Source organism: Cupressus sempervirens, chromosome 7, assembly GCF_028749045.1.
Source record: "Cupressus sempervirens isolate cs-2001-9-10 chromosome 7, ASM2874904v1, whole genome shotgun sequence".
Classification (NCBI taxonomy): Eukaryota; Viridiplantae; Streptophyta; class Pinopsida; order Cupressales; family Cupressaceae; genus Cupressus; species Cupressus sempervirens.
In genome coordinates this window covers 24,173,188-24,461,545 of record NC_143124.1, presented here as the reverse complement: position 1 = coordinate 24,461,545, position 288,358 = coordinate 24,173,188, and the positions used below count along the sequence as shown (strand labels likewise).

The 288,358-nt window shown below is 35.8% G+C and overlaps 1 protein-coding gene across 1 annotated transcript; it reads left to right on the top strand.

Moving 5' to 3' along the window:
- Positions 1–94,879: 94,879 nt before the first annotated feature.
- LOC149545245 (uncharacterized) lies at positions 94,880–99,895 on the top strand. Its single transcript, XM_089790607.1, has 3 exons — positions 94,880–96,629; positions 97,881–98,100; positions 98,879–99,895. Exons 1-3 carry the CDS (start codon positions 96,156–96,158, stop codon positions 99,508–99,510), a joined length of 1,326 nt encoding a protein of 441 aa, XP_089646733.1. The 5' UTR covers positions 94,880–96,155; the 3' UTR covers positions 99,511–99,895.
- The last annotated feature ends 188,463 nt before the right edge of the window (positions 99,896–288,358 follow it).

The window sequence follows — 288,358 nt, the reverse complement described above, 5'->3', positions numbered from 1 at the left end:
TTATGCAATTTAGGGTTTGCACATAAAGAAAATATGAAACTGCATAGCTTGGCACAAATGTAAATACCTCAAAATCCATGAAATTATGCTAAAATGTTGTTGAAATCTGCTTAAACACTAGATTCTCTACTTTGGACTCACTTTGCACTCTTTCTCATCTTTGCTCTTCATTTGTGATGAAGAAAAATTATTGAAAACACAATAATATACCCTATTTTCACCACAATTAATGCTTAGTGCAATTACAGCTATCCACTCGGCTTCTTAAGGATTCCTGCATTACTTAGCTATTGCTCTTTCAACCACTTGGCATCCACAGGACTATTCTTTACTTGGCTTCAACTAAAATTTCTCTCAGCTTTAACTATTCATTCGACTTCTACTGATTTCAATAGTTAACTCAGCATGTATTGGAGTTTTACTCGACTTCTAAGGGTAACTCGGCAACACTTGCAAAATCTTGAAAATTTAACATTGCATCTTTGATCATGTTGATCTCTTCTTTTTAGTTTTTACTTATTTTTAGGAATTGATGTATGATAAAGCTTTTTAAATCAATCTCTCATGCCTTCTCTTTGCTTAGTTTGATGAATGTGACCACTTGACCTTTTAGGTGAAGTGATCCCTTCATTTGATGTTCTACACCCATCTTTCTTCTTTCATGTCTTATTCATTTCTCCTTTGATGTGTTCAACATCTACCTTCTCTTTTCCTTTATTGTTCTTTGAGTTGGGTGCCTTTGATCTTGTTGGGCAATTCATGCTGATATGACTAGTCTTCAAGTAACTAAAACATGTGGTTTGGCTCAACCATCTGTTGTAGTTCCATCTGAAATGTGTTCTTATACAATTTTCAAGAATGTGTCCATATTCCTAATAGTAATGACAATTATACCTGGTGTTGTAGTCCCAATTTTAGTGATGTCCATGGCTATTTATTCTTGATACCTAATTTGGTGTCCACATAGGCTTTTATTTGCACTCAAAAGCTCATTGTTGATACTTCTTGCAATTATAGCAGTGACCTTCAAATCTTGGTGTCCTGATAGTCCTAGTCCTAAAGTTATGTGCTTGATGTCCTTGTTCTTTGCACTTATGACAATGACTCACATTCTTAGGTTTTTCATGTTGATGGGAATTCTTGCTCCTACATACATTAGAGGTATATCCTTTTTTACCACAGAAAAGACAAGTAGGTTTAGTGTTCTTACCTTTGTTACTCCTTTCTTTTGTAGTCTTGGATGACTCTCCTTGTTCAGTGTTGATGTATCTTAGTCTGAAGTGTCATTGCTAGCCCTTGGTGATTTCAATAGCTACTCAAAGTACTTGATGTCCTCATTGGGTTTGTTGAAGCTCTCTACAATCTCCTTCTCTCTTTTTAGGTCATTTTGCAATTGTTCATTTTGTATCTTCAGTATAGAGATCTCAGTGTCCTTGACATTTAGCTCATGATGTACATTCATCATCTAGCTTAGGGTGTCTAGCTGCATGTTTGAAATTCTAGCAAGCTCAATTGACTTTTCTTCTAGTTTTTTGGTAAGGTTTCTCTTGTCTTCTTCTAGCATAGCCTTGTCTTCAATGGCTCTTTTCTTCTATTCAGTCACCTCATAGAGCATCATGGCTTGTGATTCTTGTTCAAGCTTGAGTGTTATGATTTCTTCTACTTGAGCTCTATTCTTCTCCATTAGGTTTACTATTACTGCATCAAACTCTTTGGAATCTCCATTTGTAAACAAGTTTGAGGTGCCAATCTCCTTGTATTGTGTATCATTCTTAGCTATGGAAATCTCTCTTCTTCTCTTTAAGGATTTTCTCAGTTCTTCTCTGGTTTCTTCCAAAGCATGTAAAGTAAGTTGTATATTAATTTCTTAATTCTCTATGATCTTCCCAAGTTTGTAGACTTCCATTTCCAAATTTTTTCTCCAAGCTATAAGGCTCCTCCTTGTGAGAACTTGGCTCTAATACCAATTGTTGGGATTTACAAGTGGGAAGATTTACTTCTAAGATGGGGGGTGAATCAAAACTAACTAACTTTAACCTCTTTAAAATCCTTTTAATTGAAAATATTCACATGCATCTAATTCATCTAATAAACATGAAAGTAAAGACATCCATGAAACAAAATAACACAAGATTTGGTAACCCAGAAACCCTCCAAAATAAGAAGGTAAAACTAGGGTGGGGATGACGCCCACAAAGTATCACTACAATAATATGTAACTTTTTCAAGGTTACAAAGTTTGACCACTTCCAATGGTCTACCCTGTGAAAGGCTTGTCCTATTAAAGACTTTACACCCTGTTAAAAGTGACCTGGTTAAAGGATTTACAAACATTCACTTGGAATGCTACCTTGTTAAAGGATTTGCAATCCTATTAAGGATCTATAATATGGCTGCTAAACCAATATAGCTACTAAGCCAACCTATCAATATATGATTTTTATTCTCACAATGCAACGGTTAGAATGTATAGTAGAATGTCTTGACCTGATAACTTGCAATTCTCAATTGCTGATTTCAAATCCTTGGTCTACTCTAACTACTCTAATCCTTGCTTGATCTAATGTGTCTCTCTTTGAAGCTCTGATACTCTATTCTCAATCAATTGGATTTTGCAATGTTGTTTTGTTCTTCACTAAGTCTTTAGACCCTTTTGCACTTCACTATAATTCACCCATGTACTTCTCACATACCCTCATGCATAATGGGGTTTCATCCTCCTTTTAAAGAATTTTAAGGCTTAGGGTTAGGTATGAATCTATGATCAATATTAAATCTTCATTTCACGCTCAATTCTTGCACTTTTCCTATTGGTTGCATACCTTCTCCATTTTTCTTATTGACTACATGCTTATTACATAGGTAATGTAGAAGATTCAATCTTATCTCCAAGATCCTTTGAGATTCATCCTAAGTTGGCTTCAAAATCGGTTTACATCTGAGTTTGTGAAGGCACAAACTCATATGTTGATTCGATGTTACTCGGCACTTACTAGTTGTTGATGCTCAGCACATATAGGAAAATTGGTTCACTCGGCTCCTATAGTAATTTTGTTTCACTCGGCATCTTTTTTTTGCTCAACATATATAGTGATTTAGCATCACTTATCACTCGATATTTAAACTTCGCTTAGCACCTGAAGTTCACTTGGCACCTATTGAATCTCTGGCTCGACACACACTATAGCTCAGCTTTTGTATTATACTTGGCATCATCTTTGAGAATTGTTTAAGTGTGTTGACACTCAATCGTCAAAACCAATCTAAGACCAATAGAGGATTTACTATTTTGTTCATTGTGGGGGCTATGTGTGTGGGATCATCACGAGATTGATCTCATTGGATCCAACTCAAGGAGACCTTGGATTGCCATGATTTTGGGCTACTTCTATGGGATTTTTATTTTATGGTTTAGATTCTCATTTTTCCCTTTTGGTTGCAAGGTAGGGCTCTCCCATTTTATTTTTTATGCTCTATTTTAGCTTCTATTTTTGGTAGCCATTTTTTAGGAGGCTGAGAACTAGTATTTCCCTTCTTTTTTCTTTGTTGGTTTTGCTCGATTGGTGGGGTATGAGCATTTCCCTATTTTCTGGGATGAGGGCTTGGGGTTTTGCACCATTATGTTGGTCATTTTTCCATACAGACTCCTAACCCAAATTTTCTTTGATATTTGTGTCTTTTGTTCCCTAAGACCAAATGGGTTTTAATTTTGAAGTTTTTTAGTTTTGGATTTTTTCGCCTCGATTTGCATGCCACCCTATTTTCTTGGGTTTTCTTGGCATGATGTTGGTTGTGGACTTGGATTATTTTTAGGATGTCAATTAGACTATTGTTTCACTTTTATGTTTGTATTGGGATATGTGCCACATTCATACTCCCAATGTCATGTTTGGTTGAGTGGTTTTATACCTGTTGTTATGGTTTCTTTTGGACCTTTATTCTTGTTTCCTAGACACTAGGATTCATGTAGAATCCATACTCATGGATTGAGGCTGATTGAGTGAGTTCATAATTTTTGGTCTTGTTGTATCATTGAGATTCATGTAGAATCCATACTCCCAAATGGAGGTCGGTTGAGTGATTTCATGATGTATGGTTATATTGTTCATTAAGATTCGTGTAGAATCCATCCTCTCGAGTTTGTTTCTATTGAGTGATATTTGTGTTCTCATCTAGTCCTTGTTTTATGATCTTTGTGATGGTGGTGTACCATACATGAGTACATGTGCATACATTTTTTGGGTGACTTGTGAGGCCAGATCTTCTGTGGTACTTCCAAAAGTTATGATCATTTGGGTTGGATTGGGAAAATGAATGCCTACAAGTACTCATCATTGGATGAGCATGGGTAGGGTAGGGTAGCATATGGAGGGGGCTTCTATCTCACAACCTAGTGATCATGGTGCCATAGGTTGGTAGAGGGAGCTTTATATAAGTAATAACTAAATAAAACACTAGGTGGTAATAAAACTTAAGATAATGAAAAATGTCTTGTGCTTGAGCCTTCCATTAAGGTAGTTGAATCCGTGCGATCTAAGCTTGGGCTTATTGATGCTAAGAAACTCTCCATGATGTTAGCCCCTTCTTAGCAACCCATTGAGTGGTCTAACTAGGACCTATAGTTTATGCATTGTCCATGTCTAAATTTTAGTCATCATACTATCTGGCATGAGTGTTAGCCATGGACATTTTATTTTGTGTATTTTTGGTTCGATCATTATCTCCATCAGCACAATGAGAATGGACCTATAGGTGTCATGTGTTTGGAAGGTGTAGCTACATATACCACTGCTAGGGACCAATTTACAAAGATGGTCTTTTATCCTTGTGCGACCGTTGCTAGATTTTTTCACTTGATACTTTGGGTTCTAGAGTATGCTTTCTTGTGATTTATGCTTTCATTGGAATGCTTGGATATCATATTTAGATGATGCTAGTTTATTTGACACATTCCTATAGTATGATGTTTAGCATATGATTAGATGATGTGAATTGTTTTGTCGGTGTATCTATTGCTTATTGGTTTAGCATGTTAGATTTCCTATTCATATGATGTTTATCATATGATAGATGATGTGGTTAATTTATTAGATTGTCTATTGCTTTAATTTTATCATGTTATATTTCCTTATTCTTATGTTGTAGCACATTTTCGTAGTGATGTCCTCATAAGATAGCACCAAGGATTTGGTTGATAGTTTGGGATGTTACACGCAGGGGATGGCTAGGACCCATGATGGTCTAATGACTCTATTAATAGTTGGGAGGAACCTCATACTTAGTTTGGTTGTTAAGTTATTGTGATGTTATTTTAGTACATTGTGATGTTGCTTTTAGTTTTTTCTTTAATTTCTATGGTTTAGATGGATAGATGTTCCTCGTTCTTGTTTCATGATATCTTGTTGCTTATGCACTCAAGTATTAATTCCTTGATCTATGTGGATCTAGTAGTCCTTGATGTGTACTTTCTTACACAAGAATGCAAATGTTTGCATGGTGTGTTGGGTTTCCTTGTGCAAAACCCCACACTAGTGCAATACTTTTCGACTGTTGATCCCACATGTCCTCGTGTGAGATGGTGTTTCCTCATGTGGCTTAGTGTACTTTCTCACACAAAGAGGCACTTCCTCATGCAATATTGTTAGTTGTTATTCTCTCACACAAAAAGTAGGGGGCATCTTCATTATTTTTTAGAGAATGCATTTTGGACTTTTTAGTACCCTTTAGGAATGCTACTAGTTCCACAATTCGACAGATCAAAGATTTTGTGTCCTGATATCATCTTGGGTTTTTGTTCTTCAATTTGGTTATGTCAATTAGTTTGTGGCATTTAGAGATCTATTGATTGTTGGGATTGTTGGTGAAATCTTCCATTGTGATCTTTGTGATCCCTGTATGATGTTGTCATATGCATTCATACTTGTAAAAAATATATATCTTTGCTTATATTGAATCCTTGTTCCAAGGATCTCTAGGTGGGGCATTACAGTGCTCCCTGTCATAGAATAGGGTGGGGTCAAGGGGCAACACCCTCACAGGGATTTTGGGGGGGCAACACCCCTAAAGCCAAAAATGACCTTATATTGTAAAAGGCATTGACTAGTATTTTTTCTATTGGATGACTTATTCTAGCCCTAATTTTGTAAGTGACAAAAAGATTGTATAAAGAGGCTCAAGGTTAGGGATTTCATAATGTACGGTGATATTGTAGCTTTTTACAGTGATATTGAACTATAAGGGATTATAGATTGTAATCACATAGATAATAATAATATTGGACTTGTTATTGGTGGATGTAGCCCAGGGATTGGGTGAACCACATTAAATATTTGTGTCTTGTGTTCTCTTTTGTGTGATTTATTATTTTTGGATATTGGTTATATTTGCATGTAACTCTTATTTTTTTCCATGGTTAATCATAACACATAGGCAAATTGTGAAAGCTTCCTAAGAAAGGTTAGATGTGTATTGTGGGGCATTTGATGTGATCAAAACTAACGACTATCATTTGGTCATGTTGCCCCACTTTTCATCATATACCAATTTTGCGAAATGGAAAATAACTTGTAGTGTGTTTAGTTTGGTCGAGTTAATTGATTCTTTCTTCCTCAAGTGATAAGTATCTCCATTAGGTTTTCATCTTTTCCCTTCTCCTGAATTGTATGGCCGGGTGGGTTTCCTTTATCATCATGAGTCTTTTTGGGTAGTTTAGGACCTTGCTCGATGGAGATTCTTGAATTATGTTACTTCAAATGAACTTACTTGCAGCTCATTTTGTTTCGAACATATAGAAAGTTGAACTGGCGAAAAATCTAGTTTCGTCTTCTCCTTGGCAAGATTTCGCACCCTGAAGGTGAAACTCCACCGAGATTCACAAATGTGATTTGCAAGCTTAAATGAAGAGAAGAAAATTATGTTATGGATATATCATTCAAGTATTGCCATGTTTTCACTATGGGAATACTTCAAAACTCACTAAGATGATAAAAAAAGGCATCGATGGAAAACTCAAAAACAACTTCTCCTTGGTAGGTTTCGAACCAAGAAGTCAGTTTTTTGAAAAGGCATTTGTGGAAAGGTAAAGCAGGTCAATCAGTCCCATCTTTCACTTGTGAAGCTAGTTTTATATTTTTTGGAGGTTTAAAGTAAAGTGATTAGGGTAGAGAAGGTAAAACAAGGGCACAAGTGGAAAAGTGGAAATTGCCTTCTTTTCCGCAGGCTTTCTACCCTCGATAGCAATTTTTCCAATATAATGGAAAATTGTTTCTACAAAGCATAGTAATTGTGTAAATTGATCATGGGATGTTTTAGGAAAGATAATTGAAGCAAATAAATGGAGTTTGTAAAGGTATTTGAAAAAGAATCCAGTCAGGCAGATTTCTTCCTAAGGAGTACTCTGTTTCTATTTCTCCAAAATAGGGTAAAAATGGGGAAGTAAGTCCATAATTAAAGAAATTTACTGTTATGCCAATGGGAATAGTGAAAAGATAGGGAAAAATCTGTTAGAACCCTCATATTTACTAATTCAATAGATTTATCCTTAAATTCGCTCGTGTGGCTTGGATCATGAAAATCAACGGATAGATTAAGGGTTCTTATATAAAGATAAGTGTAACAGATTTTCAAATCACTACTTTCTCTTTGAACTATTATGTTGATTAGTGCTTCCAAAAAAATTTCAAAGTTACAAGGTTCACTCGTTGCACTATTTGCAATTATTAGATTTCAATTTACCTTTATATCAGACAAAATTGCAACAAGATTCATCGGTTTTGATGGACTGGGTGGAATCAATTCTATATGGTAGAATATCATAGACAATTCACTTCACTTCTTCGATATGCAAAATTTCCAAAGGAGACTAAGGACAGAGCTAGTTCACCCCATAATGGAGAAACTTTGAGGAAGTGGGTTAGTAGAGGCAGCCGGATTTCCAGTAGCTATACAAGCTCCAAAGTTGATTATTGAATGCATCAATCATTACAATCTAGATACAAAGAAAATCTTACTACTAGATCAAACAGTGCTAATCTTAATTGATAGGCAGACGGTAGTGAACTACCTATGGATTCAAAAATGATAAGAGTTCTCTAAGTTAACAATTGGAGGAGCTATGTTTGAATTCTCTCTGAAGAAGATGGTGTGGGAAAAGGAGATCATGAGCTTGTGGTTCCAAAAGCCAAGGGTAGCTAAGAGTAAGGTCCCTAAAACCCTTTTCGGCACTGATCTCAAGCTTGAGATTGTGGACATTCTGGTTCTCTTACATCGACTTAAAGGTGAGGTAGAAGCCCTTAATTTTTTAGAACAGTACTTCTTTTTGGTACAAATTATTTGCTCGGATACACAATATATTGACTAGGTGTATGAGGTAAGTGAACATCTATCTAGGGCTCTCAGTGCATCTAAGTTCTATAATTCATTTTATATGTCTTCTTTCTTGATATATATGTTGCCTTCCCGACAATTGTGGTCAAGACTCCCCAGATTAGAGGATTTTCCTAATGATGTAAAAAGCTATGAATTTTGTCCATGCCTACAGTTGCAAAATAGTTATGCGGAGTATATCCGAGTAAATGATGCATTCACAATGAGAATATGTAGGGAACTCCAAGGATGTCTAGAGCAGAGATTTAATCCAAAAGAAATGGCGGTCATCAGTCAATTTGGTAGTTATTTCATTCAATTCTCATCTTTTTCTTATTTGCATCTTGTAGCGTTTGATGGATTTCCTCTGAAGCTGCCTAGATACCTGAACGACATGATTATACTCATTGAGATCATGAGGCAAGTGATTTAGGTGAACATGTTGAGTGCAAGTTTGAAGAAGATGGGGTATGAATTCTCCATAAAAGTTGGGGCCTATAGTTGTGAGACTCGGTCAGATGCTAAAAACATGCTTAAGATATTTGAGAACAAGTACAAGTTACAGGAGTATGAAGTGGTGAGGCCTATGTTTGACCCAAATGGGTATGCCAGAGATGTGCTTCAAATTGGAAGCGTAATCAAGCATGTTACTACTGTGGAGGATTATTGGGTAGATTGCAAAGATGAGTTGGAAAACTGAGATTGGGCTTTTGCTAGATTGATAGTGGATCAAATAAAGACATATGGCATTAAATTAGATGTGGAAGGGTTAGAACATGATGGGAAAAATATGTATAGTAATACATATTTGACCAAATTGAGAAATACTCCAATCAATTTTGAGCCATATGTTGATATGGAAGAAGACCTTGATGTTATGATGGCCCAGATTATCAAGAGAACTAGAAAATGGGTCGAGTGAATAGCAAAAAAGGGCCAGAGTAAGAGCAAGACTACTCAAGCTTCTCCAGCTACTGCTACTCCCACTTCTTCTCAGAGTGCCACACCAAGTGTTACAACTACAACTACTCAAGGACCTGCTCAATCTATAGGGGGAGGTGATCAACCCTCAAAGAAAAATATTCCAATAACTCCAACTTGCCAGGGCAGTCCTCTACCAGTTATTGGAGCCCAAGCTAGCACTGAAGAAAAGAGGATTGAAGAACTGAAAGATGGTGTTACTTCTCTAGTCTCACCTCCTTATGTTACTGCTCTAGTCTCACCTCCTCACATTACTCCAACTCCATATCCTCATCATAGCCCTAGTCCATCTGCAAGCGCTCCTCTTTTGAAGCCAACTGGTTCCCCCATTCAGATAGTAGAGATCGAGGATGAAAAGAGAAGTAGCAGTGAGTCCACTGAATCTAATGAAGCTATGAGGAAAACTCAAGAGGAAGATAAATCCCCAAGTTCATCTAGGCTTCTCTTTCAAGATCCAAAGAATCCTTTTTCTACAGCTACAGTGGCAGTGACTCCGGTGAAGAGGAAAATGTTCAGTATAGAGTCACTTGGGGCTGCTTCAAAAGTGATTAGTACAGAGTCTTGGCTAGAAGACACCTTAGAAAGGAAGAGAAAGACAAAAGAGGAGAGCATCTCTACAAAAGATACTATGTCTCAAGCAGTTCACTTTGGGTCTACAATAATGAAAGCTAAGAAGCAAAAGACTTTATCAATACCTGGGCAAGATCCAGAAATAGGACACTTAACAATGGAGATAGTAAAGCCAAACAAAGCAGGGAGAATTGAAGACATGACACCTGATGACTTCACTCTACATTCAATTGATCCTGGAGAGGCTGGACATGATACAAAGGTGGGCCTATGGAGATCAAGTAATGAGGTGATAGAAGAACAATTGGAGAGCCTCAAATTGTCAAAAATCAAGATGAAGGCTGAGATTGAAGAATTGAAAAGATTTATCATGCAGTTGGTTGTTCCATTGGCAACCATTACTGGTGTGCCTACTACTGAGAACCCCACAATGGAAGAAGTGCAAGCTTTCATCTCACAGCTTCAGAAAGATAGGTATTTTGGCCAGATCGAAAGAGAACGGATTGAAAAACTTAATGCAGATGGAATTGCTCTAATCAATAAAATTGGGAATGTTATCCTTCAATTGGAAACTGAGAAGGATAATATCGTATCTAATCCCAACACTTTGGTTGTGGAGAAGGCAAAATGTGATGAATGCATTTCTCTCCTGAAAATGATCATCCAAATGAAGGGAAAAGAGGTAGTGGAAGCAAAGATTTTGAAGAAAGGGACTAAGCCTCTGTTTAATGGCTTCAGAGCATGCAATTTAAGCTAGAGATTATTCAAGAAGCCAAAGAGGGACTCAAAGAAATAGGGGAAAAAGTGAGGAAGACCTAAGACAGAGCTTTCAAACTCATGTGGGGATTACACACTGACCCACAAACTAGTGGACAAGGGAAAGCTCTTATTGGAGTAGAAGTAATGAAGAACAACTTCTCCACATACTTGAGTAATCTAGCTGGAATGACTTCAAGTAGTCAAAACAAAGTATTAGAGTTGCAGATGCTTAGTGGATGCGTACACATGGTTGTTGAAGAATTGACAAGTCAGCTAAATGTAGTAAAAGAGCTAGCTTGAGAGCATTCGAAGTGGCTCTTAAGATTCACTAATGTACATGTGCCTAGTCACAAAGAAATGATTCCAATTATAGTTGTTGCTAAGGCATATAGAACAAAAACTAAAAAGGGAAAGAAGTCCAAGTGATTTAGTTGACACTCCCTTTTCATTTTCTGATGTAAATTTTGTAAATTTTGTAAAATGAAAAACTAGAATCTTGCCATTTGTCATCCTCAGAAGATGAACCGATTAAAATTCCTATTGTAACGATCATCTCTCAAACTATATATGTATGAAGTTGAATGATTAATAGAGGATTGACAAATTTTTTGGGTAGGATACTTGATGTTGCAGAGTCAATTGAAGAGTGTTTTATGTCAATTATTTTCTATTCCAGTAAGTTGATAGTTGTTAATTAGCTGATTCTTTCTCTTAAACTAAATTACAGTAGGAAGGAAAAGATGTTTCATTCCTTTTTTTTGAGGTTGTGAATAAATCCAGTAGGATGTGTTGTGGAATATTCGGGGAAGGACTCATATGAAATTTTTAAATTTCATTTATGCCTCTATTAATAGTTGATGTAGATTAATTAAGTGCTAAGTGTATGAATTCATAGGATGTGTGTGTTCTACCATTTGGTTCATAGATTAGAAAGTTCACCTTGCCTAGATTAAGTTTTGTTTAGGCTTAGTTCGATTTTCTTTTTTTTCTCTTAGGTTAAGAGCATAGCCTATGCTAGTTTTAGGATCAAAACATAATTCATTGTATATCATTCCATAAGGGAGTTGTACCTACCAATTTAGAGAAAAGCCAATAATCAGAGACCAGCTTTTCAACTGTTGTAATCAAATATTGTTCACAATTTGGGCACTAAGAGTCATATTCCTAAGAAACAAGAAAGGACAAATCTGTTTACCAACAGGTCACAATAAGAAGCTGTTGGGTTTTCAACTAGTGTGAAATAATGACATGATGCCATGTGTATAGTGTGGTCCCAAATGTAGAGGCTTCTTCTTCTTTTTTATCACTGTCAGATTAAAAGTGATCTACAGTGGTCACTTTGTTGTTATCAAGAGATGCACTATGTTTAGTCTTTACAACAAAGTGGAGATACACCATGTATCCTAGGAAGATCAAAGGTCAAACAAGGGCTCATGATGTTGAGGTGGTTTTAAAATGTCATCATATTATTTGTTTTACTTCTCTATCATCCTAAGAATAGTGACTCAATATGCATAGACTCAATCAGGAGCATAGATCCAGATTTTAATTAATGTTCTAGATTTAAAATTTGATTCGTGACCTTTTTAACCCCAATGCAAGAGTATTGTACATTCAAGAAGAAACACTTAAACTTCAACATACAACAAGCCCTACTTAGAATTACACATGGAAGCAATATAGATAACACATGAAAACAAGATCCATATAATGGTAGGCAATTGGCAACCACATTGATGGAATAATTAAAAGAATTCTATCAACATGCTTGGTTGTAAGGCCATTTGAGTTTTGGCCATATATAATGAAATTAAAAAGTTAGAATCCAAGTTTGCATTATATCCCACTTCTTAATATCTGTGTCATCCTCTGCTCTCTCGTCTAACTCTAACTAGGCTTCTTATATAACCAACTAAGTAACAAGTCATCTAATCAAGCATTTAATTACATTATAGGTCCAACCTAGGAAGATTAAACCAAAACTAACATTGAATAAAGCATAAGTCATTGCGCATTTGAAAGAAGATCCACACATTTCCTAAGAGTCTACTCCTAACTTCACAATATGTCACATTAACATAATAAACCATGCCAAAAGAAACAACATGCCTCGCTAGAAAGAAACACACCAAAATAGAGAAAATAAAAAATGATTCACAACTCAAGAAATACAAATGATCAAAACTTGTGATCTTAGGAGGAGGATTGAAGATAGGTCCTTGTCAACATGTTAACCATGCATAATACAAAACCAAGAGCAATAACGACTACTTCATGAACAACGGACTGGTACAAAAAATAATAAATTTTTTTGGTTGATGTAAGATTGCTCAAAGACCCAAGATGCTCCTACATCAGACACCTAGGGTTAATAAAGAATTGATTTCCAAATCAAGAACTACTCATGTTTTTACCTGAATCATAAAGATCCAACTCATCTTGTGTAATCCATGAACTATCTCCATCTAGTTTTTCTTTCCACAAAACTAGGTATTCCATGTAATCCTTTCCTCCGGTACTCTTTCTTACTCTATTATTCAAAATATTTTCAATTTCTTCCTTCTTCTTTCTAGGATAATCTAGGTTATTATCATTCTCATCTTTTGATTCATAATACTCAAAGATATCTGCAATGTTGAATATATGTGATATATACATATCTTCTAGTAATCTCACTTCAAAATCTTACAAGGTTCAAAATTATTCATTTTCATCTTGCTATAGGTACCAACTAGAAATATGTTCTTCTTTAAATGAATCATAACCTCATCACCAAATTCAAAATATTATTGTCTCTTTCTTTTATCATCTCTCTATTTATACTTTTGGTTATTGTCTTACAAATTTATTATAACTTCCTCGTGTAAAGTCTTTATGAAAACTGCAAAGTCCTCAACTTTAGCACTCCTTGTCTCAATATGCAATTATCTCAACTATGTGGTTCCTTTAGGATGAAATCCAATAACAATCTCAAAAGGTGTCCTCTTAGTGCTTTTATTCATAGAATTATCATATGCAAACTTTACTTGTGCCAAGACTAAATCCCAATTAGCAAGCTTATCCCCAACTACACATCTTAGTAGATTACAAAAAATTGTGTTCACTACTTCAATTTGTCCATCTCTCTGAGGGTGAAATTTAGAACTAAACTTCAACTCTATATTCATCTTTCTCCAAAGCGTTCTCCATAAATAACTAGTAAACTTTGTGTCTCTATTTGAAATAATAGTCTTAGGAAAACTGTGTAACCTTACTACTTCTTTAAAAAATAACTTAGCTACATGCAAGGCATCATAGGTCTTCTTACAAGGTAGAAAAAGTGTCATCTTTTAAAAATTTTCAACCACTACCAAAATACAATCATTACCTCTCTAAGTTCTAGGCAATTCAAGAACAAAATCCATACTCACATCTTCCCAAGATCTATCAAGTATAGGTAAAGGTCAATACAATCCCACATTTTGATCGGTTCCTTTTGTTACTCAACAAATTCTATAACTTCTAACCATTCTTTGCACATCCCTATAAATTTTTGGCCAAAAGAATCTCTCAAAATTCAATTTAACAGTCTTATCAATCGCAAAATGTACAAAAAGTCCACCACTATGTTTCTCTTTCATTATTTCTCGCTCATAGATCCTCTAGGTATTCATAGTTGAATTCCTCTAAAAAACATATCCTCTTGAATGAAATAATTAGTCAACTTATCACTCACTATTTTCTCCTTACAAACTTTCCAAGATTTTTCAAAATCTAGATCAGTTTCATATAAACAATTCAAATCATCAAAGCCAAGCACTTCAACTCTCATCTCTGTCTACAAATTTCTTCTTTGACTTAATGTATTAGCAACTTTTTTTAACTGTCCACTCTTATATTTCAATGAAAAGGAAAAACTTTGCAAGAATTCAACCCATTCCATATGTCTCTGATTCAACTTATTCTGACTTCCCAAATACTATAAAGCTTTATGGTCAGTGTACAATAAAAAATCCTTATAAATTAGATAATGTCTCCATTTCTTCAAATCTTGAATAATAGCATAGAATGCATAATCATAGATTGAATATTTTCTCTTAGTATCATTCAACTTCTTACTAAAGAAAGCTACATTCCTTCCTTCTTGACTCAAAATAGCTCCCATTCCACTTCCACTATCATCACATTCAACTTGTAAAACCTTACTAAAATCAGGCAAAGCAAGTGTAGGCAATTCTACAATCTTTTGCTTCAATGTTTCAAAACTCTTTTATACTCCATGTGTCCATTTGAAATCCCTTTTATCTCCTCTCATACTCTCAGCCATAGCATTAAAAATAGAACTAAAATTCCTAATAAACTTCCTATAGAAACTTTCCAATTCATAAAATGATCTTCCCCCTCCAATATTCTCAAGTGTAGGCCATTCAAGAATTACTCTCACCTTCTCAAGGTCCATCTTCAAACCATCATCTGAAATTACAAAACCAAGGTACACTATCTCCTCTTTCATAAACAAACATTTCTTTAAGTTAATCAAAAAAATTTCCTCTTTCAATCTCTACAATACTTATCTAATATGTTCAACGTGCTCTTTCTTACTTTTACCAAATATCAGGATATCATCAAGGTATACAATAAAAAACTTACCCAAGAAAAATTTCAAAAATTCATTCATCAGCCTCATGAAAGTACTAAGTGCATTAGTCAAACCAAAGGGCATAACCAACCATTCATGCAAACCTTCAATAATCTTTAAAGTAGTCTTCCATTCATCTCCTTCTCTAATTCTAATATGGTGATATCCACTTTTTAAATCAATCTTTGTAAAATATTTTTCTCCACTCACACTATCCATTATGCCATCCATCCTAGGTCAAGGAAATTTTTGTTTCATTTTTATCTTATTTTTTGGCTCTAGAATCAGAGAAAAATCTCCATTCTCCATTCTCCATTTTTCTTAGGTGCCAACATTGTAGGTACCTAACATGGACTCAAACTTTCTCTGGTCAACCCTTTCTCCAACAATTCCTACACTTGTCAATTCAGCTCAATCTTCTCATGAGGTGTTAACATATGTGGTGTTTTATTAGGAAAAATAGCTCCAAGTATCAAATCCATGCAATGACTTACTCTTCTCATAGAAGGAAAACCATTAAGTACATTATCAAAAATGATGTCATGAAATTCTATCAGCAAAGGTTCAATCTCAAGTGCATGTTCTAATTCATTTTGTTTCTCATTTTTCCTTGGAATTAAAGCATAGCAAGAATTATGTTGTTTCATCTCTCTTGCAGACCTATTACCCTCTACTAAACATACTTTGACTACAATACAGTGATTTTCACTCAACTTTTCCACCAAAGGTAGTAATATTTCTTTCTTTCCATTTACCCAAAGAGTATATAGATTCAATCTACCATCATGAAAATCTTGTCTATCATACTTCCAAGTTCTACCTAAAAGAATATGACAAAAATACATAAGCATAATATCACACAAGACTTCATCATGATTATTCCCAATTTTAAATTTGACAAGGCATTGTTCACTTACAAGTAATTTGTTAATGGATTGTGGAAGTCACATGACACTAATTTGCACCCTTCATGGGAGAGAAATTTGTTTTAAATGCATGAAATTTGAAGTGTTGAGAATCAAGCTTATGAAGAAATTTACAGACTTGGCTTTTCTAAAAAGATGCAGAGATGTTTTTTTAATTCTGTCTTTTGTGAGAATCACCCACCACCTATGGAACAACTACATCAAGTGCATCTTCCATCAGGCAGGTTTATCCCTCCTAAGAGTAGTCATTAGATCCACTAGGAAAGTGATTGACCATTTGAATTCCAGATTGGTTCCACTACATTTGAAGCTTGCCTCATCTCTACATCTAGATCTTTGGATTCATCTTGATACCTCCTCGCATGCCAGGGCAGTGGGATGCCAAGCTAAATGCATCATCAAGCAAAAATGTAACTTCCTTGCACTATGGAAACACACCCACAAGAATTTTGAGTGGAAAATATACGGGCATCCCTATTCTCCATCTCATCATCTTGGCTCGAATGTTGCATTCCACGCCTGCCCACAGCTCAGTTCTATGCATCCAAGCTTGGTCCCTTCTCTAGTAATGACCCTCCAAGTTGGCCCAACTGCTACAAGCATTGAACCAACAATTTCCATTTAGAGTGCTCAACATCATGTGCTACAAGTCTTCATGCCAAGATCTTCCCTTGCCCCTACCCACAGCTCAGTTCTATGCATCCAAGCTTGGTCCCTTCTCTAGTAATGACCCTCCAAGCTGGCCCAACTGCTACAAGCATTGAACCAACAATTTCCATTTAGAGTGCTCAACATCATGTGCTAGAAGTCTTCATGCCAAGATCTTCCCTTGCCCCTGCGAGGAAAAACTCTCGGAACACAATAGTGCATGCATTGACCTCTCAATGGTCACTTCCAACCAACTGCTCCTTCTCTCAAACAACTGGCAACCAGCTTGCCTCTCAACATGGTGTCCAATCTCTTTTGCATCTAGGTACATCCTCCTCTAACCTCTCTCCTTCTTTCATTAATTTCCCTTCCATTTTGGGTGGTGTATCCTCTTCCCAATGGAGTCCTCGAGCCCCATCCACCCCTCCTCTTTATGTATCCAATAGCATGGTGGTTGGGCATCCCTCGAGCAATTCCCCCCCTCTTTCTACTTCACCTTCTAGCCTAGTCAACTGTTTCAACATGGCCCCATCGTCTTAGATTGGGAGAACAAGTTGGTGGTTAACCTTTTTGGTGCTTTTCTTGACCCGCTAAATTTTAACTTTGTCAAACATGGTCTTAACTTTTCTCTAACCCCCCACGAGGTTCTGTGTATTGATTTCCTTGTGGAAATTGAAAGTGTGATCCATTCACTCCCCAATGACGTTGCTGATGAAATTCGACAAGATTGTGCAGTTGCACTTAGACGTGCTAAACCTCTAAAATGTGACACCTCTAAGAGAGAATCTCTAGCCTTCAACTTTTTTTTGAAAAATGATGATTTTATTCATCAAAGCTGAAAAAGGCAATGCTACTGTCATTATGAGCAGACATGACTACATTGCAAAAATGGCCAACCTTCTCTTTGATTCCAGTAACTATAGACCCCTTTCCATCAACCCCTATTCAAAGATTTCCAAGAAAGTCAAAGGGGTCATTTCCTCCTCCTCATTTGATGATGTCACCAAGAAGAGGCTTTTACTATCCAAAGAGGTAACCTCATGCATCTATGGTGTCCCAAAGATTCAAAAAGCTAGCATCCCCCTTAGATCCATCATGGACACCAGAGGTTCTCCCACTTATCTTCTTGTCGCCCATCTTGTCAAGCTGATCTCTCCCCTAGTAGGCAATTCCAATTCCTTCATCAGGGATTCATCCCACTTTGTTAGCTTCATCAAAGACACCAAGCTAGAGGATAATGACATCTTGGTTAGCTTTTATGTGGTCTCCCTCTTTATGAAGGTGCTTATTCCTAATGTGGTTGGAATTGTGGAGAGAAAAACCAATGTTGAGATCGCTAACCTTGTTGATCTTTGCTTAAGGTCAACCTATTTTTCATTCCAAGGGGTTATCTATGAACAGGTAGATGGGGTCACCATGGGCTCCCCACTCTCTCATATTATTGCTAACCTTTATATGGAGCACTTTGAAGATATGGCCCTCTATTCTTTCCACCTTAAGCCAAAATGGTGGAAGCGGTATGTAGATGATACCAATGTCTGTTGGCCCCACGAGATAGAGAAACTTAAAGAGTTTCACAAACATATAAATAGTATTTCTTCAAGCATCTCTTTCACCAAAGAGCTAGAAATTGACAACCAAATGCCCTTCCTTGATGTTTTACTCATTAAGAAACCAAATAGCTCATTAGGACGTCAAGTGTTTCGAAAGGCCACACACACCAATTTGTACCTTCATGCCTCTTCTCACCACAATCTGAGCCAAAAATTTGGCATCCTCAAGACCTTAGCCTTAAGGGCCCATAGAATTTGTGATGATGACCACTTAAATTTGGAGCTTACCCACCTTCGCCAAGTCTTCAAATTAAATGGTTACTCCCACAAGAAAATTTCTAAGGCCCTTATCCAAGTTCGCTCTTTCTCTCTTTCCCTCTCTGCACCCAAACCCACCCCCTCTCTACCTCCCTCTTTTGTGATGCTTCCCTTTATAGATGGTGTCTCCCAGAAATCAGCCAAGATTTTGAGCAAAAAAGGCCTTCATGTGGCTTTCAAACCCTAGTATAGGCTAAAAAATCGAACCCCCACTCTCAAAGACTCCAAAGATGTTTTTTTCTAAATTAGGAGTCTACAAAGTTTCTTGCTCTTGTAGTATACCTTATATAGGTGAAACTGGTCATTCTTTAAACACAAGAATCAAGAAGCATAGTGTTGATATTGGACATGATAGGGTTTAAAAGTTGGCTTTAGTCGAGCACTCATTAGCTACTAAGCACCACATTTGTTTGGAAGATGATCAAATCTTATCCAAGGAGGACAACTATTACAAAAGGAAACTTAAGGAAGCTATAGAAATCAATGGTCACCCCATCAACCTCAATAGAGATGATGGATGGACCTTAAACCCCTCGTGGCTTCCCATGTTGGCTAAGTGCCAACGATCCTAATCCTGTGGTCTTCCCACCTTGTCAGTCATTCCTCGCCTCTTTGATCCTCTTTGCTCCCTTGGTGGCAATTTTTCTGTTGGTGGTTGCTCTTCTCTTTTTTTCGCATCCTTTCCATTTGTGGTCTTGCTCTCTAGGGCCCTCACATCTATTTTATTCTCTCTCTCTCTTTCCCTTGGCTTTCTTGGTGCCAATGTCCCTAGTCTTGTGGTCTACTTCTTTCATTCTTCTATTTCCTTTCTCTTGTGTGTAAATTTGAACCCAACCCCCCGCCCCCCCACCATTTTCTTCTTTTATAGATCATTTTTATATCTAGTTATTTATTTATAGTTATTCTTTTTATTGGTTTTTTCTCTCTTCATATTTTTATATACTGACATAGTTTTATTATTATTATTTTGTGGTTGATTTTCATTCTTTCACCAATTCTCATTCATAGTTTTTTTTTTGCCATTTAGTCATTTATCATCATTTTATTTATATTTAGTGCAAGGTTCTTAATTATTTTTATTGTGCATTGATTGTCTTCCTTTTCTTATCTATTTATTTATTTAGCTACATTATTGGTGTCTTTTTCATATTTATATTCATAATACGCCACCCCCTTTATATTATTATTATGTTGTTTATTCTTATTATTATCATTATTATTTTTATTATTACCCTTTTTTTTTTTTGTGGTTCATTCGCATGCTTAGTTCGTTTCGTTATTATTGTTTTTATATTTATATTTATATGTTACTCAATGTTTTATTTGTTATTTTTTGTCATATATATAGATATATATTGATTCTTGTCTTAATTAAATGTTATATTTATAGATTCATCTTATAAATATGTTATTATATTTATTTTGTGGTTAATTTTCATTATTATTGATTTTCTTCTTATAAATATGTTATTATTATTATTTTGTGATTGATTTTCATTCTTAATAATAATATCATATAATAATAATAACAACACACACACACATATTCAATAATAACATATTGAATATATATAGATTCATAAATAAATATTGAATCAAGATGAATCATCTTGTCTTAATTAATTATAGTTTTTGTAATGTTATTATCTTTTTCTTTATATTTATGCATTCTTATATATAGGTATTATGTGTCCATTTGTTATTAGTTTATTATTATTTTTATTATCAATTATTTGTATTATTTTTTGTGGTTCTTCTTTTTTGGAATCACATTCTCAATTCGTTATTTTTATATTTAGTCATTTTTTCATTATAATATTTATGCATTCTTATATTTATGTATAAGGCGTACATTTGTTATTAGTATTAGTATTAGTATTATTATTATTATTATCATCATCATCATCATTATTTATTTCCATTTGTATTATTATTTTATGTGGTTCATTGTTGGTTTCACATTCTTAGTACGTTATTATTTTTATTTTTATTTTTATTCATTTTTCTTCATTACACTTATATTTTGTTATTTTATTAATTTTCTTTTTCTTATTATTTATATATATAATTAATTTTCATTTTTTTTAATCTTATTTAGTTATATTATTTGTGTTACTATTGTAATATTTATACATCCTTATTCATTTATATTATACATCCATTTTATTATTAATACTCATCATTATTATATGTTTGTTTCTAAGTTTCAAATTTTTTCTTGGTCTCATCTTTCTTAGCTTTACATATTCTTTCTGATTAGGTTTCATTCTTCGTCCTTGGTTTTGTCCTTTTGTCATCTATCTATGTGTTCTTGTTTTTATTTATTTTGAATTGCTTGAATTTTTGAATTTCTTCTCTTTCACTCATTTCCTTCTTTTTTTCATCTAATGATCTCCCCTCTCGGTCTTCGTATTCCCCCCCACCCCTCACCACACTCCCTCTTCTTTTTATATCTCTATGTCTCCTCTAGTTTGCTACTTATTTTCTATTCTCTTGCTCTTCATCCTAATGATGGATCACTGTGTGTGATCTGAAATGTTGATGCTAAAAAATATAGACACAATCAAATTCCAGAAAAACTCTCGTTATAAGTAATTTATGCTCCTTTTGAATCCACGCAACATGGTAAGGATTAGGATGTCTCAACCTCTACAACTACAATATGTTAACTACCTCTTTAAATGCCAAATTATCAAAACTTCCACTATCAATGATTACGTTGCAACATTTTCAAGCAATCTTACATTTGGTCTTCAATAAACTTCTTCTCAGAACAAGTTCTTCATCAGTTTCTTCATTCCACAAGACTCTTCTTACCATCAAGTTTTCACCCTTCTCAGGCTCATTAGATGTTTTGTCAACTTCTTCACAAGTCAAGGTATTTATTCTATTACCATCAGATTTCTTTCTAGAGTTAGTACATTGAAAAGCTTTGTGACCTTCTTCTCCACATTTGCAACAAGTACCTTTAAACCAGTCTATATTTCTTCCCCTTTTCTATTATTTTTATTCCTAGAGTAATATGTAGAGTTTCCTCTAAATTAATTATCTCTTTTACCAACAGGTTCATCCTTCGATCCTTTATCTTGTACTGTATTGTAAAATCTACTACTTTCTCCATAAGTTATGCCTTTGCTTCTTTGAACTCTACCGCCTCTTCCTCTCTATATTTGATCATGTTTCTTTGTCATTCTTTCTTCAACCTTTAAAGAAAATTAATATTCTTCCTCCACACTATCCATGTTAACATAGCTAATCTTATCTTGAATTGATATTCTCGAACCATTCAGGTATCTAGCCACCTTTTCCACTTCATCATCCACATGTTCAAATTTGATATCTAGTTTATAGAATTCCTTAGTATATTCTTTCACATTCATGTCCTTTTGCCTTAAATTTTTCATCTTCCTTAACAAACTAACCTAGTAATCTGCATGGAGAAACTTTTTCTTCATCTTTCCAAGCATTTTCATCCATGTCTTGATCTTTTCCTTTCCTCTCTTCTATCTATCAACTTTCAAATGATCCCACCAAAGAGATGCACATGTGACCTTTCAACTTTTTAATTGTTATCTTAACCTTCTTATTATTAGGAGTACCTTCATACTCAAAATACTTTTCAACTTTAGAGATCTAATCTAATACCACATTAGTCTCAAGTTTTTCATCATAACAAGCAACTCCAATAGCAGGTCTAGCATTTTCTTTAGATAGAACTCTCAAAAGGCTTTATTGATCTTATTCAACTTTAGGTTCAAGATTAGGGTCAGGTACTGCCTCTTCCTCATCACTAACATCTTCAAGATATACTCATCTTCTTTGGGTTGTCTCCATAGCTTCAAGTTTGGTTGCAATCTGCCTCAACATATTAATTATAACATTGTCAACATTTCCTCTACCATGAACCATCTTGACAATAGTTTCGACAAGATCATAATCTTTTGTAAGTTATAGGTCAGATCTTGGATCTGCCTTCCTACAACCAACCCAATAAGATTCCCATTGTTGGACTAACTTCCAATGTTATCCTTTGAGATTTGTGACATGGCTTAACTGCCTCCTATGTTCTGTAAGTCTAGTGGTTGTATCAAACATTAATAAGTCAATCTTTTGGTGCAACAACAACTCTAGCTTGTAATAAATGATATCATAGCTTGGTCATAGGTTTGAATCTCCACAAGTAACACTAAGGGTGGATTGTTGGACTAACTGTCAACATGCCCCTTTGAGATTCATGACATGGCTTAACCACCTTCTATGTTCTATAAGTCTAGTGTTTGTATCAAGCATTGATAGGTCGATCTTTTGGTTCAACGATAACTCTAGCTTATAAAACCCATGATCCAATCTATAAGAAAGAGCTACTCTCTACTACCACCTAACATAGGGGCATGGTACATTCAAATAGAAACATTCAAACTTAAACATACAACAAGCCCTACTCAAAGTTACACATGGAAGCAATATAGATAACACATGAAAACAAGATCCATATAATGATAGAAAATTGGCAACCATACTGATGTAATAATTAAAAGAAGTCTATCAACATGCTCGATTGTGATGTCATCCAAATTTTGACCATATGCAATAAAATTACAAAGTTAGAATCCAAGTTCACATCTTATCCTTCTTCAATATCCATATCATCCTCTTCTCTCTCGTTTAACTCTAGCCAAGATTCTTATATAGCTAGCTAAGCCACAAGTTGGCTAGTTAATTATTTAATTACATTATAGGTCCAACCTAGGAAGATTAAACCAAAATTGACACTAAATGAAACATAAGTCATTGCATGCCTTTATTAGATGACTCAGTTGTAGCGATGACTGTGCAATCTTTCCAAGTAAATGACTAAGTGTTTGGACACTAATAGTCAACATAGGCTTAAAGATAAATAGTTTTGAGTTGCTATCAATTGATTGTTGGTTAAAACTCTGATTGATACTTTTGAAAACATTTGACCTTAATGTTGATTGAAACCAAAAAAATTAGAAATTTTATTACAACATCTTTTCGATGCATGGTAGGACCTCTTACCAATGTGTCCTCCTTATACTTTGTTTCCCAACATGACCTTAATCAATCTTAGCACCTAATAGATGTTCTGGGCCACTTTGTAATGGTGGTTTATGTAACTAATATATTCCTATTTTTGTTCCTAAGAAACCTTGGAGTCACACTAGTATGAATTTTGTTCTTGGATTACCTAAGACAACAAGAGGGTATGATTCCACATCTGTTGTTGTGGATAGATTTTCTAAGATGGTGCATTTCATACCATGTAAGAAGACATCAGATGTTGTGCATGTTGTTGAGATTTTCTTCAAAGAGATTGTTAGATTTCATGGATACCGAAAAGTATTATTTCTAATAGAGACAATAAGTTTGTTGGTTATTTTTGGAGGACCTTTTGCAAGAAGATGGAAACTGAGTTGAAGTTTAGTTCTACATTCCATCCATAGACAAATGGATAGACAGAGGTTGTGAATAGAATCTTGAATAGTTTGCTAAGATGTTTAGCTGGAGAAAAGCCGAGTGATTGGGATATGATATTGGTACACACTAAATTTTCATATAATAATTTTGTGAATAGGAGTATAGGGAAAACACCTTTTGAGATTGTCACTGGAATGCAGCCTAGAGGAATATCAGATTTGAGGGATGTTGTTGGTGAAGAGAATAGAAGTGTTGAAGGAAAAGAATTTGATGATTTTATAAAGTATTAGCATGAGGAAGTGAAGTTGAAATTGGAACAAAGTAATCAAAAGTATAAGGAGAATGTTGATAAGTTTAGGAGACATCATGTTTTTGAAGTTGGTGATGAGGTGATGGTTCATTTGAAGAAAGATAGATTTCCTATTGGAACATATAGCAAGATGAAGATGAAGAAGTTTGGACCTTGTAAGATCTTGAGGAATTTTGATAGTGGTAATGCTTATGAAGTTGAGTTACCTCATGACATGGATATATCTCATATATTCAATGTTATTGATTTGGGAAGTTGTTGCATCAGATGATTATCCCAAGAAGAAGATTGAAGAGGTTGAACAAATATTGAACTAAAGAGTTGGTAAGAGCACAAGAGGAAAAATATTACTATGAATATTTGGTAGAGTGGAAGAATAGACCAATTGAAGATGCTATATGGATTTCTCAATTTGAGTTGGATTTAGCTCAGGTTGTGACAATTGCATGATTTAGGAGAATCATTTCTCTCAAACATGGTTGTCTAATGTAGGAGCATCCTAGGTTGCTTTATTATCCTTCTCTTTTATTCATTCTAGTTCTTTTAATCATGTTCCAACATTGTTGGTTGAGTTCCTACAATGTTAATCAAGTTACATAAGTGTCAACCAAGTAGTAACCTATCGTGTTAACCAAGTTGTAGTGTTGACCGAGTAGTAACATGTCATGTTAACAAAGTTGCAATGTTAACTAAGTATTAACATGTCATGTTAATTGAGTTCAGTATTAACCAACAGTGTTAACTAAGTTTGCAATGTTAACCAAGTTCATAGTGCTAACCTAGTGTTCCTTCATGTGTCAAGTGAACCTAATATTTGATGATGCTTAGTTCCTTCTTTGACCGAGTTTTTATGTCAATGGTTCTTAGTTTGAGCTGACTTATGTATTTAATTTGGATCATGAATTTAATGAAAGGATCTTGTCTTGGGATGAGTGCAGACCATTTTGAGGTCAACCTTTTTGTTATGTAATGATATAGAATCTTTTGTAAGTCATTTTGGCAAGTATAAGTAGATGTATTTGGTTTAGTTTAGAGGTAAAACTTAGAGAGTTAGAGTAGATGTTTTTGGAATTGCAAATTTGAAGCTAGAATATAGATCTTGAAGTTGTATTTTGTATTTGGTCGTAACCCAAAAGGCCTTACTACTAGGCATGTATGTTGATAACTTGATGAATCAATAAAAGTGTTTTGTTCTCTTTGTCCTTAGTGTTATTCTCTGTGTGTTTTCTTCTGTTGTGTTTACTCAACAAGGTGGTTGGATAGTTAGGTGTACCTTTGCCCCTAGCTCTTTAATTCCCTCCTTGTATCATGATAGCATGTAAGTTTCTTGTTCTTCAATTTTATAGTGACATTCATTTTTTCCCTTGTTTTTATGACTCACCTTTCTCAATAGCTAATAGGAACTTGGCATAGCCTAATCCAAGAGTGTCATGAGGTCTTCTCTATGCTTTCATCTTCTCATCAAGAATCTTTGTCTTCTTTAGGTTTGTTCAACCTTTCAATAAATTCCTTTTCATCTTTGAACTTATTCTTCAATATGTCATTCTCATATTTTAGACTCATAACCTCTAACTCATTTCTAGTTTTCCCTTGATTATCACCCAATAATTGATTGACCAAGTCAAATTGATAGTGTGCCAGATTTTGTACCTCGATGATTTTTTCATCCAGTCTTACAGCTATTTACCTCTTGTCTTCATCAGTCATTACCTTGTCATCCTCAACTTTCCTCTTTTGTTCCATGACTTCACATAACCTTAATAAATGCATTTCATTTTCTCTTTTTAGTGCTTTGACTTTATCGCTCTGATTCTTGTTCTTCTCCAATAGATCTACTATGGTTGCATTACATTCACTAGATCCTCCTTCATCAATAGTTTCTTCTTTGTATATTGTGTGTCATTTTGTTGAATTGTAATCTCTTTCCTTCTCTTTAAGGATTTCCTCAATGTCTCCTTTGTAGTCTTAATTTTTTCAAATGGAAATTGGATATCAAGCTTCAAGTTTTCAATGATCTTTCCTAGTTTGTGGGCTTCCATTTTCAAGATCTTTGACTATCAAGTGGTTAGACTTATGCTAAGAGAACTAGGCTCTGATACCAATTGTTGGAAATCTAATGGCAAAGTAAGATACTAAGAGGGGGGTGAGGGGTGAATCAGATATATAATACTTTGACACTTCAAACATGAATCATATTTGATATCTCCATCATAAAACCTTATTTCAATTTAACCTTGTTCCAAATCAAGCATTCATTGTAGTATAATATTAGATCTAATATCTAATTGCATGAATAAAACTCACAAATACATAAAGCACTTGACACAAAGATTTGGTAATGTAGAAACCCTCCAAGGTAAAGGTAAAACTATGGTGGGGATGACACCCACAAAGATATTTACTACTACAACAATAAAGTGTGCTTGTTGAGGTTACAAAGTTTGATCACTTCTGGTGATCTACCTTGTGAGGCTTCTTCCCCATTAAAAGCTTACAAGACAATTAGGCGTACCTTTATTAAAGAATTTTACATCACAAATAAGTGAGTACTCTATTAGGAGATTAACAAAGGCCTATTAGAACCACTTTGTTAAGAGATTTACTTGCAAATACCTATTAGAATGTATCTGTTCTTGATCCTTTGGGTTGTTCTAGAATGCTAATATAGATCTCCTCTATTCAATTTAATATCACCTCTTTATGATTCATCTTCAATGACTACTAACTGCACTCCCTGGTTGCCTCTATCTTCTACCTATCTGTTTCACCTTAAATTTTACATCAAAACTTCAAATTTGCAACCTCTATGAATTAGGTCTAAAACCCTCCTTAAATAGTTGTTCAGTGAAGCTTCTAGATCATGATCAATGATCTAGATTCATCCCTTTTTTCTTCTTGGTCCTTCTAATTTTTTGATTGGTGGATTGTCTATCATAGGGATTAATGATATGTTATTGTAGAAGTAATTAGCTCCTTGATTAGTTCCTTGATCTATAAAACACACTTCCAACTCAAAAAAAATGATTTACATAAGACTTTGTGCCATTACAAATTAATATACAAAAATTGTCTAACTCGGCACTAATAGTCTTTTGATGCTCGGTCATGCATGTTCTTAATGTTGTCCCTTAGCTTTAACTCTACTCAGCCTATATTGAAAAATATCTCTATCTTGCTCAACATTCATTGTATCTTGAATCACTCAGCAACCATGTTGTATTCTTCCTCTAAGTTTTTTGGCTCCTATAATAGTTCGACACTTACCAAAGCGGATGGTGACCTCTATGTGTACTCAGCATTCACTAGCGTTTGGTATGAACTGATTAAGTACACTTCATCATTATACTTGCTTGGCCTATATAGTGGTCAATCAACAATTTTTTTCATGCTAGTATATAAAATGTATGTGAAGAAATATTACATAATTAAACAATTTCTAGACCATATCTATGATTATGTGAAGATACAAAAATATTTAATAAGAAAATTACTCTCGTATAATCAGTCGATAACAATAGGAACACACTCAAATATAAGATATTACATATGCAAGGAAATAGTACATCTCCATGTAAATATTTCAAATTAATAAATGGTAGAAATAAATTATAAATAATCTTTATTGCATAAGAAGCTATGTTAGAAATATGCTTTTTTAAAACATGAGAATAATATAAGATTACAAAATGTGTGTACATTAGAGTTGATGAAAATGAGATGAGTTTACATTTAATTTAGGGCTAGAGATGAGATGAACAAACTAGGAAGTTATTGTTAACATGAATGTTGATAATAATCCTATGGGGGAGTATCCTAGCATTTGGAAGATTGTTGATATGATTATATGTTGGATTCATGGAAGTGTTTGTCATTGATGTCAATGTATTGGTTATTCTATGGAGACTAATGAAGCAATAGATAAAGATTGAGATCATGAGGTTCAAGGGTTGAAGATGCAGTCAAGAATAGTGGAGAATATGTTTTACAAAGTGGCTTGATGATGTGGCTATGAGCGCATGAAGAAAGTCAAAGAATGGTGACAATTATTCAAGATTTAATGAAGATAGTATACAAACAGAGTTCCTGAGAAGAGGTTTTTGGTAATTGGATTATATCTCCTAACAGAGATAGAATATGTTTAAGCACAGCTAGACAGAGGTAGAAGAGATCATGATGATGGCATGGTTGAGCATGCAAAGTTTTAGGTTGCATGTGTGAATATTTGTGAAGAATATGAGTTGACAATGTTATGTAATTGTGAAAAGATGTAATGTAACGTGTATTGTTTTATCTTAATGTGGTACTATTGTAATTGTAAATTGAGAAAGCCTCGAGGCTAACTCAATAAATGAATTTGAAGACTTGGTATAAAGGAAATGTGTTTTCCTTGTGATTAAGTATGAAATGATGGAAGTGGATGTAAGAAAATTGTAAGTGAAAATTATATGTGAGTAAGCAATTTAAGAGATTTATGTGATGCAAGTATGCAGATCTGGTATTGAGATCTGAGAAGTGTTTAGTGCAATAAAGGAATAGTAAAAGAGCAAAATGATTGCATTTGGTAGAGAGTGTTAGTGGACAATTGATCATTTACTATAATTGTGAAAGGAATAATACAAAGGCCAATTGATAGTAAGTTTGATGGTCTTTCCCCTAAAGTTGTTTAGATAGTGGATCCTTTTACCTTCCACAAATCCTAACTGAATAGTTAAGGTTTCCTTTCTTAACCCTAATTTCCAAAAGGAATGATCCAAATTGATTAAGCACAAGAAAATGCTCAATGCACAAATGGATCAAGTGATGGAGGAAAGGGTGAAAAGAGGTTCAATTGGTTTTCTTTCTATTTTGAGGGGAGTATGTGCTTAAATCATGAAATAGATAAAAGACAAATACTAACCTTGAATCTAGAAAATGTTGATTTCTAATGTATGTATGTGATTTTTGGAAAATCTTCAATCTGTTTTAGAATAAAAATGTTGAGATGGTGAAACCCATAAATATTTTATCTTTTTGAAGGGAGGTCTACCTTGACCCTGTTGGTAGGGAATAATCTTACCTTGGGGCACAATTGTACCTTAAAAATTTGACCTTGACCTACACTGCTCCCACAAAATTTTTGTTCACAGATCTTGCAAGTTCAACAAAAAGGGTATCCAAAATTTCTCTCCAATTCATTGTTCCACACCTGTATCTACAAGAAAAATCATTTTTTTGTTGGATGGGGGGTTTGTTGAAAATATAAGAGGAGTAACTAAAAAGGGAGGGGTGAACCAATTACTGCTAAAATAAATCCTAGATCCCTTATGATGAGCCTATAAAATGTCATATCTATATCCATTTGTTATAACACTTTACCCCATGGTTTTAATATATATATCCAAGCCATTTCCATATGTTAACTTGGTTTATGAAGCATTAACTATGATAAATGATGTATTGATTAACAATTGCATGTATAGCTAGTTAACACTAGAAATGATGATTTATTGTAAAAATGGTTAACATTGAATAATAATATTCTTGAGGTTGTTAACATGTTGTATGTGAATTATTTGGGTAGTTCATTCAGCTGGAAAGAAGGAAAAGAAAGTTGACACTTGTCAATATTCAGCAAGTGCAGGAAATGAAGAAAAAGTTAAAAGCCAGTTCCAGAAAAATAGGCATATCTTGCTCAATTCTTAATGAAATTAAGAATGGCTTATATTTTTGGAAAGCTAAGATGAAGAAGCATAAACCATTTTTAGCATTTGAGTTGGTTCAAAGCAGTTAATGAGCAACATGGATTAGAAGTTGGTTGAAGAAAAAGTGGCACATTTTCAGGCAGCATAAAACCACTTTCAGCAAAATTACCATAACTTCCACATTACTTAATGGAATTCAAATTTTCAAAATGATATAAAAAGATGAAAAGGAGGAGCATAACATGGTACAGGGATTTGAACTAATTTGCAATAATGAAAGAGAACCATGCATTTGAAGTGGACTACTGAAAATGTGGAACTGAAATTCAGCATTTTGTCATTACTTTTGTAATAAGATTCTTCTTTATTTAAAAGGATGACGGGGAAACTTGTTAAATAGTTAGAGAGTTGTGAGAGGGATGTAGAGAGGTAGAGATAGAGATGTAAATAGTTTAGATAATATATAGTTCCTGTAGCAACTACTATGTAGTTTCATGCAGCCATTACTGTGTATTTAGTTTGTCTCCAGCATTGTTATTTTGCAACGATATAATAACTTAGAGAGTTTTGTGGTGCATATACTTTGCAGACTTGTTTCAAGTATATGTCCTCGGGTTGACAATTTAAATGAACCTTCTCTATTAGAAAGACAACTACTCATTTTGGATGTCTAATCTGTGAGTTGTGTTTCTAAAACCAAGTTATTGATCTAACTGGGAGGCTAACACCTTAGATGTCAGTACAAAAATACAAACTAAAAATTGAATATTGTTGATGCTTGGTAAACACACAAAATAATGTAACTCAATAAGTACTTAGTAGATGCTTAGCATATAAACCTTAGATGTTATCTATGATTACCATTACTTTAACTTAGTTACAAACACATAAAAGAAAATAGCATGAACACATTTGACACCAGGATTTAACGTGGAAACCCAATTTGAAAAAAACTACCAATTGTAACTAGTTATTGTTTTCACTCTTTTGAAGTGAGCTCTATTAGAAGCCAACACTATTAAAGGTTACAAAACACATTATTAGGTGTGACCCTATTAGAGGATCTAATCACTCTGTTATGAGTGGCCTTGTTAGAGGCCTTTAGGAAATTCAATAGAACTGGCACCTTGTTAGAGGATTTGCAAATAGTTGTTAACCCAACTCTATTAGGAGATTTAGATAAATGCTATAATGGTTAGAGAGTAACAATGAGATGACCTTATTTGAATGCAATTGAATTGCTAATTACAGATCTTAATTATGGCTTGTACTTGATCCTTCCTAATCAAATATAGCTTTTTTGCTCCATAAGGATATTTTGCTTATCCTTCAAATTCGCTCCCTCTTCTCATCATTAAATCTTCAATAACATCTTCATACTTGCACATTCACTTACACTTTGAAATGACAAACTTGACCTTATACTTATATCTTCCACTTTGTCAAGTCAACTCATATACAACTTAGAATAATTAATATTCATCACCTTACTCGGATGGAATTAATAGATAAATCAATTAACCTTAATATACCAAAATAAGAAAATCCTTTGTTAGTTGATCCATCTTGGTAGAAACTAACTCAGAATCAATTTCCTTTCATAACCAGTAGAAGCTCATTTAACACTAAAAACTCACAAAAATCCTTTGGCAACCGAGTGAGCTCGGTTAGCACTCACTTCTATATACTTTTCCTTTGACGTACACCTGAGTGAACTTGGTAGACACTACCTTCTGAACTATGCAATCACAAGAACACTCTATACACATAGAAAACTATCTTTACTGCCTAAGTGAGCTCAGCATTTACTGACTAATAATGATATAGCATTAGTGTAACATCTGTAGACACCTAAAATCCTTTAGAAAATAAAATATTTTTATTTTCTAAAAAAAGTCCATGATGACATCATCATTAATTTATTTATTTATTTATTTATTTTTGTACCATTAAATCCCTTTATCTTAATTAAAAATATTTAATTAAGAAATTCCTCCCAAAAATATTTAAATCTTATTTAAACATTATTTCCTTATTTATTAATTAAATATTGACCAAAAATCCCAAAATAAATTATTTATTTATTTTTTGCCCAAAATTTGTCCAATTTTCTTAAGACCACTAACCTCTTCCAAAATCTTCTAATCCTTCTTTAATTTCGATTAAAGGCTAATTCCATCATTTCTTTACCCTAATCCCAACTCAGAATATTTAATGAAGATTAAATATTAATTCTCATATTTATTAAAAATGTTTTAATCAATATCTCCTCAACCCAAACCTTTAAAATAAATAAACTTTATTTATCCTCATCCTAGAAAGTTCTAGACTCTTCTAGAAAGTCTTCATCCTCATCCTAAGCCTATATTTAATCCTCCATTTAGCCTAATCCACCACATCCACCCATACTAACTAAGCTTAGCCACTAACTCATGCACCCTCATTAAATGCCATCCACTTGCCCATCTCTAACATCCCTAATCTAATCCTAAACCATCTCTAATCCTACCTTTAATCATTTGCACAATCTTAAACAAGCTTAAGACTTTCCTAAGCCAAGCCAAAGTCTTTCCTCAAAATATCCCAACCACCAAGCCATAAATGCTCTTACAAATCCATAAAAGACTAGATTACAAACTCATTCAATGCTCTTACAAACCATTATGAAGGGTATTTATGAAGATATTATCCCTTGAGCCTCCTTTGTTAACTCATCCTTGCCCTTTCCTCCATCTTCTCACCCTATGACATGTGTCACTCTCTGATTGGCTATAAAGAAGCACAATCCATGTGCTCTCCTCTCATGCAATCTGAGCCCTCCATAAGCTTTTCCCCATCCTTACATCTTAGCCCTCAAACCCTCAAGCCCTTAGCCTATAAATTGAATCCCCTCCCAAGCCATTTCATCACAATCCTTAAGCTAAAGTTATAATGTTATTTTGAGAAGTCAAAATCCATACTTTTTACATACATCCACATCCAAATTCCAACATCCATTGAAGCAAATTTGAAGCCCTTTGAGCATACATACCAATCCTTTACTTAGACTCATCTACCAAGAAAAGAGTGAAATCCTATTGGGAGAGTCCATTCATTTGGCCCACATTCCTAATTAGGGTTTCCTCTTTAGTCTCTCATATATGTTATATTGATCTTGTTAGTTAATGCTTTGGTTTTTAAATAGATTAGTGTTTTCTTGCTAACATATTAGTGTATACATTTTGGCACACCTGGTGGGACCCCACTATGGGTCATGCATTCATCCATTTCAATCTATGTTTTGTTTTTATAAACTAATCATCTAATGTTTGTTGTTGTTTGAGTGGGTTGTAGGGTGTTTTTCTTGTTTTTGCAGGTTGAAGGACGCACTTGGGAAGAAAATATATTCTCAAAAATCTAAAAAATACAAAAATAATAATAAAATTTCTAGAAAAACCTGCGCCCATCAGTTTTATTCACACAGTGTCATCTCCACAGTTTGGCTTCTCCACCTAGTGAATTGTTGTTTCCACCAGATCAACTGTCATCTTTGCTCGACAAATTGTCGTCTTCACAATTTGGCATCTCTATCAGATCAACTGTCATCTCTGCCCGACAACCTATCGTCTCCGTAGTTTGGCATCTCTATTTGATTTCCTGTTGTCTGTGCCGCCAAATTAACTGTCATCTCCGCCAACCTAGCTGTCGTCTCCGCATTTCAGCATCTCTGCCTGGTTTTCAGTTGTCTTCACGGCCAAAGTAACTGTTGTCTCTGTAGTTTAGCATCTCCGTCTGATTTTTTATTTTTGTGCCGCCAGATTAACTGTCGTCTCTGCCTAATTCTCTATTGTTTGCACAGATTATCATCTTTACAGTTCAGCGTCTTCGCAGTTTAACGTCTCCACCTGGTGAACTGTCGTCTTCGCCTGTTATTGTTGCCTAGTTGTACCGTCATCATTTCTGTTTTAGCATCTCTATGACTTACTAATCCCTGCACTTTAAATCATAATTTATTTATTTTTTATTTTTATTTTTAAGTATAAATCAAATTTTAACTTTTGTTGGTTCCATAGAGTAGAGGTTTTTCTAAACATTTTTATGCCTTGAAAAGAACAAAAAAAGTTGATTTTATTTTCTCCATAGTTAAGCTTCAATTTTTTAGATTTTTGGGTGACTAATCAAATTGACCTTTGTAGCTTTGCAGATTGGAGCATCTATGAAACCACTAACCATGTTTCTTGCAAGTTCTCCTTACATGGTTTAATGCTGTTAAAAAATGAACTTGAATGTTTAAACACTTATCTTTGGATGCATGTGTTAAAATGAACTTGAATGTTTAAACACTTGTCTTTGAATGTATGTCGCTTAAATCAATCTTGAATGCCATGGATTAAAATCAAGTTTTTCTTGGAATGCATGCTTAAAACAACAAACACAATCTTGAATGCAAAAGGTTAATTAATCATTACAATATCTCACACTTCATCTTTTGGGGCATAAAAAGAATCCACATTTTAGAAACTTTCTAAGTTATAAAAACAAATAAAGACACTTTGAGTGAATTTGTTGTTAGACTCACCCTCTTTAATCACCCATCATTCTAACCATTGGTTGCAATATCAGTGCCATATATGGGGATGGGTCTACCTAAGAAGGTGTTAAGTGCTCCAAAAAAATTAAATTCCACTCACTTGAATTTTTATTGGTTTTTTTAAGATAGAAAATTTCTTGAATGCACATTAGTCTCGCTAACACTTCATTTGGGCATAAAAATTGAACAAATTTTGACATGGAGGGCCTCTAGGTGCGTGCTTGAAATTGAGCTTTACCCACATCTTTGTTTTGGGCTTAAAACAAACTCACACTCAATCTTGAATGCCTTAAGGAAAATCAATTGATACTTGACATGGAGGGCCTCTAGGCACACGGGTTTACTTTTTTGTTGACCCTAACTCTTCTTCTTGCTTCCATTCTTCGATCGATTTTACTTTTGTTAATGTTTCAAGTTAGAATTGAACATTTGCATCCTAAACATGTGTGTTTGCAAAGTCTAGATCAGAAAAACTTAAGTGTCAACTGGAAAAGAACTCTTTCTTTTAGCCCAAGATCATCCAAGTCTTATCTCCCCTTTTCATCTTTCGAGGCCATCTTGGGTGCATAAGATTAGGATCCAAAATCTTGTTTAAGTTTTAGGAGGTCTACTTGGGGATTTCATCACCCGTTGGGATGGCTTCAAATACAGCGTTTCGATGGAGTATAAAGTTCGGGAGGTGAATCCAAAGACACCTCTCTTGGAATCAAGATTTTGTCACTCGGGCTAAGCCTCAAGGAACTTTATACCCTTGAGAAGTGAAAGAGGAGAAGTGGGTTATCGCTCCTCTCGGCTGTGTGACATTGTTTTAGTTTCATCTATGGATTTAAGCCTCACGTACCTTGGGTATATCGAGGACTCCCTAACTAAACCATTTGTCAACCTTGTAGACAACCATCTAAGATGTTAATGTGTTTGAAGTGACTGATCGAAACATTTGTAGAACATACACACTCTGTGGAGCAAGTATCACATTCTGAGAATCAAAAACTTCTATCTGGTTGTTCCTATCTATTGCTTGATCTTTTACTTGTTGAATGAATTTTTGCCAAACTTGGTCAATCCTAGCTTAGGGCACACTTAGTGTAGTCACTGCCTGTTTCAGAAGTTGAACAAGTTGAAGCAAAACAACCAAGATCTCTCAAAGCCAAGCAGATTCAGGAATTTATGTCAAAACAACCCAAACCCAAACAAAAGTTTCACAAAGCCAAAATCAAGCCCTCTCAGGCATACCAAGAAATTTCAGCCAAGAGAAAGGAAGTAACACCAAGCCCTCGAATTGCTAAACTCCACAAAGTAGAAGACAAAGCTGTCGACGAAGCTCTTCAAGATGCCTAGTTAGATCGCATTATCAAATTTAGCAAACATCCAGGAGTTAACCCTGCTTATGCCTTACCAACTAGGCATAATTTTTATGATTAGAACCCCTTTTTTCTCCACATCTTCTTTCATAAACTTCATGTTAGAGTCATCTTTGTAGGAAATCCAACCATTCTAGGTTATCCCTTTAAGCATTTTAGCTAATCCATCTCATTTAGATCTTTGCCTTAAAACCAAACCAATCCCCTCAAACCTAGCTAGCATCCCAAAAGCCTAATTTTCACATCCAAGCCTTCAAAATTGTTGTCACCTTGCCAAAGGTTTTCCATTTCTACCATCTTGCAAATCCACCAGCCTCACCGAGGTTATCCCTCTAACAGAGCTTTGTCTAGGGTAATCTAGCTTTGTCACTTGTTATCCCTCATCACCTTGAGCTAAAGGTTGGGATCCACAAGTGGTCAATCTCATATTTTTCCTAAAGGATCATCAGTCTATCCTTAAAGTTGACACAATCACCACCAACCTTGCACATAGGAAAGCAGACCTTTCATGCTTTGGAAACATATCTTTGAAGTTAGAATCCCCAACCCAATCCCCCTTAGGTTTGTCATATAGCTTTGCCTCACTCGCTTAGCCAAGAAGAAGAAGGAAACAATGGAGCCCTATCATTTGGATCAAACAACATTGCTCCCCTTGAGCACTCAACTATCCTTCAGCCCAGAGAACACTATACCATCACCTACTGACATTGAAGCTTTCATGAACCAACCAGGAAATGCAGTATTGGTGAACACCATTATAGACAAGAACAAAGAAACAATCATGGCTAACTTTCAAAAGGACAATATAGGAGCCTTCGACTTTGGAAGACCTCCTCCCTTACAAGATCCATCTCACCCGTTGTTTGGGCAACTACCACCCATAGGCTCTTATGATCCAAGTCATCCTTTGTATATAACAAAAGAAGAGCCTCAACCCACCCCATATGATCTAACAAACCCAAACATACCAGCCTCCACTCAAGTTGAAATCTCCCTTCTGCAAGCCAATCCAGCCACCACCACTCCACCATTGGTCCATACCACTCCATCCCAAACCCCCTTTGCCCAAAACACCTCATCATTCACTCCCTTCACTATTTCTATTGTTGCTCTCCAACCCAGCCTTCTAAATCCACCCATCTCCCAAATCAGTGGTAGCATCTTTGGTCAACCTCAGCAATATACAACCAGGATGCCACCCATGGGGCCAAGTAATCAACCTTTCATCACCCCCAGCTTGTTTACCTCAGCTCAGAGCACAATTCCATCATTTCCACTAGGTCCTTGGAGCTCAATGCCATCAGCCACAAATCCACAAGCTACTGCCCTCACTCCACAAAGCTATCAAACCCCACAAGCTACTACCAATGTTCTGCCAAGCTCTCAAGTGACCCAAGCTCCTGCCACTACTCTACCAAGCTTTCAAATTCAACCACCAAGCTATCAAACCCCATCAGTTTCATTTCCAAGCTTTCAATTCCCACCACCTCTACCACCAACTAATCCATTACCTCCTATTACTAACTATTTTTCTATGCCACTTCTAGGAGGAAATCCACCACCACTAACCACCAATTACTTGGCCTCTTTTGCCATGCAAATACCTTCCCAAATGGGGGCACAACCCACATATATTGGTCAAACTCCTCAAATCCAAAGTCAAGTTTCACAAGCTCCCTGATCCTTTCTCCAAGCTTCACAACCATCTTATTGTAGACACCTAAATTTGATTACACTACTTTGGTAATCTAATTTAGCCATCTCTAAAGGCATCATTAATTAAATTCTTATTTAATTAATCCTTTGCCATCCCTAGTTGATTAATTTAATTAATCATCTATAGTCCTAATTGATAAATCAAATAATCTATTATTTATCAATTAAATCCGTTTCTCCTATCTAATTCCAAAAATCCCCATTTATTAAATAAATATATTTGATAAATGAAATCCTCAAATTCAAAAACTCCTAACCTATCTCTAATCCTCCATTTAGCCTAATCCACCCCATCCACCCATACTAACCAAGCTTAGCCACTAACTCACCCACCCTCATTAATACCATCCACTTGCACATCTCTAACATCCCTAATCTAATCCTAAACCCAAGCCTAATCCACCCCCTAATGTTGTCACATTCCTTAAAACAAGTTTAAGACTTTCCTAATCCAAACCAAAGTCTCCCCTCAAAAAACCCAACCACTAAGTCATGAGTGCTCTTACAAAACATAAAAGACTCTTACAAGCCCACTCATGACTCTTACACCCATCTATGTTCCACACTCATTCCTCTTACATCCCTCTTACATACTCAACCCCACTCATCATGCCTTTAACCAACCCTTTACCCTACCCTCTCACACTCATCCTCCTTGTGACAAGTGTCACCTTCCCATTGGTGCTAAACAAGCACAATCCATGTGCTCTCCTTTGAGTGCATCCTAGCCCTCCTTAAGCCTTCATCCATCCTTGCATCTAAGCCCTCCATCCCTCTACCCCTTAGCCTATAAATTGAATCCCATCCCAAGCCATTTCATCAACAATCTTTGAGCTAAAGTTACCATGCTATTTTGAGAACCAAAGCCATCAATCTTACCCTTATAATGCCAAATTGAGAGCTCACAAAGCTACCAATTTGCCATTACCCATCTCCATTGAAGTATCTTTTGAGCATCTTAAGCATACATCCACAGCAAAAGGACACATCTACAGAATCAAGAAAGCATGGAGTGTTTTCTCTTGTGAGGTTTGCTCTTATTGTTTGCTTTCTTTGTCTAAGCATATATGTGAATTTAGTTTTTGGTTTGCGAATGTTTACTTTATTTGTTAATGTTCTTTGCATACTAAATCTTGTTCTACATTTTGGCACACCCGGTGGGACCCCACTATGGGTCATTTAATCATCTATTTTCATCTATATGTCATTTTTTCTAACCATCTAATGTTTGTTGTTGTTTGAGTGTGTTGTGAGGGTGTTTTGCTTGTTTTTGCAGGTTAAAGAACGCACTTAGGAAGAAGAAATACCATCTATAAAAAAAAATTCGCATTTTTCAACTTTTTTCGCACAGTTTTGGCGTCTGCAACCTGTTCTGTCTGCGAAAATCTGCGTCTGCGCAAATCGACATCTGCGAAAATCTGCGTCTGCGCAAATCAACGTCTCCGCCACTGCCAATCCAAATCGTCGTCTGCGAAAATTTGCATCTGCGCAAATCGGCGTCTCTGCTTGTCACCTATTTTCTGTGCTGCAAATCTATTCTGTCATCTCCGAATACTAGCATCTCTGTATTTTCGCGTCTTCGTATTTTGGCATCTCCGCTTGATAGACTGTCGTCTCTGCCTGCTTATGTTGCATTTCTGTTTTAAAATCTTTATTTCTGCACTTTGTAGCTTTAAAAAAAAAAAATTTTTAAAAAAAAAAAAAAGAGTATAAATCAAAATTTGACTTTTAGTGGTTCCGTAGGATTTAGACCATTTTAAGCATTTTTACGCGTAGAAAAAACAGCAAAAAAAGTTTAAAATTTTTTTTCCATAGTTAAGCTCTCATTTTTGAAGATTTTGGCTAACTAACTAAATTGCTTTTTTTGTCTCATTGCAGGTTGGAGCACATATGGAACCACTAACCATGTTTCTTGCAGGTTTTCATGTTGCTAAAAAATGAACTTGAATGTTTAACCATTTGTCTTTGAATGCATGTTGCTAAAAAAATGAACTTGAATGGTTAAACACATTTTCCATTGAATGAATGTTGCTCAAAACACACTCTTGAATGTCATGGATTAAAATCAACTTTCCTTGGAATGCATGCTTAAAAAAACAAATCCAATCTTGAATGCCAAGGATCAATTAACCATTGCAATATCAAACACTTCATTTGGAGCTTCTAAAATTGAACAAAACAAATCTCTTTTCCACATGCAATCTAGGTAAAGTTTGATTTTTGGACATTTAAGAAACTTTGTTAAGTTAAAATACAAATTTACAAAAATCAATTTGAGTAGTTCCTTGGACTCACATCTTTTCTAATCACCCATCAAATATTAACCATTGGTTGCAATCTCAGCGCCATTTATGGGGATGGGTCTACTTGAAAAAGGTGTTAAATGTTCCACAATCTAACTCACTCACTTGGTCTTTGAACGTTTGCTTTAACTTTATCAAAATTCTTAAATGGCCAAAACTCTAGATTAAATCGATCACACTTCAAGTTTGCGCACTAAAATTGAACAACAACTAACGTGGAGAGCCTCCGGGTGCGCGCTTGAAATCGAATCTCACACACTTTTGTTTTGGGCTTAAAACAAACTCACACTCAATCTTGAATGCCTTAAAGAAAATTAATCGATACTTGACGTGGAGGGCCTCCGGGCGCGCGAGTTTGCTTTTTTTGACCCTAACTCTTCTTATTGTTTGTATTCTTTGATCGATTTACTTTTGTTGGCGCTTCAAGTTGGAATTGAACATTGTCTCTTAAACATGAGTGCTTGCAAAGTCTAGATTAGCACACATAAGAGTCAGTTGGTAAAAGAACAAGCGTGTTTTTTAGCCCAAGGTCATCCAAGTCTTCTCTCCCCTTGTCGTCTTTCGAGGCCATCTTGGGTGCATAAGATTAGGATCCAAAACCTTTTTTCTTTTTAGGAGGCCTGCTTGGGGATTTCATCACCCCTTGGACGACCTCAACTCCAGCGTTCCGGCGAAGTATAAGAATCGAGAGGTGAATTGAAAGACACCTCTCTTGGGATCGAGATTTTGTCATTCGGGCTAAGCCTCAAGGAACTTTATACCCTTGAGAAGTGAAAGAGGAGAAGTGGGTTACCGCTCCTCTCGGCTGTATGACATCCTTTTGGTCTCATCTACGGATTTGGGCCTCATGTACCTTGCGTATATCGAGGACTCCCTAGCTAAACCAACTGTCAGCCTTGCAGAAAACCATCTAGGATGTTAATGTGTTTGGAGTGATTGATCGAAACATTTGTAGAACATACACACTCCTCAGCACAAGTATCACATTTTGAGAACCACAAACTTCTATCTGGGTGTTCATATCTATTGCTTGTTTTTATTTTACTTGTTGAATGAATGTTTGCCAAACTTGGTCAATCCTAGCTTAGGGCACACTTAGCGTAGTCACTGCCTATTTTAGAAGTTGAACAAGTTGAAGCAAAACAACTGAGATTTTTCCCAAAGCCAAGCAAATTCAGGAATTTATGTCTGAACAACCCAAACCCAAACAGAAGTTTTACAAGGTCAAACTCAAGCCATCTCTAGCATACCAAGAACTTTCAGCCAAGAGAAAAGAAATAACACCAAGCCCACGAATTGCCAAACTCCACAAAGCAGAAGACAAAGCTACCGATGAAGCACTTCAAGAGGCCTGGTTAGAGCATACCATCAAATTTAGCCAACATCCAGGAGTTAATCTTGCTTATGCCTTACCAACTAGGCATGATTTCTATGATTAGACACCCTTGTTTCTCCACATCTTCTTGGATAAGCTTCACTTTAGAGTCATCTTTGTAGAAAAGCCAGCCATCTTAGGTTATCCCCTTAAGCATTATTAGCTCATCCATCTCATTTAGAATCAAACCATCTAGCCAGCAATCCCAAAATCTGCACATCTAAGCTTTCAAAATTGTTGTCACCTTGCTAAAAGTTTGCCATTCCTAAAATCTTCCAAATCCACCAATCTCACCAAGGTTATCCCTTTGACAGAGCTTTGTCTAGGGTAATCTAGCTTTGTCACTTGTTATCCCTCATCACCTTGAGCTAAAGGTTGGGATCCACAAAGTGATCAATCTCGTGTTCTTCCTAAAGGATCATCAGTCTATCCTTAAGTTGACACAATCACCACCAAGTTTGCACATAGGAAAGCAGACCTTTTGTGCTTTGACAACATATCTTTGAAGTTAGAATCCCCAACCCAATCCTCCTTAGGTTTTGTTATATAGCTTTGCCTCAACCTAGGAAATCATTTGCATAGAAAAGCCTTCCCCCTTTTGCATCCATCAGCATTATTGCATCTCATCCCTATGAGCATTTTTCATGCCACCCGTCACTCGCTTAGCCAAGAAGAAAGAAACAATGGAGCCCTATCATTTGGATCGAACAGCCTCACCCCCCTTGAGCACTCAGCCATCCTTCAGCCCAGAGCAAGCTATTCCATCACCTACTGACATTGAAGCTTTCATGAACCAACCAGGAAATGCAGTATTGGTAAACACCATTATAGACAAAAACAAAGAGACAATCATGGCTAATTTTCGAAGGGACAATGTAGGAACCTTTGACTTTGGAATACCCCCTCCATTATCAGATCCATCTCACCCGTTGTTTGGGCAGCTGCCACCACCCATAGGCTCTTATGATCCAAATTATCCTCAATATATTCCAAAAGAAGAGCCTCCAGCCAACCCATATGACCCAACAGACCCAAACATACCATCATCCACCCAAGTTGAAATCTCCATGCCGCAAGCCAACCCAGCCACCACCACTCCATCCTTGGTTCATACCTCTCTGCTCCAAACCCCCTTTACTCAAAACAGCTCACCGTTCACTCCCTTCACTATTGCTACTGCTCCCCAACCCATCCTTCCAAATCCACCCATCTCCCAAATCAGTGCTAGCATCTTTGGCCAACCTCAGCAATATACAACAGGGCTGCCACCCATGGGGCCAAGTAATCAACCTTTCATCGCCCCTAGCTTGTTCACCACAGCCCAAAGTACAATCCCATCATTTCCATTAAGTCTTGGGAGCTCAATACCACCAGCCACAAATCCACAAGCTACTACTTTCACTCCACAAAGATATCAAAACCCACAAGCTACTTCCAATCTTCTACCAAGCTCCCAAGTGACCCCAGCTCCCACCACCACTATACCAAGCTTCCAAATCCAGCCACCAAGCTATCAAACCCCATCAATTCCATTCCCAAACTTTCAATTCCCACCACCAACTAATCCATTACCTCCTATTACCAACTACTTTTCAATGCCACTTATAGGAGGTAATCCACCACCCCAGCCAACCACCAATTATTTGCAGATACCATCCCAAATGGGGGCACAACCCACATATATTGGTCAAACCCCACAAGCCCCTCGATCCTTTCCTCAAGCCTCACAACCATCTTATACCTTACCTCCACAAAGCAATCCATTTATCCCACAGCCAGCTTATGTTCCTCAATCCCAACCTCAAATCCCATATCAACAGCAAGCCTCGCAGCACATGCAGCAATATGCGCCACCTCCCCCTCAACAACCCGTCATCCACCATGCAGCTGCCCAAAAAATGTACAATCCCTATCAGAAAATCCCTCATAACCATCCATATTCAATGGCCCCATCCAGCACATACCTACCTCAAGGCACTCCTACATTGGGGGCACCCCAACCATCACCTATCAATTCAGAGTGAGAGCAAATGAAGACAGCTCTGAAAGCCATCCAAGAAGGGAATGATCCAAAGACATTCAAGTTTGCGAATGTGTGTCCTTATCCATTTGACAAAGCCATTACCACGACACCATTTCCCAAACACTTTGAGGTACCTAAATTTGACAAATTCAGAGGAAAAGGAGACCCTGTCACACATATCAAAGAATTTTACATGCATTGCCAGGACGTGGCATACAATGATGTCTTCCTCTTGCGCCTTTTTCCCAAAAGCTTGGTTGGACCAGCTCTTGAATGATTTTATAGAATCCCCTATGGCACAATTAAAAACTTTGCTGAATTATCTAAGGCATTTGTAGCCCAATATGCCGATCTTGTTGAAACAGAGCTATCAATAGTTGATCTTGTCCACACCAAGCAAAAAGGTGAAGAAAGCCTTGCCGAATACCTGCAAAGATGGCAAACCCTTACCACCCGCATATCCTGCACCTTGCCAGAACGCCATGTGGTGAAAATGTTTATTGATAATGCACATCCCAGCTTGGCTCACCACATGACCATGAACTGTTTGCAGACCTATAAGGATATCAAAGAGAAAGGAATGATTCTTGAGCAAGGACTCATCAAAGATGGTGTGGTAAAGATTTACAAAGAGGCCAACCAAAATCAATCACATTCCAATGACAAGTCTAGGTATTGGAACAAAAACAAGCATGTTGCAACAGATGGGGTTACTGACACCAGACATGTGAATATCATTGGTCCTTCTCAAAACCAGTCTAACCCACCATATCAAACAAACAACCAACAAACTATCAATTACCAACAACGAAATAACCAAAGCTATCAAAACCACAATACAAGACCCAACTTTCAAGGGTCTAACAATCAAGCTAATGCCATCAATGTAGCTGCCAGGCAAAAGCCCAGATTCCAACCTGCACCTAGAAACTATACACCCCTTGGTGAGCCATTGGATGTTATTTTTGAGAAATTGGCTAAGGAAAACTTCATCAAATTTCCTCCTACCCAGCAAATTGATCCAAGCCAATCCAAAGCTACATGGTACAAGGACAATGAGTATTGCAAGTTCCATAGGGTAAACGGTCACACCACCCTCAGATGCATGAAACTGAAAGACTATGTGCAAGACCTCATTGATCGAAAGGAAATCACTGTTGGTGCCCAAACCTCTCCCAATGCAAGCTTACAAATTTATCAAAATGCTTTTCCTCCACACAACAACCAAAATCCTGGAAAAGCACCTATCCAAAACAACACCAACAACCACTAGCCAAAGCAACAGCATGGGAAGAACAATGACCACACTTCATCCTATATAGACTATGGTAGCCTTATAGGTTGTATATCTGAGAAAGAGCCTTCTGTCAATGTTATCAATATTTGAGGACCAGACAATGAGTGTGCGGTCACCACTTGAAGAGCACGATTTAACATCGCAGGCCCACCAGTTTCATCAACACCATCAGCTCCATCAAAAAGCTGGTACAATATCTTGGAACACCTTGGGAACATGCCAGCCCAAATATCCATTTTAGACCTTCTCCGCACTAGTCCTGTGTACAAAGACATCCTTGACAGTGCTCTCATAGAATCCCGTGTCCCTTCTGATATCAATGCTACTAATTTTCATAATCTTGTTGGACACCTTTCATCCTCATGTGCCCTATCTTTCAAACCCACCGACATACCCGCGGTTGAGCCAGATCACACCCTTTCGCTTCGCATAGCCATCATGGTATCCAATTTTGCCATGAAAAGAGTAATGATAGATAATGGATCAGCCTTGAACATTTGCACCCTAAAATTCATAAAACAAGCTGGGTATACTGAGGCAAATATGATCAGTGAGGTTATCACCATCAAAGCTTATGACAACTTGGAAAGGACCACAGAAGGGACTATTTTGCTACCAATCAAGGTTGGGCCAGTCATTCAAGAGACAGTTTGCCATGTTGTTGATCTAAACCTACCATTTAACATCCTCCTCGATCGCCCATGGATTCATGCTATGAAGGCCGTTCCATCCACCTTCCATCAGTGCATCAAATTTCTGCATCAGGGCACTGAGGTAACCATCCATGCCGATCCAGAACCCTTTGCTTACTGCAATGCGGTTGAAGCTTCATATACAAACCATTGCCCTGGAATAGACATCGGCACAACCATCGCCAGCTCATCCCACACTTGTAATGACGCAGAAACCATCCTTGCCTCCACCCTATCTACTGTAAAGATCAACAACAAAGGTTGTGGAGAATATAGTCTATCACATGCATTTGCTTCGGAGCAATCCCACTTGATCCACATACCCATGGATGGCCAACATATCACAAAGCTAAGGAGATTCCACCTCCTCGATACAAACAGTTTGGCCCAACCACCTTTGTGTCCTCAAAAACCCCTCTTCATGAGGAGCTCACTCCAGATATCAACAATTGGTTACATAAGGATGCACCTCCAAGAAATCAAGCACGCCTTGATCACTTCAGCCAAAAGTATCCCCAACAACATAAGCTCATCACTAAAAAATGGAACTATCAAGGAGGTGGACTAGGACCAGAAGAAAGAGGCATGCAATGTCCCATCGAAGCACATAATTGGGAAATAAAGTCAGGTCTTGGCTTTGGCATACCCACAACTGGGGGCACCAATGAGAACGGTCACGCTTTTTCGAACATCCACCGCGACCTTGTCGAAATCAAAGACATTCCTGAGGAAGTTGAAAAGAGATCCTACAACAATATCCCAGACCAAATCTTCCTAGGAGACTCTGTTCTCCGAGAACTATCCATCCATCTCATTGACCTACCACTTGCTCATCCATAACTCATAGATTGGGACCAGCCAAGTGTCATACATATTGATGAGTTCGCATCAGAGAAAGCGCTTCTAAGATTCATGGGAGCCGAAACTCCTCATAAGAAGACAAAGCCAGATTCTGCCTATATCTACAAGCTAGATCCCAAGGGATATTTGGAGAAAATCCCCAACCTAGTTTCAATACACCCAAAACTGGAACTAAGGTAAATCTGGGACTAGCTAAGGCAGCGAAGAGAACCCCTCAGCAAGAAAATCCAGAGCCACAAGTAGAACATGAGGATTTAGTATTGACTCCTCAAGATAATCGACCAGAGGTGTCTTCTATTCTAATAGAGGATACTAGAGAAGTCAACATTGGTTCTTTAGAGATCCCTAGAATTGTTCACATTGCTGCATCCCTATCACAAGACCAAGTTGACCTCCTCTTTGAGGTTTTACGAGAGAACATTGGCCGATTTGCATGGTCATATAAGGACATGCCAGGACTTGATCCAAAGCTTGTAGTTCATCATCTTGCAGTCGATCCAAAGATCAAGCCCGTAAGACAAAAGCTTAGAAAAATGCACCCCAAGGTGGCCTTACTAGTCAAAGTTGAACTAGAAAGAATGTTAGCTGCTAAAGTTATCCGACCTATCGACTACTCAGAATGGATCTCCAACATGGTCCCTGTCACTAAACCTTCCGGTGACATCAGAATCTGCACTGATTTTAGAGATCTTAACAAAGCTTGTCCAAAGGATGATTTTTCCTTGCTCAACATAGATATGATTTTAGATCTTACTGCTGGACATGAAATTTTGTCCCTTATGGATGGATTTTCCGGGTATAATCAGATCAAGATTGCAGAAGAGGACCAGCATAAGACAGCATTCACTACCCCTTGGGGAACCTTTTGCTACACCATGATGCCTTTTGGCCTAAAGAATGCTGGGGCTACCTATCAAAGAGCTATGACAGCCATTTTCCATGATCTTATCCATAGCATTTTGGAGGATTATGTGGATGATATCCTAGTTAAATCTCACACCTTCATGGATCATCTTGCTGACTTGGAGAAAGTCTTTGATAGGTTGGCCCAATATCATCTCATGCTAAATCCCAAGAAGTGTGTCTTTGGGGTCACATCTAGCAAGCTTCTAGGCTTCATAGTTTCTAAACGAGGTATAGAGATCAACCCCAAAAAGGTCAAGGCTATCTTAAACATGCCTCCTCCCCAAACACTGCGACAGCTTCGCTCTCTTCAGGGAAAACTTCAATCTGTCCGGCGCTTCATCTCCCAACTTGTAGATAAGTGTACACCGTTCTCACACTTGCTAAAGAAGAATGAGAACTTCAAGTGGGATCTTTTATGTCAGCGCAGCTTCGATCAGCTCAAGCAGTATCTCACCAATCTCCCTATCTTGGTTCCACCAGTTCTTGGTCGTCCCTTGATCTTGTATATATCAGCAACACCTACTGCTCTAGGGGCACTTCTAGCACAACATGATGATTATAGCAGAGAGAGAGCCATCTACTATATCAGTAGAACCCTAGTTGGTTATGAACTCAATTACACTCCTATGGAAAAAGCTTGTTTGGCAGTTTTTTTCTCAACTCAAAAGCTTCGCCACTACATGCTAAGTCATACCATCCAACTAGTCTCCAAGATTGACCCTCTCAAGTATATGCTCTCTAGAACAGCACTTACAGGCCATTTGGCCAAATGGGTTATGCTACTAAGTGAGTTTGACATCCAATATGTGGACAGAAAGGCAATCAAAGGGCAAGCTATAGCAGATCACCTAGCTGATGCACCTCTAGTAGATGCATATCCTTTGCTCACAGAATTTCCAGATGAGCATATCTGCCTAATTGAAGAACAGCCCCCATGGAAGCTTTATTTTGATGGCTCATACACCTCTCATGGATCAGGGGCAGGAATATTATTAGTTACACCTCAAGGAGATTACATTCCAAAAGCCTTCAAGCTACAATTCCCTAGCACCAACAATATAGCAGAATATGAAGCTCTTGTAGCAGGATTAAAGATAGCTGTAGAATGGAATATCACTGAGTTAGAAATCTTTGGCGATTCCCAGCTCATCATCAAACAAGTCTTAAATGAATATCAAACCAAAGATGAAAAGCTATTACCCTACAAAGAGCTAGTTGATCAGCTGACCCAGCATTTTACAAAGCTTTATTTACACAAGTGCCTCGAATGCAGAATAAGGCAGCAGATGCCATGGCCACTATCGGCTCGCTCTTGGAAATTCCCCAAGATGCTACGCAGTATGAATTTTTAGTTGACTCCTCACACTTGCTTATGCGAATGAGGATTCAAACCGTGTTTGTATCTTGGTTGGTCCCCAATCCCCTTGGTACCATGAAATTCATGCTTACCTTAACGATGGTATCATATCCCCTCACCTCAAATGCACCCAATGCCAGAACCTTATTCAAAAATCATCCCGCTATGTTATCATAGCCAATACCCTATATCGTCGGGGTTATCACGATACTCTCTCTCGATGTTTAGATAAAAATGAGGCCGCGATGGCATTAAAAGAAGTACATTCCAAACTTTGTGGTGCCCACACGAGTGGTATTGTCCTAGCACGACAAATCCTTAGAGCAGGCTACTATTGGCCTACCATTGAAGAAGACTCTTGTGACTTTGTCAGAAAGTGTCTCCCATATCAGCAGCATGCAAATCTTGTGCACGCTCCAGCACAAGATCTACAGCCTATTGCACCACCTTGGCCTTTCGTTTGTTGGGGCCTTGATCTAGTTGGAACTATCACCCCTCTCTCATTTGATGGACATAAATGGATAATAACAGCTACAGACTATTTCACTGAGTGGGTGGAAGCAGTCCCCCTAGTCTCAGCTACAGGAGTTCAGGTCTCCAAGTTCATCTTGTACCACATTGTTTGCCGCTTCGGCATCCCATCCACCATCTTCACTGACCACGGAGGTAACTTTGAAAATCTCAACATGGAACAATTATGCACTTCCCTCTGCATCCATCACCGCTTTTCTAGCCCATATTTCCCACAAGGTAACGGCTAAGCAGAGGCAACTAACAAAACCCTCCTCAAAATCCTAAAGAAAGTTGTCAATGATTCCGGCCGTGATTGGCACCTTCAAATAAATCTGGCTCTATGGGCCTATCGAACTTCCTTCCGTACATCCACAGGCACAACTCCATACTCCCTAGTCTATGGTGCCGAAGCGGTATTACCTATAGAAGTTGAACTTCCCTCACTACGCATATCTTTGCGAGGGTAAATCTCAAATGAAGAATACAGAGTAGCTCGACTCACCCAGCTAGATCTCTTAGACGAGAAGAGACAACAAGCCTATGACCATCTCACAGTCTACCAAACTCGTCTCAAAAGGAATTTCAACAAGAAGGTGCTCCCACGACACTTTCAGCCAGGTGATATGGTCCTCAAAGAAAATATGAAAGTCCAAGCAGATCGAGAAAAGAAAGGCAAGTTTGAACCTACATGGCTTGGTACCTATGTGGTTACTGCCTCCTTTGGCTCTGGAGCCTATCAATTATCTACACCAGAAGGAGAACTCTTGAATGATCCCACTAACATCATTCATCTCAAGAATTTCTATGCTTGAAGATCCTTGGTATACCCAGCTTTTGAAAAATACAAAAAAAAAAATAGTAAAGAGAAATAAGCATCCAATGGTGAAAACTTGGCAATCCAAGCGCCTTGGATAGGTACCTTGGTGAAAACCTGGTAATTCAGGTGCCTTGTGTGTTAAAGACTAATCCATTATCTATCACTATCCTATCCCTCATCCATTCACCCACCATCCCATAAAACACCTGCTTGTTCCCTTGGTGTTCCAATCAAATATCCAAAATCTGATGGAGCTTGTCAATACCTCCTGTACAGCTTGTAAATCTTGTACCAAAGCTTGTATTATACCTTGTAAATCTTGTATCATACCTTGTATATATCCAAATCTTGTCCAAAGCTTGTACCATATTCTAGCTTGTAAATAATCTTGTATCCTAGCCTGTATCCTATCACATGCACACACAGAATCCCATTTTCCTTAAGCTTTTCACAAACCATCTACCTATCCACCTATCAACTATTATAGACATCCCATCCTTCACAAACATTTCCATCTCACAAAAAACAAAAACATGAAAAAACTTGTACATTTGTAACATATCTTGGTCTGTCAGCTTGTACATTCTCTTTAGCCTAGTACCATTGTATCTATCCAGCGTTCGCATCAGTTTGTCCTTGGTCAACATCTTGCACACATCGCACACCTTGGTTAGATATTCCAATGCATCATTTAGCTAGATCTCCTGTCACCAAAGTGTTATCCTTCTTAGTTCAGCTTGCCAGACGCATCACTCATCTAGATCCATCAGCTTAGGTGCTCTCTGATAGATCCTTGCAGGATATAGCTTTCCTCATGTCTGATCTTGGTCCGTTAGTACCTCGTCCTACCCATCTCGTTGGCAAACAGTTCTCTTTTGGATTTTCGCTTTCTTTTGATTTGGGATCTTTCCTTTTGGGTCTTGAAATATCTTTTCCAAGCAATCTCCTTGTTCCCTCCTCAAGGTTGCCACAATCTTCCACATCATGGTATGCTGCGAATGGGGCAATTAGAGCGTAAGGTCTTGATCAGGTCTTTTGCTTGTTTTCTTTTTCTGCTTGTGGGTTACCTAGTGTCGTTTCCACGCTGCTTCCTCTTGGATTCATGTGTGATACTGGGGCAATCCTTGTGTGTTTGTTTTGAGTTAGTTCGTCAGTCCTCTGGATGGTTGGTGAAAAGGCCTTGATGTTCTTGGTAACCTTGGCAATTAACCAACAGTCCTATAGCAAATCTAGTGCTCAACTACATGGTGGTGCTTCTCTTTGAAGTATCCCCCCGCTCAAAAAGCTTCAATGGATTCCCTTCATCTCCATTATCCCCCATCCATATCCTACATCTGTCGCTCCTACCCTAGCTTATGCATCAGTATCTCTTTTAATCACTCCTCACGCTTAGCTTTAGGGATCCACAATCCTAGTCTTAGGGATCCACCAATCAAATCAATCCACCAAGCCTCATCTTTCGAGATCCACAATCCTAGTCCTAGGGATCTTCGAAACCCATCTTCCGCCAATTTGACTCTTTGAAATCCTGTTGCATCAGCTTTATCATTCTATCATCCATCTCCCTACCATGGATTCCTTTTATAGCACTCCACTCCTCCATCTCGCCCCCCCCAATCCTGGAAAGTCTTAAGCTTGCTTTACTATTGTACCTCTAATTTCCCTTTATCATTCTCCTGTAGTGAAAGTTTGAGCTAATTCAGCCCCTTCTCTTCGCCAACCTGTGTCTCAGCTCATCTCAATTTCTTGTACTTTTCAAGAAGTCGTTGAGCCTCATATCTCTCCCCGCCGCCTTCTTGAGGGGGCATCATCTAAGTCTAGTCTCTCCTCTTCTTATCTGAGACTGGGGCAACCTTGTTGCTAAAACATCTTCCTCGTGTCGTCTTCATTCGAACTTCTTTGAAATAGTGTTGTCTCAACACTATGTCAAAGAGGGGCAAAATGTAGACACCTAAATTTGATTACACTGCTTTGGTAATCTAATTTAGCCATCTCTAAAAGCATCATTAATTAAATTTTTATTTAATTAATCCTTTGCCATCCCTAGTTGATTAATTTAATTAATCATCTATAGTCCTAATTGATAAATCAAATAATCTATTATTTATCAATTAAATCCTTTTCTCCTATCTAATTCCAAAAATCTCCATTTATTAAATAAATCTATTTGATAAATGAAATCCTCAAATTCAAAAACCCCTAACCTATCTCTAATCCTCCATTTAGCCTAATCCACCCCATCCACCCATACTAACCAAGCTTAGCCACTAACTCACCCACCCTCATTAATACCATCCACTTGCACATCTCTAACATCCCTAATCTAATCCTAAACCCAAGCCTAATCCACCCCCTAATGTTGTCACATTCCTTAAAACAAGTTTAAGACTTTCCTAATCCAAACCAAAGTCTCCCCTCAAAAAACCCAACCACTAAGTCATGAGTGCTCTTACAAAACATAAAAGACTCTTACAAGCCCACTCATGACTCTTACACCCATCTTCCACACTCTTCCCTCTTCCACACTCATTCCTCTTACATCCCTCTTACATACTCAACCCCACTCATCATGCCTTTAACCAACCCTTTACCCTACCCTCTCACACTCATCCTCCTTGTGACAAGTGTCACCTTCCCATTGGTGCTAAACAAGCACAATCCATGTGCTCTCCTTTGAGTGCATCCTAGCCCTCCTTAAGCCTTCATCCATCCTTGCATCTAAGCCATCCATCCCTCTACCCCTTAGCCTATAAATTGAATCCCATCCCAAGCCATTTCATCAACAATCTTTGAGCTAAAGTTACCATGCTATTTTGAGAACCAAAGCCATCAATCTTACCCTTATAATGCCAAATTGAGAGCTCACAAAGCTACCAATTTGCCATTACCCATCTCCATTGAAGCAGCTTTTGAGCATCTTGAGCATACATCCACAGCAAAAGGACACATCTACAGAATCAAGAAAGCATGGAGTGTTTTCTCTTGTGAGGTTTGCTCTTATTGTTTGCTTTCTTTGTCTAAGCATATATGTGAATTTAGTTTTTGGTTTGCGAATGTTTACTTTATTTGTTAATGTTCTTTGCATACTAAATCTTGTTCTACACTTATATCTTACCTCCATAAAGCAATCCATTTATCCCACAGCCAGCTTATGTTCCTCAATTCCAACCTCAAATACAATATCAACAACAAGCCTCACAACACATGTAGCAATATGTGCCACCTCCACCTCAGCAACTCATCATCCACCATTCAGTTGCCCAAGCCATGTACAATCCCTACCAGCCCATACCTCAAAGCCATCCATATTCCATTGCCCCAACTAGCACATACCTACCTCAGGGCACTCCTACATTGGGGACACCCGAGCTATCACCCATTAATTCAGAATGGGAAGCCATGAAGACAGCTTTGAAGAACATCTAGGAGGGAAATGATCCAAAAACCTTTAAGTTTTAGAATGTGTGTCGTTACCCATTTGATAGCACCATTACCATGGCACCATTTCCCAAACACTTTGAGATACCCAAGTTTGACAAATTCAAAGGAAAAGGAGACCCTGTCAAACCCTTACCACCCACATATCTTGCACCTTGCCAGAGTGCCATTTGGTGAAAATGTTTATTGATAATGCCCATCCTAGCTTGGCTCACCACATGACCATGAACTATTTGCAGACCTACAAAGATATCAAAGAAAAAGGAATGATCCTTGAGCAAGGACTCATTAAAAATGGTGTGGTCAAGATTTACAAGGAGGCCAACTAAAATCAAACACATTCAAATGACAAGTCTAGGTATTGGAACAAAAACAAGCATGTTGCAACAAATGGGGTCACTGACACCAGACATGTGAATATTGTTGGTCCTTCCCAAAATCAGTCCAACCCACCTTATCAACCAAACAATCAACAAGCTATCAACTACCAACAGTAGAATCACCAAAGCTATCAAAGCCATAATCTAGGACCCAACTTTCAAAGGTCTAACAATCAAGCTAATGCCATCAATGTAGTTGCAGGACTAAAGCCCAAGTTCCAACCTGCACCTAGAAATTATAAACCCCTTGGTGAGCCATTAGATGTCATTTTTGAGAAATTAGTCAAGGAAAACCTCATCAAATTTCCTCCTACCCAAAAAATCAACCAAGGCCAATCCAAAGCTGCATGGTATAGAGACAATGAGTATTGCAAGTTTCATAGGGTGAAAGGGCACACCACCCTCAGATGCATGAAGCTGAAAGATTATGTGCAGGACCTCATTGATCGGAAAGAAATCACAGTTGGAGCACAAACCTCTCCCAATGCAAGCTTACAGATCTATCAAAATGCTTTTCCTCCTCACAACAACCAAAATCCTAGAAAAGCACCTATCAAAACCAACAACAACAATACCAACAACCACCAGCCAATCCAACGGCATGAGAAGAACAATGACCACACTTCATCCTACATAGACTATGGTAGCCTTATCGGTTGTATATTTGAAAAAGAGCCTTCTGTCAATGTTATCAATATCCAAGGCCCAAACAATGATTGTGCAGTCACCACCAGAAGAGCGCGATTGAACATCGCAGCCCCATCAGTCCCATCAGCACTATCAACCCCAGCAATATCATCAGCTCCGTCCAAAAGCCAATACAATATCTTGGAACACCTTGGGAACATGCTAGCCCAAATCTCCATACACATTGATAAGTTCACATTAGAGGAAGCACTTCTGAGATTCATGGGAGCCGAAACTCCTCACAAGAAAACAAAGCTAGATTCTGCCTATATCTATAAGCTAGATCCTAAGGGGTATTTTGGAGAAAATCCCCAACCTAATTCGGATACACCCAAAACTGGAACTGAGATGAATTCAAGACTAGCTCAGGCAGTGAAGAGAACCCCTCAGCAAGAAAATCCAGAGTCACAAATAGAACATGAGGATTTAGCATTGCCTCCTCAAGATAATCAACCAAAGGTGTCTTCTATTCTAATTGAGGATACTAGAGAAGTCAACATCGGTTCTTCAGAGATCCCTAGACTTGTTCACATTGCTGCATCCCTATCACAAGACCAAGCTAACCTCCTCTTTAAGGTCTTAAGAGAGAACATTGGCCGATTTGCATGGTCATATCAAGACATGCCAGGACTTGATCCAAAGCTTGTAGTTTATCATCTTGTAGTCAATCCAAAGATCAAGCCCGTCAGACAAAAGCTTAGAAAAATGCACCCCAAGGTGGCATTACTGGTCAAAGCTGAATTAGAAAGAATGTTAGCTGCTAAGGTTATTCGACCTATCGACTACTTAGAGTGGATCTCCAACATGTTCCCCATCACTAAGCCTGCTGGTGACATCAGAATCTGCACTGATTTCAGAGATCTTAACAAAGCTTGTCCAAAAGATGATTTTCACTTACCTAACATAGATATGATTGTAGACCTTACAGCTGGACATGAAATCCTATCCCTCATGGATGGATTTTTTGGGTATAATCAAATCAAGATTGCAGAAGAGGATCAACATAAGACAACATTCACTACCCCTTGGGGAACCTTTTGCTACAACATGATGCCTTTTAGCCTAAAGAATGTTGGGGCTACCTATCAAAGAGCTATAACAGCCATTTCCCATGATCTTATCCATAGCATTTTGGAGGATTACATGGATGATATCTTGGTCAAATCTCATACCTTCATGGATCATCTTGTTCACCTGGAGAAAGTCTTTGATAGGTTAGCCACATATCATCTCATGTTGAATCCCAAGAAATGTGTCTTTGGGGTCACATCTTGCAAGCTTCTAGGCTTTATAGTTTCTAAACGAGGTATAGAGATCGACCCCAAGAAGGTCAAGGCTATCTTAGACATGCCTCCTCCCCAGACACTGTGATAGCTTCGCACTCTTCAGGGAAGCTTCAATCCGTTCGATGCTTCATCTCCCAGCTTGCAGATAAGTATACGCCATTTGCACATTTACTGAAGAAGGATGAAAACTTCAAGTGGGATCCTTTATGTCAACGTAGCTTCGATCATCTCAAGCAATATCTCACCAATCCCCCTATCTTGGTTCCACCAGTTCCTGGTCATCCCTTGATCTTGTACATATCAGCAATGCCTACTGCTCTAGGGGCACTTCTAGCATAGCTCGATGACTACGACAAAGAAAGATCCATCTATTACATCAGTAGAACCCTAGTTGGTTATGAACTCAATTATACTCCTATGAAAAAAGCTTGTTTGACAGTTGTTTTCTCAACTCAAAAGCTTTGCCACTACATGCTAAGTCATACCATCCAACTAGTCTCCAAGATAGACCCTCTCAAGTATATGCTCTCTAGAACAACACTTACAGGTCATTTGGCCAAATGGGTTATGCTCCTTAGCAAATTTGACATCCAGTATGTGGACAAAAAGGAAATCAAAGGACAAGCTATAGCAGATCACCTAGCTGATGCACCTCTAATAGATGCATATCCTTTGATCACAGAATTTCCAGATGAGCATATCTATCTAATTGAAGAATAGCCCCAATGAAAACTTTATTTTGATGGCTCATATACATCTCATGGATCAAGGGCAAGAATATTCTTGGTCACACCTCAAGGAGATTACATTCCAAAAGCCTTCAAGCTACAATTCCCTAGCACCAACAATATAGCTGAATAGGAGGCTCTCATAGTAGGATTAAAGATAGCTGCAGAATGGAACATCACTAAGTTACAAATCTTTGGAGTTTCTCAGCTCATCATCAAGCAAGCCCTAAATGAATATCAAACCAAAGATGAAAAGCTATTACCCTACAAAGAGCTAGTTGATCAACTAACCCAGCATTTTACAAAGCTTTAGTTTACACAAGTGCCTCGAATGCAGAACAAAGTAGCAGACGCTATGGCTACTATCGACTTGCTCTTGGAAATTCTCCAAGTGGCTATGTAGTATGAGTTTTTAGTTGAGTAGCTCCTCACACCTGCCTATGTGAATGATGACTCAAACCATGTTTGTATATTGGTTGGTCCCCAATCCCCTTAGTACCATGAGATTCACGCTTAACTTAAAGATGGTATCATCTCCCCTCACCTCACACATACCCAACACCAAAACCTCATCCAAAAATCATCCTGCTATGTTATCATAGCCAATACCCTATATCGTCAGGGTTATCACGATACTCTCTCACAATGTTTAGATGAAAATGAGGCCGCAATGGCATTAAAAGAAGTACACTCTGAACTTTGTGGTGCCCACATGAGTGGTATTGTCCTCGCACAAAAAATCCTTAAAGCATGCTACTATTGGCCTACCATTGAAGAAGACTCCTGTGACTTTGTCAGAAAGTGTCTCCCATGTCAGCAGCATGCAAATCTTGTGCACGCTCCAGCACAGGATCTACAACTTATTGCACCACCTTGGCATTTTGCTTGTTGGGGCCTTGATCTAGTTGGAACTATCACACCTCTCTCATCTGATGGACATAAATGGATAATAATAGCTACAAACTATTTCACTAAGTGGGTGAAAGCAGTCCCCCTAGTCTCAGCTACAAGAGTTCAGGTCTCCAAGTTCATCTTGTACCACATTGTTTGCCGCTTCGACATCCCATCCACCATCTTTACCGACCACAGAGGTAACATTGAAAATCTCAACATGGAAGAACTATGCACTTCCCTCCACATCCATCACCGCTTTTCTAGCTCATATTTTCCACAAGGTAACAGCCAGGCAAAGGCAACTAACAAAACTCTCCTCAAAATCCTAAAGAAAGTTGTCAATGATTTTGGCCGCGATTGGCACCTACAAATAAATCCAGCCCTATGGGCCTATCGAACCTCCTTCCGTACATCCACAGGCACAACTCCATACTCCCTAGTTTATGGTGCCAAAGCGATACTACCTATAGAGCTTGAACTTCCCTCCTTGTGCATATCTTTGTGAGGGCAACTATCAGATGAAGAATACAGAGTAGCTCGGCTCGCCCAACTAGATCTCTTAGACGAGAAGCGACAACAAGCCTATGATCATCTCATAGTCTATCAAACTCATCTCAAAAGGAATTTCAACAAGAAGGTGTTTCCATGACACTTTTAGCTGAGCGACATGGTCCTCAAAGAAAACATGAAAGTCCAAGTCGATCGAGAAAAGAAAGGCAAGTTTGAACCTACATGGCTTGGTCCTTATGTTGTCACTGCATCCTTTGGCTCCAGAGCCTATCAGCTATCTACACTAGAAGGAGAAATCTTGAATGATCCTACTAACATCATTCATCTCAAGAAGTTCTATGCTTGAAGATCCTTGGTATACCCAGCTTTTGAAAAAAAAAAAAAAAATAGTAAAGAGAAATAAGCGTCCAATGGTGAAAACTTGGCAATTCAAGCGCCTTGGATAGGTACCTTGGTGAAAACCTGGTAATTTAGGTGCCTTGTTTATTAAGACTAATCCATTAACTATCACTATCCTATCCCTCATCCATTCACCCACCATCCCATAAAACACCTACTTGTTCCCTTGGTGTTCTAACCAAATATCCAACATCTAATGGAGCTTGTAAATACCTCCTATATAGCTTGTAAATCTTGTACCCCAGCTTGTAAATCTTGTATCATCCCTTGTATCATAGCTTGTATATCCAAATCTTGTACCATATTCCAGCTTGTATTATATGCCAAAGCTTGTATCCTCGTTTGTATCCTATCACATGCACACAAAGAACTCCATTTTCACTTAAGCTTTTCGCAAACCATCTACCTATTCAACTATTACAGACATCCAACACACTCTAAAACATTTCCATCTCACAAAACCAAAACATGAACAACCTTGTACATTTCTAACATGTCTTGGTCCGTCAGCTTGTACATCCTCTTTAGCTTAGTACCATAGTATCTATCCAGCTTTCGTGTCAGTTCATCCTTGATCAACATCTTACACACATCACACAAATCTTGGTTAGCTATTCCAATGCATCCTTTAGCTAGATCTCCTATCATCAAAGTGTTATCCTTCTTAGTTCAGCTTGCTAACTGCATCACTCATCCAAATCCATCAGCCTAGGTGCTCTCCAATAGATCCTTGTAGGATATAGCTTTCCTCATCTCTAATCTTGGTCTGTTAGTACCTCGTCCTACCCATCTCGTTGACAAACAGTTATTTTTTGGATTTTTGCTTTCTTTTGATTTGGAATCTTCCCTTTGGGTCTTGAAGTATCCTTTCCAATCAATCTCCTTGTTCCCTCCTCAAGGTTGCCACGATCTTCCATATCATGGTATACTGCGAATGGGGCAATCTAAGCATAAGGTCTTGATCAGGTCTTTTTTTTTTTTTCTTCTCTGCTTGTGGGTTACCCAGTGTCGGTTCCACTCTGCTTCCTCTGGGAATTATGTGTGATGCTAAGGCAATCCTTGCGTGTTTATTTTGAGTCAGTCTGTCAGTTCTCTAGACATTTGGTGACACAGCCTTGATGTTCTTGGTAACCTTGGCAATTAACCAACAGTCGTATAGAAAATCTAGTGCTCAACTACATGGTGGTACTTCTCTTTGAAGTATCCCTCCACTCAAAAGGCTTCAATGGATTCCCTTCATCTCCATTATCCCCCATCCATATCCTGCATCCATCTCTCCTACCCTAGCTTGTGCAACTGTATCTCTCAGAATCAATCATCACTCTTAGCTTTAGGGATCCATAATCCTAGTCTTAGGGATCCACCAATCCAATCAATCCACCAAGCCTCATCTTTCGAGATCCACAATCCTAGTCCTAGGGATCTCCAAAACCCATCTTCCACCAATCTGACTCTTTGAAATTTTGTTGCATCAGCTTTTATAATCCCCTCATCCTTCTTCCTATATTTGATTCCTTTTTATAGCGCTCTGCTCCTTCATCCTCCACCTTCCCTAAAGTCTTAAGCTTGCTTCCTCTTATGCCTCTAATTCTTCCTTTATCATTCTCTCGTAGTGAGAGTTTGAGCTAATTCAACCCCTTCTCTTTGCCAATCTAAGTCTCCTTACTCATCCCGAATTCTTGTATTTTTCAAGAAACCGTCGAGCCTCGCTTTCTCTCCCCGCCGCCTTCTTAACGGAGCATCTTACAGTCCATTCTCTCCTCTTCTGCTCTAGCCTTAAGCATCTTATTTTCTTATCCTTGATGCCATGCCACTTTCCGCATCACATCAAAGAGGGGCAAAATGTAGACACCTAAAATCCTTTAGAAAATAAAATATTTTTATTTTCTGAAAAAAGTCCCTGATGACATCATCATTAATTATTTATTTATTTATTTATTTAATTTATTTTTGTGCTATTAAATCCCTTTATCTTAATTAAAAATATTTAATTAAGAAATCCCTCCCAAAAATGTTTAAATCTTATTTAAACATTATTTTCTTATTTATTAATTATTTAATTAATAAATTGACCAAAAATTCCAAAATAAATAATTTATTTTTTTTTTCCCAAAATTGGCCAATTTCTTTAAGACCACTAACCTCTTCCAAAATCTTCTAATCCTTCTTTAATTTCGATTAAAGGCTAATCTCATCATTTTCTTACCCTAATCCCAACTCAAAATATTTAATTAAGATTAAATATTAATCCTCATATTTATTAAAAATGTTTTAATGAATATCTCCTCAACCCAAACCTTTAAGATAAATAAACTTTATTTATCCTCATCCTAAGAAGTTCTAGACTCTTCTAGAAGGTCTTCATCCTCATCCTAAGCATATCTCTAATCGTTCATTTAACCTAATCCGCCCCATCCACCCATACTAACCAAGCTTAGCCACTAACTCACCCACCCTCATTAAATGCTATCCACTTGTCCATCTCTAACATCCCTAATCTAATCCTAAACCATCTCTAATCCTACCCTTAATCATTTGCACAATCCTAAACAATCTTAAGACTTTCCTAAGCCAAGTCAAACTCTTCCCTCAAAATATCCCAACCACCAAGTCATAAATGCTCTTACAAAGCCATAAAAGACTCTTACAAACCCATTCATTGCTCTTACAAACCATTATAAAGGGTCTTTATGAAAATATTATCCCTTGAGCCTCCTTTATTGACTCATCCTTGCCCTTTCCTCTATCCTCTCACCTTGTGACATGTGTCACTCCCTGATTGGCTGTACGAAAGCCCAATCCATGTGCTCTCCTCTCATGCAATCTGAGCCCTCCATAAGCTTTTCCCCATCCTTACATCTTAGCCCTCAAACCCTCAAGCCCTTAGCGTATAAATTGAATCCCCTCCCAAGCCATTTCATCACAATCCTTAAGCTAAAGTTATAATGTTATTTTGAGAAGCCAAAATTCATACTTTTTACATACATCCACATCCAAATCCCAACATCTATTGAAGGAAATTTGAAGCCCTTTGAGCATACATACCAATCTTTTACTTAGACTCATCTACCAAGCAAAGAATGAAATCCTATTGGGAGAGTCCATTCATTTGGCTGACATTCCTAATTAGGGGTTCCTCTTTAGTCTCTCATATATGTTATATTGATCTTGTTAGTTAATGATTTGGTTTTTAAATAGATTAGTGTTTTCTTGCTAACATATTAGTGTATACAACATCAATACACAATTAATCAATTATATCCAACAATCTCCCTCTTTGGCATTGATGGCAACACAACATGTCATAGCATAATGAAATTTTGGATTTTTTCTTAAGAACTCCCTCTGTCAGTATGAACTCTTCCTTTCGCTAGATTCTTTCTCTATCTACAACAACTTCTGCCAAGTTCATTTATAGAACTTTTTCCCACTTACAAAAAACTTCTCCTTCTTTGGAAAACTTCTCCTTCTTTGGTTCCTTACTTTATTTTGGTTCCAAGAATTTCTTAGAGATATGATAGTAAACTTCTCCCTCTTTGACAAAAAATGCCAAAGACAATAATTCTATTAATACCAATGTGCCTTAAGTACTAATTCATTTGCAATATGCCCTTGCTAATTTTGCACCAACTGATTGATCTTCAACAAGTTCTAGTTGATGCATCACTAGACTTCATTTAGTGAGCTTTAGATAGGGGAATGACCCCTACCTTACCTCTTAGATATAAAAATGCATCCTTAGGTAATTGCTTGGTAAATATGTCTGCAATCTATTCCTTTGTATTGAAATATTCCAATCTAACTTCTTTAGCCTGCACCAATTCTCTTAAGAAGTGATATTTTATTGCAATGTGTTGTTTTGGTATACATCATTGGATTCTTTGATATATTGATTGCACTAGTGTTATCATAGTATAAGACTATTGGATCCTTGATCTCTATCTTCATTCCTTCCAACAATTGTTTGAACCAAACAATGTTAGAACAAATAATTGCTACTACCACATATTATGCCTTTTTTGTAGATTGAGATACACAATTTTGCTTCTTGTTTGTCGAAGACACTAGTCTTTTACCAAGAAAGAATGCTCTACCAGTAGTGTTTTTTCTGTCATCAATACTTTCTACGCAATTAGTATTAATAAATACTTTCAAGTCCAAATTGCCTCCAAATTTATACCATAATCCATAGTCACTACCTTTCAAATATCTCATGATTCTCTTGATTGCCATCATGTGATTTTTCTTGGAATTTGCTAAGAATCTTGCCACTATTCCAACTGCTAGAGTAATATCAGGCCTTGTGTGTACTACGTATTGTAATTTTCCAATCATTGATCGATATATGGTCTGATCTACTTCTTTGGAATCAACATTTCTAGAGAGCTTATGTTCAGTAGACATATGGGTTCCAACTAGTCTTGAATCTTCCATTCCAAACTTCTTTAGTATTTCCTTGATATACTTAGATTGAGTGATGTAGATACCATTTTAGTTCTGTTACATCTACAATCCAATAAAGAATTTTATCTCACCAAACATGGACATCTCAAATTCTTTACTCATTTCTCTGAAAATGCTTTGCACAAATCATCATTTCCTGTAAATAGAGTATCATCAACAAATATTTTTGCCAATACAATCTTTTTCTTTGGTCCTTCCTTGATATACAAACTACTATTATCATTTGTCCTTTGAAAGCCAATTTATACCAATTAATTATGAAGTCTTTCAAACCAAGTTCTAGGAGCTTGCTTAAGACCATATAATGCTTTGTGTAACTTGCAAACCATATCTTTATTGCTAGGATCTGCAAAACCTTGTGGTTGTTCAATGTAGTCTTCCTCATTAAGAATTTCATTCAAGAATGTAGATTTAAAATCTATTTGATACACTTTAAATCCTCTATGTGTTGCATATGCTAGTAAAGTCCTAACACCTTCTAGTCTTGCTACAGGAGCAAAAGTCTCACCATAATCAATACCTTCTTCTTGAGAATAACCTTTGCACACCAATTTTTCTTTGTTTCTTGAAACTTTTCCATCTTCATTCAGCTTACTTCTGAATACCCGCTTTGTACCAATTACATTTTTATCCTTGGGTCTAGGAACAAGAGTCCAAGCTTTTTTCTTTTCTATTTGCTCTATCTCTTCATTCATTGCTTCAATCGAACTTTCATTTTTGAGAGCATCTTTAACATTTTTAGGTTCAAATTCAGCAAGTAAACATGTACCTTTTAATTTTCTTATTGTCATTATTCCATCAAATCATTAGGTGCATGATGCCTTCTAACATATCTTACTAATACAAGCTCTTTGGTCTTTGAATGAGTTCCACCATCTTCATCATGAATTTTAGTTTCAAGCTCGGGTCCTTCTATCTGTGACTTGGGTCCATCAGGTTTGGTTTGAACTAGCTCAGTAGTCTCTGATTGTGACTCGGGCCCTTGAGATTGTAACTCAGGTTGCATTGTCTGCAACTTGGTAACTATTGGAGATTTTGGGGACTTGGGAGATGAAGCTTCATTTCTTTCAAATAGATTTGAAAGGGTATCAGGTTCATAGTAAACAAATCTTTTATAATCTCCTAGCTCTTGTTACTTTCTTCTTCACTCTTTTCTGCAAACTCATCAATTCTAACATGTTCACTTTCTACAATTTTATGAGTAGACAAATTCAAACATTTGTATGCTTTACTTCTATAGGAGTATCCTAGAAATATGCCTTCATCACCTTTTACATCAAATTTTCCTTTTCTAGATTCTTTCAAGATATAACATTTGCTGCCAAATACTTTCAAGTAACTTACATTAGGTTTGTAGCCATACCATAGCTGATAAGGAGTTTTGTTTGAATATTTCTTCAACTATACTCTATTCAAAGTATGAACTATAGTGCTAATAGCTTCCTTCCAGTATTTGAGAGTGACATTCATTTCAATCATCAAAGTTTTTGCACAATCTATGATAGATCTATTTCTTATTTTAGGTATACCATTCTGTTGTGGTGTACCAGGAGCTGATACTTGTCTTTTGATTCCTCTTTCAATTTAAAAATTATTGAATTCATTGGAGATGAATTCATCACCTTTGTCTGATCTTTATCATTTTAACCCCTTTCTAGTTTCCTTTTCTACTCTTGCTAGATACCACTTGAATTTTTGAAAGGCTTTTGATTTTTCTTTTAGATACATTACAGTCATCATTCCAGAATAGTCGTTAACAAAAAGAATAAAAACCTTTTCTCCACTATAACTCTCTATTCCAATAGGTCCACATAAGTTTGTATGAACAATTTCCAAAACTTCTTCTGACTGATAGTTTTTGCTTTTGAAACTAGTTTTTTCCATCTTACCAAATTAATTTTTTTTTACTAGACTCGTATTAGGTTTCTTCAAACTAGGAGTAACTCTTACTCTTCTATGTTTTCTTATCTTAACCAGATTATCAAAGTTTACATGACATAACCTTTTGTGCCATAATCAGCTTTCTTCTACTTGAGTAATAAAACATGAACAATACTAAGATCAAGATAAAATAGATTACCTTTTGTTTGTTTGCTAGATCCAACCATATTTCCTTTTCCATTCAATAGTCTAGCTTGTCCATTCATGAATTATACCATGAATCTAATGTTATTCAATTGTGGCACACTCAATAGATTATGCTTTAGTCCTTCAACCTAATAAGCATTTTCACATACAAGTTCTTTATTCAATGAACTACATCTTTTTCCTTTTATGTTACATGGTTCATTGTTTCCAAATCTTACACTACCTCCATCATAATATTTCATGTGCTCAAATTTTTTTTTATCTCCAATCATATGATGCGAACAACCACTATCAATAATCCATATATCAATTTTTCTAACATGAGAGATAAGTGCCATCTTATCTCCCTCATCATCAAATTCATCTTTCACAACAATATATACCATTTCATCTTCACTATTATCAGAATCTTTAGCTATAAAAAAAGATTTATTACCTTTGTCCTTGTAGTTCTTGGAATCCTTCTTGCCTTTGTGCTTTTTTCTTTTCTTTTCATCTTTGATTTCCTTATTTGGACACCTAGCAGCAACATGACCAACTTCTTCATAGGAAAAGTAGATCAGAGGAACTTTACCTTTGTACTTTTCTCTACCTTTGGAATACTTCCTTGTAATTAGGGCTTCAACAACTTCAAGATCACTATCTGAACTTTCTTCTGATGTTCCTTCTTCTTCACTTCCTAATTGACTGGATTTTGATTTTTTACCCTTTTCTTTGAGTGGGAGTTTAGCTTTAAAAGCATATTCAATAACCTTTGAACTAGGAACATAGTTATTAAAGTTATCTAACTAAAAAGCTGTCAATCTTCCAACTAGAGCATCCAAAGATATTTTATTATTTGGATCACATCTCATTTCTTGAATAGCATAAATAGGAAGAGGGGTTCTAATTACCTTGCTTACAACTTTTTTCTCTTTGATATCTCCTCCAAATGCTTTGATTACAATTACACTTGCTTTGATCCTTTCTACATATTTTGCAATGTTCTTATCTTCTCTCATTTTCATCTGATCAAAATGACCTCTAAGACTTTCAGCCTTAGCTCTTCTTACCTTGTCATCTCCTCCATATATATCTTTTAATTAGATCCACATTTCATGAGCTATCTTGTAGTCTTTGACTTCATCAAATTCAACATAACTAAGAGCAGATGCAATATCAATCATCATGATGTTATGATTCTTCTTTTCAGCAATATCTTCAATTGATAATGTTTCAGTGGAAGACTTGTATTTAGTATCAAGATACTTGCATCGTGAGTCACTAACGGTAGCCAAGTGTAACCTCATAAGTCTTTGCTATGCTGAAAAATTGTCTCTATTCAGCTTGGGGATCTCTCTTCTATAAGACATTTTGATCTTTAGCTTAGGTCCTTGAAACCTTCTCTGCAAGCATCAAATGCTCCAATACCAATAGTTGGAAATATAAGAGGAGTAACTAAGAGGGGAGGGGTGAATCTGTTACTGCTAAAATAAATCATAGATCCCTTAGATGTCAGTACAAAAATGCAGTCTGAAAACTGAATGCTATTGTTGCTTGATAAACACACAAAATACTATAACTCAATAAGTACTCAGTAAATGCTTAGCATATAAACTTTAGATGTTATATGTGATTACCACTACTTTAACTTAGTTGCAAACACATAAAAGGAAAAAGCATAAACACATTTGACACCAGGATTTAATGTGGAAACCCAATTTGGAAAAAATCACCAATTGCAACTAGTTATTGTTTTCACTCTTCTGAAGTGAGCCCTATTAGGAGCCAACCCTGTTAAAGGTTACAAAACACACTATTAGATGTGACCTTATTAGAGGATTTAATCACTCTATTAGGAGTGGCCTTGTTAGAGGTCTTTAGACAATTCAATAGAGCTACCACCTTGTTAGAGGATTTGCAAATAGTTGTTAATCCAACTCTATTAGGAGATTTAGATCACTGCTAACATGGTTAGAGAGTAACAATGAGATGACCTAATTTGAATGCAAATAAATTTCTAATTACAGATCTCTTTTTTAGCTTGTACTTGATCCTTCCTAATCAAATATAACTTTTCTGCTCCACAAGGATATTCTACTTATCCTTCAAATTTGCTTCCTCTTCTCATCATTAAATCTTCAATAACATCTTTGTACTTGCACATTCACTTACACTTTGAAATCACAAACTTGAGCTTATACTTATATCTTCCACTTTGTCAAGTCAGCTCATATACAACTTAGAATAATTAATATTCATCACCTTAGTTAGTTGGCATTAATAGATAAATCAATTAAGCTTAATATAACAAAATAAGGAAATTCTTCATTTGCCGACCTAGCTTGGTAGAAACTAACTTAGAAATGATTTCCTTTGTTAACCAACAAAGCTCGGTTAATACTACAAACTTGTGAAAATCCTTTGGCAACTGAGTGAGCTCAGTTAGCACTGGTTCCATCCAACTTTCCTTCATTAACCAAGTGAGCTTTCTTAACACTCACCTTCTACATACTTTTCCTTCAATGCCTGAGTGAACTCGGTAGACACTACCTTCTAAACTAGGCAATCACAAGAACGCTTGGTAGACATAGAAAACTATCTTTACTACCTGAGTGAGCTCAACATATATTGACTGATAATGATATGACATTTGTGTAACATCAATGACAATACACAATTAATGAATTGTATCCAACAATGTTTGCCTCAATCAAACCCCAATTTTGAATTAACCTTAAAATATAACTGAAACAATATATGCATAAACAAAGTAATTGAAACTATTCACCTTGCTTATGTGGAAATCTTTGTGGAGGATTTGAATCCTTGAATCCACAAGTACAAATACTCCAAATGAGTGTAGAAATGTATGTAGGATGTCTCAAATCAATGTCATTAGATCTTCAACAGCAATCTTGAATGTATCTTTGCATAGAAGAAGGGTTGGATGAATATGGATGGAGAAATATTCAACAAGAGAGCTCCATAGAGATTGAATCCTTTAATGGCTAACAATGGACCTCCTTGATAATTTGGATGCTTGAACACTTGAATGCTTGAATGCTTGAATGATAGTAGATCTTTGCTTCATGTAGTTGAATGCACTCATAACAATTGGATATCTTATGTAGGTATAGCTTGTGCATAAAATATAGATAATAATTTTTCTCATAAATGGTGGATAGAAATTCGAGGTTAGAATGAGGGAAGAAGGCTTCCTTATATAGAGTTCTAGGGCATGAAATCCTAGAGAAGGCTGATATAGGAGAATTAAATCCTATTTAACCTTAACCCCTAGGAATGGACCTAGATTAAATGTAATTTAAGAGTCTACCATTCCAAAACCTGAAGTGGTCGACCCAAAAGTAGGAAAGAAATTTTCCAAAGCCCGAGATAATGAAACTCCCAGAAATTGAAAATGGGAACTAGGGTTAAGGACGAGGTCGACCCTACTAGGTCAAGGTCAAGGTCATTCATGACCTAGGTTAGGATTGAGGTCGACCTTGACCCAGAGGCCAAAGTTCTCAGTTTCACAAAGTAGTTTGTCAAAAATAGGCTAGAAATAGAGAGAGAAGTAGAACAGGGGGAAAATAACTAGATCCATGCAAAAACCCATTCAAGGCACTTGACATGACCCTAGACCACTTACTTGGAGGGCTAAACACTCTTAACATGAAAGTTCTTCCATTTTAAGATGATACATTATGCCCCCACTTTAGCAAGAGCATGGACTCGATGCAAACTCTTCGTAAAGTAGATCGTAATGAAAAGATAATCATATTAAAATCAAAGGTACAAAGAAATCCTCAAACTCCCAGAGACTCAAGTCTTTGTCAACTCCAAGATCACAATAAGAGAAACATCTCTAGAAGAAAAAAAGTGTGATTATCTCGCCCAATGAGAACTTATGTCCCATTGTGAACCACACAAGGAAACTATGCAACTAGAAAGATGGAATTGAATCACCTAGTGAATGTGGCTACTCACTAGTCAACCCATCAAGGCTTCACCCTTAAGAATATTCTATTATATAAGAGTAAAACCAAAAGAGATCCAATCTTAAGGACACCTTTGATGTTAAAGGATAAAAAATATTTGAAACTAGAGGGATTAAGTGATCCTAAAATATAAATCCATGCTTTAAGGATTAGTCACTAATACAAAAAGGGAGAAAAGTTGTTTTGAAAAATAATATACATGTTTTGAAAAGTGTGTGTGTACAATAAGTGAGTAGAGCGTATGCCCCCACATTAAAGTCATTACAAACACTTTAACGGGAGCAATGGCTTTGACAGAAACATAAACAACTCTACTGATTATGTTTCCACTACAAAATGCCCCTAGATGAAGACAAATCAAGGGAAATAATATATAAATATATAGAGAACACAGAAGGGATCTACCTACTGTGGAATTGATACGATCATAAGATAATATATGTATGATATTATTGCAAATGAATTGACATCATTCCCCAAAGAAAGTAGAACTATAATCACAAAGGAGGAAAGATCACATAAGAAATTCAAAGAAGAATCTTTTTGGACCATGACCTAAAGACCAAAAAGAATCACTACTACCAAGTTACAGATCTAAGTAGACTACAGAAGGAAACATGTACGAATAATAGAACAAGTACAACATAACATGAAACAACATATGAAAGAATAGAGATACATATAAAGGAATAATGTACAATATGTTTGATTCTTTTATCACCTTGCACCTGTTGGTCATGTTTTCACTTTGTGCCTATCTAAATATATACTAAAGTGAATGTTCCAATTTTCTTTTGAAAAATTAGGGTTTGGTGTGCTTAATTTTCTTAACCCCAGAAAAACCCTAATTCTATTTCATCAAAAATATGTTGCCCTAGAAAAACTTTTGGTTAGGTGCCTCCTCATTTTATTTCAAAAGGGAGAAATTGTTTAAAATATGCCTTTATGTTTCTAAGAACCTTTTATATGGTTATCCTCATAGTTTCTTAAAGCTCCTAAAATGATCTTTAACTATCAGATCTCCTTGAGATTGATGGTGGTCGCGTTGTTGTTATAAAAAATAGCGTGCCTTTTACTGCTAGCAACATGGCGACCAAAGGACGGTTACAAGAAGGATCCAATTGGTAAGTAAACAATGGTTTCAAGATGAGTTACCTACACTATCAGATCTCCCTGAGATCAATAGTAGTCACATTGTCGCTACCTAAAGTTGTAAGAACTTTATCGATAGCGACATGGTGACTGCCCACGAAAAGAGAATATGATAGGACCAAACTTAAAGGCAACACCAAATATTTATGTGTCATTAATGTCCATGTCAGCATGTTAGAATGGTATGATGTAATATGACATTGAGGATCCACACTCAAGGAAATGTACCTGTTGATCTATGTTGTCAAATCTTTTCAAGACTGACAATGGTCGCTATATCAGTATGAAAAATTGCTCAAACTTTACTACTCATGATATGGCGACCAAAGTGAAGTTATGCGGGCCCACCACATTTATATAGGAATGATCATAAAGTTTTAACTATCTGATCAAGGCATCATCAATGATAGTCACTATGTTGCCATGAGAAGTTTCTCGATGTTTATTCTTAGTGACATAGCGAGTGTGACACATGTCATAGGGCACAAGCGGGTTCGATGTATAATTCACCAGTAGTGAAAAGAAAAGATTATATGGTCAAATTCATTTTGTTTGACCACCAACTTGGAAAGTGGAAGTTGAGTTGTTAAAGTTGTAATCCCTCAATCATCAAATTTTTCATAAATCGATGGCTTATTTTTAAATTGGAAGGTGATGCCACCCTATTTTTCCCTATGATCCATTTATGAGAATTAAGGCTTCCCATGCAAAGTAAGACCAGAGATATAGTGTAGGATTTCAAATTTCTTTTCCACACAAATGAGTTTCTATTTTTCTGAGAGCCAAGAACTTGTTGAAGAACTTTTCCCACTTGGTTGAATTATGAAAGAGTTTTCTGTATCTATTGTCTATTGCAAAATTCAAAGAAGAAATAACAAAGAGCCAATTAAGTATCTTAGCTCGCATATCATTTAGAGAATTTAGTTTTTCTACATTATTATCATCAAATATGCCTCCAAAGAAGGGTTTCTCAAGAAAAGTAGAATATGACAGTAGGAATGTACATGATGATTTTTTAGAATAGCTAACTAAATCCATGAATGAGTCAACCCAAATTAAAAAGCTAGTTCTTGTGAACCCTAGGCTCAAGATTGTAGATGGTTTAAATGATAAAGGGAATTGAGCTATGGATGTTATTACTTCTAAAATAGGGTTCCAATTTTTTAGGAAATGGTTTTCAAAAAGGAAGTTGTTTGCCCCCATGGAAAAATTTGGAATTTTGATTTGGGTAAATTAGTAGTCCCTAGGGTTTTCATGGATTCAGACTTTCTGACAACCATAGCCAAAAATTATGACTTAGTAGCCAGGGTAGTTAGGAGAGTAGATGGGGAGTGCCTGATAAGAATTAATGCTAAAGAAATTCTTGGGTTGGAGTTAGTTACAAATTACCATGAGCTCATTGATTTTCAGGGTTTGGAGAGGGAATATTTGTCTAAAAAGGATTAGGTTAGGCAAGGTGCATTGAGAGAACACCTAGCCACAATTGGGAATTTGACCTTTGTTACAACATCAATCAAAGAGCCTTTTAAGAAGGAATTTTTTACTACTTGGGCCATAGATATTTACATGATTTTATGTAGGGTTGTTGGTAAGGATGAACAAAATTTTATGCCCATAAAGTTCATGTATATGATGACACAAATTCTTCTTTTGGTGTCGATATTATCTTTGATTTTGCATCTTACCTAGTAGAGGAGATTTATGTAGGATTGGTTGGGATTTCAAAGAGCAAAGTTGAGAAAATGTTTTGCCATTATTTAGTATTGATGCACATGTTCTTATTTAAAGGGGTTGCTTACTTTGAAAAAGGGATGGTTTTAAACAAAGAATATGAGGGAGAAGCTCTGCCAGTCCAGTTGTGGAATGTAGATATGACCTGGGATGCAGAAGAGGATAGCTTTGTTAGATTTGATAGAAACTTCACATCCAAGTTGAGAAACCTCATATTAAGGGACAATCTCAGAATTCCCAAGGCACTGCTAGATTTTATCAGGCCTATGGACAACCCTTCTAGTTTGAAGGTATCCCACAATTGGGTAGATATTATAACCTACCGTATTTCTATAGTTTTTAGAGTATATGGTCTCCAAGGGACTCCCCATGTACTTCATTACCAAGTGCCTCTGAAGGTAGGGATAATTGAAACACTATGACAAATAAGTGGATTGGAGGAAGAACAATTGATTGGTAGGTCTAGGGGCTCAATTTTCCCATCTTGTACTATTGCCCACCAGTTCATAATCACTAAGGCTAGTTGGTTGTTCATGTATAAATTTTTGGACTAGTATAACATGGATGTCTCCCATGCTCATTTTTGTGATAGTGAGGGAATTTTTGATATATTCAGATGAAGAGCAAAGACTAGTGCCAAGGACTATCAGCCCTACTTCCCTAAGGACATAATAAGGAATGAATTTTCTCTTCAAGAGTAAGAGAATAAAAAGGAGAAGTGGAGAGTTTACTCTAGGGTTTTAGAATTCATCAATTGTTCTAATAAGAATTATAAGCCTCTAGAAGATGCCAAGATAGAGGTAAATAAATTGATGATCACTTTTCCAGAGATCATGGAAACTATGAATGAGAAGAAATTATTTTTATTAATTCTTATCTTGATAAGGCCCAAGAGGTCATGAGAAGGTTTCCTTTCACCCCTACAATAGGATTAGGGCAATTAGTTATTCAAAGAAGACCTAGCTACAATATAATTCAAAATAAAACACCTACAATGGATAAAGGAAAATAAATAGTTGGGTCAACTAGTGTTGTTCTGGAGGAGAGACCTAATGAGTCCATGCCTAAGAGGCAGAAGATAGAAGAAAAACAAGTGCCTCAAACAAAGGAGTATTCACCCACTTAGTCCCCAATACACATGGGAGATGAACATCTCACTAAGGAGCAGATGGAATAGTTTGGGTCCCAAGGGGGAGTTTTTGTTACTATACAGAGTTGGAAGAGGAGAATCCACAGGAACCTCCTATGCCAAGCCTTGACTTTACTATTGTTGATTACAAAGGAAGGGAATTGGTGCATGTTGTAGAATAGGCCAACCACAAATTTATCTTCAATGATAATTTTGTTAAGTCTAGAGCCTTTTATTAGTTTGCTTGGAGGACAAACATTGGAATTTTTTATTCTAGATATAATAAAATGAAAATAGAGCATACTAAGATGGAGGAGGCAAATCTAAAAAACCAAATAATAGAGGAAATGATGCAAGATTTTAAAATCTTGACCCCTGAAGAGGGAAGGAAAATGATAAAACCATCTAGGGTTCTACTGCTGCCGAATTGGGATATTGTTGATGCAATTGTTTATAACTCTGTCACCAAAAAAATAAATGTAGATGAGAAGGGGAAGAAGGAGATGAAAGGTGCCAAGTTTAGTGAGGATAATGTTGCATTGGTAGTTTGGTCAATGAGAAAAGGATCCAGAACAAGCTCTTCCCAGCTTGATGATATCGGCCTAATAGGAAATTTAATTGTAAAGAGAATTGAAGAAACTACAAGTGAAGGGGCTACAGAACAAGGTGTTGGAGCATAGCCACAACTCAGAGGGATAAGAGAGAAAGGTTAGAGTTACAAGATAAGTATGAGAAAGTTTTAACAGCTTATAATAAAGAAGTTCAAAAGAGAATTGAGCTTGAGAATAAGTTGTTAGGACACCAAGGGAAATCTAGTAGGCCTAGGATCACTTATCTGTATCCACTAGTGGAACCTTTTCAATCCACTCCTCTTATTAAAATTCTAGACACACCACAGAGACCTCAGTACTACACTGTAGAGGATTTTGAAGAAGAAAAGAGTAAACTATGGGCAATGCATGTAGAGTTAGATATTCAATATTAGGATAGGTTAAGGAAAGCCATCATGTATTTAGTTAATAAAATTGATTGGCCAACATTTTATGAGCAATTAGCAAAAATAATAAATATATGGGAGGAGCTAAAAGCAAGTGATGATGCCCTAAAGCCAATTATTAGTAAGTGGAGCACAAGGGACAATGATGTCACTCTTTTGTGTTTCTCAGTTATTACTCTATCTTTTGAACACATAGAAGAAACTTATGAATTAACTAATGATGTCTCTAAGTTTGATGATAAAAGAACTACATTATAGAGGAGAATCATTAATTATCTGGAAAAATATAAGAGTAAAAGTTTTAAACTCTTCCCCCATGCCCTAGATAAAAATAATAAGTCAAAGAATAAAGAGGAATAGGCCCAGGAACTAAATGACCTATTATGTACTCAGATAAATAAAGTCATAAATTAAAAAGGAAATGCATGGTGAGAGCTACAACTGAAGAAGTTATAAAAGTGCAATTATTTTATGATTCTTTGAGGGAAGATTTTGATGAGATTGACAAAATTGGAGAATATGTAATCAAGAAACAACATGATATTCTGAACTTTAATTGGCTAGATGACACACTTTATGCAAAACAATTGGAATATGGTGAAATTGATGATGATGATGATGAAATGGAACCAGATGAAGTACAAATAATTGATACATCAGTAAAAGAAGAACATGACAGAGGCAAGCAACAAATTATAGTTACAAGCATAGAGGCCCAAATAGATGATTTGGCAATAGGCAGGTGTAGGCAAAAGACCACAGTTAAAATCCATAGGAGGTAAGCTTAACTCAAGAATCTTTCATTGCTTATAGACTTGATGTGAATGGAAAAGATAATTATGTCAAATAGGACATGAATTAGGTAATGAAGGCCAAAAGAAGTCAATGGTAGCAGCATCCCTAGGCCTAGAAGTATGGTATAAGCTATGACTAACCATCTTCACTTCATCATCATAAACAAACTTAAGACATTTATGAATAGGTGAAGCAACAATATGCATGACATTTAACCATGGTAAACAAAACTTAACTTGAAATTGATCAGAAGTAGGAACACTAACAAAGGTAATGTTTACAATATTTCCATAAAGTTCAACTAGTAAATCAATAGAACCAAATGATGGATAAAGAAAACCATTACAAGTTTGAATCCATACATCTGATTTATCATAAAGATCACATTTCAAACTTTTCATAAAAATATTTTCTTTTGTAATAACATTGACTAAGGAGGTAGGATCAACAAGACAATCATGAGTAGGTATCTCAACAACCTTAACATAAATATAAAGGGGACCATCAGGAGCTTTAATAGTCTCAGAATCATCAAAGGTAGTCAAAAGTTCCCAAGGTTGTTTTTCTTAGGTTGTTGTCAAGATTTAGGTTGAGGTTTCAATTTAGGCTTAGGTTTCAGTGGAGGTAGAGCTGAAACTTGAGATTGAAGTGGAGGTTGAGATTGAGATGGAGATACAGATGGAACCACAAGCTCTACTTGATTAACAACATGATTAAGATCACCCATCTTTGAATCATACACAATATCCATAGAAGATGATTGAGCAATAGTATTGGTATCATGCATAGGTAAAGGATTCGTATAGATTTGCAAATTTTAATTAGGAGGAGAAATAGATTTATATCCACTATCATCAAAGTTATCAATAGATAAAGCATTAGAATCAATTAAGCCCTGAACCTTATTTTTTAAAGAATAAAATTTCTCAGTATCATGACCACTCTGGCGATGATATTGACAAAAAGCTTTTAGATCAAAAGATTTAGTTGCCAGTGTAGCAGGTAAAATAGGATGAATATGAGGTAAAGTAATCATATTAGTAGTTAACAACCTATTCATAATAGAATGTAAAGATTCAAAGAGAGGATTAAACATACAATTCAATCAAAAAGTAGTGGATGCAGAAGTGCCATTGTGAGATGCAACAACAACTTGATCAACAACTGTATTTGCTTGTTTATTTATCTTGACATAGTTATTGAATTTTTGAATTTTATTTGGATTAGGAGCAGGAAACACTTTTGTTAACAGGAATAGGAGCCATTGGAGTGGTGCTCTCAAATTGACTCACTTGTAATTGATAATGATGAAGTTCTGCACATAGTTGTTGAAAAGAAGTAAATTTAGTAATCAGAATCTTTTCTCTGATATCCTTTTGCAAATTTGAAATAAACATATGTTGAATATCAATATCAAGATAAGGATAGGAAATTTGAGCATGCAAATGCTTAAATCTACCACTAAATTCAGTCAATTTTTCCTTAGAATTTTGTTTACAATTCATCAAATAAGTCAAAGACACTTGCGGGCCAATGTTGTTTTGAAATTGTTGAATAAAAGCATTAGCAAGTTGAGGAAATGAACGAATAGAATAAGGAGTCAAAGAATAAAACCATTGTAAGGCCTTGTCATGAAAAGTTCAAGAAAATAACTTTGCTAAAATCATATGATCATGAGCATAATCACTACAAAGGATTTGAAATGCTTTAACATGATTAACAAGGTCTCCCTTACCATTATAATTCTCAAGATGAGGCATATCAACTTGCTGAGGAATAGAATTACGACTAATATCCTAAGATAAATGACTTCCCATGTCACAAGTTGGGATATTAAACTTGTTTTGAGTTAAAGAGGCAAGTTGTTGTTGTAAAGATGACACGGTTTGAGCCAAACTGATAATTGCAGAATCATGAGAAGAAATAGGAAAAATAGAAACATTTGAAACACTAGGTAAAGTGTATGAAGCTATAGGAATATAAGACATAACTGGAAGAACATTAGGCACTACAATTGACATAGGAGTAGAATAAATAAAAGGAACATTATGACAAGAAGGTTGTGAACTAGTAAGGGACATAGGAGGAACACTCATAGGGATAGAGGGAACTGTCATAGTCACTAAAGGAGGAGTATAGGTAGGAAAACTAGGGAAAGGAATAGAAGAAGGTTCTAAACTAGTGACAAGAGGAGTGAACCCTAAATCTTGAGCTCCTTGAGCTAAAGGTTCAACATTAGAATGCACAAGGTAAGTAATACCATGCAAGAGATTAACACCTTGGTCACTGTCATGAAGAACTTTCTTAAGAGCCTTTATAGCTTGAATAGAATCTTGATTATGGTTTTTATGAAGAAGCTAATTACCCATTTTATCGAGTTCGTTTGAAAGTTTTTGGACTTGTTTAGGAGGAACTCTTAAATCATCATCCTCATCATGCGATGAGTAAGAAGATTTTTTCTCCATAAGAGGATTAGAACTAGGAAGAATCAAATTTTCATCCAGAATCCTAAGGAAAGGAGAAGAAGACTCAAGCTCAAAGGTACCCATAGGTCTACGACTACATCTAACCCTAAGATTAGAAGTAGCACTAGAAGTAACAAAGCTCATAAGCCAATGCAATGTAAATGAACTAAACTAAGAAAATATAAAACAACAATATTTTTGTATTTAGAAAGAGATTTTGATTTTTTTTTTTTGTATTTTTGAATTTGAAATGCAAAAACATAAACTAAATCTAATCTTAATGCAAGAAAAGACCTAACGAAATGAAAGGAAATATAACACCACAAAGCACAATAGGTCATCTAATTCCACAAAAGAAAAGAGGGTAAGCATGTCGGGTTCACCAAAATGAATTGTGAAGGTGAAAATGCAAGATAATATGAAAGGAAATCTAACACCATAAAACAAAAAAGGGCACCTAATTCCATAAAAGAAAAGAGGGTAAACGTGTCGAGTTCACCAAAATGAATAGTGAAGGTGAACAAGCAAGATAATATGAAAGGAAATCTAACACCATAAAACACAATAGGGCATATAATTCCACAAAAGAGAAGAGGGTAAGTGTGTCAGGTTCACCAAAATGAATAGAAAGAAAATAAGGTTTCCTTTCTCAACCCTAATTTCCAAAAGGAATGATCCAAATTGATTAAGCACAAGAAAGTGTTCAATGCATAAATGGATCAAGTGATGGAGAAAAGGGTGAAAAGTGTTGAAAATAATCAAGAATGACAAGGTTACTGAGAGGGGAGGGGTGAATCAGTAACCCTAAAACTTTAATCCATTTCTACTTAATAACATATTTACCATTCATCCATTTAATCTACTATATGCAGGAAAAGATAAACATTTGTAACTCATGAACACACAGATTTGGTGACCCAGAAACCTTCCAAATAGAAAGTAAAACTAGGGTGGGGATGATACCCACAAAACTTCAATATTGCAGTATAAAGTTGGCTAGTTAAGGCTTACAATGATCACTTCTGATGATCTGCCCTGTTAGGAGCAAGTAGGATTGCTAGATCCACCTTGTTAAAGGTATGCACTCTGTTAGGAGATTTAAAAAAGACTGTCAAGTCTACCTTGTTAAGGGATTTAGCAAACTGATTCACCTGTTAGGATGAAGCAATGGATCTGGTTTACAACTGATTGCTGATAAGATCCTTTGTACTCTGATCACCTGATGTGATAGATATATCTTTCCTGTATCAATGTTGAACTTGTTGTATTCCTCTGTTCTACTAGTGATTCGCTTTCCCTCTTCTCAAAATATTGCAACACAACACAACCAATGACATTCAATATCTCATCATTTCAAATGATATATACCATTCCAATATTTACATTGGCAAGGTTGGCCAAACACAAGTGAACAAGCATTACTGAGTCGGCCAAGTGGTAGAAAACTTGGGTTCCACAAACTGACTTGGTGACCTTCTGATACTCGACATCCACTACAATACACTGCATCATCATGCACTCGGTAAGAGTAGAGGCACGGTCCATACTAATCATTCTAAGTAGCTTGGAACTCGGTAACCATTGGTGACTCGGTGAATATTGTGTCACTCGGTAAAAATTGAATCCATTGATAACCTTCTTCACTTGGTAAACACTAATTCCTTCATTTACCTTGTTTACTCAGTAATTACTGATTCCTTTGTTTACCTTGGTCACTCAGTAAACACTAAGTTCTTTGTTTACCTTGATCACTCGATAAACACTAAGTTCTTTGTTTACCTTGATCACTCAGTAAACACTAAGTTCTTCGTTTACCTTGATCACTCAATAAACACTAAGTTCTTCTGATGACTTGGTGAGCATTGACTACTTGGGGAACACTGTTTTGCTCGGTAACCACTAACTGCTTGGAGAACACTGTTCTGCTCGGTAACCATTGTTCTGCATGGTAACCACTGAATTCTTGGTAAATACTATTGAACTGCCCATATGCTCAATTTCCAAAGGAATGCTCAGTATCAATTGTTTACTTGCGGAATTTATAAGGTAACTACTGGATGCTCGGTGTGAACTGTAGACTAGGTGATGAGCTCGGTAAGCATTCAGAATCAAATAAGTGTTGTGACTAATGACAAATATATCATAATTCCAACAATCTCCCCCTTTGGCATTAGTGACAAAAACACTTATGAGCCAAAACTTATATACAATACCTGACATACTGACAACTATTTCTACTGAATATACATGGCTTCCTTACATATGACTCCCCCATACAATATAAACAATGTATTTACATGAGTCATATGGCTTTTATTTACAATATCTCTTTGTCTATTTTGTACATTTATCTCACCAATAACTTTTTCTGAGTATCTCTTTCTCCCCCTTTTTAACAATAATGCCAAAGAATAAAAAATAATGTATTTACATAGAAACACCAAAATGTGAGATAAACTCTGAATGTACCTAAAGAATGAGTTGCAAAGTCTTGTCCCAATTCTCTTGCAGGATTTTGCATGTGGATAGAGCTATTTGAACTTCTGCAGAGAGTTCAATCACATGGTCTGCAACAAAGAGATTGTTGTCATGGATCAATGTCTTTGAATGGGCAATGTGCTTATGCATTGTGTCCATGATGGTAAGGATCATATTCTGAATATCTAACAATGTAGATCGGATCCTTGACTCTTCTCTCAGCAATTCTGCTTGTTTTTTTGACAAAATTTTTATCCTAAGGTGATGAGATGAGGTTGAACTGGGGTCAAGCTTCAGGTTTTGTGCGCTTGCCTTCAGATCCTCATCTATCTTATTCAATTGCTCTCTTATCTCCTCAGTATACTCGGTAACATCACAGAGCTTAGCAAAAAGAGATGTTACATTATCAAAAGAATTTTCAATATTGGCCAAAACTATGGTTAATTCAACCTATTTTATTGCTATGTGCTGAGCAATGTGCTCAAGCACCTTATTATCAAATTTCTTTTCTGCCTTCTCTATCAACTTTTCTTGACCGGAGGTATCCTAATTGAATTTATTGACTGCCTCTTCTAATTATAGCAAAATATGTTGAGAAGTATCAACATCAACACCTATAGCCTCTATAATTATATTTCGGGCATTCTCAATTATTTAAAACTCTCTATCTCTCTCATTCCTTAGTTGTTTCTACTTTGCCTTCAGTTCTATGCGCTGACTGAGCAGTCTTAGTTCATCAACTGAAGCAATATCCGTGTCTATCTTTGAAATGACAATTTCAGTATCCAAGTCTACATCCTCATCAATTGTCTTCCCTGTAAGCAGAAGTTTTAATGGAGTCTTTGGTTTTTCTGTTGTACTAACATCTTTCCCTTTGAAAACAAAAACAATGGTTGATGAGGTTGGACTGGCTGTCAAAACTAGAATAGGACCAAGTAAAGGAAGACTGAGAGAGGGGCTAAATGTATCCAAAATTGATATACTTCCCAGAATTGATGTGCATGCCAGAATATTTACAATTGAAGAGCTTACTGGTGCAAAAATTGGTGCTAATGTAGCTAAAGTTGACAAAATTTGAGAGCAAACTGGAAAACTTACTATACATACTGCAGGAGGAATAGATACTTCTGATGTGGTGACTGCTACAATGGATGACTCAGTAACTGAAGAAGTTGCCTGCAACTTGGTAGATGAAGTGGAGGTATGCAGCTCGGTAGATGAAGTAGTGGACACTTCAATTGATGATACCTGGAGCTGAGATGTGGCAGGTGCAAATGATATATCTGATGTAGTTGTGACCAAACCTGCTGAAGCTGACTCCAACCTTGATGATATCATAGTTTTAGGTGGAGAGTGAGGAAGGGATGTAATAACTGCTGCTGCAATTTTCACCGAATCATCTTCCTCCTTATCTTCCTCTTTAGCTTCTTCGTCCTTGTCTTCTTCCTCTTTATCTTCCATTAATGCATGCAACTCTCTTGGTGAGACTATGATGGATGGAGTGCTATCAAGCTCATCATCACTGTCATCATCCTTGATTTCTACTGGGTCTACACTGGGCTTATGTAGATGATAGATGTTTTTCCACATGTTTGTAGCATCATTTACAACATGTTCAATGTCTTTAATCAAAATCAAACAAGTGTGGAATCTGATCATCATTTTACCTTCATGGTTTTTCATTTCAACTTTTACTTCTGCTCTAGTGAGACTTGGTCGGAGATTCTTCAAGGATTGCTCATAAATATATTTTACCGTTTGGGTGGCTAACTCCCATCTCGGTTGCAATCTCTCCAGTAGTTCTTTTGAGATTTGAGGGGCAATCTGGTCTGGGGAGTATTTCCATTTACCCATCTTGCTGAGTACCAGTTCCTCAATCTGCATTTTCTCAGCATCAGTTCTAGTTTCAAATTTCAATGCTTTGAAATTTGTGATGCCAGCTCCTTCCTCCAATTGTTTGAGCCTTTGCTCGAATGTGGGTGCAGGCCTGACTAGTACAGGTTCTTGCTTACCTTTCCTGGTTCTTTTGGTAAACACTGCAGTAGGCTTCTTCTTGGGTTTGGTAATAATTACCTTACCTTTCTTCTTTGGTTGTTCCTCTGCAGATTCTTCTTCTCCTTCTTCTTCACCTCCTTCTTCTTCTCCTCCTCCTTCTTCTTCACCTTCTTCATCTTCACCTTTTCCCTCGGTGAGCATAAGAGGACCGGTAGAAGTTTTTAATTTGGCTATTTTCCTCTTGCCCTTGCTTATGGCCTATGGTAGCTTGATTTCAAGCTCAATTCTGGCCTTAGCTTCTTCATAGGTTCCAAAAATTTGTTGTCTTGGGTTTACTAGCTCATTTACTAGTCCCTCTATGATATCTCTAGCTTCATCAATATTTACCTCATAAGGAAGAGGTTTTACCCATGCAACTCGGGGTCTGACTGCCTGAATGTATACCTTGTCACAATCAACCATGAAGCATACATCATCTTTGTAGTCCTCAACAAGCTTGGGAGGAATTCTGCATCTGTTATTCATTCTCTCTTTGAAGTCTTCAAAATAATTATCCATAATACTATCAAAATTTTCACCCATCTCTACTACAAACTCATTTATTTGATACAAAACTGGAATATCTTTCCTCCATACAACTATACCTTTTGAAGGGAAAAACTTTTGTACAAGAGTGGGTTTTTGAGGTCCTTATATTGTCCATGTTTTTATTAAGTTGTTTTAGCAGCACATCTGCTAGGTCAAACTCCATGTTTTTCTTCACAACCTTATAGGCTAAATCTACGGCCTCACAGGGTACACTATTCAATCTGCTGGAACTATACATCTTATATGCAATTAAATAAATTTTGAATCTTAGCTCTATATCAAATACATTGTTAGGTTTCAATCCTCTGCCATCCCATTCGGCTAGGGTTAACTTCTGAAGTTCATCCCAACTTAGGGTTTTAGTTGTTTTTTATTTGCTTAACATTGACAAACCCGTGATCTTATGAATCATCTTCTTTGTTATCAGCATGGGTTGCTCTAACCACAACTAACCATTATGCACACAGTTTAAAATGTATCTTATCCATTTCATTTGAAAGTTCCTTGGCAGGTGCGGGATATGGGTCAAACCTTTGGTTTCCAGATGTTTGAACTCGGGTTTGAGGGTTCCATCCACACAACTTGGCTAGGGCATTATCCATATCTAGTGTCCCTATTTCTTGAACAATGCATTTGAAATGAGTACGAATGTTGTTTATAAGTAGTACCTTTGGTGGAATCTTCGATTGGGCTCCATGTGGGTCGAGCAATTCAGCTATGGCAGAAACGAGCTTGAAGTTGGGTGCTTTCCATTCTACTCCCTTCACAAGCATTTCAGAACCTCTCTTTGCCTTGCTGTTGCTGGTGCTTGCAGATGCCATTGATGCTTGGTGAGTGAATGATTTCGTTAAACAAATTCTTCGCTGCAAAATCGCTTCAAATCGCTTGAACTCACTTTTGCACTCGTGGAAATTTCTTCGCTCTATATATTCTAAATTCACGATGAAAAATGAGATCAAATTTTGCCTTTTTGATAAAAAATCTCCCATTAATGCTCAGGTATGAAGGTAGCTGAGATGACCTAGGGTTTGTCAAATAGTCACCGACTTAATCGATAAACCTTGCAACTCGGTAAACAAACAAAACCTTTCACATTACCGACCTAGCTTGGTTAAGTCTGAAACCAACCTTGCTCGGTAGATGCACTACAGTGAACTATGTCTTGTATCTGAAATACTGATTTGTCATTTGCACTTCTACATTTTGGAATTGCTTTAGGATATTGCTTGAAGATGCAGTCCCTGATCTTCCTTGATGAGTCTAATTAGAAATGGTGGAGTCACCCACTTCTTGAGTGACATTGCCATTATTTGAACTTTCTAGCTCGGTAGATTTAGGAATCCACTATTGTCTCATTTGTTTTTAAATGTTGTCAGCTCTGGCTTTCTTTTCATCTTCAATTCTTCCTATGTTCATGCAATTCTTGGATATATGACCAAGTTCGATACATGTATAACATCTTATAGTAGTATCTTTCTTCCTTAGGTGATGCCTTGCACAGTTTATTCCAATGTGTCCATATTCTCCACAATAGTGACATCTGCACCAAGTATTGTAGTCCTAACCAAATATTGCTTTGATAACCTATTCTGCTGGATTGAATGCTTTGGATCTACATTCAGATGCCTTGTGAACTTGTTTTTGCATTTGTGACATTTTCCTTCAAACTTTGGTTTTTCTTTGCATTCATTTGCTTTGTGACCATGCTGATTGCAATTGTAGCATTTACCATTGAATTTTCTTTTACCATTGCTCCAACATCTGTTAGATGTATGACCTAACTTACCACAGTGATTGCAAGTAGGTCTTTGATTCTTTTGAGTACCCTGTTTGGAAGATTCACCTTCTTCATTGTATCCAAGGCCTGCTTTATCTTTTTGTCTATGAAAATTTTGCTCATTTTGCAAATTCAATTGATCCATATCTGCTTGAGATTTTATCATCCTTTCATTGACTTGTTTTTCAACATTTAAGTCATTTTTCAAACTTTTATTGATTTGTCTTTTAGATCTCAGATCATTTTGTAAGCTTGCATTGATTTGTCTTTCAGTGATTAAATCATTTCTCAAACTTTCATTCTTAGATCTTAGATTCATAATTTCTTCATTTGCATTAGATAGTTGTCCTATAAGATCTTCATGCTGAAGGGATAGATTATTTCTTACCTCTAAGTCTTCATATTCCTTGTTTCTCTGTTCCAAAACTTCACATAACCTGATGGATTGGACTTCTTGTTCTCTTCTGAGCTTTCTTACTTCTTCCTGCAGAGAACCATTCTTTGCTAGGAGTTCCTTGATTGCTTCATTAGCTTCATTTGAATTGCTTGATGGTAAAAGGTCTTCAATCCTTTCTTCAATATATTGATGATCATTCATTTGTCTTGCAAGTTCCTTCCTTCTTTTCAGAGATTGAGAAAGATACTCCTTTGCTTCATTGAGTTGAGTCATGGCCATTTCTAGATCTAGCTTTTCATTCTCAATAGATTTGTCAAGTCTAAATATCTCCATTGTGCTTGATCTTTGCTCAAGCTGTCAAACTTTTATCCTGAGAACCACAATGCTCTGATACCAATTGTTGGAAATAATCAAGACTGACAAGGTTACTAAGAGGGGAGGGGTGAATCAGTAACCCTAAAACTTTAATCCATTTCTGCTTAATAACATATTTACCATTCATCCATTTAATCTACTCTATGCAGGAAAAGATAAACATTTGTAACACGTGAACACACAGATTTGGTGACCCAGAAACCTTCCAAATAGAAAGTAAAATTGGGGTGGGGATGATACCCACAAAATTTCAATACTGCAGTATAAAGTTGGCCGGTTAAGGCTTACAATGATCACTTCTGATGATCTACCCTGTTAGGAGCAAGTAGGATTGCTAGATCCACCTTGTTAAAGGATTTACAAACATACAATGAAGTATGCACTCTATTAGGAGATTTACAAAAGACTGTCAAGTCTACCTTGTTAAGGGATTTAGCAAACTGATTCACCTATTAGAATGAAGCAATGGATCTGGTTTACAACTGATTGCTGATAAGATCCTTTGTGCTCTAATCAGCTGATGTGATGGATATATCTTTTCTATATCAATGTTGACCTTGTTGTATTCCTCTGTTCTTGCTAGTGATTCGCTTTTCCTCTTCTCAAATTATTGCAACACAACACAACCAACGACATTCAATATCTCATCATTTCAAATGATATATACCATTCCAATATTTACACTGGCAAGGTCGGCCAAACACAAGTGAACAAGCATTACTGAGTCGGCCAGGTGGTAGAAAACTTAGGTTCCACAAACTAACTTGGTGACCTTCTGATACTTGGCATCCACTACAATACACTACATCGTCATGCACTTGGTAAGAGTAGAGGCACAGTCCATACTAATCATTCTAAGTAGCTTGGAACTCGGTAACCATTGGTGACTCAGTGAATATTGTGTCACTCGATAAAAATTGAATCCATTGATAACCTTCTTCACTTGGTAAACACTGATTCCTTCATTTACCTTGTTTACTCGGTAATTACTGATTCCTCTGTTTACCTTGGTCACTCGGTAAACACTAAGTTCTTTGTTTACCTTGATCACTTGGTAAACACTAAGTTCTTTGTTTGCCTTGATCACTCGGTAAACACTAAGTTCTTCATTTACCTTGATCACTCGGTAAACACTAAGTTCTTCTGATGACTCGATGAGCACTGACTGCTTGGGGAACACTATTCTGCTCGGTAACCACTAACTGCTTGGACAATAGTGTTCTACTCGGTAACCACTATTCTGCACAGTAAACACTAACTGCTTGGTAAATACTACTGAACTGCCCATATGCTCGATTTCCAAAAGAATGCTCGGTATCAACTATTTACCTGCAAAATTTATAAGGTAACTATTGAATGCTCAGTGTGAACTGTAGACTAGGTGATGAGCTCGGTAAGCATTCAGAATCGAATAAGTGTTGTGACTAATGACAAATATATCATAATTCCAACAAAAAGAGGTTCAATTGGTTTTCTTTCTATTTTGAGGGGAGTATGTGCTTAAATCCTAAAATAGATAAAAGACAAATACTAACCTTGAATCTAGAAAATATTGATTTTTGATGTCTGTATGCAGTTTCTAGAAAATCTGCAAACCGTTTCGGACTAGAAATGTTGAGATAGAGAAAGCCCAGAAATATTTTATCTTTTTGAAGGGAGGTCAACCTTGACCCTATTGGTGGGGCACAATATTACCCCAGAGCATAATTGTAACTCGAAAAGTTGACCTTGACCTACATTGCTCTAATGAAATTTCTATTCATAGATCTCACAAGTTTGAGGAAAAGGGTATCCAAATTTATCTCCAATTCATTGTTCCACACCTGAATCTACAAGAAAAATGGTTTATTTGTTGGATGGGGGCTTTGCCTCAATCAAACCCTAGTTTGGAATTAACCTTGAAATATAATTGAAATAATATATGCATAAACAAAGTAAATGGAACTATTCACCTTGCTTATGTGGAAATCCTTGTGGAGGATTTAAATCCTTAAATCCACAAGTACAGATGCCAAATGATTGTAGAAATGTGTGTAGGATGTCTCAAATCAATGTCATTAGATCTTCAACACCAATCTTGAATGTATCTTTGTATAGAAGAAGGCTTGAATGAATATGGATAGAGAAATCTTCAACAAGAGTGCTCCATAGAGATTGAATCCTTCAATGGCTAACAATGATCCTCCTTGATGAATTTGATGCTTTAACACTTCAACGCTTAAATGTTTGAATGATAATAGATCTTCACTTCATGTAGGTGAATGAGCTCATAACAATCAGATAGCTTGTGTGGGTATAGCTTGTGCATAAAATGTAGATAATAACTTTGCTCATAAATAGTAGATAGAAAGCAGATATCAAAATGAGGGAAGAAGACTTCCTTATATAGAGATTTAAAGCACAAACTCCTAAAGAAGGCCAACATAGGAGCATTAAATCCCATTTAATCTTAACCCCTAGGAATGGACCTAGATTAAATATAATTTAAGAGTCTACCATTCTGAAACTCAAAATAGCTAACTTGAAAGTGGAAAAAGAAACTTTCTGAAGCCTGAGATCCTGAAACTCCTAGAAATTGAAAATGGGACCTAGGGTAAGGGACGGGGTTGCCCCTACCCTAGGTCAGGGTCAAATTCATTTGTGACCTAGGTCAGGGTCGAGGTCATCCTTGACCTAGAAGGTCATCCTTGACCCAAAGGCCAATGTCCTCAGTTTCATAGAGTAGTTTGTTAGAAATAGGTTGGAAATAGAGAGAGAGAGAAGTAGAGCAAGGGGAAAAAAACTAGATCCATGCAAAAACCCATTCAAGGTGCTTGACATGACCCTAAACCACTTACTTGGAGGGCTAAACACTCTTAATATGAAAGTGCTTCCATTTTAAGATGATACACTAACAGGGTTGTAATATCCTCACAAGGATTCAAAGTCTCCTAATAGGGACTAATATGTACTAAATGTATTTCATTGACTCATAATAGAGTCTATCCTTTTGTAAGAAAATTATTTATTAGTACATCATTTTGTGGGTACCATCCCCACTAGGGTTTTCCCTCTAATCAAGGCTTTCCCTAGTTAACAAATCTAGTGTTATTGTGTATGGTTATCTTCTTATGGTTATCACACTTGTTGATGACATGTTTTAGATTTAATAAGGTTAATAAAAGTTGTTTTGATTGGATAATTGAATCATCCCCCACCCCTAGAATTACCTTGGTAGACTTTACTTCTAACAATTGGTATTAGAGCATCGAGTCCTTGAAGGAAAATCTTAATAGCTTAAGGAGATCTATGGCAAGTCATTTCATAAAGGATAGTCCAAAGTTTGATGGAACTAACTATGATAGTTGGAAAGAGAAGATGAAGACACATTTTCTATGCATGGGTCTAGGCTATTGGTGGATTACTAAGAATGAGAAAGGAGTAATTGAAGAAGAAAAGATTGAAGATTGTACTGAAATACATAGAATTATTCATTTGCAACATGCTTACTGGGAAAGCACTTTTGACAACCCTTCCTGAAAATGTGTACAGTCAGGTAAAATCTTTAAGATTATCACATATAATTTGGAAAGATTTGGAATCTACTTGTGAAGGCGATAAGCATGCTAAGAAGGTTAGATTGCATAATTGGATATGTTTATTTCAAGAAGCTAAAATGATAAAAGATGAATCTGCAAGAAGTTATTTTGGTAGAATATCAAAATTATGGTAGGAAGTAAGGCTTGTGATGGAAAAAAAGATGAAGATGAAATTGTATGGAAGATCTTGAAAATTTTGACACCTACATAGAAGAAGACAATGTAAATGATTGAACAAGTTATACCTTGCATATAGAAGATCACAACAGAGACTCTTCTTAGAAGATTGGAATCATTGGAGATAAGCTTGCCTAGAATTCAAACTATATTCTACACATTGAGTGTTTAACCTACATTGACAAGGAGTACAAGTACTAGTGGAGATTATGCTAACAACGGAAGAGGAAGATCAGAGGAAGACATAGAGATTGAAAAAGGAATTTCCCTACTTGTGAAAAGAGAACTTGAACATAAGAAAATCTTTAAATGTTGGTCTTATAATGAATATGGTCATTTTTCTTCTAAATTTCCTAAGAGAGTGAATAAGTATAAGAGGAAGTTCAAGCCTGGGAGATCTAGAGAATGTCTTTATGCAAATGATAAAGATATGGAATCTAGTGGGAAGGTTCTTGAGTGAAAGTGATAATAAAAGTGATGAACTAGCATTTGTTGCAATTAAAGAAGAAAGTTTCGAAAAAAAAGTTAGAGAGGAAAGGGCATTATTGTCACAAGTTGAAAAGAAGAAATCTGATTGGATCATAGATGGTGGTTGTTCACATCATATGATTGGTGATATGAATAATTGTTTTGAGTTCAACAATTGTTATGGAGGAATGTCAAAGTTGGAAATAATGTAATTTTTCATATATAAGGAATAAGATCTATTACTCTTGATAAAACTAACACTGATGATGTTTATTTTGTTGATGGTCTAAAACATAATGTTTTGAGTGTTGGACAGTTGGTTGACAAGGGATATTAGTTGTAGTTCACAAAAAGGACATGTATTGTCAAGGATAAGGATGGTAAGATGATGGGTATTTTGTACACGATCAAGATGTAATGTTTTTCAGTTGAACCCTACATAGATGACATGTTTGGTTGCTAACGTAGATAATAGTTGGTTATGGCACAAGAGGTTTTGTCACATAAATTTTGATAACATTGTGAAAGTGAGCACTACACTTGTTGTTAGATATTTACCTAAAATAATGAAACCTACCAACATGGTATGCAAGGAATGTGTTATGGAAAAGCAGAAGAAAAGTTCTTTTTCAAGAAAGAAATTTACTAAATCAACAAAGTTGGAGATGGTAGACATAGACTTGAGTGGTCCCACAAAGACAAGAGCATTCTATGATGAAAGGTACTTCATGATTCTTGTTGATGATTTTACTAGGATGATGTGGGTAGCATTTCTTAGAGAGAAATATAAAGCATTTGAGATGTTTAATGTGTTTAATAACAGAGTTGGAAATGAATCTCAATTAAAGATTAAGTGTTTAAGATTTGATAGAGGTGGAGAGTTTACTTCGAATGAATTTAACCATTTTTGTGAAGTAAATGGCATTAAAAGAGAACTGTTAGCCCCTAATACACCAAAGTAGAATGGTATAGTAGAAGGGAGAAACAAATTAGTAATAGAAGAAACAAGAGCTATGATGTTTGAGAATAATGTCTTAAAGGCATTTTAGAGAGAAGTAGTTAACACAACAATGTATACAATGAGAAGAGTTTGGATGAGACAAGGTACATGCACCCTCAATTAAGTATTTCATAATCTTTGGAAGTAAGTGTTACATTAAGATAGAAGATGAGATTGGTAAATTTGATGCAATTAGTGATGAAGGTATGTTTCCCTGTTATTCATTGAAGAGTAAAGAATACAAATGTTTTAATCAAAGAACTAATACTATTGTTGATATCACAAATGTTAGAATTGATGAGAAGTTTGGAATTCAAGAAAGAATACTTGACTATGCTTTTGATGAAGAGACTAGTCCAAAGTCTAACCAAGATAATGTTGAGATATTTTATGAAGCTGACACAAAATTGCAGAATAACATACAGAGTGTGGAACAAAGAGAAGAACCAAGGAATGAACCTACAAATAAAGTTAGAGTTGAGACAATGACTCCTAAATAGAACCTGATAAAAACCATCTTGTTGATTAGATTATTGGTAGCAAGGACAAAGGAGTAATGACAAGGAACAAGGTACAAAGAGAAGAACTATGTTTGATCTCTCAAGTAGAACTTAAAAGTGTATGAAGCTAGTAAACATGACTTCTGGATTTAAGCTATGAGAGAAGAATTATATCAGATTGAGAGAATGATACATAGGAATGGGTTCCTAGACCTAAGGACAAGAATGTTATAGGTACTAAGTGGGTTTTCAAAAATAAGATGAATGAACAAGGTGAGGTTGTGAGGAATAAAGTGAGATTGGTATGTAAAAGTTATACACAACAAGAAGGTATTGATTATAAGGATACATTTGTGAATTTGAGAGGTTTTCTTGAGGTTATGCCCCTGCCTACTTCTAAGTGGATGATGAAGAGATTGCATTAGTCTAGTGGTACAAAGCACTATTGTTCAACTTGATTGGATACTGGATGCTTCCTCTATGGGGGAGTATTTGTGTTTGAGCTGAGTCATGAAGGACTCTTAGTAGCTAGTATGTAACAATATCTTTGGACACTTGAGCTTGTTAAGGATTTATTTGCAATACAATTAACATAATGATGCCTTTTTCATTGATGTCAATGAGGGAGAGAAGTACATGAAAAACATCTTCTGGAAATGGGGCATAAGTTGTTTCTATTATTGAAAGAGAAGTGTACTTAAAGATTGATGAATATTGATGGAAGTATATCAATGAGGGAGAGATGTTCCTGTGAGAGATTGATTTGATTGATGAAGAGGATTTGAAAAGAAGATGACTACAACAATGGAACAACTACAACATAGTGGTATGTTTGGTATTCTTGGAACTTAGATGTTTTTCATCTATATTGCCATCAATGCCAAAGGGGGAGACTGTTAGCATCAATGTTGATGATATTCCTATGGGGGAGTATCCTAGAATTGTTGGAGCATTTGGGAAATTATTGATATGATTATATGTTGCATTCATGATAATGTTTTTCATTGATGTCAACATATTGGTTATTTTGTGAAGACTAATAGAGTAGCAAAAAGAGATTGAGATTGTGAGGTTTAAGGATTGAATATGAGGTCAAACGTAGTTGAGAATTTGTTTTATAGATTATCTTGATGATATGGCTATGAGTGTATGCAGAAAGTCAAAGACTGGTGATAGTTATTCGAGATTTATTGAAGATAGTATCAGATAGAGTTCCTAAGAAGCAATTTCTGGTAATTGGATTATATCTCCTAACAGAGACAAAATATGGTTAAGCTCAACTAGACAAAGGCAAAAGACATCATCATGATGATGTGGTTGATCACACGAAGTCCGAGGTTGCATTTGTGAAGATTGTGAGCCAACAATGTTATGTAAATGTGAAAATATATATGTAACTTGTTTTTATCTTAATGTGGTCCTATTGTAATTGTAAATTAAGAAATCCTCAAGGATGACTTAATAAATTAATTTGAGGACTTGCTATAAAGGAAAGTTGTTTTCCTTGTGATTAAGTATGAAATGGTGTAGGTGGATGTAAGAAAATTGCAAGTGCGAATTATATGCAGTAAGAAATCTAAGGGATTTATGTGATGCAAGTATGCCGATGTGGTATTGAGATTTGAGAAGTGTTTGGTACAATAGAGACACAGTGAAAGAGCGAAGTAATTATATTTGGTAGAGAGTGCTAGTGGATAGTTGATGATTTAGTATTAATCTAAAAGGAATAATACAAAGGCTGGTTGAAAAATGAGTTCAATGGTCTTGCCCCTAAAGTTGTTTGGACAGTGGGCCTTGTTGCCTTCCACAACTCCTAATAGGGTTGTAATATCCTCATAGGGATTCAAAGTCTCTTAACAAAGATTGATATTTTCTTATAGTATTTCATTGACTCTTAATAGGGTCCATCCTTTTGCAAGAAACTTATTTATTAGTACATCATTTTGTGGGTACCATCCCCATTAGAGTTTTCCCTCTGATCAAGGGTTTCCCTAGTTAACAAATCTATTGTTATTGTGTATGGTTATCTTCTTATGGTTATTGCACTTGTTGATTACATGTTTCATTAATAAGGTTAATAAAAGTTGTTTTGATTAGATAACTGAATCCCCCCACCCCCACCCCGCCTCTCAGTTATCTTGGTGGACTTTACTATCTAATAGTTATGACCTATGAATTTTGTGAATGCAAGCCAACATGGGTCATTTCCATGTAACAAATGCGATAAATGTGCAAGCCAATATGATCTATAATGACTGTAGAAATGACCTTCATCTTAGATTTAACTTTGATGTCCACAAGCCTAGATATCCTTACATGTTATTAAAATTCAATGATGTTGATGAACATCTTTTAAAGCTTGGTTTGTAAATATCTTCTATTTAGATCTTCATTGGCTTAACTACTTTGATACATTTGGAAGATAACAATGAAATATGTATATATAAGATGATACAAACACACACACAAACAAACATTGATGATACAAACACACAAACAAAAAATTCATATATATATGATCTATCATTAGGATGAAGAAAAACAAGGATATGTCTGGCAATGTGTTGATGAATTTTGTAAATGCATGTTGACTTGGGTCATTTCTATGCAAACAAAGGATATATGTGTAGGCATATATGATCTTGAATGAAATGTAGAGATGTCCTTATATCATATTGAATTTTGATTTTCTACAAACATAGTTATCTTCACATGTAATAAAAAGTTGGTGATGATGATATAGATTTTGGAGCTTGGTTTCCAAGGATATTCACATTAGAAAGACCCTTATCATTGCAACAATTTTTATAATTTTTTAAGGAAAAAAACAATAATGGAGATAACAAGAATATGTTTAATAGTATGTATACTTTAATACTTGGATATTGTGTAATAGAGGTGCTACAATGACTTAGTGTGTAGCGAGCATTTCGTAATTTATTGACGAAAAGAAGTAATATACTATGAATAATTGACATATAATGATGTTATAAATGGGGCAATAGTGACTTTGAAGGATACAATGTTATAAGTGATCTAAAAGGAAATGAGTGATTTTTGGGTGAGATGTGATAGATTCTCTATGACATTAAATGTTCTGATGTTCTATAAAGACTTAAGGACGATGTCCTTCTATATACATGACCCAAATACACATCTTGAAAGTTTTGGCACAACAGTCATCACATGATAGTTAGTTGAATTTGAGTGTCTTACGCCTAAGTGATATGCATATTTCAAACTCATGATCAAATCTACATTATAAAATTGACCCGTGTTAGTTTTGTGTTTGTAGATTCAATTCAAAAATAACATATTATAATCAAATAACTTTTCTTTTCAACATTAATTAATTAAACTTAATTTTTTTGGAAGTAATAAAGAATTAAGATTAGTGGAAATATCAAGTCAATCATAATCATAACCAGATGGAACCAATTAGATACCCACACAAAATAAGGTAAAAGTAAAAAATAAAAATATTTTAATTGACAACATTTCACCATTATAATATAATAATATCTACAACACCTTAATACATTCATAAAAAAATTGACATAAGAACCATCCCAACCAAACAAACCTTAGGCTAGGTAACCAAAACAATGAGATGGTGACCTAGGGCCATTGGAGTGTTATAGCTTGGCACAACACAAATAGGTAGGAGAAAAAGTAGTAAACTCACAAGGGAGCAAGGAAAAGGATAACAAAAGCAGATGTAACCCCCGTGAGCCCAAAAAAACAAAAGTAGAGAAGCGGACAAAAATAAAGGGAAAAGTTGGCGGTTCCGACATTCAGATTCGCTAAAGTAGGGCCTAAACTTAACTTAGCTATTCCCTTGTGGCTTTTATACGTATACTATTTATGGCTCTACCATGCCAACATCATGACACATGATTTCCCCGCAACTGCATTCATGTATGTATGTTATCTTAATGTTGCTTTTTATTTATTATTTTAAAATTTTTTCTTGCCGTTGAAACAAACGGGAAACCGGGTTCTGTGCGAATATGCTTCCGAATATAACAGACGATCCGCTGCCACGTGTTCCGATCCCGAGACACGTGGAGTGTTCCGATCCCGAGACACGTGGAGGATAACATCTCTCCCTTTTAACTTGAGGACAAATATGATCACGTTTCTTTCGCCATGTCAGCAACTTGAAACCCACGGCGGGTTAAAGTTAGAACGGCGTTGGGTTCCCACATGGCATGCCGAGAAGCTGACTGTGCCTGCGGAGAAGTAAGAAAAATCGGGGTTTTTGTTTGAAAACATTTTTGGATTGAGAATTTTTTTTAACCTAGGGTTAAAAGTGCGCGGTCACGATCAAGTTTTTTATTCATTTTTTAAGCTTTTTACTCTGTTGTCATTATGTCGTAAAATAGATTCAGCTGGCCTATTTCATTTGTCGCGTATGTGTGCGCTAGAAGCTGCTTTAAAGAGGGCGAGGGTTCGATCCATTGTTATGTGCAGAGGAAGATTATGAAGGGGAAAAATGGCTTATTTTGTTAATTATTTTTGTCTCTTTCCGGCTCAAATGGATCGGCTGCGCAGGAAGCCCGGTGTGTCTTGCGAAAATCTGCCTGTTTAGCTGTAATTTCTCGCCCGCCCGTGGAAATCCTCGTGTTTATGATTGATTCCCGTTCAATCCGTGGAAAATCTGCATTTTTCGACCTTAAATTTGATCAGATTGAGGGAGGGGGATCGAACCTTTGAAACATTTGCGGTTTTAGTGGTGAAGTTTGAGGAGGAAACAGTAGGGTGTGAGAAATTTGGGTGCTTAGTGCTAGAATTTTAGTGATTGGGGAGAAAAGAAGAAGATTGAGGATATTTTTCTGTTTTAGATGTGGAATTTGAGAATATTGAGGGAAAAATTTTGAACTTCTGAAATTTTTGCGGTCCTAGTGCTTTAATCTGAGTAGGTTGGGGGAAAATAGCCCGAGTCCGAGAGAAATTTGTAGTTTTAGTGCTTAATTTGAAGAGACTGAAAGAAGCCTCATTTTTTTTTCGTTTTTACTACTGTTCTTCTAGCAGGCTGGGCAAAAAATTGTCTCTGTGAAAATTTGTCGTCTTTGCTAGTAATATTTTGAGAATATTTTCGCATGAAAAGAGGCCCGAGTTCCTGGAAAATTTGGATTTTTCTGTAGTAGAAATTGGGCAGCTTGAGGGCAAAGAATAAGAACCAACTTTGTAGCTGCAAATTTGGGCTGGTTGTTAATCTTTTGAAGGCTCTGCACATTTTGAGCGCTAACTTGTGGGCTTAATTAGAAGCGGTTGGGCTTAAATTTGTCCATCCAGCATAGAAAAAAATGTCCAAGATACTGGAAGATCACACGGGATCATTTTTTTCATGATTTCAAATGAGAAAATATTTTTTTTCAAAAGGAAATCTCATTTCCCTGTTTCTCTCGTTCAAATTTGTTCAGCAGGCGGTGGAGCATTTCAGGCGTTGAAGCTGAGCATTTTTTTCTTTCCAAAATTTTTGTAGTGGTCAGCCTTAGCCTAACCCCCTTATCCCTTTTTCCTTATTTTGAAGAGCCATATCTACATTTTCGTTTATATTTTTTCCCGTGTCTTGCTTTACCTATTTTATAAACAAGAGAAGAGAGTGTTGCAAATTTGAAGGCAACAATAGCAGTTTTCAGAGGAAGAAAATCAGCTACACAGGCCTATAGAAGCTGTTGAGTTAAAATGCTTTTTGTAGTGATTTCTGTTAAAAATTCCTGTATTTGAGTTAGATAATGCCAAGCCGTAGGGTTTTTAATATGCTGAACAATCGTATCAAAGAATCAAGCAAGATGATTGTCGCAGGCAAGCCTGTTGCTGGGAAATCGAAGCTAAAGAGGATTTTTGATTGGCAATTTACACACATTTTAAGGAATGAAAACCCATCTTCTTCCCAAGTAGTCCCCAGCCCTTGTATTCTCGAAGAATCGGAATCCTCGAAGCCAAAGAACAATGACGACAAGAGTAATTTTATTATGATTCGGACAGCAACCGATAATCTTGAGAGCAGTGGCAGTTATCATGAACCGAGCTCTGTATGTTTGGCGGAGATGGTGCATGATTTCATGGAAAATGGGGAGAATAATCCAGAATGTGGGCGCGCTCGCTGCAATTGCTCAAATGGCCACTGCAATGTTCGTGGGAATGCAGACAGCGAGGATGATCCTAAATCAGCCATTGGATCGGGCGAAGTCAGTGAAATTCTCAAGGTAATATACACAATCTGATAATTAGCAGTGAGGTTGAATTTTAAGGTAAATTTTTACAGATTTTAATTGGTGTGAGATTGGAGAAATGGGGACCCTTGTGATATTTATATGTTGTTCTTTTTTTGGCTGGGTCGATTTAATTCAGTCACTTGCACCTGATTATATATTAAATTCAACGTTGAATCATATCTTGAAGGTCTTTGAACCTGGGGTTTTCATACTATTTGTTGCAAAGCACCGATAACTTTTTTGTCGTGTGAAGTGCAGAAACAGTCCGATTGTGGGTGACATAGCTTTGAGTTCTGAACATTGCATCGGGTTAATTATTTTGTTTCTCTAGTTTTCGCCTCATTTTGTCATAATTTGCTACATTTAATTCAAGCGGGGTTTAAATTGGAGAAAAGGGAATTTATTTTTGGAAATTTTCATTTCATCATCCCTTGTTAGGTTAATTCAGAAAGAAATAATTATGTAACACGGCTTTGGATTTCAGGTGTTATTCTGATTACTCCGTGTTCTGAAGTTTGGCCTTTGTTACAGTGTGTTCTCTTTCCTATTCGAGTTCTGATTTGAATCGAAATTTTGTTAACGTAGGGGGGGGACTTAAAATGGGTGAAGCCGTATCGTTTGTTGCAACTATCATTTTGATATGAAACCTGAACTTCAAATGTCTGGAAAACCGTTGCTTGATCTACCTTTGGGTTTATAAGCAAAGTAAAAACGCTGGTTGTGGCTGTTTCATGTTCTATACAGTTTGCCAGGTTTTTCACGATCCTGTTCTGCTCAAGCTCTGCATCACTTTAGTGGAAATGCAAGAGAAACTGTTTTGTTATTTCTTATTCCTGCTCTGGTTTTCTATGGGATTTAACATATCTGGCCTCGTTTCCAGTGGCAAATTTTATTTCAATTGGGCCCCGTCTCTAACTTGTTATAGATCTTAATTCATCAATGAAGTTCGATAGAACCTAACTCGTTAGTAGTGGCAAATTTTATTTCAGCTGACACCCGTCTCTGACTTATTATAGATCTTAATTCATCAATGAAGTAAGATTGACTTAGGGTTTTCTGCGACACGCCTAGGTTTCTATTGACTTTGACATTGTTCTGATGTTGTTCTGAAATTCTGAATCTTCTAATGACACGAGACGGTTTCATTGTTATGCATTTTTCAGTTCCATTGGCTATTTCTGGCTACTCTAGACAGTATATCAAATAAATAAATTCTGATTCAGTTTTTATGGTGTATTACAGAGTCTTGTCCAATGTTCTAGTGCGTGGGAGAGGAATCTTTTGGCAGATGCATTCAAGAATTTAGAATCAGCGAACCAGGACGCCAATAACATCTGCAAGGACAAGGAAGAATGCGCAAACGGTTGCCTTAGGAGGACTGTGATGAGCCGTCTCAGATCTATGGGATACAATGCTGCTGTGTGCAAATCAAAATGGGACACGGCCTGCGGGTATCCTACCGGTAAGTCTGAAGATCAAATATTCGGTGTTGTTCAGTCTGCCATTGCCCAGAGATTGTTTTGCTTGCATCTTGAAACATCTTATAGATGGACTAGAAAATTCCCGACCAGACTCGATGTCGGCGATGATAGTTTAATGAGCAAATCATTACCGTGATGATTATTATGTTAGAACACATCACAGTAATCGCTGCTCTGTTTAATTTGTATCTGATATGCATTAGAGTGGTTGTGGGACATTAACGTTCCCGTTGATGATAGTTTAAAAAATATAATGTCAGTCATGATCATGTGTGTTATTTAGTCATGGAGATCAGGATGAAGAACCATGCTTGCTTGATGTTACCTATTGTAGGTATAAGCAAGTAAAATTTGAATATAGAACAATCTGCGCAATCTCTTTAGTTTACCTTCCTAGATGCTTAAAAAGTAGATTAATGAATTGTGATAATTTAAAAAAAAAAATCATGTATGTGCTCTGTATTTTGTTTGTAAGAATCATTTTCTGGAGAAACCCATTTTAGTTAAAGGGAGATGGATCTGCAGATATTATGGCACAAGCTGCATGAGTAATCTTTTGGTTGATAGCTCAAATTTGTAGATGGGATGTTAAAACTCATTTATCTATGTCGTGAATTGAAAGTTGTGGTTTGATTTTACTTTCCAACTAAAATATCTTTTGGGTCCCCCATCTGTTACCATGCAATTTTGTATGATTAATTTCGTAATTCATATTATTTTGTTTCTGAACTTGTTATGTTACATTTGTATTTCCTTCAGGAGAGTATGAATACATTGATGTTATCCTGGAAGGAGTGGGACCAATGGGGAAGTCGGAGAGGCTAATTGTTGATATTGATTTCCGATCACAATTTGAGATTGCTAGATCCACAAGCCATTATGGTGCTGTTTTACATATCCTACCAGCCATTTTTGTGGGCAAGGCAGATCGACTGCAGCAAATTATTTGCATTGTGTGTGATGCTGCCAAACAATCCTTAAAGAAGAAGGGATTGCACATTCCGCCTTGGAGAAAAGCAGAGTATATGCGAGCTAAATGGCTCTCTCCATACAAGAGGACGACTAACGAAGTGTCTCACAATTCTTTTTCTGATGCAAATAGAGAAATGACTTCAATCGCTGTGAAGGGCTCGGGATGGGGTTCAAGATTTACCAGTGAGTTTGAGCTAAAGTTCCGAAGTAACAATGGAGGGGCACGTCGTATCATGAAAGAAGTAAATGGTAGAGGGGGAGATTCCAACAATATTAAAGAAAAAAGGAATGCGGATGACCAGATAACTGTTGTGGTTACTGAGTGGCAACCTCCTGCTGTAAAGCCTAAATCAGGACAAAGAGGGGGTAAAAAAATTGCTCCTGGATTGGCCTCAATGTTAAGAGAAGCTGGTCGTTAGCTCAAGTCTAGTGTTTCCACCCTAAATTTTTGGTAATACCTACTAATTTTCATTAGTACTTTTGGTTCTTTTGTCCTCAAAAAATGAGAAAAAAAACTCCCAAAAACAAAAATCAAAAAATACATATATGTTTCCTATTAATAGTATATGATGTCCTCTTCGGTCTGTAATCTGCCTCAAGCAAAACGCTTGCACATATATGTCTTGGGGCTGGCCAAGTAGGTAGATGGTCTACCTAGTGAGTACGAGTCCTATTGTTTTGGTGAGGATAAGGATTGGCGAGATCAAGAAGCGACTGTAATTTTTTGAGATCCGAGGGCCCTGTTGGCTCCGAGCATACCTTTCTAAGTAATATAATAAAAAAATACGTTCATTAGTATATAAACAGACTCTTTCCCAATTACCTTGTATCTAGTTCAGAAGGCTCTTTTATTTTCAACTTAACAGAAGAGCTCATTGAGCATATGAGTGAAGTGAGCATTAAAGATGGTGTGTAAATTTTGATCTCATTTATGTATCACTACATATCACATGAAAGAAAGTGAGCATAAAAATGGTGAAAATGAACATAAAAATGGGTTGTAGATGTATGGTTTCCATATTTTATGATTGTATTATGCATAGCTTCTGGAATTGACTCTGAATATATATGCAACTTCGTGGATCAAACTCCATGATCTATATCATTATAATCGGTTTTTAAATTTGAACATACATAATAATGGGTTTTTAAGATATGCAGCTTCGTGGATCAAACTCCATGATCTATATCATTATAATCGGTTTTTAAATTTGAACATACATAATAATGGGTTTTTAAGTAGTTTTGATCTCGCATGCTTCATGGGTTTTTAAAAATTGATCTCCCGTACAGTTGTCATAACACTTCGATAAGGCACTACTAGCTGAAACAGTTTTTCAGCCACCTAAATCCATTGATGCGGAGTATAACTCACGGTATTCTCTTAATTATTAAAAACTGGGTTCCTAAAAAAGCCTATTTTCCTATAGGCATTGAAAAATTTCATGCACGCAAGTTTATCTATTAGCAAGAACGGCTTTTGGTCCTCATTTTTATATTACAATTTTAATATTCTACATTCAATTGAACTCATAAATTACACTTTTTACTGAATAAAGGCAGCCAAGGAGTGCTAATTTAGTGTTGGTAAAGCAGAGACAAAAATATGAACCGTTTGAAGGCATTTCAGACGATCTTTTGCAATGAATGAAAATATATTCTCTGCATCCACAAAAATCATATTGAAGGTAATCATTTCGTACTTCGCAGATTTAAAAGTTGATTACTGAACGCATTAGACTGTAATCAGGATCGAATTAAATTCTGGACTATCTAAAGTAACCCTCGCATACACCCACATTGTCAAGGGAATATGATATCATTACATAGCAAACATAATTTTATTTACAAAGCAATGAATTCTCTTCGGAACTTGTTTAGTCAGGAGCAGGTTATCTTTATACCTCTAGAAGCAGCAGGGCAGGCGTAGGACTCGGACAGAAAACCTTAAGGTGCGAACAATGATCAATGGCGTACTTGTAAGTCGTATTATATTCAGAGTTGTTGGCATCTTGTATACTGTAAAAGAAAAAGGAAAAACCAAAACCTGTAGCTTTTGGTATGGAGACTGGGAAGAGTATCATGCAGCTCCCATGTTCAGGGTATCAGTTAGCATTGTGTTCAGAGCATCAGTTAGCGTCTGTTTCAATGATGACTTCTTCGGCTCACTAAAAAGCTATCTAGTGCGGCTCACTAAAAAGCTATCTAGTGGGCTCATAGTCATTTAATTTCTAGGGAAAGAGGATAGTAATTAGATCAATATGTGATTTTGGTATTGTTATATAGCACATGATTATTAAGACATCTGTGTATAAGTATTGGATTAGTTCTGCACTTGTTGACTTTTGGCTTTTTTTTGAATCATTAGTTGTGATTTTAAAATTACTGAGTTGAGGACAAATATTTATTTTCTGAATGGAATGCCTTTCTCATATTTAAGAACAACTAATCATGTAAACTCACATAACTTTACTAACAAAAAGTGTTAAGAGTGTGCTAGTCTTACTTTTTCTTTTCTCGAGTCTTTCCCAAATATTGTTAGAAAATGCATGATGATATAGCATTGCATTTGATGTTGCGACCTTGAAACATAAGCTTATGTAAAAAAATTGGAAGTAATTTGAAATGTCCATAAAGAATAATATAAAATCAATCTTGAAAAAAGTATAAAAATTGTTAATGGGCTCTTGGTCTATAGGTGTAGTTGAAAGGTTCTTAATGAGCTCATCAAGGATCTAGACTTGTCGAGTATAAGGTTCTGACATAAAAAATTTGATAACTATAGAATCGTGCACCTAGTGAATTTGGTGGAATGGATACCTTTTAGTCCTTGGCTCTTAGTTTAAGAGTTTTAGCTGTGGAGCTCGTGTTCCCATATTGGATCGCTAAATAGATTTCGTGGAGGACCTCCATTAAAAAATGTATGAAAAACAACTATGAGATGTAGCGACTGGCAGTAATTGATCCATTTGTGCACTACTATTGGGACATTGGGACATTTTGTAACAATTGTTGAGACATTTTGCCACATATAATACGTTTTTGGTGTTTTTTGGTGAGTGGCCATTGGAGGTGAGCATAAGGGAAACAACCTAGTAGTTGCCGAGGGTAACTTCGTGCACCTATAGTTTCTAATTTGTATATCGAAATTTGTCAAATTTTAAATTGAATCTTTGTAGGTGAGTGAAGAGCTTAAAGTTCACCGTTCGGCTTTCTCGCATTTATAGAGCTCTTTGTAGAACTCATAGAGTTTGAGGTGGTCTAAAAGTGCTATTTTAAAATATTCACTTGATACCTGCCACTAAGACCCCCCAATAGCCACTCAACCAAAAATAGTATTTTTTTCCAACAGATGGACCAATCAGCAACCAGGAAACTAAAAAATGATCAGCTATTAGTACATATGTGATTGGCTATTTGTATGTGTGCGATCACTTTTTGAGATTTTTTTTCTGATATTAATTGGCTGGGAAAAATAGACGGAACTATTTTAAAATGTACTTTTCTACCTCTACACATTCCACAACCTCTACAAAGAGATATCTACATGTTTAAATGTCAAAACCTTAACTTCAAGCTTTTAAATCGACATAATTTGAATAAGAAAATCTAAGTCCCTTCCAGATTGCTAAACAACCATATGTGCCTGCCCTTCAGTTGAGTTTGATTCCATTCCGGCCATCAAGACTCTGGCAAAGCAACAAACGTGTGATATACGGTAATTTAGTAGTATAAAAAGGGAAGGTGTTCTTCGTTTGTTATTGTCTTCACCTATAGGAAATTGTGTGGATAATACGGTAGACTGTCAACACAGGGACTCACACAGTGCTCCTGGGAAAGTGTACATTATACTGCAGATTAAAGTAATTGAGCTGCAGTCCATATGAAGCCACGCCTAATTCCCTGTTAATGGTAAAATCACACTTGTAAAATTGTACTGAAGTATACAATGAATGTAGGCACGCGTGTGACCCCACAATGACAACACGATGTCTTTATTTGTACGTGTCACGAATTGTACTGGATGACTTGACATGACCTAATCATTCAATACGGAATGTTATGGCCCAACATTTGCATGGAACTTGAAATGACAACAAGAGAGAATTAGGCGCAGAGCCATCTTGTAGTTATAAACTTGCAAGCCAAGCCAAGCCAAGCAAAGCCAAGCCAAGGAATTAATTGGTATTATAAACAATCTTGATCTCTGAAGTCTTGGGATGAGGGTGTTTAGCTTGCAAGTGTTCCAAACTCTCACACCACATATGGCCAAAGAACTTCTTGGGTGTGAGGGCATCTATGAGAAGATAGAATTTAGTGCGAAATATCACAAAGCACAATTACATGGATTGTTGAGCTTAATCAGCTTGACACTACAAATGTATTGGACGTTGAGCTCGGAGTGAATCCACTTGCCCTAAAAGTGGAGGCCGTTGAATGGACCATGAAAATGTAGTTAGTTTCCATGTAGTTTGGATCTAGCAATTGGCTAAATTTTGTTGGCCTTGTGGGATGTCCCTCTTGAGGAACATATTCCACTAAAATGTAACTAGAGGAAAGAGCTAAAACTTAGAAACAATTATGTAACTAGGGGAAAGAGCAAAAACTTGAAACTAACATGTAACTAGAGAACACACAAAAAAAACCTAAATAAACTTAGCCACCAGATCTTGAAGAGTCATTTGACGATTATGAAGGATTAAGAACATCAATTCTTTAATGTGTGGAAAATAACCCATTAGCATGGTCGGTGCAATACTCCACTAGCATAGACAAGAGCATGAGCTCATTCCACTAGCATGGAGAAAGTTAGAATATTAAACCACCACGAACTGAAGTATCTTTGAAGTTGATAAAATAACATTTCCCTTCTTCCCTAACCCATTGCCCTTTTTTCTATTATTTGGTGGATATACATGAAGGAAAAGTTATTTATAAACTTGTATAATTTGTTGGATAAATCTCTAGTTAATATTTGGTGTTTTTATTGTAATAAGAAGAATCTTTTTAAAAGGATGACAATTAATTTGGGTGGATTACTATTTATGATATAATTGGTTGGATAAATCTCATGTCAATGTTTGGTGTTTTTATTGTAATAAGAAAAATCTTTTTAAAAGAATAACAATTTATTTTGGGTGGATTACTATTTATGATTTTAATTATTGTGATGCAATTTTTTCAAAGAATATTTCTTTAAAAGAACTATTTAGTCATTTCATAAAACTTCATTTCTAATTTTTGTGTTAGTATGTAGGGTCAATTGCTTTCTATTGACATTTTTTGTGAAATCCCGTAACAATCTTCTTGTGCCTCGTTAATCTTACTGAAAGTTGCTTTGCCTTGCTTTTATAATCTACATCTACCTTAGCCCAAATCTTTTTTTTCTATGTTAACCATTATTCCTCCTCTGTCCCCTAACTAGTTGATGCTCTAGGTGAGATGATCTTTTAGCTTTTGGAGTGATAATAACATTCTTTTAACATCATCAACATCACAATCATGTCTGATTTGTTTTATTGTTGGGCTCAAAATAAAGGGGGTTATAACTCCTTTAGTTGGACATCCTTGTTTTAAGTATGACTTTTATTCTCCACTTTGATTACCAATGGGTGAAATACACTCATATCCTCCAAAGGGGCTAACCCATCGTCCTTGATACCCATTTCAAAATTTCTCATGAAGTCAAATCTCACTTGATCTTTCCCTCTTTGGGCTTCCTTCTCACCAGTCCCCATATGGGGAGAGGGGGATCGATTAATCACACTAGTCAATGCTTGACTTACCTTAGGAGTAAAGCCAATTTCTCCTTCCTCTAAAAGTATTAGCCCTTCTCAACATTCTCTTATCCTTTGGAATCATTACACTTTTTTGTTTGGATTATTAGACAAAATAAATAGTTAAGGAATTAAAGAACACATGGATGAAATAAAAGACACAAAAATTTAATGTGGTTCACCTAACCTTGGGCTACATCCACCAAACAGAGTCCAATATTGTTATCCAATAACTTCAACATGTTACAATCTACAATCTTCCCTATAACTCAATAGTGTCGAAAGAAGCTATCCATCCTCTTTAGAAAATCCTAACCATAAGCCAATGTTACATTGAACTTATGTCAACTTAACAAGTTAACCCTAAACATACTTGACGAGTCAACCTAGGGAGAAGCTTGACAAGTCATGTACAATATTTGCTTAATTAGTCACCACAAGTCAACAGTCTTCCACTTGAGGACTGATTAGACTCCACATTAAACTACCTCTCACTTGGAGATTGATCCTATAGCTACATCGCTACCCTTGAAGCTCCCACTGGATTGATGTACCCTAGACTATAGTGTTCCCTTATTATGTTTGGTCTAGAAGACCAACCAACACTATTTAAGAAGAGTTCAAAGTCTATCTTCACAGTATTTTTGTAAACACATATGCTAGATTGTCATCTGTATGTATCTTTTCCAACTTGAAATGTCCATCATCCGAAACTGACCAAATGAAATGGTACGACAACTGTATGTGTTTTTCTTTTTAATGTAAAAAAAAATTCTTGGCAAGATGAATGACATTTTGAATATTTTTTGTATTGTCTTAAAATGGACGCACTTTCTTTTTAAGACCGTTGAGCTTCCTCCTCTTTATGGTTCTTTCTTTGAACCATGGATATGCCTATGCTCATTCCTCTTTTCCTCTTCTCTCTTCCATCTTTCCACCCTACCCTTCTAGCATATGCCCTAGCTTTCTATGGCACCTAGGACCTATCCTCCTAGACTAGGTCAACCTAGTCCCCAACAATTCCAAATCTTAGGGCCTAAAATTCCTTCGGGGTTTAATTAGTTTATCATTGTTATCCAATCTGCCTATATTATTTTCTTTCTTGAAAACTCATATATAAGGAGACTTGGAGGCTTTATTTTCATATCTCAAGCATCTCATTCATATCTCATCTCAAGTGATCCAAGCTCTTTCTCTCTAGTGAATATTTCTACCTTTTGCATTCAAGGAGTTCAAGCATTCAAGCAAGGAGATTTCTATATAGCATTGAAGAATCCTTTGTGAGCATTTCCTCTTCAAGATCTAGTGTATTGTTGGCTATCAAGGGAGGAGATCCGCATTGAAGCATTCATCTTCTTCTTTATTGGTGCATCTTCATATACATGGCACCATGTTGGAATTATGGTAGATTTGTTGCAAAGAGTGGAGATGCCCTACATTCCTAATTAAAAATCTACAATACAACTACATTACATACACATGAGAAATGTGATTCCTAACATTTATCTCATTCTTTACAATCCTTTACATTTATGTTTCTCAATTACGATTAATTCCTTAACCTAGGGCTTGACCAAGGCAAGTTCTCATCAAACCCCAACCCCCAAACCTTTCTTTTCTATGTTGATTTGCTAGTTGGGAGTGAAAAGAATCACAAATTTAAAACTTACAGTTCGCAAGCTTTTTGGAGTCACCAGTTTCGGAGTCGTGGTCTACATCAACCTGGTTATAGGATGTCCTTCCAATTCGACCTTGTCCTTTAGTCTTAGATTCTAGGGAGATTTTTGGGTTTTGTTCCTTCTGTCACTTCATTCCAAGATTGGTGGATGAAAGTTCATAAAATATTTAGATCCAAAAGTTCTTGGGCAAAAAACACATATTCCTCTACACATTTCAAGGTGAGTTTTTCATATTTCATTTCCTTTCATATCTTTACCCTAGATTTGCATCTTAATTGGCTGATTGTATTCACATAACATCTAGATTTACATTTCCTAAGAAATTAGTTCAATTTCACATTCACATCACATAACATCTAGATTTACATTTCCTAAGAAATTAGTTCAATTTCATATTCACAATATCTTATTAAGGGCCTAAGAGAGTGTATTTCTTTGTATTGTATTCCTCTTTACAACTTGGATTTAATATTAGCACCTCTCTTCCTTTGGATCCTAGCTAATCTAATTGAGATCATAAGTGGAATCATACTTAGAATTTCCCCTCTTTCTCACGCACATATTTGAATAGCTTAGTGACCTTGTAAAGTAGAAGTCTCCATCTTATTTAAAGTGCTTCCTTTTTACAACTGAACATTTGTATACAAATAATTTCTAGTCTATGAGTGTTCCAACTCTTCCATGAAAGATGGCAGTCATATCATCTCCCTGCTTGTCATAGTAGTAGTAACATACTCTATCTCTATAGTGGATAAAACATTCACCTTATGTAATCGAGAAATCCAACTCATTATAGTCCCACCAACAATAAATACATATCCTATAGTACTCTTCCTGTTATGTAAACTCCTTTCCAAATTTGAGTCAACATAGCCTTGTAAACAATATTAGAGCCACTAAAATGTAAACATTTGCTCGATTCCAATGCTCAATTCCAAGATAAATATATATCCTATAGTACTCTTCCTGATATCTAAATCCTTTTCCAGATTTGAGTCAACATAGCCTTGTAAACAATATTAGAGCCACTGAAATGTAAACATTTGCTGGATGTACCTTTCAAGTATCTAAGAATCCATTTGATTGCATTCCAATGCTCAATTTCAAGACAAATCAATTACCTACTAATGACTCCAACAATATGTGCAATATTTGGTCTAGTGCATACCATGACATACATTAAACTACCTACCATTCAAGAAAAAGGTACCTTGGACATTTTATCTTCCTCTTCTTGTGTCTTTAGACACATCTACTTAGTCAAATTCAAATAACTAGGCAAAGGTGTGATGATAGCTTTTGCATTCTCCATATAAAATCTTTGCAATACCTTTCAACATAATTAGCCTCGGATAGAGTCAGTTTCCTATTCGTCCTATCTCTACATATATTCATACTAAGGATTTGTTTTGTTGCCCCCAAATCCTTCATTATAAAAGAATTTGCTAAATGTTGTTTCAATCTCTTAATGTAATCCATGTTAGACCCCATGAAAAGCATATCATCAACCTATAAACATAAAATAATGTAGCTATAATCATCCAACCTCTTAAGATAAAAACAATGGATTGAATGACATTGATTGTATATCCATGCTTATTAATGAAACCGAACTTAATATACCATTATTGAGGCACTTGCTTCTAGCTGTATAAACATTTCTTCATTTTTCAAACTAAATTCTCCTCGTCTTTGACCTTAAATTCTTGTGGTTATTTCATAAATATTTCTTATTCAAATTCATCATGCAGAATAGTTTCTTTAATATCAAGTTGTTCTAGATGCAAATCTTTAGTAGCCACAATACTTAAAATAGTACGAATAGAAGTTATTTTGACAATTGGAAAAACAAATCTCATCAAAATCAATACCTTTTTACTATCCAAATCCTTTTACAACTAACTTGGTTTTAAATATTTTCTTACCTCCATCCTCCTTTAGCCTATAAACTCATTTATTTTATAAAATCTTTTTATTTGTAGGTAATTTACATAATGCCCAAGTTTGATTTTCCAACAAGGAGTCCATTTCTTTTGTCATTGCAAACTCCTATTAAATCTTTGTATATATCTGCATAGCTTCAACATATCCTTCTACTTTACCAGCACCTGTTAATAAAATAAAGTACAAAGAGGGAGAGAATCTTTCAGGAGGTCCACTTAGCCTTTTTTTATCATCTAACATTCATTGAATTTTGTGGTAGTTGTTGTTTCTATTGTTGCAGAGCACGAGAGACCACTTGAACATCATCTTTGGAGTATCATCCAACACTACATAATCATTTCCTTTCTTCTCATGCTGCTGCAATATATCTTTGTACAACACTTACTCATTGAATATAACATCTTTTTTTCTAATATGATTTTATTTCCAAAATTCAAAAGTCTATATCCAAATTCATCAATGGCATATTCAACAAATATATATTTCTTTAACTTAAATTCTAGCTTGGTCCTATTTTCAGAGCCTAAATATGCAAAGTCTTCACAACCGAATGTTTTGAGAAAAAAATAACTCACCTTCTTTCTTGTCCATACTTCTTATGGAATACCACAACCCAAATGAGTAGAGAGACATTTATTAAATAAATAAATAATGATGTTTACAACCTTTGTCCACATTTTTAACTGCATCCCAACATGCAACTATATATTTCTTGCACACTCCATTCTTGTTGTGCTCATGCATTCAACTATTCCATTTTCTTTTGGAGTCCTTGAAATAATTTTATGTCTTTGAATGCTATTAGTAGAAAAATAACCTTCAAAACCTTTTCTTCAATACTCACCACCATTATCATATCTAGGGCATTTTAATCTTTTACAAGTCTTATTTTCAACCAAGATTTTCCATTTTTAACAAAATTTCAAATACATTAGAATCCGTTTAAGGAAATAAATCCATACTTTTCAAGTTGCATCATCACTGAATGTAACATAACACAAAGAGCCACTAAGGGAAGATACCTAAGTTGGTCCCCATACATCTTGTGTTTAGAAGCTCTAATTTCTCATTTTTTTTTTGTTTCACAATCTTTAGAAAACTAACTCTCTTTTGCTTTCCATACACAACTTTCACAGAAATCCATATTCACATATTTTAGATAAGGTAAAAATGTATTTGAATGAAGTAATTTCATACTTTTTTCACTTATGTGCCAACTTCTGTTGTGTCATAGTGTTGTTTCAAAATCTACAATCATTTTGATGTTTTTCCTATTCAACTGTAACAATTCTTCCTGAACATTGATTTTTCTCTTAAATAATTAAAATAGAAGGAATAATATGACTTGTATAAATATATAAGATGCCTGCTTTCACACCTTTTTCTACTACTAAGGAGCCTTTTGAGACCTTCCAAATTTTATCATTAAATGTAACAATGCAACCTATTAGAGAAAAAGGTTAATTTAATTTCATTAATTAAATTACCTTTTCTCCCTTCTTAACATTTTGTTTTATGCACTTTTGCATTCTCATTTAATAATTATTAAATAGCATTTACCTTTTAGGTTACCCTTTTCGAGTTTCAATCTCCTTCTAAAGTATAGATCATTTGTAATTATCATTTATCTTTTCTTTTTTTGAAAATACATTTGCATATTTTTTAGAGCAAACCCTTGCCTCCTCTTGTCTTTTTTTTCTCTGTGACATGTTTTTACATGTATGTATTTAAGGGCTTCATGGATTTTTTTTGCGTATTGCTCAAATCTTTCATGGTATCAGAGTCAGATCTGTTGTAGCTTGTTCAATATTTGGAGAAAAAGGAGAATGAGGGTTTGACAAAATAGATTTGGAGTTTTTCAAGTATTTTTTGTGAAAACAAGGGGGGTCTTTGAAATTTAGAGCACTTTGAGGCCAAACCGACCTCACGGTTGGATTTAGAAGGTGTCAAAACCCCTATTTCCATATAAAGTTTGTCCATTTTGGACAATGTTGATCGGGAGGCAATTATTTTTTGCGTACAACCGCCTGCATGCACTTTGAGCCATTTTTTCAAAAATCACAAATTTTTTTTAAAAAATGATTTTAAATATCTTTACAGTTACATAACTGCAGCGACATTGCAGTGGTCTCCACTAGTAGTCACCACTTAGCAGCTCCACAGCGGCTTCGCCAGTGGCTTTGGCCCTCCACCCCACCACCGCCACTTTGAGTGGTTGTTTTGTTATTTTTTAAATTTTTATTACAACCAATTTCTTGCAGTTCAAGGGGACCTGTCATTTTTTTGCAATATCTCAAGCATATGGGTGTATTTTTTCATTCCAAAAGAAGTGTTGAAAAGATAGTTCTGAGATGAAGACAATGGTGTAGGAAGTTTCTAGTTTTGATGTAGTTTGGTTGCCTGTTTGGGCAATCAAATTTAGGTGTTCTATTTTTCACTCCAAAGGGCATATCTTGAGCATCCCAACTCCATTTTTCAAAAACATTATATTTTTGGAAAGCTTGTTCAGTTCTCTTTCCAGAAATGTTGGTTTGTCTTCCAAATTTTGCTCCAATCTCTTTTTATTATGGTTTTTTCTTTATTTCACTATGGTGGATATCTTGGGTGTTTTAGGTCCGGGGATCATTTTCATGGCATAGGATTTCTTCTTTTAGGCTGTACTATCTATTATAATAGTTCTTTTCCCTTTCTAATCATTATTGATATCATTTGTAAGCATGTTTATGCAAACACACTGAGATAAAGTGCCACTCTATGCATTTTTAGGATCTTGCTCATCATTGTGACTTATTGTACTCACACTACATTATAAAGTGCTATGGGGGAATAGTTGTTTGCCTTTTAGTGCAATCTTCCTTTGCCTAGTGAGTGTCCCTTCCACGACATTAACCCCACGATGTGTTAATGACACATGCCTTTATAGGTTTCTGTACCTCTTCCTCGCTCTTGATATTCTTGGTTCTTTCTATTTTGCAGGAGTTATTGGCCCACTTTCTCAGTTGCCTATCACCTCACCTTTGTCTGCATTAGGGGGGTTCTTCTGTTGTTTCTCATGCTTCTTGGGTTCGATTGATCTGCTCTTCAAGCTTTGGTGTTTCATGCCATTAGTATCTTCGAGTTTAATTGTTTGCCTCTATGTGCCTCCTAATTTGATGCAGATTATAGTCTTCTCTACCTAGCCAGGTTCTATTTCAGAGGAGGTTCTATTGATCAATAGTTTCTTTTTTGATAGAGTTTGCAACTTCTTCATGCTTTGCTAATGTTTTTACATGATCACTCTTTGTTCCCATTTTCTGGAACATTCCTCTGGTTTGAGGCTTCTGTAGTCCTTCACTAGGTTTTCAGCTATCACTTTTTGGAGTAGAGTTTTTCTCGCTGGGTTTTCTCTATTTCTCCATTTCATAGAGATTTAGTTGTGATTGGGTACCTTATCAGGCCTTGTTGCTGGGACCCAAGTTTTCTTTCAGCATTGCATTGTAGTTTCCTTGCTCTTTCTACATTGTTGCTTATCTTAAGGGGGGGTGTTAAAAAAGAAGAAGGTTAATTTAATTTCATTAATTAAATTAAATTTTCTCCCTTCTTAAGATTTTTCTTTATGCACTTTTGCATTCTCATTTAATAATCATTTAGTAATTATTAAATAGCATTTATCTTTTAGGTTACCCTTTTTGGGTTTTGATCTCCTTTTATGAGGATAGATCGTTTGTAATTATCATTTATCTTTTCTTTTTCTGAGAATACATTTGCATATTTTTTAGAGAAAACCCTTTCCTCCTTTTTTCTTTTTCTTCTCTGTGACATGTTTTTACATGTAGGTATTCGAGGGCTTTGTGGATTTTTTTTGCATATTGCTCAAATCCTTCACTTCATCACCTAGTTGCCATGTTGATATTAAATTCCTACTCAACCTTGGAACCTTTCCTCTTCTAGTAGCCAATGATTCACATTCTGTAACTTAATCATAATTCTTCCATTTCAAACAATCTAATAGAGTTCATTATCTCCCAAATAGACTAGCCCAAAATGCCCATGGACATAATCAATAGAACAATTTCTATAGGGTGTAGCATGAAATTAAGCTCTTGAATCTAAAAATCATGAATAAAGTACATTTTCTAGGGAAAGAAGCAAAGCATCCTATTTAGGCTTATTACTTACCATATTTGCCTCCTTGTTTCCTTCTTTTATATCTCCTTCATTATTCTTTAGCGACCAACAATCTTTCTTTATATGACTCGATTTCCCATAGTTGTAGCAATCACTTGGTCCTCTAGATTGACACATCTTTCCCTTTGTTTTTTCTCTTAATTTATCATAATTTCTAGATTTATTTTCTTTCTTTGTCATTCTACCCCTACTTTTTGCAATCAAAATATTGCTTGATGTAGATTCGCCTGAGATATTCCTAGGAATTTTTTCACACAAAATAATACATAATAACATCATCATCAAAGTTTAAGGTATTTGGACCTGAAACATAGTTACTAACAATCATTACCAAGTCAATCCATCTTTCAGGAAAATAACACATAATTAAAAGAGGCCCAACTTTATCAAAATTGACATTTACAAAAGATGATTGTTTGGAAACTGTTTTAAACTCATTTAAATGATCAGCAATAGACCCACCTTCTACTATCTTCATATTAAATAAATGCTAGGTGAGAAATACCTTATTGAAGTGGAAGGCTTTTCACAAAACTTCCTTATGGTTTGCATGAAATCTTCAATTATTTTTGCTTTTGTAAATATTAAATACCATTGAATGTGCTAGGCATAACCAAATTCCAAGTGTCTTTCTATCCAAAATATTTCAGTCATCATTTGACAAATTTGGGCCTTTCTTGAATTTTCCTTGCAATGACTTCCATAAATCTTTTTGATAAAGATAGTCTTCCATTTGCATTTTCTATAACTAAACGTTCTTCCTATTAAACTTATCAACCTTCACCTTACCCTTGCCTGCCATTATTCCCACTCAACCACAAGACCTTCATGTAGATGATAACTTAACAACTTGGCTTTGATACCACTTGTTATGATTATTAGACAAAAAAATAGTTACATGCAAGTATAACTAATAACATAAAGGAAAAAAATAGATACAGACGAAAAGAAGACACAAATATTTAACTTGGTTCACTCAATCTTAGAATATACACACCAAAGTAGGAGTCCAATATTATTATTCAGTAACTTCAACATATTACAATCTGCAATATCCCCTACAACTCAATACTACTGTAAGAAGCTATACATTTTCTTTAGAAAAACCCTAATGATGATGTTGCTTCTAGATTTGATTGTGTATTTTTTTTATCATCAACGTTTCGGATCACACTCTGTGATCCATCATCAGGATGATTGTGGAAATTTGATATTATTAATTGATACCCTTCATGGGAGGGAACTTTGTTTCAAATCTTTTAAAACTCTCATCCTGATGATGGATCACAGAGTGTGATCCAAAACGTTGATGATAAAAAAAATACACAATCAAATCTAGAAGCAACATCATCATTAGCAATGCATTGTGAAAATATGAGATTATTAAAACCCTAATCCTAAGCCAATGTTACATGACTTGGTTTGGCTTAGCAAGTTAACTCTAAACATACTTGACAAATCAACCTAGGGAAATGCTTGACGAGTTAATCACTCCTACATAAAAAAAAAAAAAAAAAAAAACTCTAAATATTTTAAACCCTGAACCCAGTGCCTTCTTGAAAAGTGCACAATACTTGGTTGATTAGTCACAATAACTCAACACTATTGAGCTGAAGTGGGCTCAAGCATAGTGGAACAATTTGGTACCTTTTATAGGCTATCTATAAAGGGATAACCTTCAACCCCTAAGGAGTCTCCTACCTCTTCTCAAGCCTCAACAATGGATGAAGGGGAGGAGGTTATATTCTTCAACTTAGATTCATTTTCCACAGAAGCTTTGCAATTATTAATAACATGACTTGGCAATAAGCAATTGTATTTTCATAAACTAAAGCTTAAGTCCACTTTCCCTATTTGGATTGAAAGGAAGTAAATTAAGGAAGAGTCTTATTAATTGCAACATTAATATAGAAGTGGGTAACAACTAACATGAATCCTACTTGAGTCATTGCATTAGAGTATACATAGTGCCCAAAGGTGTTTCCCACCTATCCAAGCTATGCTCATCCATATTTCAAGTGGAAGACTAGACATACAAATTCAAAAGTAAGTCATCCAATTGAGACCAATCATTATGTCAAAACTTGAATTTCATCTACATAGAGCCAAATGATGCTTCACATACACCTAGGAACTAGATAGAGTCTTTATCAAGCCCTCTTTTGCTATACAATTGAAAAAGAAAAGGTTGTCAAGCATAACAGTAGTAGAGAACTACCCTTTAATTCCCATCTAGCCGCTATTTCTCATAGAAGAGACAATCTTATCCATACTATGTCTAATAGCCAAGTTTATGGTCCTTTCTCCATTCTAACATATCCTAACATGATATTGTAGGTTTCATTCTTGTTGGTCCCATTGATTGACATAAATTTGTAGTAATATTATGGGGCTCACCCATTGCTTCTTACCCTCATGATTGCCCAAGGGATCCCGAGAAATGCCATTTGGGGATCTTGAACATTCAAAAAAATCTCCATGCAAAGACAAGGAGTTCATTGAAATGGTTCTAAAGAGCTCTTCTCCCATGTTAGGAAGAGGGTCAAGCAATGGGGGGTAGAGCACTCCCCTATGAAAACACATGTATAGGTTGAATTAAAATTTTTTTAGGCAAGAGTTTCAAAGAAGGATTTTGTTAATCATAGTTTATGTTGATTTAAATAAGTGCCATAATATTAGTTGTTGAGAAGAAACTTAATACTATTATGCTAACTAGTTATTAAACAAGTTATTACAATAGAAGTACCTAGCGAGTTTTAAAAAAAACTCAATATTAGTTGAAAATTTATCAGTGTTGCTCCTTATAAAATAATACCTAAGTCTATATATTATTTTATTGAGAAATATAGAGAGAAAAGTGTACACTATTTTTTTTCTAATTATTCAAACTTTTTTTGGTGTATCAAAGCAATTGGCAAGTCTTGGGCTATGGGCTATGAGTTTGTAGTTGAGATTGACTCATATATTGTTTCAAGCACATAACTATAAGTGAAATTCCAAGACTGCTAAATTACCATTACTTTCCTATTGTCCCATGTAAGATTTTTGGGAAGCTTAAGAAATAGTTTTGAGTTTATCTATTAACCAAACTGTACCTTGAAGAAATTATTGATTTGTAAAACAATAGAAAGGGGTGCACTAGCAGAGTAGTTAGATCCACTTTAGAAGAGCCAAGGGTGTCTTTGTCAAGAAATTGATTTTTTATATGGTCTGATTCCAATTTATAAATACATATTTACATATAAAGGTATCAAAAGTCCTCATTTTAGAATTGCAACTTCAGAGTGAAAAAGGCATACAATGAGTCTTGCATTTTAATCATAATTATGGCATCCAAATCACACATAAACCTCCAAAGCCATTGTTTGAGGTTGCAATTTGGTCTCTAATTCAAGCATCAATGGACAAAGAAGTCAATTTTGAAGAAGATTCAAAAAATTCTAGTGTTGACAACAATAGCACGAAACAATTTGTTTAGAATCTTGAGTACAAGGATTAACTAGAGGAAGGACATTGCAAGGGGCATGCAAAATTTCTACTTGGTGACGATTGGAAATAAAGAGAAATCCCTTTATCTACTCAATGTTTATTCCTAGTAAGCGTTGCATCTGTCATTGCAACTTGCAAAGGAAGTAACTTGGACTCATTCCTTCTCTTGTTAAAGGGGAGTATATAATATATGCATTGAAGTGGTGAAAGAAATTGTTATGAAAAATGGGTAGCTAAACCAAATGAACTTTTTAAAAGGTATTTTCACCATTGTTGGCTACAATGGTTTTTAGCATTTAAGTTATTTTAGCAGTTTAATAATGATAGATTTTTATTATCTAACTATTATCATTTTAGTATGTCTATGTATGACAGATTCAAGTTGCGTTAAAAATCTAAATTTGATTTGTCAAATTTGTATTGGCTAAGGTGCGTTATAGGTGGAATCTAATACCTTTAATATTATTTAGATCTAGATGGGAAGTCAAATTATTATTATTTAAAATGGAAAAAAAAAATGTATTTGATCAAAACATTTGAGGGTTTAGAATTTCATACATGAATAATCAAATTATAGTTGAATCTTATTGAAAAGGAATAGTGGAATATAGTAAGTGGAGTAACAATAAGGCCAACTAACGTCAATGAAAACACAAAGTAGACTATCAAGGATTGTAAAACATTAGCTTTGATCGATCTTTCACTTTTAGATGTATACCTCTATTGAATTGTGTTATCAAATATCTCACTCGAATATGAAACAATTTGAATGCATTGTTTGGATAAGAAGAATCAAGTGCAAAGATGGGTTTAAAATAGAAGTTATTTAGGCTAAAAGTGATGAAAGGTAACAACTTTGCCTAAATATCAATAAGTTTTTCTTTCTATTGAATCAATTAACCGTAATAGATTCTAAAGCAGTTGATGATAATTCAAAGGTTATTTTGTTAAATAACACGCCTCTAAATTATAGAGTTGTTGTTTTCACATCAAATGAATTAGATCCTACCTTAGGAGAAATAAAATCCATTGTAATGAATAAAAGAACTAAAATTAGTGAATAAACTATATAGGAAATTGCAATGTATAGATAAAATAAGCCTAACTGTTCATCCATATCTAGTTCTTCTACATAAAAGAAAAATCGTTACTTCAAGAATTATTTTTGTGCTAATATCGTAAGAAGAACAGAGACTCAACAAGCCAAGGATGTCCTTGATGGAAAGATAAATACAAATAAGATATTATACATAAATGATGAAGAAGAGTACCTTCATAGGGTAGTTATTGAAGATCCTCAATACAGAGACAACGAGGAGAGCTATGTTCTCTAAATCAAATAAACTAAAGTATATTTGCATAGGATGTTGGAGGACATTCAAAGACTTCTCGTCAATCACTAGTGACAACGTTGTAAGTTATATTAGTGACAAAATTACTCTTTCCAAAAAGATTAAAGCCAAGATTTTTTTCGAGGTGGTATCAACAACCATCTCATATCATTGTGATCAAAGTGGCAATATGATCTATAATGGTATTGGTGGTTACACATACAACAACATGAGACTTGTTTTTAATGGAAGCAATTTGATGTGTTTGTTCCCAATTACCATTGTTGGTTATTTTTGAATGGATGTGCTTGTCCCCATTCCTAATGTACATGGTGTAGGTTAATGTATGTGTCTATCCCCATTCATGTGTGATGGCAATGATTGGAAGTGTTTGTTCCCAATCATAGGAGTTTATGTTTATGATTGGATGTGGTGTCCCCAATCATAATTATTACATGAGCACAAGTGTATGTCCTTATTTGTCACAAGAACTTTTCCCAAGAGAAAACTAATTCTAATGAAAGTAAAAAATAAATAAAATTAATCAAGACATACTATATTTGTTATGAAAGGGTGTACCATTTGTGACCACCCATGAACAATGATTTATATGTGGATTAATAGAGGAGAGATACAACACAAAACGAAAAGAAAAAAACAAAGAAGGAAAATAATTTGTCTAGGTAGTGCACAAAGTGAATATTTAAGGTCTTGGTTGGGCTTTGGACATTGGAACCCACACCATGTTTGTCCAACTCAAAGTACATTGTACAACTTGGAGTGTCTTGGCTAGGGTTTTTTAGTTTTTATGTAGTGAGATGTGTTTCATACTACGAAGGTATGTGTAAGATCCATGTTCTTCTATAGTGCTTCCTTGCTTGGAAAAGTTGAGATCTACATTAATCTTTTGTGGGTGCATGCATGTAAGAATAACTTACTTCTCACTAACATATATGTATCCAATTATATGTTACACATGTAATTCATAATGTTCAATGATTAAATTTATTGAATAATGTTTATTCATTAATATTGATGTATGTTGTTATTCTTATATTTTTGGTTAGAAGGAAGCGTTTATACTTTTTTCTTTAAATAAATTGTTTAATATTACCATATTATTTTAATAATTAAAATAAGTATAGCAACATTAGAATTAGATCTTGCTAAAAGGGAAAATTACACAATTCATAATCTTGATGTTGGTGTCACTAGATAAAGTGCTAGTCCCTCTATAGATGGATATACAATAAGCATAGCGAGGCTAGTTCATCTTCAACTAATTGTGCCTTATACTTTTAGTGAGCTATCACATGGTTTGATCAAGTATTTTAATGCACTTTCACCTAGATGTTCACATTAAAGTGGGAGGTTGTTGGGAATTAGTGTTCACATAGGTGTTAGAAATAGATTTAAAAAAGTGTTAGAAACAACATAATATAACTATTTCATATGATTTGTTAAATAGATTATTAAAATAGAGATATGTATCAAATTGTCAAGAACACCTAATTTTAATAGAATTGTTTTTTGGATTGTTCCCTATTAAATCAGATTTAAAAATCTTATAAATATGTTAATGATTTTATTGGATACAAAGAGAGAAACATGCACTAATTTTTCTTAAATTATTCTAGCTACTTTTCCTATGCTCATATTTTCTGATACACATCACAAAGTAAAGTTAAAAAAAAAAAACTTATAAATTATAAATTATGAATTATTAAAGACTAAAATTTGTTATATAATAAAGTCTTTAAATTTTATTTAATTGTATCTTTAAATTTTATGAATCTTATTTTATTACAAATATTTATTTAAATAATTTTAATGTCATTTTACATATTAGTGTCAAACAATGTTGAATTTCAATATATACTTGTATATTTATTATTATAGAATAGGTATTGAAAATGACTTCATGAGTAACGGGCCAAAACCTATTTTTATTAGTGGAGAAATACCTTTACATTGATTCAATTAATTTTTTTTATGTTTATTTGCATTATATTTTTATCAACAAATCTGTTATTGCATAAGTCATAAATTTAGAATATGCAATAGTCCACGTGCCAATTTTTAACGAACTTAATATATATAATTTTTAATTATAAGATTAATATGTTGATGTAGAGAGAAGAATAAAGAAGATGTCCTTTATTTTATTTTCAAATACAATGATATGGGCATTCTACAATTATTAATGCTGATGGGCATTCTACAATAGCAGAATGGGGGAGTGGGATGGTGTGAGCGTGTTATGTTACCTTTTATCGACATTTCTTTAGATTTATTTAAGATATCTATACTAGTGATAGACCTTTTTAAAACTTTTATAAAGAATTTAATAATTAAAAAATAAAAATCAATTCAAAATATAACAATATAAGAAAATAATTATTTAAAATATAACAATGTAAACATATTTCAATATTATAATAATAATATTTAAATGAACTAATAACTTTCAACATATTCTTTAAAAATAGATATACTAATTAAATATATTAATTAAAAAACTAATTGAACTCCAAAGTGGATGAATAAAAACCAGCCCAAATCCAACTCGAATTATAAACCAAATTTATTTATACTAATAAAAATATATCTCCTCTCCCAATTAAAGCAAACTTAAAAAATTATAATAAGTGAGAAATTTTTATAAATGATTCTTGCAGAAAACGGAGAGATCTCTTTATGTAATTTTACCATTGTTTTGTCAATGTCTGCGATTCTGTTCATATTAGAGGACCGTTGGAGAATTAGAATATCATTCAACGCATCTATTTCCAATATAAATAAACAATTGTTTTCAAACCTAACACTATTTATTCGTCTATTACCAACTATCACCTTGACAAAAACAATAAGGGTATATCTAAAGCTTAAATGTTCCAACCATTTTCAAGCTTCATGAAAGATTGTCTTACATTAGCTTTAGTTAGACCTAGATAAATTCCAAACGTGTACTCAGCTATAAAATATAACTGACAACACATAAGATTTAGCTAGTTTAATGCCTACAATTTAAGGTTAGGTAAAACTTTGTGATAGTTGGTGGGCTAAGTCTTTCTCTCATAGTATATTTAATTCTATATATTATCATATAGAATAGAGTTATAATTTAAAATGAATATTTATTTTAAGAGATAAAAATTGAGATGAAATCTTGTATCAATCAAAGCATTTAAATTGGATGGTAAATTATAAAATAAAAAGTGATTTATAATATAAATAATTATATTAGTTATAAAAGTTATATATTAAAAAAAGAAAGGAAATGCAATTACACGAGTTACATGTTTGAAATTCGTAGGCATAAGTAGAAATAATTTTAAATAACAAATACTATAAATCTAGTATTTGGAAAGGGTATTTGATCATGATGTTTATTCCATTATTATGTGTAATCAATGAGATTAGTGCCTTAGAGTCATCTTGTAGTTAAGAGTATCGTATACCTAGCGAGCCTAAGCACGACTTGGTGGTAAGGTGTTAAGCTCCTTGAAGCAAGGGAACTTGGCTAGTGATGACACAAGGAAGGAAACAAAAATAACTAGGGCCAATGGCACACCCAACTATCCAAACCACCTTGCAAGAGTTAACAACAGAACACCAACACAAAGAACATCCAAAGGAGGGAGAAGAGAGAACACTATCATTGATTCATCAGATAATCAACATACATGTCTAGCTATAAGGCCTTTTGGGTTACGACCAATTACAATATGTAACTTATAGATTCACGATCCAACTTCAAGTTCTCATTCCTAACTCATATCCCTTCTAATCCTCTAAGTTCTAAGTTCTACCCCTCTAAACTCAATCGTAGACTTCCTTAAATACTTGCCAAAATGGCTTACAAAAGATTCTAAAACATAGGAAAGCCACAAGTCGACTCACAACATTTATTAACTACATAAATTAAATACAAGCAAGGTCAGCCCAAATACGAACTAGCCATAGATAACTCAACAAACAAAAGCTTCACAATACACTGGCACTTGACATCCGAACAAACACTCAGCAACCACAAGAATCATTCAGCCTCAACTATGAACTCGACATCCTCCAACGTTCGACAACCAAAGGAATGACTTGGCATCTAAAGGAACTCGACAACCAAAGGAATCACTCGAAAACTAAAGGAATAACTCGACAACCAAAAAATCACTCTGCATCAACTAAACGCTCAACATCCACTAAGAACTTGGCAGCAACTGATAGAATGAACAAAAGTGTAGGATTACAAGGCAACCCAGGATGCTCTTGCATCAAGTGATTATTATGGAACTATAGCTACGAGAAGAGATCATGTTTTGACATCACTCAATACATATATTGAGCAAAGAGAGAGTAATTAATTAAATCAAATTACATTAATTAATCTAACATTAATTTAAAAAATGCAATCACTAAACAAGAATTATTCTAGATTAATATTGAATCAAGTCACCAAAGATAGTGTGCGAGGTATGAAGGGAGGAGCACATAGAGGATGGAAGGAGCATCGAGGAGATGATCAAGGAGTAGGAAGAGGAGTATATAAGGTTGATCAGAAGTTCCTTACTGAAGATCATAGACCAATAATTGAACATGAAGTAGAATGATGATAAGAGATGGATTCAAGAAGCTACTATTGATGTTTTTAAATGTCATGATTTCAAATTACCCTGATGAGAATATAATACATCTAGGGGCAGCTACTTCCCATCTTTAACATACCCTTTTAGACACCAGGCCAACTATAAGGCTAGAACCTTCTTCTACTTCAGTCTCTGCAAAACCTAGGCAGGTGTTCCTCAGATTCATTTATATGGTACCGGTGCTAAAACATACACTTGAATCTAACAAAGAAGATAAAAACCTTAATCTTCTAACACTTATGCAAAGATCCTAGACATGAAAGAACTAATGACATGATAGAAGAAACTGATAAGTTAAGTGAGGGCATCCTTTCAACTCTTAAATGAAAAGGGAAATGGATGATTATAATCGTTGATTTCAACGAACCCCCAAATATGCAGCAATAAGAACAAGCTGATCCTGTAGTTGAGCAATGCTTTATCTATTGGGCAATTCCACGAATCACACACATACATCTATGATACCATTGACGTATTCCATACATCAAGATATCAGATCTATCTTATCACTTTATGAATCAGCTATCAGTGTTCACAAAGACCTCATTCTCATGAAATATCCTTCTCAAATAACCAACAAACCTATCAAATACATTAAGCATTTACTTGGCTCTTTGTTCCAATATCAAAACATATCAGACATACAACCTTACAGGGATGCAAATGGGTCTAAGTTCTTTGTTCCTAAACTTCAAAACATTGCAGATTATAGAGATAGGAGACGAGAATCAGAATGAAACTAAGAAGATTCTTGCTCATTTGTATTCATTTCTTTGAAACTATGCATTCAAGATGCATGTAAACAATTCATAAAACCACCAAATAGATTAGAACTATCTATATTAGCTTAACTATTGCTATTCATATAAGAGAGATATGTTGAAGAATGTGGTATTACAATGATAAAAATGCATCAAAACTAGAACTCTTGGTCTCACAATGAGAACTACCAACCCTTACAATGAATTAGAAAGAGAAAGATCTATAGGAAAGGAATGAAATCTCAGATCTGATCTGGAAGTGACATGTGTCCACTTAATCTTCATTTCCTTGCTATTGTAAAACATCTCTCATCTCTCTATAACTACAATCTGATATGAATTATCTCTCATCATTGATATGTAACAAACTTAAATGATCTCTTATTCAATGATGAAAACCCTTGTGTTGCCAAAATATCCGAAATGCATCTGAAATGCTGATAATACCTTGATTCAACTAACTTGGAGGTAACAAAATTTGCCCCTAACTACATTCATACTACCTCTTATGTTCATTCAGTTCACCATTTCTCTAGAAATCAAATTTGAACTGCCCCAATTGAATGAAACTGAAAAATGGACACCTAAGACAAATCCTCGCATAACTTGAACCAATGGCTTCCTATGCAAAAACAAACTCCAAAAATAGAAAGTTTGTTCTTTCTCAATTCCAACGATATATAATATTTCTATATTTGCCTACAAGAAATGCCAAGAATCTCAATTTAAATTTTAGGTCCCTAGCATAGCTCTATGACTGCATTTTCCTTTAAACTTTATGCAAAAAAATTAAAATTTCCTAAAGTTGAAACTTTAGGATATATCCCTTTGAATTTAAAAGAATTCCTGCACATTCAAAATCAAAAGAAGTGATAAAAATATTAATTTCTAAATTCTATTTTTCCCCCTCCATTACCAATTCAAGTCAACAAGCTTTAACTTTCTTGTGACACATGTCATTGCTAGATTTGCCTGATTTCTGCACAGTCATCTGACACTTGCAACCAAGGCACCACATATCACTGTCCTATTGGTCCCTGTACTGCCATGTGCCAAACATGTCACTGGTCACCATCCTACTTAGCATGGTGCCACATCATCGCGATATAGCGACATCGCAATATGTGGCACCTCCTACCACATCATTGCCCAGTTAGTAGTGCCAAGTCATTCATCCATGTCATCGGTCATTATCTCGCATGACACCTCATCACATTGCCACATCATCAAAACATAGCGATGTTGCAACATGTATTACTTTCTGCCATGTCATCATCTTGAGAATCATGCCAAGTCTGGAAGCCTTTGCCACATGTCATTCTACAATTGGTTCTTAGGTTACCAAGTTAGCATCTTGTCCAACACATTTTGGTCAAAATTTGCCTCATCATTACTAAGTTGGTCAAGTCCCACTATGCGAGTATTCCTTCCAAAAACCACATGTCTTTAAGACACTTATGAGTTGAGTGGTTTGATATTTAAAGATACAAAGAAGTTGCCACAAGACCAATGTGGGACAAAAACAATTGAATTATATTCTCAACAATGCGTGTAATCTAAGATTCTATTTGAAGCTAGCTTCAACCCTGCTTTCATTTGATGGATCCCATGACAACAAGAAACTCAATTTCTTAGCCCAACTTGAAGTGTTCCATTTGGTCAAAATGGCGTGAAGAGGCAATGCCTCCAAAATGTCTTGTTTTTGCAATTTGGATTAAAACAAGAAATCACAACACATGTAAGAACCACGCCTTGTGAAAGGAAAAATTTGTAAGCAAGTGAATGGGCAAAAGCATGGTGTATGTCTGTTGCCCGACTATAGAATTTGTTTCAATTCTACGAGCCATGGTTAATATTTAAAACTTGCCTTGTTTTAAGCCTTAAATTGATCATTCTATCTGTGAAATTTGCGAGTCTTTAAGCCTCCATGTCCCCGGCTCGTTAGCGGTTCCGCACAACACTTGAGATCATTGAAATCCAACTTTTGAGCCTCAAGTTATAAAAGGTTAATGATCGCCGCCCAAACACGTATTTCTTAACCTTTAACTTCTCAAAAGGTTAATGTTAGCCACCAAAAACGTGTTTTTCTTAACCTCCAAATAAAAGGTTAATGTTAACCAGCCAAAATACGTTTTTCTTAACCTCTCCAATAGGTTAATGATAGTGTTCGAAAACACATTTTTCCTAACCTAACCTCTCAAAAGGTTAATGAGAGCTACCAAGAATATGTTTTCATTAACCTCTATAAGGTAGTTATTAACCTGGTAAGGTGATACATGCAACATTGTTAATAATGCAACAGCCGGATAGAACATTGGAATGCAAACAATTCAGACCTATGCATATGCAGCTGTAGCAAATGCTGGTGTAGAGGGTGTCGTAATGATAAGGAAATAAAGAGTGTAGTGCAGGATACGAGCGTTTATCAAACAACTTCACACTACCTCACTCGATGCTTTGCCAACCCACGATTCTACTTTTATTGGGGTTGTTTTCAGCAGCGGTTTTTCTTCACAGAGGGAGATGCTTCCGAATTTTGTAAGCCATATGGGACCATAACATGGCCCAAGTTCAAATGTATATTGGTTAATGTGATTAATCAAACAATTACGCCGCCAGCCAACCTTACGCATGAGTGCTTGAGCGATACAGAGGAGTCTATGCTCATGTCCACGTGCGCAAGGGAAGGATACGTTGAAGAACCAAGTGCATTTTTGGTGAGCAGCAGATATGATATTAAAACTCGAAAGATCTGCTCAGGGTTTTTCATGGATGGCAAGTTCTATGTCATCGGCGGCATGATAAGTAATACAGAGTCTTTGACTTGTGAAGAAGAATATAATCTTGAAACAAGAACATGGCAGAGGATTCCAGATATGTATCCCGGAGGCAACGGAGCTACCCATGCACCACCCTTGGTTGCGGTAGTGAATGATCAGCTTTATGCTATAGAATATTCAAAGAATGAAATAGAAAAATATAATAAGGAAACCAATTCATGGAAAGTGTTGGGAGGATTGCCTATGAGAGCAAATTCAACAAACGGTTGGGGTCTCACATTTAAGGCATGTGGAAATGAACTGATTGTGATTGGAGGGCAGAGAGGACTAGAAGGCAAAATCATTGAGATGGATTCATGGCATCCGACTGTTGATGGAGAACCTCCACATTGGGATCTACTGGCATTCAAGGAGCATGTTTGTTCTATTATTCACAGAACTCCTGTACAAGAATGCACTGATTTATGGTAGCAGTTTGATAGAGTTGCCAAATATTGGGCACGCCAGTTGTTTGAAGAAGATCATTGTTAATCACTGTCGAATCTTGAAAGATGTGCTAGCTATTAAAAGTTTGAACGGATTGGTAAGGATCTGGATTGTGTATTGTCCAAAGCTGGAGAGTATTAAAGTTATTGAACTATTGAAGAGAACCTTCATTAACGAATACCCAAAGTGGAGGGTCAGTTTCTCTTTGAAAAGGTTGAGGAGTGTCTTTATTGGGAATTGCCTAAGGCTATAGAGTATACAAGGCATTGAGTTTTTAACAAGCCTGGAAAGCTTTGTCATTACCAGATGTCCCCAGTTGCGGTAGGCACCAGGTTTTGAAAGACTGGAAGGACTAAAGAAGATGATTATTATAGATACTCTTATAACAAGTTGTGTTTAAAGATTACAGAGATTGTCATGGAAGCTACACATTTCAGGGCTTTTCAGGATAGATCAATTGTATCTGGGTAGATAGAGTTAGTAGCTAGAAGAATCAGTGATTGAATATGTATACATTCTTAGGAATTCTAGCTAAAAGTTTTGTTTTTGAATGTCTTCTTTGTATAAGTTAATTTTCTTGAGGTTAATTAACCTTCCATAATTATGTATTTTGGAGGTGGTTATTAACCACGAAGAGGTAGTTATTAACCTTTATGTCTATATAAGGACACCTATTTGCTTTGTAAAAGGACTTTTTGGTTGGAAAAATAAGGGAACACTATGCTGAAATTTTGATCTAGGGATAAATTTTGGAAAGTATGTACACTTTTTATCTCTGAATTGAAAAATCTCTACCGCTTTCTTGGTGCAAGGAAATGAAATGAGATGTTCTTTGGGTTTCTTATTTTAAAATCCAAATTGTTATACGCTGTAGTAGACATTCTCATGGTGCTATGCGAGTGTTTACGAAAGATTATGAATGTGCTTAATAATACTGGTTGCTCTCAAGCGTAGCTCTTGAGCACCTCTATTATTGATTTTGTTTATCGAAGAAGGTTGTGAAGACGTGTGGTGCATTCATCCTGAATGACTTTCTCTTGAAATTTGAAGTTTTAGATTCCTTTAATTGAAAAACCCCTTTAAAAATTATATCTTACGAGGGAGTTGCCCCTCCAAACGCAGAGGAAGGCCAGATATCAAGGGCCTCTCCAACTGTTGTGAACGGTTTGCCACACACTCCGTTGGGCAATTCTACCATGACAAATCTGTTTACCAACAATGTCCAGTCATCACACCAACGAATGATGTGCATTGAAATCAAAGGACTTTGGAATGATGAGTTTTGTGCATGAAATTGGAGAGAAAATTTAAAAGCCCGTTGTTAGCTATAACAACTGCTATGACCATTGTCACCAAACTCAAAAGCATTCACCACACAAAAAGGGTCATCTTGGATGACACATGAGGTAGACTAAAGCCCTTTCATAACATGCATCCTGTTCAAAAATGTGAGGAGGAAGGAAGTCACATTCTAAGTGAGAAAGATGTCTTCACATTATAGTTCCTCCTATTTGTGTCACTACCTCAAAACACATTTTCCACCTCCATATTAAACTGCCCATTGCACAAATCAAACAAGATAATAATACAAAGTGCATACATGTGTTAACTCTATTGACATCCTATGTTTTCCATGGAATTTTCCTTGGTCTGTAGTTCAATCAATTCTCTTCACCTTACTCAAAAAAGGGGAGGGGAGGTTGACCTTCGTTACTTTCTTTGCTTGGAGTAGTGAAATTGACTACTATATCATTGCCTTTCAATGATCATAAGGTTGTCGGGTACTACATCCTGGCATTGTGCATTAGCAGGCTTCCTCATCCCATAACTACATCAACAAGTCTCTTCATCTCCAAAATTGACAACTTTCCATATACTAGATTCATATAAAGGCATGAGCATTGGAAGGAACTTTGAAGGATAAATAAGATCAGAGCCTTTAGATCTTGATTATAATCAGCATGATGGGGATCGTGTAGCTACTTTTAATAATGCATCGACATCTATATGTTTGGTTGGCATCACTCACTCTTGACTTTAGCATATAACAATTCCCCTTTTTCAAATTGTAAGGCTTTTGTTTGACACAATTGACTGAGACTTTTATAAATGAGGCTTAGGAAATATACAACATCATCCTCAAAGAAAGAAATAACTTATGATTATTGTAAATCCCTTTCCCAAATAAAGCCACACTAAAACATTAGTTGAAACTCATCAATTTCACAAAGCATTTCATGTGTCTGAATTTGTAAAGTATCAATAGCACTTCAAAATGATTTTTTAATCTCCGTTGAATTTGTAGTGATATTGTATGCAATGAAAAACTATAATAATTGAAATCATTGCAACATCTTCTCGACATCTTCAAACTCATAATATACGTTATCAATTTGGAAACAGTCGAGCCCCAGAGTGGGTCCAGCTAATTTTTTTTGAATTCAAACACTTGACATCTCAAATGGACCTATCGAACATCCTGTACTGACTAGATTCAAATTCAAGCACTAATTTGTCATTGAAACTCATTACACCTCTTAACTACAAAGTGAGATTCCCTGACTGAGAGGCTCATAGGCTAGCCTTAAAAACTGACTGGAACAGATAATTGGGTCTTGAGATCTATGATGCCGACTCTCTACTCCACATTCTCTTACCTTGTCAAATCTCGTCTTGTGAAGAATTTGTAGTCAAAAGACACTAACTATCAAAGTCATCTTCTCAGAATTTCCTGTAAGCAAACATTCTAAAAACCATAAAATGCATTCGATTTTGGCTTTGAAAATAGGTCAAATTGACACTTGGGGGTGTGGAAACTGAGGCATTGTTTTACTGTCATGAGGAGAGATATAAATCTAGGATTTGGGCTCATGAAAAATAACCAAGTGTATCTATCAAGTGACCAAAATGGGCTACTCAGATTTGCAGAACTGGAAATAGTGGCAGAAAAGTAAGTTTTGCAAACGAAATGGACCTAGGAAAGTGTGTAGACAGATTTGTCAAGACTTGCGAACTGGCACACTTAAATAATTTTTAGAGGAGAACACAACGGTACAATCCATTTGATCTCATCTTTCATGGATTCAAAGTTATGACATCCTGAATAGGGTTACCGATCAATCTTCACTTTATGACACCAGTAAAACTTTACAAATTGCATATGGAATCACATTCGAAAACTAATCAAACAGATTTTTCATAAGCTCAAAATAGAAACACAACAAGTATTTGACTTTTAGAATGAAATGCAAAAGGGGTTTTCTCATTTTAGTCAATTGGGTCAAAGTTATAACTGGTCAAACAAGCCTCCCTAAATTTTGAACAATTTACATCAGCATGACAATAATAAACAACCAACTTTGAGGGATTCAAAACCTAGTCAAAACATGTCAAAATGAATTGAAATCTATAACATAGGTTCTTTTATATGGATACTTAACACTTCCAAAGTGGCGAGTCATGAAATATAACTAGGTGCGAGATATTCAAATGCAAACTAGGCCTCCTATTTGGACATTGCTCAAAATGGAACTTCACAAAATGACTTGGAATAGCAATTTATCTTCATGGGATGCATGGAATTACTAAATTCAAGGTGTTAGAAATATTAAATACCTTTTAAGCCACAAAAGGATGACTGGGTACACATGTATTAAAAAATGTTTATAAGGCTTGATTTTTAGAAAGGTACTCAAAATCAGGGCTTAAAGTTTGAGTCCCAACAATGGCTCTGTCTTGGGATACATGTCCCTTGCGGGCATGGCAAGGATTCAAATCTCTAGAAGAAGCATATGATGCACTTGATAGCAAAAACTTCTCTCAAACAACTTTATTGAAAGAAAAAACAACTACTCCTAAACTATACAAATGATGGCCTCAGCCCACCAAAACTTATCAAAACTTCTTACCTCTATCATAGATCTGATTTTCATCTAAAATTTTATGAGGTAAGTTGACACTATAACTCCCATTAGTTTCACCAATCAGATTAGCACTCTGAATCAATTCATTTGGCAAAAAAAAATCTACGTCTTCACTTTCATAATGTATGTACAAATCAACATTAACTTATACATCATGCTCACTATGAAAATAAGGATCAACATGCTAATGTAATCTAGAATCAGTTTAAAAACCATCATCTACATATGACTGCTGCATGATATCAACTAGAAACACAAATGATTCATATTCTACTTTGTTCAAAAAGTTTCATCTGTCAAAATTTTGCAACTCATCTTATGTAACTAGATGTGAAGATTATGTGAATTCTGATCACTGCTTACTTGCAATCACATTACTCATCAAATCATATTTATCTTTCATTGAAACCTCTTCACACTCAAACAACTGATTAGTTACCAAGTATGAAAACTTATTCTAAAAATGCTGATCTAAACTATGTTGATTACAATCATTTTCTTCATCTAAAAAAATGTCAGAATGGACCTTGAACTTATCACTACAAGACTTATCAGTACATAAAGAAAATCCATAGTCAGATTGACAACTTTCATTTTTTTCCTCTTCATCACATGAAACATCAAAAGATATTGCAGTAATATCATCAACATGAGAAAAATCTAAATAGTGTGAAATTTCCCTTCACTAACATCTTCTGCATCTAACAAGTTGTCATTAGCAAAAACATTTGAGGTATTGTCATATACACCTCCAAAATATGAAAAATATTTTTCAGATTCTATATCTCTTTCTATATCAAACTTTGGGAAGTGACTTGATTGAATGAAAAAATGTTATGGGGAAAATATGAGCATCCTTATAAACACTTACATGCTTTTCAAAATCATGAGCCACCAAAGCTAAAATTTCATTAGGGCTCAAGAAGGCAACCTCACAAATCTTCTCCTGGCTATGATTATCATGGATGACATGAAGAAATTACAACATCAAAATCATTAGTATAACAATTTGAAACATCATAATTATTACAACATTCATTCTCATCATGGCAAGAACTACCTCCGCTGCTGTCATAAAATTCCTCAACTTCATGTTCAATGTAATAAGGTTTATTTTTGTTGGTGTAAATAAGTATTTAATATTTAAACTTACTTAAGTTTACTTAGGTTAATGCATATTTTTTATTATTTATTTATTAGCCACCTAGGAGTATGTGCACTCTTGTGAGTTGTCATGTTGACAACACAGGAGTTCACACTACTTTTATGCACATGGTGTCTACAACACAGGAGTTAGCACACTAATTAAGCAAATGGTGTCTACAACCTTGTCATTCTTATCCACTCATCTAGAATGATGGATAAGGCATGTGTTTAGTGTTAGGAAACTTGGCAATAAAGAATATAACTATTTCCACATAACCCATAATAGATCTGAAATAAATATGGAATTAAAATCCACATGCAAGAGAATAGACAACATACCCATAAAATGTGACACAAGATATACCCTGGGAAACCCTCATTGAGGGAAAAACCCAGCCTCCAAAAGCATCCATCAACTTGTATTATTCAACAAAAAATACCATTGCCATACAACCATGGAAGCCTTCATGGCCATAGCCACACCCGAGAAAACTATGTGAACTAGCATGAATCCACACATCCCATGCCATGCTTTCAACCTTCACAAATGCTCCCTTGGCTAACCTGTCAAGCCTTGTCCCGCTCGACTCTTGCCTTTTGTCTTCTCTTTGTCACTCTTTTTTTTTCCCTCTACAACAACTACCCTTGTGGCTACTTATATAGTAGCAAGTCCCACAAAACCACCAAGTGGTATTACATAAACCATGTGCTAAAACCATGTGCTACCTAACCCACTGACCCCACATTTAATATTGGGCATTTAATTCTTTTCTCCAATATTAAATAATTACATAAAATATTATCACAATGTTACAATACAACTCATCAAGAATATTCCATGGAAATCTTTACATGTTGCACGTCCATCTAGGTACAACATTAGATAATAAAATAATAAAATAACAATATTATGCAATGTGTGCAACACCCATTATCTCAACAATCTCCCACTTGTTGTATACATTGCATAGGGTCAATCCGTAGCCACATAAATGAACAAGGGAACGATCCCTCCCAGCACATCCACCATCATGGATCAAAATACACCAAGTGCTCCATCCTGGTACCCACAACAAAATCAAAGTATCTAGCATCTCGAACATGAATGATCTCACCTCCTATTATGCCACTCCCACTGGACATACATAGAAGCCATCGAAAGAGAAAGCCACCCAACCTGTCGCATTAGAAGATCATAAAATCCTGTACCAACTAAAATTTCAAGCACAAAAAACCTGATCCAAAGGTAATCACATGTATCCGTAGTTGTCAAAATATCCATAGCTGAAATAGCACCCACAGAAAGTACCAAACCCATCCAACTATCCATACCTCAAAAGGTATAACAAGTGAATCTCATATCACCGACATATCCAATCTATAACCTGCAATCACAAGCCTCAAGAGCAATACCTGCCACATATATACCAAGAAGCTCCCACTGCAAAAGATAATGTCAAATCTATAACCAATCCACTCAACACATCTCAAAGAAGTGAATCCATGTAGTATCAAGGACATCCACAATACATAAACTGATATCCTGCAAGCAAAATTCTCATAACAAGTCTCCAATGCTCTCCCAAGTTCACCACAACCAACAGAGGAAAGAGATAAAGGAATAACCATGTCATATCTCACATGACATACATGAGCACAAACCAATGATCACAATCTCTAACCAATCTCAAATCCAATGTAAGAAAAACTAAACATCCAGGAAGATAACCAAGACCAGAGAAACCATGCAAATCATAACCTGTATCATGTCCTTCTACACACACCTCTAGATGTAAACTGTGCAAGTATGATCTCCTCCATAAAACCCCAATAAGAAGCCTCAACAACACCCAAACCATACCATATAACTCATCATGGATGTAAGCCTCTCACAAGAAGATCAAACTAAATAAAACCATTCCTAAACCAAGGAATAACCATTCCTAATCCAAGAAAAATGCCCAATATAAAACCATCTCCCAAATTCAACCAGCATAAAAACATATGCACATGGAGATAACCAATGCTAAACCATCTCTCAAATGAACCCTCTAGAACTAACTCATGTACCATAGCTCAAGATCCATATCCATGAAAGACAAGCATAAATATAATGCACTTGAGAAAAACAATGGGCTATACCTCTCAAGTAGAAAACCGCTGAGTAGACCAAGAGTGGGGAATGAGAATGCTCATCAAGATACCCAAGTCTCCAACCAAGACTCATCTAAGAACAATCTCCTCTCAAGTCCATATTAGGTGACTGCCCCTCGGACTTCCTGCTGAAACCATCAATCATCACAACAAATACATCTCTTATTCAAGAGAAATCAGCGTCACCACAATCTCTAAGTATCCAGCTTATGATTAGTGTACTCAATACCAAAAAACTAAACCAAGATCAATGTCAAAGTTCCAACCATGGCCTCAGGAACATAAACATGACAACATGATCTTACCATCTCAACTAAAGAGATAACATGCTCCACATGAACACACCATAACATGTCACAACTCTAAACGCGTATCAAGAGTATACCATGACATAATAATGAAACCATCCTCATACCAAGGATAACATGTCAAATAAAAGCATAAACCACACCTTTGCCAAGAACCCTGTGAGTCCTCAAGATGCAACCATCTCCACACACCATGAAGAAAACCATCTCCACATACCAGGAAGAACCATCTCCATACACCATGAAGATAACCAAGAACTCCATGAGTCCTCAAGATCTAACCATCTTCAAACACCATGAAGATAACAAGTGCACCATGCAAATGTCAAAGATGCTTCTGCAGCAACAGGATCTAAGACAAACCTCCAACATCTGCAAACACTCAATAAACAAATCAATGCCAACAACTCTCAGTCAACTGTGGTACCAAGTCACCTATGGCATCATAAAATCCATCCTCTCCAAACCAAGAAGATATAAACCAAACCAGGAACTAATCCTGCACTGTCACCCCATCACTGTCACAAGCTCCCACTAAACCATGTATCCAAGCTATCCATGACATCATGATGAAAAACCATCCTCTAACCATGAGAAACAACCAAGGCATCAAACCATCAAAGAACTCAAAGTGCACAGCACGAGCTCCTCAAAAGAAATCAAATAACCATGATCCTCAACCAAGAAGATATACCACCATAACTAAATCAGAAATCCAAGCTAATGAACATCAAAGATGTACCTGTATATCTAATCATGTCATGCCAAAAATCCATGACACCATGATCACATCCATGAACCGAGCATCTGGCTCTCAAAGTATGTCCAACCTATCAGCATAATCAACCACAATCCTCCACCATGACTATACGTGGTAACAACATCTCATCCCTTCTACATGAAAAATAAAAATCAGCAAATCATGTGACTTAGGGCATAGACAACCCAAATCCAAGCCACCAATCTGAATATGCATCAATAATGAAAGATCAATGGGCAAAGACAACCCATAACCAAGCTATAAATACAACCTGTAAGTATAGACCACTTACAACACTGCACAACTTGTAGATCCAACAAGTCATCATGCATATCCAAACCAAACACTGATAACCATATCATCATGAGACCAAACTTGAGTATACAATGACATCAAATCTTAAATCTCCAATGCCATAAATTCACAATGTTACCATAGTCAAAATATACCTATAAACTGTTCAGATCAATATATCACCAAATAAATTATGCCAAACCTGCACCAAATCTGAACCAATTTGTAGAGCTCTCCAAGAGCTTTCCGTTGATTACTCAAAGTCCAAAATCCGACTCCGTATGCCCAAGTTATGCCCTAATCTGTGCTCAAAATAAAGAACATCTATCTTTAGGGCTCTTAAAACCTAACAAAATTTTAAAATCATAGAACCAAACCTACACCATGTTGTAGTGCTCTGAATTAGCTTTCCAACGCCTATAAGAACTCTGAAATCTGATATTTTGAGAGAAAGTTATGGTTGTTTTACTAAGACAGTCTTTTTACAATTTTCAGTACGATTTTTCATTTTTTATTTTTTCAGTGACGAAAATTCCGACGGGATTAAATTTGACGGCCATCATGGGCTGAAACTAAAAAACTCTTTCATTTTCTCTGAACATGGCCAAACTAGGGCATATTATATATCAAATTTTATGAAAATGTCGACCCGGATCCAATGGTGAGGTCTGTTTTTACCTAGGAGGTCATTTCTGCATGCTACCCCCAAAACCCTCATTTAAAATGAAACATCCGAAAAACTCTTTTGTCCAACAATTTCCCATGCCCAAATCTTTTAACATCCCATCATAAAAGCAAACCCAAAACCCTCAGATTTGCAATAAATCATTCATATATCTTGCCCTTTTTTTTATCCTCTCATGCATTCCTATGGATTCAATCTAGGGTTACAATAATAAAACCATAGCTCTGATACCACTTGTTAGGAAACTTGGCAATAAAGAATATAACTGTTTCCACATAACCCATAATAGATCTGAAATAAATATGGAATTAAAATCCACATGCAAGAGAATAGACAACATACCCATAAAATGTGACACAAGATATACCCTGGGAAACCCTCATTGAGGGAAAAACCCAGCCTCTAAAAGCATCCATCACTCTGTATTATTCAGCAAAAAATACCATTGCCATACAACCATGGAAGCCTTCATGGCCATAGCCACAACCGAGCAAACTATGTGAACTAGCATGAATCCACACATCCCATGCCATGCTTTCAACCTTCACAAATGCTCCATTGGCTAACCTGTCAAGCCTTGTCCCGCTCGACTCTTGCCTTTTGTCTTCTCTTTGTCACTCTTTTTTTTTTCTCTACAACAACTACCCTTGTGGCTACTTATATAGTAGCAAGTCCCACAAAACCACCAAGTGGTATTACATAAACCATGTGCTAAAACCATGTGCTACCTAACCCATTGACCCCACATTTAATATTGGGCATTTAATTCTTTTCTCCAATATTAAATAATTACATAAAATATTATCACAATGTTATAATACAACTCATCAAGAATATTCCATGGAAATCTTTACATGTTGCACGTCCATCTAGGTACAACATTAGATAATAAAATAATAAAATAACAATATTATGCAATGTGTGCAACACCCATTATCTCAACATTTAGTTGTCATGATGCTTATCTTATCTCTTGGTTCTTTCTAGAGATACTCTAGGTGCTTCCTAAGAGACCTTTATATACAGGTAGTCCTAGTGTGTTTGAACATCATATACTAAATAGAGCAATGTATTAGGACATACTCTGATTAATTGATCATATCCATTTTTGGTCTACAACTGTGCTTATGTTTGAGTTCTTAGTTCCTGGGTGAATTTTGCCTCTTACAATTTTCACTTTCATATTCATCTTCCTCATGCTGATTGCAATCATCTAATTTCATTAGCATTTGAATCCATCTCTTCACTCTCGGAAGAAATATTATCTTTCTCTACAGATTCATTACATTGATTCTAACATTCAACACATTTACCATCATCATTAGAAAATATAACATGAATTCTATAATTATCACTTTCCATCTCTTTAATGAATCTTTCAACTTGCAAAAGCTTTTGTAATCTTAGATGTGCTGGTTAGTTAACCAAATTAGGAAAAAAGACATCTAGGCAACAATAGGCCAGGAAGATTCCTTAGGTCTTAAATCAAAATGCAACTCCATGAGTGTTGATTTGAACTTTGCATAAATCTGATACTCTCCTAGACCTTGAACACTTCCTACCATGTTTCTTATGAAACTGACAATTTGATAATGAAGTTCTTTTCTTATCTTTGCAATATCTTCAAGTACATCTTCAAGACTTGGTAAACCAATTTTAGATCTGAAATCTGATTCCATCTCAAAATAAACTTTCTACCTCTTTATTCTAGTTTTGAAAATCACTAAATAAAGGAAACCATTTTAACATTTAACTTCCATTAAAGAGAAACATGAAAATCAAAAGACCTCAAGTTCTAATGCTAAAATTTGATCTACTGATTTGGCACATGCATGACTGAAATTCCTTCACATCACTGATCAAAACCATGTACAGCTGCCACCTCCTTGAAAGAGGATAAAGAAATCACTGTTGTGATTTACTTTTTCACACTTCTATTTCTTATAACAACAGATGCACCATCACTTTAAAACTTATCAAGAACTTAAACTTCCTTTTCAATAAACTATCAAAAGCTTCAAATCTACCCATACAACTCGAAAGTCCTTCAAAGTATTGCAATAAAATCAACTAGGAAACAAGTGGTACAGAGATTTAGAGATGCCACTCACGCATGTGAGAAATCAAACATAATTTTTCACTTGACAAATTTGAACTAGACCTTATGTTGTAGGAAAAGTGCAAATCATTAAACCACTCTTGTAGATTTACAAACTCGAAAAAGAGAACATAACTTTTTTCATTCTTGACTTTGATTTTACAAGTACTTTGAAAACAAAATTCCACTAAATTGATTGAAGGTGAACTCTCTTAACAATACAATTTACACTAAACTTTCAAATCTACTACTGCAAATGGATAAAACATTATTTGGAGACATGAATATTCAACAAAGCGATGGAAAACACTTCATGACCTTGTTGCTGTAGCAAAATTTGCACATGCCTTTCTTACAACAGTATTGAATCTCTCTTTCAGATTCAATATTTCACTAGTAGAGTCACCATTTTGTTGTTGTTTTGAAATGTCATAGTTTCAAATTACCCCGATGAGAACATAATACATCTAGGGGTAGCTAATTTTGATCTTCAACATACCCTTTCAGACACCAGGCCAACTATAAGGCTAGACCCTTCTACTTCATGCTCTACAAAACCTAGGCGAGTGTACCTCATATTCATTTATATGGTACCAATGCTGAAACATACAATCGAATCTAACAAAGAAGATAAAAACCTTAATATTCTAACACTTATGCAAAGATCCTAGACATGAAATAGCTAATGACATGACATAAGAAACTGATAAGCTAAGTGAAGGCATCCTTTTAGCTCTTAAATGAAAAGGGAAATGGATGATTATAATTGTTGATTTCAACGAATCCCCAAATATGTGGCACTAAGAACAAGTTGATCCTATAGCTGATTAGTGCCTTATCTATTGGAAAATTCCATGAATCAAACATATACATCTATGATACCATTGATATATTATATACATCAAGATATCAAATCTATATTATCACTTTGTGAATCAAATATCAATGTTTATAAAGACCTCATTTTCATGAAATATCCTTCTCAAATAATTAGTAACCCTATCAAATACATCAAGCACTTACTTGGATCTTTGTTCCAATAGCAAAACATATCAAACATACAACCTTAAAGGGATGCAAATGGGTCTAAGTTCTTTGTTCCTAAACCTCAAAACATTGCAGATTATAGAGATAGGAGACGAGAATCAAAATGAAACTAAGAAGATTCTTGCTCATTTGTATTCATTTCTTTGAAACCATACACTCAAGATGCATGTAAACAATTCATAGAACCACTAAATAGATCATAACTATCTATATTAGCTTAACTATTATTGTTCATATAATAGAAATATGCTGAAGAATGTGGTATCAGAATGATGAAAACACATCAAAATTGGAGCCCTTGGTCTCATAGTGAGAAGTACCAACCCTTACAATGAATCAGAAAGATAAAGATATAGGAAAGGAATGAAATCCCAGATTTGATCTGGAAGTGACATGTGTCCATTGAATCTTCATTCCCCTAATATTGTAAAACATCTCTTATCTTTTTATAATTGAAATGATTCACATCATTGTTATGTAAAAAACTTGAAACATCTCTTCTTCAATGAAGAAAACCCTTGTGTTGCCAAAATATTTGAAATGCATCTAAAATGTTGATAATACCTTAATTCAACTAATTTAGAGGTAACAAAATTTTCTCCTAACTATATTCATACTACCTCTTATGTTCATTCAATTCACCATTTCTCTAGAAATCAAATTTGAACTGCCGCAACTGAATGAAACTAAAAATGGACACCTGAGACAAATCCCCACATAACTTGAATTAGTGGCTTCCTATGCAAAAAAAAACTCCAACAATAGAAAGTTTGTTCTCTCTTGATTCCCACAATATATAATATTGCTATATTGGCTTACCAAAAATGCTCAGAATCTCAGTTTGAATTTCAAGTCCCTAGAATGGCTGTGCGACTACATTTGCCTTTAAAATTTATGCAAAAAATTAAAAATTTCCTAAAGTCAAAACTTTAGGATATATCCCTTTGAATTTAAAAGAATTCCTGCACATTCAAAATCAAAAGGAGTGATAAGAATATCATTTTCTAAATTCTAATTTTTCCCTCCATTACCAATTTGGGTCAACAAGCTTTGACTTTCTTGTGAAACATGTCACCACTGGATTGGCCTAATTTTTGCACAATCATCTAACACCTACCACTTGGGTTCCATGTGTCACTATCCTACTGGTCTCTATCCTACCACATGGTGGCCACATCATTGGTCACTATGTCACCATCCTACTTAACATGGTGCTACATCATCACAACATAGCAACATCATGACATGTGGCACCTCCTGTCATATAATTACCCAGTCACCAATGACAAGTCATTCATCCATGTCATCTTACCACATCATCGGTCACTATGTTGCATGATACTGCATCACAGTGCCACATCATCATGACATATTGATGTTGTGACACATGTCACTTCTTTTCCATTTCATCACCTCGAGAATCATGTCAGGTCTGGAAGCCTTCACCATGTGTCATTCTATAATTGGTTCTTAGGTTGCCATGTCAGCATCTGGTCCAATACATTTTGGTCAAAATTTGCCTCATCATCACCAAGCTGGTCGAGTCCCACATTGCGAGTTTGCCTTCCAAAAATTGCATGTCTTAAAGACACTTATGAGTTGAGTGGTTTGATATTTAAAGGTACAAAGAAGTTGCTATAGGACCAATTTGGGACAAAAAACATTGAATTATATTCTCAACAATACTGGTCATCTAAGCTATTGTTTGAAGCTAGCTTCACCCTACTTTCATTTGATGGATTGCATGACAACGAGAAACTCAATTGCTCATCCCAACGTGCAAGTGTTCCATCTAGTAAAAATGGCATAAGGAGGCAATGCCTCTAAAATGTCTTATTTTTGCACTTTGGATTAAAACAAAAAAATCACAACACATGTAAGAACTATGCCTTGTGAAAGGAAAAATTTGTAAGCAAGTGAATGGGTAACAAGTGTGGTGTATGTCCAGTCATCACACCAGTGAATAATGTGCATTGTAAGTGAAGGATTTTGAAATGGTGAGTTTTGTGCATGAAACTAGAGAGGAAATTTAAATGCATGCTATTAGCTCTAACAACTTCTATGACCATTTTCATCAAACTCATAGGCATTTCACCACACAACTAGGGTCATCTTGGATGACACATGAGGTAGATTAAATCCCTTTCAAAACATGCATCTTGTTTAGAAAATTAAGGAGGAAGGAAGTCACATTCTAAGTGAGAAATATGTCTTCACGTTATAGTTCCTCCTGTTTGTGTTGTGTCCTCAAAACATATTTTCCACCTCCATATTAAACTGCCCATTGCACAAATCAAACAAGATAATAATACAAAGTGCGTACATGTGTTAACTCTATTCACATCCTACTTTGTTCATGGATTTTTCCTTGGCCTATAGTTCAGTCAATTCTCTTCACCTTACTCAGAAAAGGGAAGGGGAGGTTGACCTTCATTACTTTCTTTTCTGGGAGTAGTGAACTTGACTGCTATATCATTGCATTTCAATGGTCATAAAGCTGCCAAGTAGTGTATCTTGGCATTGTGCATCAGTAGGCTTCCTTGTACCACAACTACATTAGGAAGTCTCTTCATCTCCAAAATCTACAACTTTCCATATACTAGATTCATACAAAGGCATGAGCACTGGAAGGAACTTTGAAGGATCAATAAGAACAGAGCCTCCAAATCTTGATTATAATCATCATGATGGGGCTCATGTAGCTACTTTTAATAATGCATCAACATCTATATGTTTGGCTGGCATCACTCACTCTTGACTTTAGCATATAACAATTCCCATTTTTTCAAATTGTAACGCTTTTGTTTGACACAATTGACTTGGACTTGTATAAATGAGGCTTAGGAAATATAAAACATCATCCTCAAAGTAAGAAATATCTTCTGATTATTGGAAATCCCTTCCCCAAATAAAGCTACACTAAAACATTAGTTGAAACTCATCAATTTCTCAAAGCATTTCATGCGTCTGAATTTGCAAAATATCAATAGCACTTCAAAATTATTTTTTAATCTCAATTGAATTTGTAGTGATGTTATACACAATGAAACATTTTAATAATTGAAATCATTACAACATCTTCAAACTCATAAAGTACTTTATCAATTTGGAAACTGTCGAGCCCCAGAGTGGGTTCGGCTAAAAAATTTCTTATTCAAACACCTGACACCTCAAACGGGCCTATTGAACATCCTGCACTGATTGGATTGAAATTCAAGCATTGATTTGTCATTGAAACTCATTACACCTCTTAACTTCAAAGTGAGATTCCCTGACTGAGAGGCTTATAGGCCAGCCTTAAAAACTGACTAAAACAGATAACTGGGTCTTGAGATCTGAGATGCTGACTCTCTACTCCACATTCTCTGACTCTGTCAAATCTTGTCTCATGAAAAATTCTCAGTCAAAAGACATTGACTATCAAAGTTTCCTTCTCAAAATTGCTTGCAAGAAAACAAGTTAGAAAACCATAAAATGCATTCAGTTTTGGCTTTAAAAACAGGTGAAACTGACACTCGGGGGCATGAAAATCGAGGCATTATTTCATTGTCATGAGGAGAGATATAAATCTAGGATTTAGGCTTATGAAAAATAACTAGGTGTATTTGGCGAGCGATCAAAGTGGGCTACTCAAATTTGTAGAACTGGGAATAGTGGTAGAAAATTGATTTTTGCAAAAGGAATGAACATGGGAAAGTGTGCAGACCGATTTGTCAAGACTCGCAAAATGGCACACTTAAATAATTTTTAGAGGAGAACACAATGGTAAAATAAATTCAATGTCACCTATTATAGATTCAAAATTATGACATCCCGAATAGGGGTACCAATCAATCTGCACTTTATGACACCTGTAAAACTTTACAAGTTGCATACGGAGTCACATTCGAAAACTGATCAAACAAATTCATCACAAGCTCAAAATGGAAACACAAAAAGTCTTTGACCTCTAAAATGCAATTTAAAAGGATTTTTCTCATTTCATCCAACTAGGTCAAAGTTATAATTGGTCAAATACGGCCTCCCAGAATCTTGAACAATTTACATTAGCATGACAATAATAAACAACTGACTTTGAGGGATTCAAAACCTAGTCTAAACATGTTGAAATGACTTAGAATCTAAAACACGGGTTCTTTGATATGGATACTAAGCACTCCTGAAGCAGTAAGTCATGAAACATAACTGGGTGCAAGATATTCAAATGCAAACTAGGCCTCCTATCACTATTTGACACACGAAAATGTAGATTTGGACATTGCTCAAAATGGAACTTCACAAAATGACTCAGAATAGAAATTTATCTTCATGGGACATATGGAGATATTGAATGCAAGGTGTTAGAAACATTAAACACTTCTTAGGCCTCAAAAGGACGGCCATGTACACATGCATTAAAAAGCATTTATAGGGCTTGATTTTTTAGAAAGGTACTCAAAATCAGGGCTTAAATTTTGAGTCCCAATAGCTAGGACAAGTGGTGCCTTGGGTTGTATAGAGTTGCAATTGTGGAAAAAATAATGAAAAAACTCAAGGCACCACTTAACTAGGTGAAGAACATGGACCCTTGAGATTAAAACTATAGAAGCCTTTGGTACCTTAAAGGAAAATTTTCAAGAAAACCAATAGAGCAAATTTATCCCCTAAGAACATGGTATGGGTGACATTGGCAAAAAAAGTTAGGATTTTACAATTGATTTAGAGGAGATGGTGCCCAACAAAATTCAAAAGGTTCACAAAGTAAAGACAAACCCAAACTTAGGTCAAGGAGTGATGAAGATGATAAATCATGCATGCAAATAATAGAATAGGGGAAAAAGTTGCAAAATTTTAAGCATGATACTCTTAACAAGAAGTAATGTAATTTCTCATTTTTACACTACATCTAACAACAATGCAAGCATGAAATTTTCCTTAAATCAATATCTCAATTAATTAAAATCATGAAAAATGCAACACATATTTCATGCTTTAAACTATAATGTTTTGACTAAAATGATCATGATAGGGCATCATCAAAATGATCTTTGTAATTCTCTAAAAATATAATCTTAAGCATGATTCATGTTGGAATTACAAGTGGGAAGAGAGTGAACTTCTAAGAGTGAGGTGGGGGTGAATCAGGAGTTTAAACTTGGACCCATAATAATTTCACCATTCATTCATCACATGCATTAATATACTAAAATAACATGTAAAGCATATGAATCTAAATCATGCAAACATGTAATCAATCATACACATAACACCAAATATGATTACCTAGAAACCCTCTAAGTGAGAAGGTAAAACTGGGGTGGGGATGACACCCACAAATCTTCACTATTGCAGTAATAAAGTATATCCAATGAAGGTTACAATGATTTGACCATGAATCATGATCTTCCCTATGAAAGGCCTACTCTATTAAAGGCTTACAAAGACTCTAAGTCTCACCTTGTTAGAGGATTTCAACACCCTATTAGAAGTATGCCTGGTTAGAGGACTTAAACTTACAATTAAGTAAGCACCTTGTTAAAGGATTTCATATAGTCTGTTAGGAATACTTTGTTAAGAGATTTAATTAAAATCACCTATTAAAATGTCTCAACGTAGATCCTGTAGTTGCCAATTGCTTTCCTGATAACAGATCACCTCTACACAATGTCCTTTTGATCCTTTAGGATCTGATGTATCAATGTTGTGTCCTTCTCTTATATCCTCTATTCTTCTCTAATTGATTCTACAATTCACTCTTACTTCTAAGTCACCTTGAATGCTTTGCAAACTATCTTGTTAATTCTTTTCATTCGATCATTCACCCTTCTATTAGCTCATAAAGAGTTTAGGGCTTCATCCTCTGTAAGAAGACTCTGGTGGCTTAGAGTTAGGTATGAATCTACAACTAAGATTCATCCATTTTGTCACTTAAACCTTTCCATTTTCTAATTGGATGCATGTAATTACATAGGGAATCCAAATATAGATTCGTCCTTATCTCTAAAAGATTAAAATCTATCCTTAATTTGGCTCAGAAATGGTTTACATAGTTGTTTGTGCAATTTCAAACAAATATGTCAAAACTTTGTCACTCGGCATATGAAGTCATTGATGCTCAGCATGCACTATATTTCTTCTTTTGACTCAGCACCTACATTACTCAACATCCACTGTTTACTTGACACTTGAATCACTCGGCATGGTCTATCTACTCAGCCCTTGAGTGACTCAGCACATAGGTGACTCGAAACTCATTGCAACTTGGCATGGTCTAATATTTACATGTTGTGCTCAGCATGTATAACTAGTTCAAAATGAACTAAGTAAATGGCTTAAGTGTGTTTACATTCACTTTTCAAAACCAATCTGAGATCAATAATCATGCCCTTTGACATGAGTGTCAAAAACACTTTTAATATACATAATCAATCTTAATCTTCTCGAGCATAACATATCCATGACTCAGCTTATATACAAAACTTCAAATTTTGACAATTTTGCAATAACCTATATACCTCAAAATTAATAACTCCCCCTAAGTTAATGTGTCTGATTTGTATCAAAAATTTGTGCTTCTCTCTGACTTCAATGTGTTGTATCTGATACTCTTTCATCTGATATGCTTTTTCTTAGCTGATATCTCTATCTATTTGTTGCTTTCTTCTTCAAAAATGAATCTCCAAAATAATATATCACCCCAATGATATAACTTGTCTGTTTCTATCCCCTCTTTATTCTCCCCATCTATTTTATCTCCCCCATGGTTTATTTCTCCCCCCTTTAGATATTTATGTCAAATGGGCTATACACTTATAGTGTGTTTGTCCAAAAAGGATTTATGGACTTCCATTATGATTTTCAGAGCTACATCCCAGTTGTCACATGCAACAACAAATGACTTAATTTGGATTCTAAGCTCGACATCAAGGTGCACCAAGCAATCTAAGGTAGAAACATTAGGGTCTTTCTTCAGTAGGGTCTTGGCATAATCTAGTTCCTTGTGCAATATCTCCATGTGTGGGGTAAGGGATGCCTATATACATGTCAATTTGGCTCTTGTGCTACCTCATTTACTATTAATACAACTAATTAACTTTGTGCTTGAAGCAATGTTTTGAAATGCTTCTCACTTTGAGCTGGGTTCTGAGGTAGCTTAGTACCTGATATGTTAAGGTTTCTCTCTAGACTCAAAATATGGCTCCTGGTCTTTTGAGCAAAGAGTGTAGGATTACATAGCTTTGTGTACAATGAGAATATATTCTCAAGTACCTTCTTCACATCTTCAACTTTAGTTGCCAATGCAACTTGAGTCAGTGCTATCTCACCAGATATCTTTTCATTCACTTTTCCTTGAAACTTTTTCTCTGACCATTCTAAAAGTTTTGTAGTAGTATTGAGGTCTTCATTATTGACCTTTTCCACTATATCTATTAGTTGCTCTATTAGTGGCTTGGTCTCTTTAAGAGTTGGTAGGCTAAATGCATCTAAAAAGATGCCTTTAATATCTTGAAGAGCTTGTTTCTGCCTATGTTGTCTCCTAAGCATTTCTTGATGCATTTTCTTCTCTAAGGCTTGTTGTAATATGCCTATTTGTTCCAATGTCATTATGTCATAGTCAAATTTGAAATTACAATTTATTCATCAAGGCTTATATCTCCATAGTGAATTACCTTATCAAACTTTGATGAACTAGGGCTTGGCACTGAGATTTGCAATGGTATGGGTTCTGTTCTTGGCTTTTGAATAACCTATGTAGAAGGACTACTAGATGTTGGTAGAGTTACCAATGTGTTGTGGTTCCAAAATGCACACCCCTTTTCCTAGAAAAATGGGGACCCCCTACTTTATTTTTTTGGATTTTGGACTCCTTATCTGGGATTTGAGTCATTTTTGAGGTCTTACCTAGCTCCCTAGTTCATGTCCCGGGTCCTGACCGAGAAAATCAATTATCAAAGAATAGTTTGGAGAAAGAAACAAGTCAAAATTAAAAAAAACAAAGGGCACACTAGTGCACCAAATGGGGTGCACCAGTGCACCCAATAGTAAGATGAAGGAAAATTTTCATGTGCAGATGTGTAGCATTGCACCTGTGTAGCTGCACACTTGCGTAACACCCTAATGGACCCTGACATATATAAGTTCTCCCCCGTCCCCAAAATTTCTTATTTTCATTTTTCTTATCTTTTCTTCAAAGCTCCTGCACCGTAGTTCCTATGTATATGAGCTTTGCTTCATTTCTCCTCTCTACACTTGCACACTTGGATAGGTGCAAACTTCCTAGTCATCCCTACTCATTCATCTACGCCAAACATAACTAACAAAACCAAGACATGAATGTTGGTGTGCACTTGCACACCTATCTTGGTGCGCTAGTGCACACCAACATTCTTTAAGTGTTTAAAAAACTTGAAGCAAACCTAAGCTTAACTGGGTGCACTACTAAACACCCCCAAACTCTTAACTCAATAATTTAAATGGATAAAAGGTATTCAAAAGGTGCATATTGGTAGACCTCATCAGGTGCGCACGTGTGCACCTTACATTGGAAATTTCAAGAATTAATAAGTAAAAGCTTGAATAATTACAAAGTGTGAATTAGCGCACCTCATTAGGTGCACTAATGCACACCTTATGATTGGAATTTTGTAAGCATCAAGCACACCTATTAGGCACTAATAGGATTTTAAAGGATTAATGAGGGTTTTTTTTTAATGTTCCATGCATTTAACTTTCAGGATTTTGTTTAGGATGGGATTTAGTGTTATTTTATTTTGTTTTTATTCTTAATCTCAGACTAATGGATGTCCTTTTTGTATAGATATAATGGCATCTTCAACAGGCAAGAAAATGGCTCAAAGCCTGTATTCTTCAAGTCCCAAGGCATTCTACCAACAAAATCAAGGTTTCATGATGACTACTTAGAAATCAAGGATACCAAATTGGGGCACATAGATTTGGGAGAATTCTTGAAGATATGTAATAAACCTATTGAGAGATCTGCAATAGTTTTGGCTTTGATCCGTTCAGGTTTAGTGAATGCAACATCTTACTCAGTGTTAGTGCAATCTTCAAAGCTTGTTATGAGACTTGCACAACATTTTGTTCTTGAAGAGAGGGTTGTTAAGAGTGTTATAGGAGAGATTGTTCTCGATCTATGACCCAACAACATTGAGAAAGTATTCCATCTCCTAAGGGCGGAACAATTTATCAAGTTAACCTATGAGGCAATAGAGTGATGGTATAGAGAGCACTTAGAAGAGGCTTATGAGATTATCCAATCTTCTTATCTTATAGAGAAGATTCCTCTGGGTAGGACGACTGGTAAAGTGGACATGACAAGGGGATATATGGGTACTCAATCATATGAGTAGAGTAATGGGTTTGCTGACAGCCGGACACCTAAATATCTTCATGGTACATTTTATCAAGATTATCAAGATGGAAAAGATGCCACTTGATGGGCCACCACTCTGAGTGAAAACGTGTGTGAATAGTTGGAGGCAGTTAAGGACAAAAGGAAGTTCTGCATGTCATCCTACCTAGTGTACTTATTAGCTGCAAGGGCAAAAGATTACCCAGGACTATACAAAAGAGGTAGCATGTAAGATCCTAATGCTTGGCCATATATTATTTATCCACAATTGATGAAGAAGAGACTCTCAGGGTAGAACAAGGAATACATAGTTGCTAATGATGCCTTCATATTTTCCATAATCAAATTCATAGGAGATTATGCGAAGAGGTTATTAGCTGATGCAGTGGCACAAATGACATCACTTAGAGAATATTACATTCATTTCAAAATATTCACATAGCTAAGTGTAGCTAGTGCCATGGTCAATCCGAAGAAGCTCCCATTATATCCTAATGATAGACTTGCTCTCTTAGAGATCACCCAACAACTCTCATCTGCATACGACTTGGTTAGAAAACAATGTAAATAGTGTTGGGCATGGCCTCTAATCGTAGGGCCTCTTCAAGTGAAGTGGAAGTAGGATATCCCTTATTTTGAGTGTCAATGGGATCAATATCCCTTAGAAGAGTACAATTTTCCAAGGCCATGCTTTAATAATATTGGGAGAGTCCAATATCTAGCAGGCAAGGAATTCTAGCATGAAGAAGCCATTGAAGACTATTGGATGAATACGACAAATGACTACGATGTCTATATCAAGGATTATTGTAGGATGAATTTGTATTTGGTAGAAAAGGCTCTAAAGATAAAGATTTTTTTGCAGATATTGCAACAAGATTCGGGGGAGCTACTCGACCCTTTGTTGAATGAAGATAAAATTGGGGAACAACCCATTATTAATGCCAAGATTGACAAGGAAGAGAATGATGATATTAATCATTAGGAGAGGCATGTTATCAAAATGACATAGGATTGGATCAGGAAACTATTTAAACTTGATCCAATACTTGAGACAGTGGTTTTCCATGCACATGCCCATCCAACCAAAGGTAGAGGGAAGAAGGTCACCATCCCTACCTTTACAGCTTAGTTGCCCATTAGGCCTAAAATGGTATACCAACTTGAAAGACCAATTGGATACTATCACCATCAGGAGAGAAAAGGAAAGGAGAAAATGAAGAGGAGTTCTCATTAAAAGGCTGAACTAGAAGAGGGTGAAATCCTGACACCTTTGCAACAACAAGAAGAAAATATACAAGGGCTGAAAGATATTGGAGCTTCCCAAGTCTAGGTAGACCCTCAAGTGCCATCAGCTGCACCCAACCAAGTAGAAACAAAGGTTGAAATCCAAGAAGTTTCCCCTCCTCGACAGGTAGAACAAGTATCCCCTTCCGCACCTAAGGAAGGAAAAAGGATTAAGACTCCTGTCAAGAAAAGGCAAAGGGTGATCAGGTGGGTAGTTCCTTTCCCATCTATCCTAGAACCCATTGATGAAGAGGAAGAAGAGGAGGATGATGTACCTTTGAGTAGAAGAAAATGGCCAGCTAGAGCCATAGAACAAGAAAGAAGAAGAAGTTCCACTATTACATCGCCATCAATTCTAGAAGAACCTCTGCAGATAACTAAATCCGAGGATGAAATGCAACAATGGATTGATGAGTAGGATGTAGAGGGCACTGACATATTCAAGATGTCATATTTTGATTTCATGCTCATAGGGACAGAGGTTGTGGGAGACAAGATCTGGGATACCCAAAAAATGAGCCCCAACAGGAAGACCACCAGAACCATAGGGTCTAGAAATAAATCCTTCATCCCCATTGCATGTCATAGTTGTTGACAAAGGCTCTGCTACTCTCCTACCTCTAGGTACTAAAGAAGAACAAATTCAAAAGGAATAGGAGGAAGAACCACAAAAAATATCAAATGATGAAGTGTCTTAGGAAGGGAAAATAGTTAGATATCCTCAGCAAGCTCCCCAAGACATCAAGGTAAGAATTGTGGGATCCAAAAAATAGAAACTACAGAGGAAGAACCTTCACAAAGGGAAAAGACCCCAGAAAGAAGCGATAAGGGAAAAAGGATAGCAAAATAAACTCCTTCATCCTCAAGAGGCAGGCCTTTGGTGGAATGAGTCTTGAGATGGTTACGTAAGGAAATGATCATAAGTAAAAGGCTAGAATTTAATGTCAATAAAGAGGATATGATTGAGTTGATTGAGGTTTTGAGGAAACTTGAGTCCCCTTTAAGAGAAGAAAGAGCACTGGAATTCATCAATAGTGATCGAAATCAAGATTTATTTGCACAAGTGGCTATTCCTCCTCCTGATTCAAAAATAGAAGATTTGGGTCCATATGGTTATTAGATCAGAGAGGTTATGCCTTGAAAGCTCACATTGGATACCACCAAGTTGATGGTCACAATGGGGATGAAGGAGGTGTTTAGAAGTTTGGAGCAAGAGGGTGTAGAACTAATGACAATTTTTAGGCAAAATGAAATCTTGGAAGGATATTTAGCTGAAGTTGTCAGTCCCTTGGATCCTGAAAACCCTGAGGGTACTCTGAATGGTGTATTAATAGAAGAGATGGGGGAGGAGTATGTTTGGATCCATTTTTGAAGGTCTGTTAGCAATTAAAGGAGAGTTTTGAAGAAAATGGTGTGCTTATCATCCAAGGAAATCTATAGCTACTAAATGCTATGCATGAAAATGTAGATAAAATGGTAGCAATTTTGAAGCAGGATTTCAGTATTATGGATGAGGTACATGTATGGGGTAAGGATTTACAAGTACTATAGGAAATTAAGGGCCAAAGATACATAATTATTATGGGTGTGTATGCTATAGAAGATTTAGATTTTCTTGATGATTGGATAGAGAAAATAGAAGATAGTAATAAAGTAATGGAATCAATACATGCAGAGATCCAATAGCTCAAGGACGAAGCCCAAGAGTAGATTTTGTAGGTAGAGAAACATTATAGGGATGCATGTCTTGACATATTCAAAGATAATGCACAGGAGAATTTGATGCCAAAAGAGGAAGTAGTAGATAAATTTAGGAAGGTTTTTGAAGAAGCTCCTGGTGATGAGGATATCTGACAAGCATTTAGAACAGAAGAAGCCTTGTTAGAGCTAGATACCAAACTCAGGGATTTTGCTAAAACCCAAATAGAGGTAGATAATTATAGAAAAAAAGTCAAGGAAAAGTATAATGCCTTAGACCTACTAGATGTAGCTAAGGTCACTAAGATTATTAAGAAATTCAAGAGCAAACATCCAAACATAGATCTGGTGTGAAGGGGAACAAAACCCAAAAGCCAAAATTTTAGTTTTGACACTTGGTGAAATTTTTACATTTTTGACCTTTTAGGTGAGTAGGTGTCCTTGTGTAGTTTTGTCACAAAGTGTTGGAATATTTTTGGAGAGGTGCACAGGTGTGCATTTTCCAGATGCACACCAACAGTTGACTGCCAACTCCAACATTAGAGTTTTCCATGCATTGGAAATGCATTTTTGATAATAGTTTAACTCTGACTGATGTTGGTCTCAGATTGGTTTTTACAATTGAGTGTCAACACACTTAATAAATTTATAATTTGATGCCAAGTATAATATAGATGCCGAGCAATAGTATGTGCCGAGCTAGAAACTCAATAGGTGCTGAGTTATTCATGTGTTGAGAAAAGTTCAAGTGCCAAGTGACAATTGATGCTGAGATAGCATATGTGCCAAGAAAAGTATGGTGTTGAGTGAGAAAAAGTTACTATAGGAGCTGAGAAACATATAAATCCTATATGTGTTGAGCATCAGCAATAATTAAGTGCTGAGTAACATAGAATCAACATAAGAGTTTGTGCCTTCACAAACTCAGATGTAAACCATTTTTGAGCCAACTCAAGTTGAATTGTGACGGATCAGAAAAATATAAGATCAAATCTATTACATTCCATATGTAACCAACATCTAACCAATTAGAAAAATGGATAGAGGATGCATCCAATCAAAAAAAATGGAAAGAATTGAGCAGGAAAGATGGATGAATCTTGATCGTAGATTCACACCTAATCCTAAGTCTCAAAACCTTTAAAAGGAGGTTGAAACTCTATAATTTAGAAGTGTAAGAGGTCATGTGGGAATGCATGAGTGAATGGTAGAAATTTTTTAAGGGGTGTAAGGACTTAGAGGAAGAACAACATTGTAGAATCAAGTTGTTTAGAATAGATTATCGGCACTACGAACAGAGTTATATCAGATCAGGAAGGATTAGATCAGATTGGACAGAACAAGGATATGGAATCAATAATTGAAGATTATAAGTCATCAGGTCAACACATTCTACTATATTTTCTAACCATTATATTAGGAGAATGAAAATCCTATGAAGATAGGTTGGTTTAACAACTATTTTGTAGAACCTTTAACCAGGTGTTAAATCCTTTAATAGGGTGGCATTCCAAGTGACTATTTATAAATCCTTTGAATAGGTCACTTTTAATAGGGTGTAAAGCCTTTAACAGGGTAGGCCTTTCATAGGGAAAACCAATGATGGTGGTCAAACTTTGTAACCTTAACCAATTACATATTGCTCTAGTGATAAGTTGTGGGTGTCATCCCCATCCCAGTTTTACCTTCTCATTTTGGAGGGTTTCTAGGTGACCAAATTTTGTGTTATCTATTTTCATGCATGTCTTTACTTTCATTTTTATTAGATTTTTTGGATGCATGTGATTTATTTTAGTTAAATAAGTTTTAGAGGTTAATTGTTACTTTTGATTCACCCCCCCTCTTAGAAGTAAATCTTCCCGCTTATAAATTCCAACAATTGGTATCAGAGAGGAGTTCTCACAAGGAGATGCTTTACAAATTGGAGAAAAAGATCTAGAAATGGAAGTCTACAAACTTGGGAAGATTATAGAGAACCAAGAGATTGAGATATATCTCATTCTACATTCTCTGGAAGAAGCCAGGGAAGAATTGAGAAAATCCTTAAAGAGAAGAAGAGAGATCACCATAGCTATGAATGATACACAGTACAAGGAGATTGACACCTCAAAAGTTTTTGCAAATGAAGATTCCAAGGATTTTGATGCAACAATAGCAAATCTGATGGAGAAGAATAGAGCTCAAGTATAAGAGATTAGAACTCTAAAGCTCGAACAAGAATCACAAGCCATGATGCTTTGTGAAGTGACTAAAAAAAATAAAAGAGCCATTGAAGACAAGGCTATGATAGAGGAAGAAAAGATAAATCTTGCCAACAGTTTGGAGGAAAAGTTAATTGAGCTTGCAAGAATTTTGAACATGTAGCTAAACACTGTAAGCTAGATGATGAATGTACATCATGAGCTGAATGTCAAGGAGATTGAGATCTCCACACTAAAGATGAAAAATGAGCAATTTCAAAATGACCTGGAAAGAGAAAAGGAAATTTCAAAGAGCTTAAACAAACCCAATGAAGCCATCAAGTGCTTTGAATAACTTTTGAAATCACCAAGAGCCAACAATGACACTTCAAGACTAGGATACACTAGCACTGAATAAGGAGGGTCATCCAAGACTACAAAAGAAAGAAGTGGAAAAGGTAAGAATACTAAACCTACTTGTCATTTTTGTTGTAAAAAGGGACATACCTATAATGTGTGTAGGAGCAAGAATGCCAACCTGTTTGAAAAACCCAAAAACGTGGGTCACTGTCACAAATGCAACAAGCAAGGACATCATGCACATGATTGTAGAACTAGAACCACTAGAACATCAAGATTTGAAGGTCACTACTAAAATTGCAAGAAGTATGGACATAGAGCCTTTGTGTTTGATCAAGGCCTATGTGGACACCTAATCAACTAGCAAGGGCAAATAATTATGGACATCACTACAATTGGGACTACAACACTAGGCAAAGCTATCGCTACTATCAAGAATATGGACACATCCTTGAAAATTGCATAAGAACACATTTCAGTGGAAACTATAGCAGATGGTTGAGCCAAACCACATTCTTTAGTTGTTTGAAGATTGGTCATATCAGTAGAAATTGCCCAACAAGGTTAAAGGCACCCAACTCAGAGTTCAAAAAAGGAAAAGAGAAGATAGATGTTGAACACATCAGAGGAGAAATGAATAAAACATAGAAGAAGAAAGATGGAGGCAACACATCTAATCAAGAGATCACTTCACCTAAAAGGTCAAGTGTTCACACTTCATCCAACTAAGAAAAAGAAGGTATGCAGAATTGATATACAATGCTTTATCATACATCAGTTCCTAGATAAGTAAGTACTGAAAAGGAGGGATCAACATGAATAGAGATGCAAAGTTAAAATTTCAAGTTTTTACAAGTATTGTCAAGTTGCCTTCAGAAGCCAAGTAAAACATAGTAAATGCTGAGTTTTCTATCAAAGTTAGTAGAAGCGGAGTGGTTAGTTGCAGCTGAGTTAGTAAAGGATGTCGAGTGAATGGAAATTTGTATTAAAGCCGAGTAAGGGAAACTCCAGTATATGCCGAGTGGTGGAAAGATGGAAGCCGAGTAAAGAAGAATTTCATAAGGGGCTAAGTGGATAGCTTTAAAAACATTAAGCATTAAATACTATGAAACAAGGGTATATGATCGCATTTTGAATCATTTTTCACCATCGTGAACAAAGAGCAAAAGACGAGAAGAGCACAAAAGAATTCCCAAGTAGAGTTAGAAGCATTTGAGCAATTTTTTAATAGGGATTCATCACAATTTCGATGATTCAATGTATTCATACTTGTGCCAAGCTATGCAGTTTCAAAATTTCTTTGTGTTAAAACCCTAGATTTCACAAATTTCCTCCAATTCTGGAAAACCCTAGGATAAAGAGCCGTTTGAAGTTCAGTTGGTGTCAAATGAAGTTAAACAAACCAATTTTAGACCTTTCCCTAAAGTTTCCTATAAGAACGACCCAAACATAGCCCTATCTATAATTCCTCCTAAGTTTGTAATGATCCAAGATGTTAGGAGATGCTATAACTACAAAATAGGTGCTATTGGAGACATGGGAATTAGGGAGGCATATGATAGCTTGTGTGAGAATGGAGTCTTGAAGGAAGAATTCCAAATCATTGAGAAGAAGGGTTTAAGCCATGCCCTAGAGTTCCCTACTATTTTAAAAAAAGAATGGATTAAAATAGTACTCAGTAGGATTCATGATGGTAGTTTGCAGTTAGAAGATGGGCCAATTAAAATATAAAAAAGGATTGTTCATAGAGTAACAAGGTATCCAACCCTAGATCAGCCTAAAATCCTCAAGAGTGACTCCAAAGAAGCTATTGAGAAGAATATTGGAGCCAAGTGGAATAAGATAGGCATGACCATAGATACCATTAAGGATCCTCTTGTTGATTTTGCTATCAAAGTCATATCCCATAAATTTTATCAATCAAGCAGACTCAACAGTTTTCCCTGTATTGTAGTAGATGTTGGCTACAAACTTGTTAGAAAGGATCATACCTATGATCTAGCAGAACTACAACTACAATAGATTAATGAAAATTTGGGAGCTATAAGAAGAATAAAGGGAGCCGAATGTAAATTTGGAGCAATTTTGATTTGTATATTCTTTTATGTACAGAATCAATTTCCTTCTTTTGGAAAGGTTAGTTGGAAGATAAATAGGTCCATAGTAGCCCAGGTGAATGAATACATTGAACAAATGGGGGAAAATTTTGAGACACTCATGACTAGCTACTTTGAAGATTTTAAGAATTCAATGAAATAGAGACTTAGGATTCCAGTCTCACTTGTGGAGCAGCATACAAATCACATTTGTTTTCTTGTTGATATTGACTATACTTACATTTAAGCAGCCATACCAAGGGTAAGATGGCTTAGACCACTTGGGTATGAGATAAATATTGATGAAGCATTTGCAGTAATTACAATAGTGCTTGTAGAGGAGGTAGATAAGAGTGCTCCACACTTTGGCACATATGATGTTTGTGATATTGCTATCAGGATTTAACTGTGTCATTTTTGAGTCAAACTCATTGACCCATATTTCATGAGTAGAGATTCAACATGAATCCATCTCTCATGAGAATAAATGGAACACTTAACACTCATTGGATTTAGGTGATGCTCACAGGGATGAAGCACCGAGACTTCCCAAGAGGTCACCCATCCTAGTACTACTGCAGCCTGAGTGTGCTTAACTACGGAGTTTCCTCCATGGTTAAACCCATAGCTTGCAACCCCATTTGCAAAACCTTCACCAAGTGTTGGGTCAATGACTTTGACTCAAAAATAACACATATCACAATTTGACTTGTTGTGGAAATTATCTCTTACTTATCAACATATGATATTGTCAGGTCCAAAGTGGATATGGAACTAAAGACTACTTCTACACTGAAGAAAAGGGATAAATTAGTAAAGAAGCTCAAGATCGAATTTGGAGAAGGCTCAACAGAGGAAGAAGAAGAAGAAGAAGAGGAATAGGGGCAAGTACCAATAGAACTAACCCAAGGCATGGGTGAAGATTTTGAGGAACAAGAAGGTGCCAAGCACGATGAGAAAGCACCTAAACCAAAGCCCAAAAAGAGGAAAGCACAAAAGTGGCTTGCAACACAGCCTAAAGGAAAGAAGATAATAGCTAACGCAAGCCCAGAAAAGCCTACCACAAGGGTAGATAAAAGGGCTACAACAAATGTGGCCAAGGAACAAGAAAAGAAGAAAGCCACAAAACAGGGAGGGCCAGCAGAGAAAAAGAGGAGAAAATATGTGGCACCTCCAGAATCAGATGAGGAGAGGACAGAGTCAGATGACAATGAACAATTCAGAGTGGTAAGTCACACCACTAAATTAGATTTGGAAAATATTTGTGACAATATAAGAGACAATACAAACTCATCATGACTTAAAGGCATTGATTTCAATAAGCTGACAAGAGAAGAGAAAAAAATAGTGGAAGAATCAATTTACACTATGATGGCCAATTTCAAGAATACTCCACTTGAACTGGATAATACTATGCCTAAGGAGCTATACTCCATTATAGAAAATAAATGGCATTATTGCCTAAATATGGAGAAGGAAATAAGAGAGTCAACATTGGCTCGTGTGATGCTTGAACTCACAAAAGGCCAAATAAGTAAGGCAAGTTAGAAGCATGGGAGCAAATTTGCACCCAAATACAGAGCATTCAATATTTTACAAAATAAAATTGAAGATGTTGTGAAGAAGTCCATTCTCACATGGAAAGTGATTTATGGCCTCCAAACAGTTAAGGAAGAACAAGATGATCCCTTTGAGGGAAGTAATGATGAAGATAATGAAGAAGAAATGACAAGGAAGAAGAAGGAGAAAAAGAAAAGGAAGTAGTTACAGTGGAGACGGACAAACAAAAGGGTAATATGGTAACAATTGAGGAGCAACAATAGGAATAGAGTGTGCAAGACACACAACTGTCACCACCTAGCCCTCCACATGTAACACCTATACCTGTAGAGATAGTAATTATAAAGGATGTTACTGACACCTTTGGTCAGAACATTAACCCATCAACTAAAGAGGATCTTAGAAAGATTCTTCACCAGACCACACTACAATCACAAGTATGTACTAATCCAATTCTCATGAGTGTAGAGGAACTACAAAAGGAAATAGTTGAGATAAAAAAAGAGAAGTTGAATCCACAAGAACCACCTTCACAAACTCCAACAGCTACAAGTGGAAAACCACAAGAGCAACTAGCACAAGATGCATCTATTAGGGTTGATTCCATAGTCTCAATGACTTCAACTACTGAGGAGTCAACAAAGGAGCAAAGAGGAAATAATGATACCTCTATCATCACAACACAAGGACAAGGTGCACCTCCTCAGATTACAATCATTCATCAAGGCAGAGTTGAAGAGAACAAGGAAGAGGAGAAGACCCCTAAGGAGAAAGAACAAGATGCAATACAAACATTGGCTAATTTTCCTACTATAAGGACTCCTATTACAACAACACAATATTCAAGCACTGATGCAATACCTCTACAAATATCAGCACCAAGCTCAAGCTCTACCAAGGTAGCAAGGGTACTTCACTATGGAGACCCTACACTTGATGAAGAGATAGTGATTCCAAAATATGACTATGAAAAAATGAACATAGATTATATAAATGAGGTGCAAGAGGCATTTGAGAGGAAGAAAAAGCAAGAGATACTCAGGAATGAGTATAATCAAAGCCAAGCATTGATTGAAATCAAAGACATCTTTGTGATGCATTCAGCTTGCAAGTACCTGATGAGACAAAGCCCATAATGGAGCAATTATCCAACATAGTGGACCAGGTATAGAATGAATACCTAGACACCAATGCCAAATTTCTTGATTTGTTTAAAAATAAATTCCAAATTAAGGTAAATGAGAAAATATCTGGCAAGGTAGCACTATCACAGGTGGAGTTGGCAAAGAAAGTTGAGAAGGTAACAGTGGTACTTGAGAATATATTCTCACTGTACTGCAAACTATATGATTCCTCATACTTCACACAAGAGACAAGCTAGAGGATATTGAACTTGGAAAGGAACCTTAAAGTATCTTGCATGCAGCTACCAAAGGATCTAGCTCAAAGTGAGAAGCATTTTGCTACAACGCTTCACACACAAAAGGAATTAGCTGTACTCACAATAGATGAGGAAAACACCAAGGCCAAACTAATACAAATCCAGTTTGCCATAACCCCTCACATGGAAGTTTTGCACAAAGAAATGGCCTATGTAGAGAATGTCTTGAAGAAAGATCCCAATCTTTCTACATTAGAAGGCCTAGTGCACCTTGTAGCAGAGACAACCATCCAACAAAAAGCAGTGGAAATTAGATTAGATAATTGGGATGCTGCTTTGAAAATCATTATGGAGGTAAACAAATCTTTTTTGACTAAGTATTCAATTCTTTCATAGAACCCTTTGACATAAGTATCAAAAAGGGGGAGATAATAAAGGAGATACCCAATATACCCAATAGGGGGAGATACCCAAAAGGGTGAGATAATACATTTTGAGGGAGATAATAAGAGACCCAAAGGGGGAGATACCAAAAAGGGGAGATATATTAAATTGGGGGAGATAATAAAATTTTGAGTTTTGAGGAGAGATAATGAGATAAAGCCAAAAGGATATAAAAATTGCAAGGGAGCATGTGTGAAAGGGGATGTAAAAATAGAGCAAATAGAAACAAAGTAGATAGAAATAGGGGTAGACAAGGAAAGGAATGATCAGAAAAGATAAAGAGTATCAAAATAATTAGCATGAGACAAATCCAACATAAGGAGTTTTGGATACAGAAATGGTACATCAACTCATGGGGAGTTACAAGTTTTGGAGGTATATAGTCTTTTACAAAATTTTGAACAAGTTTTTGAAGTTTTGTACATATGCTGAACAACATGTATAGTGTACTCATAGAGATTAGATTCATAATGCTTAGTTAAGTTTTTTTTACACTCATGTCAAAGGGGAGGATTATTGGTCTCAGATTGGTTTTGACAATTGAGTATCAACACACTTAAGAAATTTCTAAGTTGATGCCGAGTATAATATAGATGCCACACTATAGTATGCGTTGAGCTAGAAACTCAATAGGTGCTGAGTTATTCATGTGCCAAGTATCAGCAATTAGTAAGTGCCAAATAACACAGAATCAACATAAGAGTTTTTGCCTTCACAAACTCATATGTAAACCATTTTTGAGCCAATTCAAGATGAATCTCGAAGGATCTAAAATATAAGATTGAATCTATTACATTCCCTATGTAATTAGCATGCAACCAATCAGAAAAATGGAGAGAGCATGCAACCAATAAATTTTTTTGGAAAGAATTGAGCAGGAAAGATGGATGAATCTCGATTGTAGATTCACACCTAACCCTAAGTCTCGAAACCTTTCGAAGGAGGTCAAAACCCCATAATTCAGAAGTGTAAGAGGTCATGTGGGAATGCATGAATGAATGGTAGTGAAGTTTTAAGGGGTGTAAGGACTTAGAGGAAGAACAACATTACAAAATCAAGTTGTTTAGAATAGAGTATGAGCACTACGAATACAGTTATATCAGATTAGGAAGAATCAGATCAGATTGGATAGAACAAGGATCTGGAATCAACAATTGAAGAATGTAAGTCATTAGGTCAACACATTCTACTATAATTTCTAACCATTGTATTAGGAGAATGAAAATCCTATGAAGATAGGTTGTCTTAATAGTTATTTTTTAGAACCTTTAACAAGGTGTTAAATCCTTTAATAGGGTGACATTCCAAGTGGGTGTTTGTAAATCCTTCAAACTAGTCACTTTTAACAGGGTGTAAAGCCTTTAACAAGGTAGTCCTTTCACAAAGCAGACCATTGATGGTGGTCAAACTTTGTAACCTTAACCAATTACGTATTACTATAGTGATAAGTTGTGGGTGTCATTCCCACCCCAATTTTACCTTCTCATTTTGGAGGGTTTCTAGGTGACCAAATCTTGTGTTATCTATTTTCATGCATGTCTTTACTTTCATTTTTATTAGATGTGTTAGATGCATGTGACTGATTTTAGTTAAATAAGTTTTAGAGGTTAAAGTTTGTTACTTCTGATTCCCCCCCTCCTCTCAGAAGTAAATCTTCCCACTTGTAAATTCCAAAAAGTGGTATTAGAGAGAAGTTCTCACAAGGAGAAGCCTTATAGCTTGGAGAAAAAGATCTAGAAATAGAAGTCTACAAACTTGGAAAGATCATAGAGAACTAGGAGATTGAGATACATCTCATTCTACATTCTCTCGAAGAAGCCAGGGATGAATTGAGAAAATCCTTAAAGAGAAGAAGAGAGATTACCATAGCTGAGAATGATACATAGTACAAGGAGATTAACACCTCAAAAGTGTTTGCAAATGGAGATTCCAAGGAGTTTGATGCAACAATAGTAGATCTGATGGAGAAGAATAGAGCTCAAGTAGAAGAGATCAAAACTCTGAAGCTTGAACAAGAATCACAAGCCATGATACTTTGTGAAGTGACTGAACAAAAGAAAAGAGGCATTGAAGACAAGGCTATGATAGAGGAAGACAAGAGAAATATTGCCAACAGATTGGAGGAAAAGTCAATTGAGCTTGCAAGAATTTCCAACATGCAACTAGACATCCTAAGCTAGATGATGAATGTACATTATGAGCTGAATGTCAAGGACATTGAGATCTCCACACTACAGATGCAAAATGAACAACTACAAAATGACTTGGAAAGAGAAAAGGAAATTGGAAAGAGCTTCAAAAAACCCAATGAAGCCATCAAGTACTTTGAACAGCTTCTAAAATTACCAAGAGCCAACAATGACACTTTAGGACTAGGATACACCAGCACTAAAAAATGAGTCATCCAAGACTATAGAAGAAAGAAGTGACAAAGGTAAGAATACTAAACCTACTTGTCATTTTTGTGGTAAAAAGGGACATACCTCTAATGTATGTAGGAGCAAGAATCCCAACTAGTCTGAGAAACCCAAAAACATGGGTCACTGTCACAAATGCAACAAGCAAGGACATCATGCACATGATTGCAGAACTAGAACCATTAGAACATCAAGATTTGAAGGTCACTGCTACAATTGAAAGAAGCATGGACATAGAGCCTTTGTGTTTGATTAAGGCCTATGTGGATACCTAATCAACCAGCAAGGGGAAATAATTATGGACATCACTACAATTGGGACTACAACACTAGGAAAAGCTGTCACTACTATCAAGAATATGGAAAAATCTCTGAAAATTACATAAGAACACATTTTAGTGGAAACTATAGTAGATGGTTTAGCCAAAGCACATGCTTCAATTGTTTGAAGACTGGTCATATAAGTAGAAATTTCCCAACAAGGTCAAAGACACCCAACTTAGAGTTCAACAAAGGAAAAGGGAAGATAGATGTTGAACACATTAGAGAATAAATGAATAAAATATGGAAGAAGAAAGATGGAGGCAACACATCTAATGAAGGGATCACTTCAATTAAAAGGTCAAGTGGTCACACTTCCTCTAATTAAGCAAAAGAAGCTATGTTGAATTGATATACAATGCTTTTTCATACATTAGTTCCTAGATAAGTAAGTACTGAAAAGGGGAGATCAACATGAATATAGATGCAAAGTTAAAATTTCAAGTTTTTACAAGTATTGTCGAGTTGCCTTCAAAATCTGAGTAAAACATAGTATATGCCAAGTTGTCTGTCAAAGTTAGTAGAAGCCAAGTGGTTAGTTGTAGCTGATTTAGTAGAGGATGCCAACAAAACAAAAATTTGTAATAATGGCTTCCAAAGATAGAACCAACAGTGGAACACCTGTCCAAATAATGGAATTATTCCTACAAATAATAACAATAACAACATTCAATATGTAGATATTAATCAGTATGACGATGGTCAAAATGCATCTAACAACGATGGATTGTACTATAATAGAAATCAAGAGATGACTCAAAGTTCACAAGTAAATGACAATGCTCCTCCTATACAATTTAATGTTATGCTATTAGAGTCCTATGATTCTACACAGAATGTGCAGGTAGAACAACTAGCTAGTGAAGAGTTCTCTTTTCCATTTAGTCTAGAACCTAACCTTCAACATGAAGAGATGTTTGCTTTTCAAAATGACAATCAAAATACATATAATCTAAGAAGTAGAAAGGAACCTATGATAGACAGAATTCCTCCAACTTTACAACCAACTCCTCTCGATCCAAGAGTGAGTAACAATCTGACACCAATTAGGCCACCATATGGAGGACAACAAAATCAAAACCAAGCAAATGTACAAAAAATATTAAAAAATCTTGCTTGGTCTACTAAAAAGTACAGTGTAGTAGAAGACTTGAAATGAACTAAGGCCAATATCTCCATGTTTGACATGTTGCAAAATTTTCCACAACAATGAGAAGTGCTCAAAAAGACTCTGGATCATACATAATACGAATACTATCCCTCAAAAGACAATATCGCAATAGGTTAATGCTACGAAAACAGTGCCCACTATGTTCAAAGACAAGGTAGACGTGCTCCCATTTTTGCTCAACATCAGAATATATGGGAGGAATCTTCATAATTTCTTGATTGATTTTGGAGCCTCATTTAATTTCATACCCCTATCAATAGCAAAAAGGTTAGTGGCCAATCTTCAACCTTCCAATCGGATAGTAATATAGTTGGACAAAACATAAGTAAAAGTCATTGGTGTATTGAAAGACATTCGGATACTGTTGACAGTTGACCCCCAAATTTAGGATGTTATTGATATACATGTGTTTGATATTCCATAGACATATGGGTTACTCTTGAGTAGAGAATGGACAAAATGCCTAAGAGGATGGTTGTCTACGGATTTCACCCAATTATGGTTACCATGGAAGGAATTGAACAATAAAATCAAGATAGATGCAGAACCCAAATTAAAAACAATGGTTACAAAATACAATGCTCTGAATGAGGTGCAATTCCTATAATTAGATTTGGACTCATACAAAGTGATGGTATTTGATTTGATTCCCACCAGAATATCAAGTGATCCAGAAGAAGGACTCAAGATATCGATCCGAAAGGATGATATTGTGACATAATTCATAGATAGTATGGTGTCTAATTTACAATGCTTGGGAGAAGAAGCTGACCCTAGTATCTTACTCCTTTTAGGATTCTGTCAATTGCATAAAGTTAGTCACTCCGAACTTGAATGCTCATCATGCCATGAGACAGTTGCAAAGGTGTTAACACACATGATTTAGGACAAGGATAATAAAATTCCAAGAAAGGGACTTGTGGAAAATCAAATCCATATAAACTCATCAAAATCTGTGGAAAGGATTGAAGAAATCATCAAAGATCTAAATTTTTCATATAGTGATACCTCTTCAGATGGCGGAGGTTTATCTTCTCCTCCGCCATGAATGATCAAGGTTTACAAAAGGAGATGGTATGTGAAAGGTCAAGGGTGGACTTCGGTAATCATTTAGAACCTAAGTTTGATGAAATCAAAGAACTAATAAGGGAAATTCAAGACAAACAACAAAAGCATACACTTCCTCTATCAGGAATTCACAATGGAGAATCATCAAGTCTACCCCAAGGAAAGTTACAATGGGTTCCCAAGAAACAATCATTTAACACTCAAGTGAAAGAAAAGTTAAGGATGGACAAACACAAGGTTAGAAAGCCCAAGGAGGATCCAATTTGGACACTTCACTTCGATGGTTCCAAATGCAAATTAGGGGCTGGTGCAGGTATTGAATTGGTCAACCCAAAGGGTAAGTCTTTCTATGTAGCATATCGATTATAATTTAGATGTACTAACAATGCTGTAGAATATGAAGCATTGATTAGAGGAATTCTGTCATGTCCCCTTTTCAAATAATTAAAAAAGAAAATCTTTGCTAAGGCAGGCGGGCCCAAGAAAGTGAAGTTTCGGAAAAAGGGGGTTAATCTTTGGAAACTGTTGGACTGATAAATGAAAATTATTATTAAAATAAGTTTCATTAACCTCTCTTGGACGTGAGTTACAGTTATGCCCTCTTTTAAGGGGTTTGGAGGCATTTTGGGCTCATTCCAGAACTTGATTTTTGCTCATTCTTTGTTATTCTTCAGAGGCTGCCAAACCTGTGGAGAAGGAGACCCAAGAACGGGAGTTTGCAGGTTTCCAGGGAGACCCAAGAATGGGAGTTTGCAGGTTTCTAGGAAGGCTAAGGATGGGAGTTTGAAGCCATTCCATGTGCATGCTCATACAGAGTTTGCCTTTGTGCTGAACAGTGCAGATTTGTGAATTTTCGGGTGTGTTTTTGTAGGAGTTTGGTGTTTACAGTTGAGTATTTCATATCAGTTTGGGTTGCTGCTGTATATCAGACTTTTAAATGTTAAAATAGAGCTGAATATATATATTTGGACATGATTAAACTTCTGAGATAGATTATTAGTGTTTTTGTGGTGTTTTCGGGCATATTTTGTGCTATTTCGGGAGCCCGATGAGCATAGTTTTGGTCCTACATTTTCGAGCTGTTGTGTAAAGGCTATACGGATCTGGAAATGTCAATTTGTAGGCTGTTATGCTTCTGAAAGTTCTGTAAAAAGTTCCATTTTCAAATTTATTAATAATTTGTGAAGCTGTGAAGCTTTTAGCACTATTTTCAGCATACCCGATTTGGGGTTTCTTGAGGAATTTGGTGGATCTTTGGGATATTAGCTGTTTGATTTTAAAGATCTGATTTGAGGCTTGAAATATCATGTAAAATCAGAAAAGGGACATTTCAAATTCTCTTTGCACTAGAGAAAGGAATTACAACTCTCATAATTGATGGAAATTCTCAATTGGTTATATGAAAATTGAAATCATTATATTCTTGTAATGACAAAAGGTTACTTGCTTACAGGAAAAGAGTGTGGAATTTACTAGATGATTTTAAAGCTTTGAACATAAGGTCCATCCCAAGGAGGAAAAACATGGTAGAAAATGCTGTTGCCATTTCAGTAAGTGAATTACTACCAGTTGAAAGAAAAAAATTGAAAAGATTTTCAGTAGAGTTGGTTGCTACCCCATCTAGTCTAGACAATATTACAAACTTTCAAGTCTTTTAGGATGATCAACACATACTTGAGTTTATCATGTGCAACAAATAACTTTAAGGGGCAAGAAATTGATGACACCCTGCATGACAAACCTGAGGATGAAAAACTCCAGATGTCTAGTATCAGGATATTGTTTACTACCTTTTGCAAAACTAGTGCCTCAATTGGATGAATAGTTCACAACATAGGTGAGTCAAAATGAAATGTGAGTCCTACATTCTACATGATAGAAATTTGTACAAAAGGAATTACAAAGGAATCTATCTAAAGTGTTTAGGATGTGAGGAAGCAAAGGAAGTTCTAGAATAGTTTCACGATAAGTATGGTACAGGGCATGGTTCTACAGAAGCAACTGCTCATATGATTTTGAGATCAGGTTATTTTTAGTGCACAATATTCAAAGACACTTTTGAGCATGTACGTTCCTATCATATTTGTCAAACTAGTGCCAACAAAGAAAGACACCCAACAATGCCATTACAACTAGTGTACGAGGTGTGCTCCTTCATAAAGTGGGGGCTAGATTTCATAGGTCTTGTTAATCCACCATTGACACACTTTTATTCTCACGGTGATAGATTATTGTATGAAATGGATAGAAGTGGAAGCTTTCAGAAATTGCACTACTAAGGTGGTAATAGACTTCTTGGAGGAACACAGTGTTACCAGATTCAGAATGTCATTCATCCTTGTGTCTGATAATGGATCTACTTTCACATCAGTATTCTTGAGTCAATAGGAATTTGAAAATTAGGTCATCATTAGGATCTTTGAATTGGGACACATAGATTTGGGAGAATTCTTGAAGATATGTAACAAACCTACCGAGAGATTTGCAATGGTTTTTGCTTTGATTCGTTCAGGTTTAGTGAATGTAGCATCTCACCCAATGTCAGTGCAATCTTTACAGCTTGTTACGATACATGCAAAAAAAAAATTTCCTAAAGAGAGGGTTGTTAAGAGTGTTATAGGAGAGATCATTCTTAATGTATGACCCAAAAATATTGAGAAAGTATTCCATCTCTTGAGGATGGATCAATTTATTAGGTTAACATATGAGGTAGTAGAGAGATGGTATAGATGCACTTAGAAGAGGCTTTCATGGTTATCCAATCCTCTTATCTTATAGAGAAGAGGCAGGATGACTGGTAAAGTGGACATGACAAGGGGATATATGAAGGAAGATATTAGGTACTCAATCATACTTTTGAGTAGAGTAATGGGTTTTCCGACAACTGAACATCTAAATATCTTCATGGTAAATTTTATCGAGACTATCAAGATGAAAAAGATGCCACTTGATTGGGGTCCCAAGATGGTTATGCAAGGAAATGATCAGATGTAAAAGGCCATAATTCAATGCTGATGAAGAGGATATGAGTGATTTGATTGAGGTTCTAAGGAAACCTAAGTCCCCTTCAAGAGAAGCAAGAGCATTGGCATTTACCAATAGTGACCGAAATCAAGATTTATTTGCGCAAGTGGCTATCTTTCCTTCTGATTCAAAAATAGAAGATTTAGGTCCCCAAGATTATGAAATCAAAGAGGTTATGCTCGGGAGGCCCACACTAGAGACAACCAAGTTGATGGTCATGATGGGGATGAAGGAGGTCTTTAGAAGTTTGGAACAAGAGGGGTAGAACTAATGACACTTCGTAGGCAACATGAAATGAAGGAGTTTGCTCTGCCAACCCTTTTCCCTTATCACTCCTTTCTAGAGTTCTCTCCTAGCTTTTCTTTCACCTTATCCCAAAGTAGAAAAAGGTCATAAATTTTGAATGGTTTTATCATGGCATCTCTTCATGATAGCTTGATTTTTAGCCATGTGCTCTAGTGTAGCTATCTATCTCTCATCTATCTCAAAAAGATTCATCAATCTGATTTGTACTTTGTCAGCATCTTCAACATAGTCACTCATGAATTTCTAAATAGGAATCCTAAGGCTAAGCAGGAACACTGGCTCTTGTCCATAAACAAGAAAGTATGGAGAAGTCCCCAAAGTGTTCTTGACCCTTACACAATCTCTCCATAGAGCATATTTGAGTCGAGTATGCCAATATTTAGGATGCTCCTTCAATAATCATCTTATTACTGTGATCAAGTTCTTGTTCGTAGATTCTGCTACACCATTCCCTTGTGGATAATAATTTGAAGAGAACTTGATAATGACCTAATTTTCAAATGCCCATGGAGTCAAGAATACTGATGCGAAAGTAGATCCATTATCGCACATAAGGGCTAATGGCATTCTGAATCTAGTAACAATGTGTTCCTCCAAGAAGTCTATTACCACCTTAGTAGTGCAATTTCTAAAAGGTTTTGCTTCTGTCCATTTTGTATAATAATCCAACCCCCACTTTGGGAAGGGGTGCACCTCATACATTGGTTGTAATGGCATTGCCAGGTGTCTTTCTCTATTGGCACTAGTTTCACAAATATGATAGGAATGTACATGCTCAAAAGTGCCTTTGAATATTGTGGGCCAAAAATAACCTAATCTTAAAATCATATGAGTAGTTGCTTCTATAGAACCATGCCCTATACAATACTTATCATGAAACTATTCTAGAACTTCCTTTGGTTCCTAATGTCCTAAGCACTTTAGATAGATTCCTTCACAATTCCTTTTGTACAAAATTTTATCATGTAGCATGTAGGACTCGTATTTCATTTTGAGTCCCCTAAGTTGTGCACTATTCATCCAATTGGGGCACTAGTTTTGCAAAAGGTAGTAAACAATATCCTGATATAAGACATCTATTTAGGATGGGATTTAGTGTTATTTTAATTTGTTTTATTCTTAATCTCAAACTAATGGACATCCTTTTTGTATAAATATAATGGCATCATCATCAGGCATGAAAATGGCTTTGAAGGCTATAGTCTTCAAGTTTTAGGGTATTCCACCAATGAAATCAAGGTTTCATGATGACTACTCAGAAATCAAGGATACAAAATTTGGGCACACAGATTTGGAGAATTCTTGAAGATATGTAACAAACCCACTAAGATATTTGCAATGGTTTCCACTTTGATTCATTCAGGTTTAGTGATTGCAGCATCTCACCCAGTGTTAGTGCAATCTTCAGAGCTAGTTATGACACTTGCAAATCATTTTGTTCCTAAAGAGAGGGTTGTTAAGAGTGTTACAGGAGAGGTCATTCTTGAGGGTGGATCAATTTATCAGGTTAACCTATGAGGTAGAAGAGAGATGGTATAGAGAGCACTTAGAAGAGGCTTCTGAGATTATCCAATCCTCTTATCTTATAGAGAAGAGTCCTTTAGGAAGGATGACTGGTAAAGTGGACATGACAATGGGATATATGAAGGAAGATATTGAGTACTCAATCATACTTTTGAGTAGAGTAATTGATGCAGTGCGAGGTAGGAGAATCCCCAAAGGAGATGTCTTAGCCCCCAATAATATAACTACACAGCAGAAAGAAAATAGCAAGAAGAAAAAATGCAAGATCTGATACCAAATTACAATGCTTGATTTACAAAATATAACTAATTACATGCAATATGTCTAGCTATAAGGCCTTCTAGGTTAGGGCCAAAAAAAAATAGAAATTAAAAAATTAGTTCTACAAGATCCAACAAGATCTAGCTTACAACCAATCTCAGCTATTCCAAATACACAATTGGATAAGAACACCAAGAATAATCCACACTTGTACCCACAAGTCCACCAAGAGATCCTCTAGTTCCTAAGCCACAGCTCTAGCTCTTCAAATTTACATCTATCCTACTAACTCCTAACTCAATAATGACTCAAATATTCCTCAATATTGCTACTTATACCAATCTAAGCCACAAATTTCCCTAGAACACAAATTAAATACAAATACATAAATTAAATGCCACAAGTCGGCCTGCAACAACAATTAAATGCCCAAAAATTGATATCCAAGTAAAATCACGATATCTCCTAGCCCTTATTGAATTAGAACTTGTGCTCTAAACCATATGTATAAATCTAGGTCCTCTATGAGCCCTTAAATGTGAAAAGGCTTATTCCCCATGGAAAAGTGTGCATCCATCCTAAAAATTCACGTACAGAAACCAGTCGTGCAGTCTACTGGAAATCTATACTATAGGAGAATTGCCATATCTCCCAATATATAAAGAGTTAGAACTTGTGCACTTGACACAAGGAATTAATCTAGGCCCTATTGAAATCCTGAAGTTTGAAGCCTCTCATTCATTAAGAAAATTAGTTACATGCCTTGCAACAGACACCTAGAAACCAGAAAAACACAATTCTAGCAGCAAGGTAAAAATAGTTGAAACTTCAACACAATCCTCCAATCTCTATGAAATCATGAGGAAATCTTATCCAATGTGTCTCCAACACATCCCTAACTATGAAAATATAGCTTCACCAAAATCCAAGCTCGATGCTCCTCAACACTTAACCAACATTCCTTCAAACATGCAAGATTGCAAGAAAGCCTAGGATGCTCCTGCATCACTAATGGGTTTGCTAGTAGCCAGACACCTAAATATCTTCATGGTACATTTTATTGAGACTATCAAGATGGAAAAGATGCCACTTGACTGGGCCAATACTTTGAGTGAAAAATTGTGTGAACAGTTGGACGTAGTTAATGACAAAAGGAAGTTCTACATGACATCCTACCTGGTGTACTTATTAGATACAAGGGATATAAACTACCCAGGCTATACAAAAGATGTAGCATGTAGGATTCTAATGCTTTGCCATATATTTTTTATCCATAATTGGTGAATAAGAAACTCTCAAGGTAGAGCAAGGAATATAGAATTTTTAATGACGCCTTCATATTTGCCATAATTAGATTCATAGAAGGAGATTATGCAAAGAGGTTATCAGTTCATGTAGTGGCACAAATAACGACACTCAGAGAATATTGCATTCATTTTAGAACATTCACATATATAAGGGTAGCTAGTGCCATAATCAATCCATCCCAAGATATCCTAGTGACAGACTTGTGCTCTTAGAGATCGTCCAACAACTCTCATCTGCATACGACTTGGTTAGAAAACAACATAAATAGTGTTGGGCATGGCCTCTAATCATAGGGCCTTTTCAAGTGAAGCAGAAGTAGGATATCCCTTTGTTTGAGTGTGAATGAGATAAATATCCCCTAGAAGAGTATAATTCTCCAAGGCCATGCTTTGATAATATCGGGAGAGTCTAATATCTGGTAGGCAAGGAATTTCAGCATGAAGAAGCCATTGAAGACCATTGGATGAATGCAAAAAATGACTATAAAGTCTATATTAGGGATTATTTTAGGATGACTTTGTATTTGGTAGAAAAGACTCTAAAGATAAAGATTATGTTGCATATATTGCAACAAGACTTAGGGGAGTTTCTCAACCCTTTGTTCAATGAAGATAAAATTGGGGAACAACCCAATATGAATGCCAAGGTTGAGAGAGAAGAGAATGATGATATTAATAATCAGGTGAGGCGTGATATCAAAATGATACAACATTGGATCGAGAAAACATTTAAACTTTAGTAGAAGAACATGACTAGCTAGAGCCACAAAACAAGAAAGAAGAAGAAGTTCCATTGTTAAACTACCATCAATTCCAGAAGAACCTCTGCAGACAACTACATCCGAGGATGAAATGCAACAATAGATTGATGAGTAGGATGTAGAGGGCACTAGCATATTCAAGATGTCATATTTTGATTTCATGCCCATAGGGATAGAGTTGGTGGGAGACAAGATCTGGGATACCCCAACAAATGACCCCCAATAGGAAGACTAGTAACAAACGCCTCCAGAACCACAAGGTCCAGAAATAACTCCATCATCCCCATTGTAGGTCACAGTTGTTGACAAATGCTCTACTACTACCCTGTCTCCAGGTATTGAAGAAGAACAAATTCAAAAGGAGCAGGAGTAAGAACGACAACAAATATCAATAGATGAAGTGTTTGGGGAAAGGAAAATGGTTCAATATCCTCAGTAAGCTCCCCAAGACACCAAAGTAAGAACTATGGGCTTCACAAAAATAGAAACTATATAGAGGAAGAACCTTTACAAAGGGAAAAGACCCTAGAAAGGAGTGATAAGGGAAAAGGGGTACTGAAGCAAACTACTTCATCCTCAAGAGGCAGGCCTTCACTGGAATTAATCCCAAGATGGTTATGCAAGGAAATGATCAGAAGTAAAAAGCCACAATTCAATGTCCATGAAGAGGATATGATTGAGTTGATTGAGGTTCTGAGGAAACCCGAGTCCCCTTCAAGAGAAGCAAGAGCATTGGCATTCATCAATAGTGACCAAAATCAAGATTTATTTGCAAAAGTGGCTATTCCTCCTCCTAATTTGGAAATAGAAGATTTGGGACCACAAGATTATCAGATTAGAGAGGTTATGCTTGGAAAGCCCACATTGGATATTGCCAAGTTGATGATCACAATGGGGATGAAGGAGGTGTTTAGAAGTTTGGAGCAAGAAAGGCAAAAATAATGACACTTCATAGGAAAAATGAAATCTTGAAAGGATATTTAACTGAAGTTGTCAATCTCTTGAATCCTGAACACCCTGAGGATACTCTAAATGGTGCACTTGACAAAAGAGATCGGGAGGAGTATGTTTGGATCCATTTTTGAAGGCCTGTCAACAATGGCAAGAGAGTTTTGAGGAAAAGGGTGTGCTTATCATCCATGGAAATCAAAAGCTACTACATGCTATGTAGGAAAATGTAGATAAAAAGGTAGCAATTTTGAAGCAGGATTTCAGTATTATGGATGAGGTACATGTATGGAGTAAGGATTTATAGGTACTACAGGAAATTAAGGGCCAAAGATACATAATTCTTATGGCTATATATACTATAGAACAGTTAGATTTTCTTGATTATTGGATAGAGAAATTAGCAGATAGTAATAAAGTAATAGAATCATTACATGCGGAGATCCATCGACTCAAGGACCAAGCCTGAGAGCAGATTTTGCAAGCAGAGAAACATTATAGGGATGCATGTCTTAACGTATTTGAAGATGATGCATGGGAGAATTTGATGCCAGTAGAGGTAGTAGTAGAGAAATTCAAGAAGGTTTTTGAAGAAGCTCCTAGTGATGAGGATACCCGGAAAGCATTTAGAACGAAAGAAGCCTTGTTAGAGCTAGATACCAAAATTGGGGATTTTGCTGTAACCCGAATAGAGGTAGATAATTATAGAACAAAAGTCAAGGAAAAGTATAATTCCTTAAACCTACTAGATGTAGCTAAGGTCACAGAGAATATTGAGAAATTCAACAGCAAGCATCCAGACATAGCTCTGGTGTGAAGGGGAACAAAACCCATAAGCCAAAATTTTAGTTTTGACACTTGGTGAAATTTTTGCATTTTTGACCTTTGAGGTGAGTAGCTGCACCGGTGCACTTTTGTCACAAAGTGTTGGAAGATTTTTGGAGAGGTGTGCAGGTGCACTGGTGTGCTTTTTCCAGATGTGCACTGATAGTTAACTGCCAGTTCCAAGATTAGAGTTTTTTGTGCATTAGTAACACATTTTTGACAACAATTTAACTCTGACTGATGCCTAGTGAAGGTTGAACTTCTATTTTTGACAATTCTAGACACTGCTACTTTGACTAAAGGCTTTCTTCTTCTTATCTTCTCTCATTTTCTTTGTTTTATGACATACAAAGGCTCATGCGTCCAATTAATGAATATACAATAGATGGAGTCCTACTAAGCACCAATTAGATTGTTAGTTTGTATATAATTAATTTGTTTTATTAATTTAAAAGCATATTATTGCATGAATATATCTCTCACTCTCAACAAAGATTGAGGAGATGATTTCTTATAAATACAACATTGTAATATATAATCAAGGCTGCCGTTATTTTGCAATAATATTATGCTTTTGGTGCTCGCATTTGGAGTGTACTGATTCTTTTCTAAATGTGTCATTATTTTGTGAATTTATGTTCATGGAATTGTGATTGAGCCAAAAGTTTATTGCTTTGTTTCTAGTTGTGCGATCTTTTAGTTTTAGTGTTTGCTACAGTTTTAAGAATTTCACTGACATATCTAGCTCGAGAAGAAATCACCAAATTGTGCCTGCATAACTCTTTCTCACATGAGTGCACTTCCTGTGGCCTTGCGATTTGATGAAGAGAAAAACATGATATAGTTATTAAGTTTCCCATCCACAATTGCATCAATGGAATCAAGGAAGTGTTGCTCCTATTTTTATTGGTTACCTACCAATTTCTTTGAAATTTTAACTTGTAGAAATGTTGTTTTCTATAGCTCATGTCCATTAGGATTTTAATTTCATGTGATTTTCTTTAAATTTCTTGATATTTTCTTTACTAACTCATTTTTAAATTAGAAATTCATATTAGTTGCATTATTAGATTGCATTCATTAGAAAACATAAAAAATACAAAAACATAGTTCTTTTTTGCGTGTTTTATTTTGAATTTGCAAATAGATTCTACATCTCATCCGAAATCAAATGAACTAGCAAAGGCCTCCTCATGAATAAAAAACATTTATTTTCAACTAAGTAGATTCTAGTAGGTCAAAAGATCACCCAAAACTTTGGAGTTGATTCACAAGATTGACTTTTCAAGAGAGGAGTTCAAAAGAATTCTTGCCATTTGGCATCGTGCATAATAAAAGCTCAACACAATGCTTGGGTGGCTTCATGTTCCTTTACTTTAGGTGTTTGCTCATGTTCTTAAGGCTTACCCTGATCTAACACTATGACTTGAATTACACCTTGTTCTTGTGCTTTAGGTACAAATGAGTCTATCTATCCTATTATCTAATGCTGACTTGCAATATCTTTTTCTTCTACCTGCTTCTTTTCAATAGTATCAATTTTAACATGTCTATCAACCTTTGTAGATGTGTTTGCTATTGTTTGAATTGAAGGTTGTATGCTAGTAACTGAAGGGATGATAGAAGGTGGTTCTTTTGTTTTCACCTTTTCCCTTGTGACCTCATTTATTGCCTAGTTTTGTAACTCTTCTACACTGACCAAAATTGGATTTTGATAGAGTTTTTCTTGGAGTATAGATTGGTATAGAATTTTTTTCAGATCTTCTATTGTAAGTGGATTGATGTTCTAAGATAAAGCATCAGAAACATCCTTTACAATTATGGTCTTAGTTTTTATACATGTGACATGAGGGGGACTGGCACTCAACACTTGTGTGTCTTGCACACTTTGTTCATTTTGCTGTTGTTTATTTGTTGCCTTGTCATCAATTTTTTTTTTTGTTTCCTTCCCAATTGTATCATCTTGCTTAACATCTTTCTCCTTGTCTTCATCATTGTCATCATCTTTCTCATCAAGTTTATCATCATCCTTATCATCTTGTTTACCTTCAGGGGGATCAACTTCTCCTTGTTTCACTGTGATCAACCCATGGATAAGTTTCCATATTTGGGTTGATTTCTTGACCACATCTTCAATATTATTTTGAAGCAGGCTAAAGGCTCTATATTTTGGTGTAAACCTAACATCATATCTTTTGATAGCCTTAGCCATCTATCTCTTTGTTAGGTTTGGCATCACTTGAGCTAATGTGGTTTCTCTAATTTGCTTCTCTATATTTAAACAATAATGCCATTTTTTCTCAACAATATCATATAAATTTTTTGGTATTGTGTTGGCAAACTCTAGTGGAGTATTCTTAAACTTAGACATCATGGCATACAATACCTCTTCTACGTGATTCTTCTGTTCTTTTCCAAGTTTATCAAAATCAATATGCTTTAAACCAAATAAATCTACATTGCTTTTGATATTTTCACACAATTTTTCAGGATTAGACGTGGGATTATGGCTTACCACTTTAAATTGGTTATTCTCATTTGATTCTATCCTTTCCTCATCTAAATCTGGCTATACAACATATTTTCTTCTTTTTCTTTTCTGCTCTTGGCCACCTTGCTCTATTTGCTTGGACTTTTCCTTGGCCTTCTATGGTTTTGCTCATGTACTAGCTCTAGTGGTAGGTGCTTTGGGTTTGGCTCGACTTAGTTTCAAAATTTTCTTTGCCTTTGCCACTGGCTATGTCTTAGCCTTCCTCTTCTTTGGATTAGCATGAGTAGGTGCTTCCTTCGCTTCTTCTCCCTCAACACCTTTTTTTTCCTCTTCTTCCATGTCTTCTCCCATGCCTTGAGTCAATGCAAGACATTCTTGTGCTTGTGCTTGTTCTTCCACTTCATCCTCTTCTTCTTCTTCATCTTCCTCCTCTGCACCTTCTCCAAATTTGGCCTTTGGCTTCTTGACCAACTTATCTTTCTTCTTGAGTGTGGAGGCAATTTTCAACTCCATGGTAATATTTGATTTTACCATTTCATAGTTGCCAAATATCTTTGCACTTTTATCAATTTTCTCTGTTAAGAGTGCTATGATGGCTATTGAAGCTTCATCAACATTGATTTCATACCCAAGTGGTCTTAACCATCTAACCCTTGGTGTGGTAGCTTGCACAAAAGTGTAATCAGCATCAACCAGAAAATATATGTCATTATAATGTTGTTCAACCAAAGAAACAGGTATCCTCATTCTTTGCTTCATTGATTTATTAAAATCTTCAAATTAATACTGTAATTGACCTATTTGTTTTCCATTCTATAGTCCCAAAAGAGGGAAATGTATTCTATACATAAAAAAAAATGAAAACTAGAACTGAACCAAATTTACATTGTGCACTCTTTGTTTTCTTGATAGCTCCAAGATTTTCCATCATTTGTTGTAGTTGTAGCTTTGCTAGATCATAAGTATGATCTTTCTTTACAATCTTGTAGCCAACATCCACAACTATGTAGGGCACACTATTCAATCTACCAGATTGATAGAATTTATGAGATATTACCCTTATAGAAAAGTTTAGCAGTGGATCAGTAATGGTATCTATGGTCATACCTCTTTTATTCCAAACTGCTATGATGTTTTTCTCAATTACTTCCTTGGAGTCACTTCTGAGTGTCTTTGGTCGATCTAAAGGTTGGGTAGCTAGTTACCCTATGAATTATTCTTTTGGTGATTTATATTGGTCCTCCTTCCAGCCATAATGAACCGCCATGAATTTTTCTTAGAATAATTTGTATCCACTCTATTTTGAACACATTTGGAAATTCTAGGGCTCATGTCAAACCCTTCTTCTCAATGATTTTATGTTCCTCCTTCAAGACACAATTCTCACACAATCTGTTGTATGCATCTCTGATTTCCATATCTCCTATACCTCCTATTTTGTAATTATAACACTTCCTAAGATCTTGCACCATAATAACATTTGGCAAGATCATTAACAAAGCACTAGAAGGATCTTGTTTATATGTGATGTGAGGAGTGACCTTAAATATAGGTTGTTTTACTTTATTACTGACAAGCTAGACATTCAAGATCTCTTTCCGTTCTACACTCTTTGAACTGGACACTATTCTCTCAAACTAGGGTTTATGCAAAAGTAAACTACATAGCTTAGCTTATGATAAATACCTTGTGAAATCAATTAAACTAGTGTGAGATTGTTGCTGGATTCTTTACAAATTCTTTGGACAAGTTTTTGAATTGCCTTCTACTCTACCTACTCTTGCATGAATTTGAAATGATGAATAATGAGTAGAAATTAGTTAAATACCCTTCAAAAACCTTGCATTTAATGCTTAGTGCTTATACACCTATAAGGTCAACATCAACCAATTTTTGGGTTCACTTGGCATCTATTGGATGTTTCCATCACTTGACAGCTATTATGAGTTTGACATCAACTAGATTGTCTGGCAACTCAACATTAACTAGCATTCTACTCAGTGTACATATGAGACATTTCATGCTTGGCGACAACATGAAAAACTTAAAGATTTAACTTGAATTTTCAACAATATCTTGCATCTTTATTCATGCTAATGTAGTCTTTTTAGTACTATTTCCTTTTGGAACTGATGTATGATATAACATTTGAATATCAGTGCCACATACCTCTCTATTACCTATTTTGATGAGGTGTGATCACTTGACCCATTGGATGAAGTGATCCCTTCTCCATTTGATGTGCTGCAAGAATCTTTCTTTTTCTATGTCTTGTTCATCTCATCCCTGATGTGTTCAACATTTTCCTTGCCTTTGCCTTTACCATATTCACAACTTGGTGCCTTTGACCTAGTTGAGCAATGCTTGCTAATGTGACTAGTCTTCAAATAGCTAAAACATGTAGTTTGACTCAACTAGCTTTTGTAATTACCACTGAAGTGTGTCCTAATGCAACTCTCAAGAATATGTCCATATTCTTGACAATAGTGGTAGCTATATCTTGTATTATAATCCCAATTATAAAATTTTCCATTGTTTCTTACCTTTGTTGGCTTGTTTGATGACCACATGGATTTGGATTTGCATTAAAGGCTCTATGTCCATACTTCTAATAGTTGTAGCAATATCTTTCAAACTTTGTTTATAAATGGTTTCGATTCTGCATTCATGTGCTTGATGACCTTGTTTGTTGCACTTATGAAAATGAGTCATGCTCTTAGGGTTGACTTTCTGATTTTTATTCTCGCTCCTGCACACACTAGCAATATGTCCTTTCTTACCACAATTATGACAAGTAGGTTTGGATTTTTTACCTTTGATGTTCCTTTCTTCAGCAACTTTGGATGATTCTCCTTCTTCAGTGCTTGTGTAGCCCAATCCTGATGTATCTTTGTTGGATCTAGGAGATCTCAGTAATTTCTCAAAGTAGTTGATGGCTTAATTTGGCTTGTGGAGACTTTCAACAATTTTTTTTTCTCTTTTTAGATCAATCTATAGTTTTTCATTCTGCAACTTCAATGTAGTTATCTCAATGTCCTTGACATTTAGTTCATAGTCGGCATTCATCATTTGACTTAGAGTATCCAATTGCATGTTGGAGATCTTGGTTAACTTTTTTGACTTCTCTTCCAATCTGTTTACCAGAATTCTTTTGTCTTCTTCAATCATGGCTTTCCTCTTCTATTCAGTCACTTCACATAGTAGTATATCTTGTGATTCTTGCTCTATCTTGAGATTTCTAATTTCCTCAGCTTGGATTCTATTCTTTTCCATTAGATCTACAATTGCTACATCAAATTCATTGGAGTTACCCTCTGCAAATAGTTTGGTAGTGTCTATCTCTTTGTATAGCATGTCATTCTCTACAATAGCAGTCTCTTTCCTTCTCTTCAAGGATTTCTTTAATTCCTCTCTTACCTCATTCAGTTGATGTAGTATGAGATGTATTTCAATCTCCTAGTTCTCAATATTCTTTCCTAGCTTGTAGACTTCCATTTCAAGATCTTTCCTTAAATTTGCAAAGCTTCTCTTTTAGAGAACAAGGCTCTGATACCAATTTTTTGAACTATGAGTGGGAAGAGAGTAAACTTCTTGGGGGGGGGGGGGGGGGGGGGGGGTGAGGGGAGTGTGAATCAAGAGTTTAAACTTGGACCCATAAAACTTTCACCTTTCATTCATTACATGCATTAATATACTAAAATAACATGTAAAGCATATGAATCTAAATCATGAAAACATGTAATCAATCACACACATAACACTAGATATGATTACTTAGAAACCCTCCATGTGAGAAGGTAAAACTGGGGTGGGGATGACACCCACAAATCTTCACTACTACAGCAATAAAGTGTATCTAATGAAGGTTAGAATGATTTGAACATGAATCATGGTCTTCCTTATTAAATGCTTACAAAGACTATTAAGTCCCACCTTGTTAGAGTATTTCAACGCCCTATTAGAAGTGTGCCTAGTTAGGGGACTTCAATTTATGATTAAGTAAGCACCATGTTAAAGTATTTCTTACAACCTATTAGGACTACTCTGTTAAGAGATTTAACTAAAATCACTTGTTAAAATGTCTCACCATAGATCCTACAATTGGCACTTGCTTTCCTTATAACAACCTCTACACAATGTCCTTTTGATCCTTCATGATCTAATGTATCAATGTTGTGTCCTCTTATATCCTCTATTCTTCTCTAACTAATTCTACAATTTACTCTTACTTCTAAGTCACCTTGAATGCTCTGCAAACTATCTTGTTCACTCTTCTCTTTCAATCATTCACCCTTCTATTAGCTGATAAAGAGTTTAGGGCTCTATCCTCCTTAAGAAGACTCTAGTGGCTTAGGGTTAGGTATGAATCTATGACTAATATTCATCCATTTTGCCACTTAAACCTTCCCATTTTCTGGTTGGCTTCATGTAATTACATAGAGAATCCAAATATAGATTCATCCTTATCTTGTAAAGATTAAAATTTATCCTTAAGTTGGCTCAGAAATGGTTTACATAGATGTTTGTGCCATCTCAAAAAAATATGTCAAAATTGTGTCACTCGGTATATAAAGTCATTAATGCTTGACATGCATTGTATTTCTACTTTTGACTGGACACCCGCATTACTCGACATCCATTGTTTACTCAACACTTGAATCACTCAGCATGGTCTATCTACTCGGTACTTGAGTGACTCAGCACGTGAGTGATTTGGCACTCATTGCAAATCGACATGGTCTAATATTTAGATGTTTTGCTCAGTATTTATTACTAGTTTGGCATGAACTAAGTAAATGGCTTAAGTGTGTTGACACTTACTTGTCAAAACCAATCTATGATCAATATATTCACATCTAATCCAAACCTTAGAATTTGTAAATAATATCATACATATAAACTTTATCAACAAAATAATCTGTTAGGACAACCATAACAGGACAAACAATATTCCAATCAAGTAGTGCATTGAATACAATTGCAACATGACTATGGTCAACTCCAAGAGATCAAGGGGGAAACATATCATAACTCACTTTTATGAGCTTCTCAAATGATTTTCACATGAAAACACATCCTCCAAAGTCAACATAAAACATAATGTGTCAATAAATAATAAAGTACATAACTAGACAACCCAAAAAACATAATCCAAAGCAAATAATTCAAGGTATATCTTTACATGCCATGGTAATACCCAACAAAATATTTTACTTAGAACATAAGTCTAGGCGAAAAGAACATGATCTAAAGAAGAAAAACCAACTAAATCCACCAAACACCAACACAAGCCACACTGTTGAGAACCAGGAGATCACAACTTCTCTTATAATGTAAACCACCAATTGAAAATTGAATTGAGACATTAATTTTTTTTTTGAATATGTTCTTTAAATTACAAAACTAGAAATAAATCTGCAAAGTAATACAACACATTCTCTAGACCTATTTTGACAATAAATAAATTATTTAATAAATATAACTACTAACTGTTGGTTGTGGGCAACATCCCTAATAGGGTTTGTGACATGGCTTAACCATATCCTGTAGTTTTGTAAGACTATTGGTCGTGTCAAGCATTGACAAGTTGATCTTATGATGCAATAAAAACCTTCACCATTCAAGCGAGTGGTATTAGAGCTTGGTCACAAGTTCAAATCCATTTAGGCCATGGTGAGTGACACTAGGAGGGGGATTTTTGGTAGTGGGCCAACATCCCTCATAGGGTTTTCAATAGGGATTAATTGCATCATGTGGTTCTATATGACTATTGGTTGCATCAGGCATTGACAAATCAATCTTTTAGTTGAATGCCAACCCTAACCGTTCTAACACTAACCACATCAATTTCAATGTTGAGGACTTGAAAATATAATATTGGAACATCATAACATAAATATTATGTACAAAATCACTAGATTTCATCACTAAATGTAGAGAATTCTCTTATACAAACTATTTCTTTCATATTTCAACTATTAAAACTTACTAAAAATAACAAATACCCACTTGAAAGAAACACAATATAGAACAAGAATATTCAAATGCATGTTTCTAAAATCTCCTTACATCATATTGACATAAATGCAAATACTTATGCATATTTCCAATAATCTCTCTCTTTTTCATTTATGAAAACTCAATAAATAAGGTCATCACCATAAATGCAAAAGTTGATGATTAATAGGGGATATCTCTCCCATTTAATCAACCTCCAAGTCTTTCTCCCTTACATACACATCTCTCCATGTATTCTTATTATTAATTACAACATACTGCAAAAATCTGCTTAATAGGTTAACATCAATGACAATATAGAACAACAATCTCCTCATCAAGTTGAAAATAAATAACAACATACTACAATAAACATTCAACATAATTTCTATAAGTGCTATGATAATAAATTCATATTATAGGGATTATTAGCATAAGAGTTTTGAGATATAGTGATAATGTGCGACAATTAGTCTTTATATGTTAATTTATGTATCATTGTAGCAATGAGAAGTAGTAGATTTAATTATAATTATGTAATTTAAATATCTCATTTAAGTTAAATATAACAAAGAACATGAAAAAAATGGTAAGATGTTAGGAAAAGTAGTAGCGTGAACCCTAGGGGATTCAATAGGTTGGATGATAACTAAACTAACAAAGAAAAAGGGAAGCAACTCGTGGATTATGAGGATGAGTCAGAGGAAGAAGATAATGGTGACAAGTCATGCTAGTAAATATTCTACTCGCATCTTAAACAATGCTAAAATAAAAACACCATATTTTACTCAAGAGGTCTTACATAAAGAAGAGGACATCCAACATGACATTGAATGTATTAATTGTAATGACTACAAGATTCTTGTAGTGGACTTGGTGTTGTCTAGTGTGGAGCCTGATCAATCCCCAAGTGGGAGATTGTTAGATTGTGGTGACTGATCAGGGAAGCACTGTACATACTCCATAATTCCTTAGTGGGGTTTAGGGCTAGGCCGAGCCTTGAGCGAGGGTTTGTGGGTGGTAGTCCCCAATACAGCTAGGCCATTAGGCCGTGACTATCTATGGGTTTGAGGGTAGAGCCCTTGAGAATTTTTTTTTGGGCCCTATTTTATTAGAATTTTGGGCCAACATTTAATTATTAATTATAACCCTTAAGTAGTAAAAAAAGTACTTATATAAAAGGGCTTAGGGTTAGGGATTGTTTCATTGTGGGTGATGCAAAATTTGGTTCTTGCGGTGGTATTGAGTTGTAAGGGATTACATATTGTAATTAGGTTGTAATCATTGGATTGTAATAATATTGGACTTGTTTTTTGGTGGATGTAGCCTAGGGATTGGGTGAACCATGTTAAATCTTGGTGTCTCATGTTCTTTTTTGTGTGATCTATTCTTTTCTAATATTGTTTATATTTTCATGTAATTGTTATTTTTGTCCAAGGTTTAATCCTAATAGTTGGAGGCTATAAAGAATAAAGTATTGGAAATGGAAAGAAAATGGTGATTATATCTAGCTTTAGTCTGAGAGTTATACATAGCTCTACCACTAAGTTGTGTGTAATGATTATAAAAGTGCTATGAAAATATGTTAAAGTATTGAGATCACCTAACCATTCATTAGTTGGTTTATATTTTTTTGGTATTATAATATATTCTCTTATGACTTTTTTGTCATATAAGATTTTATCTATTAGTGTGTTATTAGTGCTTCATAGTCAAAGCTACTTTTGGGTTATTCTTCTATTGGGGTAGTACCCTAATTTTGAACTTCTATTAATACACAAAATTGTTTAGGGGGAAAATTGAAGTGATGAATTTGTTAATGTAAACTAAATGAGATGAGTTTATTACTTAAACATCTTCACCCTAAGCCATCCAATACAAGAAAAAAAGGGTCTTCTAAGCATTAATCTCAATATAAATCAAGTTAGATTAGAAAAACCCCAATACGATGAAGGGATGCAAATACTAAACCAAATTATACCAAGGAAGTATGCAAGCAAGTCCTCTTTCATGCAATGTTCATTGACCTTTTATATTTACAACATGATCAAAGTAAATTAATTGATCATTTGATTAAATGTGAAATTTATTAACTTGCCTAAGATTGAATGATTCAAATGTAAGAAACACAAGAACATCACTAATAAAGCATGAAATTAGATCCAACTTACAAGAGGAAGAGAGAGAAGGTGACTAACCTTAAAGACAAGTAGTGAAAAAAACCTTTCTGCTCAGAAAACTACTGAGTAGAAACTATGACCAAAAAACTAACTGTATAGGTAGAATTAGGACCAAAACCCTAAAAAATGCACATCTCCAGGAACATGCCAGTCTACTTGACCTATATTGACATATGTTCTACCAAGTTGACATGTTCCCAGAATGTAGAAAAATAGTCGACCTAAGTTTTCTTGAAAGCTCCTAATAATAGGCTTCTCATTATGAATTCACAATTCTGATAACTGGTTCCTACACGTAAGAAAATTTGATTTTTGTTGGGTAGGGGGGAGGTCTTACCTTGTTCAAACCCTATATTGATGAATCGACCTTGAAATTGAAATGATAATGATAAATGAAGTCCTAGCAAGAAGTAGAACTAAATCTAGAAATGAGAAATATAGTTAACCTTGTAGATGTAATTGAATTTAGTATGTAATAAAGTATGTCAATGCAATATCCTTGACTACAAAAAATCATGAATGACAATTCTTGTAATTTGTCTTGATGGAGAATGGAAGAACTTGAATGAGTGAATGGAAGATCTTCTCCTTGGAAGCCAAACTCCACTACTACCTTAATAGAAGCTTGATTTAAGAAGGAAATGTTAGATCTTGATGAATTCTTAATAAATTCTTGACATATTCCTTGGAAAATATTCTCAAAATTCTTTGTTAATGTTTCGTGTGTGTGTGTGTGTGTGTGTGTGTATTATTGATCTTGATGTGAAAATAAAATGCATAAGCTCCCTTATATACTAGTTTTCATGTTTGAAAACAAAGTGAGTCAATCAAGGCATAAAATAAAATGGATTAAATACCTGAGACAACATACGGCCTAGGACCAAAATCCTCCATGTATTTTTGGAAATAACAATGGAAAAGTAAGCTCTGAGAGGGGTGTGAATCAACACTTAAAATTTTTGTCTCTAAAACATATCACCAACATCCATCTCATAACTTAATATATAAACTGAAATAACTTAACATGCATCACATCCATCGCATAAAGTAAATAAAACATAACACAATAAATTGATTACCTAGAAACCCTCCAATTTGAAGGTAAAACTGGGTTGGGGATGACACCCACAAATCTTCACTATTGCAGTTGTAAAGTGTGGTCAATTATGGCTACAAAGTGCTTGATCATAGGTGAGGGGTCTACCCTGTTAAAGGCTTAAAAAGATTTTTAGATCTCACCTTGATAAAGGATTTCAACTCACAATTAAGTAAGCACTCAATTAAGAGATTTACTCTGCTTCACTTGTTAGAATGATTCAACACTTGATCTTCAGTTGGCACCTTTTTGTTTGATATTAGATCTACTCTTTACTAATTGAATCTTGATCCTTCTGATAAGATCTATCCTTTATAACCCTCTCACTGCTTACCTCTGTTCCTCTATACTGATTCTACTTTGTATATCTCTGTCATAGCCACCATAGCTACCATGAATATTCTTATTCACACTTAGCATTTGTCTCCTCTCGTAATGATTAAACCTCTTAGAGTTTTCATTTCTTAAATTAACATAGGTGGAGATGGATTAGGTTAGAATCAATGATTTTGGTTGATCCTTATTGCCACCTTATGTTTCCCTTAATCTTATTGGTTGCATGTATTGTATAGGGATTGAAAATATGACTCCATAACTATTTCTCATAATTTTAAATTCATGATTATGTCAGCCAAAAATGGTTTGCATAGGAGTTTGAGCTATAAAAAACAACTATGCCAAAAATTGTTTAGTTTGCATCCAAAGGCTCTGATGCTTGACCTTCACTATGCTTTGAATGTTGTAACTTGGCTTCTATAGAAATCGCCAGTAACTTTTACTCGACACTTGAATCACTCAGCATGTATAAACTTCTCAGAACTTGAGTGACTCATCACATACTAGTCATATTACTCAGTTGCACTATCTAGAAACTTATGCTTGGCATGCTTTGATCACTCAGATTGCACTAATTGCTCGACTTGCTTTGATCACTTGGCATGTACTTGTATATGAGCAATGTTAGTATGCTAATAGAAACCAAATTTAAATCAAGCTTCTACAAACTAAACAAAATTCATAAACTTCAAGATAGACTAAGATGAGCTCTCAATTGAGAATATGAGCCATTAATGGGCTCTCTCAATGAGAAGCTCTCTTGTTGAGTAGCTTTGTCTAAATAGATAGGATGTATGCTCAAGATTTATGCTTCAAAAAGGGCTTCAAATGGAGTTGGAATTTGGGTGTGAGTGTATGGTTTTGATGTAAAATGGCTTCTCAAAATGGCATTATGACTTTACTTCATGGATTGTGTTATTTTTCAAAGGGGAAGGATCCAATTTATAGGCAAGAGGCTTGAGGAATTGAGGGCTAAGATGCAAGGATGGGGAAAAACTCATGGAGGGCTTAGATTGCATGAGAGGAGAGCACATGGATTGTGCTTCCTTACAACCAATCAGGGAGTGACACATGTCATAGTGTGAGAGGATGGAGGAAAGGGCAAGGATGAGTCAACAAAGGAGGCTCAAGAGATAAAATCTTCATAAAGACCCTTCATAAGTGCTTTGTAAGAACATTTATGACTTTGTGGGTTTTATAAAGTTTTGTGGTTGAAGATATTTGTGAGAGATACCATGAAATTCAAATTTGAGGGTTTAGGGGGGTTTTAAGCTTGCTTAGGGTTGAAAAAATGATTAGAGGAAGGGTTAGAGATGGCTTAGGACTATGCAAGTGGATGGCAAGTGGATTGCAATTAATGAGGGTGGGTGAAGGAGGAGATATTTGTTAACTTTGGCTTGAGTTAGCAACTCTTAATCCATGTTTAGGGAATGTGACAAGGTTAGGAGGGGATTAGGATTAGGGTTAAAGACATCTTTTAGAAGAGTCTAGGCTTTGGGTGAGGATGAAGACTTTCTAGAAGAGTCTAGAACTTCCTAGGATAAGATTTTATGAAATAAATAAAGTTTTATTTATTTCAAGGGTTTGGGTTGAGGAGATATTTATTAAAATATTTTTAATAAACATGAGGATTAATATTTAATCTTGATTAAATATTTTGAGTTGGGATTAGGGGTAGGAAATGATGGGATTAGCCTTTAATCGAAATTAAAGAGGGATTAGAAGATTTTGGAAGAGGTTATTGGTCTCAAGAAGATTGTCCAAGTTTTGGACAAAAAATAAATTTTTTATTTATTTTAGGATTTTTGGTCAATTTATTAATTAAATAATTAATAAATAAGGAAATAATGTTTAAATAAGATTTAAACATTTTTGGGAGGGATTCCTTAATTAAATATTTTTAATTAAGATAAAGGGATTTAATGGCATAAAAATTAATTAATTAATTAATTAATTAATGATGATGTCATCAGGGATTTTTTCAAAAAATAAAAATACTTTATTTTCTAAAGGATTTTTAGGTGTCTACATTTTTCCCCTCTTTGATGTGATGCCGCAAGTGGCATGGCATCAAAGATAAGAAAATAAGATGCCCAAGGCTAGAGCAGAAGAGGAGAGAATGGACTGTGAGATGCCCCCTCAAGAAGGCAGCGGGGAGAGAAAGAGAGGCACGATGACTTCTTGAAAAATACAAGAATCTGAGATGAGCAAGGAGACTCAGATTGGCTTAAGAGAAGAGGTTTAGTTAGTGCAAACTCTCACTATGGGAGAATGATAAAGGGAGAATCAGAGGCACAAGGGGAAGCAAGATTAAGATCTCAGGGATTGCAGAGGATGAAGGAGTGGAGCGCTATAAAAGGAATCCAGGATGGGGAGATGGATGAGGGGATTAAAAAGCTGATGCAACATGATTTCAAAGAGTTAGATTGGCAGAAGATGGGTTTCAGAGATCCCTAGGACTAGGATTGTGGATCTCGAAAGATGAGGCTTGGTGGATTGATTTGGATTAGTGGATCCCTAAGACTAGGATTGTGGATCCCTAAAGCTAAAGGTGAGGAGTGATTCAAAGAGATATCGATGCATAAGCTGGGGTAGGAGAGATGGATGTTGGATATGGATGGGGGATAATGGAGATGAAGGAAAACCATTGAAGCTTTTTGAGCGGGGGGATACTTCAAAGAGAAGTACCACCATGTAGTTGAGCACTAGATTTGCTATAGGACTGTTGGTTAATTGCCAAGGTTACCAAGAACATCAAGGCCTTTTCACCAACTATCCAGAGGACTAACAGACTGACTTAAAACAAACACAGAAGGATTGCCCCAACATCACACATGAATCTCAAAAGAATCAGAGTGGAACTGACACTGGGTAACCCACAAGCAGAAAAGAAAACAAGCAAAAGACATGATCAAGACCTTACGCTCTGATTGCCCCATTCACAGTATACCATGATATGGAAGATCATGGCAACCTTGAGGAGGGAACAAGGAGATTTCTTGGAAAAGATATTTCAAGACCCAACAGGGAAGAGTCCAAATCAAAAGAAAGCAAAAATCCAAAAGAGAACCATTTGCCAACGAGATGGGTAGGACGAGGTACTAACAGACCAAGATCAGACATGAGGAAAGCTATATCCTGCAAGGACCTATCAGAGAGCACCTAAGCTGCTGGATTTGGATGAGTGATGCGTCTGGCAAGATGAACTAAGAAAGATAACACTTTGATGAAAGGAAATCTAGCTAAAGGATGCATTGGAATAGCTATCCAAGATGTGCGATGGGTGCAAGATGCTGATCAAGGATGAACTGACACGAACACTGGATAGATAAAATGGTACTAGGCTAAAGAGGATGTACAAACTGATGGACCAAGATATGTTACAAATGTACAAGTTTGTTCATGTTTTGGTTTTTGTGAGATGGAAATGTTTGTGAAGGATGGGATGTCTATAATAGGTGATAGGTGGATAGGTAGATGGTTTGCGAAAAGCTTAAGTGAAAATGGGGTTTTGTGTGTGCACGTGATAGTATACAAGCTAGGATACAAGATTATTTATAGGCTAGAATATGGTACAAACTTTGGACAAGATTTGGATATACAAAGTATGGTACAAGATTTACAAAGTATAATACAAGCTTTGGTACAAGATTTTGCAAGCTGTACAGGAGGTATTTACAAGCTCCATTAGATTTTGGATATTTGGTTGGAACACCAAGGGAACAAGCAGGTATTTTATGAGATGGTGGGTGAATGGATGAGGGATAGGATAGTGATAGATAATGGATTAGTCTTAGTACACAAGGCGCCTGAATTACCAGGTTTTCACCAAGGTACCTATCCAATACGCTTGAATTGCCAAGTTTTCACCATTGGATGCTTATTTCTCTTTACTATTTTTTTTTTTGTATTTTTCAAAAGCTAGGTATACCAAGGATCTTCAAGCATAGAACTTCTTGAGATGAATGATGTTAGTAGGATCATTCAAGAGTTCTCCTTCCAGTGTAGATAGCTGATAGGCTCTGGAGCCAAAGGAAGTAGTGACAACATAAGGACCAAGCCATGTAGGTTCAAACTTGCCTTTCTTTTCTCAATCTGCTTGGACTTTCATGTTTTCTTTAAGGACCATGTCACCTGGCTGAAAGTGTTGTGGAAGCACCTTATTGTTGAAATTCCTTTTGAGATGATTTTGATAAACTGTGAGATGATCATAGGCTTGTTGTCGCTTCTTGTCTAAGAGATCTAGCTGGGTGAGCCGAGCTACTCTATATTTTTCATTTGATATTTGCCCTTGCAAAGATATGCACAAGGAGGGAAGTTCAACCTCTATAGGTAGTACCGCTTTGGCACCATAGACTAGGGAGTATGGAGTTGTGCCTATGGATGTATGGAAGGAAGTTTGATAGGCCCATAGGGCTGGATTTATTTGTAGGTGCCAATCACAGCCGGAATCATTGACAACTTTCTTTAGGATTTTGAGGAGGGTTTTTTTAGTTGCCTCTGCTTGGTCGTTACCTTGTGGGAAATATGGGCTAGAAAAGTGATGATGGATGCAAAGGGAAGTGCATAATTCTTCCATGTTGAGATTTTTAAAGTTACCTCCATGGTCGGTGAAGATGGTGGATGGGATGCCGAAGCGACAAACAATGTGGTACAAGATGAACTTGGAGACCTGAACTCCTGTAGCTGAGACTAGGGGGACTGCTTCCACCCATTTAGTGAAATAGTCGGTAGCTATTATTATCCATTTATGTCCATTAGATGAGAGGGGTATGATAGTTCCAACTAGATCAAGGCCCCAACAAGTGAAACGCCAAGGTGGTGCAATAGGCTGTAGATCCTGTGCTGGAGCGTGCACAAGATTTGCATGTTGCTGACATGGGAGACACTTTCTGACAAAGTCACAGGAATCTTCTTCAATGGTAGGCCAATAGTAGCCTGCTCTAAGGATTTTTTGCGCTAGGACAATACCACTCGTGTGGGCACCGCAAAGTCCAGAGTGTACTTCCTTTAACACCATCGCGACCTCATTTTGGTCTAAACATCGAGAGAGAGTATCGTGATAACCTCGACGATATAGGGTATTGGCTATGATAACATAGCGGAATGATTTTTGGATGAGGTTCTGGTGTTGGGTACGTGTGAGGTGAGGGGATATGATACCATCGTTAAGGTAAGCGTGAATCTCATGGTACCAAGGGGATTGGGGAACAACCAAGATACAAACACGGTTTGCATCCTCATTCACGTAGGCGGGTGTGAGGAGCTGCTCCACTAAAAACTCATGCTGTGTAGCTGCTTGGGGAATTTCCAAGAGCGAGCCGATAGTAGCCATAGCATCGGCTGCTTTGTTATGTATTCTAGGCACTTGTGTAAACTGAAGCCTTGTAAAATGTTGGGTAGGCCGATCAACTAGCTCTTTGTAGGGTAATAGCTTTTCATCTTTGGTTTGATATTCATTTAGGGCTTGCTTGATGGTGAGCTGAGAATCGCCAAAGATTTGTATCTCAGCAATGTTCCATTCTGCAGCTATCTTTAATCCTGCTATGAGGGCCTCATATTCACCTATATTGTTGGTGCTAGGAAATTGTAGCTTGAAGGCTTTTGGAATGTAATCTCCTTGAGGTGTGACCAACAATATTCTTGCCCCTGATCCATGAGATGTGTAAGAGCCATCAAAATAAAGCTTCCATGGGGGCTATTCTTCAATTAGGCAGATATGCTCGTCTATGAATTCTGTGAGCAAAGGATATGCATCTACTAGAGGTGCATCAACTAGGTGATCTGCTATAGCTTTCCCTTTGATTTCCTTTCTATCTACATACTGGATGTCAAATTCGCTAAGGAGCATAACCCATTTGTCCAAACGGCCTGTAAGTGCTATTCTGGAGAGCATATACTTGAGAGGGTCAATCTTGGAGACTAGTTGGATGGTATGACTTAGCATGTAGTGGCGAAGCTTTTGGGTTGAGAAAACAACTGCCAAACAAGCTTTTTCCATAGGAGTGTAATTGAGTTCATAACCAACTAGGGTTCTACTGATGTAGTAGATGACTCTTTCTCTGTTGTAGTCATCGAGCTGTGGTAGAAGTGCCCCTAGAGCAGTAGGTGTTGCTGATATGTACAAAATCAGGGGACAACCAAGAACTGGTGGAACCAAGATAGGGGGATTGATGAGATACTGCTTGAGATGGTCAAAGCTGTGCTGACATAAAGGATCCCACTTGAAGTTCTCATCCTTCTTCAGTAAATGTGAAAATGGTGTACACTTATCTGCAAGCTGGGAGATGAAGCGCCGAACAGATTGAAGCTTTCCTTGAAGAGAACGAATCTATCGTAGTGTTTGGGGAGGAGGCATGTCTAAGATAGCTTTGACCTTCTTAGGATCGATCTCTATACCTCTTTTAGAAACTATAAAGCCTAGAAGCTTGCCAGATGTGACCCCAAAGACACATTTCTTGGGATTCAGCATGAGATGATATTTGGCTAACCTATCAAAGACTTTCTCTAGGTCAGCAAGATGATCCATGAAGGTATGAGACTTGACCAAGATATCATCCACATAATCCTCCAAAATGTTATGGATGAGATCATGAAAAATGGCTGTCATAGCTCTTTGATAGCTCCCATAAAATCCATCCATGAGGGACAAAATTTCGTGTCCAGCTGTAAGATCTACAATCATATCTATGTTGGGCAAGGGAAAATCATATTTTGGACAAGCTTTGTTAAGATCTCTGAAATTAGTGCGAATTCTGATGTCACCAGAAGGCTTAGTGACGGGGACCATGCTGGAGATCCACTTTGAACAGTCGATAGGTCAGATAACCTTAGCAGCTAACATTCTTTCTAACTCAGCTTTGACCAGTAATGCCACCTTGGGGTGCATTTTTCTAAGCTTTGTCTGACGGGCTTGATCTTTGGATCGACTGCAAGATGGTGAACTACAAGCTTTGGATCCAACCTTGGCATGTCCTAATATGACCATGCAAATTGGCCAATTTTCTCTCTTAAGACCTCAAAGAGGAGATCAGCTTGGTCTTGTGATAGGGATGCAGCAATGTGAACAAGCTTAGGGATCTCTGAAGAACCGATGTTGACTTCTCTAGTATCCTCAATTAGAATAGAAGATATCTCTGGTTGATTATCTTGAGGAGGCAATGCTAAATCCTGATGTTCTACTTGTGGCTATGGATTTTCTTGCTAAGTGGATCTCTTCGCTGCCTTAGCTAGTCTCAGATTCACCTTAGTTCTAGTTTTTGGTGTATCGGAACTAGGTTGGGGATTTTCTCCAAAATACCCCTTGGGATCTAGCTTGTAGATATAGGCAGAATCTGGCTTTGTTTTCTTGTGAGGAGTTTCAGCTCCCATGAATCTTAGAAGTGCCTCCTCTGATGTGAACTCATCGATGTGTATGACACTTGGTTGGTCCCAATCTATGAGTTGTGGATGGGCGAGTGGTAGGTCAATGAGGTGGATGGATAGTTCTTGGAGAATAGAGTCTCCGAGAGAGATTTGGTCTAGGATATCATTGTAGGCTCTCTTTTCAACTTCCTTAGGAATGTCTTCAATTTCGACAAGGTTGCGGTGAATGTTCGAAAAAGCGTGACCGTTCTCATTGGTGCCCCCAGTTGTGGGTATGCCAAAGCCAAGACCTGACTTCGATTCCCACTTGTGTGCGTCGATGGGGCACTGCATGCCTCTTTCTTTTGGTCCTAGACCACCACCTTGATAGTTCCATTTTTCAGTGATGAGCTTATGTTCTTGGGGATACTTTTGGCTGAAGTGATCAAGGCGTGCTTGATTTCTTTGAGGTGCATCCTTATGTAACCATTTGTTGATATCTAGAGTGAGCTCCTCATGAAGAGGGATTTTCAAGGATACAAAGGTTGTTGGGCCAAACTGTTTGTATCGAGGAGGTGGAATCTCCTTAGCTTTGTGATATGTTGGTCATCCATGGGCATGTGGATCAAGTGGGAGTGCCCCGACAGCAAATACATTCGACAGACTATACTCTCCACAACCTTTGTTATTGATCTTCACGGTAGACAGGGTAGAGGCGAGGATGGTTTCTGGGTCATTATAAGTGTGGGATGAGCTCGCGATGGATGTGTTGATATCAATTCCAGGGCAATGGTTTGTATATGAAGCTTCAATCGCATTGCAGTAAGCAAAGGGTTTTGGATTGGCATGGATGGTTACCTCAGTGCCTTGATGCGGAAATTTGACGCACTGATGGTAAGTGGATGGAACGGCTTTCATGGCATGAATCCATGGGCGACTAAGGAGGATGTTAAATGGTAGGTTTAGATCAATAACATGGCAGAGTGTCTCTTGGATGACTGGCCCAACCTTGATTGGCAATAAAATACTTCCTTCTGTGGTTCTTTCCAAGTTGTCATAAGCTTTGATGGTGATAACCTCACTGATGATATCTACCTCAGTATACCCAGCTTGTTTTATGAATTTTAGGGTGCAAATATTCAAGGCTGATCCATTATCTATCATTACTCTTTTCATAGCAAAGTTGGATACCATGATAGCTATGTGAAGCGGAAGGGTGTGATCTGGCTCGACCACGGGTATGTCGGTGGGTTTGAACGATAGGGCACATGAGGATGAGAGGTGTCCAACAAGATTACGAAAATCAATAGCATTAATATCAGAAGGGACACGAGATTCTATGAGAGCACTGTCAAGGATGTTCTTGTACACAGGACTAGTGCGAAGAAGGTCTAAAATGGAGATTTGGGTTGGCGTGTTCCCAAGGTGTTCCAAGATATTGTACTGGCTTTTTGATGGAGCTGATGGTGTTGGTGTAACGGGTGGGCCTATGATGTTAAATCGCGCTCTTTGAGTGGTGACTACACAGTCATTGTTTGGTCCTTGGATATTGATAACATTGACGGAAGGCTCTTTCTTGGATATACAACCTATAAGGCTACCATAGTCTATATAGGATGAAGTGTGGTCATTGTTCTTCCCATGCTGTTGGTTTGGCTGACGGTTGTTGGTGTTGTTGTTGTTGGTTTGGATAGGTGCTTTTCCAGGATTTTGATTGTTGTGAGGGGGAAAAGCATTTTGATAGATCTATAAGCCTGCATTCGGAGAGGTTTTGGCACCAAAAGTGATTTCCTTCTGATCAATGAGGTCCTGCACATAGTCTTTCAGTTTCATGCATCTGAGGGTAGTGTGACCTTTTACCCTATGAAATTTGCAGTACTCATTGTCCTTGTACCATGCAGCTTTGGATTGGCTTGGCTCAATTTGCTGGGTAGGAGGAAATTTGATGAGGTTTTCCTTGACTAATTTCTCAAAAATGACATCCAATGGCTCACCAAGGGGTGTATAATTTCTAGGTGCAGGTTGGAATTTGGGCTTTTGTCTTGCAGCTACATTGATGGCATTAGCTTGATTGTTAGACCCTTGAAAGTTGGGTCTTGGATTGTAGCCTTGATAGCTTTGGTGATTCTGCTGTTGGTAGTTGATAGCTTGTTGATTATATGGTTGATATGGTGGGTTGGACTAGTTGTGAGAAGGACCAACAATATTCACATGTCGGGTGTCAGTGACGCCATCTGTTGCAACATGCCTATTTTTGTTCCAATACCTAGACTTGTCATTGGAATGTGATTGATTTTGGTTGGCCTCTTTGTAAATTTTGACCACACCATCTTTAATGAGTCCTTGCTCAAGGATCATTCCTTTCTCTTTGATATCTTTTTAGGTCTGCAAACAGTTCATGGTCATGTGGTGAGCCAAGCTAGGATGGGCATTATCAATAAACATTTTCACCACATGGCATTCTGGCAAGGTGTAGAATATGCGGGTGGTAAGGGTTTTCCATCTTTGCAGGTATTCGGCAAGGCTTTCTCCACCTTTTTGCTTGGTGTGGACAAGATCAACTATTGATAGCTCTGTTTCAACAAGATGGGCATATTGGGCTACAAATGCCTCAAATAATTCAGCAAAGTTTTTAATTGTGCCATAGGGGATTCTATAAAACCATTCAAGAGCTGGTCCAGCCAAGCTTTTGGGAAAAAGGCGCAAGAGGAAGACATCATTGTATGCCACGTCTTGGCAGTGCATGTAAAATTCTTTGATATGTGTGACAGGGTCTCCTTTTCCTCTGAATTTGTCAAATTTGGGTACCTCAAAGTGTTCGAGAAATGGTGTCATGGTAATGGCTCTATCAAATGGGTAAGAACACACATCCTCAAACTTGAATGTCTTTGGATCATTCCCTTCTTGGATGGCTTTCAGAGCTATCTTCATTTGCTCCCATTCTGAATTGATAGGTGATGGCTGGGGTGCCCCTAATGTAGGAGTGCCTTGAGGTAGGTATGTGCTGGATGGGGCCATTGAATATGGATGGCTGTGAGGGATTTGCTGATAGGGATTGTACATTGTTTGGGCAGCTGCATTGTGGATGACAGGTTGCTGAGGGGGAGGTGGTGCATATTGTTGCGTGTGCTGTGAGGCTTGCTGTTGATATGGGATTTGAGATTGGGATTGAGGAACATAAGCTGGCTCTGGGATAAATGGATTGCTTTGTGGAGGTAAGCTATAAGATGGTTGTGAGGCTTGGGGAAAGGATCGGGGGGCTTGTGGGGTTTGACCAATATATGTGGGTTGTGCCCCCATTTGAGATGGTATCTGTAAATAATTGGTGGTTGGCTGGGGTGGTGGATTACCTCCTAGAAGTGGCATTGAAAAGTAGTTGGTAATTGGAGGTAATGGATTATTTGGTGGTGGAGGTGGTGGGAATTGAAAGATTGGGAATGGAACTGATGGGGTTTGATAGCTTTGTGGTTGGATTTGGAAGCTTGGTAGAGTGGTGGCAGGGGCTGGGGTCACTTGGGAGCTTGGTAGAAAATTGGTAGTAGCTTGTGGGATTTGATAGCTTTGTGGAGTGAGGGTAGTAGCTTGTAGATTTGTGGCTAATGGTATTGAGCTCCCAAGACCTAATGGAAATGATGGGATTGTGCTTTGGCCTGCGATGAACAAGCTGGGGGTAATGAAAGTTTGATTACTTGGCCCCATGGGTGGCATCCCTGTTGTATATTGCTGAGGTTGGCCAAATATGCTAGCACTGATTTGGGAGATGGGTGGATTTGTAAGGCTGGGTTGGGTAGTAGCAACAGCAATAGTGAAGGGGGCGAACGGTGAGTTGTTTTGGGTAAAGGGGGTTTGGAGCGGAGAGGTATGAACCAAGGATGGAATGGTGGTGGCTGGGTTGGCTTGCGGCATGGAGATTTCAACTTGGGTGGATGATGGTATGTTTGGGTCTGTTGGATCATATGGATTGGCTGGAGGTTCTTCTTTTGGCATATATTGAGGATAATTTGGATCATAAGGGCCTATGGGTGGTGGCAGCTGCCCAAACAACGAGTGAGATGGATCTGATAATGGAGGGGGTCTTCCAAAGTCAAAGGTTCCTACATTGTCCCTTCAAAAATTAGCCATGATTGTCTCTTTGTTCTTGTCTATAATGGCGTTTACCAATACTGCATTTCTTGGTTGGTTCATGAAAGCTTCAATGTCAGTAGGTGATGGCATAGCTTTCTCTGGGCTAAAGGATGGCTGAGTGCTCAAGGGGGTTGAGGCTATTCGATCCAAATGATAGGGCTCCATTGTTTCTTTCTTCTTGGCTAAGCGAGTGACAGGTGGCATGAAAAATGCTCCTATGGATGGGATGCAACAAATGTTGGTGGATGCAAAAAAGGGGGGAAGGCTTTTCTATGCAAATGATTTCCTAGGTTGAGGCAAAGCTATATGACAAAACCTAAGGAGGATTGGGTTTGGGATTCTAACTTCAAAGATATGTTGCCAAAGCACAAAAGGTTTGCTTTCCTATGTGCAAGCTTGGTGGTGATTGTGTCAACTTAAGGATAGACTGCTGATCCTTTAGGAAGAACACGAGATTGACCACTTGTGGATCCCAACCTTTAGCTCAAGGTGATGAGGGATAACAAGTGACAAAACTGGATTACCCTAGACAAAGCTCTGTCAAAGGGATAACCTTGGTGAGATTGGTGGATTTTGAAAGATTTTAGGAATGGCAAACTTTTGGCAAGGTGACAATAATTTTGAAAGCTTAGATGTGCAAATTTTGGATTGCTGGCTAGATGGTTTGATTCTAAATGAGATGGATGAGCTAATAATGCTTAAGGGGATAACCTAAGATGGTTGGCTTTTCTACAAAGATGACTCTAAAGTGAAGCTTATCCAAGAAGATTTGGAGAAACAAGGGTGTCTAATCATAGAAATCATGCCTAGTTGGTAATGCATAAGCAGGATTAACTCCTGGATGTTGGCTAAATTTGATGTTGCGCTCTAACCAGGCCTCTTGAAGCACTTCATCGGTAGCTTTGTCCTCTGCTTTGTGGAGTTTGGTGTTATTTCTTTTCTCTTTGCTGAAAGTTCTTGGTATGCTAGAGATGGCTTGAGTTTAACTTTGTGGAACTTCTGTTTGGGTTTGGGTTGCTCTGACATCAATTCCTAAATCTGCTTGGCTTTGAGAGATCTTGGTTGTTTTGCTTCAACTCGTTCAACTTCTGGAATAGGCAGTGACTACGCTAAGTATGCCCTAAGCTAGGATTGACCAAGTTTGGCAAACATTCATTCAACAAATAAAAGATCAAGCAATAGATAGAAACAACCAGATAGAAGTTTTTGATTCTCAGAAAGTTATACTTGTGCCAAGGAGTGTGTATGTTCTAAAAATGTTTCGATCAGTCACGTCAAACACATTAACATCCTAGATGGTTGTCTACAAGGCTGACAGTTGGTTTAGCTAAGGAGTCCTCGATATACCCAAGGTACGTGAGGCCCAAATCTGTAGATGAGACCAAAAAGATGTCACACAGCCGAGAGGAGCGGTAACCCACTTCTCCTCTTTCACTTATCAAGGGTATAAAGTTCCTTGAGGCTTAGCCCAAGTGACAAAATCTTGATCCCAAGAGAGGTGTCTTTCGATTCACCTCTTAATTCTTATACTCTGCCAGAACGCTGGAGTTGAGGTCGTCCAAGGGGTGATGAAATCCCCAAGCAGGCCTCCTAAAAAGAAACAAGGTTTTGGATCCTAATCTTATGCACCCAAGATGGCCTTGAAAGATGACAAGGGGAGAGAAGACTTGGATGACCTTGGGCTAAAAAACACGCTTGTTCTTTTACCAACTGACTCTTATGTGTGTTTGATCTAGACTTTGCAAGCACTCATGTTTAAGAGACAATGCTCAATTCCAACTTGAAGCGTTAACAAAAGTAAAATCGATCAAAGAATGAATACAAGAAGAAGAGTTAGGGTCAACAAAAAAGTAAACCCGCGCGCCCGGAGGCCCTCCATGTCAAGTATCGATTTATTTTCTTTAAGGCATTCAAGATTGAGTGTGAGTTTGTTTTAAGCTCAAAATAAAAGTGTGTGAGATTCGATTTCAAGCGCGCGCCCGGAGGCTCTCCACGTCAGTTGTTGTTCAATTTTAGTGCCCAAACTTGAAGTGTGATTGATTTAATCTAGAGTTTTGATCATTTAAGAATTTTGATAAAGTTAAAGCAAACATTCAAAGACCAAGTGAGTGAGTTAGATTGTGGAACATTTAACACCTTTTTCAAGTAGACCCATCCCCATAAATGGCGCTGAGATTGCAACCAATGGTTAATATTTGATGGGTGATTAGAAAAGAGGTGAGTCCAAGGAACTACTCAAATTGATTTTTGCAAATTTTTATTTTAACTTAACAAAGTTTCTTAAATGTCCAAAAATCAAACTTTACCTAGATTGCATGTGGAAAAGAGATTTGTTTTGTTCAATTTTTAGAAGCTCCAAATGAAGTGTTTGATATTGCAATGGTTAATTGATCCTTGGCATTCAAGATTGGATTTTTTGTTTTAATCATGCATTCATAAAAAAAAAAAACTTGATTTTAATCCATGGCACTCAAGAGTGATTTTAGCAACATGCATTCAAAGACAAGTGATTAAACATTCAAGTTTTTTCCTTTGAGCATTCAAGATTGAGATTTTGTGTGTTGTTTTAAGAACTTTGAAGTGCGTTGTTTTAACCTTAGATCATTCAAGATTGTTTTGGACTCAAAAGTGAAAATGACTCTTTGGACTTTGGTTTTCATTCAAGATTTTGTGTTCTAGTTTGCATATTTTAAGCCCAAAAATGATATTCCTAGATTGTTTTGATGCATGAAAAACCTAAGAAACATTCAAGATTTTGCAACAAGACATTTATTTGGAACAAATAACAAAGCTTTTAGGACAATTTTTGGCAACCATTTAGGACTCTTAGTTTTCATGATATTTTTAAAAGAACTTTAAAAAATTTGCAAATGAGGTTCATTTTATCCGTGATTGATGCTTTGAGTTTGTTTTAGATTTTAGTGTGCACTTAGTGTTGATTTTGAACCTTTTGAAATGGAAACTTGAAGTTCTTTTTAAATTTCCAAAAATGAAGTGTTCCTAACTTTGCATGAATGCATCTAAAACCTTGATGTTGCAAGGATGCAAATGATTGAATTGGTTTAGTTTCACTTGTTAAAAGGGTTTTTTTTTTTTTTGCAAATTTTTAGTTTTTAAATGGATTTAAGTATGATTTGGGGGTTCATTTTAAGCACTAAAAAGAAGTGTGTATAATTTTGCTTCCTTAAAAAAAAAATGGCCAAGATCTCCCACAAGAAGAAGAAGAAGAAGTAGATGGAATAAGAAGAATATAGACAAGAAGAGGAAGAAGAATTCCAAGTGCTTTGTCCACCTATAAGCTTGAAAAATATGCAAATACTATGAGATAGACTATGAGTTCCTTTGTCTTCTTCATGCTCATGTGGACCTAAAATACCAATTTATACAATCCTACCAATCACAAAAACAAGCAAAATTAGCCAAAATCAGCAAATAACATACAAAACTTGACTAAAAAAGCTAATGAAGATGACCCATGCGAAGTCCCACTTGGCGTGCCAAAATGTATATGAGCAATGTTAGTATGCTAATTGAAACCAAATTTAAATAAAGCTTCTACAAACTAAACAAAATTCATAAAATTCAAGATAGACTAAGATGAGCTCTCAATTGAGAATATGAGCCATTAATGGGCTCTCTCAATGAGAAGCTCTCTTGTTGAGTAGCTTTGTCTAAATAGATAGGATGTATGCTCAAGCTTTATGCTTCAAAAAGGGCTTCAAATGGAGTTGGAATTTGAGTGTGAGTGTATGGTTTTGATGTAAAATGGCTTCTCAAAATGGCATTATGACTTTACTTCATGGATTGTGTTATTTTGCAAAGGGGAAGGATCCAATTTATAGGCAAGAGGCTTGAGGAATTGAGGGCTAAGATGCAAGGATGGGGAAAAACTCATGGAGGGCTTAGATTGCATGAGAGGAGAGCACATGGATTGTGCTTCCTTACAACCAATCAGGGAGTGACACATGTCACAGGGTGAGAGGATGGAGGAAAGGGCAAGGATGAGTCAACAAAGGAGGCTCAAGAGATAAAATCTTCATAAAGACCCTTCATAAGTGCTTTGTAAGAACATTTATGACTTTGTGGGTTTTATAAAGTTTTGTGGTTGAAGATATTTGTGAGAGATACCATGAAATTCAAATTTGAGGGTTTAGGGGGGTTTTAAGCTTGCTTAGGGTTGAAAAAATGATTAGAGGAAGGGTTGGAGATGGCTTAGGACTATGCAAGTGGATGGCAAGTGGATTGCAATTAATGAGGGTGGGTGAAGGAGGAGATATTTGTTAACTTTGGCTTGAGTTAGCAACTCTTAACCCATGTTTAGGGAATGTGACAAGGTTAGGAGAGGATTAGGATTAGGTTTAAAGACATCTTCTAGAAGAGTCTAGGCTTTGGATGAGGATGAAGACTTTCTAGAAGAGTTTAGAACTTCCTAGGATAAGATTTTATGAAATAAATAAAGTTTTATTTATTTCAAGGGTTTGGGTTGAGGAGATATTTAATAAAATATTTTTAATAAACATGAGGATTAATATTTAATCTTGATTAAATATTTTGAGTTGGGATTAGGGGTAGGAAATGATGGGATTAGCCTTTAATCGAAATTAAAGAAGTATTAGAAGATTTTGGAAGAGGTTATTGGTCTCAAGAAGATTGGCCAAGTTTTGGGAAAAAAAATTTTTTTATTTATTTTAGGATTTTTGGTCAATTTATTAATTAAATAATTAATAAATAAGGAAATAATGTTTAAATAAGATTTAAAAATTTTTGGGAGGGATTCCTTAATTAAATATTTTTAATTAAGATAAAGGGATTTAATGGCATAAAAATTAATTAATTAATTAATTAAATAATTAATTAATAAATGATGATGTCATCAGGGATTTTTTCAAAAAATAAAAATACTTTATTTTCTAAAGGATTTTTAGGTGTCTACAGTACTATGCACTATAATTCTTCTAGTTAATGACTAAGTGTTTTGGCACTGCCTTGTCAGAACCAAAATGAGATCAACAATCCCCCCTGTTTGACATGAGTTGAAGAAACACTTTGTCATGGAATATACATCCTTAGTTTGTGCATAAGTTAGACAATGTATATACGCTTCTCGACTTCTATACAAAACTTTCAAAATCTCAAAATTTGCATTTGTATAAAAATTGCTATCTATCTTCAATATCTTACTACTCCCCCTAAGTAAGTACTTCATTTCACTATTTTTCTCAATTACTCCTAATGAGTAGATATCTTCCTTGACAAATATTTTAATCCAAAATTTTATAATCCCCTTTTTTTGACACTTATGTCAATTGGGTTGTACACTAACAACGTGTTTATCCAAAAAATGGTTTGTATAGCACCATTATTATCTTATATGTTGAATCCCAATTTTTGGTTGCTACATCTAGGGATTAAATTGAATGTCTAGTTGTGTAGCAAGGTCAATTAAGCCTTCATGTATAGAAATATGAGAATCTTTCTTCAACAGTGTCTCTGCATAGGCTAGTTCTTTGTGTAATACTTCCATGTGAGGTGTCAACATGGATTAGATACTTATCATAGTAGACCAAATATTTGCATCCTATGCTTGCAGCTCAGAAAGCCTACTCTGAGATGATAGTAACCTTTGAAAATGTAACTGAATATTACTTAGAGATTGTTGTAGTGTGGTACCTATGAATTACAAATCACCCTGCATCTGGTCAATAGCCCATTGAGTCTCCTTAGTAAATATTTCAACATTGCATAGCTTTGTGTATAGACAAAAAATGTTCTCTAATACCTTCCTTACATTTTCCATTTTGGTTGCCTGATCAACCTATTAGAAATAGTAGATCATCAATATAACTGAGAGGGTCGGGGGTGGGGGGTGGTTGAATTAGTTATATATTTATCTTGAGCAATTCTTAAATATTCAACTAAGTAAACAAAAATCATAAAGAAATACACATACACAATTACACCAGATATGTTGGCTAGGGCAACCCTTGATCAAAAGGAAAACCTCAGTGGGAATGATGCCCACAAAATAATGTACTAATATGAATATTCCTTGTTAGAGGATGGACCCTGTTAGAAGTTTGTTACAACACTTAGCACAAAGAGTCCCTATTAGGAGATCCCAATTACCTTGTTAGGAGTTATAGAAGGCAACTGAACCCACTGTCCAAACAACTTCAGGGTCAGATCAACAAACCCACTATCCAATTGATCTCGATATTATTCCTTTTAGAATAATAGATGTGAGATAATATTTCACTTCTTCCTCTGTCTAGTACATTGGACTTCTTCACCTTCAGATCATGCAATCAAATCTAGAACTCTAAACCCATCAACAGTAACCTTTAATGTCATGCATTAGCAGATTACTCTGCTCCTCCACTTTGCAATTCACAATTCTTCTTTGCTTCTTGATCTCTAATGATGATGTATAAAACTCAAAAAATACCTTTCCTTTATACCAAACTCAATATTAATTCCTCGAGTTAGCTCCATACTTTATTATAAGTTAACTAAATGAAATACACATTTACTTAATGTTGTCGGTTCACATTTATACACAATATTTCACATGTGCAACTTCTATACTTGCACACTATTTGACATCATCAATGGTTAGTGTACTACCTCTAGTCAACTACCTAACCCTTTATTTCCAATACAATGCGATATATCGATCATACAATAAAAACTATTTTTCCAATGCTATGTTTCCCTATAGTTCTCTGTAAATCATCATTAACTTCTGTAGACTATCAATCCAGGTTCTGCACACTTGCCCACATGTCACATACATGCTGTGGTATATGCTAGTAACTATGCATGAGTAGATATGCAATGTATTGTTCTTAATACAAAAATCATAGTTTTCTATTCTGCCAATTTTCACTAACTTATTACTATATTGTTATCGATGACAAAAATAATTATATCATATCAATGTTCTGCAATACTCCTCCATAGCATCAACATACATGCTAGCAATCCCCCCCTTTAGCATTAATGACAACATAGATGAAAAACATCTAGTTCCAAGAATACCAACAAGTTTCTTCATCACTCAAATCTTCATACAAATCTTTTATTGTAACACTTCTCGCGCATAGTACAAACTTTCTCCAATGTTTTTCATGTCACTCTCTCACCCATTGACATCAATGTCAAAGATTATACAAAAATTAAACATATAACAATCTACCAGCATGACCACAAGCCAATTTGTTGCTTTACAACTTTTGCATATAGTTCTATAAACAACACAAGTGTTTAAAGACACTATTATTACCTATTTCCAAGAGTCCTTGACTGATTCTGTTCATCACAGATACTCCCCCATTGAGGAAGCATCAACATATAGTCCAGTCTAACAATGATGCTATATACCCCAGACTGATGCACTTTTTTGCATCTTCTATTCTGAGCTAGTTAGGGGCATAACCCCAAGAATACTTCTTAGGTACTCAAATGTATCATTTGACAAGGCCTTTGTGAAAATTTATATAATTTGTTCCTTAGTATTAATGTACTCCAGTTTGATTTCTTTCTCAAAAACTTTTTCTCTCAGCACATGATATTTTATGGCAATGTTTTTAGTCTTAGAATGTAAAACAAGATTCTTAGACATGTTAACAATACTTTTGTTATCACAGTAAATGATAACAAGTTTTGTGAATATAATTCCAATATCCTTCATCATCTAATTCATCCATATGACTTGATTACAATTGTTTGCTGCTGCAACATACTCTGCCTCTGCAGTAATTTGTGAGGTACAATTTTGCTTCTTGCTAAGCCAAGAAACTAGTCTTGCTCCAAGGAAAAATGACCCTCCAATAATTCTATTTCTTTGATCCCTATCTCCAGCCCAATTAACATCTATATAAGTACAAAGAGTAAATTCATCACTTCTATCATACCAAATACCATAATCTGATGTTCCTTACAAAATATTTCAATATCCTTTTTGTTGATCCAATAAATAAGATTAACAAATGAGTGTCAACACACTTAACCATTTTCACCATACATGTTGATTACACAATGAGAGCCGAGCCAAAATTTCTTTATGTGTCGAGTCACAGATAGTGTCGAGCGAACTACAGTTGATGCTGAGTAGAACACATTTTAGTATATTCCAAGCTATACAGAATTCAACATGTGTTGAGTAGATCAGAAGACAGTGTGTGCCGAGCATTGTGAAGTTAATAAGAGCCGAGTAACTCAAAAATTAGTAGGAGCCGAGTAACACAGGAAACACAGTGGATGCCAAGCAATCCAGAATAGATGGTGTCGAGCATCAGTATTACTTTATGAGCTGAGCAACGCAAGATTAGCATAAGAGTTTGTGCCAATACAAACTAGGACTTAAAATGGTAATGCATGACTCATGACAGGATAAGGAGATAAGATCAAATCCTTTCATTTACCTATGCGATCCTCATGCAGCCAATTAGAAAATTGGAATTGATGCAGCCAATGGGTGAATTTCTAGGGTTTGAGCAAGAACACATCATCCAAGGATGCATAACGATCCACTAATATTTATAAGAGAGTCTTGACGCCATTGAAATACAATTGGAGACAAGAAGGAATAGAAGAGGCATTTACTAAGGTTGTTGTAGAGCTTTGGTGTGAAAGATTAAGTGGAAAGAACAACAGTTAGACATTCAGTTGATAAGGAAAAAGAAAGAGATACGAATATATATCAGATCTTAGGAGATCAAGATCAGGGAAAGCAGATCAAGCGCCTGTATTCAGCAATCAAGGATTGTAAGCTATCAAGTTTATTATACCTAATACTCTTTAGCCATTGTATTAGAAAGGAAACCCTATGTTGATAGGTTAGCTTAACAGCTATCTTGTAGATCCTTTAAAAAGGTGATTAAATTCTTTAACAGGGTAACACTTCATGTAAAGTGTTTGTAAATCCTTTAACCAGGTCACTATTGATACAGTGTAAAGCCTTTAATAGGGCAAGCCTTTAACAAGTCAAACCATCAAAAGTGGTTGATTTGAAGATGGAAGTCTTCAAACTTGGGAAGATCATTGAAAACCAAGTGATAGATGTGCATCTTGCTCTACACAAGGTAGAGGAAGCTAGAGAGAAATTAAGTAAATCCTTAAAAAGAAGGAAGGAAATAGCTACAACCAAAAATGATATTCACTACAAGGAGATTAACACCACATAAGTATTTGCCAAAGGAGATTCCAAAGAATTTGATGTAGCAATAGCAGAACTGATGGAGAAAAATAGAGCTCAAGCAAAAGAGATAAGAACTCTCAAGATAGAGCTTGAATCACAGGCCATGATGCTTTGTGAAATCACTGAACAAAAGAAAAGAGCAGTTGAGGATAGAGTTATGATAGAAGATGACAAAAGAAATTTTGCAAATAGAGTTGAAGAAAAGTGTATTGAATTAACAAGGACTTCAAACATACAGAATGAAGGATATTGAGATCTCTACTTTGAGGATGCAGAATGAGCAACTGTAGAATGAATTGAACAAAGAAAAAGAAATAGTAGAGAATCTCAACAAGTCAAGTGAAGCCATCAAGTACTTTGAATAGTTGCTGAAATCCCCAAGATCAGCCCATGATACATCAGGACTTGGATACAACAGCACTGAAGTTGGTAAATCATCAAAGAGTGCTAAGCAAAGAAGTGACAAAGATAAAGATTCTAAACCCACTTGTCATTATTGTAATAAAAGGGGGCATACTGCTAATATTTGCAAGAGTAGAAGGATCAATTAGTATAACACACCCAAAAGCAAGGGTTACTGTCACAAGTGCAACATGCAAGGACATATGACACAAGATTATAGGTCCAAAGTCTATGTGGAAACCTAATCGGCATGTAAGGAGGGACAACTATGAGCACCATTACAATTGGGACTACACTACAAGGAAAAGTTGTCACTATTCTCAAGAGTATGGACATATACCCTAGAACTACTTAAGAACACACTTCAAGGGGAACTATAAAAGATGGTTGAACCAAACTACTTGCTTCAGTTGCTTGAAAACTATAGATGTCAGCAAGAATTGTCCAACAAAGGAAAAGGCACCCAAGACTGAAGTAAATAAGGGAAAAGAAAAGATTGATATGGAACACATTAGAATAGACATGAAGAAGACATGGCAGAAAAAGGATGGATCAAGTACATCTAATGAAAGGGTCACTTCGCCCATGAGGTCAAGTGATCATTTCCCATCCAACTAATCACAAGATAAGCCTATAGGGCTGATACATATAAGGAAGTATCATACATCAGCCCTAAACCATGAAGAAGTGCTGCAAAGTATAAATTTGCAAAAGACATTTGGAACATTTGACACTGTCAAATCAAGAGTTGTTATAGAACTCAAGATAGCCACAGCAGTGAAGAAAAAGGACAAGCTGGTAAAGGAGATAAAGAAGAAATTTGGTGTTGGAGAATCAAGTGCAGCAGGCGAAGCATAGGAGATTAGTGAAGGAGAAGAAGAAGATGATGAAGAGAAAGATGGGGATGAGCCAAAACAAGGGCCACCTAAATTGTCACAAGGCCAAGGCAAAGACAAAGATGAGAGTGTCGAGGAAGAAGAAACCAAGGACAAAGACACCTCCTGCTTCTCAGCCTTCACCAAAGAAAGATGTTGTGCAAACACCCAAGAAGCCAACAAATAGAGCTACAACAATGGCCTCTACTCAAAAGGCCAAAGAGGAAGCAAAAACGAAAAAGAAGTCAGTCAAGTAGGCATAGGAAGAGCCAAGGAAAAGGAAAAGATATGTGGCTCAACCTAATACTAATGAAGAAGATCAGACTGAAAAGGTAAGTCATCCTCCTAAGTCTTCGGTTGATATATTATGTGAGAAGATTAGGAATGGAGACTTAAGTGAAATAAAAGGGATTGATTTCAATAAGTTAAGTAAAGAGGAACAAAATAGCATTCAAGAATCAGTCTATGCATTAATGGCACAGTTCAAGTATACACCTCTTGAACTAGATGGACAATTGCCAAAGGAATTGTCTAAAATCGTAGAAGACAGATGACATTTCTATCTAATGATGGAGAAAGAGATGAGGGAATCAACCCTAGCAAACATACTACCTAATTTGACAAAGGAACAAGTAACTCAAGCAGTCAAACAGTATAATAAAAGGTTTACACCTGTATCAAAATGGCTAATATCCTACCTATATAAAGAAATGATCTCTTTCAATTGGAAGCCTAGAAGTCTATGTAGTATTGTCAAAGAAATTTATTGATTTGTAAAATGCTTTTGGGTCTTTACATCATTTTAATTGATTAAAGAATCAAAATGCTAGAAATCTCCAACCAACATATTTGTTTAATGGAATAAGAATTAATTAGCTCTTTTTTGGGGGTATTATTTTCCAAAATTTAAACGACTCTTCATTTGAATTATCCACATATGGATGCATTTATATATAGTATTACAATGGTTAAATTGATTGAAAGTAAATTCACGACAATTAAACAATAATTTGTGTTCAGGTTTGCAGAGATGTGGCAAAAGCTGTTGATTGAGATGGATGAACTACATATGACCAAATGTGAAAAGAGGATGCATTTCACTTGATGAGGAAGACCTAATTTTCAAGTTGCATTGACTCCTTGGTAATAGGCAATGCATCAAATTTTTCCAAAAATCCTCAAGAAAGAAAAGAAAGAGAGAACTACATGGAATCCATATAAATTATTTTCTTTTGAAATGTATATTGATTATACTACAATACATTGTTTTTCCAAGACTTATCTGAAAACCATTTTCACTAACCATAATCAAAGGTTTTAAAATCAATGAGAGGAATAATGCGCATTTATTTCAAAACCTACAACTAAATGCATTTGATTTTGGAACAAATATGTAGGTGGTGTCTAATAGCAGGGCATATACCAGGGCGAAGTGATAATGAGATAAAGAATTATTGGAACATCTGTCTAAGAAAACATATTATAAGTCAAGGCGTAGACCCTAGAACTCACAAACCCCTTTCAAAGCTTGATTTCATACAAAACCCTAACCCCATAGAAGGCAACATTGATAAATATGATATCTCCACTGTGAAAAGAAATTCTAATCTAGTCAACTTGATAAGCACTCAACAATCTGATCATCATTTACATGTAAGGAAAAGGAAAAATACCACCATGAATGAAATGGAAGCTTTCAAGGGCTCTATAACAACCAATATACCATATCACAACAAGCAATATGATCAGATATAACCTCAAATGGAAGGAAAAGCCCAGGGCACTAACTTGAAATGGCTCCCACACAGACCAAACAATAAACTCCCACCACTAAATAAACTCTACCAAATAAAATGATGAATTATGTTTTTCATTTTTTTTTTTTATACCCAATTTGGTTGAAATTTTGACCAATTCAGGCATAAATAATTTTTTAAAAAAGAAAAAATTACAGGCCAATATGGTCTTTTTTTGAAAAGAAAGGGAAATGTACTAGTGATACCATCTACTCAACACATACTGGTGCTCAACGCTATGTATATTGCTCGACATACACTATTTACTTGGCACATACTAAGTTCTGTTAAGTAATGACTCAAGTGTTTTGTCACTGGCTTGTCAAAACCAAAATGATATCAATAATTTCCCCCTTTGACATGAGTGGTAAAAATAGTTTGTCATGCATATACAACCTAACTTATGTGCATAACTCAAATAATTTGTATTTCATACAAAATTTCAAAATTTTGCACAACTGATGACTTAACTGGCATACCTCTCCAAAATATGATAACTCCCCCTAAGTTGAGTGTTCCTTGTTGTTTTTAAATTCTGTATAACTCCTACTGAGTAAATATGTTGTACTGTTGTTGTCCCTTGTTTCTATCTCAAAACTGTATTTTGCATGTGTAGTTCCTTTATCATCCCCTCTTATTCACTATAACTCCTTATAGCTACTATCCCCCTTTTTTGATACTTATATCACTTAGGTGGTACACTGGTAGTGTGTCTTTCCAAAAATGTTTTGTGGACCTCCATGATTATTTTCAATGTGGCATCCCATTAATTGCATGCTACCTCTAGAGATCAGTATTGAACATCTAGCTGGGCAGCAAGGTCAACTAAGCCATCATGTGTAGAAAATTGATTATCTTTCTTCAACATTGTTTCACTGAAGGTTAGTTCCTTATGCAATAATTCCATGTGTGGGGTCAAAAAGGAATGGATACTAATCAAGGTAGCCCTTATGTTTGCATCTTGTGAATGTAATGTTGCTAGCTGACCTTTGTTAGAATCTGATAAGATTAATAACCCAGAAAACTAGTGCAAAGAATAAATATCTAAACTATGAATGCAAATGATACAAAATCAAAATAGCATCAAAGAGTTAGTCTCCAAGAGAGTAATGCAAATGCTGGAAGCAAAATAGCATTAAGATGATGCAAAAACAAGAGATACAAATACAAGCCAGGTAGCATGCTTATATAGGCTAGGAAGAGGGAGGAGGTGGCAACACCAACCAATGAGGAGCAACCATCTATTGGACTAAAGATAGCAAAGTATCTTCCCAAGATAGCTAATGGATGCTCACATGTAGGAAGGTGACACCTCACAACCATTCACCTAATAAGACATGCTTTATTAACCTAAGCGAGATTATTAAAAGTGTAGGAAAAACCTAGCAAAATAGGAAAAATAAAAAACTACACTAACAACCTTGAGTAGAAAGTAATCTTTGAAAATGAGTCTGGCTTTGACCAGGAGATAGTTTCAATGTTGTACTTGTGGACTGTGGATCTCCTTGCAACTGATCAATAGCCCTCTATACTTCTTGTGTGAATAAATTCACATCACAAAGAGTTGTGTATAGAGAAAAGATATTCTCCAACACCTTTTTCAATCCTTCATTTTGGTTGCTAAGTCAACCTGTCAGAGTGCAATAGCACTAGAAATATTTTTAAGTAATTTAGAGTGAAACTTCTTTGCAGACCACTCTAGAAGTTTAACATTGTAGTCTATGTCTTTATCCCTAATCTTATCAACTATATTGACTAGTTTCTCAATGATTGGTTTTTCTTCACTTGGTTCTAGTAGACTAAATGCATCAAGAAATATCTCTTTGATGTCATAAAGTACTTTCTTCTACTTATGCTCTCATCTAAGAAACTCTTATTGTTTCTTCCTTTAAAGAAATTCCTATAAAATGCAAATTTCTTCTATGGTGATTGCTACAAGATCAAAATATGGTAGTTCAATCACCTCATCTAATTTTACATCTCCATAAGATGTACCTTCAACATACTTAGATGTACTAGGACTAGGCCTTGATATTTGTAAGGATGCAGCATCTCTAATCGGTCATTGAAAAGTTTGACTAGTAGGAGGTGATATAGAAGATGGTAGGGTAGCAAGGTCTATATGGAAATTTGTTCCTCTATCATAGTAGTCAACATTGACTCTTCAGTCCTATCCTTCTCCTTCTATGTGTTGTCATATTCACCTGGCAAATGTGAGATATGTGTAGGGATGGATTCCTGACCTATGTGGACTTCTGTCCCATCCTTCTCAATAGTTAACACTGCTTACACTAAAGGATTTGGAACTATTGTAGTGACATCTAGTGTCATTGTACCCTTTGCCTGATATACCACAATGGGCATTACAATATGTACTTCTATAGATTGAGGGGGCACTTTGGATGATTCTTGTAATTTCTCCCATGTAGATGCTAATTCTACCTTCTCAATCTCATCTACTCTTACCAATATAGGATGATTTCATAATTTTTTTTGTAGTGGTGGAGTCAATTAAAATTTTCTTCTTGTCTTCCTCTATCAAGGGATTGATGTTCTTACTAGAGTTGTTAGGAACATCCTTAACTTGTATTGAGTCCTGGTGACTCTCTTGGTCTACATGTGGAGGGCTCTCACTTGTCACTTGTACCTCAGGTACACTTTGATCATCCTATTGCTCATCATTAGTTGTGGCCTCTATTTTTGTTTCTATTTCATTACATCCCACATCACCATCCTTGACTTTGACTTCTTGTTCTTGTTCATTTTTCTTATCTCCAACTTCCTTGGGAACTTGGTAACTTGGCTTTGTTTTTGTCAACACATAAATAACTTTTCATATCTAGGCTCTTTGTTTGACAACCTTTGTAACATTATTTTGCAAAATATTAAATGCTCTATATTTTGGGGAAAATTTCCCCTTGAATTTTTTCATGGCTCTTGTCATCATTGCTTTATCAAAAGTAGGCATTACTTTGGCAAGTGTAGTCTCCCTAATCTATCTTTCTGTTGGTAGACTATACTGCCACTTTTGCTAAACTCAGTCATAAGGACACTTTGAAAGTGAGCTGCAAATCTCTATAGATGTGGTCTTAAATGTAGGCATCATCTTATATATGTTTTCTTCCATATTATTCTAATCAATCTTTCCTAATTGATCAAATACAAAATGTACAAAACCAGACAAATCTACATTATTCTTAAAATTTTCACACAAGTTATCTATATATGATGAGGGATTTTGTCTTACCACCTAAAATTGACTAAATTCATTTGATTTTTTCCGTTCCTCATCTGACTAAGCTATAGAAGTGTATTTTCTCCATTTATAAGTCTTCTTTATAGGCTAGGTTGGCTCTGCTGAGGCAATAGTTCTCTTTCCTTTTGGTTTATCTACCTCCTTTACTTGCTTGGTGGTTGCCCTTGTGCTTGACCTAGTAGCAAGTATTGGTTGCTTTTGTTATGAATGTTTCAGAATCTTCTTCTTGGGTTTCTCCACTTCAGTCTCTTTTTCTTTCCTCTTCTTCTTTTCATTTGGCTTAGGTGCTTCCTTGGCTTATTCTCCCTTGGCAATTCAACATTATCTTCTTGATCTTCTCCTTGGGATTAAGTAAGCACAAATGGGACTTCAACTTGATGTTCTTCTTCATCATTTTCATCATCTTCTTCTTCTTCCTCTCCCCCTTCACAAAATCTCTCTTGTAGCTTCTTCAAAAGTTTTTTTTTCTTCCTTATCACAATAGTTTTCTTCAAATCAATAGTGATTTTTGATTTCTCTTCCTCATAGTTTCCAAATGAGGTGGCACTCTTGTCAACTTCTTCTACCAATAGTGTTGTGATGGTTGTAGATGCCTCATCCACATTGATTTCATAAGGAAATTACTTAAGCCATCTAATCCTAGGTATTGTAGCATGTACAAATGTATAATCAGCATCCAGTAAGAAGAGAACATCATTATAATTTTTCTCCACTAGAGACACTAGAATCCTTAGTCTCTACTTAATAGATGTCTTGAAATCTTCAAAGTAACTTGTCATTACTATTTCAAAATTCTCTCAAAGTTGTTCTATCAACTCTAAAATTTGCACTGTCACTAGCCTATTGGTCTTCCATGCTATTTGACCAAATGTGGGAAAAGTATTTTGCACATAGAAGAATATGTAGATAAGAAGTGAACTGAATTTGCATTATGCAATCTTTTTCTTCCTTATGGCTTCCAAGTTTTCTGATAATTGTTGAAGTTGTAACTCAGCAAGGTCATAAGTTTGTCCCTTCTTCACTATCTTGCAACCCAAATCCACAGTCATGCTAGATACACTATTCAAACTACTCGATCGAAAGAACTTGTGACCAATTACTCTCACTAAAAAGTCAATTAGGGGATCAAAAGTTGTATCTATGGGCATTCCTCTAATATTCCATACTGCCCCTTTATTTCTCTCAGTTACCTCCTTTGCATCACTTCACATGATTTTGCGTTTGTCTAGGGTTAGATACCTTATCACTCAGTTGATGATCCTTTTAGTGATCTTAATGGGTCCATTCTCCAACCAAATGAAATTTTTGTAAATATGGCTCAAAAAAATGTGTATCCAATCATTATTAAAGATTTGGGGAAAATCTAGGGCATGATTTAATCCTTTCCATTCAAAAATCTTGTACTCTTCCCTCAAGACTCTATTATCACATAATTTACTATATGCATCTCTTATTTCCATGTCTCCAACATCTCCTATGTTTTCAGTGTAGCAGCATCTGATATCTTGTATCATTAAAACTTGTGGTGGTATCATCAATAACGCACCAGATAGGTCTCCCTTGTATCCTATCTAATGAATAGCTATGAAGGGTGGTTGTCTAATTTCATTACTAATTAATTATACATTAAAAACTTCTTTCCCTTCCTTCCTAACATTTGTAGAAGAGCTAGATACCATTTATGTAACTAGGGTTTGCAAAAACTCAAATAGTGAAACTTGGCACTCGATAAATACCTTGTGAATCTATGAAATGATGACGAGTACCAACTAAATCTAGTTTGCAAACACTTGAATCTTTCTCCTCAATTCACCTTATGCTCTTTGTGTAATCTTTGAACTTTGATAAATGTAAATGAGTCAAAAATTGACTATATAACCCTTGATATTCAGCAATAAATTCTCTAATGCTTATACAGTTGTAATCTTGGCTATCATAGGATTTCCACTTACTTCGCTTATACATGATTTTCACTACACTTGGCAACCACAATGAGCTTAGACACTACTAACATAATTCCATCACTCGACAACAACATGAAAACTAACAAAACTATAGATTTCTTCTAGGTTCTAACCAATACATTACATCTTAATTCATGCATATATTATCTTTTTAGAACTCAGATTCTTGGAACTAATGCATGAAATAACTTTAAGATATCAGTTCCACGCATACCTTTTGATTGCCTAGTTGGGGGTGGTGTGATAACCTGATCCATTGGATGAAGTGACATCATCTTAACTTTTTATGTTGCAATTTTCCTTCTTCTTCCATGATTTGTTCATATGCACTTTGACCTTCTCAACATTGGCATTCTCTTTGCCTTTATTGTTTCCATTACTTAGCATTGGTGATCTAGTTGGACAGTTTTTATTGATATGACCACTACTCTTCAAACTGCTAAAGCATGTAGTGTCACTCAACCATCTATTGTAGTTCTCTCTTAAATGTGTTCTAATGCAATTCTAAAGAACATGTCCATACTCTAACAATAGTGACAATTGTACCTTCTTTTTAAATCCCAATTATAGGATTTTCCATTGTGGTGTAACTTTGTCTACTTGTTTGATGTCCACCTGGCATTAGATCTACATTCATATGCTTTGTGTTCATACTTCTGATGATTGTAGCAATATCTTCAAATATTTATGTGCTTAAGGTCTTGGTCCTACATTCATATGCCTATTATCCTTTCCTGTTGCACTTATGATAGTAACCCTTGAATTTCTACTTAGGGTTCTGATTTGCATTGTAGCTCCTACAAACATTTGTGTATCACCCAACTTTCCATAATTATGACAAGTGGGTTTATAGTTCTTACCTTTGTAGGTTCTTTGTTCACTACTTTTAGATGATTCTCCTTCCTCAGTACTGGTGTATCCCAATCCAGTACTATCATTGTTAGATCTAGGAGATCTAATTAGTTTCTCAAAGTATTTGATGGCTTCACTGGGTTTGTTGAAACTTTCAAAAAATTCCTTTTCTCTTCTTAATTTATTCCCTAGTTTTTCATTCTGTAACTTTAGGGTTTTGATCTTAATGTCATTTCCATTCAATTCATGATTGGAAATCATTAATTGATTCATTGTATCTAGTTGCATGTTAGCAATCCTTTCTACCTCTAATGTCTTCTCTTCCAGTCTGTTTGGCAGTGTTCTTTTGTCATCCTCAATCATGACTTTGTCTTCCTTGGCTTTCTTTTTCTACTTGGTCACCTCACATAGCAATACTGATTGGACTTCTTATTCTATCTTAAGATTTTTGACCTCTTCAATTATGGCACCATTTTTTTTTGTCAGATCTGCAACTGTTGCATCAAACTCACTTGATTTTCCATCTACAAAAAATTTATTAGTGTCTTCCTCTTGGTAATGTGTGTTATTTTTCTCAATAGCTATCTCTTTCCTTCTCTTCAATGAGCAATTCAACTCATCTCTTGCTTCATTCAACTAATGTAATATAAGATGAATTTCAATCTTCTGGTTATCAATAACCTTTCTAAACTTGTAGACTTCCATCTTCAAGATCTTTCCTCAAAGATGTAAAGCTTTCCTTTCTAGAGAAAAACGATTTGATACCAATTTTTGGAATTAACAATGGGAAATTAAACTTCAAGAGATGGTGGGGTGAATCAATGCTTCAAAACTTTAACCATAAAAACATTCACCACACATCCATCTCATAATTTATCATGTAAATTGAAATAGCTAGCTACACATGTTCATCCATAGCATGAAACAAATAACACATAACACAATAAGTTTTTTACACAAAAACCCTCCAATAAGAAGATAAAACTAGAGTGGGGATGGCTCCCACAAATCTTCACTATTGCAGTTGTAAAATGTATCCAATGAAGGTTACAATTGTTTGATCATAAACTATGATCTAACATGTGAAAGGCCTGCCATGTTAAAGGCTTACAAAGACTATTAAATCTTATCCTGTTATAAGATTTCAACACCCTGTAGACACCTAAATCTGATTACACTGCTTCAGTAATCTTATTTAGCTATCTCTAAAGGAATCATTAATTAAATTCCTATTTAATTAATCCTTTTTCCATCCCCTAGCTGATTAATTTAATTAATCATCTATAGTCCTAATGTATAAATCAAATAACCCATTATTTATCAATTAATCCTATTCTCCTATCTAATTCCAAAACCCTCATTTATTAAATAAATCTATTTGATAAATAAAGCCCTCAAATCTAATAACCCCTAAACCATCCTAAATCCTCCATTTATCCTAATCCACCCCATCCACCCATACTAACCTAGCTTAGCCACTAACTCACCCGCCCTCATTGAATGCCATCCACTGGCATATCTCTAACAAGCTTAGTCTAATCCTAAATCACCTCTAATCCCCCCCCTAACCTTGTCACATTCCCTAAGCAAGCTTAAGACTTTCCTAAGCCAAGCAAAGTCAACAATCTCAACTCTCTCCAAAATATCCCAACCACCCAACCATGAATGCTCTTACAAAGGCCATAAAGACTCTTACAAGCCCATTCATTGCTCTTACAGGCCATTTATGAAGGGTCTTTATGAATATATTATCCCTTGAGCCTCCTTTGTTGACTCATCCTTGCCCTTTCCTCCATCCACTCACCCTATGACATGTGTCACTCTCTGATTTGCTGTAAGGAAGCACAATCCATGTGCTTTCCTCTCATGCAATATGAGCCCTCCATGAGCTTTTCCCCATCCTTGCATCTTAGCCCTCCATCCCTCAAGCCCTTAGCCTATAAATTGAATCCCCTCCCAAGCCATTTCATCACAATCCTTGAGTTAAAGTTATAATGCTAGTTTGAAGCCAAAGCCCTTAACCATATCCTTATGATGCCAAATTGAGAGCTCACAAAGCTACCAATTTTCCATTTTCCATCTCCATTAAAGCTAGCTTGAGTATCTCGAGCACACATCCCAAATCCTATCAAATAGAATCATCCCGAAATCAAGTGACCATCCTCATTGGGAGAGCCATTCCATGGCTCATATTCTCACTTGAGGGTTTCACTTTGTCTATCTCATATGTTATGGTTCTTATGCTAGTTAGTGCTTTTGTTTTTGAATAGATTAGTATTACTTGCTAACATATTTCTCATATACACACCCTACTAAAAGTGTGCCTTGTTAGAGGACTTAAACTTGCAATAAAACAAGCACCCTATTAAAGGATTTATAAAAGCATGTTAAGACTACTCGGTTAAGAGATTTTCACTGATTCACCTGTTAGAATGTTTCAGCCTTGACCCTTTAGTTAGAACCTCTTTGCTAGATATTAGATCTACTCTTTCCTAATTTGTGCATGATCCTCTTGATCAGATGTATCTCTTTGGTCCTTTAACTGCTCTTCTTTGTTCTCTCTAAATGATTCTATAATCCATTCCTCTCTCACAACCTCCTTAGTCACCATGAATGCTTTCTTTGCACTTAGCATTCACCCTTCTCTTCTAATCCACACATGAAAACTCCTTAGGGTTTTCCCTCCTTAAGAAGACTTAGGTGAGCTAGGGTTAGGTAGGAATCAACGATTGTAATACACCCATTTTGATGCTTAGAACATCTCTCTTTTGATTGGTTGCATGCACTACATAGGGATTCTCAATATGCCTTTCTATATATCTTCTAGAATCATAAACAAATCCTTAAGTTGGTCCAAACCAAGTTTAGGAGTTTTTTCCATTACAAATAACTATGCCAAAAACTATTTACTCGACACTTGAAAGCTCTGATGCCCAACATTCATTATACCCTTAATGTTATAACTTGGCTTCTGATGACTTGACACATACCATTTTCTCAGCACTAAATAGGTATATTGCTCAACATACACTATTTACTCAACACATGTTGAGCTCGGTTAAGTAATCAACTAAGTGTTTTGTCATTGTCTTGTCAAAACCAAAATGTGATAAACACAATAATCTGGTATATAAGGAATGAATTGATCAGAAAAGAGGATATAAATTTTTTAATTTGGTGATGAAGTAATGATTTTCTTAAGGAAGAATAGATTTCCAATTGGAACTTACAACAACCTAAAAATGAAGAGGTTTGGGCCTTGTAAAATTTTGAAGAAGTTTGAAAGTGGTAATGCTTTTGAGATTGAATTACCAGAAGATATGGATATATCACCTATCTTCAATATTACAAACATATATGAGTACCATGGATCAGCTCATGAAGCTATTGATAAACTAGATTATCTGAAGAAGAAAGCTGAAGTTATTGAAAAATTTTTGGATACCAAGATAAGCAAAAGCACCAGAGGAAAAGATTATTTGGAATACCTTGTCTAGCGGAAGCATAAACCAATTGAAGATAGTTCTTGGATTACACAAGTTGAGTTGGATCTTTATGACTTAGGTTAGAATTCCTGATGTGGACATCAATTCTTTATTAATGCTAATGTAGGAGCATCTTGGGTCTTTAATCAATCTTGCATCAAAAACATAAATATTCTCTTCTTTTCGTAGGTAACTTGTGTGTCATGTAGCTATTGATCCTTAATGAATTAGCCTTTTTTATCTTACGGTCTTAAAGAGGACCTAAAATGCTACCTTTATCTAAGAGTGTAAGTCCTAATTCATTTGTAGTTGAGATATATTGCCATTTTCCTCAGGTATCATTTTCAATCCATTTTCACATAATGTGTGGAGTTTTTCATCTTGCGCAGTTCTATATGATGCCATGGCATCTTTACCTCTTAGGGTCATGTTATTTGATCATGTGTGGACCTAAACCTAACTTAGCATCAATTATTTTTCATTTTTTCTATAGTTTTGGTTTACTCTTCCAAGGTTGGACCTAAAATGTAATTAATTTCTTGACTAGCCGACTTGTGGCTTAGTTGGCTATATAAGAAGCTTGGGTTGGTTTAGGAATCATAATTACACATCATTCAGTGGAGAAGTAGCAAGATATATCCTCAGAAGATTCTAGATAAGAAGATAGGATGCGAGCTTTGTTGGAATAATGATACATTTTTCATTAGTTACAACACTTATTTGATTCTGAATGCTTACCGAGTTCATCACTCAGTTTACAGTTCATACTGAACATTCGTTGGTTACCAAGTATGTTCAGTAGTGTTTACCGAGTCAGGAAGGTAAACAAAAGTTTTAGTGTTTACCAAGTCAGGAAGGTAAACGAAGGATTTAGTATTTACCGAGTCAGAAAGGTAAATGAAGGATTTAGTGTTTACCAAGTCAGAAAGGTAAATGAAGGTTTTAGTGATTACCAAGACAGTATTTAGTGCTTACCAAGTGAATTGAAAGAGTTAGTTTCTACCGAGTGATACAATGTTTACCGAGTCACCAGTGGTTACCAAGTTCCAAGCTACTCAGAGTGATTAGTACGGACCGAGCCCCTACCTCTACCGAGTGCATGACGATGCCGTGTAATGTAGTAGATACTGAGTGTCAGAAGGTCACCGAGTAAGTTTGAGGAACTTGAGTTTTCTACTATCTGGCCGACTCAGTAATATTTTGTCCACTTGTGTTTGGCCGACCTTGTTGTTGTAAATATTGGAATGGTATATATGTAATGTATTGTACCATTTACAAAAGATATAATGAAGAAGAGTAACAGTTAAGCAAGAGCGAAGTAAGAATGTAATTGAGCAAATTGAAAAAGAATCAGCAGCGAAGTATTCAGCAAGGTTATCAAGGAGTAGCAAAGATATATCCATCACATCAAGTGATCAGTACATAAGATCTAATCAACAAATCAGTTGCAAGCAGATCCACTGCTTCATCCTAACAGGTGAATCAGTTTTGTAAATCCTTTAACAGGGTAGACTTAATAGTCTTATGTAAATCTTCTAACAGAGTGCATACTTCATTGTATGTTTGTAAATCCTCTAACAAGGTGGATCTAGTAGTCCTACTTGCTCCTAACAGGGCAGATTACCAGAAGTGATCACTATAAGCCTTAACCGGCCAACTTTATACTGCAGTATTGAAGTTTCGTGGGCATCATCCCCACCCCAGTTTTACTTTCAATTTGAAAGGTTTCTGGGTCACCAAATCAGTGTGTTAATCTTTTCATGCATTCAGTAAAGTAGATAAATGAATGGTGAATTTGTTATTATGCTGAATTGGTTTAAATTTTAAAGCTTACTGATTCACCCCTCCCCTCTCAGTAACATTGTTAGACCTGAATATTTCCAACAATTGGTATCAGAGCTTTGTGGTTCTCAAGACAGAGCTTGACAGCTTGAGCAAAGATCAAGGACAATGGAGATATTCAGACTTGACAAAACTATTGAGAATGAGAAGCTAGATTTGGAGATGGCCATGGTTCAACTCAAAGAAGCAAAGGAACATCTTTCTCAATCCCTAAAAAGAAGAAAGGAACTTGCAAGACAAATAAATGACCATTTTTATGTTGAAGAAAGGATTGAAGATTTGTTACCATCAAGTAATTCAGAAGAAGCTGACAAAGCAATCAAAGAACTTTTAGAAAAGAATGGATCTCTGCAAGAAGAGGTAAGAAAGCTTAAAAGAGAGCAAGAAATACAGTCAATCAGGCTATGTGAAGTTTTGGAACAAAGAAACAAAGCACAAGAAGAATTGGAAGATAGAAGTCATGAAACTCAAAATCAATCCCTTGAACATGAAGATCTAGCAGATCAACTATCCAATGCAAATGAAGAAATCAGGATTCTCAGAGCACAAAATGAAAGTCTACAGAATGACTTAAGAACTGAGAGACAAACCAATGAAAGCTTGGAAAATGATCTAAAAATTGAAAAACAAGTCAATGAAAGGATGATGAAATCTCAAGCAGACATGAATCAATTGAATCAGCAAAATGAGCAGAATTTCTATAAGCAAAAAGGTAAAGCTGGTCTTGGATACAAGGAAGAAGGTGAATCTTTTGAACAAGGTACTCAAAGGAATCAAAGACCCACTTGTAATCATTGTGGAAATATAGGTCATACATCTAACAAATGTTGGAGTAATGGTAAAGGTAAATTCAATGGCAAATGTTTCAATTGCAATCAGCATGGTCACAAAGCCAATGAATGCAAGGAGAAACCAAATTTTGAAGGCAAGTGTCACAAATGCAAGAAACAAGGACATAAGGCATCTGAATGTAGATCAAAATCACTCAACCAGCAGAACAAATTGTCAAAGCAATATTTGGTTGGGATTACAATACTTGGTGTAGATGTCACTATTGTGGAGAATATGGACACATAGGAACAAACTGTAGAAGGCATCACCTAAGGAAGAAAGATACAACCATAAGATGCTATACTTGCACTGAACTTGGTCATATAGCCAAGAATTGCATGAATATAGGAAAGGTTGAAGATGAAAAGAAAACTAGAGCTGATAATATTTGAAAGCAAATGAAACAACAGTGGATTCCTAAGTCTACCGAGTAAGAAAATTCAAATGATGGAAATGTCACTCTAGAAATGGGTGACTCCACCATATCTAATTAAGACTTATCAAGAAGGATAAGGGACTGCATCTTCAAGCCATATCCTAGGCAGTTCCACAAAGAAGAAGTGGAAATGAAAAATCAGTATTGCAGATACAAGTCATAATTCACAGTGTTGCATCTACCGAGTAAGGTTGGTTTTCAGACTTTACCGAGCTTGGTCAGGAAGATAAGAAAGGTTTTGTGTGTTCACCGAGCTGCAAGGTTTACCGAGTAAGTCGGTGACTATTTATAAAACCCTAATTCTCAGCTACCTACATACCTGAGCATTAATGACAGGATTTTGATCAAAAAGGCAAAATTTTATCTCATTTTTCACCGCGAATTCAGAGTTCACAGAGCAAATATATTTTCAAGTGCATCCAAGCGAGTTCAAGTGATTTGAAGCGATTTTCCAACAAAGAAATTGTGTTACGAAATCGTTCTCTCACCGAGTAGCAATGGCATCCGCAAGCACCAATGGCAGCAAGGCGAAGAGAGGTTTTGAAATGCTTGTGAAGGGAGTGGAATGGAAGGCGCCCAATTTCAAAATTGTTCCTGCCATCGCTGAATCACTCAACCCGCATGGAGCTCAATCGCAGATCCCTCCAAAGGTACTTCTAATCAATGATATTCGTACTCATTTCAAGTGTACTATGCAAGAAATAGGGACACTAGATATGGATAGTACCCTAGCCGAGTTATGCGTGGATGGAACCCTAAAACCTGAGTTCAAACATTTGGAAACCAAAGGCTTAACCCATATCCCACATCTGCCAAGGAGTTTCCAAGTGAAATGGGTGAGGTATATCTTAAGCCGTGTGCATAATGGACAATTGTGGTTAGAACAACCCATCCTCATAACAAAGAAGATGATCCACAAGATCACGGGCTTACCAATGTTGACCAAAGCCAAAACCACCAAAACCTTAGGTCGAGATGACCTCCAAAAATTAACCCAAGCTGAATGGGATGGCAGAGGTTTAAATCTCAACAATGTTTCAGATATAGAACTGAAATTTGGTATTTGTGTTATTGCATACAAACTGTATAGTTCCAGCAGGCTAAATAGTGTACCCTGTGAGGCTATAGATTTGCCATATAAAATCGTAAAGAAAAATATGGAGTTTGACCTAGCTGATGTGCTATTAAAACAATTCAATAAAAACATGGATAGCATAAGGACTGCAAAGACAAACCCTTGTAAATTTGGTTCTTTGCTAGTTTGTTTGTTTTTCTATGTACAGAAACTCTTTCCATCTAAGGGTGCAGTTGTATGGAGGAAAGATACTCCAATTTTGTATCAAATAAATGAATTCATAGCAGAAATGGGTATGAATTTTGACAAAGTAATGGATAATTATTTTGAAGATTTCAAGGAAATGATGAACAACAGATTCAGAATACCTCTAAAACTTGTTGAAGAGTATAAGGATGATGTCTGTTTCATGGTTGACTGTGACAGAGTCTACATCCAGGCAATCAAACCCCTAGTGGCATGGGTAAAACCATTGCCCTATGAACTAAATATTGATGATGCCAGAGACATCATTGAGGCACTGGTAAATGAACCAGTGGATCCCAAGTTTCCTGCATTTGGAACCTATGAAGAGGCTAAGGTTAGAATAGAGCTTGAAATCAAGCTTCCTCAAGCAATCTCTAAAGGCAAGAGAAAGATAGAAAAGCTAAAAGCTGATACTGGACCTCTTATGCTTACCGAGGGCAACGATAAGGATGAAGAAAAAGAAGAAGAAGAAGAGTAGCCAGAAAAGGAAGCAGAACCAGCAAAGAAAAAGGGTAGGGTAATCTTCACCAAACCCAAAAGGGAAACTTTTGTAGTTTTCTCCAGGAGAACAAGAAAGGGGAAGAAGGAACCTGTACTCGTTAAGCCTCCACTCACATTTGAGGCAAGATTGAAGCAATTAGAAGTAGGTGCTAGCTTCACAAACTTCAAAGCATAGAAGTTTGAAACCAGAACAAAACAGGAAAAGATGCAGATTGAGGAACTGGTACTGAACAAGATGGGTAAATGGAAATACTCACCGGATCAGATAGCCTCTCAGATCTCCAAAGAACTATTGGAGAGGTTGCAACCAAGATGGGAAGCTGCAACCAAGATTGTCAAAGACATCTATGAGCAGACCCTGAGGAATCTCCTACCGAGTCTCACCGATGCTGAAGTGAAGACATCACTGAAAGACCACGAAGGTAACGTGATGATTAGATTCCACACCTGTTTGATACTTGTCAAAGATATTGAGCATGTGGTAAATGATGCAACAAACATGTGGAAAAACATCTATCATCTACACAAATCCAGTGATGATACTGTTGAAATCAAGGGCATTGACAACAGTGATGATGATGATGATGATATTGAAGATATTCCAGGGGATCTCCATTCAATAATGTTAGAAGTTGAAGAAGAAGCTAGAAAAGAAATTGAGGAAGAAGAAGCTGAAAAAGAAATGGAGGAAGAAGAAGAAGATGAACAAGACAAAGAGGAAGAAGATCCAGTAAAAATTGCAGATGATGTCATTGCCTCCCTTCCTCACTCTCCACCAAAGACTGTAAAATCTACTATGGAGATAGGATCTCCAAGAAAGATTGTGAGCACAACAGAGACATCCATTGCTCAATTTCCTCCAGTCTCCTCTCAGCTCCAGGTTTCTGCAATACAAGTGCCAAGCACTTCATCTACTGAGCTAGTGGTCACTTCTTCAGTTACCAAGCTTCCAAGCACATCATCAGCCACCGAGTCATCCACTGCAGCAGCTACTTCACCGAGTATATCTCTCCCACCTACAGCTTGTACAGTAAGTCTTCCCAGTTTCTTACCAATTTTGTCTTCCTCAGCCACATTGGCCCCAATTTTTGCTCTAGTCAGTTCTCCAACTGTAAATATACCAATATGTACATCATTTTTGAGTAGTACATCATTTTTGGGAAGTATGTCAAGTTTTGATACAGCCAGCACTTCTCTTAGTTTACCTTTAGTTGGTCCCATTCCAGTTTTGACAGCCAGTCCAACATCATCAACTATTGTTTCAATTTCAAAGGGCAAAGGTGTAGTCACTATAGAAAAACCAAAGAGATACATGTTTTCCAGTAAGGCAGTAGATGAAGAAATAGATCTGGATAAGGACATTGTCATTCCTAAGATAGATCTAGATACTGCATCAGTTGATGAAATGAGAATGATCAGTCAGCTATTAGAGCAAAAGGCACAAAAAATGCAACTAAGGAATGAAAGGGACAGAGAATTCAATATAATTGAGAGTGCTAAAAACATAATAACTGAGGCTATAGGTGTTGATGTGGATTCATGTCAACACATTTTGTTACAACTATAAGAAGCGGTGAATAAATTCAATGATGATATCTCAGGACAAGAAAAATTAATAGAGAAAGCAGAAAAGAAATTTGAATATAAGGTGCTTGAGCACATTGCTTAGCACTTAGCAATAAAACAGGTTGAATTAACCTCAATTTTGTCTGACATTGAAAATTCTTTTAATAATGTAACCTCACTTTTTGCAAAACTTTGTGATGTTACTGAGTATACAAAGGAAGTAAAAGAAAAGTTGAATAAAATTGATGCAAATATGAAGGTCAGTGCCCAAATGCTGCAATCTGACCACAGTGCAAGTTCATCCCATCATCTGAGAATCAAATTTTTGTTAGAGAAACAGGCAGAATTGTTGAGAGAGGAAGCAAGGATTAGGTCTACTCTGATTGACATCCAGAATATGATCCTTCCTGTCATGAATACAATGTAGAAGCACATTGCATATTCAAAAACATTGATCCATGACAATAATTTCTCTGTTGCAGACCATGTGATTGAACTTTCTGCAGAAGTTCAAGTAGCTCTCTCCACATGTAAAATCTTGCAAGACAATTGGGATAAAACTCTGCAACTAATTCTTCAGGTACATTCTGAGTTTATCACACATTTTGGTGTCTCCATGTAAATACATTCTTTATTCTTTGGCATTATTGTCAAAAAAGGGGAGAAAGCAATATATAGAGGAAAATCAGAAAATCAGACACAAAAGGGGAGAAGGTAATAAAGTAATAAAGAATAAAGTCATATAACTCATGTAAAAACCTTGTGTATATTGTATGGGGGAGTTATATGTAAGGTAGCCCATGTATATTCAGCACACAGCACAGCAGAATCAAATCAGTTTTGTCAGATCTTGTATATAAATTTTGGCTCATAAGTGTTTTTGTCACTAATGCCAAAGGGGGAGATTGTTGGAATAATGATACATTTGTCATTAGTTACAACACTTATTTGATTCTGAATGCTTACCGAGTTCATCACTCAGTTTACAGTTCATACCGAGCATTCGTTGGTTACCAAGTATGTTCAGCAGTGTTTACCGAGTCAGGAAGGTAAACGAAAGTTTTAGTGTCTACCAAGTCAGGAAGGTAAACGAAGGATTTAGTATTTACCGAGTCAGAAAGGTAAATGAAGGATTTAGTGTTTACCGAGTCAGAAAGGTAAATGAAGGTTTCAGTGATTACCAAGACAGTATTTAGTGCTTACCAAGTGAATTGAAAGAGTTAGTTTCTACCAAGTGACACAATGTTTACCGAGTCACCAGTGGTTACCAAGTTCCAAGCTACTTAGAGTGATTAGTACGGACCGAGCCCCTACCTCTACCGAGTGCATGACGATGCTGTGTAATGTAGTGGATACCGAGTGTCAGAAGGTCACCGAGTAAGTTTGAGGAACCTGAGTTTTCTACTATCTGGCTGACTCAGTAATATTTTGTCCACTTGTGTTTGGCCAACCTTGTTGTTGTAAATATTGGAATGGTATATATGTAATGTATTGTACCATTTACAAAAGATATAATGAAGAAGAGTAACAGTTAAGCAAGAGCGAAGTAAGAATGTAATTGAGCGAATTGAAAAAGAATCAGCAGCGAAGTATTCAGCAAGGTTATCAAGGAGCAGCAAAGATATATCCATCACATCAAGTGATCAGTACATAAGATCTAATCAAAAAATCAGTTGCAAGCAGATCCACTGCTTCATCCTAACAGGTGAATCAGTTTTGTAAATCCTTTAATAGGGTAGACTTAACAGTCTTATGTAAATCTCCTAACAGAGTGCATACTTCATTGTATGTTTGTAAATCCTCTAACAAGGTGGATCTAGCAGTCCTACTTGCTCCTAACAGAGCAGATCACCAGAAGTGATCACTGTAAGCCTTAACCGGCCAATTTTATACTGCAGTATTGAAGTTTCATGGGCATCATCCCCACCCCATTTTTACTTTGAATTTGAAAGGTTTCTGGGTCACCAAATCAGTGTGTTAATCTTTTCATGCGTTCAGTAAAGTAGATGAATGAATGGTGAATTTGTTATTATGCTGAATTGGTTTAAATTTTAAAGCTTACTGATTCACCCCTCCCCTCTCAGCAACATTGTTAGACCTGAATATTTCCAACAAGCTTGGACTTGATTTTCATAATTCTTTGTGTATGGTTGTAACCCAGAAAGCCTCACACCCAGGCATGTTTGGTTTTCTTTATATTTGAAGTTGAATGATTACATCAGTGTTGTTTCATGGAATCTAGTCTCTTGTTCTCTTGTGTTGATTTAATTTTTATGTTGTGTCCATGTGTAACTCTAAGTAGGGAGTGTTCATAAGTTTAATTTGGGCTCATCCCTCTTGAATCTACTTGTCCTTACATCAGTTGGTATGTAAAGGAAATTCACAATTGGAACGTATAGACTTGAAGAAACCTTTGCCCCAATAGCTAGATTGGAAGTAGTAAGATTGTTTTTAGCTTATCCATCTAACAAAAATTTCAAAGTGTATTAAATGGATGTTAGACAGACTTTCATGAGTGGAGAACCTGAAGAAAGAATCCACATTTAAAAGCCTAGTGGATTTCCTTCAACTAAACAAGAAGGCATGGTATGAAAATTAAAGATAGAACTATATGGATTGAAGCAAGTACCTAGAGCTTGTTATGCAAGTTTGGATAAACACTTGTAAGGTTGGATTTAAGAAAGGTAATGTAGACAATAATTTGTACTTAAAAATAAATTCAGATGATCTACTGATTATTAAGGCATTTTTAGATGATATCATGTTAGGAATAAACCACATATAAAAATAAAAATTACATGCAAATATAACCAATAACAGAAAATAATAGATCACACAAAAAAATAACACAAGGCACCAAGATTTAACGTGGTTCATCCAATCCCTAGGCTACATCCACTAAACAAAAAGTTCGATATTATTACGATCTAGTGATTATAACCTAATTACAATCTGTAATCCCTTACAGTTCAATATTGCCACAAGAACCAATTTTTGCATCACCACACTGAAATAATCCCTAACCCTAAGCCCTTTTCTACAAGTATTTTTATGCTGCTTTAAGGTTACAACATGTTGGCCATATGTACCCCAAAGAATTAATGAAGTATGTACAGTACTTTCCTTATTAGTCACCACAAACTAATAATCTCCCACTTGGGGACTGATCAAACTCCACACTAGACAACAATCTCCCACTTGGAGACTAATCTTGTAGCAATACCACTACCACATGGGACTCCCATTGGATCAAACCACCCTGGAATCTATTGTTCTTTTATTCATGTCTAGTCTAGAAGACCAACTGAAGCAGAAGAGGAGTTCAGCTTCTCCTTTGTTACTACTTTGGTAAACATATCTATTGGATTTTCATATGTATGTATCTTATCCAACTTTAATTGTCCATCCTCCAAAACTGACCAAATGAAATGGTACCGCAACTGAATTTGTTTGGTCTTTGAATGCAGAGCTGAATTCTTTGCAAGATGAATGGCCCTCTAACTATCTATAAACAAATAATTATCCTCCCGAGGGTGTCCCAATTCTTCCAAGAAGAACTAAAGCCATGTCATCTCCTTGGTTGCCTTTGTAGCAGCTACATACTCTGCCTTTGTATTGGATAAAACATTAACCTTCTGTAACCTAGAAATCCAACTCACAACTACCCCACCAACAGTAAAGACATAAACTATAGTACTCCACTTGATATCAATATCCCCTGCCAAATCTGAATCAACATAGCCCTGTAAATTAGTAGTAGAGCCCCCAAAGTGTAAACACTTATTAGATGTTCTTCTAAAATATTTGAGAATCTATTTGACGGCATCCCAATGCTCAATTCCTAGATGACTCATATACCTGCTAACAACTCCCATTGCATGTGCAATATCTGGCCTAGCACATACCATAGTATACATCAAGCTTCCTATGGTTGAAGCGTAGGATACCTTGGACATCTTATCCTCCTCTTCTTGTGTCTTAGGACACATCTCCTTAGTCAACTTGAAATGACCAGGTAAAGGTGTGCTGACAACTTTAGCATTCTCCATAGAGAAACGTTGCAACACCTTCTCAACATAATCAGCCTAAGATAGCATCAATTTTTTGTTTTTCCTACCTCTAAAAATCTTCATACCAAGAATTTGTTTTACTGCCCCCAAATCTTTCATAGAAAATGCATGTGCTAATTGGTGTTTCATCTCCTTAATGTGATCCATGTTAGACCCAGCTATAAGCATATCATCAACATATAAACATAAAATAATGTAGCTATCATCATCCAACCTCTTAAAATAAACACAATGATCTGAATGACACCTATTATATCCATGCTCATGCATAAAATTGTCAAATTTTAGATACCATTGTCGAGGTGCTTGCTTCAAGCCATATAAGCTTTTCTTCAATTTGCACACTAAGTTCTCCTTACCTTTGACCACAAATCCCTATGGCTGAGCCCTATATATCTCTTCATCCAAGTCAACATGAAGGAAGGTTGTTTTAACATCAAGTTGTTCTAAATGCAAATCTTTAGTAGCCACAAGACTTAAAATAGTACAGATAGAATTCATCTTAACAACAGAAGAAAATATCTCATCAAAACCAATGCCCTTTTTCTATGCAAATCCTTTTACAACTAACCTAGCTTTAAATCTTTTCTTACCTCCTTCCTCTTCTTTAAACTTGTAAACCCACTTATTTTGTAAAGCTCTTTAATTTGTAGGCAACTTGCATAAATCCCATATATTATTCTTCAACAAAGAGTTCATTTCATCTTTCATTGCAGACTCCCACTGAATCTTAGTATCCACCTACGCATCTTCATCATAACATTCAGGTTTACCAGCATTAGTAAGTAAAACTGAATACAAAGAGGGAGAGAATCTTTCTGGAGGTCTAATTTTCCTTGTTGACCGTCTAACATTCATCAGTGTGTGTGGTATTTATTGATGCAGTTGTTGCACATCATGAGGAATGGCTGGAACATCATCTTTTGGAGTATCATCCAACACTACATAATCATCTTTTTTCTTCTCATGTTGCTGCAATAGATCTTTGTACAATACTTTCTCATTGAATATGACATCCTGCTTCTTAAAATTTTATGATTTTTAAAATCCCAAAGCCTATAACCAAATTCATTAATGCCATATCCAAAAAATACACATTTCTTTGACTTAGCTTTGAGCTTGATTATATTTTCAGAATCTACGTGAGCAAATGCTTCACAGTTGAAGGTTTTGAGAAAAGAATAACTCACCTTCTTACCAGTACATGCTTCCTCTAGAATATCACATCCCAAAGGAGTAGAGGGACCTCTATTAATCAAATATAAAATAGTATTGATAGCCTATGCCCACATGTGTAAGGCCAACCCAACATGCAATCTCATGCTCCTTGCACGTTCCATTATAGTCCTGTTCATATGTTCAGCCACTCGATTTTCCTATGGAGTCCTTGGAACAGTTTTTTGTCTATGAATACCATTAGTGGAGCAATAATTTTCAAATTCTTGACTGTAATACTCACCACTACTATCAAATCTAAGACATTTTGATTTCTTACCTGTCTCATTTTCAGCCAAGCATTTCCATTTCTTAAAAGTTTGAAATACATTAGACTTCTAACTAAGGAAATAAACCCATACTTTTCTAGTTGCATCATCAATAAATGTAACATAATAATGAAAGCCACCAAGGGAAGATACCTAAGCCGGTCCCTATACATCTATATTTGCAAGCTCTAATTTCTCCTTTTTGTTTTCCTTCCCAGTCTTTACAAAACTCACTCTCTTTTGTTTTCCATACACACAACTTTCATAGAAATCCATATTAACACATTTCAAACCTCATAAAACTTTCTTTGAATGAAGTACTTTCATGCCTTTCGCACTCATGTGCCCAAGTCTATTATGCCATAGTGTTGTATTAGAATTTATAGCAACTATTTGTTCTACCTACTCAATTGCAACAATTGTTCTTGAACATTCTTTTTTCTCTAAAACAATTAAAGTAGAAAGAATAATATGACCTATACAAAGATATAAGTTGCCTACTTTCACACCTTTTTCTACTACAAGGGAACCTTTTCAAACCTTTCAATTCTTATCATTAAAAGTAACTACACAACACTCATCACGGAGTTACCGTGCTGAAATTAAATTCCTACTCAGCCTTGGAACATGTCTTACCTCATGTAGTAGCCAATGATTCCCATTCTGCAACTTAATCTTAATTTTTCCATTTCCAACAATCTAATAGGGGTCATTATCTCCCGAATAAACAAGTCCAAAATCCCCTTAGACATAATCAATAAAATAACCTCTGTGAGATGTAGCATGAAATGAAGCACCAAAATCTAAAACCCATGAATCATCAACACTTTCTAAAGACAGAAGCAAAGCATCCTCTTCAGATTTGTTACTTACTACATTTGCCTCCTTGTCTCCATCTAGTTTATCTCCTTCATTTTTCTTTCAATTCCAGCAATCTTTCTTTTTATGACCTAGTTTCCCACAGTATCAGTAGTCATTCAGTCCTCTTGATTGAGACCTCCTAGCCTTTGACTTTCCTCTTGCTTTCCCACGATTTCTAGAATTACTTCATCTCTCAATCTTTCTACCCCTACTTTGTGCATTCAAAGCACTTCTTAATGTAGATCCACTTAAGGATTTCCTATGAGTTTCCTCACTCAAAATAACACTAATCACGTCATCATATTTTAAGGTACTAGATCCAGGAATAGAATTACTCACAACCATTACCAAGCCATTCCAGCTTTCGGCCAAAGAACACAAAATCAAGAGAGCCCTAATTTCTTCTTCAAAATTGATACCCATAGAAGATAACTTACTAGTAATAGTATTAAAGTCATTTAAATGATCTACAATAGATCCATCTTCTACCATTTTCATATTAAATAAATGCATCATGAGAAATACCTTGTTTGAAGCGAAGGGCTTTTCATACAATGTCACTAGGGTTTTCATGAACTCTTTTGTTGTCTTCGCTTTTGTAATATTAAATGCCACCGATGTTGCTAGGCATAATTGAATGCTTCCAAGTGCCTTTTTGTCCAAAAGATCCCATTCATCATTTGACATAGATCCATAATTCCTGGCTTTGCCTTCTAATGGCTTCCATAAATCCTTCTGATAAAGATAGTCTTCCATTTGCATCCTCCATAACTGGAAGTTATGCCCATTAAACCTGTCAACCCTCAGCTTACCCTCATCTATGATCACTCCCACTCAACTGTGAGACTCTCACTCAACTGTGAGACTTTCCTGCAGAGGATAACTAAAAAGACAACCTCTCTCTAATACCACTTGTTAGGAATAAACCACAGACAGAAATAACAATTACATGCAAATATAACCAATAACAGAAAATAATAGATCACACAGAAAAGAGCATAAGGCACCAAGATCTAACATGGTTCACCCAGTCCCTAGGCTACATCCACCAAATAAAAAGTCTGATATTATTACGATCCAGTGATTACAACTTGATTACAATCTGTAATCCCTTACAACTCAATACTGTCGCAAGAACCAATTTTCACATCACCACATTGAAACAATCCCTAACTCTAAGCCCTTTTCTACAAGTATTATTATGTCACTTTTGGGTTACAACATGTCGGCCATATGTCAGCCACAACATCGTCCATGGCCCAAAAAAAAATTTCGAGGTGATGCCCCAAACCCCAAAGAATTCATGAAGTATGTACAGTACTTTCCTAATCAATCACCACAAACTAACATATCGTTTTTGGAAAAATGATGAGGTAAGTAATAAGTTTTCTAATGAGATGAAAAGTGAATTTGAGATGTCTATGATTGGTTAAATGAATTACTTCTTAGAATTGGAAATAACACAAAAAAAGATGGTATCTTTATATCTCAAACCAAGTATCTTACAGAGCTACTAGCAAGATTTGTCTTGGAAAATTACAAACTAGTTGGAACACCATTATAGGATGCAAGTTGACTAACAATGATGATTCGCCCAGTACTATGAAAGCATGATATAGATTAATGATTTATGGTTTATAGTATATGTCTCATACAAGGCTTGATATTGTTAGTGGAGTTGTAATTGTAGCAAAGTATCAAGCAAATCCCAATGAAAAACATCTTGCAACACTAAAAAGGATATTCATATATTTAAAGGGAACATTAAAGTTTGGCTTATGGTACATGATAGATCCAATGTTTTTACATTGTATGCATATGCTGACACTGATTGGCTAGGAAATTTAAATAATAGAAAAATCACAGGTGGATGAGCATTTTTCCTTGGAGGAGAGTAAGTATCTGGTCAAGAGAAAGAACCATGATTGTATTTCTTTGTCTATAATAGAAGTAAAGTATGTAGCAATAGAAAATAATTGTAATAAGATAATGTGGATGAAATAGATGTTAAGAGATATTGGTATTACATTCTCTTAATCTAGTATCATGTATCTTGATCTAATACAAGTACAATTAACATGTCTAAATGTCCAATTTTACATTATAAGACTAAGCACATTGCAATTAAGTATCATTTCTTGAGAGGGAAGGTTATTAAGAAGGAAATCAGATTGGAATATACAAGTACAAAAGAGAAGGTAGTTAATATATTCACTAAACCATTGGATAAAGACACCTTTGATTATCTTAGAGGTATTCTTGGGGTATTGCACCCAACTTGTGCAAAGTAATTGATGCAGATTTGCACCAATCTAGTATATTCAGAGCATATTTAATCATCTAGATGTGATGCATAGTATTGTTCCTTATGGGAGTGGTCGCATTAAGTAGAGCTAATCCTAGACCTCTTATGTAATGATTTTTGGTATAATAGTGTTTGTTGGCACTTGACATATTTTTTATTGTAGATTGGCTTGATTCAATACACATACTTTGATGAAGGTCATCATCAAAGGGGGAGCATTTCAAAAGAACAATTATTACTTGTATTATTGGCATCATTTCCATTGATGTCAAATGGGGAGAAGAACAAGTGAAAACCCTATGGGGAGAAGATTCATGAAGGAAGTTACCAAAGTTGATCTATAGGTGAAGGTTTTATATGTTGAGGATATACAAAAAGTTGCATTAATTTTTTAACAAAAAAAAGATTATGTTTGGATTGATGTTTTTTCACCATATTTCGCTATCAATGCCAAAGGGGGAGATTGTTAGGAGTTGAGGTCTTTTTTGGAACTTGGATGAGCAATTGTTATGTTGTATTGATGAGAACATATGGTTGTATGTTCATGAAAAACACATATTTTGTATATCATGTGTTGACTATCAGTTCAAAAAGTTGGTATGTGATGGAAAATGTTCTATGATCTTAGACTTGTGTAGTAAAATGAGTATAGATATTATGTCTATGTTGGTTGGGTTTTATGTTATGTTTTGGATGAGTTACAATTTATTTTCTGAAGATTGGTTTAGAAGGAATAATGACATAAATAATTGGTAGTATTTAATTGGCAAGCAAAAATTAATGTCAACAGGATTGGGATATGATAAAAGTCTTGTTCGTATGTTTATGTTCAAGATTGAGAATCTTTTGGATTATTTTGGAAAGGTCGTTGTTGTGTAACATGTGGTATATTTTACTTTTAATTGACTGTGTTGAGGAAGCATGTTATTTATCATTAAAAATTTAATATATTTATTGTAACATGTGGAAATTATATTGCATTAATTATAATGATGCATATGAAGGCATGCATACCTTAGCATGTACTTGTGCAAAGAAATATACATTGGGGAAGCTCTTATAGGTTGACCTAGTTAATTATTTATACGGGGTATAAAGAAAATTTATTTTCTTGGCTGTATATCATCATATATTCTATGTATGTGATCTATTGAGGTGGATGCGAGCTTATATGTTAGATGATCGGAAAAAAGCAATGGTAATGTTGGTGAGCTTCAAAGGAATTATTTTGGAAAGTAAGTGGTAGATCAATTAGTTTCTGATTTTGGATATGTTATCCTGAAATCTTGTCTTTTGCATTTGTTGGAGAACTTAGGCAATGATCCTATTTGTTTCCTTTCATCCTTTAACAAGGTTGGAACCTTCTAACAAGGATTTAAGGTCTCTTAACACAAATTTTTCCTCTAACAAGGATAATTCTAGTAATGCATTGTATTTGACTCCTAATAGGGTCACATCCTTTCACAAGGAACTTATATATTAGTACACAAGCTTGTGGGCACCATCCCCACTATGGTTTTCCCTTTGATCAAGTTGTTCCCTAGTCAAAAAATCATTATGTTATGATGTATGATTTCTTATGTTTGTGCATCATTGTTTTAATTTTTGGACTAGATTAGATTTATAAGTTTGGTTTAATTATATTTAGTCTCAACTGATTCACCAAGGCCTTATTTTCCTTATCTACAAATATAATCATTTGACACTCCTTGTTCTGGTATCAAATAGGGGAAGGGTGTTGTCAAACATGGGAATTCTAGTGAAGTGGTTAGGATGGGTTCTGATGTTGAAGAGAAGGTGAACCTAAACCTCCTCTTAAGAAGACAAAATTTACTCTGTCCTCTAAAGAGGGTTCTTCAAGGCCACAAATAATTGGGAGGAGCATGAGATGAAGACTAAAGATGAATCTAAGGTGGATGAACCTTCTCCTTCTAAAATAGGGGTTTTGTTTCTTTTAACAAGGCACGGTCATCCAAGCATAGGGACTAATGGGAAGATAAGGGGATGGAGAATGAAGATGATGAAGAGGAAAGTTTTTAGTCTAACCAAGATACTAGTTCATATGATATCATTCCTTCCACCCCTCCCAAGGAAAAAGACATGGTGTGATGTGGAGCCTAATTAGACTTAGAGGTTTATTTGGCATGGTTTTCTCCCCTTATTATTTCTATAGGGGTTTGGGGGTAGTGCCCCCAAGACAGGGTCAAGGGGTAGCGCCCCTACGGGGTCCTAGGGCAGCACCCATGATGTGCTCCTTGTCCCAGTGTAGGGTGGGGTCAAGAGGCAATGCCCCTGCAGGAGTTTTCTGGGGCAGCACCCCTGATGCCAAAAATGACCTTATATTGTAAAAGGAATCGACTGCTATTTTTTCTATTGGACGACTTATTCTAGCCCTAATTTTGTAAGCAGCAAAAGCTTGTGTAAAAAGGCTTAGGGTTAGGGATTTCATAATGTAATGGTTATATCGTAGCTTCTTGCAGTTGTATTGAGCTATAAGGGATTGTAGATTATAATCACTAGATAATAATAATATTGGACTTGTTGTTGGTGGACATAGCCTAGGGATTGGGTGAACCACGTTAAATCCTAGTGTCTTGTGTTCTCTTCTATGCAATCTATTATTTTTTGATATTGGCTATATTTGCATGTAATTGTTATTTATGTTTGAGTTTAATCCTAACAAGACATCTAGCTTAGAGAAAGAATAAGGGGGGTCTAGGTTCCTCTACTTCCAAGCCAAGTATCGGTGATGCTCGTAAATGTAAGGCTCATTTTCTAGAAGATTATGAGGGTGAGGTTGATCATGATGTGTAGATTTCTCAAACACCTTCAAAAGAGTTCAAACATGAGCATAATATGAATGCCAAACCCTTCTCTATTTATATTATGCTTAGTTATTTTAAAGAAATGGATATTGGGGTTCTATAAATTATGAAAGTTGGGACTCGCTATTCCTTTTGTCTCGTGAAATGAGCTTTCCATTAATTCAAGAGAAAAAATTTGAAGTATCAGGCTCTTTTTGCTAAGGTTGAGGATTTGCAAAAGAAAATCTTGATCTCCTACTCTTGTCCTAATGTTGGTGCTCTTTGGACTTTAGAGGGAAGAAGAGACTTTTGGATTTTTGTGGAAGTTGATGAGAAGAATAAGTTAATATATGAGGGGAACCTAGAGGGCCTCAACCAAAGGGCTAGCATGGCTAATTCTACTCTAAAGAAAATTATGCATGTTTCTCATAAGGCCCAAAAGATTTTGACTTATAGAATAAAAACTGTGGTGGCTAAGCTGGAGGGTTCTCTATAGTATAAAGTCATTGTTAATGATAAGCAAGATCTTAAAGATAGTGTTGGTGTGCTTTTTGTCCCAGGAAGAGAGCTAGAGCTAGTGTGAAGAGGAGGGATCAATCCAGCTTGACAAAGGTTCTAGATTGAACTCAAGAATGTGGTCGAGAAGATGAGTCAACTAGAAGAAGAGGTTTTTGGGACCTTGAAGTGTATGTTTTAGCTATTTTGATCTCACTTTTTTCTCTTGTGTTGGTGTTTTTTTAATTGGTATGCTAGCTTTTTGTTGGCTTTTTGTTGTTTCTTGGTGATATCTTAGGTCTATTTTGGTCTATTTTATTTTAGAAGTCTTTAATACTTTATCAAGTGTAATCTCTTTGTACACAGGGTTTCAAATCCCTTCGAAACCTATTTTTACTTCAATAAGAAACAATCTAATTAAAGTTTTGGTTGATATTTCAAACTGAGTGAAAATATGGGTATTCAAAGTTACACTTATTTTGCACAATCCATTTTGCCAACTTCTTTCTTCAACTCTTTTGCCTCATCACTTCTTTTTGAATGTTGATGTTTCTTTCATTTTATAAAAACTTCATTTAAAAACCAGTAGAAATCAATTCTTTTTTCTTTTTTTTTTAAAGAGGGGTAAACGCTTTGACCTGGAGCTATGAACCAGTGAGGCCACAATTCTTATCAGTATAATAACTATAATAATAATCAACTTTAGTTTGAAAATCAATCAACTAAACCCGATAAGTTGTAGAAGAGAATCAAATTCTCCTAACAGAGCCTTCATACTTCTCATTAAAATTGAGCGCTTCCTTATTATTCCCTGCCTTATATTAGTCCTTGCCTTATATATGAGGCAGGGAACTAATTTTCTATTTTCCCACCCACCCGCCCCATTTATTATGTCAAACAAGTGAGTCACATATTTCAGAGTTTTGAAAGGTTTGATTTAAAAAATCAATTATTAAATACTAATTTTAATTTTCTCATTGGTCCGTAGCAAATTGCTCAGGTTTATACTGATTTTTTGTAAGCAAAAAAAAATGAAAAATAAAAGACGGTGCTCTGTAAAAGTTTTTAGAATTTTATGTGTCACTATCCTCATTCACCTTGCTTGTCAGTTTTAAGAAAAACAGTTTCTCTAAATAGTATCACCGCCCACACCAATCGAAGAGGATAGGAAATCAATAAAAAAGAAGAGAAGATCGAACACGAATTATAATTTCTATTTGATTAAAAAAGATACAATGAAGCAAGATATTAGTTCCTTGCTCTATAATGAACAAATTAAAAATATACTTTAACTTTTTATTTTCCTCTTTAAAATTTGGACCATCTTTCACTTTTAAGGAATACAAATTACAATACAAGAAAAAAATGTGTATGTTAAATAAAAAATTATTTGGTAGAATTGAAAGTAGTTTTAAATTTTTTTGTATTATTCTCTTTGATTAAAATTAAATAGATATATTTACTAAATAAAATAAATAATGTCAATTGCATATTTGTGATTGTTGTTTTAATTTTTGTTATGAGATTTTTAATTTAGAATTTTAAAATAATTAGAATATTTTAATTCATCTATATTCTATTAGTTTTATTACAATTATTTGAATCTAAAAAATTAATAATAACATCCCAAACTAAGATATCGAAAAACATTCAAATTATAGCAAATAAAGACTACATAAAGTCAAATTAAAAATTATAAAAAATAATAGTTTACAAAATTATTATAATTCATTTTTGTTATTGATTTGTTAAGTTAATTTTACAATTATATTTTACATTGTTAAGATATTATTGTTTTGATTTGACCTTATAAAAAATTAGTTCAATCTTTTGAATTTAGAAACTATTATTTGTTATATTATAATTCTAAAAACTATGACTTACATATCGAGTCTTCTATTCTGAAAATGTGCTCTTCTAGGGTTTGTATGGCTTTCGTCTGAGCCCTCATTGGTTTGTCGCCTGACATATCATATTTACTACGGGAATAAGTTTTCATTTCTAATGGCCTCAGCCTTCTCCAACTTAGTAGTTGATGTTGGAGCTGGAGTTGTAGTTGTGGGAGAGAATGGCGCCACCGAACAAACATCCGTGCAAGTTCGTTCCCAAGGTGTTACATGAGGTAATTCCTCTCCTGATATTTTTTTGAATGTCAAGGATTTTGATAGTGCATGCAACTAGTTAGAGTGACAAACCCTTATTGGGTATTTTGTGGGCTGCACTCCTTTTAAAAGCATGTTGCAGGATTGGGTTTCCTAGGTCTGGACACCTTAGGGTGTCTGCCTTGAAGGCGTGCAAAGCCTTACCAAAGGCTTTTTCCTTTTTTGCTTTGGCACTTCGAGCCAAGCTAAACATGTGTTTGTTCAAGGTCCCTGGACTGTTAGGTCCTCCTTCTTGGTTTTTCAACATTGGTCACACGATTTTTTCGTTTTTGATGATAGAAAGCTTAAGGTGCCTAATTGGGTGGAGTTCCCTAGCTTGCCTATCCCATGCTGGTCCTTTTTGTCAATCATTGCGCAAATAGTTAGAAAGGTTGTATGACTTGAACCTGACAAGTTTTTTAATGCTTGGCCCCAACATAGGGTTTGTGTTGAGGTCAACCTCTCTCAGGACCTCAAGGATTTCGTGGATATCCAGATTAGTGGTACCACCATCACTTAGAAGGTGCTTTACCTTAACCTTCCAAATACTTATTATTTATGCCAGTCCACTGAGGACAAGATTAGGGACTACCCTTTGTTGGATCGCAATCACCCACCCATCTCAAAAGCCAAGCCAACTGTGGCTACCAAAAAAGATGAATGGACAATGATGGTGAAAAAAGGAAAGGGCTCGGTTGTAGCTAAGGCAAGCCCTTTGTCTGTGGATATAGGTTGACCTAGCTCAAGCCTTGTTCAACCAGAGCCTTCAGTTCCTCTGCTTCCTTCGCCTCCTATTTCAAATCCTATTGTGTAGGGGATTGTAGGAGGTTGTACTCTTGAGCCTCGACCCTCATGGATTCTAGTGCCGCAAGTGGCATTGATGATCTCACAGAAAACTGTTTGTAGGTCTCACATCCCAGACGACCGTGATGAGTATTTGATAATGGGGAGAAGATTCAAAGAGTCTATTGTTGATGACTCTTTGTTCGATGCTCCAACATATTTTCATAACAACATCTCATCTCTTGGAGATGAGGATGACATGCAAGCTAGTTTACAATGAATTATCTCTCATGGAATGTGTGGGGGCTGACAAACCTCCCTAGAAAATATTTTGTTCATGACACTAAGCGCAGGCTTGGTAATATTGATGTTCTTTGTCTTCAAGAAGTTAAAGTTATTGGGTTTCTACTCACCTCAACTTGTAATGTTATATGGCTGAATAGAGTTGTATTTGCTTCCTAGCATGAGGCTAGCCAAGGTGGAGTTGTTACTCTTCTCTCTCCTCATTTACTTTCTTTTGTTATTTCGCATGGTTTTGACCCACTGCACAGGGTGGTTTGGATTTTGTTATCTTTTTAGAATCATTCTTTTGGTACTATTAATTTTTATGTTCCTATGATGTTATGGAGTGATCACACCTGTGGCGCTAGGTGGCAGATAATTTTCCACCTATGACTTGGGTCTTTTATGGGGATTTCAACATGGTAGAGTTGGCTACTGACAAGGAGGGACTGCTTCCTTTTAGATGGGCAGATGGAAAACGTGAGGCCTAGTTTTACATGTCGAACAAGCTAGGTCTTTTTGATCCCAATGCTAGCCGTCAGTGCCTAGATGGGGTTTGGCATACATGGTCCAATTTTTGAGCTAGGTCTGACAAAGTTTTAAAAGACTTGACAAGGCTATGATTTCAATGCAATCCTTTTTCTTTTTTTCCCACAAGTATGCCCTACCTATCACCCCTTTTCTAGACTGATGCGGTCATATCACTCCTCCATTATTTTTTCTATCATTTGGCAAACTGCTTGGCTTCATCCTTGTAAAACCTAGTTTTACCTTAACACCTCATTGTTGTCCCATCCTCTCACTATTGCCCACATTCTTCGAGTGTGGAATCTTGAGCCTCAACCCCACACCCATGTTGGGTGGATTCAATGGTGGAATGACATCATTCTCTGTACTATGAGGTTTCTTTGCATTTACGGTAGATAGTTGGCCAAGTACCACAGAAGATCTTATGAAGCCACTACCAAAGATCTGTGTACCGCTTCAAAAGCTCTTTCCATGAATCCATTTTGCATGGATCTCTAGATTAGGCTTGCCAATCTTTGGCACCAGAAGCAAGTTGCAGACAGTTATACTACTAAAGGAGCTCAAATAAAGGCCTATCTCCATTGGTTGGAGGTTGGCGATTAGGCTTAAATGGAATTTTTTAATACTGTGCAGGCTCATCATTTTGCAGTTGGCATCAAGCTCATCCGAAGAGACCATCAGGTCTTTACTGATCTGCCAAATATTCTTCAAGATTTTGTGTGCCATTATGAGTAGGTTTTTACAACTCAAGAGCCTTTTGTTGCGCATCACCAAGCTCTTCAAGAATGTCTTGCAGTTACTCCCAATCGGCTTGCTCCTGAGCAATATGCCTTTTGTGAGCAAAAATTAATGCTTGCAAACTTGAAGGAAGCTATATTTTCCATGGCTACTGACAAGGCCCCTAGTTGTGATGGCTTTCCTTGTGAATTCTACAAAATCCTATGGGACAATATTGGTCCTGATTTTCTTTAAGTTTACCATGAAGCTTGTAATTCTAATTTCCTAGGCAACATTATCAATAAGGGCAATATTAAATTCATATCTAAAGCTGGTGATCTAGAGGAAATTTGCAATTGGAGACCCATCACCTTATTGAATGTCTCCGATAAGATCATTGCCAAAGCCCTCTCTCTCAAAATTTGTCATTTGCTTCCTTAGATTGTTCAACCTATAAAAATTGGTTTCATCAAATTCTGTGATATTTTGGACAGCATCATTGTGTTTGGGAAGCCATGGAATGGGCTAGGCAATCTAAGAAACAAGCCTTATTTCTCAAAATCAACTTTGTAAAAGCCTATGACCGGATTGAGTGGCCCTTTATTCTCGCTATGTTGCAAGCTCTAGGGTTTAGGCCAATTTTTCTTCAGTCCATACAAATTCTTTTTGGGGATGCCTTTGCTTGCATCATCATTAATGGGAGGCAATCTAAATCTTTTGGTCTTTATAGATCTACCCCTCAAGGTTTCCCTCTTGTGCCTTCACTTTATGTGCTGGTAGCTGAAGGCTTTGGCTATCTTATTACCAATGCCATTTCTTGGGGTATGGTTTGTGGTATTTCTCTTCTAGAGTCCTCTACACAGCTTGTGAATGGCCATTTTGTTGATGACTCCTTCCTTACTTTGATTGAAGTGGAAGACAATATAGCTAATGCTTTGCAGTGCCTGGATACTTTTTGCCTTACTTTTGGGTGTACTATTCAATGGCACAAAACCCTTTGTTAATGACAGTCCTTCTTGCCAGGCCCTTAGTGGCTTCAACAATATGGGTGGAAATTGGTCTAGCATGGGGAAATCTTTAAATTCTTGGGCATTCCTTTCGCCTTTAAAGCCTCCCCTATGGAGTTGTGGAATGTTGTCCTTGCTTAGATTGAGAAGAAGCTAGAATATTGGATCATTAAACCACTTTCCCTTGCAGGAAAGTTTCAAATTTGTTCTAAAGTGCTTGTTGCCACCCATGTGTACTATTCTTCCTACTAGGCTCCTTCCAAAGCTTCTTATCTCAAGTTGGAGCATCTCCTCCAAGACTTCCTCTAGGTCTTTGATGCTATGCATCATGGCTTTCATAGAGTTGCTTGAGATTATTGTTGTTTTCCCAAATCCTTAGGGGGGCTTGGATTGCTCTCCACTCGAAAACAGGGGATTTCCCTTTGTGCCAAGTGGGTCATTCAGGCTCTCATTGGAGATGAGGCCTAGAAAATTTTATTAAGACATTGCATTTCTTTAGGCTTCCTAGTTAACCAGCCTACCTAGAAGGGGGTTGGTTTTTAGACCCTTCTTGTGACTCCTAAACCTGTTCAAATTCAAGGTACTTTTGTTGTTAAGAGTATTTGGAAAGCTTGGGAAGCCCTCAAACCATGGCTTAGTTGGGTTGGTAATGGGTTCAAAGATGGGCTCTCAATGAACCAGCAAAACCTTTGGTAGTCTCCTTTGTTTGCCACTCAAGGTGTTCCTTTAGCTAAGATTCAGGGAGCCAGTGCTCTGCGTTTATTCTACAGGGGTATTAAAACTCCCAAGGACTTATTTTCTAGAGTTACTATGAGCCTTCACTCTTGGGAGGATCTGCAGGTTCAGTTCAAGCTCATCTATGCAGATCGGTAGACAATTGATCTTCTAGGTTTTGTGGTGCCTCCCAATCTATTACACAAGCTTGGTATTTACTCATCTCGCCCGAGGTGGAAGGATTGGAAATGGTATCCTACCACTCCTATGGCTAACTACAAGCCCAAGCTGGGGTATCGGTGGCTGGTGTCCCATCTTCTAATGGTCGATACCCTCAATTAGCGTTGGCATGTGCGTTCTCATAAGACTTGGATTCTTAAATTTACTACTATTTGGAATGGCATTACAAAGCCAAAGATTGCTTACTTTTCCTGGTGTCTCCTCTTCCAAGGCTTGCCTTTGGGCCCTTGGCTCTGACATTTGGGACCAGCCCAAAAGCTTCTTGCATATTTTTGGTTCGACAGGCGAGCCCAAAGATATTGGCTCTGGATTCATGACTTTTTCAAGCCTTTCCATCCAGAGGAGTTCACCTAGCATATGGTGGTGTTGGGAGATCTACCCAAACTTCCTTTTAGATATGCCTAGATTTGGCATGCTTTCAAAATAGAAATTTTGTTTACTATTTGGAAGGACCGAAATGTTGTTTTATTCTCTCATACCTTTCTTGATATTCATGTTGCAATATACTCTAAAGCACATATTTGTAATAATCTCATGATGAAGGTTCAAGTACAAACTGACAAAGTCACACTAGAGGTGGTTCACCCGCAGGAGCTACTTGCTCATTGGGGAAATGTGCCATGTACGGTTGCCCATGTGCCTCCAGATGCAATGTTCGGTGACCGCACTCCTCCTTGAGGTCATTGGTGAGGCTGGAAAAGATCTACATGCTGCTCGCACACTCCCTGGTCATAGTCACATCGTCACTCTCCTAATGGTGGTTTTGATGGTTGTCACTACTCGACCTCACCTCCGCAAAGGTTGGGCTTGGGTTGGTCCTCGGTGGCTCCCCTTGCTACCCCTGTTGTGGGTTGGTCATCTATGCAACATGATCCCAAGTGAACATTCCCTAGGCTAGACTTAGTTATCTCCCTGTCCATGCCTGAGGGAGATAAAGATGATGATACTGATGTTGCTACTGCTAACAGTTGGGCTCCCCTTTAGCCAACCACTAACCCAAAGGACTTCTGGGGTTCTTATGATAAAGACCCTCCTTCTGCTGGCATTGCTCTTGCCACTTGAGGCTTTATGCCTTTCTTTAAACTATTTTTTTTATGAATGGTTGTTAATCTAACCATGTGCCATTTGAACTCGGAGAGTGATCTTGTATCCCCTAACCCCTTTTTTTGTGAATATGTATCTTTAAATTATAAATTAATGGATAAGGTCTATTCATTTTTTTAAAAAAACTATGACTTATGAAATCAAACTAAATTATTTTAAAATATAATCAGATTACTTTTCCTTCATGTTCAAATTGTCCACTTCATCTACTTTCTAAGAATTTTTCATTTAAAAAAAATTAAATATCATTAAGAATATAATTGATGTCATTGAGATCTATTGCTACTTGAACTAGAAGATATGAATTTTCAAACAATATTAAAAATATACAACCTTAGCCAGCTATACAAGTTAGTCTTTTACTTAATCAATTAATCAACAGACAAGGCCAAGAGCTCTTATTTGAACCAATTTTATATTTTGACAAATCTGTTCATTGTTTAGTAAATCAATATTGAACCGATTTATATCATATTTACTTGATCATCATTTGAAATACTTTCCCCATCTTTGGTTTTTACCATATATAATAATAATAATAAGCAACATAGTAGTTATTATTTTATCACTTCAGGCAAACTAATTCACAATTATGAGATCGATTTCTCATACTAGGAAACAGATTTTCTAAATCACGAACTTTATAAAAATGATTTGTTTCTTATGATATTGGCATTAACAAGATTTTCCAATCTATTGGCCAGGAAAAGGACACGATGGAAACCCCCGCTTGCAAATTGGGTTAAGCTCAATTTTGATGGTGTCGCCAGAAAGGAAGGTTCAGCGAGAGGAGGTATGGTTAGGGATAGTAAGGAAAGGATGATGTTGGCATATTCTGGACAGCTAGGGAAAGTGTCTAATAATATTGTGGAAGTGATGGCTCTTTTTTGGGGTTTAAAATTGATAATAAGTGTGGGATGGAGATATGTGGAGATTGAAGGTGATTCAAAATTATTATAGAAACTATTAAAGGTAACATGAGGGAAGGATGGGTCATTAAATGTGTTTTTAAAGACATTAGGCACTTATTAGCTAATTTGAACATGTTCGATTTGAATCATATCATTCAGGAGGAAATGGTGTGGTAGATGGGATGGTAACGTTAGGCCTAAAGGTGAAAGGACTAAGATGTTGGAGGGAGTTAAATGCCTTGCCGAATTGGGTAAGTGATTTAGTAACTCAAGAAATTAAGTATGATGAATCCTAGATGGAGACTTAGTTTAAACTTGCGTGTCTTGTTGCTGAGTTGGCGGATAGGACGAAGTTACTAAGGATAGATGGCAAGGAGGGATGGAATTTGTACTGGCAATAATAAATTCACATGGCCCAAAGTTTTGAAGTTTGATATGAGGGGTTTTTAAATTATTATCTTAAGCATGTTCTCATATGCTAGGATGAGAAAAGATTCAAATTTTAAATGGTTAGTGTGCATTGGGAATGATGGAAAAGATTGGGAGAAAGATAGACGCAGTTGACATGTGACATTAATTTCTAAAAGGGACACTATTATAATTACTAACAATAATGGTCATTATGTCCACTTAAGGGATGTTATTTTTCTGCCTAAGTGTGAAGTCATTCTTAGCAAGTATTTTTGGGTTTGGAAGGAGATGAGAGGTTTAGGGAAAATTGTAGAGATGGGAGGCAACCTGATGTGAATTGAGTCATCCATGATAGAGGAGAGTGCTAGGAAGCCATTAGTGTGGTATGTGTTGAAGGAAGGTGGCTTCATTCTGTTTATGGAGGCGCTAAATGGGCATGATGAAAATTGTTCTTTGCAGTTTGTCAATTCCATGGAGGATCCTAGAGTTAAGATAAATGGTATCTCTTTCCACATCTCTAAGGAAGTCATCTCCCTAGTGACGAGTTTGGCTATGAAGGGAAGGAAATGGAAAAAGGTGACAAGGGTGGCCGACGAAGCGAGTCTGTAGTGCTTCTTTTTGGAGGGTGAGGAACCAATTCGGCACAGAGGTGGTTTTATGCGGGAGAAGCTCCCTAAGCCATGGAATGAGGTTTGTTTGATGTTGATGAAGTACTTAACCTTAGAAGGGAGGTATGGTGTCTGTTATTACTACCACTTTCCTCTCCTAAACCATTTTTGCCAATATGATGTTATTTCCATTATGATTTTTTTGTTGCATGATTTAGTGGACTCGATTATTGATGTTAGGGGAAAAAAATGAGGAAGGGTGTTAATTTTACCATTTTACACCAAGGGTTAATGTTCCGGCTATATCAATTCCACCTGGCCCTAGTCCCCCTAGGATTGTGGAGATTGATATTCCTGCCCATCCTAACCCTTGGCCCCAGCCGGTTCCCCTTAGAATCACGGGCCCCAATGACCCTACCCCATAGCCTTCGCCTAGCGAGTCCTATGTTGATTTGAAGCCCACCACCCGGGAAAGAAAGGGAGAGAGAAGGAATCAGAGGAGTCAAAGGAAGAAGGGACAGGGGGAAGGAGGAGGTCGGGGAGGTTAGCTAAGTCCAATGCTAAGAGGAAGCAGAAAGTTGGGGCCTTGCAAGAGGAGGATTTGGATTCAGACGATACGTGCTGCCCCAAAAGACGGATGAAAGAGAAGGCATCGAGTTTTGGGAAGGGGAGAATGGAGGAGGAGGAGGAGGAGGTTTCAGATTCATCACAGTCTAGCTCGGGAGGTGGGATGAAGGAGAAGAATGAGGTGTCACATGTTTCAACCACCATTGGGTTGGGGTGTGTGGATTTAACCTGGGACCAATTCCCTAATATGATGCATAGTGTGCCCTCCCCTAGAACAATTTCCTCCCTTGTTAAGGTTCCTCCCAAGGACATTGCTAACCCTCGAAATGTGCAAGATGTCACTTTGGTGTAGGCGGATGGCAGTTCAGGCGACATGCAAGAGGATAACGTGGACATCAAGAAGACGGCTAGTGATGAGGTGTGGTAAAGAATTCATGTGCTGGAAGAAAGGATGCATCTTTTGACGAAGTTCACTGTTAAAGTGACACATACTTGCCGAAGGAGGACTCCAAATTACTGTTTGTCTTCCTTGCGGAAGATTGGGCAAACATCCTTCTAGGGAGGAAAGAGGCCAAGAAGTCTTAATGGCTCCCTCCTTCTGTTTTTTAATGTTGTTTATCTATTAGTTCCTAAACTTGGCTGGGTTTAAGGCTGTTATGCCTTTGTTCAGTTATTTGCGTAGCTTTTCTAGACTTAATACAGGTAATGTTAGGCCTGTCGATACTCTTTTAGTTAGATTTTTGAACTATATGTTTTGGTTTTTAAAGTGGTAGGGGGTTGTTTTGGTTGTTGGTAATTTGCTGGTAGTCAACCAGATTAACTGTTTATGGGCCAACCCCCTAGTTTTGGCTGCTTTTAATTCAAAAACAAATCTGCTCCTTCAAAACTAATTATCATGAGAGGTTTCTTATTGTTGCATTGAGGAAGTTAATAACTATTTAAGGGACCCCTTACTAGATTTCTAGATGTAGTTTGGCTTTATAGTTTCTCTTTGCAGCTTTCCTATTAAGGTGGAAAGAAGTTATTATGTTAAGAGATGGACTTTCAGTTGGAGTGATACTATTGCTATAGAAGGGTTTTGGATGTCTCAATGTACTAGTAGCTGCATATTGTTAGAGGTCTTTATAGCTTGTTATGTAAGTTGCCAATTTTCTAGTCAAAATATGTTCCTGAAATGATGTTTTTTTGGATATTTATTAATTAAATTAAAAATTACAGAATTTTGTTTGTGACTTTTAATTTAATAAAGAGATATCCCAAAAATGTCATGTCAAACATAATTTAGGCTATCTCTGGAGCCCCTTGTTATTCTAAAGACACTTCTAAGAAAGATAAGTTATCCAACCAATAAACTGTCTATCATAGTTGGTGTTCATGAAAACCTTAGACTATAGCTTTAAAAAGAATAAGTCCCCTTCTTTTGTTGATTATCAATCAAACAAATTAATCATTAAAATAAAATAAAATAAATTTAACATTATAAAGCTAAATTAGTATTACAAACTAAATTGATGACAATTTAGGTGTTTAAAGACCAACCCACGTCCTAACATCTCGATCTTTAAACGTGGAATTCGTACTACCAAGGACATTTTTTCAAGAGTCACCATGAATTTCAAGTCTTGGGAGGATATGCAAGTTCAGTATCGCCTTGTTTGTGCCGATCGCCAGACTTATGACCCTCTGTTGTCTTCCATCCCTGTGCACTTACTTCATAAAGTGGGGATTCAGTCTGTTTGACCTTGGTGGTATGATTGGAAGTGGTTTCCTGCCACTCCATTTATCAATTATAAGCCCAATATGGGATACAATTGGCTTTCGCCCCACCTTCCGATGGTGGACACGCTTAATCAATAGTGGCATTTGCATTCTTCGCTTTCTCAATGAAGAAAACGGTTTGACACCATTTGGAGTGCCATTACAGAACCTAAGATTGCTCACTTGGTTGGTGCCTTGCCTTCCAAGGTCTTCCCTGGGGGTCTCGGCTCAAGCACATTGGGGTTCCTGATCCCAGATGCCTCTTTTGTGGCCAACCTGAGTCCTTTTTGCATATTTTTTGGTTTTGCAAGCGTGCTCAGAATTATTGGCACTGGATTCATGATTTTTTCAAGCCTTTCAGGCCCGAACCTTTTTCATGGCACATGATCCTGCTGGGTGATTCCCCCAGATTTCTTCGAAAGTTTTCCCAGATTTGGCATACTTTCAAGATGGAAATTTTGTTTTCTCTGTGGAAAGATAGGAATGCAGTTTTATTCACTCACAGTTTTTTAGATGTTAACATTGCAATGTACACTAAGGCATGCATTTGTAACAATGTCATTATGCAGATACAGGTGCAAGCTAATAAAGTTGCCCTGGAGGTTTCCCAATTACAGGAATTGTTAAACCACTGGGGCAATGCTCCTTGTACCATTGCCAGAGTGCCTCCGGATGCCTCGGCTGATGCCTCCTCGTCTCGCGGTCGTCGTTCCAGACGCCAGTCCTTTGGCTGCCATTCACAGACGCCGCGCTCCCAGGGTCCCTACCATCGCTCTCCCAGCGGTGGTCATGGTGGTTGGAGGCACCGCTCCGCTTCCCCACCACGTTGTGGTTCTGGCTGGTCCCCGGCTCCCCTCCCGGGCGGGCTTCTGGCCGATCTCCGGCTCCTCCCCCTGGACGGGCGCACTTTGGCAAGTTTTTCCGGCTAGCCTTGGCAATTTCTCCTCCGCGGCCAGACAAGAGGGATGCAGAGACTGCAACTACCCCAGATCCTGCAGATGCTGCTGACGGCTGGATTATTCCTAGTCCGCCTCACAATCTCACTGATGCGTGGGGATTTCCTGATAAAGATGATCTTCCTCCCTCTGCTGGTACTGCCTTGGCAGCATGAGGTTGTTTAAAATTTATATTTTGATGAATAGTTTATAGTTTCTGGCTGTGGTCATGTTGTTTATTTCGGCTTCGGCCGATTGAACTCATTCGCGGGGTGATCCTATATCTCCCAGCCTTTTTTTGTGAATTGTAATCTTAATAAATTTTATTAATTAAAAAAGACTATTCATCAAAAAAAAAAAACCTCTCAATCTCAAAACCTACCTTGATTGTAGTGCATAGTAAAAGATTATAAGGAGTTCATTTAGGGTTTGTATTTAAGGAAGATCCTAAAAGTAAATTTTCCTTTTGAAGGCAAAATCAGACGCATAAGATTGTACAACAGTGAAGTGGGTGACTTGATTTCCTCTAGTTAATCATTTCATACAGAATTTAATGAATATCATAATTGTTGCAGACTTGCCGAGATAGATTAAGAGTAGGTTGAATTTGAATTGGAAGCTATGAGAAGAAGTAGATAATTTGGCTTAGCCACTCGATAACTTAGGCCACTACTGATTACAAATCTTGATCCACTTGACACGGAAAGGTTTCTATCCAACCAAGAAATATATTATTATTAACTCTAGATATTGCAATCTTTGGTTATCCTATTTCATTAATGTTTTAGCTCCTAGTACAGCGAGCTGGCAGCTCATTTTATTTGCTTATTCTTATTTTATTCTATTAGGCCGATTCAATATTTTCAAATTGATTAAGCGGATAAGATGACATCGAATAAATCGGTAAAGTTTTGGAATAGGTTTTTTATTAATAGATTGATATTCAGGAGATCAAATTAAAATTGTAAATATAATTTAATATGTTTTAGATAAGAATGAATGTTTGAGAGGTTTTTTTGTTAAAATAATTTATGAGTTATTCTTATTATGCATTTTGTTATGATTCTGAATGAGTTTTTGAGATTAACATTTCAGATCATATTTCTTAATCTATCTTGATGATAGATCATAGAGTATGGTACAAAATATTAATGCTGATTTTTTTAAAACAATAGATGCATAATGCATAACTGTTTTTATATAAGTTATGATAGCTGAAATTCTATTACTTAGAGATATTTTATTCAATTAAGAAAATGAAATATTTTTAATGATTATAGTAAAGAATTTTAAGGTATGATATCTCTATTTCAATTTCACAATCTTAACAAATATGTAGACTCTTATTTTAATGGTCATTCTTACTCTATTTTATATTTAAATCAATTAAATTATTTTTATAATGAAATACATTAAAAAATAATTATATTAAATCTAAACAAACACCATTAAATTGTTCACAAACATCACAATCAGTATTTAGTGCTAACCTAAAATTATCAGTTCTGATTATTGTCCCTAATTTTTGGGGGGTACTTTTACGGCATTGCATATGTAAAAAAAAATATAATGATCAAACTAATAATATAATGATCAAACTAATAGAAATCGTGTAAAAATCTATTTAATATTGAAAATTGAATTCTTTACATGAACATACAGATAGTATTGTTTTGTATAGGAAATAACCGTACCGAAATTATCAACGTGACTAAGCTCATTTATCTATTTAAATGTACTTTTACGGTAACGTACAGTAAATTCCAGAGCTTTGTGTGGACGTACTTCATTGTTTATCTTTCTCTACTAACTCTCATTATATTTTAACCTCAGATTTCTGGTAGTGCCGGCCGCAACAGGGATAATAATCATGAAAGTCCGTAATAAGTTGAAATCAAGTAATTCATTCTATTATTGTAGAATCTTATGCGTGTGCTTTCTTCTCTAAAAGAGTGAAGTTTTGTGTACTGACTTCCTAAATGCATTTCTTCAAGAGTTATGTGCAGCACAATCAAGGCAGGTTTATTTTGAGTTTCAGTAGTAACCGCCCTTTCCCCATATGGCTGCTTTTTGAAATCCTTCAGTTTTATTTACCAATTTATTGCATCTTTTTAAAATAAATTTACCTTTGTTGTGAGATTTTAGTGTAATACAAGTTGTATGTGATTATTTGTTTGGAGAATTTTAATTTGATTATCTATCATTTTATATTAATTAAGCTGAGAGGCTTTCATTAAGTTGAGAAGCTTTCTACAGTGGAAGCATTCATCAATGTAAATTTTTTAGCATTTAAAAAAAAAATTGAGAATCGTTTTAGTGTCATGCATATTAAAATGGTAGCTGAAACAAGAACTGGCATTTTTTATCATCCTTGTCCGCTATTATTGAGTTATGTTTTTTACTAGAATAGAATGAATATCTTTGATTTGCTAAATATAAAAAATTGATTTGGATTTTGGGTAAATAGTAAATTGTGAAATCTAATAGAAATTATAGGATTTTGGATGTCAATTTTTTTTTTAAAAAATACTAGAAAGTGAATGAACCAAATTACAAAAATCTTATCTAATTATTTTTTATTTTATTTTTTAAAAAAAAATTCTATTAGCTATAGAGAGATCAAAAATAGGAAAACACTGTTCACCAAGAGTCAAAAAAGAGGCATAGCCTCACACTGAATCCAAAGTAGCAATAATAAAACTAGGATAGATCGTCTACAAAAAGAATTGAACAAAAACAACAGAAGAACTAGTGTAGAATATCAAAATAAGTATCCATCCACATGGTCCAACCGAGTGGGCCTTCCATCCAAACAATATTCTTTTGCCCCTAGATCTGGGACAGCATAAAGATCTCCTCCTTTCTGGCATTAATATTCCTCCTAATCACTTGGCTCAGCTTCCAGCACGTGTGCTCAAACATCCGCAAATTATCAAGAGTCCTTCTCCATTGATAGCCATACTTAAGCTCGTAAAAGAAGAAAGTTGCTTGCCCATCTTTGAGAAACCTTCTTAATTTATCCTTTTCAATTATCATGGTAGCTTGAATCTACGAGAAGATTTTAAAATATGTGAGTTTACAATAAAACTTAGTAAGAACCCTTGGCTTACCTTGGTATTTTTCTTCATTCCTGCATTTCCAAATCTGCCAAAGAATGTTAGAAGACAGCATGTTCCAAAAAAAATTTGCATCCTTACTAAGACCTTTAATGTGACCAGTAACAATTTCAATGATATTCACATTAATAGGATAAAAAATACCAAAAAGGTTCCATATTTCCTTAGCAAAAAGGCAATCAAACAAGATATGTCTACTAGTATCAGGCAACCTGCAGATATTACATATATATCAGAATGTTGATTATCTCTTTTAATCAAAAGTCTATCAATTAACATCAACCATTTAAAACATTGAATTTTTGGCTTAATAGGACTTTTCTAGATAGTATCCAGAAATTTATTCCAAGTTTTATTATCAAAAGAACAGTACCAGATTTTGTTAATATGAACAATAATATCTTCATTGTGATCAATGATCTTGTATATATTCTTAGCTTTAAGCTTGTCAAGGATAATTCCATCTAGCCATCTACATTTAAGGTGTTTATAAGAATCCACATGGCAGACAGAATGAAGGTCTTTAGAAGCTTGCAAAATTAAGTTATAAGTCTTCTTCTAAGACTGAGGTAAATTAAACATACTCTTGAGATCTTTCCAAGGAATAAGAGTATCATGTTCAAAAATATCAGCAAATTGAGTAATACCAGATTTAGCCCCGGACTTGGCAGAACAACCCTGGTAGAGGGCTAGGGGTTTGTCATTCATACTCAAATTCCACCAAATGGATCTCTCACCATGAAGTCGATTATCATTATAAAAATCTTTATTGGTGATAAACCTCCGGACATGGTCCCAGGCACACCAAATAGATTTGAAAATGGCAGAACCTTGTACAGGAACCGGGAATTTACCAACAATAAGGTCACAGAAAGGGAGATTCTTCCAAGATCTAGCCTTTTTGGGAAAACCTTTCTCAATGTTGTGTCTAACAAGCACTTTCCAAGGACTATCACCCTCCAAAGATTGAAAGATCCACTTGGCGGAAAGAGCTATACCTTGTAACTTGAGATCTTTTAACCCTAGCCCTTCCAAGGTCTTATCAGTATGACACCAATCCCATTTAATAGCATGAGTTTTTCTTTTGCCCTTTCCATCAGACCAGAGAAAATGCCTGATAACCTTTTGAATTTCAAGAATTTGGTAATTATTGAACATCCAGGTAGAAGAATAATTGTTAGAAAGGTTAATCTTTCCTTGGATATATTAATTGGGATATTCCAAGGGTCCCTAAATGTAGTTTGTCCTCTTGTACACATGTGGAGGACATGTCATTGTTTGTCCTTTATTCCACATGTAAGAACAACTCTTGTTTATTTCTTTATTTAGTTTATCCTCCTTAAGAGGATTGTGACACTTTGCACACACCTATTATGAATGTGGCATTCATAGAAATGGGAGTTACAAATGCAACTCCTCTCTCATCTCTATATAAGAGATGCTCCTCCTTCTTTCTTCTTCACTCTTAGCACTTGATGTTATTGTATTGAGCTACTTTTGCTCCAACACACTCTCTCTCTCTCTTCTCTAGGCATTTGCCTTCATTCATAATACTCACAAGGGGTTTTCTTTGCTTTCCCCTTATAAATCCTTGTCTCCATTGTTGAACCATCTTGGTGTATGCTCTTGGAGTTGCTTATCTTATGGTAACATTGTTTCACAGTTAACTTACTTGGATTGTTTCTCGTTCCTTGCTCAACATTATCATTTCTTACATGGTATCAGAGCTTGGCTATCTAATCCTTGTTTTAAGTTTTGTGTTGAAGGTTGCCATTCATTGGAGCACACCTTATTTAGAGACGTTATTGAGAGAAGAAGTTTGTGTTGTGGTTTTAGCTCATTTTAACATATCTTGTGTATGCAGGTTTCATATTTTTTTTTTTTTTGGACTAACCCTCTTTGGAAGGCTTGCCGCCAAAGGGTTTTCTTATAAAATTTCAATTTTTTTGTCTTGTTTTGGAAGGCATGCCGCCAAAACAAGAAGTATTACATGAGTAAAGTTTCAATAAGTCTATAATTTTCCTATTCCTTAAAAAAAAAAAAATCTCTATTATTTTTCTTCATACTATAATCTATATTGGTGTGTTTAAATTGATTAAATTTTTTTTTTTTGAAGAAATGATATTATAATTTCTTACTATTATATATTCTTTGGTCTTATTTCTTACATTAATCTCTATTAATCGCGCGTAGTGCGAATTTTTTTTTGTGGGCGATCGCGCCACCCATAGCGCTGCCGCGCACCCACAACGCTGTCGCGTATTCACAGCACCGTCGTGCGCCGCCGTGTACTCACAGCGCCGCCGCGCACGGCCACCACCATCCGCGCCGCCGCATACTCACAGCACCGCCACGCACGGCCACCACCATCCGCGTCGCCGCATACTCACTGCACCGCCGTGCACCCTCCGCTTGATCAAACCTTGCGTCCACACCGTGCACGGCAAACTACATACATTCATTGTTTTTTTAAACATCCCACCACTGAACCACCACCCCCGACTGCCGCGTGTCACCTTCCGCCGCCCCCTTCACACCTGTAAACCCTAAGGCGCGGCCTGCGTACAGGCCACGCGTCACCCGCCGCCTGCGCAGCCATGCCACCCGCTCGGCTCCGTCCTTATCCGTTTCTTCATTTTAACCACGCATTTTTTTTAGTTGAAACCTCTGCTTTTTTTGTTAGACCTTTCTTTAAAAAAAACTTGTTTAATTTTTTTTTATACAGAACCTTAAAAAAAAGTTTATTTATAAAAAAAAAGAGAATTGTTTATTCTTTTTTTTTTTTAACAAAAAGTAACTTTTTCATTTTTATAATTTTTTTACTCTAACCTTTAAAACAATATATATATATATATATTATTACTTTTATATATAAAAAGACATCATTTTTTTTAATTTGATTCTCAAATCAAGGGATTTTTTTTGTAATCATGTCAACCTTAATTCCAGAAATAAAACTTAATTATTCTAATTATCATTCTTGGAAAACTCATATCTCATTTATTTTTCATTTTAAACACCTCTTCGAAATAGCCACTGATCCTTCTCTTGAACCTGGTTCAGCGGCTACCCAAGACGAGAAAGATACTTGGAAAGCTAAAAATGAAGAAGCTTTAGGGTTAATTGGTATTTCCATTATTCCAGATTTATATGTGTTGATTTCTCGCTATTCTAAAGCTCATGATGCATGGTCCATCTTGCAAACCAAGTATGACACTGGAGATGAATACCGCAAAATACAGTTGCAGGATCAACTTGAAGATCTCAGGTATGCAGATTTTAAAAGTATGGATGAATTTCTGTTAAAATTTGATTCTCTTAAAAGTCAAATTATTGCCTTAGGTGTTCAATTAGAGGACATTCGTTTAATTCATCTTATTCTTAAAAAGTGTCTTCCTAGACAGTTTCAACAGTTTATAACTAATATTCATGCACAGCTTGCTATTCCTACTTTAACTTCTCAGTTAACTTATGTTATTTTTCAAACTTTATTAAGACAGGAAGAAGCTAAGCTAATTCAGTTTGGTACCCTTAAATCAACTGAACATGCATTTGTGTCTAGAAATTCAAATACTAATTCTCGTTCTAATTATAATAATAATAACCACAAACAATATAATACTAATTCAAATAATTCCAACAATAAATTTCATGCGAAATATAATAATAATAACAATTATCATAATAACACTCGTAATACTAATAATCAAAAGAATCATTCCAATTCCAAACCTCATTGTTCTTATTGTGGCAAAGATGGTCATATTGTCAATAACTGTTTTAAAAAGCAAAATGATAAAAAACCTATGAATAATAGTACCAATAATCAAAACTCAAATCATAAAAAAGCTAACTCTACTGGTTTTAATCCTCGTCATGCTTTTACTTGTAGCTTTAATCTTTGTAGACCTTTAGAATGGATTGTTGACAGTGGTGCATCACAACATGTAACCTCTCATAAAGAAATTTTTGATTCTTTACAACCTGATATTGCTAACATTCCTATTCAGTTAGCTAATAATCAGACTTGTAAAGTTGAAGGACTAGGTGATGTTACTATTCCTAATGGTAAATTGCATGATGTTTTATATGTACCTGACTTGAAAACTAATCTGCTTTCTGTTTCACAATTATGTCAGGACTATAAAGTTGAATTCTACAAAGATACATGTTATATCATAGATCCTCAAACTCTAAAAGTGATTGCTCATGCTAAAATGGATAATGACAATTTGTTTAAATTCCATGAATTTGCTACTTCACGATATTCACTACATACTTCTATTGACTTCAATATATGGCATGAAAGACTTGGCCATTTAAATTCTGATTATATTACTTTCATGCAAAAGCATAATATGGTTGATGGCTTGCCTCACATTATACCTTCCAAGATTGCCTGTACAGGTTGTATGAGTTGTAAGATGCATAGGGAGCCCTTTCCAAGTGGAAAATCATGGTGGGCAACTCATAAGTTGCATCTTGTCCATACTGATCTTTTGGGCCCCATGGAGAATACCTCCATCCAAGGTTCTCGGTATGCACTTACCTTTGTTGATGATTTTTCTAGACGAACTTGGATCTATTTTTTGCATAGCAAGGATCAAGTTCTTGATATATTTATTGAATTTCAGTTATATGCTGAAAGGCAATCTGGTTTTAAACTTAAAATTCTTAGAACTGATAATGGAAAGGAATATGTGAATAATGCTTTTCATTCTTATTTGAAATCATGTGGAATTAAACACGAGCTTACTATTCCTTATACACCACAACAAAATGGTGTGGTGGAAAGAAAGCATCAAACCATTGTTGAAATGGCTAGAAGCATGTTGCATGCTAAGAATCTGCATTATAAATTCTGGGCTGAAGCCATGTATTGTGCAACTTATATTCTTAATCGGACTCCTACCAAAGCTCTCAAGCTTATCACTCCAAAAGAGGCTTGGTCTGGTAGGAAACCTAATTTACATCATTTACGGATTTTTGGTTCTATTGCTTATGTTCATACTCCTAAACAGAAAAGGCATAAATTAGATGTTAAGTCATCTCCTTATCTGTTTGTTGGTTATGATGAAAACACTAAAGGTTATCGTGTTTATGATTCCACTACTAACAAAGTTCAAGTTGCTCGAGATGTTTGTATTGCAGAAAATGGAGTCCATGATTGTTCTACTACACATGATGCAGAATTCAGTGGCACTAAAATTGTGTTGGTGGAGGACCAACCTCCTTCTCTCAACCCTACTCCTCCTCTTAATCCTTAAAATCAAGTACCACCTATTATTTCTGCACCTACACCTCATGATATTCAAGTAGATACTAATGATACTTTTATTACTAATGATTCTTCCTCTAGTGATAATTCCATTACAACTAAACGTAAACCTAAATGGGCTCAAAACTTAATCAATGAAGGTGATGATTACATTTCTAGGTTTGGTGGAATTAAACATAGAAGGATTAATTATTGTAATTATGCTTTGATGACTACTATTATGAATTCTAACGATCCTAAGTCTTTTGATCAAGCTAACTCTCAACCTCATTGGCAAAAAGCCATGCAAGAGGAATATGATTCTTTACTTGCTAATCAAACTTGGGACTTAGTCAAATTACCTCATGGAAAGAATCTAGTTTCATGTAAATGGTTATGCAAAACAAAGTTGAATACTAATAATGAAATTAGTAAATTTAAGGCTAGACTAGTTGCTAGAGGTTTTTCACAAATTGAAGGATTAGACTATAATGAAACTTTTGCTCCTGTTGCTAAGATGCCTACTATCAAACTAGTTCTTGCTTTAGCATATAAACTGAATTGGCCCATTCATCAAATGGATGTTAAAAGTGCCTTCTTAAATGGTGATTTACATGAAGAAATCTATATGGCTCAACCTCTTGGATTTGTTAAGAAAGGTAGTGAAAATCTAGTTTGCAAATTGAACAAATCGATTTATGGTCTTAAACAATCACTTAGAGAATGGTATTCTAAAATTAATTCTTTCTTTATTTCTCAAGGTTTTGCTAGAAGTCAGAATGATCCAAATTTGTATATTAAACATACTAACGATGACATTATTATTGTTATTGTTTATGTAGATGATCTAATACTCACTTCTAATTCAGACACTTTGATTTCTGATATAAAATTCCAACTTAAACAGAAATTTCAGATGACTGATTTAGGTATCTTACATTATTTCTTAGGTATGCAAATTTTTCAAACTCCTAAAGGTATCTTTTTTTCTCAAAGCAAGTATGCTTATGATCTTTTAGAAAAATTTAAGATGAATGACTCTAACCATGTTTCAATTCCATGTGAATTAGGAACTAAATTAATGAATGATATGAATACTCCTTTTGTTGATGAAACTTTGTATAGACAGTTGGTAGGAAGTTTAAATTATTTAACTCTTACTAGACCTGATATTGCTTATAGTGTTGGTTTAGTTTCTCGATTTATGTCTAAACCTCAACAAACTCATTTTAAAGTTGCTAAACGCATCTTAAGGTACATTAAAGGAACTATTAATGTGGGATTATTTTATGATGCAAATTCTGAATTTATTTTACATGGCTATACTGACTCCGATCTAGGTGGAGATCCCAATGATGGGAAGTCCACTTGTGGTTATTGTTTCTTTGTTGGTTCAGGTGTAATTTCTTGGAAAAGCAAAAAAGAACACTCTATTTCCCTTTGCTCAACTGAAGCTGAATACAAAGGTTGTACCAATGCAGCTAAGGAAGCTTTATGGATTAGAAGACTTCTTGATGATTTGGGTCTACCTCAACAATCACCTACACCTATACATTGTGACAATCAAAGTGCTATTGCCTTGGCAAAGAATCCAGTTTATCATGCACGAACCAAACATATTTCACTTCAACATCACTTCATTCGAGAACAAGTTGAAGACAAGAAAATTATTCTTCTTTATTGTAAAGGAGAAGATCAAGTGGTTGATATTTTAACCAAACCACTTTCTAAAGAGAGATTTCAGTTCCATTGTAAAAATTTGGGTTTACAGCCCGTTGATGTAAACTCCCCAAGTAAAGATTAAGGGGGGGTGTTAGAAAGGTTAATCTTTCCTTGGATATATTAATTGGGATATTCCAAGGGTCCCTAAATGTAGTTTGTCCTCTTGTACACATGTGGAGGACATGCCATTGTTTGTCCTTTATTCCACATGTAAGGACAACTCTTGTTTATTTCTTTATTTAGTTTATCCTCCTTAAGAGGATTGTGACACTTTGCACACACCTATTATGAATGTGGCATTCATAGAAATGGGAGTTAAAAATGCAACTCCTCTCTCATCTCTATACAAGAGATGCTCCTCCTTCTTTCTTTTTCACTCTTAGCACTTGATGTTATTGTATTGAGCTACTTTTGCTCCAACACTCTCTCTCTCTCTTCTCTAGGCATTTGCCTTCATTCATAATACTCACAAGGGGTTTTCTTTTCTTTCCCCTTATAAATCCTTGTCTCCATTGTTGAAGCATCTTGGTGTATGCTCTTGGAGTTGCTGATCTTATGGTAACATTGTTTCACACTTAACTTACTTGGATTGTTTCTCGTTCCTTGCTCAACATTATCATTTCTTACAATAATAAATACTATAAGAAGACAATAACTTTTGACAAGCTTGAATTCTCCCAGCAAGAGATAAAGATCTATTATGCCATTTATTAAGTTTATTCTCAATCTTAGCCTTAACCCAAGCCCACATGTCCTTAAGAGAAGGATCAACAGAGTAGGGTATACCAAGATACTTGACAACTTTTTTAAGACCTCCCCATTGAAATTTGTGCTAAAAGAACCATTTAGGAGGTTGATCATCCCAACCCAAGCAAATAGATTTAGCCTAGAAAATTCGAGCACCTGAAATAGTACAAAACAAATCCAACTTGGTTTGCAAATTTTTAAGGTTGTTATCAGTGATCTCAAAAAACAAAGTGATGTCATCAACAAAGTGGCTATTTATAAGTTCATCATTATTAGGAAGGTATAGACCTCTAACTTCTGGGGGAAGGGTGTTATCTCTAAGAATATAGTACAAAGCTGCAACAACAATAACAAATAGAGCAGGAACCAATGGGCAACCTTGCCTAATGGACTGACCGAGAGGGAAAGGGTCAGAAAGAGATCCATTACTCTCAATTTGAGCACAAGCATCTTTGAGCAAAGTTTGAACAACATTACAGAAATAAGGAGGAAAACCAAAAGATTGCAACATCTATTTGCTATGATTATATTGAATTATTAATTCTATGATGTTTCTACTATTTAATTATTTAAAATAAATTAAAACTTTTCGTAGAAAATTATAATTTTTTATTTCTATCTATTTGTTATGATTAATTAATTCTATAATATTTCTATGTTGAACTATTTATATTTCTGAACTTTACAATTAGATATCTCTCAGCTTAATTTATGACAAAAATTAATTAAAATTTTAGGTATGCTAGTATCTATTATTTGAATTTGGTAAGAATAATGACTTAAAATTGATATAAAAATTATATATAATTGAATTTGAAAATATTTGAAAAAATATTATATCTTTATATTTTGTCTTCATATTATTTCTCTATACATACATTCTTATGTATTGCCTCACTCGTGCATTTAGTGCTAACATTATACTTTCAAGTGTACATTCTTATATATATATACACCTCATTCATATATTTGTTACATTTCTCTCCATCAACCTTTGCATAATTATTAGTCATTGAGTAGATCTAATGGTTTAATCATTTGTGGTCATTTATATGGTTGCAAATTTGACTTCAGAAATTGACTCTATCTTCCTAAATGTCTAAGCACACATTTGTACAAATTTCGATTGTGTGCTAGTATTTAAAAATATTTAATGATTTACCCAACAACTTTGAGATGTTGGCTAAAACCTAAACTAAAATGTTAATCTTACTAAGAGGGACACTTGGAAGTTTGGGGAAAAAAACTAAGTATTCCCCTTGGTAAGATTTACATTTTAGTTTAGGTTTTAGACATATCTCAACTTTTATCTCTAAAGCATTTGATATCATGCTAAGCACTAAAGAGTAAATAATAGCAAAATGTTTGAGTGTGGTACTCTTAAAAGAGAAATAAATACACACATTTATCATAAGACTAGTGCCTAAAATCATCAAAAAATTATACATTTTTAAGAATTGAAGTAAGAAAAATTGTCTTCTTAAATAGTTTTGATTATAAAAAATCATCTTATTCTTGTTCAATTTGGAAAAACAATTCTTACAAAAGGCACTTGATTCCCTCCCTTTTTAAAGAAAAAAATTTAAAAACATAAAATAAAATTGTGGATAATAAGTTTTGATATATACAAAATTCACATGAGAATTCAAAAGAACCTTACAATATAGTGTATACATCTACAATTATGCTCCCTAGAAAACCATGAAGCCTTATGACCTCCTTAAAATATCTAGATCAACTAAATATCACATCCTTAGTTTTCTTAAATGAGATAAGTGTACTATCTTAGAGAACATATACACTACTAAAATTATCATGTTATTTCTTCTTCACGTTTATTGGAAATTCATGCATATCCTTCCATGTTTTCTCTAGTACTTGTTGATGTAATCCTAGATATTATGATTGTGCAACTTTAATATTTGAAGAAGTCAAGGTTCGATCCAAATGGAGCATCCAGTTCCTCATCTTGGAGGAAAGAGCAGTCAAGGTTCGATCCAAATGGTAAGCCTCAATCCTCATTTGACATAATACGATATTGTAAAGATGCTCGTATCCAAGTATCTCCCCTTGATTATCTCAAGACTCATCCCGTTGAATCGCAAAAGCTAGTAGATTATTGTAAAAGTGATGCTAATGCCAAAACTCAACCTAATGTCAACTCTACCATTAGCAACGACCAGCCTCAATTGGAGAGTGGCCCACTAGCTGATGAAGAGCATGTTTTGCCTATGCTCTTCAAAAAGGAAGAAACATCAGTTTTGGCTACCTCCCCTAGTTAGAAGTTGAACCCATTCTATGTGTCCTTATACGTAAATGGCCATAAGCTTAGTAAGTGCATAATTGATTCTAGAGCCTATGATAATGTCATGCCCTCTTAAGTTGCTTGTGCCCTTAGCTTGACCCTTACCAAAACTTGGATGCAAAGTAGATCCCTATTGGCCAATTTTGCCCCCCATTTAGCCCATCATTAATAACCGATTAGAGAGATCTTCAATGGGCTAGATTCTTTGATATGGGTTAGCATGCTTTTTAGTTGGGTTAACATCTCATGTTAACTCGGGTCCTTCATGTGCTGAGCTAGTTCAATTTCTTCATGTGTTGAGCTAGTTCAATTCTTTCATGTGTCGAGTTGCAGGTTAACACACATTTTTGTGCTAGGTTAACATTTTGTGTTAACCAGTATCACTGTTGTCTCTTTGATCGAATGATCAAGAAATGTGCCGACCAACTATTGCATGTCACGTGGCAGATCCTTCTTGTGCTAGGTTGCTTTTGATCAAACGGAGGTCATATTTTCGCATCATTCCTTGGATCTCTTGTGAAGATACGATGGTCATTAGATTGTGAAGCATCTTGTGGGTATTTTGAGTGCATCTCAACCATCCATGGTTATAAAGGAAAATATGCATCTACAGTTGGGTTTTATCCACTTGTTGAGGAGATTTCTATAACATCTTGGCCATCCATATTTGATTGAAGATCTACATCGGCAGTTCACATATTTGCGAGGCAAATCAGATTTTTTCCACACAGGTCAACTCTATATTTTCATGACGAGTTAACTTGCATGTTATCCCATCCCGTGTTTTCTTTGACAGTGGTGCGGATTTATTTGTTGCGACCATGACATGTTACAAGGATTGATCTTTAATGTTGAACGAAATCCTTTGGCCTTGTTTGCACGAAATCTTTGCATCTCCATGCCTCATTAATGATTGTAATGATCAAATCTAATGGGATTTGATTTCTTGCGACTGGATGCATTTGTCTTTGCCCTTCCTGTCACTTCTATAGCAGATTGTATTTCATGATCAGATTTAGTTATGATATTCTTTTATTGCTGCTCTTTGCAACTTGACTCCATCTTGGGTTGAGGTTTGAACTTCAAGTTAAGATTTGAGTTATCTTCAATCTATAAAGGCAAGTTGTAAATATTCTTTTGGGGTTCTTCTCTATTTGATTATGTTCACTAGCAATAGCCTTGTGCTCTGCAACTGTATTCCTTGCCTTACATTAATGAAATAGCTAGTTTCTTACCTCTATTTCCATTCAATGGTATGTGCATGTCTCTTGCCTTGCCTTGAATGTTTCTTTTCTGTTTCCCCTAATTAGGCATGTTGTGTTTAATTAGCTAATAAGGATAGTATTGTGAAGATTTCTTCCTTTCAATGTTTTTATTAGTTTCTAGTCTGCACGTGATTGTTGGGAATAGAATAGATTTAAGATCTGTCTATCTAGGCTTTTCATTGGTGTATTGTGCATATAAGGGCAGAGTTGTAATCGTCAATCTATCTCAGTGCATCACGCCCCTTTTTTCCTTTCAATATTTTAATTTATGTTCTCCTTCTCCCTTTTCCTCTCAAGTGGTAGCTTAGGTGCATTCTGATAGTAAGGAAACTAGCCTTCTCCAAAGATTCAACCTCAGAGCGCAAGTCCCGCCCTTGGAGGTTCTTTCAATGTTACACAAGGCTTCTTGAGATGAATTCCCTTAGGCTAGGGTGCAAGCTTTTGTGTCAATAGTTTTTGGCACACCTAGTGGGACAAACAATTTTAGTTGCATAAGTTCGTTGGAAGCCAATCTAATCTTCATGCATTGTGAATTTGGGTGTTATTCTCAGTGAAATCAACCTTTGGAGGCATTCAATCAAATACCATAGTGACTCTAGTGCACATCTACTAGTTTCAAGATGAAACAGTGCTAGTATGTAAAGATCATTCTTGATCTTTTGTGATTTTCAAATATTTCTATGAAATCACAGCTTTTATGAAGCTCTAACCATGGACCCATTTCATAGAAATGACTACTATCCCCCCCTCCCACCCCCATATCGTGAAACTTTTAGTCCTCAACCCTCATATTGCCAACTCCAACCTCAACCCCAATCTGGTTATAGCCAATATGCTAAAAAAATTTACTCTCCTCCAACCCCTTCTCCACCAATCCCAACATCCCCATATAAGGAGCTTAAAGATATGATGTTGGAATTCCAAAAGAAGATTGATTGGAGATTTCATGAAAACGATGAGCAATTGTTGGCCTGTGATAGGTGGCTTGATGAGGTTGCAAGGCAAGAAGAGATAGAGAGACAATAGGAGGAGAAGGCATACTAGGCCTATCTCTAGCAACAACAAGAAGCAAGAGAGAGAGACAGAGATAATTTGAGGATAGACTTGCCATGCAAGTTGCTATAGCAAGAAAGGAGCAAATGAGGCTCCAGTCAGCTTGTTTTCAAACCTAGGAAGCAGAGGCAGCCCCTTCTTCAAAATATGTCATTCCAAGCTTTAAGAAGGCCCCTCCATTACAAGAGCCTACTGTTGCAACTTCTCCACTCCCTGTGTGAGAAAATTAGTTGGGACATAAGCCTTCCATACCTATTACCATTTCACTCTTTGAGGGTTGACCGGTTGTATGAACTCTTGATGGCCCAAATAAGGAGTTTTCAGAGAGTGAGAACAAGCCCACAAAGCTACCATGGGAGGAGTTGCAACTTGTTAAGGAGGCAAAGGAGGTAGCGGTTGAGAAGAAGGAAGAGGATTCGATCCTCTTATCTGAAGATCTTCCCTCCTTTGTTGAGGAAGAAGAAGAAAAGATTGTTCCTACCTTTGAGGAACAAGTCATGACTTTTGAGCCTTTGAAAGAAGATGAGGACCTACTACAAGTTGAGTAGAAAGTGAACCATTTTATGTAGCATACAATCCTCCGTGATGTGGAGGATGGAGAAGAGGATCCCAAGGATAACTTCATCCTTGAGGAGGAACATGTTGACATGCATGAGGTTGCCCCTCAACCTATGCATGTTATTGCAGCTATAATGGAGGGGATCAATGATGAGGATGATCTCTTGGATGAGTTTGATGCTATCTGCTCTTCCATAGATGTTGAATCATCATCTCTGATACGTGAGGAGCATGTTCTTCAGCAGCAACAGGAGGAGAGTCACACCATACCAGTAGGTCCCGAGGAGATGGCTCATGAACACAATAAAGAAGATGTGGAGATTTTTTCTTCACAAGAAGAGGAGCCACTTCCAAATCAATTGGAAGATACCATTGTAGAGCACAACATGGTCAAGTCTGATTGCCAAGACCCTAAGCCATCAAGAGGATGCCCCATAAGGCATCTAGCTCTGTAACAAATCAGCAAGTTGCCCCCGGTCATGCTTATTCCAAAGCATGAGGAGGAAGATCACAAAGAGGAGCAAGTATGTTTTTCTCCACAAGGTAATGCCCCTATGTTTGAGAGTTTCGTTATTTTCAACATTGGGAGGAAGGTGTTCCATGTAGCAATATGCTTGTCATACCTATTGATTCACTTGACTGCCCTTATGCATGGCACAAGAAACCAACTTGTGAGGAAGGGTAGCTACTTCAACAAGCTAGTTAATGACTTAGTTTAATTTTTTGCATTATGAATACTTGTAAATAGTAGAGTAGGAGTTTTCTGCTTTCCAAGAAGTGCATGAGCACATTTGCTCCTTTTCTAGAGTTGTTCTGAGCTTTTCGGAGCTCCTTGGCATTTTGTTTTTGCTGGTTGCAGAATTTTGTGAAGTCGCAAGTGGGATAACACGTCAATTCTTGGTAGTGACTCTATACCCAATGGATTGCTTAAGGCTACTGGTCTATGCTTAGCAAGCAAGCATCCCCTCTAAGTCACAAAGAATGTTGGCCAATTTTGTCCCCATTCATCCCATCATTAATAACTGATCAAAGAGATCTTCAATGGGTTGGATTCTTTGATGTGGGTTAACACGCTTTTCAGTCAAGTTAACATCTCGTGTTAACTCGGGTCCTTCATGTGCTGAGCTAGTTCAATTTCTTCATTTTTCAAGCTAGTTCAATTCCTTCATGTGTCGAGTTGGCTCATTTTTCCTTCATGTGCCGAGTTGCGGGTTAATGTGCATTTTTGAGCAAAGTTAACATTTCGCATTAGCCATAATTGCTGCTGTCTCTTTGAACAAATGTTCAAGAAATGTGTCGACCAACTGTTGCATGCCATGTGGCAAATCCTTCTTGTGCTATGTTGCATTTGATTGAATGGAGGTTGTATTTTCGCATCATTTCTTGGGTCTCTTGTGAAGATACGATGGTCGTTAGATTGTGAAGCATCTTGTGGGTATTTTGAGTGCATCTCAACCGTCCATGGTTATAAAGGAAAATATGCATCTACGGTTGGGTTTTATCCACTTGTTGAGGAGATTTCTGCAGCATCTTGGCCGTCCATATTTGAATGAAGATCTACATCAATGGTTCACATCTTTGTAGGGAAAATCATATTTTTTCCACCCGGGTCAACTCTATATTTTCATGGTGGGTTAACTTTCGTGTTATCCCATCCCGCATTTTCTTTGATAGTGGTGCAAATTTATTTGTTGCGACCATGACATGTTACAAGGATTGATCTTTAATGTTGAATGACATCCTTAGGCCTTTTTTTCACGACATCTTTGCATCTCCATGCCTCATTAATGATTGTAATGATCAAATCTCATGGGATTTGATTTCTTATGGCTGGATGTATTTTCCTTTTCCCTTCCTATCACTTCTACAACAAATTGTATTTCATGATCAGATTCAGTTTTGATATTCTTTTATTGCTACTCTTTGCAACTTGACTCCATCTTGGGTTGGAGTTTGAACTTCAAGTTAACATATGAGTTATGCCTAATCTATAAAGGCAAGTTGTAAATATTCTTTCAAGGTTCTTCTCTATTTGATTATGTTTACTGGCAGTAGTCTTGTGCTCTACAACTGTATTCCTTGCCTTACATTAATGAAATAGCTAGTTTCTTACCTCGCTTTCCATTCAATGGTATGTACATGTCTCTTGACTTGCCTTGAATGTTTCTTTTCTGTTTCCCCTAATTCTACATGTTGTGTTTAATCTGCTAGTAAGGATTGTATTGTGAAGATTTCTTCCTTTCAATGTTTTTATTAGTTTTTGGCTTGCATGTGATTGTTGGGAATAGAATAGAGTTAAGATCTGTCTATCTAGGCTTTTCATTGATGTATTGTGCATATAAGGGCAGAGTTGTAACTACCATTCTATCTCGGTGCATCACCCTGCTTTTCCCTTTTAGTATTTTAATTTATGTTCTCCTTCTCCCTTTTCCTCTCAAGTGGTAGTTTAGGTGCATCCTGATAGTAAGAAAACTGGCCTTCTCCAAAGATTCAGCCTTAGAGCACAAGTCCCACACTTGGAGGCTATTTCAATGTTACACAAGGCTGCCTAAGACACATTCCCTCAAGCTAGGGTGCAAGCTTTTGTGTCAATAGTCCCTCTTATAAGTCAAGTGAAACATGCATAAGTAGCATTTGTTGCTCATCCTACAAAGAGAATGAAGCTAACCATCCTAGTAGCAAAATTTTTGGCTAGCTACAGTATGCTTTTGAGTAGAAGTTTTTGTGGAGTGGAAATCAAGATCGATTGGTCGCATGCCATAATTCCTATGAGTAACAAAAAGATCAAGTTGGAACTTGAGGAGAAGGCCAAATTCACGATCTTGAAGTCTGATGATCTTAAGGCATAGATCTTATTTCAAGAAATGGAGTTCAAAAATTACATGATGTTCTCTAACTTTGATTCTTTTGAGGAACAACCAGAGCCTTCTAGTGACCTAGAGATTTGGACCCTGGAGTTTGATGGTAGTTGTGCTATTGTTGGGTCCAGAGTTGGTGTGGTGCTTGTATCCTCAAATGGAGATGTAACTCAACTTGCATACAAGCTGCAATTCAAAAACACCAAGAATACATCGAAGTATGAAGCCTTGTTGTTAGGTATCATTGTTGCAAAGTAGAGATGAGTCAAAGTCTTAAGAGCTCAAGGAGATGTGGAGCTTATAGTGAAGCAAGTTCAAGCTCAGTACATTGTAAAGAATGCAAGGCTCAGGAATTACAGAAATAGGGTCTAGGATGAGATTGAGCATCTGGATGCCTTCTCAATCCAAGGGAGCAGAATGCGAAGGAAGACTTGTTAGCCAAATCTTCCTTGCTGCTATTCCCACATTCAAATTTCATAGATAACCAGTACAAGGTCGAAGTCTTGTTCAGGCCAAACGTTCCTGAAAATGTTGAGATCTCATAAGTGTTCAATGATGATAAGTAGATCCAATCTTTCTTGGAAGGATGCGAACCTTTTAGTGACCAATACTTTGAAGGGAGCAAAAACACATGCAAAGATTTCTCCCATGACACTAAGAAAGAGTTGGAGCTTGGAGTTGAACAGCTGAAAGGTAAGAAGATCCCCTGGCATCTTATTTCCCTTGAGAAACTATTTGATAGACATGATGCATTTATTAGAAGGGAGAGGGGAAGAAAAGGTGGGACATCCAAAGAATATGAAGGGATGAACATTGGCACCGAATATAAACCTAAAATGGTTAATGTCGATAGTAGTTGCTCAAAGGAAGAAAGGGCAAAAGAAAAAGGATTGTTGTCACCAAGATGTATTTTCTTGGGGATATGAAGACCTAAAGACCTTTAGGAATGGTGAATTCAAGCACAAAATTCCCCTCAATTCTGAAGCCACCCCCTTTGGGCAAAAGCAACATAACTACAACCCTATGGTCTCATATGCCATCTTTAGGGAAGTTCACAAGATGCTGGAAGCAAGAATTATCTACCCCATACATCATTTGACATGGATAGCTAACATTGTCCCAGTCCAAAAAAAGAGTGGGGAGATTAGAATTTGTGTGGATTTTAGGAATATGAACCTAGCATCTCTAAAGGACAATTATGTCTTGCCAAATATGGATCATTTACTGTAAATAGTGGTTGGCTCTAAAATGATGTCCATGCTAGATGGATTTTTGGGTTTCAACCAAATTGAGATAAACTCGAAAGATTAGTTCAAGACTGCATTCACCACTCCTTGGGGAAAGTTTCCATCTAATAGAATGTCCTTTGGGCTCATTAATGTTGGTGTCATCTTGCAAAGGGGTATGAATTCCTCATTCTTTGATCTAAGGGATAAGATCATTGTTATCTTCTTGGATGATCTAACAATCTTCTCCAAGAAAAGAGAAAATAATCTAAAGGACTTGGAGAAAGTGTTGAAAAGATGCAGGGAACATGGGATTTTACTCAATCCCAAGAAATCAGTCTTCTTAATTTAAAAAAATACATAATCAAATTAGATATCTCTAAATAAATAATTGCATATCCTTATATTACACTAAAATCTCATAATAAAGCTAAATTCATTATAAAAAAATTATAAATAAAATCGAAGGGATTTTAAAAGTAGCCATATTGTAAAAGGACAGTTACTATTGAACTCAAAATAAGCCTACCTTGATTATGTTGCGCATCGGCAATGTGCTATTGGATTGGTGTAGTCCATGGCCTACCCTTTAGAATAGTAGGGCGAACGCGTTGAGGAATCAGCCGAGGGTCTCGATTGGGACAATCCGAGTCAATCTCAGTTTAGATAGCTCTTAGTTTTAGTTCGCAAGATAGGATAGATAGGGTTGTCTTCATGGTTAGGATACAAGCTAGCTCTTGGTTCAAACAACTAGACTCCTGTATGGTCATTGCTCCAATATACTGGTGAGTCGAACTAATCTGATCAATCTATCTTTGGTCCCTGGCTTGATTATGCTGCTTAGCCTTCTTAGTCTTCAGCTGAGAACAAAGAAAAACTAATTCATACAAGATATCTGAATAAAACAGAAGGGTATCTATTTCCTGCTGTAAACAATGGTTAGAAAATACTGCCTGACATCTACTTTTCCAAATATACTATATTTGTTCAGCTACGTATTCTTATCCTCCTAGCTAAAATTTATTGCTTTAAGTCTAAAATTTAAAAAGAAGAGACTTGTAAGTAGGAGCCCCTATTATTTTTCCACAAGAATTTAAATTATATTCTTCAAAATCTTAAAAGCAATAGCCCCTATTCTTTTACACTATTTTAATATGTCTTTTGACATAATTTCCTCCTCCTCATAAGACCTATTCCACAAAAGTAATGTGTAATACCCCTTCCTTTTACATCTATGCACTTGTCATTAGATGAACAAAAACCAAGTCAAAGTAAGCCCACAAGAGAGGAAAAAAAGAAGAAGAAGGTGTACTAGCTTTTCTCTTACAACAATAAACTCTATTTGTTCACCTTCATAATCTTATCCTCAAATCTAAAATTTGAATCTCAAGCAATATTTGGAAAAATATCATCATTAAATTTAATAAATAAAAGCTTTCAATTTTTCTTTTATCTACAGAGTTTATTTATTTACACTATAAGAGAACATAAGTCATACACTAAAACCTCTTTGCATAAGAATCAAGATAGATTTACATTTGATTGAAACCTCATAGATTGAAAACCAAGATCTAAGTAATGGGGGAGATGACCTAATAGTCGCCTATGTTCTAAAGACCTCTATGTCTATGATTATAGAGCCACCCAATTACCACTCATAAAAAGCTCCCAAAAATAATAGCACTAGTACTAATAGCTGATCACACATGTACTAATAGTTGATCAATTTTTAGCTTTCTTGGTTGTTGATTGGTCCATTTGTGCAAAAGTACTATTATTTTTGGTGAGCGGCTATTTGTGGGAGGGGGGTGTGGTGAACATAATGGGTTCCAGACTAATGTTTTAAAATGACACCTATAGACCACCTCGCACTCTACGAGTTCTATAAAAGTTCTACAAATGTGAAAAAGTTGAAAGGCTAGCTTTAAGCTTTTCACTCACCTACATAGTTTTACCAAAAAATTAGCAAATTTCAACATACAAATTAAGAGATCTAATTGCCCGAAATTAATAGTTTTAGCCCCTATTCTTTTGCATTGTTTTAATATATTTTTCCACATGATTTCCTCTTCATAAGACCTATTCCACAAAAGTAATGTGTAATACGTGCATTCCTTTTAAATCTATACACATGTCATTATATTGATAAAAACTAAGTCAAAAGGAGCCTACACAAAGGAAAAAAAGTGTGTAGTTTTTCTCTTACAACAATAAACTCTATTTGTTCACCTACGTATTCTTATCCTCCTAGCTAAAATTTATTGCTTTAAGTCTAAAATTTAAAAAGAAGAGACTCGTAAGTAGGAGCCCCTATTATTTTTTCACAAGAATTTAAATTATATTCTTCAAAATCTTAAAAGCAATAGCCCCTATTCTTTTACACTATTTTAATATGTCTTTTGACATAATTTCCTCCTCCTCATAAGACCTATTCCACAAAAGTAATGTGTAATACTCCTTCCTTTTACATCTATGCACTTGTCATTAGATGAACAAAACCCAAGTCAAAGTGGGCCCAAAAGAAAAAAAGGTCTGCTAGCTTTTCTCTTACAACAATAAACTCTATTTGTTGACCTACATAACCTTATCCTCCTCGCTAAAATTGGAATCTCAAGTAATATTTGGAAAAAGATCATTAAATTTAATAAATAAAAGCTTTCATTTTTTCTTTCAATTTTTCTTTTATCTACATAGTTTATTTACTTGCACTACAAGAGAACATAAGTCGTACACAAAAACCTCTTTGACTAAGAATCAAGATAAATTTACATTTGATTGAAACCTCACAGATTGAAAATGAAGATCTAAGTAATGGGGGAGATGACCCATTAGTCCCCATGTTCCGATGACCCCTACATCTACGATTATAGATCCACCCAATTACTGCTCATAAAAAGCTCCAAAAAATAATAGCACTTGTACTAAGAGCTGATCACAGATGTACTAATAGTTGATTAGTTTTTAGCTTTTTTGGTTGTTGATTGGTCCATTTGTGCAAAAGTACTATTATTTTTGGTGAGCGACTATTAGGGGGTGAACATAATAGTTCCAAACGAATGTTTTAAAATGACACATTTAGACCACCTCGCACTCTACAACTTCTATAAGAGCTCCACAAATGTGGAACAGTCGAAAGGTTAGCTTTAAGCTATTCACTCACCTACAGAGTTTTACCGAAAAAAATCAGCAAATTTTGACATTAGAATTACGAGTTCTAATTGCTCAGAATTAACCTAGGTGGGTCATCTCCTCTACCAATTCCATAAAATTTGTTTAGTGTACACTATAGACGTTATAAGAACATTATCTTTTACAATATTGGAGGTCAACAAAACTCGATGTCTATATCAATCGTCCAGCCTTTTAAAAAGAAAGAAATAGAACATTGACTACGAAAATTTCAATTTATCTTTGCACACGATTTTCACCTCCTCCGCACAAAAGTAGTTCATGTAATTGTCCGTAGTCCCCATTCTTAATACACCTGTCGTTACATGGAGTAGAATCAGAAAAAAGGAAGTGAAAGAGTATGCTTTTTCAACTACCTACCGGAATCTGATCCTCACTGCGAAAATTTGAACTTGAGACAATAGCTAGCAATAGCAAAAAGATTATATGTCAATTCAGACGTTAAAGTAGAGCAGTCAGTTCCACGCGCTTTCATTTGATTCTGCAGGATTGCTGTAATTGTAATTCTGATACGCGGTAAAGCTGCAAGTGACTTTAATGGGCAAGCTGTTAGTCCTCGTTACACTTCATGGAAAATGTGGATCGAATGGAGTGTTGTGAAGAAAATGTTCTTGGTCAAATAGGATTTGGTGGTTGAGAAGAACGGATCGTTACAGTTATTAGAAGTTTAAATACATACATTAGATTGTACTACGGCAAAAACCCATATTCATTCATTGCACTGGATAGGGTTCTTGAATTTCAAACTATACTTGTCAAAATAGAAATTCTCCGAGGGTTGTAAGGTTCTGACAGCGCAGAAGAGTTGAGTATTAATGAATGTTACGTATGCACCTTCATCACCAAGTCCTTTTAAGACCAACGTTAAAACTTCATGGACACTCGAGTGGTCCTTGAAAGGAGTTGCCTTTTAAATGAAGAAACTTTGAAATTAGCTGAGTCCTTTTGAAAAGGAGAGAACAGAAGATATTTCTTCAGTTTTAAGGTGGTGAGACGGTTTGTATATGGACTTAATGACATGGTTAATATTAAATGACTTTGTCCACTTTGAAAAGGGGAATGCAGATATTATATATTTTTCAAATAATTATTTATCTAGATTTGTTTTAATTAGAAAGTTAGTATGACACTTATAACATTGAGCCTTTGATTGTACTCCTATTGGCAGCTAGAACCCAACTTTGTAAGGAGTGGGACGTCTGGATGGGCTAGCTTTCCAATGATAGAAAATAGACTGGGTGTCGGATCTCGGTCCCCTTCATCATTTGCTTCACCCGATGCATCAAACAATGGATCATTTGTAGACTGATAAGGCCGGTGGAAATAAGAGTCTTATTGGTTATTGGAATTGAGGTGGAATTAGAAATGTGAATGCACAAATTCCCAATTTCCTAGCTTGTTTCCAAAAACTAAAAAAGGAATTAGAATTTTCAAATTCTTTTTTTTGTCCTTGAAATGAGCATATGAATCTTCCACCTAAAAAGGTGGATTTGGAAAACCAATTCTAATTCCACTTTATAAATCAAACTTTAGAAAGATTTTGGGTCTGTTTGCCCACGTTTAACCCACATGGCAACATCTTTGCTTCGCCTCCATCTCCATGAATGTTTTGTTCAAGTAAATGACATTTTGCAGAGTGTGTGTTATATCCCTAATTGAATAACCAATTCCAATTCCAGTATTTTATAAATCAAACTTTATAAAGATTTTGGGTTCATTTGCCCAAGTTTAATCCACATGGAAACATCTTTGCTTCGCCTTCATTTCCATGAATGTTTTGTTCAAGTAGATTACATTTTGCAGAGTGTGTGTTATGTCCCAAGTTGAATCTGAAATTGGGTGAGTATATTGATAGGGTTATGACAGTTTGGTTGAATTACAATTAATGGCCATTATAGGCCTTAAAACATCACAATTGATCTTTAAAGACCATGGGACATCATTTTCCTTCATGGATACCTTCAAATATATCCTTGGTTTATCAAGTTCCCTTGCACCAGTGATCCATATGACACATGCATGCATGACACTACAAAAAAGTCCTATAGTGAAAGAAGTAGACAAGCATGAAAACGATATGTTGTATTTAATTATTATTAAGATATACCAGTTTTTAAATTTAATGGACATATATTTCAATATCCAACAATATGAATTGCATACATCAATATTTCAAAACATAAGTAAGATATATATATATATATATATATATATATATATATATATATATATATATATATATATATATATATATATATATATATATACGCAGTGATGTCAAACATCAAATATATGTTCAATAATGTCATATGTTGAATCTATGTCCAATATGTCATGCATTCATTATATCCAATACAATATATAAAAAATATGTCCTCTAACATCATATAGGCATACATTGTGCATCCCTAATCCACTCATTCTCATGAAGAGAAGAAAACAAATCCGTAGTTGCCTTCAATCATCACGTAGAGGGAGATGGTGTGGATGAGGTGGTCTTCTCGAATACATTCACTAGTCCTCCTGTCTAGACTCTTTTGCGACTTGAGCTGTTAAAGTAAAAATAATAACCATCAAAAACTATTATACACTAAAATTGGAATATATGCACACATAAAATAAAACATTTTCTTATAGCTGCCAAATGCTCACTTTGTGCATCTACCTTGGGGCCACACAGATGATTTGGACTAAAAAAGCCCTACAATAATTATCAAAATTATCACTAAAATGCATATATGAATATCATTTCAAATTTCAATACTAACTATTATCAATAACAAATAAAATTAAAAGTAAAATCTTTCATACCTCGGTCAATGATTCAGAACTACCAACTATAGTAGCAACTCCATGATTAATAAACTCACAAATAGGGACGAGTCTTCGATGTCAATAGTTGAAAATGATACAACATGAGTATTATTTGTAGTTATCAAGAATATATATATTATTTTACAACCTCGTCAATTACTAAATTTGGTCACCTCCGTGAATGTACCACTACGTCCTTCATGATGTGGTGTCAATGTTGAAACTATAACGTTTATCTACTATAGATGTATGTAGATTTATTAGATAACTAGTCATATAAAAATGTACTATAGACATACATATTAAATGCATTAGTACACATATATATATACATATAGGGACAATGTGTCATCACAAAGCTAGGTGACCCCATTTGAACACTGCCTTGACCACTTTGACTTTGAATATGGATCATAATATGCCATCTCTTTAAATTATTCATTCATTTCTTAAATAAACATAATCAATTAAATCAAATTAACATGCAAAAAATATACATCTACATAAGTGGTATCACAACCACACTCATTGTCCAATGTGAATGGTGATGGTCCAACAATGAACTATTGCACATGCATAACAAGCTATGAGTCAACCATTCATATGATTACATAATAGTTAAATGTATTCAGTCAAATGGTTAAATCAATACATACTCGTGGAGTAATCAACGTAGAGTAAAATGAGGTTGGAGGATTATTCCTAGTGCCAAAACAATGTGGCCCTAAATTTTGAAGACAATCAATACATAAGTTAATTTATTAGTCATTCATGTATATACGATTAATTTAATATAATTGTAAATATTTGCATGTGTTGCACAACAAATTAATTAGACTTTGAGATAGAGCATTAATCTTGCCTAGTGTGTTGATCTCTACATGTCCCTTGACAACAGAAGGAACACTAACATGCTCTTTATGGGGCTTGTCAATAAGCACCCTAGAAGAATTAGGGACACAATGTGTCCCCTTCCTATCATATGATGATCCCCACCTCTACCTTGAGAATCTAGCATATCAAAATAATTTGGGACCTCACCGAGGATAAACTCACAATACACTTTCCTTAAGAAATATATATGAACCTCTTGATCATATGGAGGGGAATCTAATACCATCCAACATCCATCCCAAAATTAATTTTTTATGTCCTCATTAATGCAAGTTAATGAATAGGGAACCCCTTTGTTGTACATAGTGTTAATCTTAGATTGGTTTTAACATATGAGTGACAATATACTTAAGTCATTTACTTAGTTCATGTCAAATAAGTAATACATGTCGAGCATAAGTTGTTAGATAGTATATGTCGACCAAGACATATTCAACATGTGTCAAGTAACTAGTAAGTCCCGAGTCACTCAAGTGTCAAGTAGATAGTAAGTGTTGAGTGATCAATGGATGCCGAGTTATAGCATTGAAGTTGCAGTTGATGCCAAGCATCAAGGACTTCAAGTGCCGAGAAATGCAGTTTTGACATAATTATTTGTAATGGCATAAACTACTATGTAAACCATTTTTGAGCCGACTTAAGGATTTTTTTTGTGATATTAGATAATAAGGATAAATCTTTATTGAGAATCCCTATGCATTACATGCAGCCAATCAGAAAAAGGGAATGATTAAGCAACAGTATGGGTAAATCACTATCGTTGATTCATATCTAAACCTAAGTCACCTAGGTCTTCTTAAGGAGGAAAAACCCTAAACTTTTTTTGAATGTGTAAGGAGAAAAGAGAGGAATTTGCATGCACAAAAAGAGCATTCATGGTGAGTAAAGAGATGTGAATTGAGATACATTGCATAATCAATTAGAGGAAAACACAGGAAATGAATTAGAAGATAACAGAGATACATCTAATCGAGATGGATCAAATACACATCAGGAAAGAGGTGATTTGTCATCAAGTAAAAGAGTGCTAATTGAAGGATAATTGTTGAGACATTCTAACAGGTGAATTAGTTAAATCTCTTAAAAGAGTAGTCTTAACATGTTGTTTTAAATCCTTTAACAAAGTGCTTACTTCATTGTAAGTCAAAGTCCTTTTACCAAGCACACTTCTAACAAGGTGTTGATATCCTTTAACAAGGTAATATCTAACAATCTAAAATGTAAGCCTTTAACAGGGCATACCTTTCATAGGGTAGATCATGTTTCATGATCAAAACATTGTAACCTTCATTAGATACATTTTATTACTGTAGTAGTGGAGATTTGTGGGTGTCATCCCCACCCCAGTTTTACCTTCTCCTTGGAGGGTTTCTGGATAGCCAAATATCTTGTGTCATACATGTGTTGAATGTTTATTTACTTTCATACTATGGATGTATATGCTTTATAGATATATAGATTATGAGATGGATGTGTGGTGAATGATTTTAAGGTTGAAGTTTTAAGTGTTGATTCACTTCCCCCCCAGAGTTTACATTCCCTATTTTATTTCCAACAATTGGTATCAGAGCATAGTTCTCTGGAAAGTAAAGCTTTGTAGCTTTGAGGAAAGATCTTGAAGATGGAAATCTACAAGTTGGGAAAGACTGTTGAGAACCAAAAGATTGAAATACAACTTTCCCTACATCAGTTGAATGAAGCAAGAGATGAGTTAAATTGATCATTGAAAAGAGGGAAAGAGATAGCTATTGAAGAGAATGACATGCATTACTAAGAGATTGAAACTACTAAATTGTTTGCAGATGGTAACACAAGTGAATTTGATGGAATAGTTGCAGATCTAATAGAAAAGAATGAAACCCTAACTGAAGAGGTTAGAAATCTCAAGAGAGGAACAAGAAGTCCAATCAATATTTTTGTGTGAGGTGACTAAGTAGATAAAGAAAGTTGAAGACAACAAAGTCATGATTGAAGATGACAATAGGATATTGACCAATAGATTGGAAGAGAAAACATCAGAGGTGAATAGGATTTCTCGCATGCAATTGGAAACGTTGAATCAAGTGATGATTGCAAATCATGAATTGAATGGTAAATATATTGAGATTAGAACATTGAAGTTGCAAAATGAACAATTGAGAAATGATTTGAAAAGAGAAAAAGAGTTTGTTGAAAGTTTCAACAAACCTAGTGAATCCATCAAGTATTTTGAGCAACTGATGAGATCTCCTAGATCCAACAATGAAACTTCTGGATTGGGTTATACTAGTACTGAAGAAGGACAATCATCTAAAAGTGGTGAACAAAGCAATGCCAATGGTAAGAACTCAAAACCTACTTGTCATAATTGTGGTAAGATAGGTCATACTACCAATGTTTGTAGGAGCAAGATTGGAAATCAAAATCCTAAGCAGAAGTTCATGGGTCACTACCACAAATGCAACAAACAAGGACATCAGGCACATGAATGCAGAACCATGATCATAAGCACACAAAGATTTGAAGGATACTACTATAATTGTTAGAAGTATGGACATAGAGCATATGAATGTAGATCCAAGCCTAAATGGTCATCAAACAAGAAAACAAAGGCAAATCACAATGGCAACTCTTACAATTGGGATTATAACACTAGGTATAGTTGTCACTATTGTCAAGAATATGGATATGTTGCTAGAAATTGTATTAGAACACACTTCAAAAGTGACTACAAAAGATGGTTGAGTCAAACTACATGTTTTAGTTGTTTGAAGACCAGTCAGATAAGCAGGAATTGTCCAACAAGGTCAAAGGCACCTAGCAATGAATTCAACAAAGGCAAAGAGAAGATAGATGTTGAAAATGTTAGAGATGAGATGAACAAGACATGGAAGAAAAAAGAATATTTTCGTACATCAAGTTTAGATGGGATCACTTCACCCAATGGGTCAGGTGATCACACCACCTCCAATTAAGCAATCAAGAGGTATTTGAGGGATTGATAATTAAAAGACACACTATACATTAGTTCCAAGGATTTAGTTCTAAAAAGATTATATTTGCATAAAGAAAGATGCAAATTTTTGCTAAGAATTTGGAAGAAATCTTTAAGTTTTATCATTTTTCATGTTACTATCGAGCATGAAAAGTTTCACTATGGTTGCCAAGTGAAATATCGTTAACATCAAGCTATCATAAGTGATAGTGTTGACTAAGCTTGTAGTGGTTTTTGAGCATAAAGGAAACTTCATGGAAGTTGAGTGAGTTGAAATTTCTATTCAAGCTAATCTTATAGTTGTGTATGTACTGAGCATTAAATGTGAAGTTTTAAGGTCTATATGATCAATTTTTTACTCATTTGACATCATTCAAAATTGGAGAGAGCACAAAGAGCTAAAGGAGAATTGAAGAGATCATTCCAAGCATTTTAAAATTGAATTCAAACACCCTTCGACATAAATCATCAAATTTGATAAGGTATTTATCATGTGTTGAGATACACTATTTTGAATTTGTGCAAATCCTAGGTATTAATATGGCATCTAGTTCTTTTGCTACTAAGGTCAAAGAGGGAAAAGAAGTTTTAAATGTTCAACTTATTAGCAATGAGATTAGACAACCAAATTTCAAGCCAATACTTGATATTGCTTATAAATAAGACCCGTTTGTTGTGTTATCCATGATACCACCACAAGTCTTAATGATTTGAGATGTGAGATGATGTTATACATGCAAGGTGGGTAGCATAGGAGATATGGAAATTAAAGACCTATATGGAAAATTGTGCGAGAATGGAGTATTGAAGAAGGAATTCAAGATTATTGAGAGAAAAGGGTTAACCCGTACCCTAAAATTTCCAAATGTCTTTAAGATAGAGTGGATAAAGATTGTCTTAAGCAGAATTCATGACAATTCTATGTGGTTAGAAGATAGACTAATCAAGATCACTAAGAAGATTGTGCAAAAGGTAACTGGGTATCCAACCCTAGATAAGCCCTAAACCATGAGAAGTGATGCAAAAGAGGTTATTGAGAAAAATAAAGAGACGGTATGGAACAAAAGAGGAATGACAATTGATACCATCACAAATCCCCTAATTGCCTTTGTAATGAGGATTATCTCACACAAATTCTTTCAGTCAAGCAGGTTGAACAATGTACCTTGTATTGCTACTGATGTGGGATATAAGATAGTAAAGAAGGATCATATGTGGGATACATGATAGTAAAGAAGGATCATACTTATGACCTTGCCGAGCTATAGTTGCAACAATTATCAAAAAACTTGGGAGCCATAAGAAAAACCAAGAGTGCACAATTCCAGTTTGGATCAATACTTGTATGTATATTTTCTATGTGCAAAACACATTTCCTTCCTTTGGAAAGGTTTCTTGGAAGATGTAGTGAAAATAGGTGGATTCATTGAGCAAATGGGAGAGAACCCTAAGTCTATTATGACTAGTTATTTTGAGAACTTTAAGAGATATATGAAACAAAGGCATAGAATTCTAATGTCACTAGTTGAGAAACATATTAGTGATGTTTTCTTTCTAGTTGATACTAATTTCACATATGTTTAGGTTGCAGTTCCAAGGGAAAGATGGATAAGACCTCTAGGATATTAGATCAATGTCTATGAGGCATCTGCAACAATTACAATTTTTCTTGTAGAAGAAGTAGATAATAAGGCTATTTCCTTTGGAAATTATAATGTTGCTAAATCAAAGATAACTATGGACTTGAGGACAACAACAATAAGAAGAAAGAAGAACAAAATGGTCAAGAAGCTTAAAGAAAAATTTGGTGAAGGAGCAAAGGAAGATGAAGAAGAGGAAGACAATGAAGATGAAGAAGAAGAAGACCTCCTACTCAAGCACCATTTTCCCTAACTCAAGGTCAAGGTGAAGATCAAGATGAAAATGAAGTCAAGCCGAGTGAGAAGAAGCTAGTGAAGCACCTATAGCCACAAAGAAGAAGAAGAGGAAAGCTAAAGCTCCAACAGTTAGAAAACCAAAGAAGGTTGTAAAACCTAAGCCTATAGTTCCAAGTACTCGAACTAGCACAAGAGCTACTGCTAAGAAATCTCAAGAAGTGGAAAAGCCAAAAGAAATGAAGGCCATAAAAGCTACACAAGTTGATGAGTCTGAAAAGAGACCAAGGGAAAAGTATGTTTCTCCAGACAAATTAGATGAGGAGAGGACAAAATATGATGATAATAGCCAATTCAAAGTGGTAACTCATGGTTCTTCTTCTGATTTGGATAATCTATGTGAAAATATAAAGAATACTGTAGATTTGAATGGATTTTCACATATTGAATTTGATAATCTTGGAAAGTTAGATATGGATAAGGTAGAAGAGTCAGTATATGCCATGATGGCAACATTCAAGATGAATCCAATAGAGATTTCCAACTCTCTACCAAATAATTTATATGACAGAGTTGAGCAAAGATGGAAATATAGTCTCACAATAGAGAGAAACAAAAGAGAGTCTACACTTGCAAAAGTGATTCCAAATTTAGATAAATATAAGATGAAAAAGGCTCCAAAGTATCGAGCATTCCATATTTTGCAAAATAAGATTAATGATGTTGTCCAACAGAGTACCAAAATATGGAAGGTAATTTATGGGCTAACAACACCCAAGGAAATTGAGCAGACACCTATTGAGGTAGGTGATGAAAAAGATGAACAAGGAGTAACTGAGGTTACTATAGTTAACACTGAGATAGTTGCACATGTGGAGGGCACTAAGATAAATGTAGATGCACAGGCTATAGATGAAGATGAACAAAAAACAAACAAAAAGTATATAAGATATACCTATGCCAATTGCTAGTCCACAACATGTGACACAAGTAGAAACTGAAACTATAAAGATCAAGGATGCTTCTGACAATGTGATTCATAACATCAATCCCCTAATAGAGGACATGTAAAAAATATTACAAGACACCACCACCAAAGCACAATTATGTAGTCATCCAATATTGGTGAGTTTGGATGAACTTACAAAGGTAAAAAAGACATTTGTTAAGGTCGAAACACAAGAAATATAAAAAACCCCTCAATTTACTATGATACAACCTACATTACCCCTTGTAGTGTATTAAAGAAAGGAGCCATCCATGACCAATATCAACAAATTGGTACACATTGTGTTAGTACAAAAAGTTTCTATAGAAGCATAGGATACAACACAAGTTCCAACAGGTCATGTAGATTCTCCTACACCTACAACACAAGTTCAAGGTGCAATTACAGTTGAAAGGAAAGAAGAGAAGAGAACTGAAGGTCAGACTTGACTACATAGCTCGAGGAACAATTAGCAATAAAACACTAGTTACTTTGCCAAGAACTACTCCTCCTCCAAGTCAAGCACTTCACAAGCTAAATGTAGAAGCTACACCACTATAGTCATCATGGCCTTGTCCTAGTACATCCAAGATAGATGTAGTTACATCATTTGGTGATGTAAACTAAGATGAAGTGATTGTTCTACCAAAGTTTGATCTTGCAACTATTTCTATTGAACAAATGGGCATACTACAAGATGCACTTGTAAGGAAAAAGGAACAAGAACTACTCAAAAGAGAGCTTAGGCAGAAGAAAGCATTGCAAGACATCAAGGATATTTTTCTGGATGCATTTAGCCTCCCAACACCTGAAGAAGAAAATCCTTTCATGGAGCAGTTGGCAAACATTGTAGAACAAATCAGCGATGCAAACCTGGATTTCAATGTAAAATTACTTGAATGGTCTGAGAGAAAATTTCAAGGAAATGTAAATGAAAAGATATCAAGTGTTATTTCACTTAGTCAGGTTGAGTTAGTAACCAAGATTGATAGTGGAAAGAAAGTCTTAGAGAATATTTTCTCACTTTACACTAAGTTGTGTGATACAACTCTATTCACACGAGAAGTGCAATGCCATATTGATAATTTGGAGGGAGATATGAAGAAAATAGGTACAACTCTACCTCATTCTCTAGCTCAGATTCAGAGGCACTTTAGGAATTTGATGAATTCCCAAGGTTAGTTGGCATCTCTGCATGCTCAAGATGCAAATATTTGAGCTACACTAATCAACATCCAATCCATGTTGACCCCACACATGGAAATACTTCACAAGGAGCTAGCCTTTGTAGAGACATTAATGTAGAAAGATCCCTATCTTTCAACAAATGAAGGCTTAGTTCATCTTGTTGTCAAGTTAGTCATCCAAATAAAATCATTGGAGGTAGCTTGTGATAACGAGGATGCAGCTCTGAAGATAATACTTAAGGTCCACAAAACTTTCTTGGACAAACAAACTATACGTGTACAACTCATGGCATAAGTGTCAAAAGGGGGAGTATTATAAAGGGGGAATATGCATGATAAGAAGAGATAAGTTTTGAAGATCAAATAGAAACTAAGTAATCAAGTTAGCATATGCAAAAACTACTTAGAAGGAGTATTTAGCTTTTTAGTTTAGAATGATACAATCAACTCAAGGGGATTTATTACATTTTAAGGTATGATTGATGAGTCATAAGTTTTGCAAAAACTTTGAAGTTTTGAAATTTTGTATGTAAATGGATATTATCTAAGCTATGCTTGAAAGGCTAAGGTTATTCATGCATGACCAAGTATTTTGCCACTCATGTCAAAGGGGGAGTTTGTTAATCTCAAATTGGTTTTGACATATGAGTAACACAATACTTAAGTCATTTACTTGGTTCATGCAAAATGAGTAATGCATGCTAAGCATAAGTTGTCAGATAGTATATGTTGAGCAAGAGATATTCAGTATGTGCTAAGTAACTAGTAAGTGTTGAGTCACTCACGTGTCAAGCAGATAGTAAGTGTCAAGTGATCAATGGATGTTGAGTCATTTAGAGGCCAAGTTACAGCATTGAAGTTGTAGTTGAAGTTGATGTTGAGCATTAGGGACTTCAAGTGCCGAGTAATACAGTTTTGACATAATTGTTTGTAATGGCATAAACTACCATGTAAACCATTTTTGAGCTGAGTTAAAGATTGTTTTGCAATCTTAGAGGATAAGGATGAATCTTTATTGAGAATCCCTATGAATTACATGCAACCAATCAGAAAAAGGGAAGGATTAAGGTACAATATGGGTAAATCACTATCGTTGATTCATACCTAGCCCTAAGTCACCTAGGTCTTCTTAAGGAGGACAAACCCTAAAAATTTTATGAATGTATAAGAAGAAGAGAGAGAACTTTGCATGCACAAACAAAGCATTCATGGTGACTGAGGAGTTGTGAATTGAGATACATTGCATAATTAGTTAGAGGAGAATAGAGGAAAGGAATTAAAAGGAAACATAGATTCATTTGATCAGGAAGGATCAAGTACACATCAGGAAAGAGGTGATCTGTCATCAACCAACAAAGTGTTAATCGAAGGATCATTGTTGAGACATTCTAACAGGTGAATCAGTTAAATCTCTTAACATAGTAGTCTTAATAAACTGTTGTAAATCCTTTAACATGGTGCTTACTTCATTGTAAGTCAAAGTCCTTTTACCAGGCACACTTCTAACAGGGTGTTGACATCCTTTAACAAGGTATAATCTAACAATCTTGTAAGCCTTTAATAGGGCATACCTTTCACTAGGTAGATCATGTTTCATGATCAAAACATTGTAATCTTCATTAGATACACTTTATTACTGTAGTATGGAGATTTGTGGGTGTCATCCCCACACTAGTTTTACCTTCTTCTTGGAGGGTTTCTGTGTAACCAAATATCTTGTGTCATACATTTGTTGAATGTTTATTTATTTTCATACTATGGATGTATATGCTAAATTAGTACTTCTGTTTACACATATAGATTGTGAGATGGATGTATGGTGAATGATTTTAAGATTGAATTTTTAAGTGTTGATTCAACCCCTCTCTCTCAAAGTTTACCTTCCCTATTGTATTTCCAACACATAGTTCTAAGGGTCTCATTTTATTCTGGCTTTTTAAACAATTTGAATATATCATATGAGTTTGTAACCTTTTTTATTTTTTTACATATTCCCTAAGACAACTTATTTGCATAATAATATTTTGTCTCTTCTCTCTTATCATGTTATATATTAAGTTGCCACTAACTGAACCTACATGGGTCTCAATCAATTCTAGTGATTGTGCAAGTTGTGCCTTGTATAAATTTCTTTTGGAATCAATTGTGTGACCATTTTTAGCATCAACGTTTTGGATTATACTTTACAGCTACTGACTCACAGTAACAGGATAAAATTATCTTTTAATAAATATATTATTTATTAATTTTAACATGTATATTATATAAACTATAATAATATTATTATTTAGCAATGTTATATTAATAGTTTTTACTTCAAATTTGTTGAATTGAAATTATTTTTGGATTGAATATATATTGAATATTTAGTTTATAATTTCAAATTAAATTGTTTTTTAGTTTTAACAGTAACAACTAATGAAATGATCCCTTAAAACCTGTTTTTCTTATCAAAAACAACTAATGAAATGATACATCAATCTATCACTTTTTGCAATGTTTGATATGTACAAAATGCATAGTGTTTAAAATCATTTTTTATGATGGTGTCCTAAAATATAACATCATATTTGATGTTATTACCTTGAAATATATAGTCTTATGAAGTAAATTAGAGTAAAGGTGTTTAACTAATAAGTTCTTAGAAATAATTAATATGAAACAATTTTTTTTTAAATTCAAGATTTATTAAATAATATATCATATATTATAGTATAATTATTAGAATGATTTTTTTTAAAGTACACACACACACAAATAACCAATCATTAATACATTTTAGAATTTTTTAGTAATATAAAATTTAAATATGAGAGAAAGTAAATTAATTTAAAATAAATCATCAGAAAACAGATTCTTTTAACATACTTCAAGTTTTTTTGTGCATTAAAACTAATTTAAATATAAAAAAGTTTTAAATTTAAAAAATTATAATAAATATACAAAAGTTTCAAATGAATATAAAATATTTTTTTAAATTACTAATTTAGTACATAATAATTCAATTAAATAGATTATTTCACAGGTATAAAAATATTATATTAAATTTTGCCATATTATATTAAAATTTATTTTAAATATAAAAAGTTTGAAATTGAAAGATCTATCTATATTTTAAAATATATGACATAAAAATAATTAGTATTATTACTCCACTACAAAAATAGATTGCACGAATTGTAATTGGTATTATTCATTGCAAGTGAGTAATTAGTTACAAAGTACAGTGAAATATATGGCCAATGAGGCATCTATGGGGTATACCTAGCCATGTCGAATGAACTGGTTGCGTAGTTGTTGCTATCATTAGGGGCTAGTTGTCATTTCTTTTTTAGCAACATACTACTTCTTTGGGATGGCTTGTTCATCATGTTTTTTGTTTTGAATCATCATTGATTGTAATATCTTGTATGGGATTATTGAAAGTTTATTGTGAAACTGGGATACTAAGAGGGGGGTGAATCAGGATCACTAAAAATTTAACCTTTAAAATAACTTGACTCCATTCACCACATTATCCATCTCGTATCTAGATTATGCATAACTTAGCTTGGAACTTCAAATGCTGAAATAGATCTAATTATGTATCACATCCATCAATCATGAAAAAGTAAACATATAACACAGATTTTGGTTACCCAGAAACCCTCCAAGGTGAAGGTAAAACTAGGGTGGGGATGACACTCACAAATCTTCACTACCGCAATAACAAAGCTAGCCTATTAGGACTACAAATTTGATAACTCTTGATGAACTATCCTGTAAGGGGTTTGCCTTGTTAGGATCTTTACAAATATTGTTAGGTCTACCTTGATTAAAGGATTTAACACTTACAATGAAGTAAGGATTCTATTAAGAGATTTTACATAGGCCTATTAGGACCACTCTATTAAGAGATTTAACCTAATTCACTCTACCAAAAATGATTCAATACCTAATCCATCAATCTAAACTTACAATGTTGATTACAGATCTTTTATTTCCATTCTTTGATCTAATCTTTTATCTGAAATATCTTTGATCTACTCTTTATTGCTTCACTAGGTTGCTAAACTCGATTACTTCACAACTTTTCTTGTAGCCTCCAAAACTTAAATCCCCCACATAATACTTTGTTTCCTTTCTCTTCGCACATAGATACACTTTCACCATACTTGAATAGGATTTGGATCTTCTATTTAAAGATATCTATAGAGTCTTCTAGAATATGATCAACAATTTAGATGTTTTCCTTTTTGCCTCTTCATTTGATTGGTTGTCCCTGTATATGAGCAATGTTAGTATGCTAATAGAAACCAAATTTAAATAAAGCTTCTACAAACTAAACAGAATTCATAAACTTCAAGATAGACTAAGATGAACTCTCAATTGAGAATATGAGCCATTAATGGGCTCTCTCAATGAGAAGCTCTCTTGTTGAGTAGCTTTGTCTAAATAGATAGGATGTATGCTCAAGCTTATGCTTCAAAAAGGGCTTCAAATGGAGTTGGAATTTGGGTGTGAGTGTATGGTTTTGATGTAAAATGGCTTCTCAAAATGGCATTATGACTTTACTTCATGGATTGTGTTATTTTGTAAAGGGGAAGGATCCAATTTATAGGCAAGAGGCTTGAGGGATTGAGGGCTAAGATGCAAGGATGGGAAAAAACTCATGGAGGGCTCAGATTGCATGAGAGGAGAACACATGGATTGTGCTTCCTTACAGCCAATCAAGGAGTGACACATGTCACATGGTGAGAGGATGGAGGAAAGGGGAAGGATGAGTCAACAAAGGAGGCTCAAAGGATAAAATCTTCATAAAGACCCTCATAATGACTTGTAAGAGCAATAAAAGGGCTTGGAAGAGTCATTTATG

Excerpts from the sequence above, each read along its gene's own strand:
- LOC149545245 (XM_089790607.1), top strand. The coding sequence starts at position 96,156 with ATGCCAAGCCGTAGGGTTTTTAATATGCTGAACAATCGTATCAAAGAA. Across the intron at positions 96,630-97,880 it reads AAGTCAGTGAAATTCTCAAG|AGTCTTGTCCAATGTTCTAG; the intron begins GTAATATACACA and ends GGTGTATTACAG. Across the intron at positions 98,101-98,878 it reads GGCCTGCGGGTATCCTACCG|GAGAGTATGAATACATTGAT; the intron begins GTAAGTCTGAAG and ends TATTTCCTTCAG.